The sequence below is a fragment of the Poeciliopsis prolifica genome, unplaced genomic scaffold, assembly GCF_027474105.1.
Source record: "Poeciliopsis prolifica strain line A6 unplaced genomic scaffold, Auburn_PproV2 SCAFFOLD030, whole genome shotgun sequence".
NCBI lineage: Eukaryota > Metazoa > Chordata > Actinopteri > Cyprinodontiformes > Poeciliidae > Poeciliopsis > Poeciliopsis prolifica.
This window is the reverse complement of record NW_026562405.1, coordinates 6,227,952-6,478,283: the sequence shown is the minus strand read 5'-3', so window position 1 is coordinate 6,478,283 and position 250,332 is coordinate 6,227,952. Positions and strand designations below refer to the sequence as shown.

The window sequence follows — 250,332 nt, the reverse complement described above, 5'->3', positions numbered from 1 at the left end:
CTCCTTCAGGAAGACTTCCCAACACGGCTCATCTATTAACCCTTTAACGATGTCTTTACCAGCAGTGCACTGGCAAGTAGCAGTTATGAACTCAGCAGTTAATTTGCTAATTGCTGTTGGCTAGTCTGAAGGAGCTGAGAGTGGGAGGAGCTGTGCCTCGAAGGTGGAGCTTGGTCCACCCAGACCTAGGTGAATAGTTGCCATGGGGTTTAAAGCGCTTCTCAAACATGTATGAAAGAATCAAGGCGACACTCCAGGTTTGTTTTTGATTTTATTATGTTTGAACAGAGACACAGGAAGAAACAGAAGAACTGAACCAGGACTACTTTCTATGTTATTGGAACGTTAAAGTTAATAGCAGCAAGACTGAAATAATCAGTCTGTTTAAGTCTACAGATTAAGGCTGAAGCAACAGTGAGTAAATGTTCCCAATTATTGAGAAATTGCAGAAAATGCTTTAATGCAGCAGACAAAGTATTTAACTCTTAGTGACGGATGGAAGAATAAAAATCCATTCACATGTCTCTGATTTTTAAACTGAACTGTATAAAAGGTCACAGACTGATCTAGCTCTCCGTCTACCTTCAGGACCGCCTGTCACTGAGAATATTCATCTCCTCTGACAGCTCACCTGTCCACACCTGTCCTCTGTCTGTCAGTGACAGGAAGAGACAGGCTGATGCTTCAGCGTGACTTTATTGAAGATAGAAACAGATTAAGGATGAATGTTAATCAGATGTTACACAAAAACATAGAAATGTGTTCTGATGTTCATCTGGTCTTGAGTTTGGGTAAATTCATCCTCACAGGGAACAAAACATAATTTAAAAACTGATTTTTTTAAACTTTCAAAGCAATGTTGTGTTTGAGCATCCAGACATGTGCTAACACAGCGCCAATCTGGGAAAGGTTCAAAGGTCATCTGCAACACATCTGAAGTTTTCTGCTGAGAGGGAGATTATTTCCCAGGTGGAAAACATTTTAATATTAATTCCTCAGGAAAATCACAAAGGAACCCACAGCTCTGTTAACAATTAGCATGCTAAACATGCTAACTTGGGCGCTGCATCAAAACCCTCTGAAGATACTGAGCACAACTTTCTTCTTCACCAGATGGAAACTAAATCAGATTTTAGGGATTGTAGGATTATTTTCTCACCTTTGGCTAAAGTCCAGGAGCCATTTCTCCTGCTAGCACCAGCCTACCGCGTTTGTTTTGGTTGTATTTACCCAGAATGCTGCTGCGGTTCAGGCTGGTCAATCAAGGCTGACGTTTCTGACTGTTGTTTCCAGGATCGCTGGTTGTGGCGTCTGAGGAACAACAAGGTCCTGGAGGGCTATCCCATCGAGGTGGACCAGTTCTGGAAGGGCCTGCCGCCTCGCATCGACGCTGCCTACGAGAGATCCGACGGAAAGTTTGTCTTCTTCAAAGGTAATTGAACAGAAACCAGGAGAAACCTGACAAACACTGCCAGTGGCTTTAGTTGCTATGAATTCAGGACATAAAAAGAACCAGAAATGTAATGACTTTGATATCCAACACATTTCAAGTTTTTTAGTAACTCAATGTTCTTTATTACTTAAATCAATGGATAATTCAGGATTTTCTTTGTCCCATGTTTTATATCTTTCTTGTTTTTAATCATGCTACTTTCTCTTTGAGGGATTTGCATGACATGCCGTCTCCCCCTGTGCTGCTGTTGTAGTTTATAATTTAGTTGATAAGTTATTTATCATAAGACATTGTCCCCAGGTTATCAATGCTAGAAACCCTCTTGTTTTGCTTCTGAACCTTTATAAATGGAATATTGACCAACATATTCGACGTGTTGATGATTTTGATGATGGCACTCGATAAAATGTAATGTTTGTTTCAGTTGCATGATGTTTATGACGTTTTCTTTTTTGTTGTTTTTATGATGTAAAGCACTGTGAATTGCCTTGATTCTGAAATGTTATGCAAATAAACTTATACATCTGGAATTATTGACTTAATATACCTTGATGAAAAGTTATTTGTAAATGAGTCTTATCTTATTTCAAGTGAACTAAGATGTTTGCACTAGAAACTAGACCAAAAATACAAAGTGAGATTTTGTGTTTGAGTACAGATGTTAGACACAAACATTAAAAGATATCAATCAAGATAAAAAACCCTTGCTATGCCCCTTTGTTTTTATTTCAGGTGACAAGTTCTGGGTGTTTAAGGAGGTGAAGGCCGAGCCGGGTTACCCTCAGAGCCTCAGGGAGCTGGGCAGCTTCCTCCCCAAAGATGGCATCGATGCCGCCGTCCGCTGGGAGGTCGTCGGGAAAACCTACTTCTTCAAAGGAAACCAGTACTGGCGCTACAATGAGGAGAAGCGGACGGTGGACCCGGGATACCCGAAGCCCATCAGTGTGTGGGATGGAGTCCCCGACTCTCCACAGGGAGCCTTCACCAGCAGAGAGGGATGTGAGTACCAGCATGATTTTGCTTTTCAATTTGTCTAAATCATTAGAAATAAAAACCGCCAGCTCAGCCATGATGAAGCGCTCTGGACAGAACAGAGCCCTGGTTCCGGTTTTGTAGCTGAACTGAACCCTGGCTTTAAAGCCAGTAAATCTGGCTTTAAAGCCAGTTTCACTGAGGTGGTGTGAAGAACATCTAGCATCAGAAAAATAGACCGAAAGCAGACGGTTGTTATTTAAAATGTTTGAGGTAACACATTCAAAGTTTCAAATTCGAAAAGACCTACAAAGGGACAGCCGTCTAAAAGACAACGCCAGCTCAGCCATGAGCCATAACCAGGACGCAGTATCCACACAGGCTGCAAGAGATTTAATGCAGAAACTTTTCTCATAAATTTCTTACCACAGACTATGGTGGGACCACTGCAGCCAGCATCATGGAACGATGGTGGCCATCGTGGCACCAGTTCTTGTAGTGGATAGTTTGATATCCACTACATCCACCTTGGTCATTGTGTCCTTGGACAAGACACTTGACCTGCCTTGCGGGGTCAGAGGTCACGGTGGTGCCAGTGCCTGGCAGTCTCTCCTCTGTCAGACCATCATGAATGGGTGAATGACTGAATGTGGTGTGAAGCACTTCATGGCTCTGGACTTAATAAAGCACCATTTATCATTTACTTCACTGAGGGATAACAGTTCCCTTCGATTTCTGTTGAATGGAGAAAGGACTGTTAAAACCTTCTGACTGCAGCCTGGGGAACTTTTAAAAAGCAGCTGTCTGTGCGCCTGACGCTCTGAGTTCATATGGCTGAAGCTGAAACCTGGGAAATCCTGTCCAGCGCAGCAGAAGCCCCTTTAGAAGCGACTTCTGCTGAGGTTTAGTCATGGCTTTTAACAAACCATCCCGCTGTTCCGTCCATCATCTGGTTGTTTTCAGCTCAGCTTCAGAATCTGTCCAGATGCTACAAACTAAACTCATCTGTTCTGAACCAAAGCCCATCAACCAGCCAAAGCCGTGGATGAGCACAGCAGCATGCAGCTTCTCTGAGCCTCCAGAAAACCTGATTCGATACCAACTCTTCCTCTTCACCAATTTAGCAGGAACAAGAGAATCAACTTGATAAAACTGATGGTTGGATTCTTGCTGCTTTCAGCAGCACTGTTACTGTGACTTTGTTTAGGAACAATTCAGCAGATTAAACCTCAAAATAAACTGATTTAATTTTGCTAAGAGTTTCTGAGGGTTATTTCTGGTGCGTCTGCAATCAAAGGTTCATGTATTTAGTTGTTGCTAGGATTGGGTTTGTGTTGGGTTCTGGTACCTGTTGTCTTTTGGACCAAAATGTTGTTGACAACTTGAATAAATTCAAAGATCTGGAGCTGATCTGTTTTTTTTAAACCAACGCTGCTCCTCTTTATAGCTCTGTAGGTCCGTTGGGTTGAAAGGATGCATAGAAAGATGTTGGGATTTGGGGTCATAGTTCAGGAACACTTGACCTTTTGAGATGCTAATCAACTACAACTAGCTGTAAAAACAATTTTTTGTTGCATTGGTTACAAATTTGTGTTTTCACAACTGTGTAAAACCAAAAATCTTCAACATGCAGGAGGGAATGATCATCGAACCAAAGCAACGAAGTCAAAGCAGGTTTATTTACGTAGCACATTTTAGCAACTGGTCAGTTCAAAGTGCTTCACATGGTTAAAAACAAAACACAAAAACAAATAAAAAAGAAACATTACATTGAGACAAAAGTTGCAATCCAGACGAGCGATGACGAGTTTTCTGGTTGCTAATCAAAGGCAGCCAGAGGTTTTCAACCTTGAGTCAATGAGCAAACTGTTCCCTGAAGGACTTCCCAAAACCTTTCTGCAAAATTTTGTTTAAAAATTTAGGTAAAATACAATGACGCCTTCATTGTCAGTTTGATCAAATCTGCTGAAAATCTGTGGCTTAATGGTCCAGTTTTTACGATTTCCTGGTCTGAATCAGAGCAACGTCTGGCTGAACTGAAACAGACGCATCAGATTTGTCCACGTTTTCATCTCAGTAGCTTCAATAAATAATTTACCTTCTCTCTGTTGATGTCGTCCATCACCCTCTGCCATCGGCACCATTATCCCACCCCCTCCTTCCTCAGATCACACCTACTTCTACAGGGGGAAGGAGTACTGGAGGTTCGACAACCAGAAGTTGACGGTGGAGCCTGGATATCCAAAGTCCATTTTACGAGACTGGATGGGCTGCTACCAGTCCGAGATGGAGCGATCCGGCAGCAACCGCGGAGACCGGCAACTGCCGCTTGACGACGTGGACGTCATCGTGACCATCAACGACGTCCCCACGACCGTCAACGCCATCGCTGTGGTGATACCATGCATCCTGTCGCTCTGCATCCTGGTGCTGATCTACACCATCTTCCAGTTTAAGAGCAAAGGGTCGCAGCAGAACACGATGATGCAGCATTACTACAAATACCCGGTTCAGGAATGGGTATGACAGGGGACCAGAACCCCAAGCTGTTGTCATTTTCAGCCAACAGAACTGGACCGAAAGACGCTGCCAGCTGGAGAGAGAAAATCTGAACTTTGAGACAAAGAGTTTAAAAGAAATGTTCGTATTTGGGGATGTTAAAACCAAACTGGGTTGACAGTAAAATAAAGTCCAGAGTGATGTGGAGCGAGTTTGTCTTCATCTCTTTTTGGACGCTGGAAGTTCTTGCTGGACAAACAAACTTGTTTCCTCTCAGAGAAAATAAGAGGCAGAAAATATCGCCCAGTTGGAAACTCCCTTTAGACTTTACATTAGAGCTGCTTCAGTTGAAAAGTTAGGTCCAACATAAGTAGAAAAAAAAACATTTAAAATTAAACTGAAAATAAAAGATAGGTAGAAAGGCCATAACAAAAAATAAACCAAGGAGCTTTCTGTGGATCACAGAACTCTGGTTTCAGTTATACTGGGATGGAAAACTGTTTTGATCTCTTTTTTTACTGAACAACATAATAAAAAAACTCACCACAGCTCATAACATGAAACTCTTTATTTAGTCACAGTAACAGAATCACTGATTTATGTAGGATTGTTCCAGAAGTAGAGACTCTTCTGAAGCTGAGGTTTATAATTATCAGTCTGATAGAAAATAAAAGTCTCCAATGTTAACAAATTGATGTTTAGGATTTAAGGAAACCTAAAGAGTCCCAAACATCTCCTCTCTGCTGCCATGATTTTACTTATTTACAGTGGATTTTAATTGAATTTCTCATTTAATGGAAGAACCACAATTACAAAATTGTAATTTTTCAACTTTCGCAGAACATGAACAAAGATTTGCACACGTTGGGAAATGCAGCTTCTGTTACTTATCTACCTTTCATTCTAAGACTGAACAAAAGAAACGATGCCACAGAAAATTCAAACTCCGGCATCGTCTTCCCACACATCCACAGTCTGGTCACCAGATAAGGCTGATTGTTAACAGATCCAGCACCTGTGTTGACGCTTCACTCACATCAGCATGCTGGATTCTTGAAAATGAAAGATTGAAAAGGAATAAAGTAGCCTTCACCTTATAACATGAAATAATGGGACAAACCACAAAAATATGTTTTATTTATTGACTTTATTATTTATGTAATGTATGTTTCATTTATAAAACATTTTCTGCATGAGTTTATTCATAAAGCACATTTACAACAACCTCTGCTGAACAAAATGCCTCAATAATCACAACTTCACATAAAAAACTAGAAATACATTTAAGATTGATACAAATATTAATAAATGATAATTAAATTTACCACACAATACCAAAAAATAATAATACAAATAAAAACCAAGACATACTTTTTTTTTCTACACATCTTTGGATTTTGGACCCAGTTTGATCTTTACTGGGTTTATTTGGTTTTAAATTTATAAGAGTTGCTGAAGTTTTTTTAAATGCCGATGCAGGAGTTTGCTATTGTTGCGCTATTTGTTCACACACTGCTGATGTATTCATCCTGCTTTGTTAGCTTTATGGTTCCTAAATCTGCAGCTTATAGTAATACTAACCTGCATTTAACCTTTAATCATTTGGTTTTAGATAAAACCAAATGCAGGTTTTAGTCCAAACCTGCATCCCTTTCACAAGTATAATAGTTCCAGATCTGAACTAAAAGAATCATTCCTGCATGTTAAAACCTCAACCAAACCATCAAACATGACAGGAAGTTGTCTTCTAATTTTACCTCACTGCCGATAAAAAAATAAACTTACTGTCAGGCTTTTATTGATAATACACACAATAGCATCTCTAAAAAATGTTATTTCTGGCTGAACAATACAGTAGCTTCTACATTTATTATTTTATGTTTTGTGCTTTTTTGCTGATAAATAAGGTTATGAATACACATAGACTTGATGACATTTGTGCCATTCTGCGTCTGCAAACTTCAGGAAGAATTTGATGATCTGAAGCTGATGTGAAGGGAAGCAGCAGTTTTCTGTCTGAACAGGAAGTGAAGGTGCTAGTATGTTAGCATGTTAGCAAGCAAGCAAGCATCAACTCAATGAAAACAATTTTAATCCAAACATTTGACACTTTTTGGTGGTTTTCATTTGAAATGTTTGGCCATTTACATCAGCAGCAGATTGTTTGTTACATTTTAAATGGTTCATTTTGTTGCATTGCTGCTCAAAATGCAGCTGAGTTTCAGTTTTGTCTTTCTTCACTGACATCAGACTCTCAGGGTGCTCTGGTGTTTTCTAACTCAGCTGGGGTTGCAGAGGCAGTGAATTTTAGAAAAGCAGATTTAAGGCGTTATGTAATGCCGCAGCATCACTGCAGTTTGAACTATAAGGCATGCTTTATTTAAACGCCCAAGCTGTCGATGTAAATGGTGTTACCTCTCTGAGGTGACGCACACTGAGGATAATTGGTCTCCCAGAGAGATTTTAGGAGTTCACAGCTTTCCATTTCTGGTTTGAAATCTCCGCAAACTGAGTCACCGTCCAGAACTTTGCTGTTTTCTTTGAGTCATAGAGTTTTTACCCCAGAAAGTGATTTGGTTCATCTCCTTCCATGAAAGGCTGTTAAACCCTGATCTGTTCCTCTTTCACCAACATCGATGCTCTTCTGGGATTTCATGTATTCCAGCTTTTCTCAGCCTCTTTCACTTCAGATCTGCTCAGAGTTCTGCAGAACCGTTTGGACCAAACTAAAACAAATCTCTTTTTTATTGGAAAAAACATACAGTTTTTAGCTTTTCTTTGCTCTCTGAAGAGTCAGTGGATGATGGTTTTGAAGGAAATAAGAAATCATTTTTTTTTGCCACATTTTAAAAATAAATCCAATATTCTAGTGTTGATCATCATCATTGATCCTTTTCAACTCCAAACCCAAAAAGTTACATAGAAGGCAAAAAAATATTTATTATTTAGAAAAGTAGTCAAATTATAATGATGATGAACTATTAAAGAAAATTCAAAATAATTTTATGATAGCACAAGATGAATTATAAATCCAAGCTGATTTATTGCAGGGATTAAATATCTTCACCATAAAACTTAGTTATAACATGGCAGAATAATATTTCTATCTTTATTATTACTACTCAGTGTCTTAATTAAATTGTTTTCATTCTGAATATTATGTGATTCAGTTTGTTATAAAAATACTAAACATCTTTATTTTGCATTAATTTAGCCAAACGTATCACTACTTACATGTTGCTTATTGTTCTTTTCTTTTTCTCTTCCATCATCAGATTAAACTCTGAGCCTGCAGCCTCATGAATCCAGCTAGCCTCATTAGCTCTTAGCTTGCTAGCCTTTACAGCTAATGTTTATAACCTTCAAGGTTTCCAAAGATATTTTTGACAAAATTAAACAAAATTTTTTCTAAAAATGAAAATTTGTGCAGATATTTCCATCAAACTTCAGACATCTGAATTTTTTAGGCAGTTTAAATATTTGACAGAAAGAAAAATTCCTCATTTCTGGGTTATGAATGTATTCATAACTTTGTGCAAGTTCTAGAAAATAGAAAATTACAAAATATTTAAATCCCTTCAACCTTTTTCCCACCTTGTGGCATTATACCAGCCACAGGGCAACTTTGATTTCTATTGTGAGCCAGACTACACAAAATGCTCCATAACAGAATACATTCATTTATAGATAAAAATCTGAAAAGTGCGGCCTGCATCTGCTTTCAGTTGATCCTTTGAGGTCAGCAGGTCCAGCTGTACAAGACAAACAGCCCGACTCAGGTCCAGATTCTTGATCTGGTCGTTTTCCAGTTGTTGCAGCGTCGCTTCTGTTTCTAGTTGTGCAGAAACTTTTTTTGCAGTTTTAAACTCAATAAAGTACAACTTAAATTGCAGTGACCTTTAGAGTTGTGAGAATTAAGATGATACTTAATAGCTAATAATAATAATAATGAACCTCGTTGAGATCTGCAATCTCTTTTTGAAGATGGACATGGAAAAATAGCATCACTGCTTTTTGGGGTGAAATAATAAATAATGGGTTGAAAAAAATAAACATTCATTCCTCTGATTCATGTTTTTGTATCTTTAGGCAGAAAATGTTGGAGTTTGTACATATTTACTGAGATTTACAGAAAAGCAGATTACTGTGTATTTCAGCAAATGTCTGTTTGTGGAAAATAAAGAAACGAACTTGAAGAAAATATTCTGTAGTGGTTGCATTATTCATGTGACGGACATAATAGAGGAAATATGTATGAATGAGACTTTTGTAAGTAGTGAATTAGCTTTATGGGTTTTTAAAGGAAGAACTGGGTCAAACTGCTGGTTCTGGATGGCTGTTTTGGGCAGATAACAGACACTCCCATGTGACCAGAGTCCAGCCATTTTGCCTCCTGAAGTTCTGGAAAGTTCAACTCACAAAGCTGAAAGCAAAACGTTCAAAACAACAGCAAGCTACTGAAGCACTCATTATTCTAGATTTTCTAGATTTTAAAGCATTATTCAATGCAGTGAAAGCCAATATGGGAAGACGTGGATTTAAAAAAGATCTTTGCATGATTTGATGTCATTGGGGCGGGGGGCGGCCACGCCCGGCGAGGAACCCGTTATGACCGCTTGCACTTCTAGTTTACTTGAATTTCTTTTCTTTTTGGAAATTGGAGAGTAAGCTTTGTTACAAGACAGATGTTCAAACTGAAAAAAGAATCAATCGATCATTAGTTGAATTATCATAAAGTGTCTGAAGAACCTGGAGTTGCTGTTTAATCTGTTGTTGCCTTTAGTTTTTATTCCTGTCTTTGATTATTGAGATGCAGAAAAACATTTAAGATTTTCAGACTTTTTACTGCTGATTCATCTGAAAGGTTTAGAAAAATTCTGTTGGATTTTTGTAACAGAAAAATATTTTTCTGTAAATGATGTTTGAGTTTTGTTTGTTTCATTAATAACGGGTTGATTATCAAATAAAAATGAGCAAAACAAAATCTGATCTTGATTTTTGACATTTTTGAAATTTAGTTTTATCTCAAGTTCTGTAAATATAAAAAATATGTTTTTGAAAATCTCTTTAGTATTATTTCTGTCATTTGCAGCATTTGTCAGATGAACAGCCATGTTCTTGTTTCCAATTTATGGTTTATTTTTGAAGGATTTTATTCTGAAAAATGAAAACGGTTTCTATCTCTCTGAGTTTGTTCGGTACCGATTCTGTACCAACACCACCATGTTCTGTCAATAAAAGACTTCATCACTCAAAATGCAGACCTGTGGCTTTGGGTGACTGGATTTAGCTCCTCAATATGAAATAACTTTACTTTTTTACCTTCCCTGCTGGACGGTAACATGTTTCAGTATGTCTGCTCAGTAGGACCACTGTTGTCTCGACTTACTGTAATTAGAAAGGACAGTTAATGTTATTAAATTCTGACATAACAAAAGTTACAGCCAACTAAAAAATCTATAAAACCAGAACACAATCATAACTTTAAAGTTGTATTTAGCTTACTTAATGGTGATTTAAAGGAAACAATAACATTTTAAAAACTTGCTAAAATTCTGATAAAATCATAAAGTAAATGTGTTGACAGAAGTGCTGTTATAGGGTTCGGGGTGTCACTGTGTGTTTCGGTTCCACATCTTGGTCTCCACCAGAGGGCGCAGTTGACCCAGTAGCCAGAGATGTGAAAGGTGGAGCCAGCAGGTGTGTTCCTGATCACCTGTAAGCCATCAGCTGCCAGTCCCTCCATACTTCGGTGTTTGTCCCAAACCTCTGTGATCCCTCATGGTTTCCCTCTACGCTCCCTCCAGAACCATCGTCCTGAATCAGAACTGAACTACAGCAGGAATCAGTTTGTGATGGTTGGATCCTGCAGAGAGACGATCAGATTCACCTCCAGACCAAACGAGCAGCTTCCTCTCAGTGAGTCCAGCTGCAGGAGAGAAAAGAGGAAACTGCAGCTGGAGGGAATCTGAACTGGGACAGAGGAAAGCTGTGGTTCACTGATCCAGGAGATTCACTATATTACCAAAACTGACTTATAAATGATCTTCAGTGACATCCCATTTCTAATCCATAGGAATGGGATGGGTCCACCGTTTGCAGCTGGAACAGCTTCAGGCTGTTTATAGGGACTTTCTTCCAGAAGCCTATTTGTGAGGTCACTTACTGATGTTGGACAAGAAGGCCTGGCTCTCAGTCTCTGATTCGTCCCAAAGTGTTCTGTCGGGTTGAGGTCAGGACTCTTCAAAATTATCATAATATATTTGTATGATAATTTTGTGATACTTTTTATTCTTTACTTAAAAATTAAAAGCATTTTAAAAAACTATTACTATATCAATTAAAAACTAGCAAAGACACTCTGAAAATTAATTAAAGCCAATTGAATTACACAAACAAAATTAAAAAATTAAACTATAATGAAAACCCCAAACTATTTTACTATTATGACCCGATTCCTGACAAAGCATTTCAGTCACATTGTGCTCTGTACTTTGACTAGGTCATTGCAACGTCTTGATTTCTCTGCCACAGAGATACGTTGACTCTGGTGAGCCAACATCCCGTTTTCTGCCTCTGATAGGTTTTCCTCCAGGATTGTCCTGATTTAGCTCCATCCATCTCCTGCAGCATGATGCTGCCACCACCATGTTTCACCTTGGATGTTGTGTGTTTATTTTGCATGTAAATCAAACATGATGAAGGTAAAAGTGAAATGACATTTGGAGAAAATCCAATTTTCCTTGATTAACCCAGGAAGTGTATTTTATATTTGTCAACCAGTATTTACTTTGATGTATATATTTAATAATATGCAATCTGCATGGATTTTATGCTCATGCTATGGAATGATTGCCACCCACTACCTTATGTTTTCTCACTTTTGTGTGTTTTTCTTGTTGGAAATCTATAAAATCAATACAAATATTTACAAAAAAGGTTTTTAATTATTTTATTGTATTTTTATTCATAGTTTTTCAAATGAATCACTCTAAAAAAACTCAGAAATTCATTGTTCTCTGTTCATTTTAATCTTTATCATCAGAGCATCAGTTTAAATCCGGATGAATCAGCTCCACATCACCAGCTGTTGCATCTTTTCTGCTGAAGCTGCAGAGAAACTGAAACATTTCAGTGGAAGCAGGGTTGAAAAACTCAGACTTTAAAAAAAAGAAAACTTAACAGCAGCATCCATGTTTCTACGTTCAGCCATTAGAGCGCTGCTACACACGTATAAATTCTGGTTTCAGCTTTTGCAGGATCAAGCCTGATGCAGCGATGAAGACAATCAGATTAATTTTAGATCATAAGAAGGTGACTTCATGAATCCTCCTCTATCCAACAGAACCTCAGGTTCTGACCGCATCATGCAACCTCTGCTCTTCCTGCAGTAAACTAACGGATCCGAACCCATAAACCACACCTGGATGGTTTTTCAAAAGATGATTTATGATTAAACTTGGGAACTGAAGACCAAACTTCCTGAAGGTTTGCTTCTGGAACGTTTCATCCATCTTCCTCCAGTCTGCACCAGTTCAATACCAGTTGGTGCACGAGATCATGAAGCACATGTTGTCCACCATCCTGTTTCCGATCCTGCACTGGGGCAGCTCACCTGACGACTCTGAGGAGGAGAACTACATTAATTCATCAGAAATAAACGTCTTCATTTTCACATTTCTCTGTTTCTACCTTCAGAAGATTCAGCCTCCTCAGGCTTCTTATGTTCTTCAGCTCCTCCTCTTTGCTCCTCATCCTCCTTCTCATGACTCTGACCTCCTCCCATCGTCAATTTTCAGACCTGAGCAGAAAACCAGTTAATGCTTGGACTTTTATTCTGAAAATCCAGCAGCTTGCTGCCCCCTACCTGAGCCATGAGCCAGGCAGGTGGCACAACGAAGGCAAGAGTTTACTTCCTGTGTCCACCAACAGTTACATCCCATAATAAGCTCCATGTAGCTGCCAAAACCAATTTTACATAAATTCAAACTGTTTTATTCTGACAGAAAGACAGATTAGAAACTTTATGTAGAATATTTCATTAAAGTTGAATGCTCTGTGTGTGTGTGTGTGTGTGTGGTGTGTGTGTGTGTGTGTGTGTGTGTGTGTGTGTGTGTGTGTGGGTGGGTGTGTATGTGTGTGTGTGTGTGTGTGTGTTCTTCTTAAGTCACATATAATGGAAAATATTGTGCAAATTGTCCCACAATTCACTTTGACATGAAATGACAGAAATTATATCCCTCATAAGTCACATAAAAATCTGATTTGATCAAAATATAATTCTAGCTAAGATCTGCATTTGTTCCATTTTTGTCATACGTCTGTATGTTTCATAAAAATGTGCAGGTGTGTGTGTGTGCAGGTGTGTGTGTGCAGGTGTGTGTGTGCAGGTGTGTGGACAGAGATGGACAGTGGTGATAGACAGAAAGTGGACAAGACGTCTGTCCTGGTTATCAGATCGTCTTTGATCAGATCGGAGGAAGCAGATGATCGGGTCACTTTCCTCTTTTCAATAGTGTGAGGAAATGCATGCTGGGAAATTAAAATCACCTCCATTCCCTCAAACAGGACTTTTATGCTCTGCTGTATTTATATTTATGTTACAGTGGAAAAACTCAGAGAAGGTCACTAATCATTATCTTCAAGTCATCAAATCTAACATCCAGGTCACCTCTGACCTTTAACCTTTGCTGCAGAACATTCTCTCCTCCTTTCCTGACGGATTGAACTGAACATCTTCTCTAACTTCAGAATTGCTTCAGTCATGACCTTCATCATCGTCCAGTCTCCTCCTCCTCCTCCTTATCGTCTGATTAGATCAGATCGGTCTAAAAATAACTCTGTCCTCTCAGGTCCTGATGTTGTCTGTCTGTCCTCATCCATCCAGAACCACAGCATGTCTGAGACTCCGATTCAGCAGCAGGCTGGTTCCGCAAAACCACAGATGGCTACCAAATGGGCAGTATCATGTAGAATCTACATTTTTAGCTTTAATTATGTCATAATGTGTCCCTCATCAAAACATACCAGGAGTGTTGACTTGAGTCTTTCATACCCTTAAATTTCTTTTTCAACCTTTCAGCTGGGCTAAACGCTCAGGTGGACCTAGCCCTGCCTTTGAGGCACAGCTCCTCCCACAATCAACTCCTTCAGACTAGCCAGCAGCAATTAGCAAACACCTAGTGGAAATGAGCATTTGGTGAGCTCATCATCGGAGCTCCTTCTTAGAGTAACGCTGGTGAAAACGTTAAACGAGGAGCCATGTGACAACTTCCTGAAGGTGGAGTTTCAGAAAGAGCAAGAGTTTTTAAAGAGACAGACCCAATTTCAAGGCGTTAATTCACAAAGTCTAACTTCTTTTAAGTCATATTCAGGATATGTATAACAACTCTAGGTAACACAGCAACATGACTCTGCTATAAAATGGCACAGTATGCCTGGAAAACACATAATACTGCACCTTTAAATATGTGCAGAGGGAAGAGATGAACAAGAAGAACCAGAAAACCCAACAGAAAGAAAGGCGAGAGATGAAACCGACCCAAACCAAGTTGTTCCGATCCAAAAACAAAGTCAGAGCAAGTTTTAGTTAATGAAACAGAGGCAGAGGGGCCATCTGTGAGGAGTAATAATATTATTGATCAGTCCTCCCAGACCCAGCGGTCCTCACGACCCAGAACAGAAAAAGGATGGATGGATGGTGACAGCAGTTAATGAACCCCAGCCTCCATAAATCAGCCATCCTTCAGAATCAAACACAGGAACTTGGATTTCACCCAATCCAGTTGCTAATCCAGTTTTTTCATAATTCCAGTTTAACTGCGGATTTCTCCAGATTTCCCCTGAATGTCCAGTTAAGAGTGAAGATGGTTCCGACCCGGCAGAAAATCTGCTTTGTTTTTCATTCATGCATGTTTCAGTGGCTGCATAAAATCTAAAGAAATGCGGGACGGTTCGCCAGTTGGAATGACCTCTGACCTCTTCATCAGTGCAGATAAATTAAACCTGAACTGTTTTATTCTCAGACTGTTTATCTGTTGTCCCCGCTGCTGCCCCCTACAGGACAGCCGGACCTGGGATGAGGATCTGGAATAGAATTGAACGTCTTCCCACCTAATCGGGCCCTGGGGGTCCGGGGAGGTCCGTGTCTCTGTCTGACGGCGGTTCCGATCAGCTTCCGATGTTTCCAGGTAGAAAATCTGCTCCGAAGTGTCAGCTGAGCGGAGCTGCAGAGATCCTAGAGAGAGAGAAGACGCATCACTCCGAGGCCTATAGCTGATACTAACGTCTCCAGGAGTCTGAGCTGAGTTCAGAACCACATGGACAATAAAGTTATTCCGATAAAGTGATATTGTTGTTTTGAGATCATTTTCAAGTAATATATTGGCATAATCATTTAAGCTCAATCAACTTTAAATACTGGAACTGGGAGACATTTTAAATATCCAAAATAAATAAGCAACAAAAGCAAGAATAAACAAAATTACCCTTAAAACTAACAGAACAATGAAATCGTCTATTGATTTAATGATTATTATACATCTGTCCCCTCGGTCAACATTACTGGTCAGAGTGATGGCTCTCACGCTCTTCCACTGGTCTTTGTTGCACCGCAGTGAAAAACAACAGGGCACCTTACGTCAGTGGAAGAGCCCTCTGTGATTGGCTGAGAGCGAGCAGCGTGAAGCTGGTTGCTATTCGCAAGAGGAGCCGCTCTGATTGGATTTATGGATTCACGCACTGATTGTTAAGAAACGTCAGTCTGGAAATGTGAGAGCAACACCTGCTGGAGACAAACAGGAGGACAAGAACCAATTCAATAAATTTAAAGTGTGAATCAGTCAGAACCTGCAAAAAGTGTGAATCAGTCAGAACCTGCAAAACCAACTGGACAAACAAATGACACTTAGCAGCTAAAATCAGGCTGGAAAGCCTGATCTGGATGTAGTTTGATTTCTATGGAGATCAATGATGGAGGCACGCATTGTGTGCAATCTGCATGTTTTAGTATCAGTCCGATGCAAAGTAAATGCAAAATCAATATATAAATACAATAGTTTTTAACATGACAAACAGAGACGGTAGAAAAACAAAAAAAAAATCCTTAAAAAAAGCTATATAAATCCACAGAATTTTAGATCAAATTAAAACTGAATTTTTTCTTAGATTTCAGAAACTACTATGTAAAAATGAAATTACATTTCAGGAGGGAATCTGAAACTAAACAGCCCAATGCTGACAATAACTTGGGATTGGTGTTATCGCAACAATCCTGGAAAAATTATGTTAAAAAAAAAGAAAAAAATAATATAAAGAATAATTCGAACAATGTACATGTTTTACCATAGAATAACTAAAATTACTTTACATTTGTAATTGATGTAATGAAAGCAATAATAACATTAATAAATAAAATTGAAAATACAAAACTAGAATTCTTCAGAAACAAATGGGCAAAAATTACTCGTAAAAATAAAAAAACTAGATGAATAAAAAGGAGACGAATATATAAATCTGAACCTTTAAAGAAGAAAATAAAGAAGATCTTTGAGTTTTATAACGAACATACCAAATATTTGAGTCGTAGCACAGAAATAGCTCGACGCGCCATACGCGCTTACGTCACTACGGGAACCCCGAAGCGGAAGTCAACACGTGGGGCCGAAGGTAGGAGCCGCGAGCTAGCTTTAGGTTCATACTAGTTCACAGAGCGCGTGAGGCTGCTGGACCGCCTGATAATAACTTTGATCTCTGTTCCTGTTTAAGAAAAGAACGGTTTGTTTCTGCTGGAGCTGAACGTTCTCCTTCACCCTCCTCCTCCTCTTCATCATGGCTGTCAGAGCCTCCTTCGAGAAGAACAACGAGATCGGCTGCTTCGCCAAACTCACCAACACCTACTGCCTCGTGGCCATCGGAGGCTCCGAAAACTTCTACAGGTGGGTCTCCACCTGGCGCGCACGCGCCCCGGTTCTGACGGCAGTCAAACATCTGGGCGAAGCGGCTAAACCCGGAGTTCTGACTGCGAGGCAACAGCAGCCTTTACGCCACTAGCACCGACCAGCAGCGGTACCAGGTGATCCAGCTGGGCTAAACCAGAAGCACCAGAGCAGAACCCAGTTCTTCGAGCTGTCTGGGTCAGAACCAGACCGGATCAGAACACCTGCTGACTTCCGGAACCTTTGGCCCAGTTCCAAATTATGATGAGACGCTAACTAGCCTCATTCAATTCAGTTTGTTTACAGAGCGTCAATTAACAATAAATGTCATCTGGAAGCCTTGAGCAATAAAAGTTTGCATGCATGTGGTGACAGTGGGGAGGAAAAACAGGAAGAAACTTCCAGCAGAACCAGAAAACTGAACTTGTTCACCCAGGGGCTGGATTTGGACCCTGGATGGGCAACTTCAGGCCTCCAGGGTCTGTGTGTTGGAAGTGTCTCCACTTCAACACACCTGAGTCAAATAATGAGTCATTAGCAGGACTGACTGTACTTAGGAGGTGATTCAGCTATTGGACCAGGGAGCCATCTGAGAGTTGCAGGACACTGGCCCTCGAAGACCAGGCTTCCCACCGGTGCGTTGAGTTAAAAGTAAAAAAGGAATAGCAGTTATATCAGAAAAATAACTGGGAGAAAACAAAGAGTGAACAGCAAATTATGGAAATTGGAGAGTAGAAGAAGAAAAAGAGGAGTGGTCAGTTTGTCCTCCAGCAGACAAGCCACAAGGACGGATCAGGAGAATTGTTTTTCTGGACGGAATCTACAATTAATAAATCCATTTCAAAATAAAATTTACTACGTTTACAGTAGTAAATAAAAAACAATAAAATTGACAATTAAACTTCTTTAAGTAAAAAGGAAATATGACTCTTCAAAAACATCCAAATATGAGTTTTCAGGCATCTGGTTTTTTATAGAAGTCTGATTTTTATTGCTAAACTGCAGACAGAAGCTGCATTTAATAATAATTTCTAACTTTTATTAATATTTATTGAAAACAGTGAAAGTAACAATCTTAATGATGCTGCTGGGTTTTATGTCTGTGATAAAAAATTCCGGTCCAGATCTGAGTTTTCCTGCAGGAGGAAATGGCTCTGATTGGGCGACTCTGAAGCTCCCATTGGTCCAAAGAGCAGCCAATCAGAACTCATGGCGGTAGCTATGCTAGTTTTCAAAATGGCTACAGCAAACATTTGGAGAAAACACCAGAGACAGATAGTTGTTCAGCAACAATTAATGTTTTTAAATGGTTTCTTACATTGAGTATTCACTACTGAATCAGTTTATAATCATAATAATATACTTTTTGTGTTTTGCACATAAAAATTAACCTGAAGACAAAAAAATTAAAACTACTACTATAATAAAAAGTAGCAAATACGTTCTTATAAATTAATTATAAGTAACTGAATTAGACAAACAAAAAGTAGGAATGAAATAAAACTAAGCTGTAATGAAAACGTAGAGCTGCTGTAACCCTGGTTTGTGTTTTCAGCGTGTTTGAAGGCGAGCTGTCAGAAACCATCCCCGTGGTTCACGCCTCCATCGCCGGATGCCGGATCATCGGCAGGATGTGTGTCGGTGAGTGGAGCCTCTTCCTCGTTACAGTTCCCTGGTCTGTTAACGAGCCTCTCCTCTTCCTCCCTGTCTTCATCAGGGAACCGCCATGGCCTGCTGGTGCCCAACAACACGACGGACCAGGAGCTGCAGCACATCAGGAACTCCCTGCCGGACGCTGTGCGCATCCAGCGGGTCGAGGAGCGGCTGTCTGCGCTGGGCAACGTGGTGGCCTGCAACGACTACGTGGCGCTGGTCCACCCGGACCTGGACCGGGTGAGAGCCGGTCCTCAGGAGAAGGGCTTGACGATATGATCACAATATTATACCAAGATGTCCTTATCAATTAGGATCAATAATTATTGATTCATTTTTGGTTTTAAATATCTGAAATGCTGCCAGACTGGTGACCATACGCGCTACGTCACTACGGGGTCGCTACTGTTCCACAGTTTTCATTCCCCAGTTTTCACTCCACACTGTTGGTTTTTATTTTTAAGCAGTTATGAGGCGAAACATGAAACTGCTGCTGCGCAAGTTACTCAACAGGTTGTTTCTATGTAAAGAGTGCTAGTTACCGAGCATCCGATGGTGGCCAGGTAACCAAAGAGAGAGAGAGTTGGCTGATTCCTCCAAACGCTAACCCTGGGTTAGTTACGGATACCTACCAAGATGGCTGTCGGGTACAAAGTTTCGCCAACTATGTGTTGAAAATTGTCAGACGTATTATCTATCGACGTTGTTCATGTTTCTATGGCGATATATATCTTAATTGATTTATTGCCCAGCCCTAATGAGTTAGTCCTCCATGTCGTCGTCCTCCACCTCAGGAAACGGAGGAGATCCTGGCCGACACGCTGAAGGTGGAGGTGTTCCGTCAGACGGTTGCTGAGCAGGTTCTGGTCGGGTCCTACTGTGCCTTCAGCAACCAGGGCGGCCTGGTCCACCCCAAGACGTCCATCGAGGACCAGGACGAGCTGTCGTCGCTGCTGCAGGTCCCCCTGGTGGTGAGTCCCGGTCCGCTGGCCCGGTTCAGAGCTCAGTGGAACCAGCGCCGCTATTAACCGTGGGTTTGGTGCGCAGGCCGGCACAGTGAACCGGGGCAGCGAGGTGATCGCGGCAGGGATGGTGGTCAACGACTGGTGCGCGTTCTGCGGCCTGGACACCACGAGCACGGAGCTGTCTGTCATCGAGAGCGTGTTCCGACTCAGCGAGGCGGCGCAGGCGTCCGCCATCGCCACCAGCATGAGGGACTCGCTCATCGACAGGTCAGGCCATCCACACTTATCAGATTCTTGTTTTTACTATAGATCAACTTGGCGTTTCTTTTGTTGCAATAAATCTCAATAAAACATTGAAGATTGGAGCAAAATGTTGATGTTCACTTCTCTACATTTTATCAACCGAAGAAAAAAGACATAAATACTTACGATGAAGAAAATCTCCCGTATGAAACTAAAGTCCGTTTGGAGGTTTGTTTTCTCCAAGCTGCCTAAATTCTTGGTTCCCATGGTTACCAGAGGAGTTAACACCAGAGCTAGTTTGTTGCTAAGAGCGCTCACTCTCTCTTTTTTTGCTGCAAATACAATATGACAAAGACAGTTTGTAACAGAGATGTCACACTGTTATTAAATTTCAAATCCAAACTTTACCCATTCTTAACGTAAATTTAGTCATATAATTTGCCAACTATGAACTTCTAAACTCATTTACATTGGATCTAGTGGCAACACAGGTAGAATAACACTTTGCACCAATCTGAAGCTGGAGACCAGATTAAAATTTGTTGTGCTCATGTCTATTTAATCAATAATTTAGCGGCAAGGTTTTTGAATTGAGAATGTTGCTTATTTGTTGATTAAAATGCAACGTCCAAGTGCTGCAACAGCGATCTGCTCCACCGACATCCCAAACTATCTGGCTGCAGCATCCCAAACTGTCTGGCTGCAGCATCCCAAACTGTCTGGCTGCAGCATCCCAAACTGTCTGGCTGCAGCTGAGGATCGCCTGTTTCCAGGCTCAAACAGCCATGTTTTCTACTATAACCAGTTGGATTTTTCTGGTTTATTCATACTTAACTCATTGATTTCCTGTTTCCCTCAGCATGGCGTAAGAAGCTGCCGCCTCAGTTTGCTGCCATTTTGAAGCTCCGCCCACTAAAGCAGCTGGACATCATTCAGAAACATCTCTGCCATTTTTTAACCACATTCACCAGATCAGAGACTTTGGAGCCTCCAGTCAGGTGGAAGCCACCTTGATGAGCTGAGATCCATTCAGATGAATCGGTCCTGAGCTGATTGGACCTGGATCCACTTCCCGATTCTCTGCAGGAGGAACCACGAAGTGCAGAAAGCTGTGTTTCTGTCAGGAGACAAGCTCAATATGTTGGACGTTTGATGTGTAAAATAAAACTGACTGTTCTCTTTTCATCTGGCTGGCTTTTATTGCATTTTAATCAAATGTTTTGGATGACTATAAACGGGTTTGTTTTCTTGCATGAAACTAAATTTTATTTATAAACTTTTCTTCAGAAATTCAAGTAAAAACAGATCCCTGCATTACATTTTGCGCTAAAATAATTAATTGCTAATTTCCAGCAAACATTTGTCAATTTTGGGTTTAGGTGATACCAACTCCCACCTGCAGGTACTATTTTTCTGCTCTTGCTGTTAAATTATCCAAGACTGTCGAATTTGGTGGCGTTTGGTGCCATCTGCTGACCAAAAGCAGGATCTTCAGTTTTGTGTAAAAATTAAACCTCCAAACATTTCAAAGCTTTCTATATTTTTATTTACTGGCAAACGCTGAGTCAACTCGCAGCAATGCATCCATGTACACCAGCGGATAACAGCGACACCTGATGGAAGCCTAAAGAAAAACACGGTGATACAGCTTGATTATATGACGCACACTTTGCTTTACATACATAGGTTTATGTTTTTGGTTTGAAAAAAACATCTAAAAAATACTAATAGTTAAAAGAAAACAATTATTTATGGCATAAAATCAGTTAACATTTCTATAAAAAAGTGAAGACATGCAGGGTTTGTAGTGCAGAACCAAATGTTTTCTATAAATTCCTGCTAAAGAAGGCAGACTGGGAGCAAGTACAAAACAAGATGATTATTACAAACAACCTAAAAGAAACGAGCCTCATTTTACTGATTCATGTGCAAAACAAAAAGCTCATTCAGTTCCGACATTAAACCGATTTCTCTGTTCAACGTTGTAGTGTTTCTACTGACCAGCAGGAGGCGCCGCCCTCCTGACCTCTAACAGTGGCTCCTCCTCCCTGAAGCTGCAGCGTCACTCTGCTCTGAACACTAACTACGACCGGCCCTGAACGCAGCGTGAGGCTTTCGCTGCTCCTGGGAATCTACGGCGCTAAAAGCTGAGATGTTGTGCTTATGGCTGAGTGAGGGCGGAAATATTGCACATCGGGGTCAAAGGTTAAGCTCCATGTTGGCTGTAAATAAAACTAAGAGTTCAGTTAAAAGGGGTTGAAATGAGCCGGAAATGCATGTTTAGTGTTTGAGACACATTCTCTAATGTGATTGGTCAGTTTGTGTTCTTTCAAGATAAGAGCTTTCTGCCAGTGTGTGAGGAAACAGCAGAGCGCCCTCTGCTGGCGTCTGCAGCTTGTGTTGAATGAACTGAATAAACTAAAGAGTCTGAAGGTGGAGAGGACATCCCATCCTCCTCTTCCTCTTCCTCCCTAGCAGCCGAAGGTCTCCTGCGAGGCGTACACCATGTAGAGGAAGCCGTCCTCGTCCCGCTCCTGCTCGTAGATCTCAGAGATGGGGGTGGACACGGACACCATGCTGTGCTGGTTCACCAGCAGGAAGAAGGCCTGGGTGGGGTTCAGCTGCAGCCGACGCCTGGCGGGGAGGAAGAGAAGGAGCTTCATCACTTCATAATGATGCTAACTTCCTGCAGCTTCACACTAAACAACCAGACTGAATCAAAACCTTCATTATTTAATGATAAAGAAATTTAGAGGCAGAAAATCCTGAGTTCAGAGTTGAAAAGTAAGGAAAGTATTTTTTAATAATCATCTTTAATTGAGGGCTTTTAAATCCATCCTTAGGGTGCTGATTTGATGGGTCTCTGATGTCCTCGGTGGCCTAATAAAGCTACATCCTTATTGAGTTTAAATTAAGTGTCAGACTTTGTTGTTGACGTTGTCTCTAGTTTCAACTTTGCTATGCTGGAGTTTGGTGTTTTCATCATCAATCTTTAATTTCACTCAAGTGAATGAATTTATGTTCCACCAAACCGATTTCTGTGCACCAATCAATCAATCAAATTTTATTTGTATAGCACATTTCAGCAGCAATGCATTTCAAAGTGCTTTACATCATAAACACAAAGTCATGCAACATAGAATAAAATACCAAGTGGTTATTTTTTTTTCCTTTTCTTTTTGTCATGGAATTAAAGCGCCTGTTACCGTCGGACTTTACCGTCCGTTCAAACACGGATATTTGCCGGGCCCCGTTGCCCACAACAGGAAAAGGACAGAAAAAACCAGCTGAGTTTTAATCTGAGTTCTGGAGCAGCAGACGATGTTTACCTGATGATCTTCACCAGCTCACTCATGTTGACGTGATCAGGAACCAGGAACTTGGTCTTGTCCAGAACAGGAAGCTGTTTCTCCCCCTTGTACCGCTCGATGATCACCTGCAGGGGGCGAACAGGAGCAGGACCGATCCTGACAGTTCAAACCATGAATATTCACAGCAACTTTAAATAACACTTCCTGCCCATCAGTAGAGATGATGGCAAAAGCTTCTGGTCTGAATTATAGAAGCTGTTTTTTAAGGAAAATAAAATAAGGCAAAAAAAAAAAAACGTTTTTACCAATGTTTTTTCACCTTTAAATGGTCAGATTTGATCAAATTTATCCTGTATAATTAACTGACTCAATATACTGCTGGGCTCCCAGAAGACAGGAACATTTTAATTGTAATAATTAATTAACTTATAACAAGAATAAATTGGAATTAATGTGAAATTGATTTTTTTTTTCATCTCAAAACATTATTTGTGAATCATTCTTTCAGAAATATACAAATCAATAATAATGTAAAACATCAGCTAAAAGATCCTTTAACATCACTACAGAATTAATAGGGCACTTATTCACAGAAAGTGAACCAGGTGAAGCTAAACCTCCAACTACAGCAGTTCTGGGTAGAACAGATTTACAGATGATGCCTTTTTATCGTATAATCAAGTATCTATGCTACTTTCAGTTGTTATAAAAATACCAAATATAAAAAATATGAAATATGAAAGAGATTTGATTTTGTAATTTAATGCCATGAAATTGGGACTCTGTCTCTTTAAGAAGCTCCTGCTCTTTCAGGAAGTCATCACAACATGGCTCCTCTCGTCATCTTTTAATTTTTCTGCCAGCGTTGTTCTGAGCAACAGCTCCTCCAATAAGCTCAGCAGTTCCAGCAGGTGTTTGCGATTTGAGGATTTCTCAAACATACATGAAGGAATCATGTGTGTTTCCTACATACATGATTCAAAGCAACATCCAGGCCCGTTTTTGATGAGAAAACAACAAAACATGATGTAAAACTAAAAAAGTTGATTTTACACAATACTGCCTGTTTAAATGCTGAACGTTTTTATTTTTGTGCAGTTTTAGCTTCATTGCTGATCTGACTGTTTTGTTTCTTCAGTAAGTTGACTTTTCATAATCTGTTTGTTTATGCCACTTAATTTATTGATTACTAATTTCAGCTCTACTTTTGTCCTGCGTTTTCAGCCTAGCGTAAAATGTTCAGCTAAAGAGGCGTCTGACTCCCTGCTGCTGAATCAGACAGATGCAAACGGACACTGTTCTGATTCCAATCAGACGACCCGATTCAGGATCAATCCGAGAGGCGAGACGAGGACTTACAGGAATCTTGTTGGGATGCTGCTCCCGGATCTGCTGCACCTCTTTGCACCGATCGGCTGTGGATGGAAAGCAGGAGGGGTCAAACCGAGGTTCTGATCCCATTAGAAACGTTTCAGTCAGATGAACCAGAACCATCTGCTTCCTCCTCAGAGCTCATCAAACCAGTCAGAAAACACTTAATACCCAACGCCCCATAAACACATCAGGCTGGGGTCAAAGGTCAGGAAAACTCTGGAATCTGATTGGGCTTTTTGTTCTGGTTCCACTGTAGCAGATTCAGGTGGGTCAGATCAGAACCATCTGATTAATATCAATAGATAATACATGTGATAGAATATTAAATAATTTCACTGAACTCAATCTCCCAGGACCACAAAGCATTCTGGGAGATGTAGGCAGAGGAGCCCTCCCACTGCCTGATGGGATAAATCAGGATAAATTCTGGGTTTATTTTCTAAATTATTAAAACCAGGATGAAAAATAACAAAAACTGGAAAAATAAACAAGGAATTAGACTTAGAAATAAATGTTAAAAAAAAATGTTTAAATAAAACTTGAATTAAGAACAAAAAAATCTGAATAAAATTGGGATTAAACTGCAGTAAAACCGTAAATGATCCGAGCCGTTCTGATGCGACCCGGTCTGTGGACGAGGCCAGGTCCAGTTTTAAATCCAGGTGGGATCATTTCATTGTATCCCAGCAGGTAAAGTAACCGCCTGGCCTCTGGACCGGAACCTGGCCTCTGGACCGGAACCTGGCCTCTGGACCGGAACCTGGCCTCTGGACCGGAACCTGGCCTCTGGACCGGAACCTGGCCTCTGGACCGGAACCTGGCCTGCATGTTCCTGTCAGCTGATAAAAACAAACAAACAAAAAGCAGATTGGCATCCTAAACTCAGAATCTGAGGCGGTTCTGCTGGGTTTCGGTTCAGCAGAACCGCCTGCATGATTCTGCAGCTAAAACCAGAGTCCAGCTGACCTTTAACCCCTGCAGTTCCTCCAGTTCTGCTGGTTTCCTCTGGATCAGGCCCATTATGCAATTATCAGAGTCTGGGCTCCTCCCAGTCCGAACTGGGCCCTCCACCAGAATCAGATTACAGCCGAACCACAGAACACGCGTGACGGGATCAAGTTTCAGCACATGTTGTTTTTCCCCTCCCCAGTAAACACTGAGCGGAACCAGCGGTCCAGTTGTTTTAGCTTCGCTGGCTCTGGTGGTACCGCTGGGTCCAGGCCTGATGTCACACTGACCCAGATGGCCGTTAACCTTCAAACCGAACCTTAAAGCACCAGAACCCACCTATACCCCCTACCTTAGGCTTAAAACGGATCTGGTGGGTCATTTGGACCTCCAGTGGGGCTTTAGCTGCGTCCCCGCTCAGCCTGGAGCCTCTAACGGCCGCAGCAACGCGTCCCCCCCGGCCTACAGGCACCCACCGCCGGGCTCGGCCCACCGGCCGGGCTCCGGCCCGCCGTCTTACCGAAGGTCCTCCGCTGCTTGAAGGGTCTGTCGGACGGCATGGCTGCTGCAGGTGTGTCCGAAAGAAGGGGCTGTAGATCGGGGTCCGCTGCTCTCCGAGGTCCGTCTGTGGATCAGCGGCTGCTCCGGACAAACAAAGCCTGGAAAGCTGTGAGGTCATCAGTGGCTCTTAAAGGGGACGCGCACCTTTTATTCCAGGAGGACTGACAGAGCTCCAGCCTTTTGGGGCCCTAAAGCAGGTTTCACTTTGGGTTCCCAGCACATTGCATAGTTCTCATGTGAAACCACAATTATGTGAGCTTGTGATTGATCGTTCCTATGACAACAACAACAAGCTTAGCATTAGCTTTAGCCTCGTGTCTAACTTATGAACTATGCAGGCACATTACATCTATTACTCAATTAGTTTTTGAGTACTTTACCCTCCTGTGTGTAATTTAGTGCAGCGTGTTACAGCAAAGGGAAAAATAACGCAGAAAAACCTTTGAAGACTAACTGAAAGCCACTGTAAATAAGAGAAATGCGAGACTGGACTGAGGTATATAGAAAGAAAGAAAGAAAGAAAGAAAGAAAGAAAGAAAGAAAGAAAGAAAGAAAGAAAGAAAGAAAGAAAGAAAGAAAGAAAGAAAGAAAGAAAGAAAGAAAGTTGAGGAGGTGCACCGTCTGGGAGGAAGGCGGTTGCTCCAACCAAGGCAGGCTCTTCAACCAACTTACATCTTTTTGGCTGCAATTTACTTTTTTCTTCCAAAAATCTCCCAAGTTATGCAGTGGAATATGGAGTTTGTGGTGCATCTTATGAAACTATTGTCAGATTAATGATATTAATGGCTGTTGAAATATGTCCAGTGATGCATAATGTTCAATTTAATGGATGATCAATTATCTTTTTTTCTCTATATTTGAAGTTGATATTTATAAAATATATGACTACATTATTGTCTGTCTCTCATCTTGGATTTGAGAAACTTTTCCTGCACATTCAGTGCATGGCCAGAAGTTGGCAGTGTATTAAAAAGACCCCAATATAAACAGGAGAGGATTATAGTCTGAAAAGTTGCTAAATAGAGCAATGTGTGATAAATGGGCAACATTGCTTTTTTTTGTCTTGGCCACGCCCCTTAGTGTATCTTGGCTCCGCCCACTTTTCAGAAATGTTTCTAAATTTGACTGTAGGCAAAAAAGTGTAACTTTTTAAAAGTTACACTTTAAAGAACAGATCCTCCGGGAGCAACATTTATTAATCGCTGCAAAGCAAACTAGAACAAAAAACTGGGACTAACAAGATCTACCATCTTTCAAGAAACGGTGAATATTGTTGGTGAGGATGATAAAATATAAACTTTCAATAAAGATTAAAGATTGAAAAAAAAGCAACTTCAGGGTGCAGGCTTCTGGATCGCAACCATGAAATATTCCTTATCTGTGGAGAGAAAAGCCAGAACCTGGAGGTTAATTCCACAGATCCGGACCCGGTTCTGATGGCTCAAAATGGCGCCTGGACCTCACCAGCAGTGATGATGATCTCGTTCTTCTCAGTGCGGATCCGCAGGTAGGTGAAGTCATCAGTGGGATCCAGTTCCTGCAGCATCTTCTTGGCCTTCACCAGCAGGGGTTGGATCAGCGCCACATACTGGACCGTGTGGTGGTCCTCCAGAGTGGACCTGATGGCGATTCCTGGACCGATCAAACACTCAGGTAATCAGATTACACACCAAGAAATGACATGGCAACAAAAAACACTGCTTTTACATTTTAAATGTAAAAATGCAGACTTTTATTTCTTTGTCAATTTTTTAAGATTTTGTACATTTTTCAGAGGTTTCTTGATGTTCCAAATTTGGACTTTTTCACCCTAAAGTATAATTCCTCAAAATAAAACAATATTTGTTTTTTTTCCCAGGGTTTTAATGTTATTTAAAAAGAAAGAAAGAACCTCAAATCAGAAGTAATCATGAACTCGGCAGAAATAAATGATCATTAATTAAAGCCAGGAGTTTTACCCTCAGAATTAGCGATGATGACTCCTTCCACTCCTTTCTGAGCCTGGAGCCTCTTCACTACTTCATCAACTTCGGCCTTAAAACGAGGAACAGGCGGCTTCGTTTAACTCGGAAACCAAAGCAACTCAAACACCGCAGCTCATTAAACGGTTAAACAGCTGCTAGCCGCAGCTAGCATCCCGCTAATCCCCGAAAATAAAGCAACACATTCAAACAGGAGGCGACAAAACTCTGAATTTTACTACAAAGAACACAGTGTGGTGTTTTGCCTTACCATTTTAGCGTTTAGCTGGAGAAATCGGGAACAAAAATGAATCTTCTGACATTTAACGGAACCGTTACTGACGGAAACTAAAAGGTTCGAGCCCAACGGCTACTGTGGTGTGTTCACGGTCCTGCAGGCGAACCCGGAAATCTTAGTATCCTTTTGTCATACTGTCACAAAACTCATTTATAAACATAAGAAAACAGGAGTGGGTATTTGTTGTATTGTCTATTATTATTATGGTTAAGTTTTTATCACGATAAGAATTTTATTTTCACATTAAATTCCATACAATGATTATCAACAACTCCCCGCCTCAAAAACTGCCTGTACTGTCAAGGTTCATAGTTTTATTAGACATAAATAAAATTTAATTTAAAACTAAATGTAATATATTTGTAAAATGTCTGAAATAATTTATAAAACTATCGATTCATCGATGATCACTTCATTATTTTCCTCCTGTCGAACTTCAAGCTTTTAAATGGTTGAAAAATCAAATGTTTTCTGGATAAAAGTTTGATTTTCACATGAAACAAAATGTTTGGGAGGAGTCCAGGTGAAGAACATAATAGTCACTGTCATACATGGTAGTGGCAACATCATCCTATGGGCTGTTTTAGAATTTATTTAAAATAATTTGAACCAATAAATCGTTTGCATTTCTCTATTCTTTATTCTGTTGAAAACAATGAACAGAGAATGTAGTGCAGCTCACATGTTTAATACTTCAACATGTTTCTGGGACAGAACAATAAATAACCCAAAGTTTGCATCAAACTGAACCTCTGGAGTTCTAGACGTTCTGGTACAAACTTATGTTTCCTACTTTGTGCACATCCTCATCAGTGAAATCAACACAAAGACAACAGCAGAGAATCAGGAAAGCTAAGAGACGAGCAATCTGGAATGATGGAAAAAGGAAGTAGAGATCTGGACCATCTCGCATCAGATGGATCCCCAATGGGTTCAGTTTCATCATCCATCAGTTCTTGTCCTTGCAGAACCAACACTAAGGTCTTCTCTTTCAGAAAAGCAAACAGAAAACAGTTTGGCCATTTAAATTCAGACAGAAGATGAAGAGGAGACGATCAGCAGCAGCTTCAGGCTGAAGGGTTCTGAATAACAATCAGGAAATAGTCTTTATCTGAGGAGAAATAAGACAGAACCAATGATCAGAATCGGAGCTTCGTGATGAGACTGGGAATCTATGGAGGACCAAGACTGACATGAAAATATATGTATGATAAAGAAAATTATGTATATTGTTGTTTTTCCTTTTGCTTACATGTGAATTTTTGTAAATAAATTTATATAACAATATATACATTTCAAACTCATGTGTAAGGAGAAACAAAAAGAAAATCTATATAATCCAGCTTTTATTTTTAAATATGTCAGTTTTGGTCCTCCATACGAATCATCAGATACAGATGTTCAACCATGATTTTCTCCTAAAATCAAAGCAAATCTGGAGGAAAGTTTCTCTCACCTGGAGCAATCATGATCTCGTTCTTCTTGGAGCGAACCCGGAGGAAAGTGAGGTCGTTCTGCGGGTCGATGTCTCTCAGCGTGCTCCTGGCCTTCATCACCAGCTGGTGGATCAAGGCTGAGTACTGCACAGTGCTCTGGTTGTCCAGGGTCGACTTCACAGGAATTCCTGGAAGGAACGTTTGCAGATCAAACATGTAATTAGGTTACAGAGTCCTGCATCCAGTGAAGCATTTTAACGAGTCCAAGTTTGACTGAAATCTTATTCTATGATTATTTTAACCAGAAAACACAATCACTCAATCAATATGTCAGTGATGTTCACATAGCATTTCAAAACAGATTATTAAACTGATTTAAACAATTTAGAAGCCTGATAAATTTTAATATTTATCTTTCTAAAATCAGCAATGTTCTACATTTGGTCTGCATTCTACCTTTAAAGCGTTTTACCTTCAGAGTTAACAATGATGATTCCCTGAACTCCCTTCTGACTCTGGATCCTCTTCAGAGTTTCTTCAACTTCAGCCTGAAAATCAAAAACAACAGGTGGCTTCATTTAACTCAGAAACAAAAGCAACTCAAACACCACAGATCAGTAAATCCCCTATCTTCTTCCATCAAAGAGGGCCATTACTGTAATTGTACAAATATGCAATGCATGTTTCTAGTAAAAATTAGTAATTAAGCATGTCTGTGCCTGTGTATGTGTGAAACCAGGAATAAACAAAATAAACAAAACTTAGGCCCTGTTTACATGACAACAATCCAATGAAAATGTAATTTGGGTTTAATTTCTATTAACACATTTGCATGAAGACATTCTGATTACAATCTTTGTTTACACAGTACTTTCTCCACCACAGGTATTTTGCCAGGTGGGCGGTGCGGAGCGGTGAAAAGGAACCCTATCCGGGGAAACACGAATTGTAGTAACACCAGTATTGTCAGTAGTTTCTTATTCTTCTGTGGATTGTAGGAAGCAGTTATGTTTTACGTCATACTATGCATGAGGTGGGATTCCCTGACTGAAAAGATCCATTTATTCTGTTTACAAGGCAACGGACACCGGTACGTTTCAGAACCATTGCAATCTGTACCGTTGTCAGAGAAAACATTCGGTGGTTTCATGTAAATGTACAGAACAAACACAACAATACTCTTCCATTTTCACCAGAAATTGTTGCCGTGTAAACAGGGCCTAAAACAACACAACTGCAAATAACTCCTTTCTGTGAACATTGCTACTATACAGAGAAAATAAACATGAACAATAATACTAAGAATAAAACATTTTCAATAATGAACCAAAGTCACTAAACAGTAAAAACAATAAAATTAACATTTTCTGAACTCAGGCAACGCCCGGCTAGCTTCTATCTGCTAGCCATAGTTAGCATCCGGTCAAACCTCCAAATATAAAACAATATATCTCCACAGATGGCGATAAAACCTGCTAATATTTATGTAAATACTAAATCCGGTTGTTCTATCTTACCATTTCAACGTGTGTAAGGGGAAAACTGTGACAGAAACGAATCCTCTTTCGGAACAAAAGCTAACTGGAATTAGCGGAAGTTAATTCCAGTTGTCAGTAACTACGATAAAACAACATCCGGTCAAACAACGTTAAGTTTTCTTCTTTTCTATTTATTCCGTTCTGTTTATTATTGTCATCTATAAAATAATGGTACAAAACATAGAGTTTTATGCTTTATTGAGAATAAAATAAAATAAAAAATAAATAAAAAATGAAATAAAATCCATCAAATTCAAAACGTCGCGCGAGAACAGCGCTTCAGAGGCGTGTTCGGAGCGGGCCCGGGGGTTCTGAGAGGGACGGATTTTGACAGAACACCGGGTGTCAATCTGTCGGTGCGCCGCTAGCAGCCAGCAGGGTCCGGGCTTTGCACCGTCCTGATTCCTTGTGTGGTGTGTGTCGGGAGTTCGGTCGGCTCTCCGCGGTGTGATGGAACTGGACAGAATGGATGAAAATGACTGGAAATACCACGGAGAAGGAAACAAGAGCCTGGTGGTCTCCCATGTTCAGGTAAATAGGCTAACGATGCTGAAGTTGGCGTCTGATTCGAAGATTTTTAAAGGGCTAGTTCACTGTTTAGGGAACCTGGGGTATCCGGTCTACAACAAAATCCACAGCGATTAGTTTGACCAAAACTGAGAAAAATATTCTGCATTGATTATAGCTTCATCTAAGCAAAGTTAATAAAGTTAATATTTTTTATTGTTGAAATTTCTCTAAATAGTGAGTTCAGAACCTAGAACCTCCAAACTTCAGACTAAGTACATTTAGTCTGGGAATAAATATTGTTTATAATTTTTCTACACTGCTTGAGAAGTATCAAATTGCTTTAAATTTGATTGAATCTCGTAAAAGAGAATAATGTTAGAGAATTAAATCTCCATGTTTAATTAAAAGAAAAATTCAGAATTACTTTAAGAAAATACTCAGCTATTTTCTATATTTCAAACATGAGCTCAGTCATAGTTTAAGTTAATATTGCAGAAGTTTTTATGAACTTGACATTTTAGTTCTTCTGTATGTGTAACTTTTTCTGTTATTCTAATACAAAACTCAGTATTACTAAATGTCATATTACACTGACAGACATAAACCCTCCAGTTAAAACTTTAATATTCTTAGAAAACTGTACAAAATAGTTGCTGTTGCCTTTTCAGATTCAACACCTACAGTTCCATCTTGAAAACATCTGTGTTGATTCTGGACTCATGTTTCATGAAAACAAACCCTTTTATCATATTTCACTAGTAAATTATATATTTAAAAAATCAGATTTCTTTTTTTTTTTTTTTACAGATCATCAGTTGGTATGTTTATGCAGGAATTTGCATTAACTGCAGATTAATTCAGTTCAGGTATTAACTGTTAAAGTATGCACCAAAAAATGTATGTAATGATCTACGTACCAAAAACATACATACCTAAAAAGGACGAACATAAAACTTAATGTTTTATTTTGGTCCTCCAAATAATATCTAAAGAAAATTCAATCCTTGTTTGATTTTTCTTTAAGTATTTAAAAGTTTTGAAAGTTTATGGTGTTTAAAAACTGTGGACTAGTCCTTTACGGAAGCTTCAAATCGAAAGCTGACTTCACCCTCGTCCGCTGCAACGGTTGAAGCTAGTTAAGTCATGTAAACAGCTTCCTACAACGGAATAACATCACTTTTATTTATTTTACTACATCACACTCTTGTTTAAATGTGTCACGAGAAAGATTAACTGAGATTTCGACATATTTTAGATTAAAAACTAAAGTAACGGGGATGTTGGGAAGCTAACGAACTTAGCATCAGTGTTTCCATCAGCTGTTGATGGAAAAGATTTAATAGGCCTGTTCTTACTTTTATCTGACATTTATTTCACAATAGAGTATTTTTTATGGTTCTTGTGTGTCTGAGCAGTCGGAACTGTCCAGAGACTAATCATGCTGTTGAGTAATAAGTGCAGAAGACTGTGAGTCACATCAGAACTGGACCTGAATCACTGGGAACCGGTTTGGTTCGTGCTCTGTTGATCCGATGAAGGACTTTATGATGCATTCACGGTCAGAAGAGTTTCAAAGTTACAGACACTTTCTGGGATTAACTGACAGTTCACAGTGTCTAGATTAAAATAGGAAAGAAGTGCCGATCCACTGTTTCGAAGGTGAAGCCAGCAGTTCTGATTCTTCTGTTCCTCTTTTTTGAACAATGTTTTGCATTTAAACATGTTGTGTTTAGAAACCCATAAACTCTGGAGGGAAATCAGGCTCAGCAGGAATAATTGTCTGCTCTTTACATTGTTCACATCTTTTGTTTCTGAAGTTCAAACAGGTTGAACTGCATCATCTTTAATCTGCCCTGAAGCTGATTGATGTTCTGGTGTCAGATGGATTCTGAGCTCCTACTTCTGCTTTGACTGACAGGAAATACGTTCCTGGTGAAACCACTGTTGGCTCAACGAAATGTTAGGGACACATGAAAACGTGCTCCTAACCTTCAATACACTCCCTGTCCGATGCATGTATGAGGAAAAGAGAAAAACAAAACGTATATATTTCTGCTTTATTTTTAATTATGTCAGTTTTGATCCTGGAAATGTGACAAAACCTGGAAATTTGAAAGTCGCTGTGCTTCTTTCAAGTTCTTGACTTTATAGTTTTCAGACAAACATAAAAAATAATGAACTAAAATTTTTCCTTAACAATGTAATATCTTCATGCAGCGTGTGGCATTCATGGTATCTTCGATCATTCATCATGATAAATTAACATGATAAAAATTTTAATTTTTATTATAAAATTCAGTTAAATATGTTAATTTTACTACACAGTTGTCTTATTGAGAGTATCAATACATTTGAAATTATGATTAATTGTGATTAATGTGATCAATTTAGTGACACAAATAAAACTTATTTATGTAACTAGGGTCCAAAGGAAGCATATTACAATATTTGTGTTTTTGGAGCTATGATTGCTCCATAAGCCACCTACAGTTACCTAAAAAAGTAACAATAAATAAAGTTCTTATTGTTGCTTTTATCATTACCACAATAGAATATAAAAAGATGATAAACATTAAATTCATAATATTGTTTATGTTCATAAAAATCCCCAAATATCACTGCAACTCATGTGATATGGGTCACTGAGTTTTATATTACAATGTTGGCAAAAGAAATTAAAATAAAATTATTTTCCCCCCTCAACAAACTGGCGCCCTGCTGATGTAATCCCGTTCTACCCGGTGGCCCAACTGGACCACACGGGTCATGTTTCACATGTTTCAGAAAATATGTGAAACATGCAAAGCGTTGAGCCTGAGGACCTGATGAGGAAACTCTGCTCCAACATGATCTGTGTTTCTCACGTTGCTTTGAAACCAGGTGGCCATTTCTGAAATAGTAAATTAAACAAAAAATAGTAAATGAAATCAATAACATTAAAAAAGAAGTGAAGTTTTTACAGTAAAAAAAAAATTACAGAAATATAATAAAAAGAGTGAATTTGTTACAAATGTAAAAACAAAAACAAAAAAACATATAAAGAAATGAAAGAAGAAGTGTAGTTGTGAAAGTGAGTCCGTTAGGCCCAGTTCTGAAGTCACCACTAGTTCCTGAGAAAGGAAGTTGGGGCCTGGTGGCTCGGTGTGAAACTTCTTCCCAGCAGATGGTTTTAGCTTCACGTTGGAGTTTTTCTGTTTGTTTTTTACGCCAGGTGAATCTCACCTGGAGTCGGGTTTCTTTATGCTGCGATGCTGGTGATTGATGTGAGAACAAAAGAGTTCAGGAAGAGAAAGTTTGTGTTTATCTGAATTTACCTGGTTGTCTCTAAACTGACTGGACCTCAAGCTGTGTTACTTACTGGTTTCCAGCAGGGTTAAACTGGGATGTCTGTTCTGGGAACATTTTCCCAGCAGGTTTCTGTGGTGTTGAATCGTCATCCAACCCCAAACTGCGGCTCCAGGTTTTCCCATGACACTCCCAGGCGTTGTGAAATCGGGTCTTTGTGTGTAAAACGGGCGTCCATGTCAGAACCTGCCTGAGGAACCGCCTGGAAATGTTCCATCACGGCGCTCCGGATGGGATTATGTCAGACACTCTTCCTGCTGCTGGTGTTTTTCCACTATGTTTATCTCCAACATTTCACCTTATAAACCTGACATGGTCTATACAAATACCTTTCACCTGCACGGTTACCTTCAGTCATCTTACAAACCGCATCTCCATGTATCTGGGTTAACAAGCCCTGAGTAGAAGGCAGATACTCTGAATAAACCTACCCAGCTCTGTTACTCACGGTTTTTGGTTTCAACTGGGTAACTCAATTCAAGCTAGCTCTGAGTTGAGCGTGAGCGAGAGTATAGAAAAAGACGTCATCAATCGAAGGCAGATCTGCCATGGCAACGGGAGAAAGAAAAGCTTGAAACTGCATATTTATCCTCATCCTGTCTCAGTCAAGGTTGGTGTGGAATCAACCAACTCACTCGCTCTTTGGTTGCCTAGCAACAACCCGATGAGTAACTCGCGCAGCAGCAGTTTCATGTTTTGCCACTGTGCCTTATAACTGCTTAAAAATAAACAACTGCATGTTGTGAAAACTGTGGATGAAACCGGAAAGCTCAAACCACCAGTTTGGCAGATATTTGAAACCAATAAGCCAATCAATAATTATAAATCGACTGATATAAAATGCTTCTATTGTGATATGTTTTTCAGCCATACTGTCGAATGGACTTAGACATTTTAATTACGCCATAAGGAGAATATCAAAACATATTTAACAAGGAAAGCCGTTTTGCTTAGCATAGCAGAGACCAAGTAAAGGGGTGAGTTTGATTAGCAGACATTTAATTATATTCTCGATGCTATGCTTCTTAACGTCTAAAAAAAGCTCCTATCAACTGTGATTGATGGGAGCAGAACGGTGGAGCTGCGTGTGCATTTATTGTGCATCGTGATGCATTTGTTGGTCTAATGCAGGAGTGTCCAAAGTGCGGCCCGGGGCCTATTTATGGTCAGGGAGTGATTTTGTGTGGCCTGTCCATCACAGATGCAGATGCAAACTTTTTAATTTTTACTAAGGGTAAAATTGTTACCAACATAATTTTTACAATTGAAAATGTTAAGTGCAGAGTTTTTCTTCTTGTTATAACCAACCTTTTATAATAATCATAACTACGTTTATGTCGACTGAACAGACTTTGCTGCCTAAATCAGCTTTCATTTAGTTTGTTGAACTTGGTTAATTGTAATGAGTGTTTTGAAAGAAAAACCAAATGTTTTTGTTCAATCAAGTCCAAAATAATTTTAAAACTAAATGAAACTTCTTCTAATCCAGAAAACATGATAAATCATTTTAAAGTTTAGAATCTACAATGAATAACATACATTTTCTACAATAAATAACTAAGTCAGACAACTTTGTTTTAATCTTTCCATTATCATTATGAATTTTAGTTTTTTACACAACTTAATTGTGTGTTTCTTGGTTTTCTCTATGTATATATTGTAAGACCATTAAATGCGCCACAGAAGCCCAACTCACCATCAGGTCCGATCTGGACAGAATTCTAGGAAAAAAACTCTGTCTTCTAACTAGGATGCTCCAATCAGAATTTTTGCTGCCGATTCCAATCCCAAACATGGTTTTAAATACTCTGCTATAAGAGCAGAACAATCCAGTCCAGGTTTGAAGAGTCTAGGTGTTTTAGTTTTTAAACTAGAGACGATTAAAGATGCAGAAGGTAGTGAAAAATAAGGTGGACCCGCCCTTTAGCCATTTCCCAAATCGGAAGCTGGAAACCAACTTCAGCTTCGTCACTTGCGCAGTGTGAAGGAAAGAGGAGATCAGCTGCACCTGCAAGCTGCAAAGTGAGATAAATGTGATCAGCAACAAGAGGCTGCGATTGGCGATCACTAATCATACACTTTTTCACAGAAATCAGCTGATTATGATCGGTGGCCGATCAATCAGCACACCTCTGCTTTTAACGTGTAATTTGCCTAAATCTTTATTTCTCCATTTACGCTTTAAACAGAAGAGCTGTCCTAAAAAAATAAATTTGTTTTCAAAAGCTATTGTGTGAAATAAAAGTGCCAACTTGTTGAGGTGGTATCGGTATCAGCGAGTACCTGAACAACATGAACAACAAGGAACAACATGGCTGAACTGCTGACCTGTCAGTCAGAAAGTACAACGTTATTCTGTGATCAAATTTAATTATGATTTTAAGTCACACAGAAGGCTTTTACCCAGAGGGAAGTTTCTGTTGGAAATTTTATATTTCTGTTATTGGTATCGGCCTGATGTCAGCGTCACTTACTGGTACTCATGAAAGCAAACTGATCTTCATGTTCTGCTGGATTTGCATCATCTGCTCCGTCTCCAGCTGTTGTAGTTTTCTTTCTCTTTGCTCCGAGTCAAATCAGCCAAACCCTTTGGGCAACCTGTTCCCCTCCTCGCCTGTGGGGGCGCTGCATCCAATGGAGGGGCCTCAGATTTTAGTGTTTGGAAGATTTTTTATTTATTTTTTTTTTACCACAACTCATTTCTCCTACTAGCACTGGGCTCGCACATTTGTCTTTGTTGTCTTCTTACCCAGAATGCCTTGCGCTGTAGTCCACTTCCTGCTTTTGGAGTGGTCTCTGGTCCACTTGGTTCTCACATATGCATTCAAATCAAATCAAAGTTCACTTCAACCAAACCCAGAGCTTGAATTTGTTCAGAGGCGTCAGTCAAAAGTTAGAGTTCCGGACCTATGACCTTTGCCCCCTGACCTTTGTCCCTCTCCAAACCCGCTTTCCTGTCTGACAACTGTCATATAAAGGCCGCTAGAGCCAACATACCTAAATCAGCTCAACATCCAGAAACAGGACCCAACCAGAACCAGATCAGGCCGGTCTTCTTTTTGCTCCAGGGAGGCTGAAAGATCCTCTGTAGTAAAATAAATCAGGTTCATTGGGTTTAGAAGAACTTATGTTTGAATCCTAACTGGATTTCTCTCTGTTCCTGCAGCACTGCAGAGTTTTACGTCTCCTCAAGTATCCAGCAGAAGACTCTGAGAACCCTCCTCAGGTAAAGTTGCTGTTTGTTCTTCTGATCAGAACCAGAACCACTTTGTTCTGGGAGGTTCTGATTTGTTCATGTTCCAAAATGCTAGATCTGTCTCTGAACACACTTCTCTGGTTTCACGTCAGAATCAACTAAATGTTTCTGTTTGCTAAAAGCCTAAATTATAAGAGAAAATGTCAGGGATTATTTTATTCTGAAATTCACATACAGAATGATTACTGTTTCTTTAACTAATGAGGGAAAGCCCAGATGATGATGTCATGGCTTTGGAAGCTTCTGATTGGTTAACTCAGACATGTAAGTTATTGGAGACTCACCTCCAGTTTCTAGATGCTTGAAAGAGCCTCATTCATCTGTTCAAAGTATTATAGCAAAGAAAGACATGTTGTGAATGTTCAATCATCATACGGGTCAGGAAGAGACGGGTCTGGTCCACAATGGGCCACTCAGTGAGTAACAAGCCATTACTCCAAAGGAAACAAAAAATGACCTCCATTCATGCAAAATTGACACTTTTAATTGTCATTATTTACCAAAAAGCATTTCTTGAGTAAATTAGTAGACATTCATAGAGAGTCCTTCATGTTAATGATATAAGATCTTTTATTTGTCATTATGTTTCAAGAACTTCATGAAACTGGAGATGACTTGACTTGTTACGTCACTCTTCTGCACATCCCTTCAAATAAAGTGACACAGAAATTTTTTATGATAAAAAATAAGCGATATGATGAATGCCCATCCCTGGCTCTCTGGGTCTGACTTTGTTCTGACACGCAGAACCAGAACATTCAGTTGAAATGGAAATAGTTTTCAGTTCCAGTTTCTCTGCTGCAGTTCAGCATTTCTCCTTTATTTGCATGAAGCCCAGCGCTGATTTTACTTTCATCAGACCTCATTTCCCTTCATTATCCTTCTCACGCTCTGGAGCTCCGTTTACCTGGGCGGGTGAGGTCAGAGGGGGACGGGTGGCTCCGCCCCCTGGTGGACGGTTTGATGCCAGCACTGACAACAGAATGTTGTGTTGCAGACAGCGGAGCAGGCCTTCAGGCAGATCCAGAACATCGTGGACTTCACCTCCAATGTCATGAGCTGCCTGCTGGGGGAAAAGTTTGTCCACAGTGGGGTAATATCTACAATTTTTACCAACCATTAATCACATAAAAACCCTCTAGTTTCACAGTGAAAACTGACTGAACTGTCATTATTTTGGAAGAGTCTGACCCAAAAGTTTTCTGTTTAGAGAGACGGAGCAGATCATCCAGCTGGTTATGGTTCAGATCTGTGGGTGTGTTCAAGGTGGGGCACAGGGGCCATTTGTGGTCCGTGGGTTATTTTCTGCAGCCCCTTGTAAGCAGTTAAAGAATGCACATTTGATTCTCCTGAGTCAGGAAGGTCAAAAATGCATCATCTACTGTTTAATCTAGTAATATTACGACCTTATTCTCCTAATATTACTTTTTCTTCTCTTAAAATTACTATTCATAAGTCATAAATCTATTCTCTTAGATTTATGACTTTATTCTCCTAAAATTATGATTTTATTCTTAAAGTTACAACTTTATTCTGGCAATATTATGATTTTACTCTGCTAATTTAAAGATATCTCCTAGTCTTGCCCTCATACTCTGTTGCATTTTTGACTGTTGAGGACTTTCAGCCTGTGTAATTTTGGCTCATATGGTAAAAAGTTTCTACACCCTGATCAGAGACAACAAGCTGCTCAGTGATGCTGCAAATCAGATTTATGTGGAAGTTCAGTTTGATGTTGAGCTTTTATTTGGTCTGCAGGAAGTGGTCAGACTGCCGCTGGAGTTCGTTCGACAGTTATCCATCAAGATTCAGCATCAGAGACCAGGTGAGACCTCAGAACCAGACGGGGCCCGTTTGGACCCTGATCAGGACCTGAACCCTCACGCTGTGTTTCTGTTTCAGCCTGGCGCTGTGATAAAGTCATGGACATCTACAGCGGCTGCGCTCTGTGTCTTCCCAACCTGACGTCTCCGACCCTTCACCAGCCCACGCCGACCCCGCCCCTTTGCATCGAGATCAAGGTACGACTCGCCGCCATGGTGAGTGACGCTCCGAGTGGGTCGGAGCATCACTCTGAGGGACGATCCAGAGTCAATTAAAGTTATTAGAGCTGGACCCAGCAATCAGGCTGACCTCTGACCTGAACCTTCAGAGCCACATAAAGATGCTTCCAAAGGCAGCCTTCTTTCACCCGACGAACATTTCCAGGATCTGAGGATAAATGTCTCAGCATTAGAGAAACTCATCCAGGCATTTATCTTTACTCTTTAGTTTGATGACTGCAGCAGCGTCTTCACAGGTCTGACTAAGATGTCAGTCGTTCAGCTGCAGCTGATCCAGAACGCTGCTGCTGGCGTTCTGACTAAAACCATAGAGCATATCACCCAGTTCAAAATTCCTTCTACTGACAGACTTTAAAATACTGCTAGTAGTTTATAAACTACTGAATACTTTAATGCTGCTGTTGGATCAACTTTCCAGACCTCTTAGGTCTTCTAGTTCTGCTTCTGGTTCTGCTCTGTTTGATATGTACTGCTGACACTTGACTAAATTTAATGCTTCATTTGTTGTTTTTATGACTTTGTATTTTTGTGTCTTTGTGATGTAAAGCACTTTGAACTGCCTTGATGATAAAATGGGCTCTACAAATAAATTTGATTGATTCTGTTTTCAGCCTAAATGTGGCTTCCTGCCGTCCCCCAAACACGTCAGCAAGGACATCAAGACCAGAGTGTGTCGTTACTGCATGCACCAGCACTACAAGGTAGAGCCTGCAGGACACACACACACACACACACACACACACACACACACACACACACACACACACACACACTCTGGTGTTTGATCCGCCTCGGCCTGTGGTGAATCAACACCTCTGTTCTGAGACATGCAGAATGCAGAGCTGTTTCACTCTGATCAATGAACAAAAGCTGCTCTGTTTGTTTCTGAGCTGGTTCTTCTGCAGAAGAACGTAAACAAGAATGTAAATAACAACCAGCTGAGCATCAGAACATATTAATCTGATGTTGAAGATAGAATGACTGAGTTTAGTTTAAAAGGTTTATTAGAGTTAAAAACAAAAGAAGAAGCAATTATCCACTGATCAGAGTTTTGAAAAAATGAAAAACTAAATAATGTCCAGGAACCCAAGAGAGATGTTTCAGCTAAAGAGCTGAGCAGAACCAGGTCACTGGACCAGTTGAATCAGTTAGAGTTCTGTTCTGGTTCTGGTTTCTCACCAGCAGCTCTGCTGTTTTGGTCTCACCTGTTCAGGTTGCCAACGGGAAGTGGAAGAGACGCAGCCTTTACTGTCCATTGGACCTGTTCTCAGGGTGAGTTCACTGACGATGCATTCGCTGTCCTGTGGGTTTTCAGGGAACCGTCTGGTCTTTTTGTTCTGCATTCTGTCGCAGTCTGATTTCTTCTTCTTCTTCTGTGCAGAAATAAACAGAGAATGCACTTTGCCATCAGACACCTGATAGAAGAACCTCAGAATAACCTCAAAGTGTTTAAGGTATGAAACTGAACTTTGGTTACCTGATGCTCCTGGTCCTTCCTGTTTTAATAAATCATGTTTTTAAGATGTTTTCTTCTCTTGTTTCCAGCTAACTTTGCTGATTTTGTTTCGTTTTATTCCAACCGGACTAACGGCTGGTTCTGGGTTTCAGGGTGGTCAGTGTATCTACAGCAGTAAGGAGGGTAGTGACGAGTCGCCCGACACAAACTCTCTGCTGCATCACCTCAGACCTTACTTCCTGCGTGCATACAACCGCGTCAACGGTCACCTGACCACCAAAGCTGTCCTGAACGATTTCATACAGGTGAAGCAGCGGCCCAGTATGACTCTGCCTGGAGCTGCTGGTGTCGGTCGGCGCTAAAGGCTGGTTTTGTGTCTGAAGGTCCTGGGGAACGCCCTGCTGAGCGCCGCAGGGGGAGACGGAGGTCAGGTGACCGACAGGACCGGAGAGGGGCGGAGCTTCTGCGAGGCCAGTCTGTTTAACAGGGAGAGGACTCGCCACGGTCAGTTTGTTCTCTAACATCATCACAACTTGTTCCTTTAAAGCTGCAGAGTGAAACATTTATGATTTGTTTTTTTATACATTTGTTAAATTTATCTCCTCCACTTCCCTACTTACCACCTGAACAAATGCACCAAAAACAACCAATCAGAGCCCAGAGGCGGGACTTAGCGTTGTCAATCACCTCAAGAAACAATTTACTGCTACAGGAAAATTGTTTATCCATCGTCATCGATGGCTATGCTAACTAGTCCTTAGCATTCACAAGGGGCCATGTTGGCTGCACAGAATGAGCAGCGCTACACAAGATTGTGATTGACAGCCTTAGACTGTTAATCAGATTATTTAGGCCCTGATTGGTTGTTTCTAGTTAGTTCTGGGACAGGAGCCTGATTTTATCACATATTATCTGTTTCATACCAAAATGTCACAATAAATTAGTAAAACTATTTTTTTATAAAAATCACAGATTGCAGTTTTAAGCAGATTATTTTTATTGTTTTGGTTTTTCTGAACTTCAAACTTTGAACAGAATCAATATGATCACAAGGTAAACTCCGCATTGAGCAAGCCAACAGTTATTGGAAATAATGTGTGATTTGTAAAGAGTTGATGCATACATTTCAAACCTCAGTGTTAACCCAAACTACATGCATATCAAAACATGCAGCTCAGACTCATGTTTACTTCTACTGACATTTTGAGTTACCATGGTGACATAAACAGCCAATAATGCTCCAAAAATGTCTCACAGGAACGAATTCAGTCTGTAACGAGGCGATCATCTTGCTTTCACCTAGAAACAAAGTTTCACTTTTTATTTGTAGAGAAATCTGTGTTCTGTTCAAAGGTGAAGGTAAATTTTCTGTAGATTTTCCAAATTTATCATTAAAGCAACACAAAATTCCCTGTTAGATTTGAAACAACAGAGTGGAAGAAGAGTTTTTTAACACGCAGTTAGTAATAGTTATGTTCAGTAATTTATTATGAATGAAATAATTTATGAAGTTAGCTTCTTTAGTTAATTGGGGCACCATCAGACTCCCTGGAATCATTAGGTAAACATACGAGCCTCTCATGAAGGAATAAATGTAATTTTTGCTAGACAGCAGAACCTCCTCACACAGAAACCACAATAAACACAAACCATTCTCTGACAGTTTATTAGCAAAATAACTCAACTTTACACCAATAATGCAATTTAACGACTAAGAAAGAAAAGTATTGAATAGTGAAGTATCAAAAAAAAAATGATGAACAACATATGAGGAAACAAAATGGAATTCTGGACAACAGCTTCAAGACTGAGAAAACAAAAACGCAGAAAATCAGGACTTTTGAAAGTCATGATGAGTATGGTCCATAAGTCCATAATAAAAACTGAAAATACAGACTGAAACATTCATATGCAGGTGACCTTTGACCCACACTAGAAGGATTTTATTAAAAGGCTGCATGAAACAAGAAAAATTCTTTGGTTGTTTTTATGGAACAGAAACACATAAACTAAGTGTTACTGGAAGCTGTTAAGTAATTTGAAGTTAAAACCTGATGCACTTTGGGACAAGCTCAACCACAGAACCTCCGGTTCTGGTCTGAGGCGTTTGAAACAGATTTTAGTTTGGTTCCTCCAAAGGTTTTGGTTCTGCAGCATCTTTCAGGTCCTGATGTTACAGATAACAGAGGAGCAGACTTCCTGATGAAATTCTCTGGAACCGGACCTGAAACCAGAACCATTTCCAGGTTGATTTAATGAACTCGTCCCTCTGTGATGCAGGATCTCAAGGTTTACCCACCAACAGCATTTTGTCCAGAATCCTTCAGACTCAGATGTTGGACTCGTTGGACATCGAAGGGCTTTATCCTCTGTACTGCCGAGTGGAGCAACACCTGCAGGACTTCCCCAAGGACAGGTAGAACCCGGCCAACCGGAACCAGAAGGAAAACCTGTCCCTATAGGTAGACCTGGACTCTGACGTCTCTGTCTGTCTGCGCCAGGACTGGCCTCCAGATAGACGGACCGTACGACCAGAACTTCTTGGAGAAAGTGCAGAAATGTTCGATGGAGGACGACGGCTCTGTGGAGTACGCTGCTGCCAAGGTCAGATGGTTACCAGTTCTCCTAGTAACACAGACACTCTGGAACAGTTTACTCTTTATTTTCATACTTGAAGCCAATTTACAGTTTTGCTCTTTAAACAAAGATGAACAACAATGTCATTTAACAGAAACTAAACCCAGAATGTTTCCATGAAGATGAGCAGCAGAGATGAAGTCAGACAGAAACGCTTGGTTGATGCTGGACAGATTTTAAGTGTCAAACACTAACAGTTTTATCCTCCAGGTCAATGTTCTAGGTTTTTCTATAAACTTTCTCCAAACCACAGGAGAAACTAAATGGTTCCATTAAACTAAAGATCTGCTGAGATGATAGAATGAAATCCTGACTTTTCTTCTGCGGTCAGATCAATAAAGTTTTATTAAGCTCAGCGCGATGAAGGAATGTTGCCAGGTGGTGCTCAATGGCGCCACCTGGCAACATTCAAGCACTCTGCACATTGACCTTACTTTATTGCAGAGGCATGAATATCACAACACTTCTACGATTTCCCAAGACGTACAGAGTTTCTGGCAGCCATTTTTGCACCCAACAGAGAGAAAATACTGACAATTATCCTTTTTCACCCTGTTTATGATCTAAGATTGAAACTGTACTCAATGATTGTCAATAAGCACATAATTGGCGAGTTGGAAGTACTCGCCAATCCTTCGACCTTCAACACCCGACCTGTCTTGAAACCAAACTTTTAAGGCATGCTGCTGGACTCACATTGAGTCTATTTGGAAGATTTGTCAAATGCGCCCCCTAGTGGATGGGAGCGGGAGAGCGTTTATGATAGGTGGTGGCTGCCGTGAGGCCGGAGTGGCGCAGAGCTGCAAGGGCCGTATGAGGCTGCTTGCAGCTTTAATTTGAACTTACGTTCTTCATACTGACAACATCAAAGCTGCTGTTTCATCACTGAGATATTCATTGTCAGGATTTTTACTATATTATCAGTGGCGATGAATGGAAACATGTTTTCAGTGAAGGTGTGTGTGAAGGTGTGTATAAGTGTGTTAGTGTCCAGATCAGAGAACGACATAGTTCCTTCCCTCCGTCCCAGTCCAGATTCACTCTGATTCTCTGGAGTCTTTTCTGGACAGAAAGGAAAATGAGAGGAGCTGGTGGAGAACAAGCTGAGTATTTACTTTCATATAAGCCGATACCAACCAGCCAGATGCTCTGTCTCCCTTCCTCTGGACAGACTCTGCTGACACACCAAGTTCCCAGTATTCACTGTCTCCAACCTCAAAATCCCAGCTGTGGTTCCCTGAGTTAAAACCCTCAGAGCTCAGAACAGACCGCCACAAGTCATAAAACCTCTCTGGATTATAAGGAAGCTGCTGTTCCTCCCATATGTCAAAGTGGTCAGATCTTCAGACAGCAGGAGTTCTGGATTCGCCGTGTTTGGGTCCAGAACCAGAGGAGTATAGGTCACCATGTCCTTCATGTTGCTCCAGATGTTGAAGGCCAGGTTGCCCAGATGTTTGGCCTGGTCTATCAGAGCTCCTGAGGGCAGCTGTGGATCCTCCAGCAGGGGGCAGCGCTGGACTCTTTCCACTGCAGCCTTGTAGTTGTGCAGGAATGAGACGTCTTCAGCTCTCAGCTCCTCCTCTGTGGCTCTGACTGTGTCTGAAAGAGCTGCTATCTCTCTGCTCAGAGCCTCCATCTTCTCCTCCATCATCCCTCTCTTCTGCTCCTCTTCCTCCCTCAGTGCAGCCAGCCTGGCCTCCTCTTCCTCTGCTAGAAACTGATGAAGCTTCTTAAACTGCTCAACAATCTGCCTCTCTGTGTGTCGGGCCTGGACCATCATGTGTTCTGCTGTCTGATCAAACTCCTCTTTAACTTCCTTCTTCTGCTCCAGTTTCTTCTTTAAAGGCTCCAGAGATGTTTTCAGATTCTCTCTGTGATCCTGAGCAGCTTCATCGATGGCTCTGAATCTGTGCTTGATGTGTTTTTCTGAATCTCTGCAGACGAGACAAACTGGCTGCTGATGGTCCAGACAGAAGAGTTTGAGTTTCTCAGAGTGCAGACTGCAGAGACTCTCTGAAGCTTTTTGCTCTCTCTGCTCTAAGAATGATTCACAGAGTCTCTTCAGAGCCGGATTTAAAGTCGGTTCCTCTCTTGAAGATTTCCTCTTGCAAACTGGACACTCTCCTGCTGGTTTCTGTCTCCACCAGTTCTTCAGACACTCCTTACAGAAGCTGTGGCTGCATGACAGAACAACCGGATCCTTAAAGCCGTCCTGACAGACCGGACAGCAGAGGTCCTTCTCTGGTCTGGAAGCCATTTTGTCTCTGAGTGAAGCTGAAAACACAGAAGGTCCAGTCAGTCACTGAACTCTGAGTGTTTTTGGTCCAACTCGCCTTCAGTGTGAGCAGCTGGAAGCAGCAGTGTCTCTGCAGGAACCAAAAGTCAAACTGCTTCCTGCTTTGGTTCGGGTGTGTCGAGTGGTGGAGCTTAAACCTGATGAGCTTGCTGTTCCTTGTATTTGAGGCGTGCTTCACTGCAGAGTCCAGCATTCAACCTTTGATCAGAACAGACTTGTAATAAAGACAGTAGAATAAACTCATTTAACTTTATCATCTTGATTCTCATTTAGGAATAATCAGCTGACCTCAGCAAAGTTCACATCTACAGTAACTTTGTTTTTTCTGCTTAAGGTTCTGTTTAGCTGGTTTTAGTTTCTGACAAATAACTGATGACATCATCAACCTGCTGTTCAGTCTTGTAATAATTAGTATGAATCAATTGGTTTTATCACCGAGTTAATAAAGTAGCTTGAGTATATCAGTTCCACTCTGTCTGATCCTGAAGTAAAACTCAGACACTCAGGATACAGTTCGCTTTTCTCAGGTTTTCTGTTGCTTTTCAGGCAGTTTTAATCCAGTTCTGTTATTTTCTCTGCAGGTCCATCAATACCGGATTGCCATGACAGCCAAGGACTGCTCCATTATGGTTACGCTGGTTCCCAGTAGTGAAGAAGAGGACAATGATGAAGAGTAAGACTTTCGTGTGTCTGTTAAATCAGAGCTGAGGCCTTCAGTCTGCAGCTGGATGTTCACTGATTCATTCATTCATGATGAAGATGCATCTGAGTGATGATGACCACCGCAGCTGGTCTGCAGACAGTTGATCAGGATTGCAACACCACACACAGTTTACGGTTCAGTTCAGCGCTTTGCATTCAATATTATTTTGATACATATAAAACTGATAAAGTCTGTAATTCTACTTTTGTCCTGCACAGGTAGAAACTGCGGTCTCAGTAAAATATGTCGGTGAATAAACTGCAGAACTCGCAGCAGGTTCTGCATCAACAGGACGGGTTGCGATGACCCGGTCCATGTTTCCTACCGATGGAGTTCAGCTTTTTATCACCACTTGGCATGAAGGCTAAAGTTATTCCAAAGTCAGATGTGAATGATGATGGTGGAGGAGCTTCAGTAGCCACGTAGCAGCCAGCTAGCCTCTCTCGCTAGCTTCTCTCGCTAGCTTCTCTCGCTAGCCTCTCTCGCTAGCCTCTCTCGCTAGCTTCTCTCGCTAGCTTCTCTCTCGCTAGCCTCTCTCGCTACTTCTCTCGCTAGCCTCTCTCGCTAGCCTCTCTCGCTAGCTTCTCTCGCTAGCTTCTCTCTCGCTAGCCTCTCTCGCTAGCTTCTCTCGCTAGCCTCTCTCGCTAGCTTCTCTCTCGCTAGCCTCTCTCGCTAACTTCTCTCGCTAGCCTCTCTCGGTAGCTTCTCTCTCGCTAGCCTCTCTCGCTAGCTTCTCTCGCTAGCTTCTCTCGCTAGCCTCTCTCGCTAGCTTCTCTCGCTAGCCTCTCTCGCTAGCTTCTCTCGCTAGCCTCTCTCGCTAGCTTCTCTCTCGCTAGCCTCTCTCGCTAACTTCTCTCGCTAGCCTCTCTCGCTAGCCTGGATGCTCAGTGGCTCTGCGCTCGATAATGCGGCCTTGGTGGCGCAGTCGAACCCAGAGCCATCGATCATCTCAGCGCTTATCGAACCCAGAGTATTGTACTGAACGGTTCATAACAAATAGAGCTATTGTTGCACCCCAAGTAAAACTCATCTATATATTTTCACATAAAGCCTTTGCAGAACCGGGTCTATATAATAGCAAGCTTGACTCTGACACCTTAACATGAGAAGTTCTGCGTGTTTCAGTTGAGTTAAACGAAACCCCACAGTCAGAGCGATCACCAGGAGAGCAGGTGTTTAAATGATCAACCACCGCTGTGATAGTTTCTATTGCTGCAGCATATTGGCCACCACAGCAATCTCCTATTAATAATCACAAAACAAACAGCAACCCTGGAAACATAAAACTGCAATGTGTGTTTTTGTACCATAGCCGACTCAGACAGCGAAAAAAAAAGAAAAATGCAAATAGTTTTGAGTTCTTCAGTGTTTTTCTGCCTTACTTTTTTCCCTTGCTGTAATTAAATGAAATTATAGTGAACGGTTCTTCCGCGTTGGTAAGTTGAAGCATCGTCATTAACCCTCCTCTCCTCCACAGACTCTCCTCCCAGAAGCGTCTCAGGGACTTCAGACCTCAGGCCTTCTCCTCCTCCGTCTCCGTCCTGGATCTGGACCCCAAGCCGCTGGACAGCGTCCCCCGCCAGCTGCGTCTGGACCAGAAGATCGTCTCGTGTTACCTGAGGACGGGCGGTGCCTTGCCCAACGGCTCCCTGCCGCCGCTGCCCAGCATCCTGGCGGCGGAGAGGGAGGAGCGAGCGTTGCTTTCCAGGCTGTGTGAAGGGACCGGCTCCGAGGTCAAGAGGTCACCGCCCAGAGAGCAGTCGGATCAGAACCCGGCGCCAGTTCTGTTTTACTTCACCACAAACTCGCAGCTTCACTCTGACCTCTCCTGAAGCTGTTGTCATAGCAACGGGCTCTGATGCTTTGAGGTCATCATCATCAAACACTGTCAGCAGGCGTCTGCTGAAACGCTTTAAAAGGTCAAATTAAAGGGTCGGTTGAACCCGACCAGAACCTCCTGGGAACCTCTCTGTATGTGGGATCCAACAGAGCTGGGACAGAACCTCTGACGTTTCCACTGATAACAGGAAGTGATTTACTGTCAGTCTTTTCCTGGGTCCAGTTGAGCCAGAACCTCCCAGTGTCTGAGCAGAGCGGGTTTGGTTCTGTTTGTGCCGGACCGGACCAGACCGCTCATTGGGATCAGAGCAGATTTCTGTCTGGATGTTAAACAAACAGCAGCATTCAGAGGTTCTGATCCGGCCCCGGTTCTTTCCTCTGATCCGGTTCCTTCCTCTCTGTTTGGGTGTTCTGGTTCTGCAGTTCTTCCTGCAGGTCTTCCAGACGGTTCTTTTGGACTTTGGCTGATATTCAGTTCTTTTCAGTCCAACAGAGAAATAGAACCTTATGGAGGTTCTGGAGAACCACTGATCCAAACAGAGAAGTAGTGAGGAATTGAGGACCGGTTGGATATCAGGAGGTTCTGGAGTCCGACTTCTGGACTGAAAGCTGCTCCAGAGTCCATCCAGACCCCTTCAGAATCTTTCTAGAACTCAGAGCGTTTCATCGACCTGGACTCTGCGGTGAAGGTCCAATCTGACCTCTGACCTGCTTTTTTTTTTTGTGCCAAACATGGCTGGTGCTGGTTCTGGAAGACGATGATGGTGCGTTTGTTGAGGAAGCGAACTCTGTTACAGGCTGCGTTCCCCTGCAGCCCGGCCCATTCAGCAGGTCAGGACCGATTCTGCTGGACCGGCCAGCAGCGGCTTCAGAGAAACCGCTGACCTTTGCCCTTGGTTCCTGTTGAAGGCGCTCTCCTTTGGCCAATTAGTAACAGTGTGAGCTCACTGAACGGCACCGCAGACTGGAAACGTTCCAGTTCAACTGGGAGGATTTTCAGGTTACGGCTCTTAATCTGTAAAATGTTGATAAAGTCGATTTGATGAGACGCTCCAAAGGTTTACACACTCCTGTGAACGTATCCACTTCCTGTGGGGCAGAAGCCGACTTTATTCACCTGGAACACAAACTATCCTGTTAGTGGGGAAAACAGAACCAGTTAAATCTGTAATGACCCGGCCAAGTTTACGCACAGGTTCTGGTCCAGTTCTAGCATTCTGAGGAACCTGAAGTAAACTTCAGCTGTAATCTTCCTCACATCTGTTCATGTTCCACAGGGTCAGACGGTTTAAAGGTATCAGTCAGGAGAAGGGCACAAAACACTAATCTGCTAGAAAGCTGAAGCATTTTTTTGTCCATCATCTCCGAGAGACCAAACATCCAGTCAGAACATTTAATCAATGATTTCATGGGAGGAAAACTACATAGTTTTAGAACGGCCTAGTTAAAACCCAGATTGAAAACCAATTAGCTGAAGAGGCAAGTGGAGAATAGACTGGAGAACTTTTATAAAGCAGGCAGAATGACTCCCTGACGCAGCTTCTTGTTTTTCCAGGATAAATGTCACATTTAATGCTTCCAGAAGTTTCACCGCCACAGAAAGTGACTTTAGCAGGGTGTGAAAACTTTACAACCTCTGAAAACTAACAAACGATGACAGCAGAGGGGAACATTCAGGTTGTTTAATACTAAAAGAAAAAATAAATGTTCAAAGTAAATGACATATGAACAGTTTTAGTGAGATTTTTATGTTAAGAAATTAAAAAATATTTTAAATGTGCAGAAAAGGGGATAAAAATGTGAAATCAGAGGATATTTAGTTACATTTAACTTCAGTTTGAAATTGTTAAAAATCTGAGCTGGAACCTGATTGGCCGGCTGCCTGAGCGCCTCCATTCACTGAGGGTCATAGGTCATCAGCTCTGTGATTCCTGCAGAGAGGATGTAAAGGCCAAACAGCTGTCTGGTGTTTTCTACTGAAATCATTTTATTTTTGTAGATTTGGACCAACAGGCTCCGCTGGTTCTGCCGTCACAGTCACGCTCTTTGTATCAGAATAAACATTTGTACTGGACCGAACCCTGGTCTGCCTGCTCCCTGTGTTTGTCTGGTTGGTCTTTACTCAACTTCACCAATCTGCAGTCCAGCTGGTTTAACCTTTGCCTTAGCGAGCGTTAATTCTTCTTTTTCTTGTTTAGTTTGTTAAAATCTTTTGTTGTACAAGCATTTTATCCATAAACTTTTCCATGTCCCAAAATGACATTTCTTATCATCCCATGACAACCTGAGTCTTCATGTGTCAAGTGTCTCTAGGTCAGCAGGTCAACTCCTCCGTTTCCACCCCTCTGGTAGGATTCTTCTTTTGTGTATCTGTTGTCCTTCTCTCAGGAGGATTTTCTACCTAAATGCCTCCTGAGTAGTTTAGTCATTATCTGACATGAGCTCCTCTCTCAGTCCTGTGAAACACTTGGATGGTCTTCTTCTTTAAGCTTATTCTTCTTTAGGCATATTCCTCTTTCTACCACCAACCTTTCAGTTAACAGCTGAATGCGCTAACCGATTGCGCCACAGAGACTGAGCTTCTGCAGTGCTGCAGGTGGTTGTGGCATGGATGCATCTAAGGTTGTCAAATCCAATGTGGCAAAAGACAGAGTTCAGTGGTAAGATGATGGGGAATTCCTTCAACCTCAAACACTGTTTGCGCCATCGTGTTTCTTGCCAAACAGACTAGATTTCTATTCTGTCCTTACAACAGTTCAAAGGTCAAAAGATCAAGCAATCCAAAAGTTGCCTTTGGTCAACTTTTGACAAACAACAAAAGGCGTATTCTTCTTTAGGCAAGAAACCCTTTTTTCTTCTGTGGGCCTGGAGCTGCGGGTTACCTGGACAGGTCACCAGCCCACCCAGCAGACTGATTCATTTATGTTTTTAACCTTTGACACATTTGGGTTTCTGACTACAGAACTTGATCATATTTGCTCTCCTCAAACATCCATCATCTCTAGTAGCCGGTGGCTTTAATGTGCTGCATGTCCAAAGTGCAGCCAGAAGTCTTGTGGGTCCCTTGGGAGTATTTCTGATTTGTGACACTGAGTTTGACAGCGCCCCCTGCTGTGCGGGCATACAAGTACCACCCACAACTGAAACTGTGACAAATGGTAGAAAACTGCAGTGCAGTGTGGCTTTTTAAAAAATGTTTTGCCTGGCATCAGCAGCTTCGTATGATTTCATTCATTAACTTGCATCTGTGTTGAGGAAAAACAGTTAAATCTTTTGACCAAAGGGAAAGAAAGCACTGAGACGTGTTGAGGCAAAATAATGCGCATATATATATATATATATATATATATATATATATATATATATATATATATATATATATATATATATATATATATATATATATATATAAGACAGAACCAATTTAAGCAGTTTTCAGCTGATTTGGAGGTTAGTTCTAGTTTAAATAGTTGAAAATAAACTGTTGCTTTTTGAATCTGGTAGAAGAGAAGATACAGAAATTTAAAAACATCACAGAATCTCTTTCGGACTGTTTAAGCTTAATGTCTCAGTTTTGATGCCTGAATTTTCCAGATTTTGTATCATTTCCTGCAGATCTAGAATCTCTCTTATGATCAATTAATTCAGGGAGAAACATTTTAGAGAAGTTGACTCTTCGAGATTCCACACATCTGATGTCAGCAGGTGGAATTAACTTCCCGAGAAAACCTCAGCCCGTGTTTTATCTCACCGGAGTCCTGCCGTGTTTCTGACGGTCCGTGAACGCAGCACTGTGGTTCCGATTGTGTGATGTGGATGAAGGAGGAGAGAAGAGGAGGCTGGAGGAGCGAGGCAGGGGGAGCTGTGCAGGTTCGGTTCTGTTCGGTGATACTCGGTCCGGATTCACGGTTCGCAGGTTTTCCGTTTTTTTCTGGTTTTATGTAACCGACGGTTTTCACAAAAGATCGTAACGAGGCTGGAGTTATTAAAATCAGAGAGAAGTTCCTCATGAGCTGCTGATAATCTGTCCGCTGTAATAATCCAGAATATTCTCCAGTTTCCCTGCAAACCGCCGATCGGAACCCAACCGACCCTGATCAGAACCTGGTTCTGATTGTCGGTCCAGAACCTCCACTGATTCCTGTTGAGTCCATCTTAGGTTCTGCATCATCATTTTTGAACATTGAATTTTCATCCCACCATCCTTTATCCACTTCCATGTTTCAGGGGAGAAATGGTGACCTTAGTGACCCCTACGGTTGGTTAATGTAGGCCAGGAAACTTTTATTCTGATATTCTTTGAGGCTGTTTGGTTCGGCCCATGTTTTTCACTTTAAAGTTCCTCCAGGTCTCTGCGTCTTGTAACAATTTCACCTCTTAATTTCAGAAAGTTGGGTGAGTTTTTCATGTTTTTCTCCACCAGCATTGATTTAATTCAAACAGATTCCAGGTCAGACGTTTACAGCCTCGTGTGCTAAAAGATGAAAACTCTGGAAGCTTCTGGTTGCATTAATTTGGGTTGTTTCTGTCATGATTTAAAGAGAAATACAGTTTGATGATAAATGGCTTCACCTTCACCCAGAATTATAATTATAGTTTTACCATATGCAGAGATTTTTAAAAGGGTTATGCATTAATTCACACCCTGTTGACTGCTTTTAACTTGTATTATGATTGCACTAGTAATAAATTTGATTTAAAGGAGCAAAGTTTCAGTTTGCTTCACAAGATACTTAAAAGTAAAAACCACTGAATATGAAAAACAGTTTAGAAATAGAAATGAGTAAAATAGCACAAAATATATGAATAAAACATGTTCTATTAGATAATAGTTTAAACATTTCTGTCAATAAATCAATTAATCACATCATAATTTAAAACATTTTGTCTTTCTACCAAAAACTGGATGAAAAATGTTCAGTTTGCTGTTTTGGTCTCAAATAGCCATTTTTTTGAAGGACAGTTTTGTTTATTGAGATTTCAGAATTCATTTTTTTGTTGCTTCTGTTGTTTTGTTTATTTATTTTGGATATCTAAAATGTTTTCCAGTTCCGATAATAAATGTTTATTGATCCCTAAACGTGTTCTTCCACCACTATACCATGACAATTATATGGTGTCAAATCAACAACATTATCGTTTCTCGTGATCATTTCTGGGACAGTTTACTGTCCAGCGGCGTTTGTTCCTGTGACGGACTGAATTGCAGCTTAAAGTTCAGTTTGTATTGATAAAGATCCGGGAGGAAAAAACGATCTGATCGGATGTCTGTTTGCTTTTCCAGGCGTCTGCAGCAGCGATGGAGCTAACCTGGGCTAAAGCCTTTTTGCTAACAGGAGGAGTTCTGCTTGTTCCTGTTTTCGCCTTCATCACGTCCGTCGTGTTCTGGCCCGGTGTGCTGCTGAAGGCCTACAACTGGTAAACGCACACAGTCATAAACTTCCTGTTGGGTTTTAGTTTCTATTCTTCTCCAGTTTATGTAATTTCTCTTTTTACAAAGACACTTTCAGATCCAGAAATATTCATCTGCTTTATTGTTTTTTTTTGCAATGAGTAATTTATTGATGAACCGCTCGTCTCGGTGGCTGCAGGGATCCTCACCGACGTCCAGATCAGGGCCGGTCCAAGACGCTTTGGGCCCAGAGCAGATTTTCATTTGAGTCATTGGTGGAAAGCCTGTCTGTTTAGAAGGATGCTGTAGAACCAGAGGTCAGAGGTCGGTTCCGGGTTGTCGGGTCTAACCCGCTGCTCTCCTCCTCAGGTACATGTGCCTGTCGCAGGGCGTGTCGGTCCTACTCCCACTGTGGAAGTTACCGCTTCTGTTATTCCACCCACGGTACACCAGGGGGCGACACGCCGTCGCTGCTGCTGCTACACGGGTTCTCCTCCTCCAAAGAGATGTTTCTGTCTGTCACCAAGGTGACACACACACACACACACACAACTTCAGATCATTGAGGTCCCAACTCAGAATTTCAGCCAGGTTGAGTTCTGAACTTTAACTAAGCCACTTTTCGGTTTTATGTCATTTGCTGCATTTTTGCTTCAATTTCGGACAATAGAAGCATCAGAACATTCTAATACTTATTATTATGTGTTTGCTTTCTGCTCCCAGTACTTCCCCAGAAACCTGCATGTGGTTTGTTTGGACATGCCTGGACATGAAGGGACGTGTCGAGCTGCAGCAGAAGATTACAGCATCCAGGGTCAGGCCAGGCGAGTCCATCAGGTCGGCGCAAACGGAACAAGATTTAACTCAAATAACCAACAGAAACTAGTTAACACACTCTAAACACCGATTAACTGAATAAAACTGTCACAATAAAACTAAACAATAATGAAAAAGTATAAATCTGGTTTCTACATCATGAACGACATCAGCATGTTGAAAATGGCCGCCCGTCTGTTTTGTGTCTGCTCAGTTCGTCCGCAGCGTCGGTCTGGATAAATCGCCGTTCCACCTGGTTGGCGCCTCCATGGGGGGGAACGTGGCGGGCGTCTACGCCGGTCTCTACCCGGCTGACGTCTGCAGCCTCACCTTGGTGTGTCCAGCAGGTAAATCTGCAGCTTTCTTCAGGTTTCACTTCCCTGTGAACTTCTAAAGCAGGGGTGTCCAAAGTGTGGCGCCAGGGCCATTTGTGGCCCTTGGAGTGATTCTGTGTGGCCCCCAACTGCAAGTCAATAATAAAAGTTTGGACTGTCCTGCTCCAGGGACTTTCTCTGCTTTTTCATAGATTTGATATTTTTCTGGCTTCAGAAATTTGCGTTTTAATTTTGTGTCGCTGCTGGTGCTTTCTGCCCCTCGTTGCCTCCCTGCAGGTCTGATTTACCCCACAGAGTCCAGCTTCATCGCCCTTCTGAAGGAGAATGACCTGGATAAGTCCAGTAAATCCAACCCGCTCATCCCCACCTCTATGCAGGAGCTGGAGGCCATGCTGAAGCTGTGCTGCTACAAACTACCCACAATGCCCCGGCAGGTACGGTGACGAACCTCCGGGCTTCCATCCGCGGCGCAGCACGGCGCTAACAGACATGTTGCTCTGATTGCTCCTGCAGTTTTTCCGGGGCCTCCTGGCCAACAGGATCCCAAACAACGACTTCTACAGAGAAGGTCAGTTTTCACTCTCCATCGTTCCTCAGATTGAAATAAAATAAAGACACAAGTTGCTTTATTTTTCATTTCAAGACCAAAGCTGTTCAGAAATTTTACTCAAGTAAGAGTGAAAATACTTCATAATAAAATGATTCTCATGAAAGTAAAAAGAGTAGTGTAGTAAAAATACTCCTAAAAGTTTATTTATATATTTTTTGAAAAGTTACTCAAGTAAATTTATTTGAGTATAACTAAGTTAGCATCACAGTGAGGAAAGAATTAGCGACAGATTAAAGGTGGAGGTCAGGGAAGGTTCACCAGTTTGGCTGTTTGTCTCATAATCTGTTACTTTTTTAAAACTTCTTATGATGAGTAATAAATGATGAATGTTTAGTGTTTGAGGCGATCGCTGGGGAGAAGTCTCGACACTCGCTGCAGGAACACCTGAATCTGATCACAGCGCCCCTGCAGGTCATCTGGGGGAAGAACGACCAGGTAAACACAGCAATGCTGCAACATTCACTTCCCAACACATTAAAACAGATTTTTAGAAATCAGAACACCAGAAACATTTGATTCTGAACCCAGTTGGACTTTGAATGTAAGTAAATCTCAACCTCCACTTTCTCAGATCCTGGATGTTTCTGGAGCCGCAGTGATCCAGAAGGCGCTGCCTCACTGCCAGGTGGATTTGCTGGACAACTGTGGTCACGCCGTTGCCTGGGAGAGGCCAAGGAAATTTGCTAAACTTTTGCTGGACTTTCACAATAAAGCAAAGAAACAAGTCTGAGCGATGGAGGAGCAAAAAACCAGAACTTGAAGTTTTGATTTTAACTGACTGAGATGAGTCTCCTCTTGTTAGCAAAAATTATTCCATGGGAGGAGTTTGACTATTTGTTTTATGAAAAATTTCCAGAAATAGGTTAACCCTGCACCAATTAATTAAATGGGTTAAACCCGTGTGAACATTACCTCTGTGACCTTTGTGACCTCTGACCTCTGACCTGCAGCTCCAGCTGTTCTCACCACTGTCATCCATAAAAAACGCAGTTGCAGCTTCGCTTTGTGTCGTTGGGAAGAAATGAAATTCCATCAGGATGTGAATTGTGTCAATGCAAAAATAAAATGGTTTTTCACGTTTAAATGTTCAAATATCTGATCTGATCATCTCTCTGAAATGATCACAAACTGTTTCGTTCCAAAGTCCAGGATTCAATCTTTGAACTGCTATAAAACTCACTAATCAACATGTTTTATTTTTCTCTGCTCTTTCCGTACGAAACGTTTCCTTCTCTTCTCTGATCCCAGTGACAACCAGAACCTTCAGAACCTTCAGAACCTTCAGGTCTCTCGGTTTCTGTGGATCATCTCATAGGTTGGGTTCTCCTTCCACCTTTGTGGATCTTGCCCCCCAGGCCTTCCATACCCACCAGTAGGTATTTCCACGGTGAGCTGTGGTAGTTTCATCATCTGTCTCTGTCCTGTGAGACTCATGATGAGGTCATCAATGATGAGGTCATCAAATGACCTCATCATGTCGTATTCTTTAGGGAAAAATCACTGATCTCTAGTGGGTTGTCTGGGAAATGTTCTCTGGGTCTCTAAGATCCTCTGGAGATGCAACCTGGCCAGCAGGCGGAAGTAAAATCTCTTCCTATGTTTTTATCTCAAACGGAGTCCTGCCGCATTTCCCACGGTCCGTGAACGCAGCACGGTCGTTTCTCTTTAAGAGCGGATGAAAGGCTGAACACCGATTGTGTAATTTGGGTGAAAGAGAAGAGAGGAGCCTGGAGGAGCCGAGCAGGTTCGGTTCTGTCTCTCCGGTTCGGAAGGTGCTTCTGTTCCGGTGATATTCGGTTCGGATTCACGGTTCGCAGGTTTTCCGGTTTTCCTGCCGGTCTGCTTTGATGTAACCGACGTTGTTCGGTTTTGGACGGTTTTCCTCTTCGGGAGAAAATGAATAATAACTCGATGTTATTAAAATCAGAGGGAAGTTTCCTCCCGCGCTGCTGATAATCCAGATTATCCTCCAGCTTCACTGCAAACTTTCACAGCCGGATTTTTGAACTTTTATTCCCGCCCACTTTGATCTCCTCGTCGAGGTAAGCTGCTCATAAATTCACATGCATTTCTTTCTCCCTGGTTCTGTTTTTCCATTGGTGCTTTTTAGTTGCTGATAATATCGATTTTCTAACAAATCGATATTTGTTAGATATCTGATCAGAACCTGGTTTCTGATTGTCGGACCAGAACCTCCACTGGTTCCTGTTGAGTCCATCTTGGGTTCTGGATCATTGAATTTCATCCCATGTTCTGATCCCACACCATCATCGCTCCACCTCCGTGCTTCGGGGGAGGAATGGTGACCTTGCTGACCCCTCTCTGCATGTGGCAGTACGTTCATTCAGGCCAGGAAAGTTTGTTATTTCAGCCTCGGTCGGCTGCTTTCAGCATTTATTATGATTATTTATTATGATTTGATTTAAGTAGAAAAGTTTCAGAATGCTTCACAAGATGATGGAAGTAAAAACCACTGAAAAAGGAAAACAGTTTATGAAACAATATCAGCACTAAAATAATACAAAATATGAGCAAAACATGTTCTGAAATATTTGTAACCTCATGAAAAGTATTCAAAGAAAAGTACTCCAACATTTCCTCTGTTTTTGGTTCAGTTTATAAAGAAACCTGTCAGTAAACTGGATCTGTTCTGTTTGAACTGCAGCAAGGCCTGTGGCAATAATCAATAATCAATTAATCAGCGTGATAGATTACAACCAGCTCAGTAGCCTTAATTTGCATGATTTATTGTTTTTTTCTTTCCACCATAACCTGGATGATCAGTAAAATGTTTTGGTTGTTTTAAGGACGTTATCGTCTCTCATCACAAATTTATTATGTCCAGCGGCGTTTGTTCCTGTGACGGACTGAATTGCAGCTTAAAGTTCAGTTTGTATTGATAAAGATCCGGGAGGAAAAAACGATCTGATCGGATGTCTGTTTGCTTTTCCAGGCGTCTGCAGCAGCGATGGAGCTAACCTGGGCTAAAGCCTTTTTGCTAACAGGAGGAGTTCTGCTTGTTCCTGTTTGCGCCTTCATCACGTCCGTCGTGTTCTGGCCCGGTGTGCTGCTGAAGGCCTACAACTGGTAAACGCACACAGAATGCGCTGCCTCCATTAAGATGAGTCACTGAATCACCTTTGACCTCAACAGATCCTGTAAAGTCAGCACTTCTCCATACGTACATTTTCATTTTGTGCTCATCAAGATTGTGAATGTCCTCAAAGGGCCGTTAACAAATTACAACATAAAAATAAATTCCTGTCTCTGCGTTCTACTTATAAAAGTTAAATGGCATCAAACATCTTTTTACATTGATATAATCTACTCTCTGCAAAAAAATCTGCATTGATTTGATTGAAATGGTTTGTAAGATATGAAGTTCTGTTCATGTGGCTCTTAGAGTCGAGGGCCACAGGATGAGCTGCGAGCCCAGATGGCGAGCCTGTTTGAAAACTGTTGATGGAAATATAAACCGTTTGCTGCCATGAAACGATGAGTGTCATAAACTTCCTGCTGGCTTTTAGTTCTGTCTGCGTCATTCTCCTCCGACTACAAAGACGGTTTTGATCCAGAAATATTCAGCGGCTTTATTGGTTTTCTGCACTGAGTTATGAAAGCAGACTGTTTATTGATGAACCGCTCGTCTCCGTGGCTGCAGGGATCCTCACCGACGTCCCGATCAGGGCCGGTCCAAGCCGCTTGGTGCTGCGTTTGTGCAGCAAAAATGTTTTGTGCTGCTATCACTTTAAAGATATAAAGAAATGTTTCTAGAGGTCATCAAAGGTCAACCGCCTCCGTTTGTCCTGTCAGGTACAATCGGCGCTCGCAGGGCGTGGCGGTCCGCTACTCCCACTGTGGAAGTTACCGCTTCTGTTATTCCACCCGCGGGACCCCAGGGGGCGCCACGCCGTCGCTGCTGCTGCTGCACGGGTTCGCCGCCTCCAAGGACATGTGGCTGCCTGTCGTCATGGTAACACGCACACGCAGTCAGGCTGAGGTCTGACCTTTGACCTTTCTGTTCTTGTCGTGCTCCCAACCTGGTTCTCCAGGTTCTGTAGGTTCTGTTCCTGCAGAACTATGCAGTAAAAACAGTCTCAAAGTCTCTGTCCGTGTGTAAAAGTATATTGATTATTGTAACAGGCGTATGTGTAAATCCTTAAATATGTCAAGAAGTCAACATGCATGAAGTCTTTCAGTTTGTTCTGGTGAATAAAGTCCTGCTGGTCCAGATCGACCTTCATTCCTGCTGAAGCAACAAAATACGGTTTCAGGGATGCTTAATCTGAAATTATTTAGAATTCCTCTCTTTAGAGCAAAGCCTGCAGGTTTAACTCCGACGTACGTCAGAGATCAGAGCACAATGCTGCGACCCAGTGCTCGTTTTTCAGACCAGAGTCTCCTGTAGCGCTCTAAAATGCACAATATGTCTGTAAATAATTACATAAGGAAGTGCTGAGATATACCGTTTTCCTCTCAACTAACGTATTTGGCACAAGAAACATTTAGAGGGTAAAAACACTAGACTCAAATGCCCCAGCTTTTGACTGGCATGTAAACGCACCATCTGGGAGCTCCTGAAGCTGAAATGAGTCTGAAAAGTCTTTGTTAGTAAATGCAGTTTTATGTGCAACCAGGTGACCTGTGTGTCAGTTTTCAGTATTTGTAGGCGTAGAAGAAGGTTTATGTTATATTTAAGGTTTACAAATTCAGTATTACACACACAAATACTTTGAAACTATTTTCACTCCCTGGCATGTTTTAATTTCAACCCACAGTTTCTACGTTCTGTGTCAGTTGTTGCTCAATAAACTGGTTGCAACATGAATTCTGATTTATTTGCTTCAATTTCGGACAATAGAAGCATCAGAACATTCTAATACTTATTATTATGTGTTTGCTTTCTGCTCCCAGTACTTCCCCAGAAACCTGCATGTGGTTTGTTTGGACATGCCTGGACATGAAGGGACGTGTCGAGCTGCAGCAGAAGATTACAGCATCCAGGGTCAGGCCAGGCGAGTCCATCAGGTCGGCGCAAACGGAACAAGATTTAACTCAAATAACCAACAGAAACTAGTTAACACACTCTAAACACTGATTAACTGAATAAAACTGTCACAATAAAACTAAACAATAATGAAAAAGTATAAATCTGGTTTCTACATCATGAACGACATCAGCATGTTGAAAATGGCCGCCCGTCTGTTTTGTGTCTGCTCAGTTCGTCCGCAGCGTCGGTCTGGATAAATCGCCGTTCCACCTGGTCGGCGCCTCCATGGGGGGGAACGTGGCGGGCGTCTACGCCGGTCTCTACCCGGCTGACGTCTGCAGCCTCACCTTGGTGTGTCCAGCAGGTAAATCTGCAGCTTTCTTCAGGTTTCACTTCCCTGTGAACTTCTAAAGCAGGGGTGTCCAAAGTGTGGCGCCAGGGCCATTTGTGGCCCTTGGAGTGATTCTGTGTGGCCCCCAACTGCAAGTCAATAATAAAAGTTTGGACTGTCCTGCTCCAGGGACTTTCTCTGCTTTTTCATAGATTTGATATTTTTCTGGCTTCAGAAATTTGCATATTTTAATTTTGTGTCGCTGCTGGTGCTTTCTGCCCTCGTTGCCTCCCTGCAGGTCTGATTTACCCCACAGAGTCCAGCTTCATCGCCCTTCTGAAGGAGAATGACCTGGATAAGTCCATCGTGCCCAGTAAACCCATCCCGCTCATCCCCACCTCTATGCAGGAGCTGGAGGCCATGCTGAAGCTGTGCTGCTACAAACCGCCCACAATCCCCCGGCAGGTACGCCGAGCCCTCGGGCTTCCATCCGCGGCGCAGCGCGGCGCTAACAGACATGTTGCTCTGATTGCTCCTGCAGTTCCTCCGGGGCCTCCTGGCCAACAGGATCCCAAACAACGACTTCTACAGAGAAGGTCAGTTTTCACTCTCCATCGTTCCTCAGATTGAAATAAAATAAAGACACAAGTTGCTTTATTTTTCATTTCAAGACCAAAGCTGTTCATTAAAATGTGAGATGTGTTGGCAGAAATGTGAAAAATGAGGCTGACCTTTTAGCAGATGTGGGCGGAGTTCATAAATATTTTACTCAAGTAAAAGTAAAAAGTAGCCATCAAATTATTCAAGAGTAAAAAAATTATTTGGCTAAAAGCACTAACAGATAGATGATCAATTATTTGATATTTTAAAATTACATTGTCAAACAGTCCAAATATAAAGTAAAGTTTGGGATTTTTTTTTTTTTTTTACATTCAAAATTTCTGATTTAGTGATGCTACTTTGGAAATATTTGCAAAATCTGCATATGGAAAAAACAAGAAGCAGACAGATGAGGCACAAGCATCTTTATTCTTTAAAAAACTTCCAAATCTGAAATGAGCCTGAGGCAGCAGTGCAATAGAAGAAACACTGCCTCCTGCAGGTGGGAGTTTACATTACAAACTCAATATTTTTAACTATTTTTAGGAAAAATTTGCAGTAAACTCACAGTTATGCATTACTGGGAACAATTTGCAAAATATTTCAAATTATGAGACAAATGACTATTTGTTTCATAATCTGCGCAACAAATAATTATAAGTTGTAAAATAATTCTGGCGCTATTTCATCTGATTTTATTTTGTTTCTGTTTCCTCTGTTGGTTTAATCTGTGCAAATACTGTTTATGTTTAGTGTTCGAGGCGATCGCTGGGGAGAAGTCTCGACACTCGCTGCAGGAACACCTGAATCTGATCACAGCGCCCCTGCAGGTCATCTGGGGGAAGAACGACCAGGTAAACACAGCAATGCTGCAACATTCACTTCCCAACACATTAAAACAGATTTTTAGAAATCAGAACACCAGAAACATTTGATTCTGAACCCAGTTGGACTTTGAATGTAAGTAAATCTCAACCTCCACTTTCTCAGATCCTGGATGTTTCTGGAGCCGCAGTGATCCAGAAGGCGCTGCCTCACTGCCAGGTGGATTTGCTGGACAACTGTGGTCACGCCGTTGCCTTGGAGAGGCCAAGGAAATTTGCTAACCTTGTGCTGGACTTTCACAATAAAGCAAAGAAACAAGTCTGAGCGATGGAGGAGCAAAAAAACAGAACTTGGAGTTCTGATTTTAACTGACTGAGATGAGTCTCCTCTTGTTAGCAAAAATTATTCCATGGGAGGAATTTGACTATTTTTTTTCCTTTTTTTTGTAGGGAAGAAATTATGATATTCACAAGAAATGAGACTAAAAACCCAAACGTAGGGTTAATTGTGATTCCTGCTTAATTTTCATTCTGTTTGTAAACTAGAATAAAAATAAGTTAAATTAATTAACAGAATGATTTTGCACAAATATTTCTCAAGGGTTGAAAAATTAAATTTTAAAAAGAAGAAATTGGGTTTGATTCTTTTTATCTTGCTTGCGGTAACATGATTTGGCCACTTGAGGGCAGCACCCTACACTGCTTTAACATCGCTGTCAAAGAGTAAACAAACTATGCAAGATGTTTCAGTCCATACATTTTTTTCAGACTGTTCGATAGTAGTCTGAAAAAGGCGTTAGTCGAGCTAAAGGACACAGATAAGAAATATTCTGATTAAAATATGAATGTAAGTATTTTGTAAAATACCGATCATGAAAATAGATTGTTTTAAATAGATTAAAACAAGCCACAGAAGAACATGGAAAACGTATTTGAGCAAGAATGTATTGTATTTTTATAGAAATGTCGCAAATCTTAATTTTAGCTCTGGTCAATAAAAAGCAGTTCATGTTGCATTCAAAATACTCCAAGAATACCCAAGTTAAGTTTGCCGTTTGAAGAAAAACTCGCCATTAAAATGAACAAGATCGGTTCCTGTGACAGAGTGAGACCTCCTGATCAGAGCGTTATGAGGTAAGTGCGCATGCGTTGATGATTTTGATGGCGGCAGGGTAAACACGTTGCAGTTCTCTTTCCATGGACATGTAGACGGTGAGTAAAAACATTTTAGGTGTTCCGTCAGAGTTCTGGAGATTCTGATCCGATCCAGAGATGTCGTAGCGGCCTGGAGCTCCGTGCTGCTCCGCCCTGACCTCCTCCTGGGGCTGGAAACGGTGACCCCAGCCTGTCGATGTTTCAGATCTGTCGGTGGTCCGTTAATCTTACAGCTAAAAGTCATATACAGTTTAGCATTTTCTGTCCCGCATTGTGGAAACCGGTAATAAAGATTCATCACGCATAGTTTTTTTTTTTTCAAACGACATGTCCTACGTTTTATTTGGAATAAAGGTATAAATTAAGAATAAAATTTCAGTCTTGATTTCTTGTAAATTTTATAATTTTCTTTTTGTAGATATGAGCCTTTTTGATTTCTGAACTTTATTTTCCGGATCCTCGTTTGTTTTTATTATGTCCAGCGATTTGTCCAAAAGATTTTTAGGAATATAGTTGTTTAAAAATTAGCTTCTATTAGCTTGAATGCTAACACTGTTCTGGTTCTGTTGAGTCCAGTTAATGATCAAGACGCTTAAAAACGTCGAATATATTTCTGTAAATAAAAACCTCCTGACCATCAAAACCAAAAGCTTTGAGCTGTGGTGCGTTCACTGACTGTAGAAACAAATGTAAAGGATTTCATCCTTCAGGTTTCTGATTTATTCGTTTGAAGAGATCAACAGATTTCTGGATCGGCTGTGAGAAGTGAAAGAATTGGACTGATATTTTCTGTCGTGTGACCTCAAGGTCACGTCCTCTGACCTTTTCCTCTTCAGAGTTTCCAGTCTGCGGAAAATGAGAGCAGGCGCTGAGGAGGCAGAATCTTCTGGGTACCAACGGGTCGTACTGAAGAACGCTTCGCCGCATCACTACCTCAAAGTCCGCCTGTAAGTTTCAACTACTTAGACCTGTGTTTGCCAAAGTGGGGACCGCGGGCCACCTGGGGGCCACCTGGGGGCCACTGGAGGGCACCGAGGGGGCTCAAGAAAGTTGAAAGGAAGATAAAAATAATAATTCAAAAATATATATATAAAAAACACATAATCCAAGATGAGAGTTCATCATGTTTGTTTTTTTGTAAATATTTTTTTCTTAAAATAATTAATCAAACTACTTTGTTTTTAAGTTAAAATAGCAGCAAGAAGTGAAAAAGTTTCTGTCAAGACAAAACCTATGAGAATTATAGGAATAAAATAGCATTTCATGTGATTAATATTAAATATCACATATTTTCTTACCAAAAGAGGAAAAATGGTGAATGTATGTGATCTGATAATAAGAATTTGTGCTGCAGAACTTGGTGGTCATCTAAGATCAGATGTTACCATTTACACTAAGTTCATGTAATAATTATTACAAAGTTAATATAAAAGTTTATGTTTGTTTATGTATCTTGTCTGTGGGTTTGCTAAGGAGGTCAGAGGTCAATGTTTTTTGGGAACGTATGAGAACCCTGTGCGTTGTTCTGTTTACTCGCGGTAAGTCCAGTCTCTCTCCTCCCTGCAGGGTGCTGGAGGATGAGTCGGCCAGAGTGAGCGCTGTCGACCTGAAGACCTTCATCACTTCCTGCCTGAGGAGTTTGTTCGGAGAGGTGGGGTCCTCACGGTTCTGCCCGGCCGCTCGGGTCCGGACCTTTCCTCTGATAACTCGGTGCTGGTGTTCTTCAGGTCGGAGCTGCGCTGAGTGTGGATGTGCTGAAGTACGATGAGGAGACGCTGACCGCTCTGCTGCGCGTTCCCAGCAGGTACCGGTCCGAAGCCGGCTCCGCCCGCAGAACCTGGAGCCGGTTGGGTTTTTATTTCCCTCTTCTGGGTTCTGTTTCAGGGGTTTGGTGAAGCTGTGGAGCTCCCTCACTCTGCAGGGGTTCTACCAGAACCGGGCCTGCGCCTTCAGGGTTCTGCAGGTCAGCACATTTTATTCATCAATGCTTTTCAAATTTAAAGGGCAGTATCACGTTTTCCATCATGTTCTAGCTGAAGCTTACCTAACCTTTAATCTCCATGGCAACCATTCAGCTGCTCAAAACGCCTGGTTGGACGTAGCCCTGCCTTCTGGACTCAGCTCCTCCCCCACTCAGCTCCTTCAGACTAGCCAGCAGCAATTAGCAAACAGCTGCTGATCTCATTATGCAAACTACTTCTTAGAGCAACTCTGGTAAAAACATCAAAGGGTTAATAGAGGAGCCATGTTGGGATGACTTCCTGATGGAGGAGCTTCAGAAAGAGCAGAAGCTTCTTAAAGAGACAGAGGTCCAATTTCAAGGTGCTAAAATACAAAGTCAGAACTTTGATGAATAGATTTTAGTAAACGTCGGTGGACGTTTGCAGTCCCACTTTCCATTAAAGTTCAACAAAAACAGTTTCCAGTTTAAGAAGATTAAAAAGTTTTCCCCTAGGAGATTTAAAAGTCGCCATGATCAGCCTGATTGGCTGATCATGTTTCCATCTTGATTCTGATTGGCTGATCGTCTGAGGAAGACGTTTGCTGCAGCTGTGAGACTTTTGCTGCGTTCTTGGCAGACGTTGTTGCTCCTATCAGCGGGGAAAACCTTGCTGCCCCGCCCATCGCCGGGCGAACAGGAAGCCGTATCAGAACCACTTTCATCTCAAAACGTCGGTTTGTTCTCGACTCCAGAGCAGAAATGGAGCCAAAGGAACAACATGGATCCACAATCTGGACCGAACTCTGCTGCAGAACCTAAACTCAGGTTCTGATGTGAGCGGCTCCAGCTGAAATATTAATTTATTTCTTTATTTCATAACCTGGCACAAAGTTCTGTTTTATTTTTAGACAAAACTTTTTTTCCATAATTTAAACTCCTAATTATGGACCAACCACAGTAATTTAGATTAAAACTAATTCTGACCTACATACACAGTTTGCAAAAACTTTTAGCTTGAATTAATTTTATTTGAGCAGTTAAAAAAATTTATAATGGATTTTATTTAATACCTAACATAAAATTCCGTTTGTTATTATAAGGGAAAACATTTATTTAATTGTGGCTTAAAAACTAAACCAGCGTAATTTGGCCAAATAGAAAACCTGCATCATCTGCATACATTTGCTAACAGTATTAAATATTTGACTAAAAATAACTGAACTACTGTGAAAGCCATGAAACGTTTTAGTTTCTTCTCGGTAATTTCCTAATTTTGCTCTTTTTATTTGTATTGCTACAAGTTCAATGTTAATATTTATGTTCACTATATAGATATTTTTTTTTTATTTAACAATCTTCATTCACTCTTTTTTTTGGTTTGTTGTATTTTAAAACATTTTATAGTCAAGATTCTGTAATTTTTGTTGATATGTTTAATTCATTTTAATATCTATTTTCTGTTGCTGATTAAAAATAAAACTCACTTGAATAAACTTTATTTTCTGACTCTGGCCTCGTGGTGCGTTCAGGTGTCTCCGTTCCTCCTGGCGCTGACCGGAAACAGCCGCGACCTGCAGCTGGACTGAAGCAGGATGACGTCAGCCTGGACGCCGCTCTGCGTCAGGCTCCGCCCCTCCCGCCTGCCGTTGGCCCCGCCCCTCGGACGTCGCCTCCACGTCGGCCAGCGCGCCTCCTTGACAAAGGCGTTCTCTAAGCGCGACGTGGAGCTGTTCGCCGAGCTAACGGGCGACAGCAACCCGCTGCACGTCGACCCGGCCTACGCCAAAACCACGTCCTTCGAGGCGCCCATCGTCCACGGCGTCCTTATCACCGGCCTGATGTCGGCGGTGCTCGGCACCCGGATGCCCGGCCCCGGCAGCGTCTTCCTGTACCAGGAGATCCGCTTCCTGGCGCCCCTCTTCGTCGGCGAGGAGGTTCTGGCCGAGGCGGAAGTGCGTAAAATCAAGATGTCGTTCGCCTTCATCGCGGTGACGTGCTCCGCCAAGGACAAGGTGGTGATGGAGGGGGAGGTGATGGTGATGATGTCCAAGAAGCAGCAGGAGGAGTGATGAAGATGGTGGCGGTTCAATCCGGTTCCCTGACTAGTTTAAGTGTTCTGTACGGAGGCCCCTGAGGGACATGGGGGAAAGTTTTTTCATTTGCGTTTAAATTAGCAGTTTAATAAGTTAATTTAAAAGTTCAAAGGCCTTTAATGAGCCTCAGTAAAAAACTTGTCATCCATTCTTTACTCTTTGGTGTGAAAAACTTATTGAAAATCAAATGTATTAGTTGCGTTTTCATGTTTGTACATTGAGATGGGAAACAGCACTTTATTAATAAACCATGAAAATAACTCAAAAATACTCCAAATAGTTGGTATTTTTTCAAAACTTTACAGGAAAGATATAAAACTTCAGATTTCACACTAACAGTTGATGGAAAACCTTACAACAGACTGGAACGTTACTGCTCGAGAACGCAAAGAGAAAAACCTCCATGTCCCCTCGAGGCTTCCGTAGATTAGAGATGATAACGTGTTTGTTGGGTTTTCTGTGTTAATGCACTCAGTTTCATTCAATAAAAAAAGCAATATTTTAAATTAAATACTCTTACTTTGTTGATGTGGAACAACAAAATCAGCTGAAGTTTTAGCTCACATCTTAAATTGATGTTTTCCCTCCAATTATTTTAAAACCTTTCAAATTATTTTTGTGTGATATTTTGATGATACGAAACATTTCATTGGGACAAAAAATATAGCTCGCTCTACTTTCAGTTCAACCAGAGAAAAATTAATTGATCATATTTTGCCTCAGTTTTCTCTAAAACATCTGAAGTCCATTGATTAAATTAGGTAATTAAGGTTACCTTGTCATTCGCCACTCTCCAACTTCAAGACGTATTCTATATTTTGCTGCGTTTTATGTCTATTTAAATTATCATCTGAAAATATTTTCAGTGACTAAAAAGAAAGTCCCTATAGACAGATTTTAGACTGATTATGAAAATGAATATGCGTTATTAATTAATCCATTTTCACACACCCTTGACCCTGTAGAGGTCATTAGGGGTCACCTGGACAGGTTGCCAGTCTGTTATTAATCCCACAGGATAAAAATAAAGTATATTCGTTTAGAAAAATGTTTTTTTGACAGCTGGTAGAAGAGTTAACAGATGAATGAATTATTTGAACTGAATAGATGCCACTGTTAATGGCAAAGGAAAAAAAAAATCAGTTTAAAGATTTGACAAAGTGTTGTACTGGAGGAGCCCACCAGATGGCGCTCCAGCCTCGGAAATAATCAGAAACCAAATGGGGCCAAATGGGGACTGCAGCGTTTAACAGCTTTCAATATTTACCTGCTCATAAAAACAACCAGATGGAAATTTCCTGCCGAGTTTCATCAGAGCTGCTGTTTGCTGGCTGAAATCTTCATCGATACGATTTCTGCTTTATCCATAGCGGTGATGTAAGGAAACATCTTCTGTGTGAAGGTGTGTTAGTGTCCAGAACGTCAGTTTTCCTCCATCCCAGTCCAGGCTCACTCTGATCCTCTGGAGATTCTTCTTTAATGAAAGAACTGCAGGAGCAACTGGTGGAGATGCTGCTGAGGATTTACATTCAACAATCCCAATATGCAAAAATCCAGACTGGTAGTTTCCCTTCCTCTGGACAGACTCTGCCAACATGCCAAGCATCCAGTCTTCACTGTCTCCAACCTCAACATCCCAGCTGTGGATCCCGGAGTTAAAACCCTCAGAACTGAGAACCGAACAAAAGCGAGCAAACCTCTCTGGGTTGACAGGAAGCTGCTGTTCATCTCCATGTGTCAAAGCGCTCAGTTCTTCAGATAAGAAGGCTTTTGGCCCAGCCGTGTTTGGGTAAACCAGAGGAGTATAGGTCACCATGTCCTTCATGTTGCTCCAGATGTTGAAGGCCAGGTTGCCCAGATGTTTGGCCTGGTCTATCAGAGCTCCTGAGGGCAGCTGTGGATCCTCCAGCAGGGGGCAGCGCTGGACTCTTTCCACTGCAGCCTTGTAGTTGTGCAGGAATGAGACGTCTTCAGCTCTCAGCTCCTCCTCTGTGGCTCTGACTGTGTCTGAAAGAGCTGCTATCTCTCTGCTCAGAGCCTCCATCTTCTCCTCCATCATCCCTCTCTTCTGCTCCTCTTCCTCCCTCAGTGCAGCCAGCCTGGCCTCCTCTTCCTCTGCTAGAAACTGATGAAGCTTCTTAAACTGCTCAACAATCTGCCTCTCTGTGTGTCGGGCCTGGACCTTCATGTGTTCTGCTGTCTGATCAAACTCCTCTTTAACTTCCTTCTTCTGCTCCAGTTTCTTCTTTAAAGGCTCCAGAGATGTTTTCAGATTCTCTCTGTGATCCTGAGCAGCTTCATCGATGGCTCTGAATCTGTGCTTGATGTGTTTTTCTGAATCTCTGCAGACGAGACAAACTGGCTGCTGATGGTCCAGACAGAAGAGTTTGAGTTTCTCAGAGTGCAGACAGCAGAGATCCTCCTCTGGTCTGGAAGCCATTTTGTCTCTGAGTGAAGCTGAAAACACAGAAGGTCCAGTCAGTCACTGAACTCTGAGTGTTTTTGGTCCAACTCGCCTTCAGTGTGAGCAGCTGGAAGCAGCAGTTTCCACTTTTCTCTCCTGCAGCTGGACTCACTGAGAGGAAGCTGCTCGTTTGGTCTGGAGGTGAATCTGATCGTCTCTCTGCAGGAACCAAAAATCACAAACTGATTCCTGCTGTAGTTCAGTTCTGATTCAGGTTGTGTTTCAATGCAGAATCCAGAATTCAACCTTTGAGCTGCTATAAAATTCACTGATTAACAGCTTTCATTTTTCTCTGCACAGATCAGAATAAACCTGTAATAATACAGAAAATTAAACTCTGTTGTTGTTTTTCTCAGTTTGAACTTGTTAAAATTGAAGCGACTCTGAGTGTTGCTGTGAGCAGAAGTGAGGTCCAGAGTCGTCCGTTGACCTCTGGAGACAGGCACCAGCATCCCTTGTGACCCCTCTATGGATAAGTGTGTACTATAATGGATGGATGTCATTCTCACATGGTGACTGGATCAAGGAACTCCTTAAACGTCTCTTTTTGCTGCCCTACGATGTCCTCAGTTTGGGCCTGCAGCTCCCCTCCCCCACATACTGCTATGAGCTCAGTTTCTTCCTTCTGAGTTGCTGAATAATTTTCCAGTAGTTCCTTGATGCCAACTGAAAGTCTCTTTTCATAGCCTGTCCGAATTCGAGGCCCTTTTTGTTCCCCAGCAGAAGGCCCAGCGCTTCCAGCCTCACAGCTTCTGTCACCGCAACAGCAAAACCAAAGGCAGTAAAAAGCTTCAGCTCCTGGAAGCCATGAGGTCCATATAGATTCCATCTTCCCAATCTGCTGAGACACAGTCTGTGAATATTCCCAACAGGATGAAGCTGCAATTGAACCTTCAACCTTCTGATTGCGAACGACTGCCCTTCAGTCACAGTCATGACCTTCCATACAGAAAATGTTTTCAGTTTTAAGCAAAACCTGCTGAGAGAAGCTTTAGATATCCAGGATTTTAACCAACGTGTTTACATTAGAGAACAAGAGAGAAGCTGCAGCTCTGAGCCTCACTGCAAGAATTATTTTAATTAGAAGGGAATAAAGTGGGAAGAAAGAGTCCAATAAAAATGAAATGTTTGAAGAAACTTCATTAAGCCTGAATTAAATGAAATCTAACGGGCCCAACGAGTAAAGCAGGAAGGGCAGGAGGAGTGGACGGATGGCAGCAAACCCGATTCAGCCGTCAGGTACCAAACCCTGCAGATTCAAACTGTGGTTCTGGAGAACTGGGCGACCCGGCATTTATAAATCACAAAGAAAAAAAAACTGTTTCATCTTTAAAAGAACCACAAACCCACAGTTTTATTTCAAATTTTAATGGCTTATTTTTTATGTATATAGATTTGTATATATTTATATATATATATATATATTTATGTAACAACTTGTTCTCAGTTGCTTGATTCATCTTTTGTTCAAACGACATGACACTAAGACCAGGGCATTCCACATGATCATATCTTACAAAAGAGTAAAGAAAAACCAGGAGTGTGTGCACACACACACGCGCATCCATCAGCGTGTGTGTGTCGCGCTTCTGTCTGCACGGAGAACCGAAGGTCACAGAACCAATGAGACGAGCGGACAGGGAGGAAGAGGAGGAGGAAGCAGGTGGAGAACGGGACTATTCTGTTGCATAGATCGAAGCAAACAGGAGGACGAGAGACAAACGGACAGGATGATTCTCACACACACACACACACACACACACACACACACACACACACACACGTGGGGAAGCACAGGACGTTTTGGTCCAAATCTAAACCGAGGCTCAGAACCAGAACTGAGCACCAACACTGAGGTGTCTGCAGCAACCAGTGGCAGCCTGGTGGTGGCGCTGCAGATCTGAAGCTGCTGCTGGGAACCAGATGAGTTTTAAATGAAATACAATCTGAGTCGATGTCAAGCAGTAAATACAGGCTTTTATTCTGAAAAACATTTTTCAAACATTTCTGACTGCATCAGCTTTTGTTTACTTTAATAACAATATTTCTAATAATAATAATAATTTCATTGGGCTCTTAAATTTGAGCTGAAATGGATTTGTTGGAATATTTCAGGTTTTCCTCTCAGCGTCACATGGAAGCTGCAGAGGAGGCAAAAATATTCAGCCAAAAAAATAAAACCCTCCAAAATGTTCCAGACAGTCTGGATGTCTCATGTTTTACAGCTTCAGACTGGTTCCTGTTAATCCGGTGTCACACCGGATCTGGGGGCGCCTCAGAATCTGGTGTGACACCGGAACCAGGTCGGATGGAACCGTCCAACAACTGCAGAGAAGAAGAAATGTTTCAGACAAATCTGGAAGACGTTTATACGTAAAGCAGCAGATCATTTGTCAGAAACTGAATTTCTGACGTCAGATTCTAATTTTTGGAGCATGTGGACGACAAACTGCTGATGGGAAAGTTTGGGTTCTGATCCAGAGATTAATTGATGTGATTGGTGAGAGTGAGCGATGAGTTCAGGGACAGTGTGTGAACCTGAGTGCTGTGATGGGAACAGAAAGATGAGATTCCAGGTTTGCTCAGTGTTTTCTCCTTTCAGTGTAACGGAGACTGACGGTGTGTGTGTGTGTGTGTGTGTGTGTGTGTGTGTGTGTGTGTGTGTGTGTGTGTGTGTGTGTGTGTGTGTGAGTGGAGTCAACAGTTGGGATGCGTCATTCCGTACTAAAACATGCAGAACACAGAACATTGAACACGGATACTGAACAGCTGCTGATTCTTTTTTCTGGGTTTTGTTGGGTTTTTTCTGGCTACACAGAACACGACGGAACCAATCGCACCAGGTCGGACATATTGCTTTAAACCACCAAAGTCTGTATATATGTCATGCATGCCACATAGATGATATCATGTTTATACAAAAATAACACCAACGCCTATAACTGGCTATCATAGTAATTACAGAAACTAAAACTTTCAGTCTTTTTTGCAACAAAGTTCAAACAGAGAACTGGATTCCTGCCTTAATATTTAAATCTGATATATATTCGTACATATCGGAGATAAATACACACGGAATGTAAATGTGGCTTCCAGCTGCGATGTTCCAGTTCGTTTTGCAGACGATGAGCAGGGTTGGAACAGAAGAAGCTCCTTCATGATGGAGAACAAAGTTCTGCTGCTGCAGGGGCGTCCGGGATGAGGTCCAAGCAGCCGGACGCCCCGCGGAGCCACTGAGGCTACGGCAAGAGCAGAGGGACAATCCTGAACCAGGCCGAGGGAGGGAGGGAGGGGGGGGGGGGAAACGACTTTGGCAGAACAATCTTAAAGCTATGCTGGGTGATGATTGGCTGATTGGCCGCTCTCCCACTTCCTGGTTCGCCTCATTCACTATGCGACATTATTTACACATGCGCCACCTGCTGGTCAGGGGCAGGAGTTCAGCAGGAAGAGGAAGTGATGTCAGAGAGCTTGAACAGTCCCGCCCTTTCCACAGTAGGCTGAAAGTCGGGCGGAGCGCAGCGGCACCTTGTGTCCTGCTCTAGGCTCCAGAACCCGGCGCCGGACCGGAAAAGACTCAGCTCTAACTGCTGCAGTCAGAATCTACAGGATGGATGAGTCTGAGTTCTGGAAGAACCTCTGGACCCGGGCCAACCCGGTTCAGGTTTTTCCTGAAATTCTGTTCTGAGATCCATCTGGTTAATCGTCTCCGTGTTGAAACAGATCAGAGACCAAACTGAGGCTGAAATGTGGTTGGGTCTGAACACTGACCTCAGGGGTTGGTTATCGTAGGCCCGGTTCTGACCCAGAGTCCCACAGAGGCTGTAAACGGATGACCGACCCAACCGGCGCCGAGCTCTGGATGAGGGGCGGAGCCTGGAGCCGGACACAACATGATCCAGTGAAAAACAAACCCAGAAGTTGGAGGAATAATGATACATTCCTGTTTAATGTTGGACTCAAACCAAGTCAGAACCGTTACAACAAAGAAACCAAACTGGAGCCAGAGGGGCTGATGGGAAGTGAACAGCCAACAGGAAGTAAACAAGTCACTGCAGGTTTGGGAGCCCTAACGTCAGGTGACTCGACGCCACACGTGGCAGAAACATTGGGAGCTGTAAAAACAGAGTCCACGGCAGATTCCTATCGTTCAGGTTCTGAACGCTCACCAAACTCCTCAGCCTGTACACAGATTCATACATCTGCAAAATATTAAAAAGTACTCAATATAAAAATACAGAAGAATTGTAAAAAATGAACAAAACATTGAATTTTATATGAACACCATGCAAGAAAGGTTTCCTACTCAGTTAGACAGTAAGATTGAGGAGAGGAACAGATGAGGGGTCAAACCGCTTCTCATGTAAACATCGGAGAGGTCCTTCAAACACGGTTCGGCAGTGACAACTGAAGAGTTTTCTCCTGGCTTTTTGGTCGTTTGGAGGGCAGGGTGGGGCCTCTGGAATAATGGCGGAAAACAACATCCTAGAAAATATGGCTCTGAGTACTTAGAAAAAGCTCGTCGAGGGGAAAAGATTAACCGAGTCATGGAAAATATGGCAGTAGTGGCACATCGCCTCCGTTTGGGGCGACCCAAACGGGCCGACGGCTGTTTGAAAGGATCGGACGCACCGCTGCGGGAAGCGGCGGGGACACAGTGGATTCAACTCTATAGGCCGACTGGTGACATCATCAGTCTCCTATAAACCTCGGCGTGGCCTCCACACTAACGCCTGTCCAACACAGCAGGGCAGAGCGGTGCCGCCGGGGTAACGGTGATGAGCAGACGCCGGCTCTGCTGCTGGCCGTGTGATGTCACTGACAGCTCATCGAAAATCAGACAAACGAGGGAAGAAAAAAAAGATGGCAGACAACTCAGGAGCTCCAGGACCGCCGAGCGACCAGGGAACAACCAGGGAACGCCCAGCGGCCAGGGAACGCCCAGCGACCAGGGAACGCCCAGCGACCAGGGAACGCCCAGCGGCGAGCGATCCATGAGCTCCAAGAGCTCCTGGCTTGTGGACGAGGGACCCAGGATCTTGTAGCTGCAGACACTGAGCCGACTGTCCATCACTGACTTTAAAAGCTCTGCGCTCTGGCAGTCTGTGTCTGCAGCCGCATGCTGACTCTGTTCATGGCTCCACTTCCAGTGAACTTCCTGCATTGATCCAACCAATGGATCAATACTGCAGTCTGCTTGTTCTGAATGTTTAAATTCCTTAGTGTGATGACAGGGGAGCAGAGGAAGCTGCATGCAGCTGCCTGAGGGGGCGGGGCTTCTGTGACCTAGAGGTGGAGCTGCAGCCAGGCCTCCGTCATGCGAAGCAGGAAAAGAGGGCTCTATGTTTCAGTGAGGGGCAAACGCTAAACACACTGCTGTTTGAAATGATTTCTGATTTTTATCATTATTTTTAAAGGGGACATTATGTAAAATTTTGAGCTGTACATCAAGTTATGATGTTATTACTGGAGTGTTGCCTTGATTCTTTCATGCATTTTTGAGAAATCCTTTAATCTGCATGGCCACCACTCTGTCGTTTAACTGAGCGCTGCTTTTTCCTCTAAGTGGAAAGAGTCACAAAGAGCAGGAGCCTCTACAGGTGAGAGTCCCAATTTCAAGGCGTTAAACTGTAAAGAAATTATTTTCAGTCATGATTGATATATACAGCATTTTTAGAACTGAAGGTACAATAGTTATTGACTGTGCTATGAAATGGCACTATGTGCCTGGAAAATACATAATACCCCTTTAACCCGATCCTCCCCTGTGACGCCGTGCGGCGTCACAGGGGAGGGGAACGAAACGATACGGTTAGTGTTTAATGCGACGGTAGTGATCAACAGAGCCAGCCACGTCGTGGCAAAACGGCAGAAGATCTGCCGGATGTTTCCTTCAGGTTCTCCAACGTGGGACAGACAGGAAGATCATGGAGCTCTGAACAGAGACGCGTCTGGACTCACGGCCGTCATGCGACTCAACAGGAAATCAAAACATGCAGAATGTTAAGACAGACGCTGCGGATAAACCGGGCCGGGGGGACACAGAACCCGGCTCAGACAGGACGAGGTCGGAGAGCGTGTCGTCTCTGGATGCTGCCGTGTTGGGTAGCAAACAAACTGCCTTCCCACGATGCACTGCAGTATGCAGAGGTGAAAAGGGGAGGGAGATTTCTATAAGTGAACCGAGGGAGTCTAAACGAGAAGCAGGTGTTCCTGGTGAGGAGGCTCCGCCCCCAGCTGATGGGATGGAGGTGATGGAGGAACAAACTGAACAACATCACAGTCAGGATGGAGACGGCGTGGGGCGAAGATGTGTGCTGATGAGAGGGTGAGTCATGATGCCCCTCCTCAGAGCAACAAACCAGCTGGTGGCGGTGATGAAGAGGAGGGGCAGGAGGAGGAGCTCCTTGCTGCCAGGTGCTTTTCCTTTGCCGAGGATCAGGGAAGTTCCTCGATCGCGTCGCTGTTCTCCTCAATGGTGCTGAACCGAGGCGCCTCCTCCTCAGAATGCGTCAAAAACTCAGGATGGGCCATGAAACTATGGATGGAGCTACGGGAATGTGGACTCTCCAGCTCGAAGATGGAACTACGGAACGCGTTCACCACCTTAATCTGAAACAAACAGAGAGGACACGTCAGCAGCAGGAAGATGAACAGCAAGAACACTACGGGCAGCGGGGCTGATGGGACATTCATGGGGCTGATTGGGGAGGATCATGGAGTGTGGGGATGCATCCGGATCTTGGCAGGGAGATGTAAAACCACAGATCACAACAATTGCAACAAAGGAACAATAACTGCAAACTTTGGAGAAAAACCGAGAAAGACATGAAACAAAAGAGGACCAAAAATGCTCATCATGTTGGAGGCAGCTGAATATGGACACACATGCACCGCGCACACACACGCACCGCACACACACACGCACCGCACACACACACGCACCGCACACACACACGCACCGCACACACACGCACCGCACACACACACACGCACCGCACACACACACACACACACACACACACACACACACACACACACACACACACACACACACACACACTAGTTATTCTTAACCCCATCACACAGAGGATGCTCCTGCCTGCCTTCCGCATAAACGACCCGATCTCCATCACTGCTGCAGAACCGGCACAATCGCTACTACGACATCACAGCAACAACTGAGTCAAACTGTCACCGAATCTCATGCAACACTAAGCAAACACTCCATCTACACTCAAAGATTCATTCATGAAAGTTAAACTGACGGCATGACCTACTTTCTGATCAGTTTCTAATAACAATAATAATCACTGAAGGGCCTTAATAGAATATTGAAGCTTCATTCCCAGAAATGTGCTTATCTTTACTTAATCTCCATTCTGATGCAGTAGGATAGTTCACACCATTGATCCCAGCACAAACTATTCCAACCAGGAGAGCATTCAAATGTTCCTCACATTTAGAGCCCGTATTGTTTTCCATCACAGTTCCTCACCGATCCTGAGTGATGCAGCAGCAGCGCTTTCATTTTAAAAACCACAGACTTCTTTATGAATTCCATAAAAAGACTCCCAGTTAGAGACTAGGTGGTCCAAACCAGAAACCCAGTCCAGTTGTGGACTGGGTTTTCAGACTTCCTGAAGTTTAAGGCTTTGTCCACATGTAGTCATTATCTGGGGAAACTAATACATCTATGTGCATTGTTGCCTTTCATCCACATAAAAACTCAGTTTAATATCAGTAAAAACAATTATTCATAAAAACTCTGATCAAAATGAAGATTTCATAAAACTTTTAAATAAACACAAAAGAAATTTAGAATCCCACACATTATAATATAATATTATAATAAAGCACAGAAATCTACTGGCTACCTGCCAAACTTACCTTTTTGTTTATTAACTTTATGTTCTAATACACAATTTAAAAGTAGTTCAACCTGCAGACCAGGCTCCACAGATGATTGGCCGTTTAATTCCTAACAGAAAGCGGAGTTCATTTTGAGGCAATCTGATTGGCTGACACATGACTTGGCATTGCTCTACGCTGCCCCTGTGGTCTGGGCTGTTAACGCTCAGAGCGGATTTGTGCGAGTTAATGCAGATGGAAACTTCTCTGGAACAAAAAACAATGCAGAGAAGATATTTGTTTCTATAGAGATCGGCTCCCTGTGGACAAATTTCTGTCTGGGATGAAAACGTGCAACGCTCCCCGATCCTGAACAGGATCAACCATTTCACCACAAACCGGGACGGGACGCTCAGGTAAATCCTGACTAATATCCTGTTCTTTTCTGGATCAGCAGAAAGAACTCTGAACAGTCACACTTCCACCTGAACTGCCGTTAGATTCCTCGTAAACGTAATTCCTGCAGCCTTTATTCTGTTGTGACAACCGCAGCCTCAGAACCAGAAACCAGGGCTCAGAGGAGGTCGGGCCCCTGCGGGTCACTGGGAGCCTTCGGATAACGCAACCCAATGTAATCCCGCTCTGTCCTCTGGAGGCCTGTCCTCTGATGAGACGGCTGCCGCCGATCACCCTGATTTACACGCACCAGCACACACTCTCCATTATAATTAATAACCTGCAGCTCAAAGCTGAATTACAGGAGAACTGCAGCTGAGCGTGCACACACACACGCACACAAACTTTTGACACTGCTGGATGTTAAACCATGAGAGACTTGCGGAGCCCGAAGGATTTAAAGCCATAAAATGATCTGGGTAACCAGGCTGCTGCCTCTGAGCAGCGGATTTATGGATTGTTTAGCCTGCAGGGCGACCAATCAGAAGCCTTCTTCTCTTCTGTTTCCGACTCAACGGCTGCAAGTCTCACCAGGTCTTCACACCAGTTCACAGGTCAAACGTCCAGAACATGCAGAAGAAACGGCAGAGAGCAAGCTGAAAACGAAAGAGATGAAGATGAAGCAGAGGAGGCTGTCTGCATGTTCTCTGACCCTTCTACGCCTGGACTCCTGAGCTCTGACCCCTGACCCCTGGAGGGATGCTCCAGTTCTCTTCAACTCTTTCTGGATGGAAAGGCTGCGTCTGGTTCTGGTTTGACTGCTGCTCATTTTGAGATCTCTGACCAGAACTAAACTCTCCTGACCTCCTGTCTAGTTTGTGATCAGACGAGGACATGCAGACACCTGCCAGGGACAGACGCGGTTTCATGCAGATTAAACAGAGTCCAGCCTGGATGAGGCGCTGTGTGAGCCGGCCTCCAGTCACACTCACTGCCTGCGGCGGAGGAGGAAGCAGCAGCAGGGGCCGGAGCCCCAGCCGAGTTGGTAAGAGAGGAGGAGGAGCTAAGCCCTACGTGGGTGGGGCTAGAGAGAGTTTTGGCGGCAGTAGCGTCATTGTGCTGGCTGACGACGGACGGCTGGCGGCGCAGGGCACCGGGCACCGCCGCCTGGCCCGTCTGGAAGGTATAGACCACATCCATCTGGGGGAGGACAGCCACAGTTAGACAGCAGAGACAGAGCAGAGGACAGCAGAACGGGGACACGTCCGCAGAGGTGTTAGAGAGGACAGAGAGTTAAACAAAGTCAGACCTGAACAGAGTTAGGAGGTCAGAGGTCAGTGGAAAGGTTCCTCTGGCTCCAGAAATCCACCAGAACTACATCTGAAAATGGATCCGCTGGATTTCTGTCCATCAGCAGAAAATAAACCCTCTGCTTTTCTGACATCAGAGCCGCACATTTCTATGTACTTCACTGACGTTTTATGATATGATGGATAATTTTCAGACTGTTGAATATACTCTGTAAAGTGTGGTTCTCATTTTTATGCAGTTCTCTGGATTGTGATGCATCTTAAACAACAAATTCTCTTCAGAAGCTGCTTAATGTTGGTTTGCATCAAAGACGGGGGAGTTGAAGCTAGATGGAGTTAAATCAGGAAAATCCTGGTAGCAAACCTTTTAGAGGCTGCAGAAGACCTGAGCCTGGGATGGAGCAGAACCCTGAACCTTGTTCAGTGGCCTAGTCAAAGACCAGACCTGAATCAAGCTGAGAATTTGAAAGTTGATGTCTGCTCCCAATCTGAACTGGAGATGTTTAAACCTAAGCTGCAGCCTGCAGCAGGCGGTTGAGCTTGTTGCTGACTTTGAAAGGTTTAGCGCTCTTAGTTTCCCCTAAATTTTCTGAAACAATTTGAAAGTGATAATTAATTTGGCTGTTTCGTAAAGTTTTGGTTGAATAAAGTTCAACATCTGTGTTGAAGTTTTGCTTCTCGACTCTTAAGTCGAGAAGCAAAATTCATGCTCTTATTTTGAAGTGGGTGATGACTTCATCAGTAATGTTTCCTCTCCTCATAGGATGCGGAGCAGAAAGTTTATTTATCATCTACAGTTTAAAATCTATCCATGTCTCTCATGCTTATTGTGGTCAATATGGCTAAACTAGCAGCAGAGTTAGAAAAAGTCAACTTCTGTAAAACTGAAACCTTTAGAGGAAGATCTGATCCAAAGAAGAGCAACCCGAACAGGAAGGTGTGTAACGGCTGATTTGATCCAGTCCAGGGCAAAATAACACATGAGGGTATCAAGATGGCTGGATTTAGTGCTTAAGCGTTAGTGGAACTAATGTTTGTGATTAGCGGTCGGCACAGCTAACCGTTTACCAATGTTCACCGCTGGATAAGACATTGAGTTCACGCTGTGAATCTGAGCATCTGATCTGTTGTTCACTAAGAAAAATGTTTTATGTTTTCGCTAGAAATCAGAAAATGAATCAGACCGGAAACCAGGATAACGTTCTGCTTTGGTTCCCTTCAGGACAAACATCACAGTCCTGATGTGAGTTTGATGTGTGAAGAAACAGAACCATGAGGGAGAAACAAAGATGGAGGCAGAGAGAAGAGGAAGTCATGGAGGAACCGCTGTGATTCAGAGACGCGTTCATCTGAGGGGCGGAAGCGGAGCTGGATGAATGGAGAGCGCTCAGAGGAACCAAGCAGCAGAAAGAGGAGAAATGTCATTTGGAATGACTGATAAAGTCTCAGCGACGAGGTGCTGCTTGTACCAATTATTCTCCCTCTGTGTTTGACTGCTGAGGCGTCAAGCGGAGCAGCGCCGCCCCGCCGCATTAGGGAAGAGGGCGAGACGAAGAGGAGCATGGAGAGATAAGAAGCTAATTAGCTCGCCTCCCCGTCCTGCCGTCCTCCTGTCCCAGCAGGACGATCGTACTGATACACGACAACAAGAGGAAACGCTTTCTTATTTCTCAGGTGAGCGCTTCGACTGGATCTCTTCTCTCTGAAACGTTCGGACCTGTTGGGCTCCTGGTGTTGATCGAATCCTCCTCAGTGGAAGACCAGACAGACAGGCTTGGCTTATCCTGGGTTACCGCTGTAGTTAGGCTGCTGTAGGACTCTGGTTCTTTCTCCTACTGCTCTCCATCTGAAGGATAATCTACAGCTGCTGCCATTAGAGCTGTTCTTTCTAGTGTTTCTGGATCTATAGTCGATTCCTAAATGGTTAGTTTTCTGAAGGCCCAGTTAGAACCAAATGATTAGAAGTCTAGAGCGCATGAAGACATTTTAGCTATTATGATTTTATTATATTTCTGCCAAAAACCAGATGCTAATCTGTCATCTTCCTGTTGAAGCGCGGAGATTTGTAGGAGCGCGGTGCGTTTTAATTGGTCGCTGTTCCCCATGAGCCCGCTTCCAGCTCATGATAAGAGCAGTTATTCGTTCTGGTGCAGCAGCAGACTGGTGCTGAGTATCACCAGTACCAGTGAAGCACTGGAAAAGGCTGCTGTGTCTTTAAGAGTCACTGATGGAAAACAGAAACAGCTTTGAGTTTCTGGTTCTGCTGGAGGTTTCTTTCTGCTAGGGAGTTGTTTCTCCCCACCATTACCATATGCTTGCTCAGGAGTCTGGGCTGTTTCACAGGCGCTGGGCTTAATAATAAGACTGATCCTGTTTTACCAACCAGTTTATTAAACTGGATCTGACTGGCTACAGCGTGTGTACTGACTTTTATTAGTGTTAAGTAGATTCTATTATTGTTGTTTTTATGTTATTTATTGATGATGTGTGTAACAGAGTCTCTCTTGTAAATGAGTTTCAAGAGATTTTCCTGTATAAATAAACGATTAATAAAAAGCAAAAAACAACCAGGAATGAAATAGGAGTTTAAATGTGTCGATGCGATTGGATGTACCTTAATTGATCGTTTCCAGTTAATTGATGCAGAAATGAATCAGCAGCAGAGATAATTTATACACTGAGCTGCTTCTGTTTACCCAGAAGAACTACGAACTGTGTGTGTGTGTGTGTGTGTGTGTGTATGTTGGCTGCTGCTACTGAACGTGGGTGTTAGCATCAAGGCTAATGAAGCCAACAGGGACAGAATGGACCGACTGGACATGTTGATGCTCAATGTGTGTTGATCTTGTAGGAGGATCACACACACACACACACGCACACGCACACACACACACACACACACACACACACACACACACACACACACACACACACACACACACACACACGCCATGCCAATGTGTGTAAGTGTTGCACTAACTAGAGGATAACTGGTCCTGTGGTCTGTCGGAACTGGTTGAACTGGTAACCAGTTGTAAACCTGACTGGTGTCAGTCGGAGTGTCTGCGCCTGTCAGCGGGTCGCCTGCTGCTTTAATTAGAGGTTTTAATGAAGAGGTTCTGGACTGTGGATCTGCAGCAGAGTGTGAAATTAACAGAACCTCGGTCTTGTCGCTGAAGACTGGAGACACTGTGAAGGCGACACGCTGCCCAGTTCAGCAGAGCTTTGATGTAAGGAGTAAAACCAGTCTGAAGCGGGACGGTCAGCGGTACCTGGGTCTGGATCCGGTTGAGCCCTCGGAACCAGAGGATTTGGCCTCGCCGCAGCTCCATCTCCGCGTGGTCGATCTCGTCCGTGTCCTCCGTCATCTCCTCGTTGTGGATCTCCTCCTTGGTGATGCCGTGGCCCGCTTCCTTCAGGAACTTCAGGTGGTGGGTCGGGATGGCCGAGATCAGCTGAGGAGGGGAGAACCAGCTTACTTCCCACTTTCCAGAACATCCTGCCAGTTTGGACTGGTTCAGCCCAGCTCCACCAGCAGTGGAGGAGTTTCAACATTTAGTCCGTAGTTTGAATAATTCTAGTTTCTATGTTTGTTGTTGGCAGGCCTGTCACAATAATGATAATATAATATGATATTGCAAGAATAGATTCTCAAAGATCAATAAATTTCAATTCATTGATCTTAAATAAATTAAGATCAATCATTTTAAACATCCATTTACCATTTTGTTGATTATTTATCTTGATGTGTTTCTTAACAGAATTTAGATTTATCACAATAACAATAAATTCCAATTAAAAATGTTTAAAACTCCTAAAAGTCTTTGCATTATCAGGATTGTTAATTTTACAATTTTCTCAATTTTTTGTTAATGAGAGTATAAATATCCCTAAATTTGAAAATGTGATTAATACAGTTACTGTGTGCAGTTCAATGATACAAATCACACTTCTTTATCTAACTGGTATCCTAAAAATAATTTTCAAGATTAGTAATTGTTGAGCTCTGACTGAAGTTGCTTAAAAAATTAGCAATAAATGGTTCTTATTGTCACTTTCATATTTATCACAATAGTACAACAAAATAAAACTAAGTCCATATCGGCCACCTTTATCTAAAATAAACAAAACAACAGAAACAAATAAAATAAATGATAAAAACAAAATTGTCTAGTTGAGACCAAAACACCGAACTGAAGCCTTTAATCATTCAGTTTTTGGTGAAAAGAGAGAAACAAAATGCAAATGTAAGTCATTTGTTTTAATTTATAGTGTGGTTAATTAATTTATTGCACAGCTGTTTGGTTCGATCCAGCCAGCTTTCATCTTTACCTCACCGACCCACAGAGGGACTGATGCTGCGGCTCGTTCTCCCTCGCAACTCCTACGGCAACGGTGCAGCGGCACAAATTTCCCCTGCAGGTGGGAGGAACTCACCTGTCCCCACAGCAGCTCGCCCATTCCCACGAAGACGCACCACAACCACTGGTCGACGGTGAGCGGCGCGCAGGAGAACGGCTTCCCTCCGAACTGAACGATGATGATCTGAGCAGGACAGAAAGAAACGGACCGTTTTTCAAACATCACAGGCTGTTTGTCCTGCTCACCACCTGAATGTGGGTCAGATCCTTCCTTTTCCATCTGGAAACAGATCTAGAATACAACAGCCACCAGACAACATTCAGCACCTTCCAAAGCATCAGACTGCTTGGACTTATTCTGGTTATTTATGTCTATAAACAGTTTTTGTTTAAAGACTTTAGTTGAATGATTTTCACTGCCACTTTAATATATTTTGGATTACTTCCTATATTTTATACCTTTTTGTTCTTTTTGACCATCTTTAGTTTGAATGTGGGAGTTGAGGGCATCTAATTTTCTCTTTTTCTTCATAAAACTTAAGCAGCTGAACAAAAGAAAGTTATTTTTATTTAAATAAAAAGAATGCTTAGACCCACATTTTGGACTTAATATGATGATGATGATGGTACCTGCAGGGCGAAGGTGCCCAGGACCACGCTGCAGAAGATGGGGTTCTTGTACACGCCCTCGAACACGTTCCTCTCGCCGTGGATCTTCCTGGCGTTGATCTCATTGAAGAGCTGCATCATCACAAACACGTTGAAGACGATGGTGTAGTGTTCAGATGGTGGGGAGTGCAGCGGAGCGTTGCGGCCGCTGTCGATGTTGAAGAACTTTTCCCCTGAGAAATGACCAGAAGCTGTAGCTACAACCTGCACGCTGTTAGCATCAGTTAGCATTGAGCTAAGCTCACCTGCAAACAGCAGAGTGAAGATGATGATGAGCTGGAACACGGCGTGGCCCAGAATGTTCTTCATCATGGTCCGGGAGATGAGGGGCTTGTCGCGGCCGTAGGGTTTGCGTAGCAGCAGCGACTCAGTGGGCGGTTCAGTGGCCAGGGCGAGGGACGCCAGCGTGTCCATGATGAGGTTGACCCACAGCATCTGCACGGCCTTGAGAGGGGAGTCCTGCAGAGCGGAGCGCCCGTTAGCTCTGAGGTCAACTATAACTTAACTTTTCAAGCCGTCCTCTGATAAAACCACGTCTGTCACCATGGGAACCGACAACACAGTCACCATCTTGCTAATTTTAGGCTCAAATCAATTTTTTCCCGTATGGCGCCGTTTCAAATCTTTTCTCCAACACAAACAAATTTCCTTATGAGCAATTATCTAATGAGGAAATGTCTAAATCCTCTGCACCTATCTGATTAAAGGAAATGTGAGTTGTGATGTGGCAAAAGGTAAAAGGTCATGATCTGATTAGTCGTAATAAGCGATAAACCAATTTATCGCGTGATAATTAAAAACAAACTTCCATTTGGATGATTTATTGTTTTTCTTTTCTGTCTTTCTACCTAAACTCTTCAGACTGTTTTGGTCTCAACTCGTCTATTTTTGAATTTTGTTTTCAGACACTTCATAATTCATTTGATATTTATGTTGGATATTTAAATGTCCTTCAGCTCCAGTGTATAATGCTCATTAGAATTGAAAGTTTATTGATCTTTGGATTATTTTGCCATTATTATTAGAAAATTTGAAAATGGTCTCAAAAGTACAAAATTATCATAAATTGCAATAACTTCTACAGAGTTTGTCACAGACTAAATTTTGTTATTGTGCCAGGCCAAGATCACAAATTCAGGTTAAAACAACCTGATGTTTAGCTTTTAAATAACAGTAGAAGAAATAAAATGATTTTATGACAGTGACTCACTGCATGTGGAGGCCATGTTGGTGCAGAGGGAGTGTGTGTTCACGGTGAGGCTGTCACTATCTGGTCACATTATTTTACTTCGTTAAAACCCCCACCTCCAGACTGTTCAACACAGACAGACTAATGATGCGTGTCAACACGCCGGTGGCTCAACACGCACCAAGCACCGCCGCTGCTGATGGGGGAAAATCCGAGCCTGTAAACCTGCTGAGTTCCTGTTTTATTTCAGGAGCGCGGATGTGACAGGTTGCCATGGTTTCAGGCTGATGCTGGCGGTGCTGCAGAGCGGTTAGTTATCACTGTGCCAGCTGTGAGGTTCTTAATTAACACACAGCCTCCAGATGTTCTGCTCTGCTGCGGTTCAGGAGTTCAGCTTCCTGGTCGCATCACTTCCTGACACGATGAAGACGACCAGAAACTAACATCTTCTTCAACGTTTTAGTCAGAGCTCTTCCAAGAAATCACACGATTCAATGAAAAAGCCACAAATTCACTAATGTGTTGATTAGCATCCGATTAGCTGGCTGGAATTACATACAAACATATTTTTATTAAATCAGTTCAAACTAGAGAAGTTTAGAGTTTTTCATTATTGTTTAGTTTTATTTTGTTTGTCTAATTCAGAATTAGAGTTTGACAGTTTTTAGTAGTTAAATATTGCTTTCTTGTAGTTTAGTTTTTATCAGAAATAGTAGTAGTTTTAATTTTTTCATACTTAATTTTGAATTAAATTTTCAGAAGCAGAATTCACCTAAAGATTGTGATGACGTAAACATCGATTGGATAATGAACACCCAACAGAAAGTTGTTTTCTCCCAACTTTTGGTGTTGCCATTTTGTGGATTTCGGTAAACGACGTAATTTGCCGACAGCTGACGTAAGCTGCTTGTGTGGGGGAAAAATTTATTTCACATCAGTTCGAAAAGCTAATAAATAGCTTCAGAAACACAAAAAAGAACATTACATGTACAAATTCAGAACGCTTTAGTTTTATATGACATAATTCCAGTTAGTTGTAGTTTTTCCCCATTAATTACCATTTTTATTTATTTCAGTTAATGAAAATATGTTAGTTATTTGTAATAACCTTGCTTCCGTACTCTGTATCTGTACCAGAGTCAAACTAATTTATGACTCTGGTTTGTACCAGTGGGTCAGGAACGTGGGGCCATCATATTTTGGCCTGGAGAGGCGGATGGTTACCTGGGTGATGCAGGCGCCGGTGAAGGCCACGATCACGGCCACCACGTTGACGGTCAGCTGGAACTGCAGGAACTTGGAGATGCTGTCGTAGACATTCCTGCCCCACATAACGGCCTTCACGATGCTGGTGAAATTATCGTCAGTCAGGATGATGTCGGAGGCCTCCTTGGCCACGTCGGTACCGGCGATACCCTGCAGGTGACACGCAGGATGAGCTGCACATCTCTGCAGGATGCTGACAGAGCCCACAAAGTTGATGAAAACAGGAAGGAGATTTAACGAAGGCATCCTGGACAGAGGACGGGTCAGCAGAAGTCTCCCTCTGATGGCTTTGACCGTAATTTCATTCATTTGGTCTCAATTCAAAGCCACACGACCACAGATGAGAGTAGAACTGTGGATCGACAGTCTGTGATACCCCATGCTGCCCCCCACAGGGTTCCCATGGCTCAACACCTTCTCTAAGTCTACAAAGCAAATGTAGACTGGATGGGCGAACCTTGGAGACTACTGTTGGAAATTTACCACTGATGCCTGTTGATGAATTTTAAACACATAGCTGGATTCTTAATAGCAGTCCTTTGCTGCCATCTGCTGGTCAGTAATATTATGAGTCTCTTCAGGATTTTTTACTATTAATGATTTTGTGGCACCTTTTCCAAAAAGTTGCAAATCTATAAGCCTTTATATTTGACATAACATGATTTTACAAAAAAAGTTTAAATTCTTGCACATAACTTTCCCTTTCCTTGTCTTTTCTTATCAGGTTATAATCCCTCCTTACCTGAGAAAACCCTGCATCATCATCATCATCATCATCATCATCCTGCTGCTGGCCTCTGGTCTAATGTCTCCTCACTGACTCTTTGCTCTTCTAGTGTGACAATAAAAATGTGTTTTAAATATGTGAAAAGAAACAGTGAGAACAACTTCTGTACAGATATTAAAGCTGACGAGGAGTATTCCTGGAATTAACTAAGTTATAAGGGATGTAAAATAGGTAAGGTCAACATTATAATATTTTGTTAACTAGATTTATATTATATACTGCAATGGGTCATCATTTAGTTAACATTGTCTGAACGCAGCAGCGTTAATCAGCTTTCAAGACTCGTTTGTAAAAGAAGTTTAAAGATTCCACAGAAAATCACCTGTCTACATCTCAACAACTGATTAAACACCTGGAACAGCTGAAAGAGTTCAGGGGTCATGTCCCAGTCGTACTCTGTTCAAACAACAGAAACAAATCCTGCAGCACATTTTTATACAGTTTAGTGTCACACCTGCTTTCATATTGTCGGTTCGCCTTTCAGGAGACGTGAAACAGGCAGTTAAATCACAAGAGGGCTGCAGGGATTGGTCAAAATTCAGCCGAGTTCCAGTGACTGGTCAGAAAAGGAGGACATCCTGAAATATATCCGATTGCTCAAATTTGTAGAAAAATTGCAATTCTGGGCAAAATTTGTGAATGATGAGTGAATTTGCATTAAAGGTTGTTCTAACTTTGGGTCAGAACATTACAGATCCAGCCTGGATGGACCAACAGTTCTGTGAAGCTTTAGGAGCTAAACTGGTGCGAATGGAGAAACTCCTCATGAATCCCAGGAATCTCTGATCTGATCTGAAGGAGGAGGAACCCTGCAGGCAGGAGAGAACATTTATCCATTCATAACTCCCAGCAGCCTCCATGAATCTAAGACGCCTTTCATTTTCCTCTTTGGCTGCTGGAGCGGAGAAGCTCCAGCTGGGAGCGAGACGATGTGAAGGAAACGGTTACCATGGCAAAGCCAACGTCGGCTTTCTTGAGGGCAGGGCCATCGTTGGTGCCGTCTCCCGTCACGGCCACCACCTGTCGGGTTTCTCCCACCGTGCTGTCGATGATTCCTGACACAGAGGAGCAGAAGGTGAGGAGGAGCACCTGAGGAGGAAGAGGATAAGCTGGAGGAGCAGCTCACCTTTAACCAGGGTGTGTTTATCCGTCGGCGACGAACGCGCCAAAACTCGAAGTTTGGGCCAGACTTTGTCCAGACGGTCCTGTTCAACCTTAAAACCAGATTATGGCTATAAATAACAACAATAACGGTAACTTAGTTTATTACGGAGCCCCCTAGGCGCATGGGGGAAAATATTTCTTTGTGTTCCCTCTCAATATGTTTACTGCAATATGTGCTGGTCTATTTTGTACACAGTCACAAACGTCAATTAAAATTTTCGGATGTATACATATATAAAGAGCCTCAGTGAAAACGTGTTTATTATTAATTCTTTGGTGCTAAAAAGTGATTGAACATCGATTTATTCACTGCATGTTTATGTCTGTTTGTATGTGGTTGAGAAGAAAATGGCCCTTTAATCATTTAGACCAACAAAAGAGACACAATCAAAACTATCAGATGACTCATTATCCCACAATAATAACTCACTAACAGTCCAAATAGTTTGCATGTCTTTTTTTCTTCTTTCCTACTTATGGAAAGTGTCCGTTTATGTAGACTTGTGGTGGATTTCTATCCTGACGGAAAATATATAAAACTTCAGGTGTTTCACAACAAGATATAACATGCATAGAAAAACCTCACGAAAGCCTTACATAACAGCAGAAAGTACGATGGCCATCGTTAGGAAGGCTTATAGTATTCAATTATGCCGCATGAACTAATCAGAACATTACTGCGAGGGAACGCAAAAGAAAAAAAAATCCCCATGATTTAGTGTTTTTGCAGAGGTCAGGCTAATTCCACTTCAAACGCTCCTTCAGCTTCAATCAGCAGCTTTCATAACTGGAGAAAAATGGCTATGCTTCCAAAATAAGAAAACCTACAGAATTCTTTCATGTTGGACTTTTATTTAACTTATTCTGTCTATAACAATTTATGTTTGATACATTTTTAACAACAGTAGAAATAATTATTTATGTCCTCAAGTCTGGTTCATTTTCCAAGTTCTATGTGAAATCTTCAACCATCTGGTCCAGATAAAACAGAAATATTTTATTCTTAATAAAAATATCTGAGTCCACATAAAACGTTCAGATTTTAGTTTGAGCAGCAAATTTAAGAATGAGAACTTTACTGAAATGTTTAGGACAATAAACCCAATTGTTAATACAATGAGTTTTTAAATACATAAAGTTTTGTGTTAACAGACATTTAAGCTTTCCAGCGATCTTTTACCTCTCCCTTGTCGTTCCTGATCTGCGTGTTGAACTCTTTGCCCTCCAGACAGAGGAACTCCTCTCCCGGCAGCAGGATGCCGCACTTGGTGGCGATGGCGCGGGCCGTGTTGATGTTGTCACCGGTTACCATGCGCACAGTGATTCCGCTCGCTGGCACTTAGCAATAGCTGCGGGTACCTAGAGGGTTGGAGCAACATGCTGTTAGAGAAAGTGAAGCTTCTCCATCGTGATGCTGAAATATATAGAAATATATGCAGATGTAGACATGTTGCACGGTGACGTCACATCTCAGCTCCATGTTGGAGGACAGAAAACTGCTAGCTGACAATGACTAGCACTGGAGTTGTCAACACAACATGTTAACCTAAATGTATGTGTGTTATATAAAAGTAAAAGGGACACAATGCTTTGCTACGAATTGTCAACACTACAACAACTAAATTAATTAAAAAAGGGAGAGAGAAGAAGGCCAGTTATGCTAGCTTGACTTTGACCATCTTAGTATGTAGATGTGCTGCAGAATTCTGTGTGTTTAGCTCCAATTTAAAAAAATAAACAAGGCGAGCCGCACACCAACTCTCCAACAGATCATCAGCAGAGCAGGTGTTTAAATGAGCGAATCAGCCATTGTACAATAACAGCCTGAAAACATAACCCACTGAATGTTCTGTTCTTTGTGTGGGAAATTCTTGCCTGGTTTTTGGTGTTGAATCCTGATACATTAGTGGCATTGTTATTGGTCAGTTGCTGTGGCAACAGGTCTGTGTGTAACAGCAAAGCAGAGATCAGGAAAAAAGAGGTTTTGAGTTGTTCTTCGCTGTTATTTCTGTTACTTTTCCCTTTGCTGTGACGCACTGGACTAAATTGATAATGCCTTCATCTCCAGGCTTCATTTGATTGTCATGGACATGAAAGAATAATACTTTTGCCTATTTTGTGCGCATGTGAGAAACTTCCAGATGTAAACTATAGCAAACTAGCTAGCCATCTCGCCGTGTATTAAAGTGTACATCAGCAACTGCATAGCTGTAGCATCAACTGTCTCAGGACAGACTAACTTTTGCCCGACAGAAAAATCTGCCTCGTTACTTCAGAAGCAGCTTCTGCTGCTTTTAGAAGAGAACTGAACCAGGGGATTACCTCGGGTCTGACGGGGTCCTCGATGCCCACCACAGCGATGCAGGTCAGCTCGTTCAGGATGTCGTTCTCGTTGTCCCAGTTGGGTTCCCCGGCCTCGGCAGGGAAGTCGCGGTACGCCACGCAGATGGTCCGCAGCCCGTCGCATGCCATCGGCTCGATCACCTTCTTCACCATCTCGTCTCGGTCTTTGGCCTTGAATACACGCGGCTGACCCTTGGCATCTAGGATCCGGGAGCACCTGGCGAAGAGCGGAGAGAGAACGTTCAGCCAGCACGCGGGTTTCTCCACCCAGCTGGAGAGCTGAGCGATTCAGTTCTCGGCCCAACCACTGCTGACGGTTTTGTATCTCTGGCCAACAGCCGCCAAGGATTTTGCTTTCCGCTGAGTGACTGCCATGCGTTTTATTTTTTTGCCAAAGAATCGAAAGGCTTGGAGGCGGCTAAGTACTGTATTGAAATGAAACATTAACAAGCATTTCATTCTGCACCCCCAGCCACTGGAGAGTTTCCTTTCTCTGCCCAACTGCTGCTGAGTGTTTTGTTTCTCTGTGCAGAGAAACGAAACACTCCGCCAGCCGTTACTGAGCATTTCGTTTCTCTGTCCAACCGCTACTGAACGTTTTGGTTTTCCCCGCCACTTAGTTTTTCTACTAAATGGCAGCAGAGCGAAACAAAATGCTTTGCCGGTGCTAAGCTGCTGAGAATTTTGTTTCTGAGTGTTTGCTTCAGCGATCTTCCATATATTTGGAATTTGTTACATGCTTACTTCCTCAGGACGATTTCCGACGCTCCTTTGCTGTACATCCGGAAGCCTCCGTCAGCGTTCTGCAGCACCGTGCTCATGGACTTGCGGGAGGAGTTGAACGTGTAAACCTTGTACATCTTTTCCTCTGGGATCTCGTCTCTGATTGGCTGGTAGTCCCTCTTCAGGTCCAGCACCAGGCCCAGCAGCGCACACTCCGTCTTGTTGCCAACGTGGCGCGGGAGGCCGCCTTCCTTCTCTGGAGGCTGAAACAATAAAACGTCAAACACCTGCTCTGCTCCGCGTCTGGTTGCCGTTCTGGAGATGGCGTCTCACCAGGATCTTGGTGGTGTAGGCGGAGTTGACGGAGATGCTGTTGACCAGGGTGTCCAGCGTTCCTGGGTTGATGGCGTCAGGTTCCGGGACCGTCCTGTAGTGCGTGTCTCCGATGTACGCCTGCACCACGGTCATGCGGTTCATGGTCAGCGTGCCCGTCTTGTCCGAGCAGATGGCCGTGGCGTTGCCCATTGTCTCGCAGGCGTCCAGGTGGCGCACCAGGTTGTTGTCCTTCATCATCTTCTTGACGGAATAGGCCAGAGAGATGGTGACGGCGAGCGGCAGCCCCTCAGGAACCGCCACCACCAGAACCGTCACGCCAATGATGAAGAACTTGACAAAGTACTGGATGTAGATGGGCGTGCACTCGGCCATCCAGCTGTGGCCCTGGATGGCGAACGTGTGGATGACGAAGTAGAGGATGAGGATGATGACAGTGAGAGCGGACATGAAGAGACCTGGGGGAGGAAACAGAACCGGAACATGTTATCAGCACCAGTACCAGCCCAGGTTCTCAGAACATTCACATCTTTATCAAGTTTTTAAGAGGAATTAACTGAGACGTAATTCATGATAAGTGGATTCTCAAGTTTTCTATTTGTTTACATAAATCAGTCCCTGCAGGATTCCACAATTCTTTAACATTTTAAAGTAACTGATTTTGCAATATTTCATCTTTATTAAAGTTCACATAAAAAACTATATATGAAAGAAAATAAGAGCAACATCAAGCAGGTAAATTGAACACAAGCATTTTAAAGACCTAAAATCAGTTTTCTCCAATGTTTTATAAGCCTGGCGGGCTGCAGGCTTCATTTCCCCTGCGCCATGCTGAGAATCGTTTGTTTATTCTGAATAAGGTACTTAAGAGTAACAATGACAGCAGGTTAGGCGAGGTGGCTTATAGCACATCAAAAACCTGCACCAAACTGCAGACATTGAATAAAACGAGATAAACGCGAGAAAAATTAATCTAATAAATAATTGAATTTTATGTCCAAAGAATATTTAAATGTACATATATGCTAACCCATAACATTCATTTTAGACATTTCTTTACTTTTAAATGTCACCAGAGAGCCACTGGCTGATTAGGATTTAACTGAAGTACCAAAATTCAATATTTATTTTAAATGTATTTCAGCGTGTCTGCCTATTGAAGTTGGTGTCTAAGTATTGCCAAGCGTGTGTTCCAATAACATAATTATGGAGTCATATTTGAAAATTTCCTGTCAACTTTATGTTTCTAACACAGACACAGTGGGTCACTGTTGGACCGACTGCTGGAGGACTGCTCTGGCGCCCCCTAGCATCAGGTTCAGCAAGTGAAATACCTCATCATTACATCAGCAAGTGAAATACCTCACCGATGTAACGGTGTTATAATGATCTGATAAGTTATTATATAACTTTTTAGATCAGGTTGAGGGAGAAGTAAGAGCTACTGCCACCTGAAGGTGGGAGCACAAATCACTTAAACGTGACTTAAATGATTTGGACAATTTCTGATGAAAATTTGCTAAAAAACTCACAGTTACACATTAAAGCGGAAAAATGCCAGGATCTATTGATTTTGTATGACTTTCTGAACTGAACGAACTGATTCATATAGCTTAATGATTCTGATCAACACTACAAGAGTTCAGATAGTTTGACCTTCTGCAGCTCAGCCTGGCGGGTTCCTGTTGAGGCGACAACAGGAACAGGAATGATTTTAGTCTAGATTATGCCCTATATGTTCAGAACTGAAGATAAAACCGAAACATTAAATCATCTGTTTGTGATTCTGAAGTATCCTCAGGACTCGTCCACCGTCCTGCGACCCAAAGGTTTCAGTCATGTAACGGTGCATTAGGGTCAATTGAAATGAGACAGAAAACACCTGCAATTTCAGGATGAATCCTGTTCCCAATAGAGATCCATCTAATAAAACTAAGTGCATTTTGACCCTCGAGCTCAGCAACCAATCAGCTTCTCCGCTGAGCCGTTAAAGGAACATTCCCACTAAATTTATATGCCAATAGAACTATTACATTTTTCAACAACATTAAGGAATTATTTACTCAACACAAGCTCCAATGTCCTGTAGAAAAAAATATTTGTAATCAGTTTGACTTATTTCAAGTGTACTAATATATTTGGACTGAAAACGAGACTAGAAATACTTGGTAAAAATACATGTCTCTGCAGCGTAAAATGACAGAAATTTTTAGATTTTATTATTTTAAGCATCATTATTCTATTGTGACAGCAATAAATCAAAATATTATCATAATAAATTCTTTGTGATAAATGCCCAGCCCCTCTATGTGTGTGCATGTGCGTGTGTGGACTCCTCACCAGCCTTGCCGATCTGGACCGCCAGCCGGGTCAGCTTGCCCTGCAGAACAGACTTCTCCTTCTTGGTCACGTTGACCTTCTTGACCTGCTTCACCTCCTCCTTCTCCTCCGACTCGGTGGCCTCCTCGCTCTTCAGCGGCTGGATCTCCAGCGCGATGCCGTCCTGGGTCTTGGCTGGTTGGGGCAGGGAGGGATTTCAGGGGAAAACACAGTGAATGACAGATGCGGTGAAGATGAGATGAAAACAAAAACAGGTTTAATTCCATGAAGGAAAGCAGGAAAGGAAGAGAAAATAAATTGAGTTGAAATGAATGAGAAAGGAGGAAAGGAGAGGAGGGAGTGGAGAAGAGAGGAGAACGTTTAGTCCGGGCTGGAGGAACATGACGGAGACCCATCAACACGTCCTGCAGCGGCTCTGACCGCGGCCGCGCTGCAACAGGCTGCATTTCCATAAACAAACTTCAGATTTGCATCCTGCTGCATCAGCCGGGAGCCGCTCTGCAACTGGACTCGGCCGTCTTTAACCGGGTCCTCGTGGGCAACCGTCTCCACACAACAGCTCTGTGTTGCAAATGCTTTCACAACACCAAACTTTCTCACTTTGGTTCCTTTGAATTGGAGGCTCAGTGGGATTTTATGTGACAGATTAACAGAAAGCAGTGAAGTGGAAGTATCATACAAATCTGAAAAGTGCGGAGTGGACTCAGCCCTCTTCATTCTGATAAACTTCAAAACTAAGATCCAAGCCTTTGGATGTGCAGAGGTGAGTGATGTAGACTGGAGGTTTAATCATAATATTTTGTAATATTATTCTGATAACAAGAAAAGTGACAATAAGAAATATTTATTACTTTTTTTCAGAGAACCGTACAGCTAAGACCTTCAGACACGCAAACAAACACAAACACTGCTATTGAAATGCATAGTTTTAGGACACCATACATGTGTCAAATGTATTGATATTTATTGATCATTAATAATAATTTATTCAATTTTTATTGAAAAAAGTGTAATTGAATAAAAAAAATCTAATTTCTTATTATACTAAAAATGTATTATGATAAATGACAATACAAAAACCCCCAATATGAATTGAAAACAGGCACACCACACTTTTCAAATTTCTGCTGATCAAAACGTGTCCATACTGAATTTTGTGTTGGTCTGTCACAGAAAAAGCATCAAGTTCAGAGGTGTGAAAACTTCCCAGGTCAGCTGGGGGTTTGTTTACTAAACCTCTCTTGGTTGCAGCTGACCTCTGACCTCCTGCAGAAGCACTGCTCTGACCTGGCTGACACCTTCAGGAAAGTTTAACAAAGTGGGGACATTTTAAGGTTTTATCAGAGTAAAGACGATTATTGGTTCATATCTGATCAGCTCTTGTGTTTTATGAGGAATAAAAAAATGATCAAAAAAATGAAAACAAAACAGCTGAAACCATTAATGAAGACCTGCCTGGTTGGACATCAGAGGAGAATCCCAACCTGCAGCAGGAGCTTCTGGTAATTAATCCCATACACATCATCATCATCATCATCATCATCATCACAGCACAGGACATGTAACATTCCAGATGTGGGAATGAGTCGTGTGTCAAACCAGGAAGCCGTGGAGCTTTATGCACATGGTCCATTCTGACAACAAGCCACAACACTGGACTAACAGGACGGACCCACGGACCCACGACAGAACCAGGAACAGGCGCAGCAAGGCACCATGGGAAACGCACGGCGGTCAGAGGAGGAGGCGTGTCTGACGGGGGGAAGCGACTCCACAAACCAGATGAACTCAAAGGATCACCCCGAACAAAATGGAGGAACGACAGCGATGCATAACAGCGAGGAGGAGGAGGGGGAGAAAGAAGAGGAGGAGAAAGAGGAAGAGTGAATGAATGAGGACACGCCCACCTGGAAGTGGGGATGAGAACAGAACCAATGCTACAGAGGTCCAGCAACACTGGAAGGGTGCAACTCCCACAGACAGGTCCATTTCAGACCAGAACCAGTTCAGCAGAACCGGTTCAGAGAGGAACCAGGTCAGACTGGACCAGAATCAGTTCAGACCGGATCCGGTTCAGACCAGACCGGAGCTGTTCCCATGCTGCTGGGATCAGCGAACCCAGAACTCCTCAGAACCTGTCCTGACGTGTGGACCTGGACCAGGTTTTCCTCTCGGCGGCCGTTGTCAGGACGACGGTGGGATCAGAGCCGATGATGCGTGAGTTCCTGCGGCATGTCTGCAGCAGATGCTGTGACGGCAGGAGGCCGGCAGCAGGGCGGCGCCGCAGAGGAAGCCGGACATTTGTTGGATCACATGGAAGATGGAGGACAGTTGGCGCATTCTGGACGACGACCCGATGACATCATCACTGCACGCTGTCAGACAGGAATAGGAGCACGGAGCCTCAACCCAGACCTGATCAGTTTATCCTTCCAGAATCAGTTTTTATTGTTTCATTTGATCTTAGATCACGGAGAGCTAAACGTTTCCATGTCGACGACATGCAGATCATCTCTCTGTGGAACCAGTTCCAGGTCCGCTAGGATCCACTGTTACTGGATCTGCTGCTGGTCCATAAATGGTTTGAGTTCCTGGTCTGTAGGAACCATGCAGTGATCTGCTGACTCAGTGCTCCAGAACCAGAACCAGCATTTAGTTTCTCTGCCTGAAAGCCTGAGATGTTCAGAACTTGCAGGTTCCTATAAATCAGAACTGAAAACATTTTAATGTCGAATCAGACTGATAAATGGCTTACTGGACATGATCAAACACTGAAACTGGACACCGCCGTGTTTTAACATTTGTTTTTTGTGTGTCTTGTTACACAGACACATAACCCTGCAAGATTTGAGTTATTCTGGTAAAATCCAGCCTCTTGCCTTACGCTTCACTTCGTCCGGCAGGTCTGGATCAGGTGACTGCTGCTGGAGGCGTGCCTCTGGTGAAGTAAAAAAACAAATGCATTTGATTTCAGCTAACTTTGGGCCAGTGTTAGGTTAACCAGGGAGGAAGCTATTCTGATGAGGCTTAGTGAAAACTGCAGGAGCAGGGCCACAACATTTTACCCAGAAATAAATATGTTAGACATTCCTCTCTATCTGCCTTTCATTTCATTTTAGTTTAACCCAGGAACCAAACAGCTCATCATTCTAACAGGAAGAGTCACAGAAGCGGCTGGGAATCATTTTACATGAAACCAGTAAAAGTAACAACATCAAAACGATTGGCTGATAAGAGGTTACTTTTATTTGTATCCAGCAGTTTCCTGATGAAACCTGTCGCTGACTAAAGCAGCAGTAACTTCTAGAACAAATATTTTTTTACATATTTGTTTAAACTGTTTCCATGCTGTGACAGTTTGGTATGAGACAGATAATTTGTGAAAAAGTCGGGTTCCTCTGTAGTTAGCTCCTACCAGTGCTAACTACAAACATCCAGTCGGAGCGATGAATGATGAGCCAATCACAAACTTGTTGGGCGCTGCTCATCCTTCATCCCCCATCCTCATTTGCTGCGCTACAGCTTTTCCTCATCAGCAGATTCTGTTGTGAATGCTAATGCTAGTTAACATATCCCCCAATGGTGGCAAATAAGCAGAACTCCGCTAACAGTGATTTGTCTTTCCACCATTAGCACATTTAGCAGTGAGTACATGAGTATGATTGACAGCGCTACAACTGGCTGTTTTTGGTCAATAGTAGCTCTGGCAGGAAGTGGAGGAGGCTGATGTTTTCACAGACTATTTGACTCATAACAAACTAAAGTCCTGGATCATGATCCGGTCCGATCTTTGAATGGCAGGTCAGCGGTCATAATCAACTTTACCATATAATTATTATTCTGATGATGGAGATGAATCTTAAACCTCTTGTTTCATCGTGACTTTATGTTGAGCGGCTGGGGGAGGTTTCCCTCCATGCTGAGCAGATGCTGCATCACCTTCCGGCGGTGGCTGATTGATTAATGATTATCATTTTAATTTATAACAAAAATTGCTCTGATTTGCACCGACCCAGGTGATCTGGTCCGAAACCGTCGGCCCACTACAGAAAACATTCCTAATTCTCTATCGCAGGATTCCCTGCTGCCTCCTTAAAAATTAAGCTTTTAGGACATTCCCACCGCTGTGGTGGTTACAGGTGAGAGTTGCACCCTTGGACAGGTAAAGCAAAGCGAGAGATCGTCCCCTCTAGACAGCAGAGAGACAAATGGGTTGGAGACTCCCGTCCTGCTGCTGCTGGGAGGGAGGATTAGGGAGGATGAGAGGAGTGTGAGGGGACAGGTGGATGAATGGGGGGGGGGGGGGAGACAGGTGGATGGATGGAGGGGTTACCTTTGTTGCGATTTTCGGGGGGTCCTTGTTTTTTACCTGTTCGGACAGAGAGAGAGGGCGGAGTGCTGATAAGATGGCTCAAAGGAAAGATCAAATTAAGCTGAGGGAGAACAAAATTCAAACTGATCAAACTCACAGGTGTGTGTGTGTGTGTGTGTGTGTGAGCTGTGGGTGGAAATGGACACATCAGAGGAGAGAGACGCCGACATCCAGCAGTGCAACAGCTGGCGTTGGAGGCGGTTGTGGTTCTGGTTCCCGGTCAGAGCTGCTTGATATCAGAACCCTCCGTTCTGTTTCTCCAGGTTTCTGCAACCTGACGGCCATTTTTAATCTGAGTTCTGCTAAATAAAACTCATTTCCAGCTGCAAATGTTACAAAAATTTTTGAAAAACTTTTTTTTAATATAAATATTCACCACAAGGAATTTGTTGTCATTTTCTAATGAGCAAAATTTTAAAACTACTTTTAGGTATAAAGATAAAGAAAATAAACTTTTCAATTACAATAGGCTTTCGCCGCTCGGGCCTAATTAATATCTTATAGCTTATATTTTAGAAAAAATATGCTCAATACCCACAGATTGCAATCTTATGATAAAAAAAAAACTAGTTCTAATTCTAATAAATATTGCTGTTAACCTTAGAATCATTCTGCAGTGGAATTTTACTGCAACTATTCCATGAAATAACAGAGAAATCACCAAGACTTGCATTGGGTACTATATTTTAAAGAATCTGTGGTTTCTGTATTATTGTGAGCCAAAGTTTAGAGCTAATGAGAAAGGTCCAAAGAGCTGTTTGTGTGTCAGGTTTTAGACCTCTGGTCTAATGTGAGAACTGAATGTTCAGCAGATAAAAGGCTGATTAGAAGAGTCAGAGTGAGGATCAGATTGCTGGTTGCATGAAGGAGCTTTTATTGTGAAGGGAGGTTTAGTCTCAGGGTGTCTTTCTAAGAAATGAGAGGATGTGACGCGACATGAATGAACATGTGACTGGTGCAGCTAGACGATGCATGTTATTGTTCGTATGCGCACAACGCTGCAGGGCAAAAAAGATTCTCCATGATAGAGGAGCTGCCGCAGTAGAACCATTTACAAAACCAAACCTGCAGGCATTATTAATTTAGTGTGGCGCTTCTCAGAAAAGGGAAAACAACTGAAAAATTCTTGAACAACTCAAAACCACTCATATTCTCTGACAACAGCTCCAGTACTGAATCAGGATTCAACTCCAAAATACAGGCAAACATTCCCCACATAAAGAACAGAACATTCAGTCCGTTACAATTTTTATGTTTCAGTCTTGATGTTTATTTTGTGATTGTCAGTAAGTGTTTGTATGAACATTAACAGTGGTTGATTAGCTACCACTGCTATTAGCTAAGCTAACACAGCGGTAGTTGAATAGCTAATTCAAACATCTGCAATATGATCTGCCAGAGTTGGTGTGTGGGCTGCCTTTTTGTTAACTGGACTGAAACACAGAATTCTGCAGTCCATCTGCATGTTAAAGATGTCAAAGTCAAGCTAGCATAACTGACCTACTTCCCTCTCTCTTATCTAGATGAAACTTTTCCTGACCTAGTTATCTAGTTGTCAGTTAGTAGCAAAGCACTGAGTCCAGTTTCTTTTATACATCACAAATGCATTTAAGTTTTAACACGTTATGTTCACAATTTGAAGCTAAAGATAATGCTAGTCATCGTCAGTGAGGAATTTTTTGACCTCCAGCAGGAGTTGAGGGGGGGTGGGCTCTTCAACGGGTCTATGAGGTCTGATTTGTGTCCCTTGTCATCAGGATCGGCAGCCTGGTCCGGATCAGACTCAGACCGGAACCAGAGTGCAGTTCTCCTGGATCTCGGGGCTTCTCTCTCTGGTGAGCGTCCGTTCACCCGGCTCAATGAATGCCTGACAAACTCAAACCTCGACTGGTAAAAGAAACAACCAGAAGGGACAAACTGAGGAGGTGAGGGAAGGGGATTCAGCGTGATCACGAGTGGATCGGAGCCGGCCCGGTTGGAGACCAATCTGGGACTCTTTGAGCAGCAGCTCGGTTCGGTCTCCAAAACGCAGCAGGAATAAATGAGACCATGACATGGAGCAGAGGAGGCTGTCCGGAACAAAGCAAATATCAACGTCTCCTCTGGACAGCGAACCCAGAAACTCAGCATGAACAGCCACAGAGAGGCTTTTTATGTCTTTCAGAGCAGAAGAAATATTTAAAATTCTCTTTGAACATGTCTCAAGGAGAACCTGACTGAATTCTTCTTCAAGACCAGGGATGCTTTCTAAAGCAGCAGGACACTGCCAACCCTAACTAGATAAACAGGAAGTGAGGACGAAGAGCCACCTCTCAATACACAGATCATCTCTGGAGAAACCCAGCATCAGTGATGACCTCAAAGTAAGAAAAAAGGTGAAACTGAGGGAGAAAGACTGTTGATGCCCCAGCTCAGCAGGGGATCAACAGAGTTTGTTGTAATAAAGTCGACCAGCAGTTCTGATGTCTACAGACCTCACCTAGGAGACGTTCTTCCTGTGTCTGAATTAAATGAAGGAGAGTATCTGACTGCAGCTAACGATGCATCATTGACACCATCCCTGTCCAGTCAGCTTTAATCCAACTCCCGTCCATTTGACTAGAAAGTCCACTTGGTTTGGGTCAGTGTGAGTGCATAATCCAACTGGACACCACTCCAAAAGCAAGAAGTGAACTACAGCACAATGCATTCTGGGTAAATACAACAACAAAAATATTCAAACAGTGAAATCCTCCGATCGCAGAAATTTGACGTCAATCCACTCCTGTTTACATTTCATAAAGAATGAAGTTGCGCTTAGTGTCTTCTTCAGAGGTTTTTCTGTTGCAGTTTTGGTCCCCGGGTGAATCAGGTCTATTAGGTATTAAGCAGCCTGAACTCCTGTGCTTCTGCCACGCGTCAAACATGAGCTGAAACTGGCTTTTTAAAGCATGAAGGGAACTTGGTTTAAACAGAATAAACCGTTCCAGCTGAACTTCTACAGCTCAGCTGTTCTGATGAAAACATGGAACTGAACATGTGGAGAAAAGTGAGACCAGCGTAAGTCCAGCCTGGCTCATCATATCAAGCTTCCCAGCTGCTGATGCTCACGGCTGAAGCAGAGTAACTAATGTCTAGTTTGTTGACTGAAAGGTTCTGGAAAAGTTCTGTCTCCAGATTCCACATCTCTCTGGTCTCATTTATTCGCTGATGCTTGGAGACGACAGTTGGACCCCTCAACGTCTCTCCTGTAGGACAGCAGGAACCCCTCCCACCAACACAAGCTCAGTGGAACCACTCAGAACCTGATGGATCGAGCCTCTGGACCTCTAGCCGACCGTCTGACCTTCCACATCACACCTTGTGCTTCCTGTCTGAGTCTCACCTTTTTTGACTTTCTTCTCCTCGTCGTGCTCACTGGAGCCCAGCAGGGTGAAGATGATGCCGGTCTGGGAGTTGAGGCCGACGGCCGACACCACCATCCTGCCAGAGCCTTCCATCACATGAGTCCCTGTGGACCGGATCAGAACCGGGTTGTTATTCTGGCCGTGATCCTGTTTTCTATTGATCAGCAGGTGGAAGTGGACCAAAACCACTCACCGGACAGCAGCATGGGATCTTTGTCCAGGGACTTCCGGACCTGATCCGACTCTCCGGTCAGAGAGCTCTCATCCAGCTTCAGGTCGTTGCCTTGGATGAGGATGCCGTCGGCCGGAAGCAGGTCTCCTGCAGGAGGGGTCAGAGGTCAGGGCTGCAGCTTACCAAGAAAACTTGTTGCAATAATTTTGATTCAGTAACTTTGAAAGAGTTGCTTTACATGTCTTTGATCATTGTGTTTAGTTTTTCATTTCAATCAACTGGTATGTAGGGAGAGGTTTGATGAATTAGCCACGGCTGATAAACCAACAATAAATCATTTATAGAGAATAATCAGTAACCAAGGGACGGATGTGACCCACTCACCGTACTTGATCTGAGCGATGTCTCCCACCACAATCTCAGCCACGGGGATCTGGATCACCTGGCCTTTGCGGATGACGGTGAACTTCTGCTCCTGCTCGATGCGGCTCTGGAGGCCGCGGAACTGCTTCTCCTTGGACCAGTCATTGAAGGCCGTGACCAGAACCACGATGATGACAGAGAACAAAATGGCGGCTCCCTCGATCCAGCCGGCCTGTGCCTCTCCCTCGTCCTCCACGCCGCCCGCAGCCTGGCCACATGCTGACAACCAATGAACAACCAATGAACTTGTTTCCATGAAGACAACCTCCAGGTTCTCCTTTATCTTGGTAACAACAGGTTCTAAGAGTTTATTTTTTTCATTCTGATTAGAAATAGCTAATATCCTTGCTTGCTTTCTGAAGACAACATGCACAGTACAGTGGATGCTGACGCAGAGCGACATCAACTGTTAACCTTATAAGTTAAAATCAGTCACAGTAACGACTTTAATAACAATCTGGTTACTGATACCACTAATATAATCAAACAGAATTTGATTAGAGTGTAGTCAGACCTTCAGCATTGCCCCCTGGTGGATGATAGAAGGACAGGCCCAGGGAGATGATGGCGGCGATCTCCAGGATGATCAGTGTGACGTCCTGCAGCGCCTCCCACACCAGCTGCAGGAACGTCTTAGGCTTCTTAGGAGGGATGAAGTTCTTCCCAAACGCAGCGTGGCGCTTTTCTAGATCGGACGGGTTTCCAGACAGACCTGCAGAAACAAACAGCACAGATATTAGTTCTGATGATTCTGGACAGCTGCTGCAGTCTAATCATGATGGGTTCTCCACAAGTTGGCTCAGAGGTGGGGCTCTAGCGGAACGGTTTGCCAAGAAAGCAGACTAATCTTGAATCGAACTTCTCCTGTTTCTGGAGTCGTCCCTCTCGTGTTCTGGACCTTTTCACAGAGCAGAGATGAACCACCTCAGTTGACCTGGACCGGATCGGCCAAAGCCCTGCTGGACACTCCATCTGCTCAACCTCCAGAGCCAATAATCAGCACCTACTGGGCTGTCCTGGCCCGGTTCCTGGTCAGGCCAGCTCTCTGCTGCCAACAGCAACAGTTGGATCTCAGAGTGGGTCACAGAACTTTCAGAACCAGAGATCCATTCCTAATGGTCCCTTCACCAAATTCTGGGCCCAGAATCTCCCTGGCCATATAAAAAGAAACTTTAGAAATGGCTCAGTCTGGAGGTTGGAGATGGTTCAGAAGAGGTTTCCTGACTTTCACCATTAAAATAAACTTTATGATCGTAAATAACGGCACTGGATCCAATCTGTACCCACGTTCTGGACCCAACTGTTGTTGCTAAACTGCTGCTCTTCAGGTTGTTCTCAGTACTTCAAGTTCAGACAAGAAATCTGGAGATAAACTGATAAAAATGATCCCATCTGTCATTTGTTTATAGATTATGATCAATTTCCTCAAATTCCTCTTAAATTAAATATGAACTGGAAGCTAATGGAGGCCTGAGCTCTGGATTACTGCATTCTGGGAAATTATGAAAACAGTAGAAGCTAAACCAACTGATTATATATGATTATGGCAATGCAGTGAGAGCAGAGCAGCCCATCAGTCAGTCAGTCAGTCAGGCTAGCCAGCAGTCTGTCCAGCAGTCAGTCAGTCAGGCTAGCCAGCAGTCTGTCCAGCAGTCAGTCAGTCAGGCTAGCCAGCAGTCTGTCCAGCAGTCAGTCAGTCAGGCTAGCCAGCAGTCTGTCCAGCAGTCAGTCAGTCAGGCTAGCCAGCAGTCTGTCCAGCAGTCAGTCAGTCAGTCAGGCTAGCCAGCAGTCTGTCCAGCAGTCAGTCAGTCAGTCAGGCTAGCCAGCAGTCTGTCCAGCAGTCAGTCAGTCAGTCAGGCTAGCCAGCAGTCTGTCCAGCAGTCAGTCAGTCAGTCAGGCTAGCCAGCAGTCTGTCAAGCAGTCAGTCAGTCAGTCAGTCAGGCTAGCCAGCAGTCTGTCCAGCAGTCAGTCAGTCAGTCAGTCAGGCTAGCCAGCAGTCTGTCCAGCAGTCAGTCAGACAGACAGGCTAGCCAGCAGTCTGCTACTGAACAGCCCTCTGAGCTTCCTGACTGAACCACAGACAGTCTGTTGCAGATCTGAACTATGACAGCTTTACAGGACCAGAAACACTTCCAAATAATCCAGAGAAAACCTTCTTTAAGACAGCTGACTGGCAGTGCAAGGCAATAGGTGGGGGAGGGTTGGTGCCACAATATTATATGAGGCAACCAGCAGCTGGAAACTAATATGTTCTGTCAGGATAATAAACTGAAACTGGAAGAGGAGTTTCCACTTTAAACTTTGATTCAACTTTACCCAGGGAGCCGGGCCTGGTACCAGGTCTGGAAGGAAATCGGGTCTGGAAATCAGACCGTGTTTACATCAGGTCAGATCAAAGTTTACACAGGAAAAAACAAAATCTTACCAAGTATTTTTGTTCTAGTTTTTAGTGCAAATATCTTAGCAAACTTAAAGTAAGACAAAAATAACTTACAAGTAACTTTTAGCAAGACATAGAGGCTTGTTTTAAGTAAATAATTCCTGAATATTGAAGAAAAAGTTCTACTTCCTTTGGCAAATTATTTAACTTAAAACATTTTCCGCATGTTATAAGTTAACTTATCTGCCAATATAACAAGAACCTTTTCATAAACAAGCCTCTATGCTAAAAGTTACTTTTAAGTTAGTTTGTCTAATATTTGCACTAGAAAATAAACCAAAATTAATATTTAGCATTTTTGGTGTGTATTTATATAAAGTGCTTCACAATAATTACAGCACTGTAAATAGATAGATGATAAACTTAAAAAAAAAAAAAAAAAAATATATATATATATATATATATATATATATATATATATAAAAATAAAATTGATAGTAAAATACAAAAAAGACATGCAGCAAAAGACTTCAGCAATTTCCCAAAACCTGAATCAATTAAGTTCTCATTCTTTCCCCCCTTTTTTCACGAGTGTTAGAAACAATGATGAGATTTGAGTCTGAAGTTGCAGTCTGGGTGCTGCGACAGACAAAGCTCTGTCACCTCTAGACTCTAACCTGGTATTAGCCAACAGAAGTTGATTGTCTGACCTCAACGCACTGGGTGGACGGCAGATGATAAAACTTAAAGCGGGGAGCCAGAGAAAGATGTGAGAACAAGGCTGATAGACATGCTGCAGCGTTTTTCACGCCCTACAGTTGCTGCCAAAAAGCTCTGGTCAAACCCTAAATACAAAGAATTGCAATAATCTGAATGTGATGTAATAAATGTGCTCATAGATCTCTCAAATTCAGGCTGAGGAAGATGAGATTTTATCTTTGCACAGGTTCGCTGCTGGAAGAAACTGGTTTGGATAAAAGCGCTAATATGATTATCAAATTTAGACACAGGATCAACCATCACACCCAGATTTTTCAGGTGCTGAAATAAATGCAGCTTAAAGACCTGAAACTAGGCCTGTTTGCATTATTTTTTTTTTGTCAAAAAGTTATTTACTATGCAAAATTTATTCATAAAAGTCTTTAATCAGGTGTTGAAGGACAGAATAAAATATACTTTACTGACTTCAAAATAATTTTATTTATTGTTTCTGTTGTTTTCTCTTTAATCTGGGATACTTAAGAGTTAAATGTTCAATAGAATTACAATTTTATTGATCTTTCAGAATGTGTTCTTGCAATATTATGCTATTTCCATAATATTACTTGAAAAGGCTCTCATAACACCAATGTTATTATTTATTGCAATAACTTCTGGGACAAATTAACATCCAGCAGAATATGTTATTGCAACAGGCCTGGTTCTAGCCCATTGGAGCGGTTCTGTAGTGACAGACCAGAACCAGAACCCAGAGAGGATGTGGGAGGTGAATCTGGTCAGGTGATGTTTGATCAGCAGATGATCATCATCAGTTTTAATCGATTATTTGCAGCAGCAGCAGCAGCAGCTCAGTAGCATCGGGTTTGTCACCGACAGTCCAGCTCCCGTCTTAATGAGGCTGGCAGGACGGATTTTAAAAATATCCCAGCGGCTGTCAGAGCGTTGCTGATCGATGTTCAGAGCCAGTTTGATCATCTGAGGCTGAAAGCTGCTGTCACTGAGCAGCACAATCAGCTTCACACAACCTCCTCTGTCTCCTGTTTCCGCTCCGGGTTCTGGTTCTGGTTCTGACAGCTGCTCAGCGTCCCGCAGGAGACCAACATCTCAGCACTGAGCTGAAGCTGCAGCAGCCAGAGATGCACCAATCAGACATTAATATGGTGCACTGATCAGTGACAGGGTTCTGATCCATGTGGGAGAATCTATTCTGTAGTATTCTGTGCTTTGTGCTCTGAGCGACGTCATGCCTTATTATTTATTCTAAATTATATTAATCACTCCTAATTGCACTTTCTTAACCATTAGAAATAAGGTTAGTTTCAGTTTTATTTTTTACTGTTTGACCAAGTTAGTCATACTACTGTTTTAGTCTTATTTGTCACTTCAGCTTTTTATCTCTTAATTAACTGAACAAATCAAAGTTGTTTTTACATGTTTGACCACGCTGCTGAAGCCGTTGGTGTATTTCAGCAAGCTGTTCTGGTGCAGAGTTATAAATAAATTAGTTACTACATTTATGTTCGTGTTTAGAAAAAAGAAACATTTAAAGTCAATGCAGCTGTTTTTCTGTAATGGATCGACATCAGTCGATATCAAGCATCAGATATCAGCATCAGAAGTGAAAACATTGGATTCCAGACAGCGATGGGATACTGGTCCGACTCTACTGGGTCGGCCTCTCCCAATCCGGTTCCGACTGGGTCAGAACCAGAAAGAGGTGCCATGTTTCCACCTTCATCTCTTAGCTCTCGTTTCTTTCAGTAACGTCAGAGAGAACGAAACATTACAAATGACCTGAAAATGTCTCAACTTCTGCTGGAAAAGATGGTTCATCATTCTATAACCATCCTGGGTTTTTTAGCTGTTTTATTTTTGCATAGTTTTGGTTTTCTTAAAGTCTTTCATTTGCTTTTTGAAATGTTAAAGTGCAAGTAATCTTTTTTCTGCTCCTGACTCATTCAAATGCATTTTAAATGTAATTATTCATGTTGCAGAAATTAAAATCTCTGGCATTTTCCACAAGGTGAAACTATTTTTCAGAAGTTTTTATCTAATTATGAACATTTTGATTAATTTTTAATTAATAACTGGATCAGTATCAATTCTGCTGTCACTGAAACTCCCACCCAGGAACCAGGGGTCAAAGGTCAATAACCAACTATGAACAAACTACTTAGAGAAAAATGATTTCCATCCCTGTAAAACACCGGACTGGTTCAGCCTAATCTCAGGCTTTTCAAGCTAAACTGTCTTCAGGTAAAACTAATAAAGAACCGTCAGGTGAACAGCAGAACCCAGCAGAACCCAGCAGAACCCAGCAGAACCCAGCAGAGCCCAGCAGAACCCAGCAGAACCCAGCAGAACCCAGCAGAACCCAGCAGAGCCCAGCAGAACCCAGCAGAACCCAGCAGAACCAGCCTCCTGGACTCGATCAAGCCATGAAATGATTTGGGTCACTTCCTGTTCTGCAGTAACAGGGTAGGTTTCTGACCCAATAGCCGATCCTCAACATCCACACTGAAATATCTATGATTAGTCCTGCTCAGCATCTATCCATTGATCAGTCTCCATGGGAACCAGCTGGTCTCCATGGAGACGAGTCCACGCTGCTGCTGGTCAGATCTGCAGCTGAACCCGAAACCCCCGGGTTCTGCTCAGAGCTGAACCTGAAACCCCCGGGTTCTGCTCAGAGCTGAACCTGAAACCCCCAGGTTCTGCTCTGAGCAGAACCCGAAACCCCCGGGTTCTGCTCTGAGCTGAACCTGAAACCCCCGGGTTCTGCTCAGAGCTGAACCTGAAACCCCCGGGTTCCTGGTCCGGGGTTCTGCTCAGAGCAGAACCTGGGGTTCTGCTGAGAGCTTCTGAGGAGGCAGTATCTGATTTGCAGTCAATGACTCAGAGCAAAGCAGATCTAATCTGCTTATGAATTAAAACTAACTTAAAATGTCATCATGGAAGCAGTAACACAGGAGAAAAATACTGATTCCTGAGAACACGTCCTTATTCATTTTTACTTGGGTCATTGTAAACATGCGATGCATGTAGTGAAGAGTCGACAGGATATTTTACTACATTTAAACATAAACTGATGTCGTTGAAGGTATTTTGTAAATTCAAATTGAATTTGTTTTTGAGATAAAGGATCATTTTAGCTTTTGTGGACTCTTGGTTTTTAAGTGTTGAATCCTTTTTTACCTTTCTTTTAGAATATTTAGATGATGATTTGTTTACTTTTTAAATGTCTGACCCACACTGATCTGCTGGGTGGGTCCAACCTCTCCAGCTGACGGTTGGTGAGACAGTTTGATGAATAGACTCATTTGTCACATGTAAGACATTTACTACTGGTATCCTGTCTGTAGATCCCCAGACTCCCTATAACATAGCCGTCCTATTAAAGCTGCTATCTGGTGCAAAAATAAGAACGTTTTTTTTCCTGAACAATACTGAAGCGCCTCAATACTAAATGCGATGCTTACGGCAATGCTAACGCTAAGAGTTTATAAAAAACAGCCAACATGTCTGGATCTGGAGCATTTGCTGCTCTGAACTAATTGTTTGCTCTCCAACATGTCAAAAATCTGCAGACGTTCGTAATGAAAGATGAAATTTCTTCACTGACAGCTTCAGACGTCCTGGATCAGACATGCTGAGATGAAAGCTGCACTGCTAACAGAGACAATAGCAACCAGCTGCCATCTTCTCACTGAGTGACACCACAGCCAGTGTCCTTTGTCCTAAAATAGCAGCTTATTTATAGAAGCCATCTTTAAAGCCTGTCACCATGAAACGGTTCCTGCTAGCTGTTTCTCAACATGGTTCAGCCCAACAAAGAGCAAAACTCACAGAGAGACCTGGACTCAAAGTGGACCAGAACCCAGCTCTCTGAGGGGACACAGCGGTCCAACAAGGGACACCGACGAGACCAGAGACATCTGCATCTCCCATGTTCATCTATCTGATATTTCACTTTAGATTCAGTGATGCTTAAATAAGCTTTTGTAATATAAAACAGAAAAATAATGAAAAAGTCTGAATATTTCTGTATTTCTGCAGGTGCTCTTCATTCTGACATTAAACCTAAATCACTAAAACCTTCATAATTGTGTGGTTTTATAACATTTAAGTGATTAAGTGTTATAAACCTTGATTCTGTTGCAGCAACTCGTTATAAATTCACTGCAGCTCTGATGATGGCCACCATGAAGCAGGAATGAGTCATCAAGAGCGTTTATATAGGAGGTCAAAGGTTAGGCCTACAATTATTCATACTCCTGGCAGCTCTGATAATGTGAGGATTCCTCTGACTGAATCAAAAGAAACGGGAAAAGCAGCTGTAAGAATGACTGGAGTGGTCAGAGGTCAGATTCAACCCCAACACCTTCCCTGAGGGACGTTTCCTACCAGTGGGTGCAGATGATCCATTCTGACCCGGTTTCGTTTGTCCTGAAGCTTAAGCCCCGCCCCCTCCAGTATCAGCAAAGCCAATCTAATGAAGCTTCTATCATTAAAGGAGTAACTTCGACGTCCTCTGATTACTAAATGGAGCAGAGCAATGATCGGTGGAGCCATTAGGGGAACGGGCTGGAACTAATTTCAATCCTGGAATGGACCCATGGAAACACACACACACACACACACACACACACACACACACACACACACACACACACACACACACACCACACACACACACACACACACACACACACACACACACACACAGAGGGATCAAAAAGGAGGGAGGAGTAAACAGCAACATCACGGCCATTTTCTACTCTGACACAATCTGGTGTTCTGGGGTTGGGTCCGTTTCCTCTGAATATATCAGAACATCTGGGAGCTTGGTGAGTCGTTACTGATCTGTTTCTAAACCAGAACCATACGTGGTTCTGGTTCTGGTCGTTAAACCGGACCTGCAGGTCAGAACGCTGCTGCGCGGAAACAGGTCCGGTTCTGTCATCACCTGCCTTCCCAGCTCACACCAGCAGCAGCCGGTTCCACATGTAGAACCGGCCCAGGTCCAGAACAAAAAGGAACAATCAGAACCAACCCGGGTTCTCCTCCTCTGCAGAGTTACAGGAGAGGTCAAAGGTCAGCTTATTTGGTTCTGAAATTATCAAGATGTTACTGGTTGCTAGGATATGTCAACATCCCATAATAATCCATTTTATTATGAAGCTACTTGTTGCTAAGAGAACATCTCATAATAATCTAGTGCTGCTTTCCCAGTGGTCCAGTCTGGAGTCAAAATGGTTCAGCTTCCTATTTCATCACATCAGACAGACACTGGAACCAGGACTTGAGTCTCAGACCACGAGTTCCAGTCCAGCCTCTGGACCCAGCCCCTCAGAACCGGTTCTGGTTCCTACCTTCAATAGGTGAGGTCTTGAGCTTGCGGCAGATGTTCTGCACGTCTCCATGACCCTCCTGGATCTTTCCGACAGCCTCGGCGCTCCGCAGCTCCATCAGGCCCTTCAGCTCCTGCATGCTGATTCCGAAGTCGCCGTCATGGCCGCCGTCATGGCCGCCCTCGGCCACCGAGTTCCCCGGAGGGTGGTCCGCTGTGTTGTTGGCCATGTCGATGCCGCTGGCGCTGCTCCTCTGTCCGGGCTGGCGGCTGACGGGTTGTGGGTGCGGTCGGTTCTGGCGGGTTGCGGTTCTGGACCGCTCGGTCTTCTCCCCTCTGGAGGCGGCTGCTGGAGATGAACGCTGAGCTTAGATCCAGGCGTGGACGAGCATGCTCCCTCTGATCACCATGGAAACCAGGAAGTAAACATGTTGCCACTCTGTAGGGAAACAGGAACAGGCTTAACCCAAACAGCAGCAGAGATCAGAACTCATTATAGACCCAGAACCATCTAATCAGATCCTCCAGAAAACCCAGAAAATCCTTGTTGGGTTTCCAGAGTTCAGTGTGGCGCTCACAGAGCCGCCATATTGTTGGTGTTTCCATTATTTTCCACTGAATTCAGGTCGACTCAGAACAAATGATTGGAACAAAAGCCTGTTTTTAAAAATATTTGTAATAAAGAACAAACTGGACCAGAACCGAAAACCTGAACCTTTCCCTCTGCTCTCTGAGGTCAAAGGGCAAACAGATTCATCATATCTATCACCACTACAATTATCCATCCAGTCTTTGTGACTTTAAATGCATGAAAGCAATATTGAGATTTTTCTGCTGCAACAATAAAAAACATATTTGAGTCATTTCTCTGCTGAATTGGCTGTTTTTGTTGCCATGGAAACAGCAACAACAGTGGACTAGTGACAGATCATCCCCATGATGGCTGCTTTCACTTCTGCTTCCTGTTGGAAAAGATTTCATCCTACCAAAGACATTTGAACTCTTTCCACTAATAACTCGTCTCCAAGTCATTCTGAGTCGTACTAAACATGTTGAGCAGCTACAGATCTGAGCGCAGCACACACACACACACACACACACACACACACACACACACACACACACACACACACACCACACACACACACACACACACACACACACCACACACACACACACACACACACACACACACCCATGTCAGTCCAAAGGTAGCATCTATGTTTGGCCCTGAGGGACACACCCAGTCATTCCTGATGGACGACAATGCAGAGAACAACGTTGCAAATATCAGCTGAATACAAAAAGGCAGCAGAACAGAGGTCAATGAGAGACATGTCACAAGGTCATTACATCAGCAGCGAGGGGGAGGAGCCTCCTGTGCTGCTTCAGGGAAGCTTAGAGACACTGAGAGGCTGAACAGAAACAAAAAGTGTTAGGAGACAATCGCCGAACTGGGACGTCCACTGAGAACAGGTTCATATCAGAGGAGCTGACTATCCGCTCCTGCCAATCTGGGTCCCAGGAAAGCGGCAAGGCAGCAGGGGGATTCTGGGAAATCTTTAGTTTCCTCAGCAACGGAGAAACTCTGGATAGTTCTCCAGTTATTATATATTAATAATCCTCTAATATTGGAAACAGCAGCTGTATCTGAGGCATTTTACCCAGAATCAGTGAGCCTGTGCATCATTTTGCGTAGTATAGACACGTTGCAGCGTGGCGTCATGCGCTCTAAGTCCCAAAAAACTTCTCGCCGACGATGACTACCATTGCTTTCGGCTGTCAGCATAACACACTAAATCTTAAATTTATACTAATTTCAACACTTCAACAACTACATTCCAAGGTCAGTGAAAAGTTTTAGTTGAATTGAGGGAGATAGTTACGCTTAACTGATGTGCACATCAGTTACGTTGATGTGCACATCCACAGTCTTAACATGTGGATGTGCTGCAGAATGTGGTGTGTTTCAGTCAAGTTAAAAAAAAGGCAACCCACACACAGATCGTAAGTAGAGCAGATGATTAAGTGAGCTAATCTACCACTGCTGTGATCACTCAGTAATAATCACAAAATAAACATCAGGTCAGAAAACATAAAACTGTGTAGACATGACAGCTGTGGACATGTCGGGTCAGACACTGACGTTAGCCTGGATCAGCCTCTAATGGGAACAGGATGATCGGTTGGAAATGTAAAAATACCACGTTAAGGGAAACTGTGAATGCAGCAGCAACATGACGAGGCGTTTAGGTTCAGGTTTAAAGTTGACTCAGCAGTTTGTTCAGGCTGCCGGCAAGCGAGAGAGAGCAGGACGTTCAGCAGATAACAGGAAGGCTGAATTCATTACAGGTTCGCTTTCAGACAGGTAAGAACCTGCATTCTCTTAAGTATTCACACCCTCGGTGTAACTTTAGCTAAGGTAGCTTCACGCTAAGCTGCTAACAGATGCTAAGTTGTTTTCCATTGACTGCCCTGTTCCTGATGCAAATCACTTACGACCGCTCACGACTGGAGAGACAAGTGAAAATATGTCATATTCATTATGTTTTTAGAGCTGTTTCTGTTATAGATCATAAAGCTTGGTACCAGCAGATTTGTTGTGTTTAAACTTTGAGGTCAAAGGGCAAACACGGATGTCACATTGAGATCAGACATCTGTAAGCAGGTCACAGATTAAGAACAGAAATCATTCAGACTATATTGTTAAAGTTGCTCTGTTAGCAACAGAGAGAAGCTTCTTTCAGCCAATCAGGTGGAATATGGCAGAAAGGGGGCGGGCTTCACTGCTAACTGTTGAAAACATCCAAAACTGTTGTATTTCTGAATCTGAATGAAAAGGTTGTGTTTTCTTAGCTGGACTGACAGAAATCAGAACAGTCTGGCCCTGATCTTCCTCTTCTTCATCCCCCCTCTTCATCCTCCCACATCCTTTCCCTCCTCCCCGCTCTGAGCCTCTGCAGACACACCTGCTCTGCATACTAAAGGAGCAGCCTGCACCACCCTTCCCAACACACGCACACAACGCAAACTCTGGTAACACCCTCCACTTGAAGAGGAACTTCTCTTTCTGCATCAGAGCCAAACACACACACCGACACACACTCCGACCCTCTGCGACTCCATGCAGACGTTTCCTCATGCAGAGTGGCTGCACAGCGGGATTGGCCAAGACAAATGTGCGTGTGCCTGTGTGAGAGGGAGTGTTTTGCAGCATGCCACACACACACTCCAGTTCCTGGGGCGGAGGAGGCGGCAAGAATGCAGGAAACCACACCCATATCTGCAGTCACATGACCTGAGAGGAAGGAGGAAATCCCCACACTGCAGAGAGATGACGAAGAAGAGCAGGGTCGCCGTGCAACACACATACACAGCTGGAGCTTTCTGCATTCAGAGCACGCTCTGAGCCAACCTGCAGCTCTTCAGTCTGATGAAGCTCAGCTGCAGAGACGACTCGTCTACCTGACAGGATGCAGATGGGCCGTGTTCAGCCTGCAGTTATCCACATCAACAACCTGACTGGACTCATCTGATTTTCACTAATTATCCCGGCTGCCTGGGCATGCGGTCCTAAATGCATTACCTATCTGATATTTACAAGTGGAAGACACTTTAAATTTCCAAAATAAATAAGGAAAACAGCAGAAACAACAAATAAAATAAATTCTGAAGTTTCGCTAAATAAAACTATCTTTCAAAAGTGGATGAGTTGAGACCAAAACATCAGACTGAAGATTTTTATCATCCAGTTTAGAAAGAGAAAAAGAGGTTATAGAACTATTTTTAATTTAATTGATTTATTGCTTATTGCAACAGGCCCAGTTAGAGGTCAAAGGTTCTCCAGGAAGTCTAACAGCTGCTGGACAGAGGGAATGAATAAATAAGGTCCGCCAGTTTGAACAGAACCGGCTTCAAGAATCAACACGGAGCAATGAAGAGAAATCAGAGCAGAGATGAGATTAGAGGGTTTCCTCCAGGTTCCCCTTCAACCACAACCAGAACCAGCTGCAGAACCCAAACCAGAACCACCTGCAAAACCACAACCAGAACCAGCTGCAGAACCCAAACCAGAACCACCTGCAAAACCAGAACCAGAACCTGCTGCAGAACCCAAACCAGAACCAGCTGCAAAACCAGAACCAGAACCAACAAACCCAAACCAGAACCACCTGCAAAACCAGAACCAGCTGCAGAACCCAAACCAGAACCACCTGCAAAACCAGGACCAGAACCAGCTGCAGAACCCAAACCAGAACCACCTGCAAAACCAGAACCAGAACCTGCTGCAGAACCCAAACCAGAACCACCTGCAAAACCAGAACCAGCTGCAGAACCCAAACCAGAACCACCTGCAAAACCAGGACCAGAACCTGCTGCAGAACCCAAACCAGAACCACCTGCAAAACCAGAACCAGAACCTGCTGCAGAACCCAAACCAGAACCAGCTGCAGATGCTGTGTGAACAGAGAACCTGCCGCCGCCCTTGAGCCAAGCAGTAGTTAAAGGTTGAACCTTTTGAGGACAAATACCTGACAACATCATCATCATCATCATCATCATCATCATCATCATCATCATCATCATCAGGTGTAACATGTTTTCCTGCAGCTGGACTCAGCCAGGATGCTTAATGGATGCAAATGTCAATGCCAAGCTGACCAAAGCAGGACCAGGGAATTCTGGGTAAATACAACCAAAACAAAGCGTTAGCGTCGCACTACCAGAAAAAATATCTTGTGGTTTTCAGACAGAAATGCTCCAACATCTAAAATCTGAAGCCTCTCCATTTCTGATAACATTTTGTTGCTCAGTGTCTTCATAACAGGTTTTTGTGTCGTTTCTTTCAGTGGTTCTTGGTGCAGCGCCCCCACAGGCGAGGGGGAGAACAGGTTGCTCAAAGGGTTTGGTTGGTTTGACTCAGAACAGAGAAAGAGAACCACTTCAGCTGGAGATGGAACAGATGATGAATTTTTTAACCGAATCTAGCCGACTATCAGAGGGAAACATCCTGAGACTGGAGCAGCTCTTCACTTCTTTACGCTGCTCTAAACATCAACTGTTTGCATAAATAACTTCAGAGAGCACGAATGAAGGGATTAATAACGGTTAACATTTACTGCCAGTTTTCTACGACATGCTGACTGCTGCTAAGTTCTGCAGCTTTAATGAGAACCACTTTGAGCGCCAGATCAGGAGAATCAGGAACCTGCAACAGCAAAAACATTTATTTAATTTATTTCTACTAATTCATCTTTGTGTAAATATTTTTTCTACAATTTTACTTCATTTCCAGATCCTCTGATCCATCACTTTCAAACAATAAAACCATCAGTTTCTCTGTTGCTATGGAGACCCATTTATGTTTGATGTCTGACCCGCTGGTTCCCAGATGGGAGAACAGGAACGAGCAACGGGAAGCAGAGGGAATAACTGGATTTAAGAACAAAAGCGCCCAGATTATTATTATTATCATTACTGAACCTTGACCTGGTTATTATTTACTACATGATTCTGGTTGATGAGTTTCAACACAGAATCAACTTTCAGATTTTCTCCAACTAAAGCGTTCCAGAAGGTTCTGGTTATGTTGGGTCCAGATCAGGGTTTAACCCGATCCCCAGGAGGTTCTGCTCTCATCTGAACCTGTTGGCTGCAGACACCGTCTGCTGACTCATCACCGCCACTCACCTGGAGGAGTTCCTGAAAACGAGTCAGCAGACCTGTCCGGATCAGAACCTCATGGTGTTTTCAGGAGGAACCTCAGAACCAAACTGAACCGTGATTAAACAGACCGGGCCCTGGAGCAGCCTTCATCTGGACCAACCCAGTTAGCACTATTTAAAGCAGTTTGTTAAGAAAAGCCCGACTGGGCACGGACCCGTGACCTCTGCTGCAACCAGCAGAACCACAGAACCGGCTGGACTGAACCGACTGAATTATGCTGCATCATTTTCCCTTCGGTCTGAGGCTGAAACATGAGTCAAACATGGCACTAAGAAATCTGATTTATCGTTTTACAAATTCCACTGTTTCCATTAGTTTTTCTGAACTCCATTTTAACCTTATTTAACAACACAAAAATCATGTTACAACAAGTCAAAACCAGAGATCATTTTTATGTTATTCTGTATCACAGCAGATGGTTTCTGACAAAATGTCCAGAAAAGTTTTCTCCTGTTTCATAACTGAACTTTACCCAAATAAATACATAAATTTCAGTAATTTATTTCTATGTGCCATGTCCATATGTAGAACTAAATCAGATACAATAGTTTTCAAAGTGATGTCACTGAGGTGAGACGTGTCATAATTCTGCAGCAGAAGAAGCCAGACAGTAAATGTGGAGGTAAAAATGTCTGAAAATGATAATTATGAGTTGATGAAAGCAGTCTGAGTCAGTGAATGCATCATATCCAACCCCACTGCTCCACATCCAAACAGACTTCTGCCGTCTGCCAATGCTAATCCAGCTGATTATCAGTTACTACTAATTCCCAACAACTAAGCTAACACCGTTTGGTTGTAGCCGTCTCTCTGGTTACGTTACAGGGAACGAAGCACAGCCAGCTACTGTATAATTAGACGTGCAACACACACATTAGACAGGTAACACACTCTGGAGACCTGCAGTGGACCTCAGGTCTAATGTGAGCACTGGGGGAGCTCCCTGTTCTGGAGGCAGCAGCAGGCCCTGTGTTTCTGTTGCTTATCACAGGAAATGTTAGAGCAGAAACCAGTTTGAGCTAAACCTACACAGCTAGCTGACCAGCAGAGGAAACAGCAGGCAGACCAGAGGAAACCCAACTTGACTGCAGACGACAATCCCACATCCCAAAGCCAGGGTTTGTCTGACCTGGTCCAGACATCAGCCCTCCACAACATCAAAACACACTTAGAGCTTGTAGAAACCAGCGGCAGAAACAAAAGTGAAGTAAACCTGCAGACAATGTTAAAACCACTTAGCAAGGCTTCGCTCACCCAGCAGGTCTTCAGGCTCAGTCAAGATTTTTTTTCTCGGGATCCATTTTTTCTCTCTTTGTGGTCAGTCATTCTATTGATTAAAGTAGAGATGCACCATTCAAATATCAATATCTGTAAAACATTCTAGATTGGGTACTGATGACAATGTGCCAGATCTATCCAGTCTAATACTATACTTTGTGCTCTGAGCACTGTCATGCTTTATTTATATTTTTTTAAATAATAATCGTCTTAATTGTATTTTATTAACCATTTGAAAGAAGGTTTGATGCAGTTTGGTTTTACATGTTTGACAACTTTTTGTTTCAATCTTATTTATTTTACATTGGCTGTTTTACTGTTACTTGCACAAACTGAACTAATTAAAGTTGTGTTGATTTTATACTGAGATTTTATATTGGTGTGTAAGTGTACTGTACTGGTGCAGAGTTACTAAATAAATTTGCAACTCAGTATATTTATCCATCCATCCATTTTCTGATCACCCTTCTCCCTAACGGGGTCAGGAGGTGCTGGTGCCTCTCCAGCTGCGTTTGGAGCAAGAGGAGGGGTCACCTGGACAGGTCGCCCTGGACGGGTCACCTGGACAGGTCGCCCTGGACAGGTCGCCCTGGACGGGTCACCTGGACAGGTCGCCCTGGACAGGTCGCCAGTCTGTCGCAGGGCAACACAGAGACAAACAGGACAAACAACCATGCACACTCACTCACACCTAGGGAGGATTTGGAAAGACCAATTCACCTGACAGTCATGTTTTTGGAAGCCGGAGAGAACCCATGCATGCACAGGGAGAACATGCAAACTCCGTGTAGAAAGACCCCGGGCTTGGAATCGAACCCAAGACCTTCTTGCTGCAAGGCAACAGTGCTACCAACTGCACCACTGTGCAGCCAGTATATTTATGTCTGTTTAAAAAAATAAACATTTTAAGACAGTTCAGGAGTATTTTCTCCGATACTATAACCTCAAATATCTGTAGTTAAAAAAGGAGCCGCAGTCAGATTTCTGTGAGAACGGTTTGTGACTCCAGGCTGGTGGTGAAGCGAACGCCTCCTGACCAGCAGAACCAGTAAACCCATTAACCATCAGATCCGTGACGTTTGGACATCAGCTGCCAGTGAAGCGCAGAAACGCAGGCTCAACAGAAACGTTCTGAAATCAAACTTCAGGAATGAAGAGAATTAAAATCACATTCATGGTTGCCATATCTACAGGAACAAAGCTTCGTAAACACATCAGATGTCTCTTCATTGTCATACTGAACATCTACAGACCCATTTAATAAAGCTCATTAATCTCAGTAATGAAGATTAATGAGATTAATGAGATTAAACAACCTGGTCTCTTAATGATGATGATTTTCTACTAACAGCCAATCAAAACTCCTCAATTATAATGAGAATATGTTGCATTAAAACAATAAAAATATATATTTTTTGAAGCAGAAATATGGGCCTAGTAATAAAAGTATGTTTAATACCAGAATAAATGTTTACATTAAAAAAAAACTAACTGATAAAACGGGACATATATTGTAGTTTATTACTGTATGTCTTATACAGTGATAACTCTTTCAGCCACAAGGTTCAGGCTTATAAACCTCCATTCGTGTGACATTTATGATAATCTAATATTCTCCGACATTCCTGGCCAGACAGAACAGTTCTGGTTCTGGTTGAGTCCTAACCATCCATATTTAAACATATTTCAGTTATTAGATTCGCCCTTCACCTTGTTTCTGTCCCTCACCAAGTTTATTTAAAATGCATTACATGCTTCCCGATCTTGTACAAGAGCTAAATTATAATCAGAAAACTTTGTTTATCAAATAACCAAGTCTGCATAGCGACACGGTCAGGGTGTGATTTATGAATAAATATTAAGCTGCAGCTGCTGACTGCTCCTCTATATCTGGCTGCCTCGTGATCAGAAATACTTTCTGGCTTTAGTTTTTAAAATGTCATGACTGTGACATTTATTATTAAACTTCACTCAATTTTTTAAAAAATTGAGTGAAGTTTAATGATTTATTTTACATTGGCTGTTTTACCCAGAAGTCCTTTAGCTGTAGCTTCTGCTGTTTGTTGGGCTGAGGACCAGTGGGACAATGTGTCAGTCTTTTAAAAAAAAGGAAGAAACTCGCTTAGACTCAATGTGATGACAGAATGGGATGAATACAGCATAACAAGTTGTATTTTCTTTTTGGACTACTTTCTGTGAACAGTGTGAATTGCATAGTTTTATATTTTTATGAACAATGTTCTGTATGTCGTCATCTAAGAGCTAAAGTCTGGTTCAAAGCCTCTTTTCATATTTTCATGCTGCTGTACATGCTCACTGTTAAATAAACTATACACACATACATGCAATAAAAAAGTCTTGTACCGCAGATTGTGTTTCAGGTTCTGCATGCGGTTAAAACCTGTCACCAGTTGTCTGCTGGGGTGTCTGACAATATGTCTTTTGTTATCATATTAAAGATAAATATGACAGCAGTGAAATGCAATGTACTACAAAACAAAAGTGAAAGTATTTGAATAATCATTAAAATAAGCACTCAGGTAATTTAGATGCAAACCAAGAAGGCATTCTTTTTTTTCTTTCAAAAAATTAACCAGCAAATTCTGAAGATTTTTCATTTAGCTCATTTCATACAATGTTAGAAATACATAAATAATTACGTTCCAGCCAAATAAGAATCGTCATTTGGTGAGGACTTGAATCATTTCCAGCAAAGGATGAATCTGCAGACAGAAAATCCTTCTAACGTCATGTGTATTGAAAGTGTAGGCGGATCTGGTCATTATTTATTGATTAGCTGATTAATAACTGGATGCAAACGGTGATTAATAGGAGATTAATTTACAGAATGTGAACCAGGTGAAGCTATAGCTAAAGGACTTCTGGGTAAAACGGATTTACATACAAAAAAGATTTTTCATCTTCAGGGGAAAATATTTATATTTTTGTGTGGTTTTGACTTAATTACTGCTCAGACTGTTGTTCTTTCAGCAAACTGAAATCTGTTTATTTCAGTTAATGATTACATTAGTGACTAAATGAGTTGATTGTTTCCATTCATCACAATTAATCAGGTTGTTTAAGCCACAAAGCTTCCTCATTCTTAGGGTTTCGCTCAGCAACAGGTAGGTCAGGAAATTGGTGAAAGTGAGAAAACTTAAAGTCTGACTGAGCTGCTGGTTTTTCATATTCCTGAACCATTTTCTTGTTTGAGGGGGAACAGAAGCTCCAAGAGAATTCTGTGTTTGAATTTTGAAACTAAATAAAGTTTTAGATCCTCCACCCAGATCCTGGTAATCCTCCTCATCAGTAGTGAAGTGACCCTCACGCCATCAGCCTCTTGCAGCTCTGAGCAGCACATTACTCAGTCTCAAATGACTGTTGGTGGAGCATCTTGTGACTGAGAGCAGAGCGGAAAAAAAGACTCACAGTCTGCTGTTTGTTGGGCTGAGGACCAGTGGGACAATGTGTCAGCCTGAATCCCAGGAATGTTTGGTGTCAGGGAGCGCAGAACATGTGAACGCACAAAACACAAGCTGCCATTGATATGACTGAGTGGGAGGCTGTGTGACAGGAGGAATGCGATCCACGAAGGTGACAAAGGAAACGTGTTTGTCTCTCTGACAGCCAGACAAACGGAGCTGCAGGAACCCACCGGGAGCAGAACTGAACTTACAAGTCGAGTTCAGGTCAAAATAATAAATAAATAAACAGAACTGTGTGTTTCATTAGCTTAGAATGAAGACTGAATGGGTTCCTGGGGAACGACACACTGGACCCGATTCATAATCAATTTCCAACAGCAGGTCATGTTACTGAAATAATCGATTCAGATTCACATTGCAGCGTTCTGCATCTGAAACTCATGGAAGTTCTCCAACTTTACTCACACAGAACGAAAACAAGTCATGATCTGAATTATCCAGCAGCCTTGTTCCTGATCCGCAGCAGGCTTGGAGTCAGGCGGGCCGTCAGGAAGGAATCAGCACCATCAGCTCATCATGGCGTCTACTGGTGGCCACACTAAGGCTAATGCGCATTTTCAGCTTCCCCTAAATCATTTTTCCAGATAAAGTCTAAAGCGATAATTTTCTTGGCAGTTCTGAAAACTTTCATTTGAATAAATTCAACATCTGTGTTGAAGTTTTAATTATCGACTCTTTAGAATTAGTCAAGTAGCTAGACATTTATATCTATGCTCTTATTTTGAAGTGGGAGAAGACAGTTTATTCAACAGTTCTGCTTCCTGTCCTCAAAGTCTAATATTTTCCTCTTAGAAACTTTGATCAAATGTCTAATAACCAAATAAACAAATGCAGTTTACAGAAGAAGACAAGAATAACATGAGTGACCACCAGCTGGTTCCCTATTAACGTTTTCTTTTTAATACATTAAATCTAATATGAACTTCATAAGAACAAGTAAAATATTTAATTTGGTGAAAAGGCCAAAAGTAGAAAACGGGCTGAATATGTGAAAATGACTTTATTTATATAGAATCTCCCTGGTGACAAGTTAGGAAACCAGAAACTGATGAGAGGAAGGACGTCAGAGAAAAAGTAGAAACATGCAGAAAGTTCAGGAGGAAGTGATTAGAGGTGTTTGGGTTTGGATGTCTGAATTAAAAACAAGTTCAGGAGAAAAACAGCAACTCTGCAGATAGAAACCAAAACAGCTGAGATTCACAAACTGAATCATGTCCTGAAGCTTCTGAAAGCCGAAACAAGACGACACACACGCGCACGCACGCACACACGCATGCACGCGCACACACACACACACACACACACACACACAGTGGGAAATGTTCCATACGCTCATACTAAGAGTGTGTAACACACCCTGTTCTGTTTTTCCTGTTCAACTCTAAGCTTCTTGAGTTTCTCTGAGCTGCTGATCTGTCCCAGTGAGACCGGACCGGACCAGAACACCAGACCGGACCAGAGGAGTTGGGACGGCTCATCTCCCTCTGTCCTCTTGTCCCAGAGCCTCTTCTACAACGAGCGTTTGGATCAGAATCAGCGTCGGCGCTGATGGAATACTGCGTCCTGATTGGACTCAGTCACCGTGTGCAAACGCAGCCACGCCCGCCTGCAACACAAACACTGCATTCCTCTGACCCATTCACACTGAAACTGTCTGCTCTACTGGACAGGGACCTGGACCGGTACTGGTCCAGAACCAGACCTGGAGGGCCCGAAGCCGCCAGCAGCACAGTTCCTGCCAGCTGCACCTGCGGTCACCGTGACAACAAGCTGACAGGAAGGTAGAAGCAAATTTCGACAGGGTGTATGCAGCGTTGGCGATCCGAACAGGAACCAGAACCAACTGTCAGCAGGGTTCCCCAGCCGACCCGACCCGACTGGCTCGTCTTGTGACTCTTCCCAGCCACAGAAAGAGCCCAGCGGCACAAACACACACAGACCCACGCTTCCCAACGAAAACGTGGCAGAATCATCACAAAGATCTGGACAGGATCGTGAACAGAACCAGAACCTCTTTAACATCCTTTTCTGTAACATCTGGACTTTATCGCAAGTTTTCTTGTATCCGAACAACCTGGGCCACCAGCAGCAGATATTTAATAAGTCCATACTCCACACAGAAAGTACTCCCTGTCCAAAATCCAGAACTCGACCCAACACAGCCCAAACACTGGAGTCTCTCATCAGAGTGTAGGACTGGACTTAAATGGTTCTGATTGGATCAGACTGTCTGCATCTCAATTGTTCTGAATAAACCGTCAGCAGCACCATGACAGTTTATACAGAACACATGACCCAGTCAATGACTACCACCAGAACTTTCCGGACAGAACCAAAGTGGGTCGGACTGCAGCTGAGTTCCATGTAGACTACAGTAGAAAGTGACCACTGGTCCAACCAGAGGAGAACCAGGTGACGACAGCATCATAATGAGTCACTGTTCGATTTTCAGTCACACTGAAGCCCGTTGGATCAGAACCAAATCGGATCTTGAAAGAGAAGAAGCTGCCAGATGTTTGAATTAACTTCAGCCCAACATGTAGGTTTCAGCTCTTATTGTGAAGGTCTGAAGGAGGTTGTGTCTCAGTGTCAGTTATTCTGCGTGTAAAAGAACCATCAGGTCCGGTTCTGATGGTCCAGGCTGGTACGTTAAGCCGACCTTCTGAGCCCAGCACACATCTTGTTAGCAGTTAGCTTACCTAGCATTAGCATTAGCAGCTAGAGAGGTCTGGAGAGAACAGAAATACAATGTTTCTCCTCGTGGTTCAGTTCAGGCCCGAAACCAAAATCAGAACCAACTGGTTCCCAGCAGAACATCTGTCCTGCTACGACCAGTTTCACTAAAAACTAAACCATGGAAGGTAACCTGAGTTCATCCTATTTCTGTCTGAGCCATGCCTGGTTTTGCTCCAACGTGAACCTCAGTCTGAAGAACGGAACCAGGAAGTTAAATTCGACCCAAACCACAAACACCTGCTGGCTGCCCGAGGAGCAGGAAGTGAACCCGCCCAGAGGAAACCACCCAGGTTCCTGTTGGCTCCATCACCAGACCTGCATCACCAGGACCAGTAGGGGACCTCACAGCAGAACTCTGATTTAAAAATCATGAGAATGAGCATGCAGATCAGCTGTAGAGGAAACGACTGGACTCCATTCAGTCTCTAATCTCTGCTCCTCTCTCTCTTTATCAGCTGTTAACATGCTGCACAGGAATGCCCAGTAAGCTGCCTGACTAAAAATACACACAGACAGATAGAAGCTCTCAGACTCTGTCCTGGAGGAGGTAAAGTGGAAAAATTATTTCTTTTCCAGACACATAAAATCATTTTATAGCACAAATGTGTTACCTTTGATTGTTAGAAAATTCTTTGAGATAAGAAATTTGACTTCAAAATGTAGCACCTTCAAGAAACTCCTGCTGTTTTTGAAACAGGAAGTCATCACAACATGGCTCCTCTATTAACCCTTTAACAACGTTTTATCAGCGTTCCTTTGAGAAGTAGCTCTTATAATGAGCTCAGCAGTTCCATCAGGTATTTGCTAATTGTTGCTGGCTAGTCGGAAGGAGTTGAGTGAGGGAGGACTGCTTTGTGAGCCAGATGCTTGAAAACTGCAGCTCCGAGGAGGGGCTGCGCCTCGAAGGCGGGGCTGCGCCTCGAAGGTGGGGCTGCGCCTCGAAGGCGGGGCTACGCCTCAAACAAAGCCTTTCACACAGCTGACTGGTTGAATAAAAGCAACAGTCCAGGGATTAACATTATAACATGACGCAAAGTTCAACCACTAGACTTTACATAACCAGGAAGTGAAAGGACAGTGGTCCTCTGGTCTCATGTCCTCTCGTGTCCTCTGGTCCAACAGAACCGTCAGCAGGAACCAGGTCCAATCTGGTTGGTTCTTCTGGGTTCCAACATGGCGGCAGCTCTAAGGTCAGTGATGCGAGAAGTTCCTCTTAGAGTCAGAGGAGATGCTGCACCAATCATCTTCAGTGCATGAAAGAACTGAAGATGTTTTATCTTTAATACAAGCTGAAAGCCAAAATCTGAAAACTGGTTTTAATAATAAATAACTTATCAGTGAGAGGCAGTTTAAACACAGACAGAAACATCTTCAGAAGATCCAACATTTCTTCTTCAACAAAATACAGCCAGAACCATTTTCACAGCTTACAGTAGAAACTTTGATTTTTAAATGTAAATTGAGTGAAATATTTTCAACATTTTAAAGATTTTCCACATGATTTTTCTGTGTAAAAGAAAAATCATGTGCAGCTTGAATAAGGAGCAGCTTACCTATTCACCTGCTTCTGACCTCTGACCTCAAAATGAGCCTGAAGAGCTCAGACACACATTAACAAGCTTCATTTCAGGAAACGCGTCTCCATGCTGGAGAGGAGCTGCAGTCAGAACCAGAACCACAAACACGTCAGACCCGTTCACAGCAGCCATCAGCACCTCTCTGCACCCATAATTAACATGCCAATGGTAGCAGCTCCATGAGGTGTCAAACAGCAGTTAAAGTTAGAGCGCTGAGAGAAGGAGAGTGAGTCTGGAGCAAAGCAGAGAAATGTCTTTCCTCTGTAAAGAATGAAGATCTGAAGAAGCTGCAGCTGCTGGATTTATCTAAAAATTCACTAAATGCTCAGAAATCTCTAGACATAGCATGAAACCTGCTAGCCTAGCATGAAGCTCTCTAAACACAGAGCCTGAAACCTGCTAGCCTAGCATGAAGCTCCAGTCACTGGTTCAGTCAAGCCTTCACACTGATACTCTGGTTTTTCATTTTTTCAGATTTTAGTTTCTAAACACATTTTAAAATTTGAAATTATTTAGGCAAAAGATCCATTTAATGACCTCAGAAAAGTTTCTCAAAATGATTTTTTTCTTTCTGCACATTTATGTTATACAAATACCAATGCATTGTACTACAAACTTATTTTATAAATGCACTTATAAACACACCGACAGCTTCACAAGCAAAATCTAAAAACAACTTTAATTTATTCAGATGGTGCAGTTAAGAGTAGAACAGCAAATGCAGAAATACACTGCAACAAACCTATCAAATGGTTCAGCAAGTGCAATTAGAAATTTTAAATATAATGTAGAAGACATAATAAATCATGATGTTGCTGAGACAACAAAGCATAGAACTAGACTCCATAGATAGTGTGTATTGTCATTGACACTTGGTCTAGAATTCTTTCAATATGTGGACTGATGCAGATATTAATATGCCTCAGTGTCTCGGCCTGCAGGTGATGAAAACGCTGCAGGACGCGCTGTTGCTGCAACATTGCTGTGGTGAAATCTCTGTTTGCAATGGCAGAGTGTGAAACTCCTGCAGAAGCGAAACACTCCAACATTGGCCCAGACGGCCAACCTGTGGTTCTGGGTCCGACCTCCGGTTTTGGGTGGGACGGATCCAGTTCACCCCTTTGCTTCTGAAATTATTGCAGAAGCAGCGGCAGGACCTTCTCATGATGATCAATGAGATCAATGATCAAATGCTACAGATTTACTGGTCGATAATCAATAATGATTCCATTACACAAGCCAGTGTCCAGCAGAGACAGCATTTGCAGGCAGCGTCTTACCCAGAGAATGACTGAACTAACTGATGAGTTTCTGCCATCGCCTCATGAAAACTTTTAGCCGATGATGATAATAATTTCTGCTCAGTGTGAGCTGCTGCAGGCCGGCTTGCTGCAGGCCGGCTTGCTGCAGGCCGGCTTGCTGCAGGCCGGCTTGCTGCCTGCGCCCGCAGCCTGCCAATGTTTGTTAGTCTCTAATAAAACCCAAACGAGGAAACAAATGTGATTATGGCTGAATTGAATCTTTAAGCGACTGATTTAGAAGCAAAGTTACTGGGAAACGATGAAAGCTGAAGCTGATTAGATCAACGACTTGATCTAATGAGACGGCACGACTAACCTCCACATGCACACACACACATACACACACACACTACCACCCACTGAACACCTGCCAACACACACACCGCAGTTATGCAAGTGTGTGTCAGGAGGACGAATTCAGATGGTTCAGTTACAATCATTCATCCAGCAGGACATCAGCTGGGTCCAGAACCCTGTAACCCAAACCACAATCATTCACAATGAGAAACATTGTCTCAAAACAACAATGTATTATGATTGCTATTTCAGCCAAAAACATATTAACAGACAGTTACATGTTAACATAGGACCTCTTCTTTGGTATCACCTGCACAATTCTTGATCCATTTGCATTTGTGAGTTTGTGGAAAGTTTCTGCTTGAATTTCTTTGCAGGATGTCAGAAAACCTTCCCAGAGAGGCTTGATATGACCTGCATCCCAGCCTCACATCTTCTACTGGAGGAAACTCCAAAGGTTCCCAATAGGGTCAGAGGTCAGAGGAGGATGGTGACCACACCATGAGTTTCTCCCCTTTACCTCCATAGCAGCCAGTGACACAGTGTCAGTCCTTGCAGCAGATGGTGCATCGTCCTGCATGAAGATGATTTTGCTACTGAAGGTCCGGCTCTTTCTGGACCGAGACAGAAAGTGATCAGTCAGAAAGTCCATACATTTTGCTGAGGTCATTTTCACATCTTTGGGGCTCTGAAGGGGCCGACCAGCTCGCTCTCTCCCTCCCCATGATTTGGCCCCAAAGCATGACTCCACCTTCTCCTTGCTGACGTCACAGCCGTGTTGGGACGTGTGGCCGTCCACCACGTACTCTACTGCGTCCATCTGGACCATTCAGGGTTGCACAGCAGTCATCAGTGAACAAGTCTGTTTGAAAATGAATCTTCATATCCGGCTGGGTCCACTGCTACTGGTTCTGCTTGTGAGCAGGTTAGGGGCCCCATAGTAGCGTTAGGGGCCAATAGTAGGTTGATGCACCTCAAGCCTTAGGAGGTTCCTCCACCTTGAGGCTCCAGCAGCTTCAAATAACCAGAGTTTGCCGTTTTGTAAGGGCATTTTAACAGCTGCTCTCTTAATTCCATAAATTTGTCTAACAGAAATCTTCCTCATTATGTCTTTATCTGTACAAACCATCTTTGTTCTGAATCAGCCACAAATCTCTTCACAGTCTCTTCAGTTTTTTGTTAAATATCTAATGTTTTCATATCTTGTCATACGTCGCTACACTATCTGATGATTTTCGTCAGCAGAGATCGCTTCTCTTTCCCATATTGCTTGAACCCTGTGGCCTGCTTAATAATGTGGAACATCCTTCTTAAATAGATTTCCTTCACTTGAGCTCACCAGACAATCTAATCAACCAGCTCTCTGAAAGTAATTACAGTGATTCAAAGATCCCTGACACACAATACCATCTATAAATTAATAGCACAACAACATCTTTGACAGTTTAATCCAATTTGCATAATAATATGAAACACGGTTTACTTGGACCCCCACCAGACTAACAATCCTTAGTTTATTTATTTTAGTGGGTTTTTTTATTTTAAAGACTATATGTATGGTGTTTAGGTATTGTTAATAATATTTTCCAATAACATGACACGTGATATTTTAAAAATACGGCGGGCCATTGGATGACTGTCCTAGGACTGGTAACACTGGGGGAAACCCAGTGATTACCTCAATAATTTATCATCCAGGCCTAGCTGTATGTAATCATATCATCATGTGTAATGGAACAGAACCAGCAATTCTAGTGGCAGCGCCCACTTCCACCATGGGATTGGTGAGAAGAGTCAGTGGGTGAGTGTGGAGCCCAGCTGGCAGAGCAACAAGCAGGGGAGCCCCGCTCTCCCATGAAATAATGATGAAGGCCAAGCACTTCATCACAAGACTCTGCAGAGCTTCCCCATCTTAATATAGCTGCAGTGCTGCATTAATAATTAATGCTAACTAGGCAGAGTGCTGCTGGATGCGGCTCAGGGCCGGGATTCCTCCCTCCCTCTCTGGGGCTTCAGGAAACAGGCGGCCTTCACGTTCCACCACATTTATACACTCTGCCACCGTTTCAGTCCAAACAGGAAATACTGACACACTGACCGGGTTTCCATACACATTCTGAAGGGTCGCTTCAGAAAAGGCAAAACTCAACAGTTTTTTACTCTTGCTTGAGTTGGTTTCTGGTTTTTCATTACAATAAAGAGTTAATGCGCTGAGGGGAGACGGAAAATGATGTGGTAATTAGGTCCTGATGTAGCAAACTTTCACATCCACTCCTGCCTTACCAGAGCAACCAAACTCTCTCTCTGCTCCGTGCTGGTTTCAACCTGTACTTCCTCTTTATTGCCATGTGCAGCTTCTGATGACATCACGCTCTGGTCAGTCTGGACGTTTCACTCTGAGCCAGCAAATGGAAAAATGCCAAAGTTGAATTTTTGGAGTTTTTTTTTTTTTGCAACATTCTAAAAGTTGCAAAAAGAAGGAAACATAACAGCAGTGAAATAACAATGTGCTATATTCATCAGAATCAGTGAAATGACAAAAATCATTGAAATTAAACAATTTGTTGCTAAAAACAGAGAGAGAGAGAGAGAGAGAGAGAGAGAGCAGCTACATCACTTCCTGTCCAACAGCGTGAACTTTAATATCACTTCCTTACCGTTAGGAGTAATTATTGATGACACTTCCTGTTTCTGTTCAGGATATTACTTCCATAATTATCCAGATAAAAATATCTACTTTATTCATGTTAAATAATGCAACTCATCAAATAATAAATAACATAATATTTAGGGGCATTTCTAAGCTTTTTTTTCATCTGTTAAATTCTGATCACTTTAATTTTAAGTTGTATAATCCTGATGGATCTACAGCAATCTAGACTGGATCTTCTTTTAAACAGTTTAAAAAGTAGAAATATTTCCACAGGTCCAGAGTAGAGGTCAAGAGGTCAAGAAAATAATGCATTTTATTTTTGTGTGTGGTTCTTAATCAATGGCCTGGATTCAAAGATAAAGAACGTAAATCCTGGAAGAAAGTCTGGAAGTCAACCATTGTTCCAGTTTCTTTACTTCAGATTGTAAACCACACTGTCAGAACCTTTTGGCATTTTATCAGATCAGCAGGTCTGATTCAAACTTCAATCACTAACTGAGCTCTGCATTTTCCATTCCTTTTACAGAGAAAAAACATTGATCATGCAAATAATCAAAGTCACAGGAGGTCAAAGGTCAGTAGAGCCTGGAAAGGAATCAGGCCAGATTGATCATTAGTTGCTTTCAACAGGAAGAGGAAATAATATCTAAATGTTCAAACATCATTTTAAGCTTCCTCCTTCATGAAACATTAATGACATGGCGACAGATTTTAGCGGTTAGAAGATTCATTTTTGACTTTAGTGCCATTTCTCCGCCTATTATAGTTGATTTGGACTTATTTACCCAGAATCCTCTGCACAGAAGTTCATTTCCTGCTTTTGGAGCGGTCTCCAGTCCACATGGCTTTCATTTATGCATTCAAATCAAACCAGAGTTCACTTCAACTGAACCCAGGCCGACATTTATAGGCAGACCAGAGTTCAGTTTTTTGGTCCGCATCAGAGTTCAATTAGCATTCATAACGCCCCAACAACTGAACCGGACTAATGGACTGGAGTTGATCAAAGCTTGACCAAGACTGGTGAGAACGATGCAGCCTGAACATCACCAGAACTGTCATATGGCTCAGGAAACTTATGACTATTAGAAAAAGCAAAATGACTGGAAGCGAGTGAGTTAAGCTGTCAGTGAGCTGGTGAAGTGTTGATTCTCGGTTTCAGACCATCTGGAGCATCTAACAGAGCAGCTGCAGATCACAGGGAAACATGAAGACACCTGAGCGTCCAGCGGGACATTAGGAGGACAGAGACATCGAGTCAGCACATCACTTCCTGTGATCCTCAGCACCAGCTTGTCTGCAGGTAAACATGACTCAGCGTTTCCTTTCTGAGGATCAGCTGCCTTCAGCCTCTCAATAGCCACGTTCCCATCAATAATTTGAAGCATAGACAAAAATCTAAACAACTTCCTCAATTTAAAAAGAAAAGTATTTTGCTCACATGATGTGGTTTTTGGCTTTTCCAAAAAAAAGTTAATCCAAATATAGTTGCTTGATAAGTTCTGATGAAGCAAACTGTCCCATCCTCTGTATGTCTATGCCTTACCAGAGGCACCAAACTCTGAAAAAGTCCAAACCTCCAAGATGGGAGAATTGGATCCGAGCACAAGAAACTCCAGGCTGGGGTGGGAGGAACGCTGACTCAGAAACTTCTACTTCCTGTTTGTTCCAGCCATGCACAGCTGAACGTGATGTCATCAACATCTGATGACATCACGTTCTACGTTGTTTGACTGATTCACTCCAAACCAGCAGATGGAAACACGACTAGCTCACATCTTCCCTTTTATTTCCTTTTATGTGACATATCAAAAGTTTCCTTAAAATTTTCATGACAACTGGATGGAAACAAAACTATTGCATCTTCATCACTGATGATGACCAACTCAGCATAGAGCCGCAGCATGTAGAGCAGCGGTTACATTACAGCTCAGTCCGATAGCAACCATGCAGCTCAGATGTTATTATGCTCCATCTGACCCCCATCTTCATCACTCCTCTTCATTTCCTCCCATCAGTCTCTGCTTGATGTGGAAATAGAAAGTAAGTTCTTCACATTCAGAACCAGCGATCGGTTCTCATGACCGTCTCACTGTATTCTGATGTTAATGGTACTAACTCAGCTCTGATTGGTCGAATTAGTGAGCGGTCACACCCATCTATAGGCGCCCAGGTGACAGAAGTCTGATCCAGGTTGGATTGTTATTCACTAATGGAAACAAAAGCAATAAAAAACAGACTGAATCTTTCTGCTTTGGGTTCATAAACAGAACCCAGATACTGAGAACTCCATCCAGCTTCTAGGAAAAAGATCTATGTTTCACCCCAACAGGAAAGTTTGACTAAAAAGTTGCTTCTGATTAACATTTCTCCTGGAACAACTCAGGCTGGCGAGCGTGACACAAATGAAGAGTTTTTCACCCAAAAGCAATCCGATCTGTTCCACTTCCAGATGTGGAGCTACACAGTTTTCAAAATGTCTGCAGACTGAAAGGTCATGCCGCATTTTATCTTTTACATCATCGACATGAGATGTGACATAATTCTGACGGTAAATTTTATCATCTTTCTTTGTCTGGTTCAGAGCTGGTGACCATGCTGTCTTTTCTGAACAACTTTAAAATCCATCAACAGATGGCAGCGGCCATCTTTACTGCCATAAACAGAGCGCTGCTGGGCGACGGCTACGTTGTTCTTCTGCACATTGTTTTGGGATCAGAAACTCTTAAAATGGAAGTCTAACTGCAGTTGGGTTTAAATAGAAAGAATGAACACGCAAAAAAAAGAGACAATTTTTAAATATTCAGCTGACTGCAGTGCAGACTGTTCTCAGTTCACTATCAATATTCAGATTTTTCTCAACTTGTGAAGTGAAAACACTGAAATAAACCAGCAGAATCTGAAGTCATAATAAACTGATTTGGTTTATATTCAGAATCTTGTTCCATGTCTGAATGGAAAATCACAGGTTGAAACTGGTTAAACATTTGTCTCATTATGCAGCAACCACTCTAAATCATTCTGGTTAATTATTGACCCACAGCTGGAGTCAAACCACAGACTGCGAAGCTCCGTCTGGTTCGGTTCTGGTGCCACCCAGCTGGACCAAAACTGGACCCAGAAACAAACTTTATTTCTGATTATGCATTATTTGCTTCAATCTGCAGGAAAGAGTCGAGTAAACTATAAAATTCATAATAGCGGTGTTTATAATGTCAGACCTCGAACTGTTTGTTTTAAAGGTATTTTTCAGATTGAAATGATTTTTGCAGCAGCAGTTTAATGTGAGATGTTCAGCATGGAGGAGATGACTTCATCGCTCTTCACAGATGGAGGCGGACATCGATGAAGAGGAGATGTTTTTCATTTTGCCAGCGCAGATAAAGAAATTAAAAGAAGATTTCTTCCAACTCTCCGCTGCATCAGTTGAGGCTCCCATGCTCTAGTAATGATGGAGCTGCAGCGGGTTCACTGCCGGCCCGAACTGACGACCAGAACCGCTCCTCACCGCTGCAGCCAACAATAAAGTTGGATATTGATCCAAACTGATCAATGGAGGAGAATCACTGCAACCTGAAACCAACTAACCCTGTAAAATCTGCTATTTTCAGACGGTACTGAAGATTTCAGGTGTATTATCTGTTGATTAAACATTGGTCAGGATGGTGTCATACGGCTTGTTAATGATGGAAACTATGGTCCAGTTTGAAGCTGATCTCCTCTGCTGCTGGAACCAGTTTCATTCAGCTCTGGTTTAGCATGTAGGCTAAACCAGAGCTGGTTAATCAAATTTAAAAAAGGAGCATTCTACAGATTTATCATTTCCCCGCTTAACCTTTTTTATACCATTATAAATATTTGAAAGATGCAAATGAAAAATTATTCAACTCCTTTTTTAAATACAATTTTTAGAGCAACTTTCCATTACAAGTGTCATTATTTATGGAATGACACTTCATGACAACAGTCAGAGACATTCATAAAGACATGACATGATGTTATGTCATGTTTATGACAGCATTGTGTCAGTATTATGCACACCCTGTCAAATAAAGTGTTACCTAAACATTTTAGGTAACACTTGATTATTTGCAGAAAAAATTCATTTGCAGTTAAAAAAAATGCTTTTAACATTAACATGTGGAGCAGAAAGCGCTTTCTGCTGGACTATGCATCAATGCAGTGGAGGAGCGATCCATTATTGTACTGAATTCGATTAATAACTGGATAAAACAAGGTGATTAATAGTAGGCTGGTCACAATAAGCAATAAATCAGTATATTGCATGATTTAGTCATTCTTTAATTTATTTAATTTGTTGTTTTGTGTATTTATTTGGGTTATTTAAAATGTCTTCCAGATGCAGTGTTAAACGTTTATTAGAATGTAAATGATCGTCCATAAGATATTCTTGCATTACTATGTTATTACTGTTATATTACTGATTTATTAATGTTTCAAAACAAAGATTATCTTTAATCATGATGACTTCAGGGATAAAATTTATCATTACAGTCATAATTATTAATAGAAGATTTTTTACAGAATATGAAACCAGGTGAAAAACGCAATAAATATATATTTGGATAATTACTACTCTGAGTGTGTTAATAGAGTCTGTACACTCCAGTTGAGGAATAATCGATTATTCAATTAGGTGATTATTTGAATCATATCTTGTCAGGTTGAAATTGTTGCTTTCCAACCTGCAGATATTAACATTCAGCGAGAAAACATGGAGACATTCCTCAGCAAACAACCAGGAAACTATGGAAATGAACTCCAGTTCCTTCTTCACATTTCAAATAAACATTCAAATCCGATTCAAATGCGCATCATTTTCTTCCTCTCTGCAGCCTGCGAGTCTGCGGGGGGTTAAGCTGCAGCAATGCCCTCGTTGGAGGTCACAAGCTGAGGAGGAATCACGCAGCCGAGATGTGGGATCCCCCTCCTTCCTAACGCAATAAGGCGGGACACACCCAGCCGGGGAGGAGGGGAGGAAGTGGGAGGAAAGAGAGGAGAGAGCCTCATCCACCCATCCAGGCGGATGACGTAAGGACGGCTCTTTATGCGCTAAAGCCCCGTTAATTAAAAGAAACGCTCTCGGTGAGGACTGTTCCACCTCCACTGCAGGAGCTGATGTTGGGGGGAAAGCCACTCCGACCAGCCCGACGAGCAGAGGCAGCGTGATCCCACAGATCCACCCGGGCAGTCCCCAGAGCAACCAGTGGCACCGGGAGAAACCAGAGACTCCCGCAAACTGGTTCCAGACCCCAGACAAAAAGCACCCACAGCGCCATCCACACACTGCGCCACTTTTAAACACATTCCCCGCAAACCCAGCGCCGTTCTGCTCCGTTAACACCCCGACTGGTACTGGGAACCAGCTGCCCCAGTTCGGCCGGTCTGTGGGACACAGAAACATCCTGGGTGAAATGGAAAAGCAACTTTAGCCGCTGATCCAGCCAGTCTCACGGAAAGTGGCCACTTAATGGAAGTTTGATGATTCAAACCTGATAATAAAAGCAACTCGACGGCTTATAGCGGATCCGCCTCGCGGTGCGGGAGAACCGGGGGATCACGGGCTTTAACGGCCGAGTCAGTCCGAGTCCGAGCCCCGCAGGCGGGCAGCAGGTCTCCGTGGAGCTCTGGCTGCGGACAGAGGAGGCGCGAACCGCCGCTGCTGAACCCGAGCGAACCGTCCGGAACGCGGAGCCGCGGGGTGGAGACGAGCCGCGGTGTTTCCACAGCTGGATCCGGGATTAAAACCCGGGGATCCAGATCGACGTGAAAGTGGATCTTAGTGGGTTCGCCACGGCTTCACACCTGTGGATAACCGAGGCGGACAATACGGGGGGAAAGCAGCCGGAGTGTCCGATAATTAGCAATTACAAAAACAACAATTTCAGAGAACAAACAACATTCAACATGTCGGATCCGCGTCGTCCAGCCACAAGTGGACATAAAGTTTAACTGCGCAGGAATTAGACGGTACCTTCAACAGGCGAGTTCTGGTCCAAATCACGTCCTGCTACTGAGTCCGAACCGCGGGGCAGCGTCCTTACTGGGCTGGTCCATCTCCCAACAGGCTCCGCGGTGGAACGACCTGCGAGCAGCCGAGAGGAAGAGGCGGAGGAAGAGGAGGGAGAGGAGGAGGAGGAGGAAGGGGGACCTCCAACTCCAACGTTGAAACCAGTTTCTTCAGCGGCGGAGACCAGATTCTGGTCCTGGGGGCGAAAACGAACCGAATCCAGAAAAGAATCGATAAGGAGGGGCCGAAAAAAGTCACCTCCCCGCTCCTGTCGCTGCAGATCCGGTAAATGGAGCCCGTTCGCGGCGGTGCTGTTGGGTTTCGGACTCGGTAGGTTCCGACAACGTCTACATCCAGAAAGAGACCCGGGAAAAGTGCCGGAGAGACGTCTGCCTCACGAGCCGCGAGAGGCGGGGCCAGGCCGGGATCACCCTGCCCGCTTTTTAAGGTGGCTCCGGGAGTTTATTACATCAAGAAACAGAAACCAGGAGGCCGGACCGAACCGAACCGAACCTAAGCACATCTGGACCGGGACAGGAAGTCCAGGCTGGGGGAAAGCGAAACTAGTCCACATCCAGGGAGTTTAACCAGTTCCGGGAGGGGAGTCAAACCCCAGATGACCTGCTCACCTTAACGGCGCGTCATGTTGCGCTAACCTTTAATTTAAGGTGCAGAGGGTTGCAGCCTCCGGCCCTTTTCTGTTTGTTTTGAAGGTGGGGAAGGTTGGCTGGGTTCGTGTAAATGGTTGACAGTTTGGCCGTGATGCATGTTGGGATCAAGATTTGTCTCTTTCCTTTCTTATTTTGTTGATTGCATCAATAAACTTAGCATTCTAGTATAGTATCAGATCTATACTAGAATGGTAAGAGCCATATTTTAGATTAAAATCCCTACATTTATTTTATTTTTGTATTGTAGTTTCTCAAGTCTGCCTCAAAAATGATTTAGTGTTGATTTGCTCTCAAATTATATTTTTCACTTTGTTTTTGGAAACAATCCACAGAAATTAGTTGTTTTTAAAGTTTTCGGGGTGTTTGCAGATTACTGATCTTCTCAACAACCTTGACCTGCCAATTCAGATTGTGGCAGATATAATTTTTTTGTTTGAAATGTCAGTAAATATAGCAAGACATGACCGGGTGGGTCGGTCTCTGAGGTTTTAGATGTTTGCTGAAGTAGATAAGCGTGGGGATAAGATCAGCTTCACATGTAAGTATCAGCTGATAAATTAGCACAGATACATTTGTTCACCCTTAGTTAATCTGTCATTAAAGTATTTTGTAGATGCCTTTAAACTTAAATTTGTCCCCTGGTTTAAATAAAATAAAATTTAAAGGAAAAAACTGGACGTTTCATAACGTTTCAAACCCAAATAATGGAAAAGGATCCATATCTGTGATACAGGTCGTGTGTTTACTTGTTATCAGATCGTTACCAAAATATGTGGTATGGCACAACTCTGTCGAAATCACCTGATCGCTGCTTGGTTGCTATTTTTACCCTTCCTTTTATATTTTTCCTTTTCAACAACCAACACAGTTGGTTGTTTGTTAAACAATAATTTTACTAATGAAAACACAACAATATCATTAAAAAGCCACATTTGTTCAACATGGAGTTTTGGAAAATGATGTCATCAGAGATGGAGGCGGCTCTTGATGAAATTATTATCATTATTTTTTTAACACTCTGCAGGGATAGAAAATGGATAAATAAATTAAAAGAATATTTCTTCCAACTGGCCGTTCCGTCAGCTTTGGCTCCCACGCAATGCTAATGATGGAGAGGCAGAGAGCTTAAGCGCTGGTTCACTGCTGGACGATAAAGGGAGAGATGATGAATGTGATGCTCTGGTGTTTTCTCTGCTGGTTCAGCAGCTCCAACAGCAGGAAAGCATTGCTACGAATTTAGCTTTTCTTTGTTTTTTAAATGGAAAACCTTATTGTTTGGAAGTTTTGTTCACAGAAGGAAGATTTTAATCTTTTCTGGTGAAGGAGGAGCAATCTCTCCTGACAGCAGCTCCACCAGCAGAGCCACTGCTGGTGGAGGAGTTTTCAAGTTTAAATGAAATACTTTAAAGTGCTAGTATTATGTAATAATGTTATAAAGTTGTTTCCGCATTAAAAACATACGTGAAGTGTTGCCTTGAGTCTTTCATGCATGTTCAAGAAATCCTTTAATCTCCATGGCAACCATTCAGCTGTGACTTAGCTCCGCCTTCGAGGTGCAGCTCCTCCCCCACTCAGCTCCTTCAGACTAGCCAGCAGCAATCAGCAAACACCTGGTGGAACTGCTGATCTCATTATAGGAGCTGTTTCTCAGGGCATCGCTGGTAAGAATGTTGTTAAAGAGCTAATAGAGGAGCCATGTTCAGTTTTTAAAGAGACAGTGACCCAATTTCATAATTATATTATGAAATATAATTTCGTTCAAGCAGTATTTCATATATAAATCACTTTTATATCAACTAAGTTTAACATAGTTTATTATGCTATATCCTGAAAAACACTTAACACTGCCCCTTTAAAAAAAATTTAAACTGTAAAAGTGTGACCCAAGGTATAATTTCTGGATTGAAGAGATTAAAGTACCAGTGCCCCATGTTTTTGTAATTTTTTCCTATTAAGACTCACATTTCCCCAAACACAGACATTCCTCTCTTCTCTATCGGATATGGCCCCGCCCCGGAGACGGGACTGCTAACCATCCAGGTAACAAACTCATCCAGAGGATTTACATCCTAAACCTCAGATGCAAAAGTTAAAACTTCACTTGCTTCATTTCAGTCCAGACAGGACAACCTTACCTGCTTCCTCTGCTGTGGCCACCACCAGCTGCCAGGACAAGGTTTAAAATGCAGCTCTGAGAATAAAATCAAAAAAAACTAATTAAAATGTATCTCATATATTAGCAGTGTCCAAAGGTTTTGCCATTAGACTCAAAAATGTAAAGGTGAGAACGTTTGAGAGCCACTTTTTTTCTATTAAAATTGAAAAGCATTATTACTTAATACATCTATTTATTTATTTTGAACATACAAAAAGTAAAAACATTTAAAAAAAACAATCTGCTTGCAGATCTTGCTGTCTGCTTGCAATTTTTCTCATATTCATTGATATACTAAATAAACAATATTTTAATTAAGCTAATTTTTATTTTTTTAAATTATTGGTAATTTGAAATATAAATAGGGTTCCGCAAAGTTGCTGTATTAGATGAGAAGCAAATAATTTCTAAAATTTTTATTTTTGGTTTATTTGTTCTCGTTTTTTACTGTCTTTTTCTTTGTGGTTTGGTAACAAAGAAAAGACCATCTTTTGGACATCCCTGTCATAAAATGTAGTTATTAAAATTTTGCTAAAATAATCTCTGATGACTTCTAATTTACTCATGTCTGTTTTTTTGCAAATACAGTAGAGAGGTTACCTCTGTATATGAAGCATTTCTTTTAAAACCCTTAACAAAGCTAAATAAGCTGGATAACATTATAATTCATATGCAGCTAAAAATACCTTTAATGAAGTTCTGTTCAGTAAAAATCTGTTCCTGGGTATAAAAACTGCTGTGATTTTCTGAACATTTTAATATGTAAATAATATCAACAGACATTGTTATTATTAACAGACTTGTTAACCTGTTCTCAGGACTTTTTGTTAATGTCATTATTCTCAACTCCAAGAACAATTTCTGTCATAAATCACACAGCAGAAGTATAGATTATTCTCCTCAGTGTTCTGTTGGCTTCATCATGAAGATACATGGAGGTTTCAGATGCTCTGTAGGATAAAGCATTCATTACTTTATTTGAAAGTAATTGTAGGTTATTCATCAATAGAACTATTTTACAAATGTATAGATTTGAGTTGCAAATTTTACTAGAGCAAATATATAAAGAGCAAATTTTACTAAAACAATTTCTATCTATTTTTCTGAGCACAGTTGATGGCATCAGCAGAAAAGTTTGTTGTTTGTCATGTTTGAAAACACATAATTAATAAAAGGTAAGATTCTGCATTTTGATAACTATACTATATTAGTAATTTTGTCATTTTATTAATCATTAGAATTCCATAAAATGAACTTAAAATGTATGTTTTTCATCTAGATTGTTCCGTAGATGTTCACTGATACACACTGGTGTTCTTATTTTTCATCAGCGCTTTAAAATTTAGCTAATTATTTTATTTTGACATTTTTCATGAAAGATGACATCAAGACAAACATAGTTTAGTTTTTAATCCAGCCTGACATTCAGTATTTCAGGATTTCCTGTTTTCAGCTCCTCAGTTTGGACTTGTAGGCTTTTATCAGCAACACGTTGCGTGGAGATGAAATAGATTATTCTGCTGATCAAAGAGAAAGTGATAGATGTTTTAACTTCAGGCTCACAGTTTGATGAGGGGGCTGCTGTTGCTGCAGATCCTCTGCTGCGTCAGTGACTGCAGTGCAGCTCTCAGACTCCCCGCCTGCAGCATCAGCACTCCAACAGGCTGTTGTCACAACAGGCCGGTGTGTGTAATGTCAATACAAGGAGAGGAGAGTCGACCAGGTAAACATCAACATGTGCAGCTGGAACATCAACAGGATCAAAGACCGTCTTTAACCATGAAAACGCCACTCTTATTCCTTTGATTTGCAGTAAAGCAGAGTTTATTCAATGTTTAATTATCTCTATTGTGTGGACTGAAGAACAGACTCTTGATATCCTACAATATTGCGTTTAAAGGGGCAGTATTATATAAAAGTGACTTTTTTTAGCTTGACATCATGTTATAAAGTTAATCCTGCATCAAAAACATACAGGGAGCGCTGTCCTGATTCTTTTATGCACCTGTGAGAAATCCTACAATCTCCATGGCAACCATTCAACTATGCAAAACACCTGGGTGGACTTAGTCCCACTTTTCAGATGCAGCTCCTCCCCCACTCAGCTCCTTCAGACTAGCCAACAACAATTAGCAAACACCAAAAGCCGAACTTGAATTGGCACCAATACAGATATTAATATCAGATCAGTGCATGTCTAATAGGATTATTTAAAAATAGATAAAATATGCACATATATTAGTGTATTAAAACAGACAATTTACACAAATGAAACTGAAAATAAAACGGCAAACAACAGAGATGTACTAAGAACAGCAGGGAAGTAAACACAAGTGAAACCACGACTGGAACCAGGCTCACTGTGAGTTGACCAGCACAAAAAGCTCAAATTAACACAGAACCAACTGGACCAGCTGGAAAGAGATAAAGAAATGAGGGCTAAAATCTGTTTTCCAAGGCGGAGGACCCGACATGTGACCTGACATGTGACCCAAACTCTTTCCAAAGGTTGAGTCGTCACTGGAGTTTCCTCAAATACTGAGGAGAAAATATCCTGAGAGACCAAGCTCAGGGTAAAGAGTCACCTCTCCATCTGTTCATGGCTGCACAGACAGCAGGAGTTCACACACACACACACAACACACACACACACACACACACACACACACACACACACACACACACACACACACAACACACACACACACACACACACACACACACACACACGGGGTATGTTTCCGTCACTTCAGAGGACATCAGCACCATTTCCTGTCAGTTTCAAGGAGAAACGCTGTAAACAAAGGCACTGCATTCAGTCCCTGGCAAGGCGAGCCAACGCTGAAATCTAACAGATAATAATAGGAAAAGTTTGTTTGTTTCTTTTTTCTCCCCAAAGCAAGACGGGTACAAGGACACCCTCACCAGAAAACAAAAAGAGGGTGAATACTATAGAATATTTGAAGGATTTAGTCTGAAATGTCCATGAATTCTCAGACCCAACAGGCTTGTTTCTTGTTTGCACACCATTGATTTTTCCTGGTAAATCCTCTGCTTCAGTTCCAGCTCTGAGTCAAGCTTTTCCAGCCGCAGAAGATGATGTTACCACACATTATGCATCTCTTATTAGCAGCTTCGTTAAAGGGACGTGTTGCAGGGGCAAGCAGCGCTGCAGCGGGCCGCTGACGGATCTGCTTGTCTGCAGAGTAATGGTGTCGTTCATCATGGGGTGACGTGTTATTGGTGCTTCTGCCCTGCGGACCGATTCCAGCTGCTGCTCTCAGTCAGGGAGCAGATGTGGGGAAGGGAGTCTGTCTGCAGCGGCCACTGGGCCACAGGCCGGACAGGACAGGACGACACACACATTTCAATCTGCCTGGGTAAAAGGGTTTCTACAGGTGGCATTCTCCCACTTTAACTATGGAGGGAAATACCTGCTAATTTAAGGCAATATGGAACATTTTCATGCAAGCTGACTTAGAAATATGATTAATATTCATTCATATAGCTAATACTTTTAGGAAGATAGCAACACTTTATCTAGTCATTGGACTTGAATGATAAGAGCTTTATTTTATCTGTATATTAATATATGAATTTATTTACCTTTATGCATTTGCTCTTTTTGAAGTGCAAATGCGTAAAGTTTTTGTTGATTACAGAAAGAAAAGCAAATGTTTCCCTGAAATGATCATTAGCATGAAAAATTATACATACAATATATATAAATATATGGATAACACACATTTGTATGTTTTTCTTTTATTAGCTGAATTTTATTTTCTATTTTAATTTTATTTTGTACCCTGAATGTTGATTTTTGGGTAAAGGTCTGAATGTATGTTTTCAAAATCTCAATAAATATATTGTTAAATAAAAAACCCATGAAGATGAGGGAACTTGAACCAGAAACAGCAGGATTTCTGCAACAGGATTCAGTCTGTCCCGTTTCAGCGAATGCTTTTTCTGATTTAAACACCTCTGAGTTCACCTGTTGGACTCACGGTTTCTCTTGTTACCTCAGTTTCTGGAAGTTTTTCTTGTTTATGCCCTTAAATCGTTGCGTGATAATGATTCTGTCCACCTTCTGCATGTGTTTAGATCATAAACAATCAGAGTTTATGACAGGAATGCTTTGGGTCAGCCTCTCTGAATGATTTATCTGCAGCATAAATGAAAATCAGGACGCTTTCAGTTTTTTTTATTATTGATATCATTAAAATTGACACCAATGTTGTCAGATTTGGGTAGTATATGGGGGAGCTGATTGACCTTTTGACCTTAAAACTTTCATTAAAATGTTCAAATCAAAAGCAGCACAGACAAATACTTTGCTGCAGAAACGTTTGACTCCAATTTTGTTAGATTTGAAGGAGGTGAGGAACCGACTTCACTCAGGTGTGTGACTCAGCCTCTGCATCTGTGATCACAGGATCCAGTTTCATTCATCTAAACTTGGACTACAGAACCCCCCCGATGGACTACATTAACAGTGAGTCTGTGTGCTGATGTTAAAGAAACTGATTATGCAGTTGGAGTAAGTGCTGAAGACGGGTTGATGGGAATGAATGTGGTTCTGGAAACATCAGTGAAAGGTTTCCTGAAAACCAGAGCCTCTCTGAGGGGCTGGACTGGACCGGATTGGATCGGACCGGATTGGATTGGACTGGATTGGATTGGACTGGATTGGATCGGACTGGATGCTGGCTGGAGGCTTCCAGTGGGCGGTCTCAGAGTCAAACCCAGAGGAGGCTCTGTTTTCCTGAGAAAGTTTTCAGCATAATTTTAATTAGGAAGTGGAGTTTGTGATTGAGATCCAGCAGGCTTATGTAAGGCGGTGACTTCCTCAGGTCAGGATCCACCTACACCGCAGCAGGCTGACAACACACCGCGCTCAGCCACATACTCCAGTTGGAAACATAAATCTCTCCATATATGCACTGACAAGGGTGACTGGATGTTGTATCCATGGCTACCTTCTCACGTAATCTGTATTATTTTTATCACAAAAGCCTTTCTGTTTTTCCTCCCGAGCCTCCTGCTAACATGATGCTGGTATACACGCAGTCGCTGCTATATGAAGACGATCCGGAGCTTCCCATTGTCTCTGAACCGGAGGATGGAGGAATCAGGGGAGGATTTTAATGAGAAGAGGCAAGCAGAGCTTCTCTGTTTTCACCGCATTTCTTCTTACTTGATGAAGCTGAACATCTCATCCTACAGATCCGACTGCGGGTTTCTCTCAATGAGTTCCTCTGCAGTAAACAAGAACTATGACTGGACAGCTAGGGTGCGTTCACAAACCCTGCTTAGTCTGCTTTAATCAAACTTTAGTTCATTAGTCTGGAAAGTGGAGGACCTGACGCTGGGATTGAGGATGTGCGAGAAGTATTCTGGTCAAATATACAACGTAAAAGGATAATTCTGTACACTCAGATTAAAAGTAATGTGCAGCTGAGTAAGTTAGAGTAAACAATCTCTACCTCCTGCTTGATTCAACCACATCAAAATGGTCTGAAACTGAAAGTAGCAGAAGTACAAATGAAAAGATGGAAATATTTCAGGGTTTTTAGAACTCTTTATGCACACCATTCTGAAGGATCACAGGAAAGCCTTGCTGCTTGGAGAGAAAACAGGCCATCATCAGTGATTTTAAACAGGAAACTGGACCTATTGGTTCCACTGAGAGGGATGAGGTGAAAGAACGATGGAGGCAGTAGGTGGGAAAAAGATTATTATAAATTAAAGGCTCTGCTTCAGGAAACAAACAGGAAGGTTGTGAGCAGATTTAATGCACCAGATGCAGTTTTGTGTCTGACCTTGATGAAACGAGAAAGGGCGTCTGTCCATATAAACCGGAAGGATTTATGGAGTCCTCTGGAAAATGAAGAGGACGTCCAAGACGGCAACAAGTCCATGTTGGAACCTGGACATAAACCGGATCACTGGATCATAAATCAGGCTGTCTGGTTTCATTCTGCCTCTCTTCAGAAACCAGAAACTCTTCCTGCTTCAGCTGATCAGAATTGACCCATCTGCAATGTTCTCCCGCTGATATTGCAGGTTGTCTGGTCTGAGCAGCACAATTAGAGACCAGAGTGAAGCTGAAGTGAAAACTTAAGCATTTTTACTAAAAACTGCATGATTTTACCACACACTGAATATTGCTTCACATAGGGTCATTTGCTTGTGCTACTGCATTAAAAATTATTAAACAGGTTTTTAAAAGAGGCCACAGTCATATAATATTTTTAAGTTTTGAGAATTTTCAGTTATTTAAAAATTACTGTCTTATTGATGTTTTTAATGGGTAAAACCATTAAAAACTTATCCCTATAGAGAATATTATTAAAAAGCAAAAAGCTGCAGGTCGACCTTCAGAGGGGACTGACAGGCTCAGTTTAGAAAGTCTTTATTCTCAAAAATGTTTTATCAATTAAAAAATGTTAGTGCTGGAACCAAATGCCTGTTATTAGACAGAGCGCCACCTACAGTATCTGTTCTGTAGCAGGTTGGCCAGGACTCAACACTGCGATCAATAAACCTCAGTAACCTTTGAGGAATTTCAGGTTTTACTCATTATTTTTGTGACGTAATGTCAGAAATAAAATATTTTAAGTGAGCATTTCAATATAAACGTCTTGAAATATATTTTTCCAACTTTTTATACAGTTTTTATTGTATTTGTTGTTTTTATGCATGAAACAGTGTGAATGTTTGCATCCTGTGATTGTTTTTATGGGACTAAGATTGGAAATGAACATTTTGCAATACCTGGTGTATATGCACTGTCCCATTTAAATAAAATCAGTCAGATGGCAGCTCAGACACTAAATAGTGAAACTGAAGGATGAGGAATCTTAAGGAATGTAATGAGTATGAAAAGCAAAGTGGGATAAATCCCAAACAAAGCAGAACCAAAGGACAGCAGGAAGTGCCAGTTCAGGTGAAAGGTCATCAGACTCATAGCGGGCGGCACCGTTCCTCAGCCAGCATCGATCCGTGCAGCTGCTCAGGGAGTCCCCCGCCGTCAGCCTCAGCAACGAGGCGGCCGCAGCCAGCTGGCGGCTGACGGACCCGGGTTTAGCGGGTTGGGATTCCCTCCAGGCCCGAAGCGCTGCTGGAGGTCTCCATGGTGGAACGCCTGCTGGCTGAGAGAGCCATTAAACTTTCATCACCTTCAGGTTTCCATCAGCTGTTGCTCCTGGAATAAAACAACTGACTGACTAAAAGGGTTTTTAACTGAGATCATCTGCATGTAGGAGCTGATTGTTCCTTCTGGATGCTGAACATTTCTAATACGACTGACTCTGGTTTCAAGAGGATGAGTTTACATACAGCAGAAACACAATCGCCCTCACAGCTGCAGCTGAGACCAGACCCATCCCTCCGTCTTCTTCTACAAATTACACACTAACGGTGTTTTCCAGTAGATTCAGTTTGAATGGGGACCAAAACTGCAAAATCTATTGCATTTTCAGCTGCTGCAGTTCTTGTTTACTGCTGTTCCCCTCCTGGCCTGTGGGGGCGCTGCACCAAGAACCACTGGAGCAAATGACACAAAAACCTCTGATAAAGACACTTAGTGCAACTTCCTTCTTCACCACATGGAGACCTTTAACCCTCTTCTCTTAAGTTTTGAGAATTTAAAAATTTCCTGTCTTGTTGATATGTTTTTATTGGGTAAAACCATTAAAACTTATCCTTTTTAGGCATGGCTTTGTCTCCATTTGCAGATACTGAGTGATTCCTCCATGTTGCAAAAAATGGAGATTCTGGTTTTTGGCAGCCTGGATGGAAGAAGAGGAGGCCAGCCTGGTGTTACGCACAAGCCATTTGATTGGCAGTAGACTACTTTCATTGATTCTTCCACGAACAACAACATCTAAACCAATCCATCACGAGACCGTCGTCGTGGGCAAGCTGCAGATTGCTGAATCTTTGAGGTCCAAACCTATTGATCAACTGTGCATACCATGTCAACTGAACAGGGCATCAAATAAATACTCTAAGAGACTTCAGAGAACTGATCACACAAAGGCAGATGTGCCAAAATGAGATGATTGAGGAACACCCAACCAGAACCCGTTTCTGGTTCTGGCTGGAACCGAACTAGAAACGGGACAGAGTGAGACTCTGAAGAGGCTTTAGAACCCGAGCATGAATACTTGAATGTTTCCTTATTTTAAACATTGTGAAGATAAGGTTTCTTCTTCTCCTGTCTGGATCATCTCTGGGTCTCCAAGTTGTATCTTCATGGTGAATGTGGAGGCCAACATTCATCTGAGACCTTTTCCTTTTCTCATCCACATCAGTTCATCTGGGTCTGCATGCTGGGAGCACAGCAAGAAGATCCTGGCTTCAAATCCCAGCTGGGGTCTTCCGACATGAAGTCTGCATGATTCATAAAACCAATTAAATTATGGACAACTCTGGCCACAAGTGCTTCAGTCAGAGGCTTCTACAAATTTGCTACAGAAGAACTTTAATGCCATCACTATCTGAAGAATTTGAATTAATGTAACAACATTTAATGAAGTAATTATGAATTTGCATGTCCTCCCTGTCCATGCATGAGTTCTTTCTGGTACTCCAGCTTCCTCTGACATCCAGAAACAAAACTGTTGGGTTAACTGCTATTTCACCTGCGATGGGTGAAGACCTGAACCCAAAAGTGACCTGAACAGACCAGTGGATATGGATGCAGCTGGACCATCAAGATGGCGGCTGGATTCCAGGTTTTAAAGCAGGTTAGTATTAATCTCCTCTGCAGAGCTCAGTCTCTTCTAGCCAGCCTAGATTCGGTCTGATGTCGTCATTTCCCTCCATTTCTCTAAAGCGTTTGGTTGGATGGTATCTCCTCCTGATGCGCCTTCCTGAGCTGAAACGGGGCCAGGCTAAGAATAAGTTCTGCTGTTCAGACTGTACCACCGCTTCAGGCCCACTTCTGATTTGATTTTCCAACTTCGTCTTTGAAAAATGACCCACAAATGAAATTAGCGTCGTTATTACTGTGTTCTCTGCATCATCCGGCGTATCTGGGCCCTGAAACAGGCTCTGCGGTTTGATTCCTCACAGACACATTTTCTAATCTGCAGCCAACTCTGAACACGATCCGCCGTCTGTGTTCAGAGGGTTTCCTCCTCTGCAGCGAGACATCAACACATCCAGCGTGTTCCTGCAGCAGCAGAGGTGTGAGATGGCAGGTTGGGATGTGTGTGTGTGTGTGTGTGTGTGTGTGTGTGTGTGTGTGTGTGTGTGTGTGTGTGTGTGTGTGTGTGTGGACTCTGGCCTTTTCCCCTCCTCTCCCACGTTCTCCAGCTCTGCCGCAGCATTAGCATGCAAACAGCAGCTGCAGCGCTGCACCCCATCGCTCTTCAAACAGCAGGACAACCTCAGCTCCCACAGACACACACACACACACACACACACACACACACACACACACACCCACACACACACACACACACGCGCACACACACACACCACACGCACACACACACACGCCCACACACACACACACATGCACACACACACGCACACACACCCACACGCACACACACACACCCACACGCACACACACACACGCCCACACCCACACACACACACACACACACACACAGGTACACACACACACCACCCACCCCCACACACACACAACACACACCACACACACCACACACACCCACACACACACACACACACACACACACACACACACACACACACACACACCACACACACACACACACACACAGTGTCGCACTATGACCATGTGCTCCTGTTTCGTATATCACAGCAGCAGCAGAAACGGCGCTCTGCTCATGTCAATGAGACGTTTCAACATTCAGCCCACGCATCGAGTGGCACACACAGCAAGCAGCCCACACACTGGAAGCTGCTCCCGCTCAACCAGATCATCTCAGCCACATTTCTTGTTTTTTTTTTTCTTCACTTTTTATCCAAGTAAACACCGGAGTCAGGCTGCAGAGGAGCAGCCGCCGCCGCCCCCTCAGAGCTGGAACTGCTCCCTGGAGACGCCGGGAGTCGGTGGGGTAATAATGAAGCCGAAGCTCCGCAGGGAAAATAAACCCACAATGAGGCTGGACGGCCGTGAACCTGAAACTGCAGGGAGGCAAAATGATGGTCCGAGGATGAAAATCTTCCGAGTCACTGGTTTCCAGATGAGTCTGACCAGACAGAGGGTCAAAGGTCCAAACCGGGTCAGGCTGGTGAGAACCGTCAATGGCTGCTCTGCATCGCCATTGAGCAGCCATGGCATGTTTAAGATAAAAAAAAAGAGATGTGATTCCATTCTGTTGCAGGACAAGCATCAGGTTTCCTATCTGTGGAGGAAAAGTTCAGGAGTTCTGCCTCCTGAGTCGCAAAAAGAAACACAGTGACCTGAAGGAAACAGAAACTTGTTCCCATCTATGCTTTTCTTTTAATGCACATTTTGCAGAATTGCATTAGAAAAGGTAGAACAGCAAAATTTAAAATAACTTCCTTCACTTTGCAGTTTAGGAAGTCAGTGTAGTTTTTTTTTCTCTTTCTCAAGGCAATTTTTCTGAAACTGAGTAAATGCATTGAAAGGAAGATTTAAAGTTCTGCACCTTACCAGAGGCACCAAACCTCCAAGGCTTACAGGTGGTTCTGAGGGGTGATGTTTACTCCATGCTATCAGCATCCTCTACTTCCTGTTCATTCCAGCCATACATATTGTCCACATGCGATGACATCACGCTTTGGGTCACCTGAATGATTCACTCCAAACTAGAAGATGGAAACAAGTCACAATTTATTTTGTTGTGACATTTTAAAAGCTTGTCAGAATTTGCGTAAGAATTGGATGGAAACCTAGCTATAGAGGAGTTCTCCAGGTTTTCCTCCTGAATGTCTTTCCAGAACATCTCTGAGGACCAATCAGATGTCTTCGTTCTGGAGACGCCCTGTCCTTGTCCTCCAGCTCCTCAGACGTCGTCCGTGATCCAGCCGCCGGCCTCGGGGTCGTCTCACTGCCTCAGCGAACTCTGATTTCCCCCAAACCTTCCCGTTTCTGGTTCTATTAAGGACAAGTGAAGAGACGGGTTGGACCCTAAAGCGACTGTTGGGTCCAGTTCTGGTTCCGGTTGCAGAGGGTTCGGTCTGAGCTAAAGCTGAATCCCTGAGCGGTATCAGACACAACAAAAACGGCTGAAAACCGATGAAAGAATGAAACCCAAAGCGTTTCTGTTGTTCCCGTTTAGCTTCTGAGGTTTTTTTCAAGGACAAACAGAAGAAAGCTCCGAAAGTTAAAGGCAGAAAATCCACTTTAAAACACAAAGTTTGATCTAAATTAGAAAAGCCTCAAGCAAGTTCCTCCCTTCATGGATGCTCTGCATCTTGTTTATGAATATTTATTGTCAGAGTCTCTGACAGTCAGTGAACTTGGACCCAATCTGTTTCCATAGCGACACGGTCCAATAAAAGAGCACTCGTCCCGTCAGCTTTAAAGGCTGATTTTATGAGTTATGAGTTCAGGTGTCGGAAAAACTTATATGAGTTCAACTATGAGCTGCAGCAGCCTCTAAGTGTTCAGATGAGAAGGAGCTGCGGCAGATCTTCTGCTTCTGTTTCAATCATTGTGTGGTGCAGCAGCTTCTACATGCTGTTTTCTACCTTGTTGTCTCAGCAGCTCCCTGCAGCCCAGAGCCAGATCCTCTGATGTGACTGAATCATGTAGGCGCTGCAGCGCCTGCTACACATCGACACCATGGCAACAACACAAAGCTGCGCGCTTACATAAAGGCGACCAGAGATCCAGGAGAACAAGGCAAACCAGAAGCTGATGCTTGTTTCATCTGATCTCAGATCAGCTTTCTTCACGCCTTACAGCGGCAGGAACAAGACGAGTCAGACGCACTCAGACCTGTAGGTGGATGACCGACCGGCGGACATGATGGAGTCGCTAAGGTCACCGCAGGAGGAACCTCTGCAGGACTTCAAGCCTGATGCTTCTCTGCTAACTGATATTTCACAATAAAAGCCCTGCTGAGTAACGTAATGGACTGCTCAAAGGGCTAGAACTATGTACTCTCCAGAAACATAGTGCCATCTAATAGCAGTCAAGCAACTATGCTATCTTCACGTGTTTTAAAAATTTATCAAATATGACTTTAAAGAGATACTACTTTCTGATTCAACGCCTTGAAATTGAGCCTCTGTCTCTTTAAGAAGCTCCTGGTCTTTTTGAATCTCCGTCTTCAGGAAGTCATCACAGCCCCGGCTCCAGACGAGTTTAACCAGGGGAGCATCAACTTATTTTGGGGAATTAATCTATGCAACTGAACATAGACAACAACATCAGTAGCCTACAGGCAACTTGTTAACAAGCTTAAGGTGTTGTATCATTAGCTAGCCATCTTTCAGCTGTCATTATCTGTATCCAACAGCATAACTCGACTCAGTCGGTTAGTTTGGGTGAAAAACTGTGCAAAGTTCTTTGCGTTTCGCTGTTTGTTGCCATGATTCTATCACACCTGAGCAGCTCTGAGCAGCTCTGAGCAGCAGCAGGTCTCCTTCACTGCTGCACAGGTGTAAACCCAGCACAAACATCTCGGCGTCCATGTTGCGTTTGAAGGCAGCTCAGAAAAACAGGTTACGACATGTTAACAATGGATTAAACAGCTTTAACTGCCAAAAAAGTGACAGGACAGAGACACAGATATGGAACCCCCTTGTATCAAATTGATACAGGAATAACAGAGTTGGTCGTTCTGAGGTAAAAAAAAAAACAACAAAAAAACCCAACAACAAACAGCTTCCAGTTCATGGGGAACACAGCTGACTCTGTGGGCAGGCAATGCCTCCCAATGACCCCAATGCACGCTGGTGCCGTCGGGCCTGAGTCATCACAACATGGTTTAACCCTTTAACATTTTTACTAGCGTTGCTTTGACAAGTAGCTCCTAAAATGAGCTCAACAGTTTCTGCAGTTCCACCAGCTGTTTGCTAATTGCTGCTGGCTAGTCTGAAGGAGCTGGAGTACAGGGTTGGGCTGCTCTGTGAAGCAGAAGCTTGGAAACTGCAGCTCTGAGAAGGAGCTGCATAACATTACAATATGAAACTAAAAAAACGTTTTGTTTTTCCTCCAGACTTGAGTGGATCCCAGAGTGGTTCTGCCATCTGCACTATCAGTCTGGAAGTAAAATGTACTAAAACTAAAGTTTGTGTGGAAAATAGATGTTACAAATCAAGCTAACAACTTTTGCAGCCTTTATTTTCTGTCTGAATCGCCCCTGCTGTAGCCTATAGCCTCCGAGACTCCAGGGGGCAGTGAGGACACCTAGGACAAGCGTACAACACTGCGCAGCGTGTGGAAGTAAAAACAATGAAACACACAAAAAAAACAACAGTTGTTAGTAGCAACACGGTGGTAGTATTGGTTTTAGGGGCTGATCCTCTGCTGGAAGGACGTTCTTGCTCATCCACCATGTTTTTTTCTCATAGGACCAAAATGTCAGACATGTACTTTGAGGAATGGGTGTGGTTTTTTTTTTCCCCTGCCCACTGTTGCCCCCTGCTGGTCCGGGAGGAATAAACGCCGCAAGTCAATGACCAGATAAAAGTTACTAAAATTAATCTGAACAATAAGCTGAGCTTGATTAATTGAGAATCAGTTGGTAATCTTAGTGTGACTGAATTAAAATGATTATTTTGGTGCTATATAAGTAAACTGAACTGAAATAAACTGAGCTTCATGTCACAAACCAAGGTGCATCATGGAGGGAAGTGAAGTGAGGGAGAAACAGTCCTGATCTCAATTGGTCCAACATCAGGGTCTGACCTCATAAATGGTCATCTGGGAGAAAAGTTTTACCTTCATCAAGTCTTAGATTAAAACATTAACATGACTCAATGTTCATCTGAAGGAAGACTGTTGATTTTTGTCTCCTGACTGGTGCATTTTTACCTGCAGACCCTTTGATTTTCCTCTCATTGATTAGAATTTTACTGGTTTGAATGTTTTTATTAAGGCCAGAAATCTGATATTTTACCTCCGTTTATGTAAATGAAGCTTCGCCTTTTGTTTTAATAATGGATGATTTCTCTGTTCTCATCGGGGATAAACTGTTCTGGTGGGTGGCTTCATGCATTGTTAGCACTTATAACACATGAATAAAGATGGTGGTGAAAACATCTCAGTTTGGGTGAATCACAGCTGTTGGAGTGCAGAAAAACAACAGGTAGCTGCGAATCTGTCACCGAGCTGCTGGGAGCGGCGAATGCTGTTTCCTCCAGAGCGGCTGACGAAGAGGGGCTGCTCCACATCTTCATCACCGTCAGCAGACACTCGGATCTGATCTCCTCCTATTGGCTCACAGCCAGAGAAGGCAGACAACCCCAAAACTGTTATCAAGCAAAAGAAGTCCTACTTTTACTCAAGTAAAAAGTGACCCTCCAAGAAATTATTTCAGGAGTAAAAAGTATTTGGTGAAACTGATCAAATTATCATTTTTTTAATATTTAAAAATTCCATCATCTGATAGACCAAATATATGAAGTTAACTGGAAATGTTGGTATTCTAAAGACAAAAATGAGAAGTTTTATTAATAATAAAGGCAAAATAATATTTTTCCAAATCAGTTTCTTCCAATAAAAGCCTTCAGAAAAACTGAAGGTGTGTGTCTGTGTCCGGTGAGAATCCAGAAATTTTACTCAAATAAGAGTAGAAATACTTCATAATAAAATTACTCAAGTAAAAGTATAAAGTACAGCATAGTAAGAAGTATGTTTTCAACATGTTACTAAATGTAAGTGAGGAAATATTACTATTCAAAACCCAATTGAGCCGACAGCTGCATGGTAACAGGGCTTTCGGGGAGAGCGACCCTTTGCTGGTAAAAACCAACAAAGGGTCAAAGGTCGATCAGGACAACGCTCCGACATGCAGCTGGTTCTGTTATTGACCCAAATCCCCCCTATAATTAGAACGGGATTGTTTTCATCACTCACAGATTAAATGTGCTGCTTCAGCGTTGACGGCACATTAACGTTAACCGACTGGAAATTTAATTAAATGTTAGGAAACAGCCACAAAATGAGAACCGGCTTCACAGCCGCCGGGCTCTGGCCCAAACTCCATGCCTGGTTCTGCCTGCCCGGCCCGCTGGGCCTTAATTCAGTCAGCAGGAACTGTAAACCAGTTTCTGGGACGACCAGCTGAAGTCTGGAGCTGCTGATGTTTGGCTGGAGGAGGAAAACTGAGTCATCCCAACATGGTGGTGGGCGATGTCTCATCGTCCCTCCTGACGGTTCTGGTTCTGCCTCGGCTCCGTTTCTATTTCCGCTTGTTTCAAAGATCTGAAGGAGAAATCTGAAGCAGCTACCAGAACCCTGTTAAACAAGAAGGTCGACAGAAACACGAGGTGTGTCATTTCCTCCAGGTTCCAGGTGGATTTTAGAAACTATCCAACTTCATGTCATAATTATGAACATATCAGTCTGAAAAGATGTAACTTTATCAGAGTCAGCATTTCTAATGTTGCTTTTGAAAGTTTATTCCTGATAAGTGATAAAAATATATCAATATAAATATATGAAGTAAAAGATGGTATATCTCCTAAAAATAAAAAAACATTTTCTGAAATGAATTTGGACAGTAAAAATACCTGGACTGTACTTTTAAAATTGGACTGCCACGTTCTAAAAATGCATGTGGCAGTTAGGACTTATGCCCAGTTCACTTGGTTCCGCCATTTTGGATGTCGCCGTTACGATGCAGAGCCGCTAGTGGATAACGTTCCAATTCTCCAGCAAGGTTGTAATCTATGCGCTCGAACATTTAGGATTTCATATTCTGCTGCTCTGATTGGTCGTCGGTTGCTTCTGTAACTGCCTGATCAGCTGACATGGCTCACTATCACCCTCTAGTGGCTGTGTAAATGAAATCCTCTCCATTCCTGATCTGCATGTGGGCCGAGTGGCGTCCATGTTGGATTTTCCCTCCTGGCTGCTCTGCCTGGTTCTGACACGATTCTGTCAGGCTGAATTACTTACCAGCTGCTTCCTCAGCGACTGACTGTTGCCGGCTGCCGTTCCTCCAGGACCGTAAATATTTCACCAGGTGTCGCAGTGTTTGACTTCACTTTCTGAGTCATCCGTCCAAACATCCACCTGCTGCAAGATCGGCTCCAGAAATATTTTGGTTTATTCAACCTGTCACCATGTTCTTCATACATTTATAAATATCAGTGTTCCAAACTAAAAATTTAATTCACAAGCTAAATATTTACAATACAAGACATATATTACCTTGTAAATTAATTATTTAGTTTGAAAAATAAATACTTTGTCTGGAGCTAAATTTTTAAGTTTTTAAATGAATGTTTATTAAGTTTGTAACGAACTAAATAACTAGCTCTAAACTAAACATTTATTTTCCAAACTAAATGTTTTGCTTGCTGGCTAAATATTTAGCTCATAGCCAACTATTGTTACAAGCTATTTTTTATGTAGCAACCTAAACATTTAGTGTTGAATTGAAAATTTCGATTGAAAATATTTTCCTTTGAAACTAAATAATCTGATGGTAACAATTAGTTTGCAAACTAAATATTTACCTTGTGAATTAAATATTTAGTCTGGAACCCTGACATGAAAATATGACTTTGAAAGATGAGAATTTTTCTCCCCATGACATCCAAGACCTTGCTGGTAAGTTTTCACTGTGTAACTTTACAAATGGCAACCTCAAACCGGCCCGGTTCTGGTTGTTCTGGCCCAGCAGCTCTCTGCCGTCCCAGGAGTCCGGAGCCGTCTTTGTGCCCGTGAGCAGCAGCGACGCCTCCTCTTCCTCCCCATTTCAGGGCCGAACGGATCAGATCTGAGAATCAGCTGTAAACAGCTGCGGTTCTGCCTTTGGCTCCTGCATGTTAATGCGGTTCTGATCCAAACACAGGTTGTTAAAGCTGCAGTGACTAACTTTCAGAAAAAAATTATATTTTACATATTTGTTGAAACTGTCACTACTAATGCTTCTCTATCTTCTCCTACTGCTAACTAGAAACAACCAATCAGAGCAAAGAGGCTGGTCTTAGCGCTGTCTATCACAGTTTGGTATGGCGCTGCTCATTCCCATCCCCTTTTTAGCTTGAAAGGGTAATAAATGCATTTATAAATATAAAAACAAAGGATATATCTATAATTTTTGTATATTTTAACTTTAGAAACACACAGTATAGTTTCAGGTCAAGTTCAAATTTTTCGCATTAATTTGTGTTTTTCTATATTTCAGAAAATGTTTTCTTAATTTCAGTAATTACAGTTCTACATCACCAGGTTCTACATCACCAAGTTCTACATCATCTGGTTCTACATCACCAAGTTCTACATCACCAGGTTCTACATCATCAAGTTCTACATCATCTGGTTCTACATCACCAGGTTCTACATCATCAGGTTCTACATCACCAAGTTCTACATCATCTGGTTCTACATCACCTGGTTCTACATCATCTGGTTCTACATCACCAGGTTCTACATCATCTGGTTCTACATCACCTGGTTCTACATCACCAGGTTCTACATCATCTGGTTCTACATCACCTGGTTCTACATCACCAAGTTCTACGTCACCTGGTTCTACATCACCTGGTTCTACATCACCTGGTTCTACATCATCTGGTTCTACATCACCTGGTTCTATATCACCAGGTTCTACATCACCTGGTTCTACATCACCTGGTTCTACATCATCTGGTTCTACGTCACCTGGTTCTACGTCACCTGGTTCTACATCACCTGGTTCTACGTCACCAGGTTCTACATCACCTGGTTCTACATCACCTGGTTCTATATCACCTGGTTCTACATCATCTGGTTCTACATCACCAGGTTCTACATCACCTGGTTCTACATCACCTGGTTCTACATCACCTGGTTCTACATCATCTGGTTCTACATCACCAAGTTCTACATCATCAGGTTCTACATCACCAAGTTCTACATCATCTGGTTCTACATCACCTGGTTCTACATCATCTGGTTCTACATCACCAGGTTCTACATCTGGTTCTACATCACCTGGTTCTACATCACCAGGTTCTACATCATCTGGTTCTACATCACCTGGTTCTACATCACCAAGTTCTACGTCACCTGGTTCTACATCACCTGGTTCTACATCACCTGGTTCTACATCATCTGGTTCTACATCACCTGGTTCTATATCACCAGGTTCTACATCACCTGGTTCTACATCACCTGGTTCTACATCATCTGGTTCTATCACCTGGTTCTACGTCACCTGGTTCTACATCACCTGGTTCTACGTCACCCAGGTTCTACATCACCTGGTTCTACATCACCTGGTTCTATATCACCTGGTTCTACATCATCTGGTTCTACATCACCAGGTTCTACATCACCTGGTTCTACATCACCTGGTTCTACATCACCTGGTTCTACGTCACCTGGTTCTACATCACCTGGTTCTGCGTCACCAGGTTCTACATCACCTGGTTCTACATCATCTGGTTCTACGTCACCTGGTTCTACGTCACCTGGTTCTACATCACCTGGTTCTACGTCACCAGGTTCTACATCACCTGGTTCTACATCACCTGGTTCTACATCACCTGGTTCTATATCACCTGGTTCTACATCACCAGGTTCTACATCACCAGGTTCTACATCTGGTTCTACATCACCTGGTTCTACATCACCTGGTTCTATATCACCCTGGTTCTACATCACCAGGTTCTACATCACCAGGTTCTACATCACCTGGTTCTACATCACCTGGTTCTACATCACCAGGTTCTACGTCACCTGGTTCTACGTCACCTGGTTCTACATCACCTGGTTCTGCGTCACCTGGTTCTACATCACCAGGTTCTACATCACCTGGTTCTACGTCACCTGGTTCTACATCACCTGGTTCTGCGTCACCAGGTTCTACATCACCAGGTTCTACATCACCTGGTTCTACATCACCTGGTTCTACATCACCAGGTTCTACGTCACCTGGTTCTACGTCACCTGGTTCTACATCACCTGGTTCTGCGTCACCAGGTTCTACATCACCTGGTTCTACATCACCAGGTTCTATATCACCTGGTTCTACATCACCAGGTTCTACATCACCAGGTTCTACATCATCTGGTTCTACATCACCTGGTTCTACATCACCTGGTTCTATATCACCTGGTTCTACATCACCAGGTTCTACATCACCAGGTTCTACATCACCTGGTTCTACATCACCTGGTTCTACATCACCAGGTTCTACGTCACCTGGTTCTACGTCACCTGGTTCTACATCACCTGGTTCTGCGTCACCAGGTTCTACATCACCTGGTTCTACATCACCTGGTTCTACATCACCTGGTTCTACATCACCTGGTTCTATATCACCTGGTTCTACAGTCCTTCACTGAGAGAACACGTTAAACTCCTGCTGGTAGTTTAGAAATTCCCGGCTTAAAGTTCTGCTGCTGTTGTATGAACCTTCCAGACCTTTCAGGTCTTCTGGTTCTGGTTCTGCTCTGCATTCAGAACCAGAACCAAACATGGGGAAGCAGCATTCAGCTCTGATGCATCACAAATCTGGAACAAACTTCCAGAAAACTGCAGAACAGCTGAAACACTGAGTTCCTTTAAATCTTGACTGAAAACCCAAGTGGTTCGAGTTTTTTTCAGAAACACAATAAATTAAAAATTGATCAATAATTTAATATGCAACGATGATTTTGATTACAGAATTTGACAAAATGAAATGTTTGGGTTCTCAGTGGTTGATTGTGTTTATGGCCTCTACAAATAAACTTGATTGATTTCAAGCTTCTCGATTAAAAGTAGAAAATCCTTGAATCTGACCTCAGCGTGACCTCTGGGGGCTGATGGACGGTTTTAGTCCCGGCTCAGCCTCGGCTCGGTCCGCTGCATCATCTCCCTGATGAAGACTCTTCATCACACTTCCAGAAAGATGGCGGAGGTGTTGATGTGATGTTCATCCGACGACCTCTGACCTCGGTCTGAGTCAGATGAGGATGGCGCTGACTCAGCGTCTGCAGCCTCTCGGAGGGGACAGGACGTCCCAGAGGACAGGTCTCTGGGGGACAAATGTGCTACATCTGGGCCAGAGCGGTTCAGCCTGCAGCAGGACGGAATGTTCCTCCAGTCACATCCAGGATGGGTCCAATCAGAACCAGAACCTGCTGCAGCAGCGCTGTGGCATCGGTCTGCTGAATGCATGCAGGCAGCAGGAGGTTCTGGTTCTGTCCAGACTTTATCTCCCTTCTTCAACTGCAACTGCTGATGACCCAGTTTGGACCCAGGTTCAGCTGCTGGACAGACGACCTTTGACTCTGGAAGGAGATCACGGTCCATTTAAAGGGGCAGTGTCCTGCAAAACGCACTTAAAAAAAAAAAATCTTTCCATTATGTTATAATGTTATTCCCTCATCAAAAGCATTCCTTTAACCTCCACAGCAACCATTCAGCTGTGATAAATGTCTGAGTGGACCTGGCCCCGCCTTCAGGACGCAACTCCTTGAAGTTTTCCTTTCCGGAGAACAACAACCTTTGACCCTTCCCAGCTTGACGAGCAGCAGCTGGTTCTCTGATGTCACTGCTGGCTTCAACCTGCAGCAACTTCTGCTGCAGCGTAACTCAGCCACGTAGAATCGATCCATGAACTGAGTTCATGTGTTTCTGTGTGTGAATATGAAACTTCTGATGTGGATGGTGACATAACTGCACTCAGGGCCGATCAGATCAATCGGCCTTAATGTGGAAACACTGCGACCCCACCGAGTGAAACCTGGGATACAAAACATTCATTTTATCTGATAAGCATTCATATTCTAGAGGAAAGCAGCATTTAGACTTCAGAACAGGAAATATTATTGATCACGGATCACTGAACACAGCTGGTCATAAACACGACTCTCCAACAAACTCTTGACTGTTTTATCAGGCCCTCCTGGATGTTGCAACGCCCTAAAATGTTTTCAAAAACTTGAATTTATTTAAGCTTAATTTTTGTAAATCTTACAAAGAAAAAAAAAATAAAATAAAATTAGGATTTAAAATGAGTTAATATCTAAATTTCAAGTAAAATTTTCATTTCAGTAATTACAGTTCTACATCACCAGGTTCTACATCACCAGGTTCTACATCACCAAGTTCTACATCATCTGGTTCTACATCACCTGGTTCTACATCACCAGGTTCTACATCATCAAGTTCTACATCATCAAGTTCTACATCACCAGGTTCTACATCATCTGGTTCTACATCACCAGGTTCTACATCATCAAGTTCTACATCATCAGGTTCTACATCACCTGGTTCTACATCACCAAGTTCTACATCATCAGGTTCTACATCACCTGGTTCTACATCACCAAGTTCTACATCACCAAGTTCTACATCATCAGGTTCTACATCACCTGGTTCTACATCACCAAGTTCTACATCACCCAGTTCTACATCATCTGGTTCTACATCACCAAGTTCTACATCATCTGGTTCTACATCACCTGGTTCTACATCATCTGGTTCTACATCACCTGGTTCTACATCACCTGGTTCTACATCATCTGGTTCTACATCACCAGGTTCTACATCACCTGGTTCTACATCACCTGGTTCTACATCACCAGGTTCTACATCATCTGGTTCTACATCACCTGGTTCTACATCATCTGGCTCTACATCACCAGGTTCTACATCACCTGGTTCTACATCACCTGGTTCTACATCACCAGGTTCTACATCACCAAGTTCTACATCACCTGGTTCTACATCACCAGGTTCTACATCACCAAGTTCTACATCATCTGGTTCTACATCACCAAGTTCTACATCATCTGGTTCTACATCACCTGGTTCTACATCACCTGGTTCTACATCAACAGGTTCTACATCACGTGGTTCTACATCACCTGGTTCTACATCACCAGGTTCTACATCACCAAGTTCTACATCATCTGGTTCTACATCACCTGGTTCTACATCATCTGGTTCTACATCACCAAGTTCTACATCATCTGGTTCTACATCACCAAGTTCTACATCATCTGGTTCTACATCATCTGGTTCTACATCACCAGGTTCTACATCATCTGGTTCTACATCATCTGGTTCCACATCACCTGGTTCTACACCACCAAGTTCTACATCATCTGGTTCTACATCACCAGGTTCTACATCATCTGGTTCTACATCATCTGGTTCTACATCACCAGGTTCTACATCACCTGGTTCTACATCACCAAGTTCTACATCATCTGGTTCTACATCATCTGGTTCTACATCACCTGGTTCTACATCACCAAGTTCTACATCATCTGGTTCTACATCATCTGGTTCTACATCACCTGGTTCTACACCACCAAGTTCTACATCATCTGGTTCTACATCACCTGGTTCTACATCACCAGGTTCTACATTACCAAGTTCTACATCATCTGGTTCTACATCACCTGGTTCTACATCATCAGGTTCTACATCACCAGGTTCTACATCACCTGGTTCTACACCACCAAGTTCTACATCATCTGGTTCTACATCACCTGGTTCTACATCACCAGGTTCTACATCACCTGGTTCTACATCATCTGGTTCTACATCACCAAGTTCTACATCATCTGGTTCTACATCACCTAGATCTACATCACCAGGTTCTACATCACCTGGTTCTTGAATTAGCTCCAGATAAAACCAGGTTCTGTGGGGTCAAAGTGCAAAAGAATAATGTTGGCCATTCAAGTTGACAGAATAAACACAAATCAGGTGAAACATCTGAAAATGATTTTGACAAAAACAAAAAATTAATAAAAAAATCAAAATCAAATCAAATTTTATTTGTATAGAACATTTCAGCAACAAGGCATTTCAAAATGCCTTACACCATAAACACAAAAACACAAAGTCATGCATCATGGAATCAACAATACATTGTTACATATTACATTTCAAATAAAACTCTAATCAGCTGGTTTTTAGTTGAGATTTAAAGGAAGTCAGGGTTTCCGCTGCTTTACAGTTTTCTGGAAGTTTGTTCCAAATTTTTGGTGCATAGATGCTGAAAGCTGCTTCTCCTCTCTTGGTTTCTGGTTCTGGGGATGCAGACAGAACCAGAACCAGAATAAAAAGGTCAACATTATGGTTTAGCATCACACGCGATTTCACCTTTCAAGAAATGAAACAGGAAGTTAAATCAGAAAGACGTCGAAGGTGATTGGTCAAAATTCAGCCCAGTTGTATTTCCTTCCATATTTCCATGAGGAAAATCTTTAACTGATTGGTCAGATTTTCAGAAACCATTGCAATAATTGGAGAAAAAAATCCACAGAATATTTATAAATGATGAGTGAATTTGCATTAATAGTTGAAATCACAATATTTTTGACAGATCAGAAGCTTTGAAGTGTGACTTTGAATGAACAGCAGCTTTAAGCTGCAGGATTTGCTGGTCAGGAACAGAGACAATGTTAAAATGCTTGTCAGTTAACCAGAAGTTGAAGGTTTAATGTAAACCTGCAGCAGAAAGAGGCTGAGCCTTTAATACCCCCCCAGATCCCTTGCCCCCAGAAACCACAGCAGCCCAGCCACAGTGAACAGGTCACTGGGAACCAGTAATGGGCTCATTAAGAACTTAAAAAAGGAAGATTCTGTCCCTGAATGTCAGCAGGAAATGTCACCTGAGACCAGGATCTGCAGGAGCTGCAGCCGCGCACTCTCAACTCTAATTAGTTTTAATTGACTGTAGCTCGTCTGGTTGGCCGTCCAGCAGCAGAAGCTGCAGCAGCGCCTCTGAAAATGACTGTCCATGTGAAACATCAGCCAGGAGATGCTGATGTTTCAGCCTCTCCTCCTCATTTTTCACATGCCTGTCCATGTGAAAATATCAGACTGGACTGAGGCCAACGGGTCCAATTGAGCCAACGGGTCTGACTGAAGACACAGAAACTACCAGGTGTGACTGAAGCTCCCAGTCCCTTAGTTCTCAGTGACTTTCTGTGGTTCCCTGTGGTTCCCTATTGTTCCCAGCATTTCTAGTCTTTCCAGCTTTCCCCAGTGGTCCCATGGTTCCCAGTGTTCTCAGTGATTCAGTTTTTCCCCAGTGTTCTCAGTTGTTTTCAGGATTCCAGTAACTCCCAGAGTTCCCAGTTATCCCTGTGGTTCCCACATGCTCCAATGTTCCCAGTAATACCAGTTTCTCCCAGTGTTCTCAGTTGTTCCCAGTGGTTCCCTGTCATCCAAACAACAAGGTTCCCACTTGTTGTTTCCAGTAGTTCTTCTGGTTACAGTTCTTGGTGGATCCCAGATCCCAGTAATTCCAGTCTTCCAGTAGTTCCTCCTGTGTGCGTTCGCAGCCTTCACAGCTCTCGGTACATTTTGTTCTCGGCTGCCATCCCTCAGTGGGTCGACAGGCCGATTGGAAATCCATGGCGCCCGGCCGGAGCCTCTTCCCCTGCGAGCGAACGCTCATCGATTATCTGTCAGCGAGGAAGAGGAGCTCAGAGAATCAAAATGAGGAAGAGCAGGATCAGCTCTCCCTTCATCATCATCATCATCATCATTACTCTAAACCGACTGGAAAGTAAAAATGATCTGAATCTGAATTATTCATTTATTCATCTACCATGTTAAACCAATAATTGCCAATAAACTAATATGAAACTAAATGCAGCCACACATTGATAAACATTCTGAATAAATCAGATTAAATTGCACAATAATGTTATACAGTTATAAAAAAACACTGATGAATTAAGCTAATATGTCATATTTTTTAAAAATCATCTTTTATGTGATCATCTGAATAAGAAGATCAAAAGTATCAGATGTTAAGCTTTCTGCTCCTAAAAACACACATCATGGTCGTATCGATAAATTATTGATTGATATAATTTTAATATTATTATTAGTCTATGCTGGGACCGATGTTCCCAAAACATCAGAGCCAAAGACTCTGTTTCAAAAGTCACGTTGCGAACAGTGACAACTTGTGGAAATGTGATTCTGACCATAAAACATCTAAAACAAGAATGTTTAATGTCCTGCCAAAGGAGCAGAGTTCATTTAAAAAGCTGTTTGTGTAGCTGAAGCAGTGTTGTTAGCGTGGCTATGGTTTCACAGCATGTTGTCACTTTTGTCCAAATGTTGATGTGAGAAAATCCAGCATTTCTATTTACTTTTCCTTGTGTGGCTGCAGATGTCTAGTGAAACCATCACTTTTAAAAAATCCTGAACAACATATAAAAGTTGCTCCACATTTTGTCGCTTCTGTTTCCATCCTTGAATTTCTTCATGCTTTCGAAAAGCAAATGTGTTTTACTCAGAAAAAGTTAAACATAGAGACGCTCTCTTTTCAATCAAAGGATCTGTTGTAAATATTCTCATGCTGATGATTTCTCGGTCAGTAGCAACAACAAATAAAATGTAAAAAACAAAGAAAACAGGAAGCTGAGCTGAGAACAGAAAGGAAATCATTTAGACAGATGTAACTCTAAACCCCCAAACAGTTAAGAATCGTGACAAGTTGAATTAATCTGCACCTGCAGCAGATTTCAGTCCCAGCTGCCACTGCTCTGTAGGGTCGTGCTGCTGGAGGAGCGCTGAATGGAGGTTTATCCTGAAAAAACAAACAAAAAACAGACATTTCTACTCAGAATAAAACCTAAAATCAGAACTTTGATCCAGTTTCAGCATCAGAATCTGTGGATCTGATGATGAAAATTTGGCTTTTTCGTGTTGATCCTATTAGATCTTTAGAAACCATATAGATGCTTAAAGAGGCAGTGTTATGTATTTTCCATCCACATAATGCCATTTCATAGCACAATCATGTGACATAGTTGTTATAAAAATACTTCATTTATCTACTATAACTCAAAATAATTGACTTCCTAAAGTAAAGTCTTGAAATTGGGCCTCTGTCTCTTTAAGACGCTCTGCCTCCAGGTGTTTTCTTATCACACTGATAAATGAGAAAATTTAGTTCATCTTATTTTTTACTTAATAGAAACTTGAGATCCGCTGAAAATGATGAAGGTTAGAAACAGACAGGTAATAAATGAGGAAGAAGATTTTATTTTCATCACCTGATAAACACGATTTCCTGCAGGAGCAGAAGTTTTCTTCAGGAGAAAGTGATAAAATGGTGGGAGCTGCTCAGCGGCAGAGGATCTATGGAGCGAATGTAAATGTTAATGAGATCAGAAAAGGAAAGGAAGTTGAAAAAAGGTGAAGCTTCGACATGTTGGGCTGCAGATTCCCTCTGATGTGTCCCAGCCATCACATCTGAGCTCTAATGATTCTCTGGATGGAGGAAAGAGAGACTAAAGAGAGATCAAGGCATCTGTGGGGGTGAGGAAGAGGGGGAGGAAGTCAAACTGAATGAGAGAAGATGGAAGCGGCCTTCGGTAAATCCTCGCTCTGCCACCTTTCCCTTCGTTCCTGCAGCAAGTTTCTCCTCAGCCTGAACTCCAAACAGAGGATTTAATGAAGCTCACATTAAAACCTGATGCTTTTCACTCAGAATTAAAGATGAAGCCCAGCAAACATCTGCGGAGGCAGAGAACCCGTCTGGTTCCGGGTTCGATTTGATTTCAAACTGAATATTTACTAATTGCAGATGGAAACTGCAGGCTGCAGATTTCCAAGCGGCTCGGCGTTCAAAGAAAAGCGTTCGGTGGGAGGTCTGTTCCTGAAGCGAGAGGTTTCACTGCAGGAGGCGGAAAAATTCGCTCTGGAGATGTTGAGTCAGGAAATCTGGGATGTTTTTTTTTAACCCGACTTCAAAATAATAACCAAAAGCAGCTCAAAGAACCACAATTTCCACAAGTCAAAGGTTCCAGTGACGTAAAGTTTACCAAAATCAACTCATGCTGACTGAGATGATGTCTGGGAGCAAAAAGGTTTTTATTAAACTGATTATTACTCCTGATTGGTTCTATTCTGATCTGAATGAAGCCTCTGAATCAATCAATCGAGTTCATTTGAGGAGCACTTCAGTAACAAGGCCGTTCAAATTGGGGTTACATCATAAACACAGAAAAATACAAAGTCATATAAACACATTCAACAACTGAAGCATTGCACACATCAGGTTATTGATTCATATTTCAATTATTACGTTTCTAAAGCAACTTTAAAGGAATTCAGTGTTTCTGCCGTTTTCCGGAAGTTTGTCCCAGATCTGTGGTGCATAGAAGCTGAATGTTGCTTCTCCATGTTTGGTTCTGGTTCTGGATGCAGAGCAGAACCAGAACCAGAACCAGGAAACTAAGAGGTGTGAAGGTTGATCGAACAGCAGCAGATCTTAAAGCCGTTCAGTGATTTCTAAACTACCAGCAGTAGTTTAAAGTCCCTCAGTGCAGAACGGGGTGATGTGCTCTATCTTCAGTCAGAACTCCAGCAGCAGGTTCTGGACCAGCCGCAGCAGGTTCCGGACCAGCTGCAGTGGGTTCCGGACCAGCCGCAGTGGGTTCCGGACCAGCCGCAGCAGGTTCCGGACCAGCCGCAGCGGGTTCCGGACCAGGTGCAGCGGGTTCCGGACCAGATGCAGCGGGTTCCGGACCAGCCGCAGCGGGTTCAGGACCAGATGCAGCGGGTTCCGGACCAGATGCAGCAGGTTCCGGACCAGCCGCAGCAGGTTCCGGACCAGATGCAGCGGGTTCCGGACCAGCCGCAGCAGGTTCCGGACCAGCCAGCAGGTTCCGGACCAGATGCAGCGGGTTCCGGACCAGCCGCAGCAGGTTCCGGACCAGATGCAGCGGGTTCCGGACCAGATGCAGCGGGTTCCGGACCAGCCGCAGCTGGTTCCGGACCAGCCGCAGCAGGTTCCGGACCAGATGCAGCGGGTTCCGGACCAGATGCAGCAGGTTCCGGACCAGCCGCAGCAGGTTCCGGACCAGATGCAGCAGGTTCCGGACCAGCTGCAGTGGGTTCCGGACCAGCCGCAGTGGGTTCCGGACCAGCCGCAGCAGGTTCCGGACCAGCCGCAGCGGGTTCCGGACCAGATGCAGCGGGTTCCGGACCAGATGCAGCGGGTTCCGGACCAGCCGCAGCGGGTTCCGGACCAGATGCAGCGGGTTCCGGACCAGATGCAGCAGGTTCCGGACCAGCCGCAGCAGGTTCCGGACCAGATGCAGCGGGTTCCGGACCAGCCGCAGCAGGTTCCGGACCAGCCGCAGCAGGTTCCGGACCAGATGCAGCGGGTTCCGGACCAGCCGCAGCAGGTTCCGGACCAGATGCAGCGGGTTCCGGACCAGCCGCAGCAGGTTCCGGACCAGATGCAGCGGGTTCCGGACCAGATGCAGCAGGTTCTGCGCCACCGAGCTTTTAGTCAGACCTGCTGCAGTAATCAATGCGATTAAAGATGTACATCATACATGGATGAGGTTCTCTGATGCTGAGACATTCATCCTCTGATTGAGCTGACAGAAGGCTGACTTTGTAACTGTCTTTATGTGGCTCTGAAGGTTCAGGTCAGAGGTCAGAGGTCAGACTGATTGCTGGTTTCCAGCTGGAAGAACTGAAGCCGAAGTCCGGTCCAGTTCCCTAGAGAATCAGTTTGAACAGCAGATCAGCATCAGGCTGCAGGACTGAGACGTTGCGTCGTTAAAACTCCTTTTATTCTGTTTGCTTCCTGAACTTTGACCCCTGAGCTCATTTCCACTGATTTACAATGACTCAAGTCACATTTTAATGACTTATTCTGGTTTCTGGTTAATGTCTGGTTTCAAATGTTGTTCTCTATGGACTTATTGTGCAACTTTTTGTCCTCTGCAACGATAAGGCAGGTGTTGCTAACCAGCATCATAACTTCATTTGAACCTGATTATTTATTTATAACTAATTTTTCTGTCAGACAGAAAAAATGTGGATATTCAGGTTTCAGTCATATTTTCACCATATTATCCATAATTAATGCATAAGCCAAACACAAATTAAACATTTAGTTCAAAAACAAAATATTTACTTTACACACTAAATGTAATATAATATGATGTTTTCTCCTGTCCTGCATGTCGGTGATTGATCCTCTGCCTTTATTTTGAACTCCTTCACTTTGACCAGGAAACGGCTCATAACTTCATTTATCATCTTACTGCCGCACCGTATTGTCTTTCCCATTTTGAGGAGAATTTAGCCTCCAAATGGTTTTTATTCCCCTGGGAAACATAAACTGAGGGAACTAAATCATTGCAGAAAAAAAACACTAAAATATAAAATTTATAGGCTGACAGAATATCATTAGATGTCTTCAGAAAATTTAAAACAACACAAGTTTCCTAAATTAAAATGAGCCCTGAAGTCATCACGATGCCTTCACTGTCACTCGATGTTCTATTGGGGAAATAAATCACGTCTCCGTCGCATTCCTCCTGGAAGGTGAGAACAGATCTCAGCCGGCGGCAGCGTTCGTTAGGAACCTCATCCATAATTAACAGTTGCAGCCGATCAATAATAGATGATCAGCAATGGATGATTCTCAGTGACATGTCGATGAAACTGAGAGGAAGAAAAACATTCATCATCTTTCAGGGAAACTAATCGCTCCTAATGGTTCTGGTTGAGGCTCAGCAGCCGTCAGTCAGCGCCAGATTTCTGGTTCAAAACCAGAATTAGATAAATTCACACTTTAGTATCAATATTTTGAATTAAATTGCTGAACAGAATTACGGTTCTTGGTTTGCTCAATAGTTCAAACATTATTCCTGAACTCTAATTTATTCTCAATTATCTTAAAATGATGTAGTGGAGATATTCGCTTTTATAAAATAATCAACTGATCAGTTTAGGAAACTGTTGTTAACACAAATCCTTTAAATTACATCATTGAGCATTAAAACATGCCAAACCAACAGGGGGCAGTGTGGCGCTAAGCTAAAAGCTGTCAGCCAATCAGAATACTTCACAACAACAATGACTTCCTGATAGGAATTAAATTCATTTGCGTGGACAGAGAGAGCATTGAACTGCATGTTTAATTATAGCTAATAAAACAAGACGACAGGAAATCCTGTTAAATCCAGAATGTGACACTGAGCCTCCAGGTTGGATCATTTTTTATAGAAGCACAACTAAAAGTGTCTGAAACAACGTGAGAATCAGTAGCCGATCTAGTGACAATGGTCTCACATACGACAACAGGATCCCATTATTTGTTACAGACTGTCATATGTTTAAAACGGAGAATTGGCCAATCTTCACTCTGGCCAGAGTTTTCATTGCAGATCATTTTTAGTTATATCAAATTAAGGCCAAAATCACACAAATATCCAGCTGTATGTGGACAAAGCCTCAGAGTTTTTCCTTTAAACTAACTTTATCCAACAGTTCAAGCTCTGTGTCTCCATTTTTCAGCAGCAACTTTCTGTTGCTTTGAGACTTGATTCAGGATATTTCAGGAGAATAAATGCAACAATCAGGAGCTTCTGGTTTCCTTTTCTTCCTCCTTGAAGACACACATTTGGCGTCTCAAATGAACAACGACCCACCTGAGCCGCGGATCTCTGCAGCTCTCTGCGGATCTCTGCAGCTCCCTGCGGATCTCTTTAATTTAATGTTTGACCCAGAGTGGTTTCTGCTTCTCAGCGAAGAGAATGAAGCTGATTTTGGGCCGGGTCGGGTCAGAACCTGGACCTGCTTGGCTCTTGGTGACCGCAGGTTTCACTGAGACGGCGGCGCTCTGGTTAACGTGTGCAGCAGACGGGGAAGGGAGCCTGGCTTTCACCGAGATCCAAGACTCTCCAGGAGGACAGGAGAAATGAAGCAACTCAGTCTGTGTGACATAGATCTACGCTGTGGCACAAACACTGAGAAGCTAAACATTTAATCTTTTTGTCTCAGTGCAGAGATTTTCCTGCAGGACAAATAAAACTCTGATATTTTATTTTCCAGCCCTCATGTTTATTCAGAGTTAGAGGAACAGTAAATATGATGTAAAAATTTACCTTTTTTTAGGTTTAAACCATGTTATAGTTCTATATTTTCTCATGGAAGACAAATTAGAGCGTTGCTTGATCCCTTCAATCATGTTTAAGAAATCTTTTAATCTCCATAGCAACCACTGAGCTGTGAAAAATGCCTGGGTGGACCAAGCTCCGCCTCCAAGGCGTGGCTCCTCCCCCACACGGCTCCTTCAGACTAGTCAGCAGCAAGTTCAGTCCAGATTACCATGAAGGAATTTGGGAATTACTCTGTAGACACAAAACAACAGTCTGTTAAACACAAGTTCATCTTTAAGTTAAGGATGAACTTAATTCTCGTGCTTCAATAATTCACAGATGATTTCTGGAGTCAAATACTGGACTTAAAGTCGGTGCTAAGCAACCAAAGAAAAACCCCGAAACGTCACCAGAAGCCTGGAGAAACGTTAATCAAGACATCTTTAAACGATCGGAGGGAAATCTTAAGGATCTGGTTCCACTGCATCATCAGTTGATTCATTTGTTCTGTGAAGCCAAGAATAAAACGGAAAATATGGATGTTTTTCTTTCTTTCCCTCCCCTTAGTTTGCTCTGCTCTATTTTCTTTTGAGCTGAGACTCTAATGGCCGCTGTAAATATTCAACAAGCTCCTGACGTCCATTCAGTCCGAGATAAACAGCGAGAGAGGAGGAGGCTGTAAAAACACACTTTATGATCCGTCCACCGAGTCCTAAAACACTCTGTGGTGGGAGGCGGAGGACGGATGGAGCGGAGGATGAAAACAGGGTTAAGACGGACTGGGAGGAGAAGGTGAGGAGGTGAAAGAGACAAGAGTCTGTTTCATGTGTCTCTCTGTGACTCTTCAGGTTCTGCTGTGCAGCTCAGCCAGGAGTTCAGTGAAAGACGCTCAATGCAGTTATGAGCCACGTCTGACATGAGGGCAGCCGGAGGAGCCAGACATGAATCACTGTGTCTCCATTCACTATAAAACTATACAAATTAAAATAAAACACAAATTCAATCTGGAGAGACTCAGACGGAGAAAAGGGAAACCATTAGAAGAGTTTATTGACATACAAATTAAGAGTCTTTGGTGCCTCAGCTGAGAACATTGATTATCGCAAACTTTGCGATGGGCTCAGATGAGCAACGTTATCCCCCTGGGACCCGACGCTGGTGGTGGAGGCAATGGAGGGCGGAGGTGAAGGGGTGGAGGTGAAGGGGAGGAGGTGAAGGGGTGGAGGTGAAGGGGTGGAGGTGAAGGGGAGGAGGTAAAGGGGTGGAGGTGGAGGGGTGAAGGTGAAGGGGTGGAGGTGAAGGGGTGGAGGTGGAGGGTGGAGGTGAAGGGGAGGAGGTGAAGGGGTGGAGGTAAAGGGGTGGAGGTGAAGGGGAGGAGGTAAAGGGGTGGAGGTGGAGGGGTGAAGGTGAAGGGGTGGAGGTGAAGGGGTGGAGGTGGAGGGGTGGAGGTGAAGGGGAGGAGGTGAAGGGGTGAAGGTGAAGGGGTGGGGGTGAAGGGGAGGAGGTGAAGGGGTGGAGGTGAAGGGGTGAAGGTGAAGGGGTGAAGGTGAAGGGGTGAAGGTGGAGGGGTGGAGGTGGAGGGGTGGAGGTGAAGGGGAGGAGGTGAAGGGGTGAAGGTGGAGGGGTGGAGGTGAAGGGGAGGAGGTGAAGGGGTGGAGGTGAAGGGGAGGAGGTGAAGGGGTGAAGGTGAAGGGGTGGAGGTGAAGGGGTGAAGGTGAAGGGGTGGAGGTGAAGGGGAGGAGGTAAAGGGGTGGAGGTGAAGGGGTGGAGGTGAAGGGGAGGAAGTAAAGGGGTGGAGGTGAAGGGGTGGAGGTAAAGGGGTGGAGGTAAAGGGGTGGAGGTAAAGGGGAGGAGGTGAAGGGGTGGAGGTGAAGGGGTGGAGGTGAAGGGGTGGAGATGGAGGGGTGGATGTGGGTTGAGCTCTGCTTGAAGCGGAAGACATCATGGATGATGGTCTTTATCAGCTGGGACTTGGGCGGTGATTGGACGTGACGTGTCTTGGACCGGCGTTGATTAATCACCGGTTGGATGATCAGGTGGGGTTGGAAGAGTCTTCCAGTTTGAATTTGCGCCGAGGCTTCATAAAAAAAAAAAAAATCAGGTGGTTTTTCAGACCTATCGAAGTGGATGCTTTTCACAAAATTGTAATAGAAACAATTTTTCACATCACAAGCTTATTCATATGTTATTTTAATTTAATTTATTATTTAATGGAAACAATACAATTGAGAAATTGTGTTTTCTCAACTTTACCAGAATATAGAAAAAGACTTGTGCACATTTGTAACACATGTGACAGCTAGCTTTCACGTTTTGCTATAGCTAGCTACAGCTAGCAAGTTAGCTATTGACGGCAAGAAAGAATGAATGAAAGAAAAACATTTATCTTCTGCTGCTGCTTTAAAGTTGCTGCGTCTTCATGAACTTTAATTTGGGTCGGGTCTTAAAAGAGTCGGGTCCACTATCGTAGCATCCATAGTTGTTATTATAGACCATTATAGAGACCAGAGTCCAGTCAGAGTTATGATGTTACATTAATAATTCATGTTAAATGGGTTCTCTCACATGTATATTTTATAGCATATATCTTCATAAATCTGGCAGATTGCTCAGATGTTTACACATCTGAGCAGCAACATCAACCAATCATCTGTGCATTAAACAGCCTAAAGCTTTCAGCAGCCGCTCACTGTCACATATAACTATTTATTGCATTTTTAGTTTCACTTAGTTGAATTGCAACATCAAAATAAAATATTGAAGGACTATAAACTCTATGCATCATAATTTGAGTTGATTTATGATCACTGGATATTTTTCAGGATGGAGCTGGATAATAAAGGAGCTTTTAGTTTCCTCTGACAAAACTTTATAAACACAGGAAGCATGTCCTCCTTAGGCTTCCACACTTTAAATGAAAGATGTTTTAATTCACAGAGCTTGAAAAAACCCCATGAGACATTTTATAAAGCTTATTTTGTGTTTGGTACCAGACACTTAGGCTGCCAGGTTGGTATTAACTGCCACGTTTTCAGTTTTAATGCGCACATATATGATAATATTGTGCATTTCCTTCAGTTTGCTTGTCAGGTTTCCTCTGTGTGTTCATTTATTCAGCACCAGTTGGATATAAATGTTATTTCTCAGCACTTCAGAAGACAAATGGATCCAATTCATGCGGATAATCTAATCAGTCCAGTTAATCATGCAGACAGATTTAAATTCAGCTTCATACACTTCAAATCAATCCCACTTATGACAATGGAGTTGGTGAAGTGTCATGGTCGTAAGGAGCCATCCATCCTGACCAGGAGAGTCGTTCAGCCTCACTGTGGTGAAAGCAGTGTGAAGAAACCGAACCGACAACCTTTAGACCTTCAGAGAGAAACAAAGGTCTCAGTGAATAACGGATCAGTCCTGTAAGGTTCTGCTTACAAAAACCTGCAGCTTCTGCAGAGGAAGCCAGCAGCCGTCCCCATGCAGCAGCACTGCTGCATTAGTAATTCATCTTTAATTTAAGTGGAAAGGCCTTTCTAGGCGTTAAAAAAAATCCTACATGAAGTTATTATTATACATTATATATTAACTGCACAGAAAAAGTCCCAAAGGGAGAAAATCTTCTCTACAGGTTTGGGGGAAATTATTTTAATGCAAGGTCTCTTTCAGGAAGTCCCTCTCCCTGCTGAATAAATAAAACTATATGAGGCGTTTTTAAAGATTCATATCTGCTGCTGCAGCCGGTGGGCGAGAAGCCGAGCACTACAGACAGCAAAATCAGAAAGTATCAGAACAGAGTCGTTCAGTTTCCATTCAGCAAATCTGAAATTATCCACTGAAAAACAGCTAAAAATTGAGCCATTTTTTCCATTTTACTGGTTCATCCTGTTCTCCTGAGCATCAGCTCAGATTCTTCTTCTCCAGAGCAGACTTGATGGACGCCCTCATAGCTGCAGATGAACTGCTGCACTGGTTCTGATTTGTTCATCTGTTTTTTTGCTGAATTGTTGCATGTTTAGATAATCATTCGCTCTGGTGGCTGACAGATGGAAAAATAGAAAAGAGCTGCAAACACATGAATGATGCAAACGCCAAAACACAAAAAACATAAATGCATCAGGAAAACCCCTGCTTCAAACAAAAACAATGCTGTGACCACAAGAAATAGAGGCAAAAGGAAAAAATAGCATATCCTAAACTTTATTCACAAATTGTAAGTCCTCCAGACCACTAGGGGGCCCCCTAATGATATGCAACTGTGCTGAGGATATATAGTTGAAAACCGACCTTTTCTTCCCTCATACTTTCTTCTTGATATCTTGTTATAGTTGCGGTATGTAACTTTTATGAAGAATGTTTTTGTTTTTTAATATTTGTTAAAACTCACACCATGTTGTGACATTTTGAAACAGATAATCTGTGAAAACATTGATCTCATCTACTTACTCCTTCAGTTACACTGACCATCTGAAGAACTTCACCGCTCCAAACTAAAAACAAGCAACTGGAGTCAGGAGGACGGTCTTAGCGCTACAAATCATCCTCATGTACTCAGTGCTAAAAGTGCTAATGGTGGAGAAACAACTTACTGTTCCAGCAAAACTGTTTATTTGTCATCATCAATGGTCATGGCTAATTAGATTAGCTAGCTGCAGCGTAGGAGAGAGAAAGGGGGAAATCAGCAGTGCCACAAGATCGTGATTGTCATCACTAAGACCCGCCTCCTGGCTCTGATTGGTTGTTTCCAGTGAGTACTGGGAGAAGCTGGAGGAACTCAACTTTTTCACAGATTATCTGTCTCATATTTCACCCTCTTTGCGACAGTTTCAACAAATATGTAAAACAAATAGTTTTTATAAAAGTTACATATTGCAGTTTTAAATTGTGGTATTTACAGAGGATGTGATCCTGTATGATTAGGTGATCGACTCCCCCTAGTGGTCTGGAGCACTTCTGTCTTGTTGAGCGAGTTTGCAGCATTTTATATTTGCATTGTTAGCTTTTCATTTACAGAATGAAAAGCTAAGAATGTATCATTCATATGTTTGTCATGCAAATTTGGATTATATGAGTTAAAACAACATTTAATTTCCGTCTTGGATGAATAAAGTGCCTTTGAATTTGAGTGAAATCCCAATCCGTTCATCCAATTTGTGACGCCAGTTGGTGAAGCCGTCATGTTCACAAGGATCCATCGAGACGTTGACTCCGCAGCTATCCTCAGCCTGAGAGAATGATGATGATGGCATCTATGGCTGGAACGATGAAGAGGATTCAATTCTGAGTCCAAGTCAAGCTTCAAGTCTTTGAGAACAGGCTGCATCTGAAATCTGTTATTTTGTCTGACTCTGGAGTCCAACCATATTCCTAGTTTAAGTTGTCAGAGTTGCATGAGTCCCTGTAAATCCAGAGATTTTAATTAAAACAGAGCTGATATTTTATTTAAAGAGACCTCAGGGGGACCAGAGGAATACCCAGTGACGGCTGCCAGAGTCTTCCTCTGCTGCTTCAGAGGGAAGCTTCCTGCAGAGATGTGTTGCTGTTTGGCTTTCCAGGCGTAATTTGTCGCCACTGTGCTCTCGGGCTGGCTGCATTATGGATGCGAGTCTGATTCCGCCCAGCTGCAGTAGAGGGATCCCCGTTAACATGCTTTTTGTAATTATTGGATTATTGAGGAGCAGAGGAGCTGGTGGCCAATCTAAACCCTTCACACTCATGATGGCAATCACCGACATCAATCCCCCCCCCCTCCTCAGACTGCTGAGTGGAGGAGGCAGAGCTGCTGGGAATCCCACAGTCTGACATTATATAACCACCTCGCTGCTGCAGTCATCGCTCTCAAGCTGTGACACTGATTAACTGGTGGCTGTTCCCCTGAATCTTTCAGCTCAGCCTCCACATGCAGGAATGAATCAGTTCTCCGGAAAGCTGAAGATACGCTGCGGCTTCCTTAAAGCTGCCATTTATGAAAAACATCCACCTGTGTGTTCGGTGGCAGCATGGCAGCTGATGGGGAGCAAATCTCTGAAACGTTAGCTTCATGTGTCCCAGTGCAGGGAAACCAGTGGGGCAAATCTGAAGCGTTGCTTTCTGGTAGGTTCAGCTACCAGAAAGGACCTGCTCTGGTTGCTGATTGGATGCCTTTGGACCAATGGAGGTGCAGCTACAGCGCTGATTAAAACATGGATGCAGTTTTGAAATTTTACAGCAGTAATTTGGTTTATTCAGCCAGTCACAAAGAAACAAAATGTGGATGTTTTCAGTTGTATATTTCTACATTTATAAAAGTCAGTGTTCCAAACTAAATGCTTAATTCATAACCTAAATATTTAGTTTTCCAAATATTTAGTTAGGAAACTACATATTTAGCTAAATGTTTAAGACAATCAGAAGTTGTCTGGCTTGACCACGGAGATGCATGTTGATGCAGAGACTGCTGCTACAGAAACACGAGTAAATGCCTGAAAAGCCATTAAAACTGAACAGTTTATGTTTTTAACTGACAGGTTGGACACACGGAAAAAAAAAAATTATAATAATAACAAAAAATTGTTACTTGAGCAACAATTCAGTCTCAGACTCCAGCAGTGGAGTTGGGGTCAACATAAACCCAGCTTTTATTTTGATATTCCACTTCCACTTATCGGCAAGCCAATTTGCATTTTATAAATATTTAGCTCTTGATCTGTGTAAATAACAAGAAAATGATTAAAACCAGGAACACAGAGAAAACTAAGAGAACTAACACTCCGAGATCAGGTTAGTGTTTTTTCTGATCATCTTTCACTGATATTATTATTGGACTGCTGATCTGAATCATTAAGGAAACAAAAGAAACCTTTAAGGGGATCAAACATTTTCAGAATGTTTGACAAAACATAATCAAAAATGTAGATTATTATGTTATGTTTTCCTCAGACATAATGCCATTTTATACCAAGTAATCATGTTAACTTCAATTGTTATAAAAATACTACATGTAGCAAACATGACATAAAAGAAATTTGGCTTTGTAATTTAACTAAACGGAAATTGGGGATGTGTCTCTTTAAGAAGCTGCTGCTCTTTCTGAAACAACATGGCTGCTCTATTAACCCAATAACACTTTTACCAGCGTTGCTCTGAGAAGTGGCTCCTGTAATGAGATCAGCAGCTCCATCAGGTGTCTGCTAATTCCTGCTAGCTAGCTTGAAGGAGTTAAGAAGGGGAGGAGCTGCGCTTTGAAGGCGGGGCTAAGTGCACCCAGGCATTTTAGCTGAATGGTTGCCATGGAGAATGGTTTCATACATTCATGAAAGAATCAATTCAACTCTCCAGGTGTGTTTAGATGAAGGAATAACATAAAGATAAAAAAGTGGATTTTACTTGATGCTGCCCTTTACTGAGCAGGTTGAGTTCTGCTCTGAGAGACGTCGGTCCGTCAGAAAGAGTGTTTGTAAAAAACTGATTGATTGGTTAATTAAAATGAGTGAAATTTCTCATTCCTATTGCAGAGGTTTAGGAGCTGAATGAGAGAAGGATGACACTTTGCCTTTAAAAACTAACATAAACTTTGGCTCCAAACTTCAGCCTGAAGCTCCTCCTGAGTTTTCTGCCTCCATCTTGTCTTTAATAAAGGAAAATGACTGAATGTGTTCCTGGCGCCTCAGAGCAGATGCTAATGTATAGCCTATATTTAAACATCGTGTAACCATGGCGACATGCGCTTGTCGCCACACGACTGGAGGAGAAAACGACGGGTTAAAGCCGATCCACAGCGCTCGGTTCTGAACAGACCAAGTTCTGGTTCTGATCCGTTGAGCAGCTGATCTGATGAACATCTGGAGATATTCTCACCTTGAGTCAACTTCAGGATAAACCAGGCGGATGAGATGGACCGGTTCTGTTCCCGGTTCTGTTCCCGGTTCTGTTCCCGGTTCTGTTCCTGGTTCTGTTCCCGGTTCTGTTCCTGGTTCTGTTCCTGGTTCTGTTCCTGGTTCTGTTCCCGGTTCTGTTCCCGGTCTGTGTCCTGGTTCTGTTCCCGGTTCTGTTCCCGGTTCTGTTCCTGGTTCTGTTCCTGGTTCTGTTCCCGGTTCTGTTCCCGGTTCTGTTCCCAGTTCTGTTCCTGGTTCTGTTCCTGGTTCTGTTCCCGGTTCTGTTCCTGGTTCTGTTCCCAGTTCTGTTCCTGGTTCTGTTCCTGGTTCTGTTCCCAGTTCTGTTCCTGGTTCTGTTCCTGGTTCTGTTCCCAGTTCTGTTCCTGGTTCTGTTCCTGGTTCTGTTCCTGGTTCTGTTCACGGTTCTGTTCCCGGTTCTGTTCCTGGTTCTGTTCCTGGTTCTGTTCCCGGTTCTGTTCCTGGTTCTGTTCACGGTTCTGTTCCTGGTTCTGTTCCCAGTTCTGTTCCCGGTCTGTGTCCTGGTTCTGTTCCTGGTTCTGTTCTTGGTTCTGTTCCTGGTTCTGTTCCCGGTTCTGTTCCCGGTCTGTGTCCTGCTGCTGTGTTTGCTTCTGTTCGGTTCTGATCCGAACCGTTCAGGTTGCCTAGTGTGACACTCACTGCAGAGACACAAAACAGGCTAAGAAACTTTAAATCATCTGATGTTTCCTCAACATCAGATGATTTAATATTGTTTTTACTTTGTCAATAAATCAATTGATCAGAATGATCAATTAAAACAAACTGAATAATTTCCATTTGGATGATTTATCATTTCTCTCTACCAAAAACTTCATAATTCATTTTATTTGTTTTTTCTGTTTTGTTTACTATTGTTTATTAAAAATGAAAGTTTGTTGATTTTTGCTGTTACTGGTATGTTTCTTGAAAATGGTCAAAAATCAACAACATTATTGTTCATTGCGATAAAAAAACAACAAATAAAATGAATCATAAAGTCTCTGTAAATAAAAGGTTCAGCTGAGAAAAAAGCATCAAAATGAAAACTTTAGTCATCCAGTTTTTGATAAAAAGAAATAAGATACATTATGCAAATGGAAATTATTGATCTTGTTTTAATTTATCACAAGATGAATTGATGAACTGGGTTTGGATCTGAACTGGAAGCACTGCAGTAAAAAACTTTTAAAAAGTGAGAAAAGTGAACTTTCTAAAAGTAACAGTTAATGTCAGCAGAAATTCATCCGGCTGAACCCAGAGGAACACCTGATTGGTTCCTACAACTCGAGGTTTTCTGGGTTATTTCCCTCCCCGTTACTTTGACTAAGCCGTAGCGTTAGATCATGGCCAGGTTTTGTAGCTGGATAACATTCAGAGGAAGTGGAGAAAACGGATGATTAATGATCTGTGAACCAGAACGAGTCTTGCTCTCCCCGCAGCCTGCCTCAGACAGGCGGCGAAGGGGTTAATCCATAGGAAGCTGAGAGATGTGGGTGTCAGGTCGGATGCAATCGATTCAAAACAGATGAGAAAGTTAGAAAGTAGGGATAGAGACGCAGAGGGGGCAGGTGGAGAGGGGGCGGCGGACAATAAGCTCGACTGATTTGAATCCTATTCATAATTCTCTGCTGGGAGGCCAGTGAGCTGAAGGCGGCGGATGATGATAGATGGAAGGCAAGAGGGGGAGAAGGTGTGGGAGGAAGAGACAGAGACAAAGGGAAGGAGAGGAAGGGTTGGAGTCTTTGAGGGGGAGGGAAGCTGGGGATTAAAGGCAGTTCTGCTTCAAACGGAGGGACGCAGAAAAATCACAGCAGCTCCGTGGTTTGATTTCTGCTCTATCAAAAACCAGAGCAAGCGTCAGTCTGCAGAGCCACACATGCTCTGCAGGGGGCAGCGCAGTAATGGGATTACAGGCTGCAGAACCGGCAGCCATCAGAACATGCAGGCAGGTTGGAGAGTGAGAGGAAACGAGATGCAGAGACCGAAATGTCACCAACTGACAACTAGCAGCCTTAAAAACATTTCATGTGTAATTAAACTTTAGTGATTGTGATGTTGGACATCAATGTGTGTTTATGTTCCTTCCTTTAATCTGTTTCTGTTTTAAAAATTAAATGAATAAATAAATAAGTCTATCAACATTTCAGACAAAAAAAATAATAATAAAATCAGCATTGGCCAAAATCGATATCGGCAGGTCAGACTCTTTAATGATCGATAATCAATGGTCGGCCAGAAAACTGGAATCGGTGCATCGATGGCTCATTATGCCTCTGACACATCTTCACTGCAGCTCCACATCTTTCAGTGTCTAATGCAGAGGAACTCCTCACGTTTCACATGTTTCTTTAATTTCCCAGCTTCATAAACCGTCAGCAGAAACTGACTCTGGTTGCTCACTGTTAGTCTGAATGAGTTGAAAGATTAGAAATATCACATAATTTACTTTGACTTTTAACCAGTTTGTTCATCAATATGCTAAAATATTAATGAACCGGATCAACTCAGTTCAGTTCATTCTGGAATGAATGTCCTGAAGCTCTTTACACGACTAAAATAATATCAACATATTGATCCAATTATAAAGACAGGTTCAGATTATTAGCACAATTCACTCCTAATCATAATCCGTCCATATTCTAAGAAATAACAGGAACTTCTGACTGGGTCGAGTTCTGGACTTTCAGTTCTACTGGTTCTGGTTCCTGTGGTTCTCCCGCCTGTTGCCTAGGTTACCAATTTTAATAATTTCTTTCATTCATCCTGAGGTTATGCAAAAAGGTTTTATATCCTTTTGACTTTTAGTCAAAATTTAACATTTTTAATCTTCAAACAAATGGAAAAACTAAATTGTTCAGTTTAACTAAACAAATACAGATTTTAGAGTGGCCTAGTCAAAGTTAGATCTTTTCATTGCATGAAGGTTGGAGTGAGTCAACCTGCAGCCTATTCAGCAGACAAAGATATGATATGAGGTAAAGATGACCCACTCGGATCAATATTTGGTGTTTTCTGCAGGAGGAATCGTCACTTCCAGCTCCGTCTTGATGAAGCAGCTTGTTGAGTTTGGATCCTGAGCTCTCAGCCTGGATGTCTGAGTGTTTTCATAACCGGCCGAACCACAGAGAGCAATCAGCCACTCTGCTGTCCTCATTTCCATCGCTTCAGATCTTTAAATGTCATTTTACTGAAAGCTTTGGAGCATCAGAGTCGGATCAATTTCTCCCAGTCAGAAACGTCAGCGTGAGTTTTTAAATCAATGCTGCTGGTCTGGTCAGCCTGGTTTCCCTGTTTCCGTCAGCCAGGCTGACCCCCCCCCCCCACACACACACACACACGCACACACACACACACACAGACTAATCAACCCAGCAGTCGTGTTTTTGGGAGAGCCCAGAGAGAAGAGATGCTTGCAGGAAGAACTGGCTGTTTTCATTCAGTTTTGTTTTCTGGATTCATCATTTGACTTTCTCCTGTAAACAATGTGAGGCTGAATGAAGAATAATTCTGCTGTAAATCCTCAAACTAACAGCCTAAAACTGCAGCTTTTCCCAGATCTCTGGAAGAACGATGGCTGCTTCTCTCAGTTGTGAATAATTGTTTTTATTTGAGGCCCTAAATAAGATCCAGGCTCAAACATAAACCGTGTGACCACACCAGAAGGACAGTGTGACAGTGTCAGAGCAGAACGTTCTCCATATGCGGGTAGAAATCGTGGCAGTCGAGCTGCTGCAGCTTCTAACAGTCTAAATATGGATGTTGGGAGCTGGTCTTTGTTAGGAAACTGCAGGCCTGCTGTGTAAACATCCAGTCACACACACACTGATGAAAAACTCCCTGCACTGATGCTGTGGGTGAAAAATGTATCCCAGTCCGAGCTGCAGATGCATGAGTTGGTAATAAAAGTTTCTCTGAGTGGCAGGAGGATCTGCAGGAAAAGGTTAGTGGCTGTGGAGGATAAACAGGAGTTTAACAGTCCTGAACAGTTCCTGTTAGCCGGCCTGCACTGATCCTACTGATAGAATTACATAACCCAGAACAGCCCAGCATTAACTGTGCCCACTTTGTCCCATCGAGGGCTCGGACCGGCAGGCTGACGGGTCGCCTGTCCACCCAGAGGCTAACACAGCGAGACAGAGGAGCGTGCTCGTTCATGGATGTGTGCACGAAAGGATAATCAATGAACCCAACAAGCAGGTCATGTGACTGCAGAGGGAGCATGGAGACCCAGCAGCAGGTCCGACCCAGAGGAAACACGGGCCGCTTCCGCTAAACGGCTCCATTATCAGGAAACAAACAGTAAATGATCATTTAGTTTATTATAAAAAGATTCTCAAAGTTTCACTGTTTCTCTGCAGTCTGACTCACTCATTCAACCACATGAATGCCTCTGTGGTGGAGCAGCACTGCCCCCGCGTGGAGAAACAAGTAACTACAAGTCTTATTTTGGATTCCACCTTCAGAATTAGATTAAGCAATTAAGATCATCCATTGTTTTCCTTTTTTTAAATATATTTCTCTTTGTCATCAGGATCTCCCCAAAGAAGAAGAAAATAAAAAAAAACTTCAAAAGGAAAGTGTCAATGTTCACAAATGGCCCCCGTTTGCTTAATTTTATGAAAGTGATGATGAGAAAAACAAATATTTATTTGCTCCACATTAATAGGTTATCATAAGAGGAAGAGAGAATAAGTCATAACTTCAGATCATAAACTTCACTGTTAGCTTAAACTACCACAGCTGTTCACCAGTTTCACCTCAAGGTTGCTCCTCAGATTGACTTATGACATCACTTCCTCCTGCGAGTAGCAGGTCAGATGAACAGGCTTAATTACAGGAGAAACAGAAACCTGTCATGTCTCCATGTATTTTAGATGTGACTGAGAGAAAGTGATGAGCAGCTGGTCGTTTATGGATCTATGCGCAAGGATAACACAATCCGAGGTGAAAATAAGCGGTTTTAAACTACTGTCATGTTTGGCAGCCATGTTGGATTGTGAGACTTTTGAGAGAAAGTTGGCATTACAACTTTAGGAGATTTTCTTTACTAACAAGCAACCAAGCAGAGACTCTGGTCCCACCCCCATGGCAGCTGGATCGTGGAAGAAAAACATCATTTTCTGCACTTCCAGCATGAGCTACAGCATTTCTGGTTGTATATTCCAGAAGAGCATGTGTTTTACTTTCCCATTGTGTCTCCCTTCCTGTCTCTCTAATGTCAAATTGCAGTGAGCTCTGAACAAATTAGACAGTATCTGAGTGGAACAGGCGGTTGCAGAGAGTCAGTGTATGTTCGTCTGGTTTCCAGAGAGGATTGTCTGCAGAGGGCGCTCCTGACCATGTGCTGCCTTCACATCTCAAGCAGACTCCATCATCAAGCCACCGAGGATTTAAGGATCGTTATCCCTCAGATTAAGCTCATCTAGTCTCCTAGTGAAGATCCTACCACTAATTACTGTGCGTTAAACTCACCTCCACTTTCTCTGCACTCAGGTCTGTGTGCAAAGCTCTTCAGATCTTCCTCCATGTTTGCAGTTCGCCACCTCTCCACCCCAACCCTCACCAGACCGTCTGGGCCAGGAGGAAGAACTTCTTCAGTCGCACATTTTTGCATCTCGTAAATAAACTGCCTTTTACTTTCAAATGGGTTTCTGCATGAAAGTGCAGCATTCCAGCCTCCCTCTGACTAGACTCACCTGTTTCAGATTGACTTTCACTTCTTAAATGTTGTCTTGGTCTGGAGTACTAACAGTCTAAATATGACACATCAGAAACAGGTGAAATATGGGCTGCTCTTCATAATGAAAAGCTTCTGGTCCAGTTCTTCATTCAGGTCTCCAGCAGAACCCAGACTTGCTCTGGCTGGTTTCTCTTTGACTGAATTTGAATGGAGCCATTTTCCCAGCCTGAGAGTCATCGACTTAATGAGAGATCTGTTTGCTCAGCGCTCAAAAGAGACTCCCAGAGTTCACTTGGGGGCTCCTGTGATGTTTCCCATGTCCACTTGAAGGACTCAGTGAGGAAGAGGACGGGCAGTCCTTCAGCGGCATGCTGGTGGGCCTCCAGCCAGCTTCCACCGCCCGCCGTCTGCCTCTCAACGAACCACAACCCTCTGTGTTCAGGAGGCCAGGGAAGCATCCGGAGATGATGGGAAGCGTCAAACTCCAGACAATCCAAGACCTAAATAGCATCCGGTGCAGCATTGAAATCAATGAGGAAACTATTGATCAGTAGAACATCTCTGAAAAGACGATTAATCTGACTTTTGATGCACATAAATATGACAAAATTTTATGTCAATGAACCAAACCCAGAAGAAGGGAATGAAAATATTGGTGCAAAGTTTTCAAAGGTTTTAGAAAGTAGCAGCCAGATTTGTGTCAACACAATGCAGATGCAGAAAGACATCAGAGCAACAACTGGTCCCACCATTAATCTGGGAAAAGTTCAAAGGTCGTCTCCAAACCATCTGAAGTCTATTATTCTGCAGAGATTATTCCCAAGAGGAAAACATATCAGACAGATACTACATGCAAGCCGTCCTGTAATATTTCACACCCCGAATCAAAGCTTTATTTTATGCAGCTCTAATCTGAATGCTCGGATTAAATCATCTCCAGTTTCCTGTTTAAAAACACAAAGTCTCATTCTCATCAGTGAGGTTTCATTTGGACTTTGTGGCCTTCATGCTGAGAACATCAGAGCTGCTGTTTGGTCACTGAGGTCTTCATGGGTCAGAGTTTTACTTTTTTAGAGGTTTCAGTGGAAACATCTTGTCAGTGAAGGTGTTTGTGTGTGTGTGTGTGAGTGTATGTGTGTGTGTGTGTGTGTGTGTCAGAGAACGACAGCTTTCCTCCATCACCGTCCAGATTCACGTTGATCCTCTGGATCTGGTGACTGACCTTCACAGAACCGACGGGTCGGCCTTTCAGAGATGACCCATCCGACTCTCAGCCCTCCAGACAGTTTCATGTGGAGACGATCAAGATGCTAGTTTCTACTGAGAGGAGCAAACACTGAGTGGAGATTCAGTCCTTCAAAGCTCTCAGGATGTCAGTTGAGACAGGGATGTCTGGTTTCCCTCTTGGCCCTGTTGCCCTTTGACCTGAACAAATGGATGGATGACTGCATGAATCCACCAGCTGATCTTCTTGTCAGCACAAAAACCTTCTGGGTTTTATGTACCTATCATGAAAAATAACATTTGTTTCTGAATGAGTGAGTCCGTTTCAGTTGGTTGCAGAAAACATTTGGTCACATGACCTGTGCAGGATTAAAAGCTGAGTGTGGTTCAAACTGGGGACAGTTGGTTTTAGGGATATTCCTGCCTCTGGTTGAACTGGTTTCTCAGGAAAACTGAGCAGTTTGGCTTTGAGCTTATCCGGCCGTTCATCCTGCTCTACATCTCGGCCTCTTTCTGCTCAGTGACGGGGGGCAGCTGGTGGGAGGCAGAGGGTGTTGTAGCTTAGCAACTCCCTCAGTGGATGGGGATTGATATGCAGCGTTATTCAGCCGTCTCTCTCTGAGCTGCAGGAGGAGGGGGCCTGAACAAAGCGCTCCTTATTGCGGCCTCCCCTCCTCCTCCTCTTTGCCCAGGCACAACGATGTGGGAGGACAAATATTTCAGCTCAAAGGAAACGAGACGCAGCAGCGGCTCATGAACCGAAACTCAGACCGACGGCCTCCAGGTGTTTCAGCTTTATTATATTCATGCAAATATTAAAGCCATAAATCAGCAGCTGGAGTTGGAGCTGCTGCTTTGGGTTTAACCTCACAGCATCTCTATTATCTGGCTTATAGAGGTCCATCCATTGAGGTCCATCCATCACAGGACAACACAGAGACACAATCAACCCTGCACACATTTCAAAGACCAGTCAGCCTAACAGTCCTGGTTCTGGACTGTGAGAGGAAGCTGGAGTACCCAGAGAGAACAAACCGGGAGAACACAATAACAGCCAGGCTGGGTGTAGAGCCGGCCTCCTTACAGTTTTATCCATAAAACGTCTTTAGAGCTTCATTGAACTTCTTCCATAAATAACTAGAGTTGCATAACCTCGAGTTATGGCTCTAGACGACAGTTTGGTCCAGAGCTGCATGTAGGATGTGAAACCTGGATGTTTACAGCTTTAAATTTTGATGGAGAGAAAAGTGTATGTATGAAAAACATAGGAGAAAAATCCTGCATGAATTGTGATGTTTCCAGTTTGACAGATTTGACTGTCCAGAATGTGGACAGCAGGAGGTCGGGCCTATTTCTGTAAAACGTAAACAGATATTTCTCAGGAAGAGACTGGATCTCAGTGAAACTTTCCTGAAAACAGAAATAAAATCTTTAAACTTATTAAAGTGGTTTTTTCCCACTAATTTTTGAGTAGAAATAGAACCAAAGTTCAGCTTCATGGTTTCTGCTGACCAGGAAACTTTGTGAAACAGCAACCAGCCAATCAAATCTCTGAATACACCTGACCAATCCCAGTGTGTGGATCAGTCAGTCAGGGAGTTTCTTGTGTTAGGATGACGTTTTAGTTTGAACCTGGAATAAAAGAAAATCTGAAGAAGGTTCTGGAAACCCGTCGGCTAAGTGAGGAATTCCTGCGTTTTCTCCAGAGCAACCGGTCACAGAGCGTCTGTGTTCATTCAGTCTGCAGCTCATTGTGAAGCCGTGACCTTCAGTAATCCAACAACAACAAAAAGGAGCGTCACAGTCAGGCATGGTGGGTCGGTGAGGCGGTGGGCGTGCAGCTGCTCAGCACTCCTTTCAGAGCCCAGTCATCCCCGCCTTCCAGACAAAACGCAACCAAACAGCAACTAAACGCAACAAAATGCAACCAAATGGCAACCAAACGCTCTGGAACCGTCACAGAAAAAGTTCTGCAGGGAAAACATGAGCTTTCAATCTGAAATCACCCAAAAAGTGTTTATCTTTATTTTCATTCTTTTTATTAAATTCACAGAGAAACATAGTAAAATTGAAGTTCCCTGAATCTGTGATTGTGGAGAAAATATTCAACCAGTCCTAAGAAAAAATAGCAAAATGTGAAGAAAATGTTGAAAAGAACGATTCTGTTAGCAGAGAAATAACAAATGTTAACATTCAAGAAGAAAAATAATACTTTATTGAAACAAAATGTAAAAAAATGTTCAGCAAAAACATGCTGTAAAATAAACAGCCATAGTTCAGAATAACTGAATTTAGCCTCATTTTAGCAAATATAATTAGTTTCCATGTGGTACAGTACTGAGAACAGGACGGAGACAAATCCTGAATAAATATTAGTAAAAAAGGAAAATAAGAAACTGGGAAAAAGTAAGAATATTCATCTACAAACACTTACAAAGAAATTCCTCTAAAATGTGTAATTTTCTAACTAAAGTGACATAATTGTCTACTCTACAGAACCTCCTGAAAATATTACATAAAATTATTTCTTGGGTTTTATTTTGTCCACAATTCCAGAATAAATAAAATAAAATCAGAAAAAGTTTTTATCTTTCATTCTTCTGGATCAAAGAAAAATATGAAAAAAAGAAAATGTTTCCTGAAAGCAGCTCGGCTTTTATTACGTCAGATTTTTACTGTTTCAAAATGTTAAAATAAAACCCAAGAATTCATAATATGAAAAAGGATCATTTTAAAAAAATGAAAAGAGGATGTATGGAGCAGTTCCAAGCAGTCAGTATCTAACCTGTTGTGGTTACATTCACACAGCAAAAGACAAGCACAATTCGGTTTTGTCCATATCCATCCGTTTCACTGAACGACCCAATTCTGATCTTTTCTCTCCCAATAAAACCAATCAGAGCTGCTTTCATATGTGGACCTGAATCTCATCCAATAGTTTTCAAAGGTTCTTCAGTCCGAACGGTGACGTCGCATTTCATCCGACATGCCTCAGAATTCTGCAGCAGAAGAAGCCAGACTTTAAATCTGGACGTAAACATCTGAATATGATAGTAATGAAGTAATGAAAGCAGTCAGAGTCAGTGAACGCATCACATCCAAACCTCAGAATATAGACAAAGATGTGAACACAACTGTAATGGAAACAGCTACTTTCAGCCCTATGGAATGAATTCTGCACGTAAGACGTTGATTACTCATAACTACTCCACACAACCTCGATGTATAAAACACAAACTATCCCTTTAAATGACCGTTTTGTGTTCTGGGCTCAGCAGGGGGTCCCAATGGCGGCTGCAGAGTCTTTCACTGCCTCACAAACGGCCTTTTCTGCCGCCACGCTCTTCATCGCCTCCTGTTTGCCAGAGGGGGTGAGGGAGGAAGGCGAGGGTGAGGAGGGCGAGGAGAGGGTGGAGGCGGGGGCGGTGGAGGCCGAGGATGAGGAAGAGGAGGAGTCAGGGAGGCACTCTTCGCAGCAGCAGCAGCAGCAGTCCATGAAGGCCTGGCCCAGAGAGCGGCAGAGGCACAGCAGCAGAACCGGCGTTGCCGAGCAGCGAACGAACAGCAGGAAGTGTTCGACCAGAGCCAGCGCCGGCAGAACCAGAACCGGGGCGGACACGTAGGCCAGGGTGATGCTGCACACGCTCTGAGGCAGATTACAGCTGACGTACAGGGCGGTGAGCGCCATCACGGCGGTACGCAGCCTCTGCTCCCTCACTTGCTGCTTCTTCTTCCCCAAGGAGGAAGAGGAGGAGGAAGAGGAGGAAGAGCATCTGCCGGCCACCTTCTCGGTGCCGGGTTTCTGCGGCTCCCGCTGGGACAGAACCCTCCTGGTCACCAGGTCGCAGGCCAGAGTGAAGAGCAGCGGCAGGCACAGGTAGCAGCCGAATATCCACCACATGCGGGCCTGGTGGTAGGTCAGAACCAGCGCGTAGACGCTCTCCGGGAGCTCCGCCCACGGCTCGCGGACGCAGGCATCCACCTTCACCCGGTCCGCCCTCAGAGAGGCCAGGAGGGACGCCGCCGGCCGGTGCTGCGTCAGGTCAGAGGTCGGCGCCGGCAGGCTGACGGTCTGCTGGACGAGCTGCCACAGCAGCAGCTCTGGAGCCCCAGCACCATGGAGCCGACCCAGATCACACCCACCTTGGACAGGATGGAGCGGCACGGCTCCACCTTCGGCGTCTGGTGGGGGGAGGGCGAGGTGGCGGCGTGGAAACGATCGATGCTCAGCGCGCAGAGGCTGAAGGTCGCCACGCCCAGAGAGGTCACCTGGCAGAGGAGACAGAACCCAGACCAGTTTCAAATGTTTCTCTGGCTGCAATAAGACAGTTCAGAACAAAACGGCTGAAGATCCGATTCCCTCCCAGCTCCACAGAAAGTTTTCTCCAAAGTCGTGTTCATTAAAATTTATTTCCAAAATTCCCTTAGAGGGGCAGTATAATGTAAAACCGACCTGTTTTTAGATTTACATCATGTTATAACGTTATTACCTCATCAATGAGAGATTCTTTCATGAAATCCCTTCATCTCCACAGCAGCCATTCAGCTGTGCACAATCCTTTATTTTGCCTGAACAGACAAACTCTATCTCTGTCTGATTCCAAACATTAACTCAAATAATCTACGTCCATATCAGGACCAGCAACAACTCCGGCTGCAGAAGCAACTTCTGCTCTGCAGGCTGGCAGTTCATGGAGACTCGACTGAACAGAAGGGGGAAGATTTTGACCAAAAGAAACAGACTTTTCCTCCCTCAGAGAGCTTAGTGAGATGAAACAGTTTAGACCAGCTGAGGGTAATTACTGCTGAGATGTAATTAGCATGAGAAAAGCTGAACTAACAGCAGACAGGGGGCAGCTGGCAGCTTGACCTGCTTAAATGCTCCTCAGCAAAAAGAGCAATTAAAGAAAACGGTCATTAATTAGCAGAAACAGATTCCCTTGTTTGCATGAAAAGAGGTGAATAAGCAGAGCCTTGATGAGGCTGGAGGGCCGACCTCGTTACGGCCCTCTGCAGACATGCTCCTACAAATGAGGAGAAGCTCCAGTTCAGGGAGCCGGGAGTCCAGCTGGAGCCCTGCAGAGACGGGAAACTATAATAAACTCAACCAGCTGGTTGACTGTAATGGACAGTTTAACTTCTCACCCTTTGTACTTTTTCCTTATTGCACTATGTGAAGGTCATGTTAAGAGGTGGGAGAGGGAAACAGGGCAGGTGGTCCAAAGGAGAAAATACATTTTGTATGCAGAGTTCTGAAAAATACTGTTGATATGACAATGCTCCTAGTTATAACAAGATTTAATAAAAACTCAAAGGCCAGTGATTGAGTTCTCATCGCCTTATTTAAATTCCATGATGTTGATGTTGTTGCCTGGATCAGCGAGCGGAAGGACGAGAGGACAGGAGCCCAGGGACTGATAGTTATCCTCCATCTATACGAGGATATATGTAATCTAAAGATGGGAGGATTTGGACCCTGTTACCTGCATCTAAATGCTGCCTGAATTCACAAACTTCATAGAGGAGGAGCCAAAGTGTTGGGGTGTAATGTGGGAGGTGATGGCCAAAGGTGGGGACGACGGCGGTCTGAAGCTCTGGAGGGGAAGGATCCTGAATTGGTGTGTGAGTTTGAGAAATACCAGCTAGAAATGGTTTGATTCCCTCGACACACGACTCTGGAAGCCGTCTCCTCCAGATGGGTCGGACAGATCTGATCCTGTCGCCTTCATCAGGTTGTGATCTACATCTTTTTCTGGAGTGGTTCAAACTGAGTGTGAAGCGACTGGGAGGAGAATTTGAGCCTATAGTCTCGAGCCAGAAAAGGCCAGAGCGCCGTCTCTGGGTCTGGGAAGAGGTTCTGCACTGAGTGGAGAAGTTTAAGGTCTGGTTCATAACTGGACTAGGAGATGGACTGATGGGTCGGTGCAGCATCTGTAGTGATGTGACTGGTGTATCAATCGGTCGTCGCTCTACATCCACGGACTGGTTCCACCATTGTGACCTCAGATTCTCTCCAGGTCAACTGTCAAGGTGACATTTGCCACTAAAGTGGAAACTGTCTTGAGCTGTGAAACAAGAGTTGAGTTTAAATCTGTGATTCTGCTCCAAAACAACTAGAACATGGAATTAAACAGTTGCTTCACTTGTTCTACCTGACGGTCCTTCCTGACCCAATAAACCGGGCCACAAACTTTAAATATTTTTATTTTAGCTTGAAGTCGTCAGAATCTGTGTCTGTCTTCACTCAGACCCGGCTTGGATCTTCGGTTCTGCACCTGCAGACAAACAGCTGAGCTCTGCAAACTGTTTGTTTCTGAGATCCAACAAACAAGAGATGCTTCACGCTTCACAAACAGAACCAAAGAGGCCAAACGGGTCACAACAGCCCGCTCTGTTCAGAGGGAAGCCGTCTGGATCCAGGGACAAAGAGCCATTCATCAGTTTGCTTCAGTCGGTTCAACATGAGGAGTAAAAACAGCTCAGATGGAGAACTGGGTCTGAACTGAATGTGTTCACCAGCTGGACTCTGAATTTTCCATTAACATTAAATAATTACGATAAAAATTACATAGTGAAGATTGTTTAACATTGTGAAGGTCAGTGAAGAAGACAGAAAATGTTGATTAATGCGATAATTGAAACCAGAGTTCATATGTTTGCATTATTCTGCTGTTTGGATGTTTGTCATGTGGCTTCAGTGAGGAATTGATTTATGTTCATTGTTAATCATTTCGGTGAATTGTTTAGCATTGTTCTGTTTGTGTTGATGTTCATCATGTGTTGGTTTGGGTTAAACCATCCAGAGACGTCGTCTGCTCTACATGAAGCCCTGTGGCTTCAGGCCTTTGACTTTTCAAACATATAACCTCAAAAATGCCGTTTCTTTCTCTGATGCTGTGAGTCCTACGCTACATGTTGTTAGCAGTAATCAGTGATGCTGTGTTTTGTTGGTAATAAATGTTTGTTCAACAAAACAAAAGTTTTGTAATTGTAATTTATTTAACTGTGTGTAAATTGTTGACATCGTTTAGTAAGTCAAACTAAGATTCTGCTGCTGCAACAATGAAAACCAGGAAAATGATGAACAAACAAACTCAAATCAATTGAGTTGCAAACTTAGTGACTTTTTTGGAAAAAATATTTTTTAGGAGCAGTTTTACTTCGGCATTATTTAACTTATCTTGAGTAACATTTCAGAATATTTCACTCTGTGTGAGTAACTGAACAAACATCTTGATGCTTCAGAAACAGACACATTTGAATCGCTGCTTTGGATGATATGATCAGCAGTGAGGAAATCAGTGATCATTTGACCCACATGTGCTTTTTATTAACCAACTCATAAATATATATATTTCTTCATAATTGGTTTTATTTAAATGGTCAGAATTATGACATCATTTTCGATTAGATAATAATATTTGGAATTTTATTTCTGAACTAAACTAAGTTAAAGGTGGAGTTGTATTAATATTGAATCAAAGTGACTTTCAGCCGGAAACAACCCGCGCGCTTCCGCTCTCTCACCTCCAGGTAGGGCACGAGCCGACAGGACAGGTCTCCTAGCAACCGCTTCAAGGTGAGCTCGTGGAAGATGACGACGGGCAGGCAGAAGAAGAGCACGAGGAAGTCCCAGAAGGCCAGACCCGCCAGGATGCAGTTCCACGCGCTCTTCAGGTAGAAGCTGTGCCACACGATGCACATGAGCGCGAGGTTCCCCACGAGACCCGCCGCGAACAGCACGAGCGCCAGCAGCAGCACCGCGTACGCCCAGTAGGAGGCGTCCGTGACCGGGAGCAGCGGGTTCAGGAGCCCCGCGGAGGAGTTGGCCCGCGGGGCGGAGGACTGGCGGTGCGTCCTCGGCGTGGTGAAGAAGCCGCTCGGGTCGTCGTGTCTGCGGGGAGGACTGTTCTGGGAAACCGGGTCTCTTTTCCTGAAACTCCCATCTTTGGCTCCTCGAGTGACCCGCTTCAGGCTGAAAGTTTCCGGCCCGGTCCTCTCCTCCGTCCCCGCAGCCAGACCCGCAGCATCCTCCGCCTGGACGTCTGCGGCTGTGAGGACATGACGGAGGTCCGCGCTGCGCAGGAAGAGCAGAAAGACGCAGCAGAAAAGCCTCATGGTTCCGCGGAGCCGCTGCTGTCCTGCATCTGCTGAGACTCAAGCAGGAGACAAGTGAGACGGTCCAACCTCCCAGGGGTCCTGATGGACAACTTCCAGAGTCCAACCAAGTTCAGCATCCAAGTTTACAAAAACAGCACAGAGGATCCGGTGAGACGTTTCAAATTAAAGGCACGAATTTAAAACAATTTCAGAATTGTGGAGGAATGTGAGGGAACAAAATGGAAATGACTAAAAACTATTGATTAATAATTTGTTATTTATTAAAATCAGGTTACTCTGAATAAATGAGCCCAATAAGAGGTCCATTCATTCCAGCTTTACAACAATACAAATAATAACAAATTAAATGATAAAATGTATTTCATTTCTTTGCAGGACACAGGAAAACCTGAACATTTAATCAAATCTACATATTTTTATTATTGATATCACAGATTCATTTATGTTAGATTTCACCACAGAATCAAAAACTGAGACAAAACTTCAACTTATCATTTCTAGATAAGTAGTAGTCGCCTAAACGCCTTGGTTGTGTTGTAACTTGGGATTTTAGTCACCCATGGTGACACCATTTCACTGGAACCATAAAACCACTGATGTCATTCTGATCCACAGGTGAGACACTGATAACCGTCGGTGGGAACTAAACGTTTGTTGTCTCTAAAGATTCCTTTACTGAAGAAATGCAAATGTCACAACTGAGAACTTCAGTTAAGAAAGACGACATGATATCATGTCTCTCATATCATGCCGTTTTTTGATGTTTCTTCTAACAGCATGCAGTCTTGTTTTTCATTAGATCCAACAAATATCATGTGCAGTTTATCCAATCGCTACACTTTGATCCAAAATGTTTATACACATCAGTTCAAACTGTAAAGAACCTTTTTATTGGTCCCTAAAACTACTTCTTTATTTTTTTTTCTGTTCCTGAGGGATCTGTCACTTTCCTTAAATCAAGATGAAGTTTGAAAAACTGTAGAAGTATACATTTTTTATTATTAAATTACAGTCTTAGATAAATATGAACCCTTATTTAAAGATTTTTATATAAATAGCTCTTTTGTCACATTTCACAAATCAGAAAAATATTGTTGAATATTTTTAAAAATTGCCAAGACATAACTTACCTTTAAGCTTAAAAAGAATTTCACCTTTTAAAACTATGGAGTACGATTAAAAAATTTATCTTGAAAGTGTTTGGCAACTTTGAGTCACATCCTTACAGAAAAATAAAATCTGTTACTCATGACACCTGGTGCATTTTCTCTGGAATTTAAAAATTTGTTCCCAGAATGGATTCCTCCCATTTGGGAAATGTTGGGCGTGGCGACAGCCTTGGAAAGCGGCCAGTGGAGAGTCGGATCCCAGTTCAGTTCCAGTTCAGTTCCAGACTGAAAGCCTTCAATCGTTTCATCGTCTCAAGTGGAAAAGCTGAGCAGGGAGACAAGGATGTTCTACTGCAACGACTTCCTCAACGGCTTCCACTGGTCCAAGGGGTCCAGCACCATCAATGGGTCCAGCACCATCAATGGGTCCAGCACCATCAATGGGTCCAGCTTGCCCAGAAACTGGTTAAAAGATCATCGATATTCAGGTACAGTATTAAAAACATCAATATTTATAGAAACTAGGCTGTGTTATTATTGCATGCAGTAAATGAAAAGCTTTAATAAGTTTTAGACGGAGGCTCAAACTACGATTATATTACCTATCAATTAAACTATCAGTGAAACTGACACATTCTGCACATTTTTTATTTTCAATAAAAATGCAGTGAAAAGATGCAAATAAACAAGTAATGGATTCAATTTTTTTATGTAAGAAAATAAAAATTTTATTGCCTAAAATGCAATAAATTTTTTTTTTCAGGGAACATAAACATAATTACTCAACTTCAAACTATACACAGTGTAGTACTAATCTTTTGACAGTTTTTTGGATTGAGTTAAATTGGAAATCAATAAGTAATTATTTTGTTTACAGAATTAGGAAAAGGTGAAACTAAGACTTTACACAAAGCTTTTTTGTAAAAAATGTACATTTTTTGAACAGTTTTGGCTTATTTATTGCTCTGACATTTTCATTATTTTAAACATTTTTTAAAATAATGAATTCATCACAATTAATCTGACTAATTGTTTCAGCTCTTATATGGACCTCAGCCCTGTAGTAACTCAGTTTTATCCGAATATTGTTTTTATATATATAGTATAATTTATATTTTAGATATTAGCAGAGAAAGGGAATCGGTGGTCAGTCACATTTTGGCAGCAGATTACATTAATAATTAAAAATATATTTTAAAGTTAGTAAAAAAGAATAACTGAATGCAGATTTTAAAATTTAAATTGTGACTCAGAAAGAAAAGGACACTTCTTGTCAAAATTTGATTGCTTCACAGGCAAGATAAACTGAGTCTTTTTTGTTTTTTCAGTCAAATCACTTTTCATATTTCACCTAAACAATACACTCCCATTCCAACACTCATTTCTATTTTTGTTTTTTAACTGTGTCTGTCTGTAGTCTGCAAAAATGCAATTTTCACAAAAATGTGAATGAAATTGTTTTCTTGCAGCATCAGGTTGAAAATAAATTTCTTATGAAATACTTTCATAAAAGTTTGCATCAGATCTTTACACTTGATAAGCCTTCTTTTATCAGTGACTACAGTTGTTTTTCCATTTCCCTTCAGCTTTTCAGGAGGTGGCGCTCCACTGCGAGAGCAACAACAAGGCGCACCACACCAGCTCAGTCTCAGTGAAGCAGCTGATTGTGAGGAGAGGCCAGCCGTTCAGCATCACCCTGAAAATGACTAAACCTTTCAACCCTGACTTGGATCAACTCACCATGAAAGTTGTGACTGGTTTGTTTTTTATTATTTTTTGAAATGCCTTTTTTTAAAAACTAATTCTCGGTCTGAAATAAATAATTTACTTATTTATTAATGAAATGTTGGTTTTAGAACTTATAAAGATACTTTTTAAGTAGCTTTATAAGCTACTTAAAAAGTAGCTTATTAACAGTAGAAAGAAAATATTCTCACATATTAGCGTTAATAAGTACAAGGTTAATTGTTTTTTATTTTGCAGGGAAACATCCATCTCAGGAGCAAGGAACAATGTCATATTTTGGTTTTCTGGACAAACTGAAACGTTCATCACGTGCTAAAGCAGTCTGGAGAGCAGAGCTTCAGAAAAACAGGCTTCCTGAAACAGGAGCGTTGGCTCTAACGATAACGCCGCCCGCTGACGCTCCGGTGGGGCAGTACAAACTTTCTGCAGGACTTAAAGCTGAAGAAAAGGAGTTAGCACAACTCTTTGTGCTCTTCAACCCTTGGTGTCCTGGTAGGACATTTTCTGTTTATTAATCAAAAAAACAAAGTGATTGCTCATTTTCTTTTATGTGTTGTTTCCTATCAAAATGATGGACAATTTCTACGTATTTTAAACATTGATAAGACACTGACTGCGCACAGCAACCACACAGGACCCCACTTAAATAAAATCCTTGGTGTTTATCTCTTTATTTTCTGTTTGTGTAGATGACTGGGTGTTTCTGCCTAATGAGGCAGAGAGACGCGAATACGTTATGAACCAACATGGAATAATCTACACAGGTTCTGATCGATACATTAATGGACTTTCCTGGGACTTTGGACAAGTAGAAGATGCAGAGAGTAGAAAATTGAGGAATACTTGATGCACCATTACTTTGAAAAAACACCTAAACAGTTTGTTTTCTCTTAAAAAAAGAAAAGTATGTCCTGGAATACATTTTATATTAGTTTAATACACTCAAGTATTTGAATTGGTACAAATAATTTCATTTTGAATAAATTCTGATGCATAAGACGCTGTTTATGAATATTTTTCTTTGTTTTCAGTTTGAGGAGGACATGGTGAAGATATGCCTGAAGTTACTCAACCTCAGCAGGAAACACAAGCTGAACTCGGCTGACGACGTTTCTGCTCGCTGTAACCCCGTCTACGTCAGCCGGGTCATTACCAACATGGTAGGAACTGGTTTATATATTACATGTTAAATTTTGTGTAGATTAAGAAAACATTTACTTTTTTGTATAGATAGATTTTAGCCACAATATATTGGTGAATGTGGTATTACTGCCAGGCTTCATATTATTTATTTTCATTCCTTTTGTTATCAGAACTGCAGAACTATATTATTTGATTTTTTTAGATGTACATTTTATTCTTTGGAATTTTCTTTTAAATAAAATCAATATGTGGTTATTGTTTTAAATAACTTGAATGCATTAAATCCAAAAGGTTGCTCATTTTTTTACAGTTGATATATTAGCAAACATAATCAGTTAATCATAATTGTTTTCATCATGAGTGATTTATATTCTGGAGAAATAACAAAATATCTTATAACTGCTTTATGAGTTCTAAAACCAACATTTTATTAAAAAAAAGTCCTTGGGTGACAACAGGTACTTTGTACTTAGATCTCACACAACTTAGATGAAAATTGTCTTAATCTGATGCTACAAGTTAAAAAAGGTGGTGAAAAAGTCATCAGACTGGACATTTGGCAAACAAAAGGCATCTGCACCACGATCCCCAGTGTGTTTTTAATCTGTTAAATTAATGCGAAAGTCTAAAAGTTATCAAAGTGATCTAAACAATTTTAAATGTAAAAATTAATTTCAGATTTTGGTTCTAAGAAAAAGTTAATTGACGGAACTCAACATAATTAATGTAGTATTTCTGATAAAAAATAAAAATAAAATCTGTGTTTTATCATTTACAATAATAAAATAACTAAAAACTTCTCAACTAATTAAGTTGGAAACACATAAATGAGCTCCTCCTTATCAAAATATTAACTTTGCTCTTTATTATTTATTTTTCAGGTTAACAAAGAAGAAATGAACGATGGCGTCCTGCGGGGAAACTGGTCAGGTGATTTTAAATATGGCTTCCCTCCATTGGAGCGGCAGCTACGCCATCCTGAAGCAGTGGTTCGCCTCCTTCTGCAAACCTGTCAACTACGGCCAGTGCTGGGTGTTCGCCGGCGTCTTGTGTTCAGGTGAGATCATCCAGATCTTCCTTCAAAAACGTTTTACACTCTTTACTTAAGAAGTGAAGAGACAGCAGGGATGTGATGTTGGTAGAAGATGTTTCTCATTTCCCAGCATCATGATGAGAAAAAAAACAGACATTTAAAAATAATTATGGCTTTTATGATTTATTTTTTATGTTTTCAAGGGGAACATATTTGTCCTTTTCTTTCTTCTTGCTCCCTTCACTAAATATATTCACCACAGGATAAACAGACGAATGTTTAATTTGTCAGGTAACAGATTTTATTTTAGGTTTACAAAGATGATAATATTAAAGTGCTAACATGAGCTGTAACTGTTACCCTAAAGAGTTATGATATGATAATTAACCTAAATTGTGCTTTATTTGGTTCCAGTGATGCGCCTGCTGGGAATCCCCTGCCGGGTCGTCACTAACTTCGAATCCGCTCACGACTCCAATGCAAACCTGACCATCGACACCTACTACGGAGAATTTGGTGTCAATGACAGCGTCTGGTAGAGTACACTAATTTCTCCTTCTGAGATGCACATTATCCTTAGATTTAATATTCAAAGCACAGGAATCAAAAGACAGTGTGATTAACTGTCAGAAATATTAATTTCACAGTTTCAGTTTTGCTGACTTGTGCAATATTCTTTCATTCATTGTACCATCAGAAATATTCATTTCTGCAGGATAATGTAAAACAACTTAAAATTATTCATCTGCATCAGTTATTGTAGGTGCAAGTAAAATATTGATGAAACCAACCAAGGGCCGTATTCAGTGTATTCACCAACGTTTGTGTCGAGTCGTGCATGTCTGCCTTGAATTTTTGAGGAATCTAAAGAACGATGTTGTTTAACGGGAGTTGGACTGAGAGGACAGAGGTGTCTCAAACCAGCAGGACACTGATGCATTTCCCTGTTGGCTTTTATTCAAAGGAACGTCCACGTGTGGGTTGAGGGGTGGATGAGACGACCGGATCTGGCAGAGGATGGCCGATATGACGGCTGGCAGGTTCTGGATGGAACGCCGCAGGAAAAGAGTGAAGGTACCGAACCGTGGGTTTTATTTTGCATTTTCAGAATTTATTTGGTATTTAGTGATCGTGATCTCACCACTCATATTATGACTATTCTGGAAATGTCAAATACTGTCACTGCACTGTCAGAAAAATATGAAATATAATAGTTTAAGATTTTACTACATTGTGATTTTTTATTCTTTATTTTTTTATTCTTATTCTTTATTTTTCCAGTGCCTCCGATGGTCACAGAACGTGGCATAACACCGGGATGTTAAACTGTCATTTGTCTTGCAGGTGTGTTTTGCTGTGGTCCGGCTCCAGTAGCGGCCATCATGAACGGAGACGTTGACCTGAAATATGATGTACCATTTGTCTTCGCTGAGGTCAATGCTGACCGTGTTACCTGGCTGGTCAGTCGGCAGAGCATTTACATTATCAGACCCACATTTAGAGATAGAAATGAAAAAGAAAAGGAGATGCTTGTAACTGGTTTGAATTCATAGACATGTTGCATTGCTTAAATATTAAAATAGTGCATAAGGCTGGAGGGCAAAAAGACTACAACATTATGAAACCTGGAGATGTATTATTAATTTAGCGCAGTGTGCCGCAGCATCGGGTAAAACAAGGCAAACAAATTGTTGAACAAACAACACTCAGGCATTTTCAACACAACAAACAGAACAAACAGTCCGTACAGATGTATATTTTTAGGCTTGATTTTAATTTTTTGAATAAGTGATTGCTGTGGTAGATTAGCTAATCTGTCACTTTGTGCATCATCTTTTATTTATTTTTTTCATAGTTGAACTGAAACACCAAATTCCACAGCACATCTACATGTTACGGTTGTCAAAGTCAAGCTAGCATAGCTGACCTACTTCTTCTCTCTCTACCACTTTTCTGACCTTTTCTAGTTGTCAAATTGTTGACAATTAGTAGTAAAGCACAGCATCCTTTTTTGTTTCATGTATCACTCGTACATTTAGGATTTACTGCATTGCTTTGACAACTTGACAGTATAAATGTTTTTTCTGCCCTCCAAGAGGAAGCAGGATCTTGTCACTTGCGATGTGTCTGTACAGTAGTCTTCATCCTGAAACTTTACTGTTACATTTCTACAAGACACATTTACAGAAACACACTGATAATATCTGACATCAAACTGCTGACCTTCATGAAGACTTGTGTTTTACACGGATGTTTTCCTGTGATTCCAGATCAAAAGAGATGGATCCAAGGTGCAGATGAAGTCTGACACCAGGAGTGTTGGACAGTACATCTCCATGAAGGCTGTTGGCTCCAACCACCGGATGGACATCACGAACGCCTATAAGCACACAGAAGGTTAGCAGACAGACACACCAGGCACAATCCTTTCACTGCATCACTGTGGAGCTTTTTTTTTTTACCATGTTGTTTTAGTTCACCAAGAGGTGCATTTAAGCGTCTGCATTGGACCCCCACACCACCAGGGGGCCTGCAAGTGCACCAAGCTAGCATGATAACAAATATATATGTAAATATTTAAAATGCCATTAGTATACAAACTAAATGCTTTTACACATGGAAAAACTACCTCTCAGAATGCACTTCCTTCTTTTTGTGAATCAATTTGTTCAACATGTTATTTTACATTTTTCCAGGATCAATAGACTCACATTATTTCTCTGGATTTGACTTTAAAGTTTCTCATATTTGAGTTATAGTTGTTTTTGCATTGTAAGCGCATTTATTAGAGGGTTATTTTTACTTAGTCTGTGCTCAAAATTTTTGTCAAGCTTAATACAAGTTGTGAAAAGTATTTCTGCCGAGGATCTTCTGACGCACAAACATATTTGTTGAGCAGCCATTTTGAAAAACAGTGTGGTAGCGTAGAAATATGTATATATGTAGCAGCATCATAAGTTCAATTCATAAGTACAAAAACTCAGAACAAATTACTAATCATACAGCAGTTTCAAGTGTACTGCAGTGTAAGTACACTCACACTCAATGAAGTAAATACACTTTATTCAAAGACGCTGAACTGGAATACTTTCTTTTGTTGGTAAATGTTGAATAATGTTTCCTCTCTGGATTACAGGATCGGTGCAGGAAAGGGACGTCTTCAGAGACGCCCTGACCAGACTGGACAGTGATTCAAGAACTGCAGTGTGTCCAACACCTGAACCACTAAACGCCACAAACACAGAGAACCCAACGCCGCCACTCATTGTTAAATTTAAAGAGGTATGTCATTAGCCTCTGTTAGCGTCTTCACTGCTCAGTGTTTCAGGCAGTTACATCTGACTTTGCTTCATCATGCAGTTACATTAATAAAATGACCTTATATTTTACAAAAATGTAAAAAAAGTCTAAACATATTTTATATTCCACAATATTCTACTGAAAGTTTATGTTTTGGTCGTGCGACTCCCACAGAAGGTTATGGAGTCAAAGTGGTTACATAAAAATTGTTCAAAAGAAAAAAATCTTACATTTGAAAAGTATTTTTGGACATATTTTTCAGTTTCACGGGTTTGTTCTTCAGTTTCAAACCTTTTTATTCCAGTATCAAAAATAATTTTTCAGTTACAAATCTTTTTTGTTTTTAGGTTCAAATATTTTTTTTCTTTTGAACAAACTTTATGGCCCTAATTTAGCTCCACATTGTCAGTTAAGGTTGTTTTGACCAGCAACATCTGATAAAAATCATTTGGCATCAACTGTGTATCAAAATTAAACTAAATGGGAAAAACATCAGAAAACAATGAAATGGACAAATTGCAATGTCTGGGTAACAAACGGGATGAATTGATGAATTGACAATTTTTTTCGGAGAAGTAAAATCCAGAATAAACAATGAACACATGCTCTTGGTCTGTGACTTTGAATTCAACCAATGCAGGAGTCTACACCAGTGAAGGGTCAGGATGTGAAGATAGATCTGCTGCTGAGAAGTGAAGGCAGCGCTGCCAGGATGCTGTCGGTCAACATCAACGTCCAGGCCATGACGTACATCGGCCAACCAAAAGGAAACATCCAGAATGAGGTCGTCCAGAAACAACTACTTCCTGGAAAAGGTCCGCTGTCATTAAGCTCTAACAGAAACTGGTCCGGTAATAAGTCCGACTCGTTCGGGGAGGAGTGAATGTGAAGCCTAATTCTGATGTGGGCTGAAAAATTTAACTCTGGTCCTCCTGCAAACCTCAGTCTGGGTTCAAGTTCTAGTGGACTGGAGACCGCTTCAGAAGCAGGAAGTGGGCTGCGGCGCAGGGCCTTCTGGGAAAATACATACAAAACAAATGTGTTAGCCTAGCGCTAACAGGAGAAATGAGTTCCTGTTTTTTACAAAAAATGAAAGAGCAACCCCAGAGTCGCTGAAGTCAGACGCTACTCTGTTTTGTTTTCAAATTGTACTCAAGTTTTTGTGTTGCTTCCTTCAGTTCTTGGTGTAGCGCCCCCACAGGTGAGGAGGGGAATAAGTTTTTTAAATGGTTTGGATTGTCGGACGCAGCGCAATGCGGAATCAAACCGCAACAGCTGAAAAAGTTACAAATGTTGCAACTTTGGTCTCTAATCGAACCAAGTTTACATGAAAACACCCGGAAGTTCGAGAAAATCTTTAAATTTGATCTTGTCTCGTTTCGTGTCCTTCAGACCTGACCATCCCCATTCAGATCCCGTACTTCACCTACAGTAAATACATGGTGGACTGCCAGACCATGAACATTTCAGCCATGATCACTGACCTCCAGAACGATGAGACCTACCTGGCGGCGGACCGCGTCTTGCTGAAAGATCCTCCCATCGCCATCACTGTGAGATGCTGTTGCTTTTTAAACTCTAGCTACATAATATTTTGGAAAAAAAACCCTTCATTTTGATCTTTAAAATCCCAATATTTTCACTTAACTTCATATTATGATCCGTCTGATGATGTAATTGAGTAGACTCTTTACCAAATACTCTTTTATTCTTACTTGAGTATAAGTTTTGGCTCCTCTCCCCGCGTCTGAGTCAAACTTTTTAACTCATTTATTTTATTTGTGTCTCCACTTCTCTCTAGTGTATAAAAACGTTTTCTGCGTTTAAAATGTTGTGTTTTTGTTTCAGGTGTGTGATGAAGCCCGAGTGAATCAGAGACTGAGTGTCTTAGTGACTTTCAGAAATCCAATCAGCGAGACGCTGACAGGTTGCACTCTGACTCTCTGGAACTGGACTCACTGATTGGGAGCAAACATTCAAGTATGTGTGTTCTTGCTTACCTGCAGGACAGGTGTTGAAAAGTGGACAAGCTCTAAGGAGAAACCTGACTCTTGTGTTTTTGTGTCGCCTACAGGCTTGAAATCTGAAGCCAAACAAGGAAATGTTTGTCAAATTGAGCGTCGTTCCCTACAAGAGCGGAGAGAGGACTCTACTAGCCGACTTTGACTGCGCCGCTTTCAGAGACATCAAGAGCAGCTGCATCGTTAATGTCAGACCGTAAACTACAGAAAGAAAAACGTTTTTGAAGTAGAGGGATCATTGAAATCGGAGAATATTGTTTGAAAAAATTGCTCTTTTAGGCTGTTTCTTTATTTTTAAATTTAAAACTTGGATTTCTAAGGGGAGCAATAAAAAACTTGTAGTAAGACGACACTGCTGAGAATTTAATTTCAATCATGACTTTCTGTTGTATTATTGTTTAAAACTTATTACAGTGATAAGAAAAGAGCTGCTGCTTTGACTGTTTTTTCTCCAGACCAATTTATTCCTAAGCCAGTCGATATTTTTCAGGATTTAAAATTTGTACAAATTTGGCTTTTTTTTTTTTACTGTTATTGTGTTTTAAAGTCTTACTTATTTTAAAATACAATATTAATATGTGTTAATCATGCCTCATTTTAGTTGTTTTAACCTTTTGGAATTGCTTCATCTGTTCACCTCTGCCTGGTTTGGTTCAGTTTATTTTTGGGTCTTCAGTTTGTAAAGTTTGACTTTATCAAATACAACTTCAGACCTCAGAATGTGCTTTGGGAATAAAACTGACAAAGACTGAAAAACATGTTGGTTTTCAGTGAAGGTCAAAGCAGTAAAAAATGAAGAAGCGTTGTGACTCAACGGGAGCGTAACCCTGAAGACAGACGTCAGTATCGTCTTGCTTGGCGTCATTTCAGACATTCTGAACCTGTGACACGTCCAGGTGTCACAGCTTTATGAAATCCGCCCGTCTGTCACTCAGCTTGCAGATGTTTGTCTGCTGGAACAAATTTCAGAGTTTGTTTCTCTTGACTAAGGAACTCAGATACGGTTTTAAATCTCATCATTTATGTTGTTTTCTGTTCTTGTGACGCTACAGGTGCTTAGTATTATTTTTACAAGTTCTGACTCAACCCTGGAGCAAACTGTAAAACAAGCGTCACTAATCTGTTTACTTGGCAGACTCAGAGAATTTGTGACGAGGTTGCACAATCCTTTGGGAAACTAAAAGTGGTTGGGTGTGACAAGGACGTCTAAACCCAACTGTGCATCACGTTGCTTGCAGTTGTGTTCCTGCTACAGCAATTCAGACGTTTCTTCATTACAAGAGAGAAAATTCTGCAAAGAGAAAAAATGAAGGTTGACTGGACTCTGAACTGCATCAATCCAAACTCAGGTATGCTCTACAAACTTCAGTGTTGATTTTCTTTTGTCTTTCAGAGACATTCGTCTGAGCTCTGTGTGAATGTAACTGTAGCAACAGATCAATCAGAATCTGATGCACTAATAAAAAACAAATGTTTTTGGATCACGTTGTTTCCAGAAAGCTGTTTTATGGTTATTCCTAACCAATCTTGTCTCAGTGGGATCTCAGTCTGAAGGAGGAAACCAAAGTCACCTGCTAAAACGTTAAATAATTTACATGTAATAAGAATCTGTTAAATCTGCTGATGATGAAAACCTAACAGCTCTGAAATGATGAACTTCAGACTAAACAATCAGTGTTTTGCTTTTGTAAATGATCTTTTGCTCGCTGCTGTTTACTTACATATTTATTCATGTCATCTAGTAGCTCACACTTTACGCAGCTTTTTGTTCACACAAGTTTTCCAAAACTTGCAACCCTGAAAACTGGTGATCGACAAATAAGCATCACAAATATCCAAACTTAGCAAGAGTTACATTTTGAAAGTCCAACTAGTTACTTCTTCTTTCATAGGTGTCAATGATCTTAATGTCATTTCTATTTTTCTTCCTTAAACTGACTGAAAATGTTTCTTTCTCAATAGACCACATTTAGAGACAAACCTTATGTAGCTCAAAGACATAAAACTTTCAGAATTATTTTCTATCGACTGCAGAAAGTTTGCAAGTTTCATTCACAAAGAAACTCTGGTGACTGCAACACAAAGATGTGTGTTTTTGCCCTTCCCACATACTGATGCCAATAATTACAGAACACACCCAGAAGGTGAGCCACGCGATTTAAGGTTTCACCACAAAATAACGTAATCTCTGCTTTCTGAATAAAAACTACTGTCAGGTGAAGCCATTGTTGCACTCCCTGATTTAATGTGAAGGTCCTTAGTCAGGGCACAATTAAAGAAAAAAATAAATATTTTGCATCTGTCATTTTCAGATGCTGACTGTTAATACTTCAGCACAATAAATCTAAACTGAGGCTTTTCCCTGACAAATATGGAGTGAAATGATAAAAATATTTGGAAAATAAAATAAAAATTATTGGAAAATTTGCAACAATTCCGAATATTTTCTACTTTTATAAACTATTTTCTGTTTTCTACTATTGAAGAAATTTTGAATCACAATCTCCTTGGAGTTGCAGTTTCCTCACAGAGCAGCTTTCAGACTCAGTTCCTTCAGACTAGCGGCAGCAGCAACTAGCAAACGCCTGGAAAATACACAAACCACAAGCAGCAATTGTTTAGCAAACAATTAAAAAAAAAACTAATTCTCTCTATTATGCCTCATAATCAATAATTACATTTTTTCATTAATTATAAATTCAAACACATTTTGATCCTCAGCTGTATCAATAAATACACAGAAATGTTAAGTTGTGGTTGTTGTTCATCCACCTGGAAAATGTTGAGCCAAAATGCCTCACAGCGAGAAAACAAACTGGTTTTTATGATATATTCTTCTAGAACATGCAGCTGCGTTTTATAGATCTGTGCACTTAGACTTGTTCTGTCTAGCATTTAATTTTATATCAGGATCGTTAAACTCTGAGCTTCTCTTCAGTTTCTGCCCCAATACTCGCTCAGAAAACAGATTCCAAATAAATTATTTAGATGTTTAAAATTTCCTGTAATTAATTAATGAAGATAATGCGTTAAAAAATAGTTTTCTCACAGCCTCCCATGTGTGGAACATGTGCAAATGCTATGGAACATGTGCAAACGCCTCCAGGTTGTTACTCAAAAGCTTAGACGTGAGGCGTGTTGATGTTTCCCAGCATCATTTCCTGCCGCAGCTTGCCTTGTTCACGCGCATTTAAGGAACCAACACCCCGAATGCTGCAAAACATCTTTTAGTTTCATTCAGTATAATAAATCCAGATCTTTCCACTCCCTCTCTAAATCCAAACAGATTTGTTGAATTGTATATAATAGATCAAGATGTGAAACCTTCATCAAACTTGTTTCATCAAAGTTTTGCCTCTCAAAGTTCAAGTTTTTAACCAACACATAATCAGCATAATACAGTATAATTAAAGAGACTTATTGGTGAGAAAAGGTTTGTTGTTTCTTCTTGTTTGTGTGTTTGTCCAAGATAACGTGTTTAAATGTTTCTAAAGAATTAAAGTGAATAACTGGCTCAGCCGCACATTTTTCACGCTGCTTTTCAGGAATTTTGGTTTGCTCATCTTCACGACTTGTTGGAATCCAACGTGTTGGAGGATTTACGAGCATAAACCACCTTTTGAAGTGAAAGCCACAGCATGTCTAATGAATTTAGGTCAGGCCTTTGACTAGGCCCCACACAGACTTTATTTTGTTTCTTCCAGCTATTAAGAGGAGACGTGTTTTGGACTGGTGGATCCATTTCACACATCTTCCATGTCTGGTACTAAATCCACCATCAATCTACCAACAAGTTTTACAAAATGGTTTGATGCTCCTTTTCAAATGATGCTATGCCCCAAAAGTTCCCAAACGTTTTGGGAACAAGATGTGAGGTTTTCTGGATGAAACATTGCCAGGCACTGAAGTGGAGGCATGAACTCTGACCTTAAACAAGGCTAGCGTACAGAACTAAATTGGGGCCATAAAGTTTATTTAAAAAGGTTTTGAATCTAAAATCAAATCAGAAATTGAAAAACGAAAATTTGAAAATAAGATCTTGAATATGAAAAGTACTTTTGAACATTATTTTTCAGTTTCATGTCTTTTTTTAAGTTTAAAATCTTTTTTTTTTCAGTAGAAAAATTTTTCAGCTTCAAAATAATTTTCAGATTATTTTTTTGTTTTAATAAACTTTATGCCTAATTTATCTCCATACGAGTGATGCCTGCAGGTCTTTGGATGTCGCTCTCGCTGTGATTTTCGGGTGATTATGATCAGACTCAGAAAGTTCACTGCAGTTCAACGTTTTCACCGTTTGACTCTCTCTGGTTCTCTGGACTTTTTGTGTCAGTTATTTTGTGCTGCATTAATTCCTAGATTTGAAAGATTTTTAGGTGTTGTCTCTTTCATCAGGCTGATGCTATTGAAATGTTTTCTTGATTCATAAGTGGTGTGGCCGTGATCTGGCTGGGTGTGGAAACTGAACGTAGATTTCCAAGATATGACTCATCACAGCTACTGGATGGGAGCAACTTTCACACCACAGCATTTTGATCTTTAAAAGCCTTTGTTAAACTGCTGCCTTTTACCTGAGTTAATTATGTTTGATATTTATTTCAGTTAAATTAAGCGACAAACACAAACAAGCAAGAAAGGTTGAAGCACTTTTACTTTTACTGGATGCAATTCATGAAGTTATGGCTGTAAAAATAGTTTACAATCACATTTGGAGAAGCAGCATTCAGCTTCTAAGCACCTCAAATCTGGAACAAACTTCCAGAAAACTGCAAAACAGCAGAAACACTGAGCTGCTTTAAATCACAGCTAAAAACAAACTTCTGTGAGTCGCTTTTCTAACCATAATAATTGGATCACAGACCAACATATTTGATGTTTATTGATGATTTTGATAATGACATTTGTCAAAATGTTACTTTTGTTTCTGGTTTTGTAATTGCTGACTGCCTTTTGATTATTTTTTATTTTGTGTTACAAATATTCAAACTGCCTTGCTGCTGAAAGACAGACAAACTTGATGTATTGATTTGTGCCACAGTTTTAAACATTTTGCTTTCCTTTCAGGTTTTGTTGGACTCGACCTGCACAGTGAGACCAACAACTGCGAGCATCGGACCAGTGAAATCTCACTGAAGGAGCTGATTGTGAGACGAGGCCAAGCCTTCCAGCTCACGCTATGGCTGGCAAAACCTTTCAGACCTGCCCTTGATCAGCTCACCATGACCGTTGTGACAGGTTGCCCTTTTATTTCTTCATTTATATGGAGCTTAAACAGAGAAAAGCAACAGATTAAGTTGCGATCTGTTCACCCAGATTAAACATGATTTGCCTGATTTCCTCTCTAGGAGAACATCCGTCTGAAAACCTGGGGACAAATGTCGCGGTTTGGGGTCCCAGACAAAGTCCAACGTTCTGGTTCTGCTAAGGCGGTTTGGAGAGCGGAGCTTCAGCGGCGCTCCAGTCCTGAAACGGGAGTGTTGGTTCTGGTCATCACGCCTCCAGCCTCCTGTCCAGTGGGGAATTCAAGATGTCTGCCAAGCTGGGGGAGGAGCAGAGGGACCTGGCAACCCTTGCTGTGCTTTTCAACCCCTGGTGTCCTGGTGAGTTTTTGGTCTCCGCTCAACACCAAAGTGTCCAAACTTTGGGGTGTTAGACATGCTGGTCATTCAGTCCTTTTTCCATTTTGTTCTTATTATATTTATTTTTTTCCAACTTTCTCAGTTTAGAAAACAAAAACACTCCTGTCTCCTTCTATTGTCTTTTTGTACTGCTTTTAACAACACGTAATTTTTAAATATTTATATATTCTGCTCATTGTTATTTTTACTTAATCTCAGAGATGACTGGTTCAAACAGGAATTAATCAGTTAGAATGGGAACAATAAGCTTTTACACAACAGTTTGATTATAATTGCGGTGTGGAGGTCAGATATTTTTGTGCATGTTCACCTCCAAAATTCATTAATATAAATTGAGACACCAGGAAAGTTTCCAAGATTATGTACAATATAGAAGCAGGAAGGAAACATAAGAATTGTAAAAAGAAAAAATAGACTTTTTTAAACAAAAGAAACAAAATATATACATATTTTTACTTTTTCTCTGCCTTACTTTTTGGTAAAATGTCGAAAAGATTGATTTTTGAGACATAATAGTTGAGACCAAATTTAAAAAATTAGTTCATTATTTTAATAAAACTCACATTTCTGTGCTGTGATTTAGTTTATGGGTTTCTATGTTGCTACATTACCAAAGTTTTTAAAATATTTTCACTCTTACACAGCTAAGTTTTCTCAAATTATTGGATACATTTAATAACTTTTATATCTTTTAATGTTAATACAACATTTTTTTGTACCTGTTAATATCGTTTTCTTATGTTTGTGCAGAGGACTGGGTTTTTCTGCCAGATGAGGCTGAGAGACAAGAGTACGTGATGAATGAACGCGGCATCATCTACAAAGGAGTTGATCGATACATTGATCCAATTCACTGGGACTTCGGACAGGTAGTCATACTTCATCACTGTTTTAATTGAACATTTAGTTACATTTTTCTGAGTGTAAACTAGATTGAAGGTCATTTGTCTCTCACTTATTGTCCAGTTTGAAGAAGATATGGTGACGATTTGCATGAAAATACTCGACTACAACGTCAAACACAAGCGGGACCCGGCTGACGACGTTTCTGCTCGCTGTAACCCGATCTACGTCAGCCGTGTCGCGGCCACACAAAACAGCCACTTTTGTACATATAAAAACATTTTGTAATCTCTGATGCTTCAGAATAATACAATCTGGGCTTAGAACAGCTTATAAAAACACTGAAACACTGTTTAGTTCTGTTTGAGTTTGTGTTTTAGCTGAATTCACTTGTCTTGGAAAATGCCCTTTCTGCAAAGCATTTGTTTGACGTTAATAAAATACAAGAAAATCTGTGACTGAAATTGTTTATTCTCCTGGAAAGTTGAATTATTTCAAAGTTTGAAAAATCTCAAAAAAGAGGAATTAAAAATATAACTTTAAACTGATGAAAGTCCCAAAATGTTGATCATTAATTAACTGGAACGGGCCTTGGCATTATACTGACACCTAGTGGTCAACTTGCTATCCAGGCCACTTTTTACCAAAACAAGTTTTGATAAAAACTCTTCAAATTATCAATTAATTTATGTTTAAAAATTAAATAATAAAACACTAAGTTAAGTAGAAATGTTGGCATTTTAAGGAACAAAATAACAATAATTCATGTTATAAAAAATAACAAACTTAGGCAAAGAAAAAAAAATCTAAATCAGTTTTTTGATATAAAACAAGCAAAACCCGCAGTTGTGAGTCTGATGAGTTTTGGGTTAAAACATGTTCTTCATTCAGCGGGTAGATAATTCAGCTCCTAAAAGTACGTTTTCCTTTAAAAGGTCCATTAAGTTATGCCCATAGTGTTGCTTTCCTGAGAATAATTGTAATTTTTTCAATCATTCTTCCAGATTAATTCCAGATTAACAGTGAAAATCATCATTGGGGGATTTCGGCCCGCCACTCACTGGAGCGGCAGCTACGCCATCCTGAAAAAATGGTCCAACTCCGTCTTCAGCTCTGTGAAGTACGGGCAGTGCTGGGTGTATGCTGGTGTCATGTGTTCAGGTAATCTTGAAAATGTAGCTCAAATATTCATTGAAAACCTCCAAACTAAAATGACATTTCTCCAAAAATGAGTATAAATGTAACTTTTGATTTCCACAAATAAAACCAAAATAGCTGTGGAAGCATCTTAATGATGTTTTTTTTCATGCATGGCTGCAGTGATGCGTCTGCTGGGGATTCCCTGCCGCGTCGTCACCAACTACCAGTCGGCTCACGACACCAACAAGAACCTGACCATCGACACGTACTACGCTGACTATGGAGTGAGAGAGAAAGAGTCCAAAGACAGCGTCTGGTGAGAAGCTTCACACATGCAGGATTTAAATCAATGCATCGTCCATCAGTGCATTGTCTTTCTAAAGTCAGTAAGACAAACAGACAGAGACAGAACAAACTTTGGATTTTAGCCTTTGGAAGCTGATGTACAATAAACAGAAAGAATAATAAAACAAATACATCGTAAATTTACAGAAGTAAGATTATAACAATAGTTGATTTTCCATTAACCATAATATTGCAAAAATAAATTTGCTTAAACTGATTTTGAAAACAAGAAATAAAGTCATGTTTAAAGTAAAGATGATACTACTACTGACAGAAATGCTGAAGATAACAGGAAGTAGTCAGAGGATGATGGTTTGTTTTGTTTCTTTTGGTCAAATCTTTTTTTTAATGGAAACACAGCGATTGCCAAATTGTGTCTTTTGGACATCAGCAGAAAAATCTGCACACATTAGTGTAGAAATGAGTAAAAGATGTGACTGCCGTAAAACTGCTTGAGTCTGAGCTGCTTTCATTAAATCTGTGGATGTTGTTTTAAGGAATTATCACGTCTGGGTCGAGGGCTGGATGAGGCGACCCGACCTGGCCAAAGACGGTAAATATGACGGCTGGCAGGTTTTGGACCCAACTCCACAGGAAAAGAGTGACGGTACGAAAACCTGCTTCTATAGATGTGGCTTTTCAAACTTTCCTCTGATCACCTGGATCTCTTCTTGCCAAAATTGTTCAATCTGATATTAAATGATGTTTACACTGCAAACATAATTTTTACCAAAGTATGTTTTGATCTAATTTCTAGTGCAGATATCTTGTTACATTTAAATACACTTATTTTACTCATGCAGGAATGTTCTGCTGCGGCCCGGCTCCAGTCTCAGCCATCCGGAACGGAGACACTCACCTGAAATACGACGTCCCGTTTATTTACGCCGAGGTCAACGCTGACTGCATAACCTGGCTGGTCAGTGGAACAACATGAACCTTCTCTGAATTGTTTCTGAGCCAGTCTTAGATTCACCTTTTGTTTTTATTTCACGCTCTTTAGGTCAAACGTGATGGCTCCATGGTAAACATTGATACGGACAGTATCAAAATCGGGCAAAACATTTCAACCAAGTCAGTCGGAACCAACAACAGGATGAACATTACAGACAGCTACAAGGAGAAAGAAGGTTTCTGCTCTTTTCCATCACCGTTTTTAACCTGGTTACTGAAAAACAGGCTTCAGTTCAAATGGAATAACTTGATACTGTAATATTGTGTCCAAAACATTCACTATGACAGGACCAATGTAACATCAGAATATTACAATTATATTTCAGTGTTTCGTTCCATTTTCAGCAAATCTCAATAATTGTCTTCATTTAACTAAACTAATGAAATCCTAATTTTTAATGTGGGGATTCTTGTTAAGATTAAATAAAAACAAACAATTTATTTGCAACAGAAAGAAAGAGTGAAATGCATTTGTGCTTACGTTAAAGCAATAATCGTAAATATTAGTTCCGCTAATGTGAAAGCTCTTTATCAACATCGTATTTAGTGCAAGCTAATGCTAATGTGCTAACTTCAGCCGTATTGATACCCACCGTGTCAATGACAAAAGGCACTGTAACAGTACATAAGCTGCCTTTTGTAAAGATACATAGTAAAAAAAAATTAACAGCAATAATTTAGTTTATTTAGTACGGAGCCCTTCAGGGGACATGGGACATTTTTTTCTTTTGCATTTCCTCACAATACTATTCTGATCATTTATGCGGCATAATTGAACACTGTAAGCCTTTCTTCGGTACTTTCTGCTTTAATATAAGGTTATGTGAGATTTTTCCATGAATGTTAATACCTTGTTGTGAAATGTCTGAAGTTTTTTTTATCTTTGTTTAGGATAGAAAAGAAAAGCACCACAAACCTAACAATATCTGCCCGTGTCTCCTGGAGGGCTCTGTAATTTAGCCTTTCATTTTAAAAAATGTGTTCATTTTTCAAAGTCATTTTTTTCACCATGTTATTCTTACAGAATTTCAAGCTAAATATTTATTTCTGAATTAAATACTTAATTTGCGAACAAAAATATTTACAACTTGAAAGTTATAATATTTAGTTAATAATCTAAATTATTGCTGTTAATTTTTTTTTCTCAGGTTTGTGATATGTTAGGAAGCTAAGGACGCTAAATGTTTTAAAAGTTATTGAAAGTGTGGCCACCACTGCGCAGGATTACGACATTCCTCTGCTCATCGGAACGATGATTTCTGACATCCTAGCGCAGTTTTAATTCAGTGTGAATTCTCAGTTGACATGGTGACTTTTGGTAGTCAAAACATTCATCCATGTTTCCCACTTTTGATGCAGTTTTACTGGTTAAATGAACCATCATGTTCACAGGAACAGAGCAGGAGAGAAGGATCTTCCAGTACGCCCTCACCAGGCTGGGGAACGAAGGGGAGGGAGAAACTTGTGTTGAGAAAGTTGGAAATGGCTCTGATGAAAATGCTGCAAACAATCAAATATGCAGTCCAACGCCGCCACCACAACTCTTCATTCGATTTGAAGAGGTACAGTCATCAACATTTTGCTGGATGATAAATTGTCCCTGCACTTGTTACGCAGTTTCATGAGGAACAAAGATGTTGTACTTCATTTCTTTAACTTTGAAGGTGTCCAAGCCGGTGGACGGCGAGGATGTGAGTCTGAAGCTGATTCTGAGCGACAGCAGCGCCACCAGGAGGCTGTCCATCAGCATCGCCGTCCAGGCCATGAGGTACACCGGCCAGCCGGCCGGAAACATCCGGAGTGAGGCGCTGGAGCGGGAGCTGCTGCCTGGCAAAGGTCATCCTCTTTACGGGAACTAACTACGGTGGCCCTGAAGTTCAAACCACTTCAGCAGTTCACTAAACAGCTACACAGAAAAGAAATAGAAATAAATGTTCTAAATTATGTTTTCTTAATGTTGTGTTTTCTTAATTTGTAGTTGGCCTAGTGTACTTTTGACAGGAAAATTATTTCTGCTGTATCCAACATCTCAGATCATTTTCTTCAGACTTTTTATGTTTTTGAAGGTTTGAATTCAACTTTAGATCCCATGTCCTTCGTTTTGTCCCTCCAGATCTGATCGTCCCCATCCTGGTCCCGTTCTTAACTTACCACAAACACATGATTGGATGTGACAGCATGAACATTTCAGCTGTGATCACCGACCAACAGAAGAAAAATCACATGTTCCTGGCAGAAACCCGCATTGTGCTGATGAAACCACCGATCTCCATCACCGTGAGTTTCCACCCCCACAGAGAAATAGATCAACAATATTCAAATTCCTATCAATGGCAAGAACACAAAGTATTGACCAGAAAAAAGTGTAGGGAGAAGCACAAGCTTACTAAACCTTCATTTTATTAAATATAAAGCATCATAAAAATGAAGCAGCATAGTCTTTTCTGTATGTTTTCTAAATATATATCTGACTTCCAGTCACTAAACAAACTCAAAGGAAACTGATCAAAACTTATAGTATTTGTTTAGCAAATTATTTATATACATATATTTTTATTGTTTCAAGGATATAAAACAGTTTTATCTCTTCCTACAAATTTTCCACACTTAATAACTGACTGAAGTAAAATTATTTTTCATATTTGCCCTGACCTTTGGTTTTGTTAAATAAATAATTTTATTCTCTCTTAATTTATAGTTTGTTTAATTTCAAACCACATTTGTACACACATCGGAAATAATTTATGATCACTAAATTATGATGTTTTGGTAAATATTATAACCCACATTTTCCTTCCATTTTTATTCTTTCCTTCTTCTCATGATGTTCCCTTCACTTTCACTGGATTTAACATTTTTGCGTCTTTGATTTAGAGCAATGAAAAATATAAATACAATGAGTATTCCATTGGATTTAGGAGTAACAGTGAGAAAAATTATGATGACGAATAAATAAGATTCAAAACAGCAGTTAATCTCTCCCAGCACGTTCATCTGGAGGTCATAGAAATAAAACAAAAGCAAAACGGGGTGTTAAATGTTTAAATTCACGATAATACCAAAAGCTTGAACTAATATGGTGTGTTTGGAAGGTTTTCCAGAAGATACAGGACACAGCTTGCACTAATCCGCAGCACATGTCTGCAAATTCCAGCGAGACCAAATCCCTGCACAATGATGGAAGAGGCTGAAAGTCACGCAGAAAACTACCAGCTCAAATTACGGCTGAATCACAGAGGAGTCGTTTGTTTTTGTTGTGACTTTGTCATGACTGATTTAATTCACTGGGTGTGGGGCAAGAAACAATCAACAAATCCATCCAACTGGCCAAATACGTTTTCATTTATCGGATGGATTAAGTGTTTTCACAAATGATGATGCATATGCAGGGATCAATTATGGATTTTAGTTCCTGCTTTCTGAAGAACTAAAACTTACACAGTGTGACAGAATGAATCCAGTAATACATGAAAAAATTACATTTTTGGACATTTAAGTGTATCTTACAGTTTTTATAATCAATTTTATGCATGTTTGTCTGAAAAAGGACAAAACATTATATTATAACATTTTAGCATCAATCTGGAGGTTCTACCAATAAGATGCTCTGACGTTTCTTCCTCTAACTAACTGCAGAAATGGACTGTGTCTTTGGATTGTAGGTGTTTGGTGACGCCAGAGTGAACAGGGAACTGACGGCCGAGGTGTTTTTCCAGAATCCAGTGAAGGAGATACTGAGAGACTGCAGTCTGACCCTGACAGGAAGCGGCCTCTTTAATGGAGAACTCGTAACCAGGTGAGTGTTTTAATGCAAGCACTCACTTGTAATGAGTGTGTTATTTATGTACGGTAATAAAAAAAAAACCTAAGAGGACCCACAGGAGTTATAACAGTTTTTTGTTTTAGAAAAGATGCTCATTTTTATTTGGGCTCAATATTTACAACAATACATTTATAATTAATGTAAAAAGGAAACAACCTGGCAATAAATACAAAAGTAATATCTACATTTTACTAACACAAAATAAAGAAGCTCAGAAACTTAAAATAATTTTTAAAAATTTTGTGTTCATGTTTTTTTGGGAAAAGTTACCTGAACTATTTTCATAAAATGTTAAATAATCAATAAAACCTGCAATTTTCTTCCTCAGTGACTTTATATTAGCAGTTTTTTGTACCATTGAACAAATCTATATGCTCTGGGAATCTCAAGTCAGCAAAGTAAAAGTGCATTAATGTGTTTTTAAAATGTTTCTTTGTGCTCCTCACAGACTCCCAGATCTGCTGCCAAACAACAGAGTTCGTGTGAAGTTTCATTTCGTTCCCTATAAGAGCGGAGAGAGGACTCTTCTGGTCGACTTTGACTGCGCCTCGTTCAGAGACATCAAGAAAAGCTGCACAATCATCGTCAAGCCTTAAATTTCTCTGGTCCTTCGTTCCTTTAAAGCAAGATGGCTGATGCAAGAATTAATACATTTATTGATAATAATGATTTGATGTGTTTCCTTTCCAGTAAGAATGAAGTGTGTAAAATCTATGTATCATTTTGAAATCAGAAATGTATTTATTTTTGACAAGAACAGAGACAGGCAGGTCCCATAAAACTTTCTACATCAAAGAACTGCAAAATATAGTTTTAAAAAGTGTTTTTCTCTGGTTGATTTATTGTTCTGTGCAGTAAGTTTCTTTATGAACTTAAATTTGCTCAACAAAATTCATCCTGCCATGAAAAATAACCAGTTTTATAATAAACTGCTTTTTATGTGAAAAGCTGATTCCTTGATAGCCTGTTACAGATTCTGCATTGCTACATCAGCTGCCTTTAAAATGCTTTATATTTATTTCTGTAGGTTTAAAAAGTTAACTTCTATATATGTTTTCTCAGTGTGTTACTGTTTTTTTTGTCTGAAATATCAAAAAACTGTTATTTACTTCTTTTATTATTATTGAATAATAATAAAATGCACATCTTATTGTTACATTTTATGCAATAAAATGTATATTTTATTGTTATTCAATAACATTCTGTATAATTAAATATATATGCAGTCCTGATGTTCAATAATAAGTTACCAGAAAACTTTAAAAGTAATCAGTGCTAGCTGTTTTGGGGGGTTTAATTATTCTGAACTCTATAGTGAATAAAAATCTAAAACAGAATGTCAAGTTTCCCTTCAATTTATGTGGCTTTTCCACTTGACAAGGAATGGATACATCAACATTTTTAATCCACTGTATTTCACTCAAAGGACCAAGCAGTTTTCTTCCACTACCCTCCAGTTATTTATCTCTGTGTCTTTTACTCCAAAAGAAGAAGAAATAAATATTGCTAAATTGTATTACTGAAGTTTACATAAATTAATTTTATTCAGAGTGCAAAGAAAATACAAGCAAACTCACAAAGTGATTCAAGTTAAATGAACAAAATAATTAATTTAAATTTTTTAACTTTTAAGTGCTACATTTCAAATTGATATTTGAATTTCAAATGTTTACCTTTTGAAACAATGTTTATTATACAAATGTAAAAACATTTACTTGATGTTTAAGAAATAGTTTAACTGTTAACTTCATTAAAAAAAATCACAATACCAAAATTATTCCAACCATAAAAATCACCAATTAATATGGTGATTTTTATGTGGATAATACAGGTGTTAACGAGCTGGTATATAGCCGGAAGCCAGGCTAGGTTAGGCTAGGCTAGGTTAGGCTAGGCTAGGCTAAAGCTACTCTCCGGCTGCCTCTGCTTGTTTGTGGATGAATCTGGTTCCTCACAGGTCCGACACGTCATCAGATCACCAAAAGCAACACGAAACTGTTTATTTAGCGTTACGGTCTGCAGCTTCTAACTGCTCCATCATTTACAGTCTGTGTAATACAATCACTGTTCCGCCATGTTTCCTTATGATTTGCTATTCTTCACACCTGGTGAATCATGACTTTAATTTATTTGTCCTTTTTTCTCCTTCTTCTCAATTTCATTTATTCTTCATTTAAATTGACTTTTGCTTTTGCTCCCATTTTTTATGAGCTGAACTCAAATATCTAAACATTTTTAGAAAAACAAAATAATAATTTTCTGAAATATTGTTCACAAATCTGTGACACAAAGCCTTTCCACCTCGGAGGTGTGCCATATCAAGTTGCTGATTAGACAGCATGATTATTGCACAGGTGTGTCACAATAAAAGATAGCTGAAATGTCAGATCTTGAGTTCAGCTCATGAAAATTGGGACTAAAAACAAAAGAGTTTATATTTTTGTTCAGCGTTTGAAGGGGTGCCAGAGCAGGTGGAGAACGCCCCAGACAACCCATCATTAAAGAGCCATAACTTTTATTAATAAGGTATAAAATATGAGGATCATTACCATCTCACTTGTTGATCACAGGTAAAGGAACTGGTGATATTTAGAGCTACACGCACTGCAGACTTTCTCTCACATTTAGTAAAAAAATGGCAAGATCATTCAAAATGCTCTACAAGGACAAAGATAATTAATTCAGAGGATAATTTTTACAAAATCACATTAAATTTACCTGAGTGAACAAGTTAAACAAAGAACAAGAATAGATGGAAACCAATAAAACATGTGACTTTGGAGCTGCATTTACCTGTTTAGACCCTCCATAGTGGCAAAAAGCCAAAATGCTGAAAACTGAGCAATGTTTTCAAATATAAAGACAAGATAAATGCTAACGTAGTTTTTGTTAATCATTTTCATGTAGCATTTCAATGCAAAATAGCTCTAAAAGTGTAAGAAAAGTGTAAATATCTTTTGGTTACAAAAGCAAAAGACATTTGTTTTTCTAAAAATGTTACATTGAAAAAAAAATACAAATTTTTCTTCTTTTTAAAATTATAAGCAAGAATATAATAATTCTTTAGTTTAAGGCTAAATAAATTTTCTTGATTAGATGTTGTCAAAATAATAATTCTTGTAGTTTTTGTTACGCTGAAGAAATTTTGTTGTTCTGAACTGAGAGCAAAAATGCCTCTTAGAACAATAAGATTTGCTCATCCAGATGTTTCCACAGATTAATTTTGTTGAACTTTTGTTAAATGTTTGAATTTTGTCCTTGTGTCGTGTATTCAGGCACAACTTGCTGAAAAGGACCTATATCTGAAGAGAAAACTGTTTTTAAGCCTTCCCTGCCATTTTTGCATCAAGAAGTTTGCTTTTGAAACTGTTCTTGTCAGTGAAGCTTGTTGCGAGTGTTTGAAAGAGGTCAGAAAACAATGAGATGGAAAATAGCGTGACAAGTTGTACTGTTCTAATTTTAGTTGTTTATCTTACTGAAGGGATTTAATGCACTTTTGTAATTGAATCATCTTCATCCATTTTTTTCTTTGTCTTGTCTCTCCAAATTGGTATCGAGGAAGTAATTTGCTCCAGAGTGAAAATCAGATAACTTGAGTCACCTCCAAAAGGCTACTTTACAGTAAGAGGCGTCACCAAATCTATCTGTAAGCCTTAAAATCACAGCAATGACAGTCTCTTTTAAGACTGGCCTGTTCTGGTCCTTGATGGTAAAAGTTTTAATTGTTTTAATTTGTTTCCTGCTCAGATTTGAATCATTTAATTTAATGTCTCATCAGGAAGCTCCTTCAGAAGTCAATGAGATTCTGAGGAGATAATTCCTTTGTTTCAATCAGGTATTTTCTTCACAGACGTTACAGGAAAATACAGAAGTTTTGGATGGACATCAGTTCAAAGTTCTAATGTAGGCAGAAATCCAAACTAATGTGTGTGTGGCTGTGTGTGTGTGTGTGTGTGTGTGTGTGTGTGTGTGTGTGTGTGCGTGTGTGTGTGTGTGTGTGTGTGTGTGTGTGTGTGTGTGTGTCCGTGTGCGTTTGTAATACGATGTAGGGACCATTTTCCTGACACTACGTTGTGGGGACCAGCTGCTTCTTCTAGGACCAAAGCCTGGTCCCCACAGGGGGGAACGCTGTTTTGGGTCAGGGGTCAATTTAGGACAAAGGGGTGAGTTTTGGTCAGGTTCAGAGTAAGTGTAAGTTTTAGACTGTAGAAATAAATGGAAGTCGATGGAAAGTCCCCACAAAGATGGCCATGCAAACATGTGTGTGTGTTTGCCTTGGTTACCTCTGTGGGACGTTTCCTGGTTTGATCACAGTTTTTTTGTGTGTGTGTGAGAACATGTGCATGTGGGGGTGGTGTGATGAAATAATGAAAGTTTGGGGGAAAATGCCACACCTCAGCTGTTCCCAATTAACTGCTTCTTTTTCACAGCGTCTACATGTAAAATCAAAATCATTTCTTTTCTGCCTCTTCTCAACTTTACGCTCATCTGCATGAGAAAATATCTACATCTATAACTACAAAACATTTTTATTGAATAAAAAATAACTTTTTCTCAGTTGATCTCCTAAACAGGAGCTCTAGTTTTCAGAAAAATTAATCATTGGACTGAAAAGAAACTAAATTAAATTAACTACAACTACACAATAAATGTAATTATTTTTCTTGAATTTATTAAGATTGCAATAGATTTATATTTAGTCTATTGGTAGGCACACACTACCAACAGACTGAACGCAAATAGGATGGATTATATTTAGACAGAATAGGAATGTCAGTACTTACGTCGTGATTGTTCTCAAGATGCTTTTCTTTCCCTCTTTGTCCACACCAAGTGCACATCATGACAGTCACTTTTTGACTAATACATTTTTGAGAGAAAAAAACATTCTCAAAATGTGACTCCACCCAATTTCATTTTCCCTCAACTGTTTGTCAGAAATTAGAGAAAAACAAATGCACTCTCACAAAATCTGGCATCAGCTAATGGCTTTGACTCACTGCAAGTGAACTGACACAATTTCTCATATCAGTCATCATATTTTCCCTTTTCATCCAACCAAACACCTCCAGGAAACTTTTCAGTCAGGTGTTTGACGCACTTCTAATTGATTAATCTGGAATGACTGATTTCCTCACCTCATCTGGCCGAATGCAGAAACCAGACGGAGAAAATCCACTTCAGCCACGACATGTTCATTACTGAGCTTCTGTTTTTGATGCATAAAGTTCTTCAACATAACCAGAAATGGGCCAAAAATTGTACTCAGGTAAGAGTAACACTACTTCAAGAAAATGTAAGAAATAATTTACAATCATTTAATAAAACATGCATAATCAGACTGACCCAAATATACAGTTAAATGGAAATGTTGGTATTTTATGGACAAAAATGACAATAATTCATATAAGTAACAAATGTTTGCATTTTTTTTCCCCCCAAATCAGTTTCTTTCAATAAAAATCTTACAAAACTTTAACAGAAACTGCAGGTGTGAGTCTGTGTCTGGTGAATTTTTGGTTACATTTTTCATGTTTGTTTTTCATTCAGTGAGTAGAAAATCCAGAAATTATATTAAAGGAAAAGTAGAGATACTTCATAACAAAATTACCTTAGTAAAAGTAATAAGTACAGCATTGTAAAAAATACTCCTAAGACTACATTTTTTAAAAAAGTTACTCAACTAAATGTAATTGAGTAAATGTTATTAGTTAAAGCAGAGCCTTTGCCAGTGTGACAAAAGGTTTTACGAATTAATCTCATTTTAAATACATTTCTATTCTAGTTCTATTTATTATGAGATTAATTGGGTTTAATCACGGAACAAAACTCAAACAACTCTATCATCTTTCCAAAAAATCAGCTGAAAAACAAACTAAACCACCAAAGCACTTCTGAAAAACCACCTTTTAAATTTAACTGAAAAATTACCTGAGTATTTATTCCATCTGTTAATCCAAGTTTTTGGCTGTTCGCTGGTGGAATCCTACATTTCCTGTCCAGAATCATAACATCACCACATAATTCACTACATTTTCTAAGATAGCAAAATGAGAAAGAGTTAAACATTATGAAAACTTGTTGACTATGCATTAAATAGCATTTCAGTTTTATTTCTGAGCAATTTTAAATTCAATTTATCACAAGAAGAGTTGAAAGAACATCTCTATTTGCGTCCTTCGTTTTCCTGGTCGTCTTCTTGTCGAAGATTTTATCCAATAAACTGTGGAAACTAATTTTATCCAGCAAACAAACAAAAAAAAAAAAAACGTTGTAATAAATTTTTAGAGCACATTCTTTAATATTTGCTGTTATTGCTTAATGTGTCACCCCCAGTCAGAGTCATGTGAAGGACACAATCAATCCAAAATTAATATTTGGTAACGTAGAGTAGCAGCAAATCTTTAATAAAGTTGTTATACTTGGAAAGAAGGGATAATTTCCACGGAATGCATGACTGGGTTGCACCTTCCATTTCTCAATGAAATGGCATCTGGCTGGGTGTGACAAGGACTTTAAAAGCAGCGTCAGCACAGTTATCAAGCAGTGCATGCTTGGTGCCAATCAGACCGCTTTCAGCTCGTCATCTCAGGAAGAGAAACGCGACAGGAACAGCCATGAGTCTCGACCTCAGTTCAGGTGCAGTACAAAAACTCCAATATTAGCTTTTTAACACAGATCAAAAGTACTTATTTAAGTTTATGGCATATAAATCTTTTCGTTGATTTTAAAACTGGGAGACGTTTTGGTTACAGTTCCACCATACAAAGCTGGTTTTGAAATAATAAATATTCAACATGCTTGAACTCGTCTCAGGTGGACATAATCCTTAAAAATATGAAGAGCACACAACTACGCCCTAACTGAATGGATCAAGATTTAAAAGAAAACTGGCTGCCATTAAGACACTCAAAGAGCTTTATGATTTCAGGCTTTAATGTGGGAGGCCTCACGGCATTAAAAGACCTTTTCGGTTTCTTAAACCTCAGTTTGGTCAATTTGTGGTGTGTCAGACTTGGCTGCATGGCAACATTTACAAGAATAGCATGTTTTCCTTTTTTCCCTTTTTCTGCACCAAAATACTCTCCTTGTTAAATCACAGATGTAAAGACAAGTTTTGTGAATAAATCAGACCTTTTTAAAACAACATAATTTATTTCAAAGAATTTGTGCGATTCTGTCCAAGACTAATAATGGAGCACCAATCATCTCCATTCTACTTCTGAACTTAGCGAAATTACAAAGAAAAAAACAAACAAATGTTTTTTGCACTTTTATCAAAAAATGGTAATATAACAAATCTGACTATGCAATTTCCCATCCTTGTTTTTTCTTTATACCTTTTATTTTGTTGCTTATGTGTTCTGTAAAATGATTTTGCCTCATGAGAAAATTGAATTTTTGCTTTTTTGTGATATTCAGATATTTTTAATCATCAAACAAATGATTGTTTGATGATTGCACAATAACAATAACTCAAGTTCACAAAATCCATGCAGCTTTCTTTATCAACATAAAAAGCAAACTTCCTCAGGGCAGCTTAGCAGAAACACAGACTTCATCTTAAGAAAAATCCAAAATACTTCAGCTTTTACATGCAGCTATAAAAAATCTTAATCAATGAATGAAAACAGACGTATTGCAGAGCGGACCTAGCTGCGGAGATGATGATTATCTCTGCAGAGGTTTGCACGGTGATATTAGACTTAGATGAGTCTGAATATGAACAATTGTTATTTATTTGTTCTTTTTGCCCTTGAGTAACTCTGAATGCGTGTCTTTCTTTAATTGCATGAGCCTTACAGATTAATGCAGAGCAGCTTTCAGGCAGACAGGTGTTTCTGCCTCTGACATGTCCAGCCGCCAAGAACAACAGAACACACCTTGAAAGTGTAACATTAAACTTTCCAGGCAACTTTGTCAGATTAAAATTGCAACTTAGTGGCTTTTACAAGTGTTGTAATTCGAATTCGATACAGTGTTGATTTGCAGAATGTAAAAACAGATTTTGAAACATTAATCCAGCAAATGATTCACCTGCTAATGGAATAAGCTGGAGCTGTTTCTGATGCTCCAGGTTATTCTTCTAGAAATGGATAAATATTTTTATTATTCTATCTCTCAGTAGTGTTTATTTGGGATTAAAGAAAATCATTAAATCCATAGTTGCTGAGCAGTGAATCCGCTGCTGTGTTCAGCGTCTGGATTAGAAAGGTCGAGAAAAGGAAAAGCCAAATGAACAGCGACGTGGCACGATGAAGATACGATGATTTATTTAAATTGACTTGAACATGAGTGTTCACCAAACTACAGACGTAAAACACACAAATCCTGCACCTGACAAAAGCACTGAACTGAAATACAACATGAAACAGGTGAGGGGGAAACTAATCAGGAACCAGGTGAAAAACATGAGCTGAATTAACAGGACAGACTACAGGAATAAATTCAAACAAGAAATTAAACCAGACATCTGGAAGAGCCGTGTCAAATTTATTTTCATTTTGGGCCAAATCAAAAACAGGAATCTTCTTAAAGTATTGATAAACTATTATAATATTAATAAATAGCTGCCTGTGCTGTAAAATGAAGCATCTTCTTACATTATTCAATCACTCCAGGATTTCACCATTGATTTAGTGATTTTATTCTTTTGCAAATGAAGTCACTTTTGTGGCGCTAATTTATAAATATTTTAAAGGAATTTTACAATATTTTTATTCATGTATTACATTAATTGTGACTTTGTTAACCATTACATCAATCACAGACTAACCAAGAACTTGACATCAAATAAAGTTTTGTGTCGTAAAAGTACAAAATACTGCCCCCTACAGGTGAGAGTTAAAATTTACAATAAACTTACAGTTATGCATTAACGGGGAAAAATGTAGGAATATGTTGATTTTACGTGAATTTCCACAATTACAGAATCACAGGAACTGGATTAATATAAATTAGCATCTGAGCCTTGAGGGCCACACAGAAAGCTACAGCGGGCCATGTTTGGCCCCCGGGCCTCGGCTTTGACACGTGATCTAGAAGATAACAGACTGTTCAACACAAGTGAAAAGAAAACCAAACGAGACCAGGGGTGAGAATTAGATAAGACTAACTGAATCAAAAATCTCTTTTAAATTAAACAAATAGAAAATAACACAAAGAAAGAAACAAATACGAACCCAAACCCACAGATAAACAAGCAAAAGCCTGAGATGATTGTGTTTGGTTTTCTCTAAACATTTTGCTGTTAAGGTCTGACATTTCTAATCCAGGCTGTTCTGGAAAAGAGAATTTTTTTCCTAAAAGTTCTGGTGCACAGCTTTCGTGAGCAGATTAAATACGTATAAAAATACGTTTTTAACATATTTTCATACCTGCCCCGCCATTGACTTGAAAGACATGTTTCTTTTTTCTGACACAACCTGACCACATGGTGAACTTTTCATTATTAAATCTGCTTGTAAAATAATCTTTGCCAGATAATTAGAGAGAAGCTGTTTCTTTTCTGGGCTGCAGACATTTCCTCTGAGCATCATGTTAACACACGCTGGATGTTTATGCTTCTGAAGAGATTCTGCTGGATGATGTACATCCAGCAGCTGCAACAGTTTTTGGATGTTTATTTGGTTGCATTTTAGCCAGGATTTTCTAACTAAATAACAGCATTTAGTTCTCTGGAGAATCGGTGACCTGTGTAGGCGTTGCTCCTTTTTAAAAAGCCAGAAAAAGTAAGTGAATTACAAGAATTGGAATCAGAATTCACAACCTTAATGCACTAATTTGATAAGCTTACCTGTAGCTCACTTTCATTACACACTCATTCGTAGTTACACAATAATTAACAGGTGGTTATTGATTCATTTAACCCAAACTTTCTCTTTATTGTTCTTTTCTGGGGTAAAATCCACATTCAGATGTTACTCAATCTGTTTTTTGTGATTGGATTTATTTACATACAGTTCCTTATCCTACTTTCTCTGCATGAGGTTTGTGGATTTCTGCAATGTTTGCACAACTCTTGAGGGTGTTGCTGCGGAGGTTGAGGAAAGGGCGTGCTTCATTGTACTCTCCTGTTTTTGGCATGCCTTGTTCACACAAGCTGGGATGAGTAAATGAAGCAACCAACACACCCAGTTTCTGCTGTTAGAGTATGTCAGCAGACTTTTGACAGATAGTTTGTAGTAGAGTTCAACACTCACCACTCCCTGTCTGCATCCAGCAGCCCTGAACAGGCAGGATTGGTTTTCAGAACAATGAGGCTCACAACCATCAGAAGCACTTTGCCCTCATTAATTACTCAATGACATGACATAATTATAACACTTTAAAAATAATTTAAGGCATCACAATGTGTTGTAGCACCACAAAAACCAATAATGAAACAAGCAATAAACATAATATCATGTCAAATTCCATCATCAAAATCATCAACATGCATCAAATATGTTGGTCAATGTTTAATTTATTGTGGTTCAAAAGCATCTCTAACCAGACTGGTTTTTATTCTAGATCAGGGGCATCAAACTCATTTTTATATCTTAATGTTCTTAAAGGGCCAGAATATTTAACCAATTAAACTGTTAAAACATCAATAACTAGCTGTTCTTCCAGGATTTTGTGATTGCCCTATTGTTTTTTGGGTTTTTTTTGCAATCAAAATTGTATATTTTGTGGTGCCAATTTTGAAATATTTGTAAGGAGTTTTTTTTACAATATTTGTGCTCATGTATGGTGTTAAACAAGATGTTTTATTACTTGCCGTATCAGTCACAGACTGTAACTTGATATCAAGAAAGGCAGATACAGCAGCCGCTTAAACTCTGTTTTCGACCAGTTCTGAGAAAACTTGCTGTAAAATCTGAAAAATTAGCAGATTTGTTAATTTTGTGTACATTTTTCAGATCTGTGAAAAACCGGAGGAACTTATTCTTATTTGTTTTTCTTCTCCTGTTCTTGTAGTTTTCAGATCAGTGGACCTCCACAGTGACACCAACAACTATGAGCATCACACCAGCGAGATCTCCGTGACGGAGCTGATCGTCAGACGAGGCCAAGCCTTCAAACTCACCCTCAAACTGACTCAACCGTTCAACCTCGGCTTTGATCAGCTCATATTGACTGTGTGGACGGGTTGGTGCCTTTAGATTAATTGTTTGTGTCTAGGCCTGTTGCAATAAGTAGTAAATCAATTAATCACATGTTAGATTAAAAGAATCTCAATAATTTCCATCAGTATGATTTATTGTTTTTCTCCTTCTACCAAAAACTGGATGCTTTGTGTACAGAGACTTCATAAGTCTTTTATTTGCTGTTTTGTGTTTTGTTGATCTATTTTTGATATTTCAAATGTCTTCCAGTTCCATCCAAACATCAGTTAAACCTTTTAGTTTTTAGTCTTTTAGTCCCTTTGTGTGGATATTTATCCATATTAGTTTATCTCAACAAATTTCAATAAAACATGTTGAAGTTTGTGACAAAATGTGAGAGAATAAATAGAAAACTTTATATTGCTCATTAATGTTGTGGGAATGTGTAATTAATTTAAAGCTAAATATTTTTATAGATATGTTAAAATTGTGACTACATTGTGACATGGCATGAGACACATAATCTGTGAGAAAATCCATCTCCTCTGCCTTCTGCCAGTGTTCCCAGTGCTAAACTGGGAACAACCGGAGCCATGAGGAAGGTCTTAGCGATGTCAATCATAATCTGGCGTAGCGCTGCTCTTCCCCTTCCTCATGCTCCCTGCTGCTACAATTTTTCCCGGTAGAAAGCGTCCGTTGGGAATGCTAGGCTAGTTAGCGTAGCCACAGATGATGACAAATAAACAGTTTTCCTGTAATGGTAAATTGTTTCTCCACTTTTAGTACATTTAGCATCGAGTACATGAGCTTGATTGACAGAATTAATACAATCAAGCTCATGTCTGGCTCTGATTGGTTGTTTTTGGTCAAATTTTTCACAGATTATCTTTTTCATCATAGCAAACTGTCACAACACGGAGAGAGTCTAACAAATATGTAATGTTTTTTTCTTTAAAGTTACATCCTGCACTTTTAATAGCAATTTTTATTTGTATTGGGCCTTTAAATTTATTTGTTTCATAAAGTTTCATACATTTATTGTAAAAAACTGGTACAGCATACAGAGGATTGCTGCCTTACTTCCTCAGTCGTGTCTGTTTGCAGGAAATGATTCATCAGAGGATCTGGGGACGAAGTCTCGCTTCGGCGTCCCGGGCCGGTCGCTGCATTCAGCCTCAGCCAAGGCGGTGTGGAAGGCTGAGCTCCAACGGGGCTCTTCTCCTGAGACCGGAGTCTTGGTTCTGATCATTTCACCGCCAGCTGACGCTCCCATCGGCGAATACACTCTGTCTGCCAGCCTCAAGGGAAAAGAAAAGGTTTTGGCAAACTTTTCTGTCCTCTTCAACCCGTGGAGTTCTGGTGAGTTTGTGGGTTATTTTATTTATTTCTTTGTTTTTGAGTGTGAGGGGATGAAGTGAACTTTTCAGAAGTTTCTAAATGAACTCTAGTTCAGTGTTTCTCAGGCTCTTTCAGGCCTCTTAACCCATTTAACACACACTCATCTAGGAGTGTGTTAAATTATCGAAAAATGTCTGATTTCATATTGAATGTGTTTCAACAGACAAAGACTTGTACTTTTTCCAGAGGTGTTTATGTAGACATGTTTACTCACTGCAGACCATTTTACAGGAAAATATCCAATAAAGTAGATTGTTATCTTTTAGATATTCAGACTTGGTCCAGATATGAAACAACTCAATTTCAACATAGATCTAAGTTTCATCCATAAGAATTTCTCGCTGATTTTCCAAATTGAGTTGTTTACTATTCATAAATACTCTATATAACCCCTCTAAAAGCTGATACGTCTCCCTTCTAACAGTTATTTTGTGTTGTCTTGAGCAGTTTCTGTATTATTTGACTTGCTGTGCAGAGGACTGGGTGTTTCTGCCCAAGGAGGAGGAGAGGAAGGAGTATGTGCTGAACGAACAGGGAATCATCTACAGAGGAGGCGGGGATTCCATCTCTCCAATGTTCTGGGACTTTGGGCAGGTACAAACAAAAATCAAACTCATAAATATAATAAAAACTTAATGTGTTGTCACTGAACTCCTTCAAGACGAGACTAAACAGCCATTATGTTCATTTTTTAAAAAAGAGAACGTTTATTGGATTGTTGGTGCTAAATTTTCAGGAGCAAATTGTCAATTATATTTTCAGAAAACCGCAGTTCACCTCCGGTGTTCAGATTTGATCACTGTGGATAAACGACGGATTAAAAGTCCACCGTTTCTGTCTTTTTGTCCAGTTTGAGCAGGGCATGGTGAGGATCTGCATGAAGATGCTCGACCTCAACACCAAACACTGGATGAATCCAGCTGAAGATGTTTCTGCTCGCTCCAACCCCATCTACGTCGGGTGGTCAGCGCCATGGTAGGCCACAAACCTCCATCAGCATGCGATGAAGGGCGCATGCTGATGCAGTTTGGAGTGCCGTAATTTTCTGACAGCTTGTGTGGTGAAAAACATAAAGTCAGAAAAGTTTGAAAGAATAATGAATGACACAAAAATGAATGATTTTTATATCTCAGCATGCTTTAGTTAGTTTTATAAGCACACTTTATAGTCCCAGTTATATCTTCATTGATTTCTTCATTTATTTCATTTAACAAAAAAAATGTTTCCTCAATTTTATATTTTGTTATTTTGTAAGTTTCAGTTAGCCATGGTATCTTTTTCTTACATTCGGAGCAGAAACCTAAAACTTTAGATTCATGTTTATTGCTGAAGTGAAAGCGTGATTCACTTTCCTTCAGGTCAACAGCTCTGATGAAGGCGGCGTTGTGATGGGAAACTGGGGAAATGACTACAGCGGCGGTTTCCCACCTACCCACTGGAGCGGCAGCTACGCCATCCTGAAGCAGTGGTTCAACTCCTACTACCGCTCCGTCAGATACGGCCAGTGCTGGGTGTTCGCCGGCGTCATGTGTTCTGGTAAAGTCTGACTGTCAGCTTCTCCATTCACTGAAAATATTCAATAAAACCTGCAACATATAATTACAATAAAGAATATGTTTTTTACATATTGTCACCATGTTGTCATGGTTTGTTATGGGACAGATAATCTGTGAAAAGATGAATCGCCTTCACCTCCCCTGAAGAAACGCACCGCTTCCTGTCACAAACAACCAATCAGAGCCAGGAGGAGGGGCTTAGAGCTGTCAGTCAACCTCGTGTATTCGCTGCTTAATGTTCTGATGGCATGTGAACAACTCCCCATAACAGAAAAACTGTTTATCCACCAGCAGCGCTAAGACCCGCCTCCGGGATCTGATTGGTTGTTTCGAGTCAGCACTGGGAGAAGCCAGAGATCATTTTTCTCAGATTATCTGTGTTATACCAAAATGTCACAATATGATGACAGTTTCAACAAATGTATAAAAGAACATATTTTTTAAATAAAAGTTATACATGCAGCTTTGAAAATCAAAAATAAGGTCACTACAAAAAGATCAAAACAAAAAGCATTTTCTGAATTTTTCATGCGTGGTTTCAGTGATGCGGCTGCTGGGTATTCCCTGCCGTGTCGTCAGCAACTTCCAGTCGGCTCATGACACCAACAAGAATTTGACTATCGACAACTACTTTGATAATAACGGAGCGATGGAAAAGGAATCCAGAGACAGCATCTGGTGAGAGGCTCAGTATTTACTGCTCTAAAGACGCACAGAGTCTGAAAACCTCTCAGTGTCTGAATATTGTGCTCTCTTTTTAAGGAACTTCCATGTCTGGGTTGAGGGTGGATGAGACGACCAGACCTGGCAAAAGACGGGAAATATGATGGCTGGCAGGTTGTGGATCCAACACCACAGGAGGAGTGAGGTATGGAAACCTTCCCTCTGGATCCTGAATAAGTACAATGCAAAACAAAACATCCTGCGATCCACTTCATTCTCATCAACTTGTTGTTTGTACTCATGGCAAACATAGGGCTGAACGTTTGAATAAAATAACTTGATGATGTGTTACCTGTGTGTCTGCAGGTCTGTTCTGCTGCGGCCCGGCCTCAGTGACCGCCATCCGGAACGGAGAAGTCAATCTTAAATATGACGTCCCGTTTGTCTTCGCGAGGTCAACGCTGACTCCGTTTACTGGCTGGTGAGTAGAGTAAACTCTGAACCACACCATTAAAAAAGAAAAGCTTGATTGTTTCTGATGGGTTTTAACGGCCTTGCCAGGTGAGAAGTGATGGATCCAGGATGAACATCTATTCTGACACAAAGTCAATTGGACAGAACATCTCCACCAAGGCGGTTGGCTCGTACAAGAGGATGGACATCACCGACACCTACAAGCACAGAGAAGGTGGGCTCACCTGCATGGTCAGCAGGGGGCGCTCTGTGTTTTTAAAGCTCTGATTATCCACAAACTGTTTACCATAAAGATCAGCCTAACATTTAACATGTCTAATACTCAATTAATGAAGCAAATATTATTCCAATCGCATTTTTTATAAAGTACAACATAGATGAAACATCACAACACTCATTATTTTAGAATGAGAATGAGCTCAGAACACACACACACACACACACACACAGATATATATACATCATTATAATTTTGAATAGATAATTGTCTGCTCAAGATTACTTATGTTTTATTAACCTAGTTTAGTCTGTCTTTACTATCTGTGCTACTGGTGTATAAAAAAATAAAGATAAATCCAACACCAGTGGAGGAAACCTGATATTTCCAGACTCAGATTAGCTGATCATGAAACTGTTGATGCATTGAAATGCTGTGATGAAAACTTGTTTATTCACTTTGACCGACCCGATACAGGAACTCTGGAGGAACGAAAGGTCTTTGCATATGCTCTTGACAAAATCCTAAAGGGATCAACGATGTGGCGGGATGCTGCCAGTTCTGATGACAGGGCTTCAGCATCGGAGTTGACCACATTACCTCCACCTGATCCTTCACAACCACAACTGCTCATCCGATTTGAAGAGGTAGCCTTCGTCCAGCTGATTAGATGTCTTTCCTGGCCTACTGTTATGAGGATGAGAGTGAATTTTCACTTTCCTCCGATTCCCAATGAAGTCTCCAAGCCGGAGAACGGCAAGGATGTGAACCTGAAGATGATTCTGAGCAGCAGCAACAGCACCACCAGAACGTTTTCCATCAACATCAGCGTCCCAGGCCATGAAATACACGGGCGAGCCAGTGGGGAACATCCAGACCGAGGTCACAGAGCAGAAGCTGCTGCCGGGGAAAGGTCATTGCTTTTCTTTTTTCTTTGAAAACTTGGATCTGAAATCGAAATCTGACAATCATGAACTCACCGTTGCTTGTTTTTTTGGGTTTGTTTTAGATCTGATTGTCCCTATAAAGGTCCCATTCTCAGTCTACCACAAGCACATGATAGATCGCCGGACCATGAGTATATCCGCCGTCATCACTGACCTACAGAATGAAAACAACGTCTACTTGGCTACAAACAGAGTTGTGCTCACAAACCCCCCACTCTCCATCACTGTGAGTACAGAAACAAAAGTCACCTCTTCTCCACCTGTTAAAGGAGCAGTATCATTTAACCTTCCATCATGCTTTAATGTTATTCCCTCATCAAAAACAAACCCGGGGTCGCCTTGATTCTTTTATGCATCTTTGAGAAATCCTTTCATCTCCATGGCAAACATTAAGCTGTCATAAACGCCTAGTTGGACCTAGCCCCGCCTTCAAGATCCTCCTCAGAGTTCCTTCAGACTAGCCAGCAGCAATTAGCAAACAGCTGAAGATACACTATGTTTTACAGTGTGGAACTGTGCAGTGACATTTTTTTTGTTTTATTTATGAAACTGGATCAGATCTGGTTCAAACATATTTGTCCTTTTTGTCTTTTCACCAGGACTCATAAGTTTGAGGAAAATATATTTTTTTGCATTTTTTTCTTATTGAGATATTAATCTCTTTTTGAGGTCAAAACAGTCCATTTAATTCTTTTAGCGTTAGTTGTTTAGCTGATTAAAGCTGTTTGTGTTGCAGGTGTCTAGGGAAACCAAGGTGAACCAGGAACTGACTGCTGAAGTGGTTTTCATGAATCCTATCAATGAGATCTTGAAGGATTGCTCTATGAGTCTGTCTGGAAGTGGACTCGTGATCGGGGAAGAAATAACCAAGTGAGTATGCATGATGGAACTGCAATATTATTGCAGAAATGTTACTTATGATGGTTTTTCAGGCATTTAAAATATAATTAAATATAATCTGCTAAACTGAAGGTTTTCTACACTGCAATAAAGTCTGAGAGGGAAACATAAAAGCAAGTGTTGATTAGCTAATATTTGCTCAAACTATTTTGAAATTGCTTTTGTTCTGCTTGCAGTCTTCCAAATCTGCGGCCAAACTCCAGATTCCGTATTGCAGTCGTTCTCCTTCCCTACAAGAGCGGAGAGCGGAGTCTGCTGGCCAACTTCAACTGCAGCTCCTTCAGAGACATCAAGGCCAGCTGCATTGTCAACATTAAACCTTGACTTTCTCACATTGTCTTCCTTTAAAGGCAAGACGATTGAAATCAAGACAGATAACAAAATATATAACACATATTTTAGGTTTCGTGGTTTTGTGTAATCTGGGATATTATATGTTAATTAAAGCATTGCAGAATTTCTTGCTCATCTAGAAATAATTTATTTAAGGATGTTTTAATTTTACTTTGAGTCTTAATGAAACAATATATAAGAATTAGCACAAATTGTCCTTTCCAGAAACTAAAGAAAGTTTTTCCTGCAGTTTTGTACTTCTGTCTGCGTTGTTTCTCAGGGATTTCTCTTTGTGATATGTTTCCTGAGTAATAAATTTCCAAAACATAAAATGTCTTCTCTTTGTAATGCTTACTTGTGCAACATTTTGTCTAATTAAATAACAAAAACCTATACTCTAGTTAGGATGTGTAATTTTGTGACACCGTAGCATTTATAATCAATTTAAGTTGCAGTATGTTGTTATCATGTTCTGTGACTTGGGATTTGTCTAATTATTCACACTATTTATTACTCTTTTTTCTTTACTTTCTTAAAAATTGCAATAATTTAATAGTTGCCCTCATATTATAATTGTGACAAGACAAAATTTGAAAATTTTTAAACCAGTGTGCCTAAATGAGAGGATTGCAGGCATCTGAGAGAACGAAATGAAATTTAAAATTTAAAATTTAAAAATGCATCATTTCTAATTTTCAGGTTAATATTCAAATAACGCGAGACCTGCGCCTGGAACGTGACTTGCTTCCCAGACCAGAAACGGTTTTTCCCTGAAATAGAAACCGACCAACTGCTGCGCTCCGTCTGATGATGCGTTCACGGCTGTCCACAAAATGGGACACAATACAAAAACGTGTCAACGTTTTGGTATTTAAAAAGAAGAAAACAAATAGAAAATGGTGTATCTTTGTTTGAAAAACATTCCAATTAATAACACTTTCAGTTCTCAACTGAGATTAAAAAACAAAACAAAAAAAAAAATAAAATAACAAAAAAAAAAAAAAAATACAATAACGAGATAAGATGCAGGAGCCCGAGTTCATATTCACATCCATCCATCCATTTTCTGACACGCTGGGGTCAGGAGGTGCTGGTGCCTCTCCAGCTGTGTTCCTGGTGAGAGGCAGGGTCATCCTGGACAGGTCGCCGGTCTGTCGCAGGGCCACACAGAGACAAACAACCATGCACTCACACACACACACCTGGGGAGAATTTAGAGAGACCAGTTAACCTAACAGTCATGTTTTTGGACTGTGGGAGGAAGCCGGAGTACCTGGAGAGAATCCACCATGCACAGGGAGAACATGCAAACTCTGTGCAGAAAGATCCCGGGACGGGAATCGAACTCAGGACCTTCTTGCTGCAAGGCAACAGTGCTTCATTTTCACATTCTTACAGCCAATTCAGTTAATCTGTGCGAAAACTGTGAACATTTCTACATTCACTGCACACTAAACAAGAGAAAAGATTCAGTGCTTCCTGTTTTATATGTTTTTCCTTTGATTTGTGAAATCACAATAAAATGTTTCAATTTCATAGTAAAATTAATTCACCAAAGCCATTTAAAACCAGTTAATGGTTTCACTATTTGCAGTTGTAAGAGCCAAAAAATAATACCATTGATTATAAATCAGTCAGTATGAATGTTTTATTTTTACTTTCTTAAATAAAATGATTTTGGTGATTTTATTTCTCCATGTGCTTTAGATTAACAACAACAACAACTACTCATAATAATTTAATAAATTAATGTAAAAATAACAGCATGGAGGGTTTTCCAGGGTGTAGACGTAATGAAAGTCAGTTAGTAATACATAAATAACTAAATATCTAATTACAAATGAAACTAAAAACATAAGCATTAAGGTATTGATAATTCAAATGGTGAAATAATTCATTATCCATTATTTATATGTTATATTTTCAGTCAAACGTAAAATTGTCGGAGGGCGGGACAAACTGCCTTTACTGAGGTGATTGGTCTAGACTGCAGTGGAGTTGCTATGCAGGTAAACCATTTTAGGTTTGGGTAAAATTTAAAATTATTTTATTATGGATGGTAGCAAAGGAACTGTCAAATAATACAATAAAATTAAAAAAAACCAATTGAAACAGTTACATATGACAATAAATACGATTTAAATTGAATTAATTACTGAAACATTTAAATTTGTCATTAAATTTATGTATTACAGTTTTAAATATGTAAATATCTATTTGGGAAACAAGTAGAACTTCAAAACAGCGGTCGGCCCCTGGAGGCGCAACGCAACGCTTATCACATACATTTCAGACGTTCGACACTTGAAAGGGTCCCTGAACGCACCGCTAAAACGAAGTGAAACCGATAAGTTAGCCTGCGGCTCCTCCACCAACCTGAGAAGTTACTAGATCCAACCGGCTTCTTCTTTCCAGAAGCTCCGCTCAGACCGAGGACAACCTCGTGTCTTTAAACCGGCAGGACGACCTTAGAGCTCACAGTGATGTTAGCGTTAGCTGGGCTGACTGACAACAACTGTAGCCGCTTTCCAACCAAACTGCGCGTTTTGAAGAGTCGGAATCCCCACAGTCACATCAACCAGCCGGTAAGACGTGCTAACGTTACAGAGCTAAGCTAGCCGTGGCTAGGTTAGCTGCGGCTAGGCGGTTAGCTTTCATATTCACCCCTCAAAACACAAACATCTCTATTAAAAAACACCCACCATAAGCTGCATTATTCTGAGCAGTTAATGAATTGTTTTAGTTTCGGTAGGATTGAAAAATGTTAGTTATATCCTAGCTAACGTTAGTTCACTGAAAAACAACATAATCATAATGACTTTATTCACTCGCTTTAAGTCCTAATTTAATTAAACTGAGTACATTACACAACAACAACATCTATAGCCTGTTGATCACTGATATAAGGAATATTGCGCTATAAATATTAATCATTTTTATTGATCTCGTTTTTCTTTCCTTTGATTGGCTTGTATATCAATCAATCAATCAAATTTTATTTGTATAGCACATTTCAGCTACAAGGCATTTCAAAGTGCTTTACATCATAAACACAAAACACGAAGGCATGCAACATAGAATAAAATACCAAGGTTTTTTTTTTTTTTTTTTTTTTTTCCTTTCTCCTTTTCCTCCCTTTTTTTCCCCCTTTTTCCACTTTCCCTCTTCTTTCCCTTTCTTCCCCCTTCCCTTTGACACGGAATTTAAGCGCCTGTTACCGCCGGACTCCGCCGTCCGTTTAACCACGGGTATTCGCCGGGCCCCGTTGCCCACAACAGGAAAAAAAAAAAAAAAAAAAAAAAAATTACATACATATCCACAAAATCAAATCCATACATATTACATTTCAAATGCAACTCTAAACAGGTGCGTTTTTAATTGCGATTTAAAAGAAGTCAGGGTTTCCGCTGTTTTACAGTTTTCTGTTTCCAAAGTTTTGGTGCATAGATGCTGAAAGCTGCTTCTCCTCTCTTGGTTCTGGTTCTGGGGATGCAGAGCAGACCAGAACCAGAAGACCTGAGAGGTCTGGAAGGCCTGATTGGTGCACAAATGTAAGAACAAACCGTTCAGTTTATTCATAAATCCAATTATAATTAATCCAATCATATAATTATGGTCAAATTATACTGTTAAATTAAATCCTATTAATTTAACAGTATTATTATAGATTATAGAAATCCTATTATTTCTATAATTACTTTTTAAAGATAAAAAGTAAAAAACTTGGAACTGAAAGTAAAAGTATAATAACAATATCATAAGAAGAGCAGTTTGACATTGAAGATTTATGCAGGACTTTCTCTGAATAACTTGATTTTCTTTTTTTCCTGGAACAGTTTTAAAGTGGAGAAATGCCTCAGAAACAGAAACCCAAGTCTTGGACAGAACTAAAGCAGGCAGGAAATGAATGTTTCAAGACGGGCCAGTATGGAGACGCCACCAACCTGTACAGCCAGGCCATCAGGGAACTGGAGAGATCCAGTGAGTATTAATGCGCCGTTTTCTATCAACATGGCAGCTTTTTTAGCAATACTGAAAAAACAATGATACCAATGATGATAATAAGTATTTTTTAAACACCTCTATTGATATCACAGATGATATTCCACATTCCACACCCTCTGAACGTTTTGGAGGAAAAAAGCCTTGACTCTTGTTGAATTTACATATCAAATGATGAATATTTATTTCTCTTCTGGGCATCCTGCAGGGAAAATGTTACGTTTTAACCTGTTGTTGTTAATCCACAGATAAGAAGAACCTGAAGATTTGGCCATCCTGTACTCCAACCGAGCCGCCAGCTACCTGAAGGACGGGAACTGTTCAGAATGTGTCAAAGACTGCGATACGTAAGAAGTTTATGTGTCATTTTTCCAGTTAATCTCAGTTCTTAACATTTTTACTCCTTCTTCCCAGATCTTTTTTATTTATCTGTATGTTTGTTTTTATATATATATATATATATATATATATATATATATATATATATATATATATAATATATATATATATATATATATATATTATTTCTGATGCAGTGACTTGTTTTTGAATATCTTATATTGATGACAATGAAAAGTTTCAGTATAATTTTAACATTTCATTTCACTTCATCTATTCCAAAGTAAAAACTCGTTTAATCCAAGTATCTTTAAAGAGGATCTCCAGTAGCAGTCAGTGTTACTGACTGAAGAAGCCTCTGACTGAAGATAGTTACATGTTTGTTTGGCTTTTTGAGATGCTAATCAACTGCTCTCTTTATGACGGTCAAAATAAATCAGGTAATCACATGATGAATTAAAATGAGCTCAATAATTCCCGTTTGGATGATTTATCGTTCATTCTGCTGCTTTGGTCTCAACCAGACCTTCTTCTGAAGGACAAATATGTTTACAGAGATTTCATAATTCATTTTGTTTGTTTTGTTTATTTATTTTGGATATTTAAATGTCCAGGTTTAAATGTTCATTACAACTTAAAAGTTATTGATCTTTGAGAGCGTTGTCTCATTACTATCATATTACTGTTGTAACTTCTGGGACAATTTACCGTCCAGAAACATTAGTTATTATGGCAAAATACCTAATGCAGTTATGGCTGCGGTTGTAAACATAAATGGTTTTCTGTTATGCATCTTCACTGGCCGAAAGAAAAGAGCAATAATTGCTCCATACATCATTGCCTCAACTAAGAATATGAATAAAAATCCAAAATTAGAACAAATCAAACTAAAAGGACTTTTCTTCCAGTGACGTGGTTCTGCAGAAACGTTTCATCTTATCCGTTACATACGCTGACGGTTTGATTGGATCTCTGGCCCGTTGGAAAACAGGCGTTTGAGTTGTTCACCTGCAGTCTGCTGGTCTTCTCTCAGGTCTCTGGAGCTGTTCGCGTTCAACGTGAAGTCTCTGCTCCGACGTGCTGCTGCCTACGAAGCCTTGGAGCGCTACAGACACGCTTACATCGACTACAAGACCGCCCTGCAGATCGACTACAACATCGCAGCAGCTCACGACGGCACCAACAGGTCGGGAGCCGCTGCTGCTTTCAAACCCCGACAGATAAAACGGCTTCAGCCTCTCAGGACGAGTTTAGGAAAAATACGTTTCTCTGCTCAACATCCTGATGTAACTTTCTTTGAAACTGTAGTTTGACTTATTTTTGTTTTATGTCTTAAAACAAATTAATTATGTTTATGTTTTTCTGGTTAAGTGGTCCTTGTGTTGTTCTGATATTTAATTTTTAGCAGAAGGATTTTCTTTACATATTTGTTTGAAAATGTGACATTATGATATGAGAGAGATAATCTGAAAAGATGGTGCTCCCTGTGTAGAAACAACCAATCAGATAGGAGGCGGGTCTTAGTGCTGTCAATCAAGCAATACATGGCGCTGCTCATCCCTCCATCAGCTTTACATCTACAGCCTCCTTGTAGCAGCATGTTGTCATTTATTTTGCATGAAAATAAAATCCTTTTTTCCTGTTTTCTCAGAATGACGAAAGCGCTAACAGAGGCAGACGGCCCGACATGGAGGGAGAAACTTCCTCCCATCCCCACCGTTCCTCTGTCGGTGAGGGAGAAGCTCGCCCAGCAGGCTGCAGGCAGCGATCCGAAGGCGAACCCGGCGCCACAGCAGAACGGCATCAAGAAAACAGACAAACCCGGTCAGCACTTCCAACTACAGCAACAGAATAAACTCACCACTCATTTCTAACAGATGGAATGGGATCATTTTGCCCCAATTTACTGGAACTAACAAAGGTTTATATAGATAAGTCCCCCTTTTTTTTTCTTTTTAGCACCAGGTGACAAAGACATGAAGAAAGCGCAGACCCTGAAGGAAGAAGGCAACAGTCTGGTGAAGAAAGGGGAGCATAAAAAGGCCATAGAGAAATACAGCCAGAGTCTGAAACTCAACCCCAACGAGATCACAACCTACACCAACCGGTGAGCTGAAAACGTGTTTACATGTAAATAAACCAAAACGCAACAAAGACCAACGCCAGACGCCTGTGACCAGCATTTATTTACTCAAATCAGCCCCGCCTGCTCAGAAAGGATTTTCATGAAGGTTTGAAACCAGAAACTATCAATTTTGATGATAATAAACAAGTTCTTCTCATTTGACACAGGCTGTGATATAAATCTCAGCTTAGATATTTATATCACTCAACTGATCACAGGAGCCGCATTTAATCATAATGTCAAATTTTCTGATATTTGTTGATGCTCTCATAAAACAGTGAAGATAGTAGCAAAGATAACATTTCTCAGCTTTTTTAAACACCACGATGGGAATTTATTGAAACACCAATAAATCAAAATCCTCATCGTGATGAGAAGATTTTCACGTTTTTTTTTTTTTTTTTCTCTCTCTCTCACCTCAGACAACAAACATGGCGCTCTGCGGCAGGGTTGCCAGATCTGACAGTTTCCAGCAAAACGCAATTTAATTTTTTTCTTCTTGTGTGGCTCATTCAACTTTAAATTATGAAGTTGTTCTGTGATTTCTGTTTTACAACACCTATAAGTGTGACACTGAATTAATCGACGGCTATAAATCATAGACATAACATTCGGCAGATTCTTGAAATTTCAAACTAAATGAATTATCGATTGCCTGTTGTGCTCAGGGCGCTGTGCTACCTGTCGGTGAAGCAGTACAGAGACGCCGTCAGGGACTGCAGCGAGGCGCTCAGGATGGACGGCGGCAACGTGAAGGCGCTCTACCGGAGGGCGCAGGCTCACAAGGAGCTCAAGGTGAGAGCGGCACCTGGCTGGCCTGAGGTTTCAGAGCGGAGAAGAAAAGCTGCAGTCATCAGCACAAACCAGGATGTAACGATGCACTGGTTACAGCTTCAGATGAATTCATTTGTTATTGTGAAACACTGACATAAATGTACTAAATTATGCATTTATTTTATAACTCTTTACAGAACACTGAGATACACCAACAGCTTCTCAAGCTTGATCAAACATAAAAAATAACTTTTATTTGTTCAGTCAGTTCAGTTAGGAGTAAAACAAACAATGAAAAATAAATATAAAGAAACTGAAACTGACCACTTTGGTCAAATGTAATAAACTCCAACAAACCTTTTTCCAAACGGTCCAGAAATATAATGTAAAATAAATAATAAAGCACAATGTCACACAGAGCACAAAGTATAGAATTAGACTGAATAGATTGGACACATGATACTTGATCTGTAATCAGATTGTCTGCAGAAAGTTTGTTGTGAAAAATGTTCCAGGTTTAAGGAAAACAAACAGCAGCTAAAAACTGGAACTATGGAGAATCCGACTGCCCACAAATGAAAATCGATACTTTTTCACGAAATAATATTTTTTATTTGACTATAATATGAAATGTACCCTGATGTCACAGATGTGGATTATCTTGATCTGTCTTCCTGAAAGAGCCCGCATGTAGTTAATACCACGGGTTCTGCAGACGCCTTTGATGCCTTTGCATTTGGATCTTTAGTTGATGCGTTTGGATCAGTTTGTCACTGAAACGTTTCGTTTTCCTCCCTGCAGGACCTGAAGGCCTGTGTGGACGACCTGAACGTCCTCCTGAAGGTGGAGCCAAAGAACACGGCCGCTCTGAAGCTGCTGCAGGAGGCGCAGAAGAAGAAGTGAGACGGCGTCCGGAGCGGCGCCGGGATCCGGTCGTTTGGCCCGTTTACCCCCCGCCAGAATAAACCTGGGTTTGAATCAGGACGCTTCAGTTTGACCCGACCGATCTCCAGCTGTTCATAGTTTAATTGTAACAGTCAGCCTCTCTGGTTCAGTATTTATGTTTATTTATATCAGCTGCAGTTTTTCCACCTTTCAGCCTGTATGTTTATCAGCCAGGAGCTCAGAGAGAAAATATTCATCTCCGATCCACGCAGAGACGAAACATCTCTTTATTTAGCAGCTAGTGAGCAAAAGGTTTTTCCATCCTGTTTATTCCACTGAATAAATTCCCAAACCTCTTAATAAAATACTCCAAACACTCAGTTCTGGTACCAAACGGCATGAAGCCGGTTCTGTCGGCGAGTGGATCGGGCACGATGAGTCAGCAGAATTATGGACCCAGATGTAAATGAGGCATCAGTGAAGCAGGTCGGACATAAAATCTATTTTTCAGATCGGGGATCAGCTGTGGATCTGATCTGAAGTTGTTTCTGTTTCCTCTGATTCTGAAAGGAAACGCAGTGAAAATACGCCACATGATTTCATACCTTATGCATATCTGCCTCTTATATTATGAGAAACTTTTCAAACACTCCAGAAACCTGCAGTAAGTTAATATTCATCAGGAGGAAACAAACTCAGAGGCTGTGCACTGACTGCATTTTCTAGACGATCGCCGATTTTGATGAGATGCAGATTCCAATTTATTGCTTTTTGTCCTAAATATATGAACATAGTTGCGAGGTTGGCAGCCGTGTGGTGACTGTCGGTTGCAGCGGCATGCAGACGTGACCTGGTTGGTGTCAGCAGAGCCAAAGGCGACGGCGGCTGGTTCTGTGACCTGTGCTGCTGAGGTAAAACCTCGGTGGATCAAACTGATTCGTCATCAATCATCTGACTAAGAAAATCTGCTGATTTGTCGGCCCATCCTTGAGAATTCCTGAATTAGCTCATTTGCATCTTTATCTGCTTCAGAACAAAAAACAATAAGGAAAATCCCCCAGACTGAAGCGTCTGCTGAGGATTAAAATATTGTCAATAGTATTTCAAAGCTGCAGAAAGTTGCCAGGTTTAAAGATGAAACCTGTCAACAGAATTTCTCTGAACCTCAAAAGATTAATATCGATTTCAAACTATAAAGTTTTAGGAGAAAACGGAAAAGAAAATGGAGAAGCGATTCCTGAGTATCAGATCGATATGAATAAAGTAAAAAATAAGACAGATTGGCTGTGATGATGATGATGATGATGATGAAATTTCATGATCTTCATGTTTTGCTCTGATTTTATTTCTTTTCTTTTGGTCTCCAGTTTTTGTTTGACCGCTCATCACGGGAGGATGTTGATCTTTCAACATTGAAGTTCAAGAAGTTCCTCATTTATTTGAGTTTTTGTAATGTTTGATAAAGCATTGTTCCAAACTATATTACTATATCAACACATTTGTTTGCTATTTGCTTCATTTCTCGCTGCTCTGAAGGATCGGGACGTTTAAAACTTCCTGCCATCTTGTTTTTTCCACTGCGATGTGAACATTAGGAATGTTTTCCTTCCATCCATCTTGCCTGAAGTGCCTGCCTTCGTCATTCATCTGCTGCTTTGGATTATTGTATGCAAAATAAAAATCATTTTAAAACAATTTATGTTTTTGCTTTTCCCAGACAAAGTTTGTGAAACATAAGTTGATCTCAGATTGTTCATAAACCCTCAGTGTGAATCGTGTTTTCACATCTTTGGTTCAGCATTTTTTATTTTGCCGTCGCCATCTTCCTAAAAAAAAAACAGACAAAACCCCCAAAAATCTTCTTATTCTCACCTGATTTGAACAGATTGATAAAAAAATGTCCTTTAATTTGCTAATATGTAACTTTTTGATAAAAATCAGCAGTTATGTGCATTTGTTTCCAGTCATGCAGGTATTTTTTTCCCTTTTGTTTCACATGCACACACACACATTCAATAAATTAGAATATTAGATAATTTATTTTGGAAACTTTATCGTGAAAAATTACTTGGATTAATTACACAAGGATGGATATATTAACACTTTTTCTGTCAATTTCTGAAAACTTGACATTTAAAATTAGAATATTACATCAAACCAATTAAAAACATTTTGAAACCAGAAAATAACTTTAATTCAAAACGAGCTTTCTGCCTGCTCAGAGGTTATGAGCTTCTAAAGTTACATGTAGGCAGATTTTAAGTGACGTTACAGAAACTTTGCAGCCGACGGCCATCTTGGTAGGCAGCTGTACCTACTAACAGTTGCTATGCTAACAATGATGAGCCATGAGTTTAGAACTTCCTCCTGCCTTATTCCAATCTAATTTATAAACAATATAAGTAATTACAGTTTTTGAGTGCTCAGTTTTCTGTTTGTTGCTCTGGTTCTTCTATGCTTCACCAAGATGGAGGTTCAGGTGTGCAGATCACTCCTGGTTCAGATTTGCAGGAACTATGCATTAGTAGATCTGTAGCAGAATGATCATATTTACAGTGTTGATCGTTCTTAAGAGCTTGGCGTTGATCACTTTGCCATTTCTCTATGTTTTTTTAAATTTTTTAATCGAAGTCGGGTTACATTCTGATGGGTTTCATGACTACAGGTCCAAGTTTTTAATGTTGTAATCTTTAAACTACTTGCATTTATTTGTATAGCAACTTAATCAAGTCAGAGGACTCCAAAGCAACAATCATTGGCTTGCGGATGGCGATACGTTGGCTTGTGGTGAAATGAGAAGACGGACATTAAATTGGCACCAGCAGCAGCTGGACCTCCACTCTGCAGAACCAGAAACACACCGGTTACAGGAGATCACTGCATTCTGGCTGCAGGACCAAACTGAATCAGGATCAACTTTCTGATTTAAGTGGATTATTTTTGCCACACTGTTGGCACCGCTAACCTTTTCTTCTCTAGTCCAAAATAAAATGAAAATGACTTTTCATCCAGAGGCAGATCTGCGACCTTTTTGCACTCTAATGTCTGTTTCTAACATTTAACAAGCTCTGCACTGGTGGCAACAATTCTGCCCAATTTTGGTGAGCGACACTCCCAGATGTCCTAAAGCTGTTGACTTGGCAACTGAAACCGTGAACAAGGAATCATTTTTTAAAATGATAACCAGAGTTGAAGGTTTGTTGCAAACATCTTCCTTTACTTGCTGGAAGATCATTCTGACAAGCCGGGCAACGCAGGCCACATCATCTGCCTGCAGAGCTGCACACCTCAAACGTTCAGTGTGAAACGAGTCTGTTTTATCCGGCCGGATGTTTCATGTACGTAGCAGCTTGTCTGGAGCAGTTCCTCTGCTAAAAGAGGAACAAATAGAAACTGTTTGGTTCTGTTGCAGGAGAAAGAGCCGCCGCTCGACAAACACGCTGCTTTCATTCATCTCATTCTGGTACCACTGGACACACTTTTGTTGTTAAAACTCTTCAATTTTTCACCTGAATATCTGAGTTTGTAAAGGCAAGAAGCTTGAAAGCAAAAGTGTAACCAACATGTTGAGGTAAATGTTTAAGTTGGCAGAGAACTCAGACATGAATTTCCTCAGGCTTCAGTTCCCACAACATATTACACACACACACACACACACACACACACACACACACACACGCGCCGGTCATAGTGTGTACTCTAAAACGGAGGGCAAACGTGGATGTGCAAAAACACAAAATCTTAAAGTGAACTTTAAGCGAGAAACAGGCGGCTTGTCAATAAATCTTTAATGTTGATGAAAAAGGACAGATTATTACATTTTTCCATGTTAAAGTAAAATAATCTGCCAATAGAACGAGTATGCTTTCAATTGTAAGGAATTATTTACTTACTAGCTCTTCAATCTTGATAAAAAGTTACTTGTGAGTTGTTTTATTCAAGATATTTTCACTAAATAAATACTTGGTAAGGTTTAGTCATTCAGTTTTCCTACATTCTGAGATTTGCAGGCTGAGGACACCTGAATGTTTTCAACAGTGACAGCAGCTCTGAACTTGCAGCTCTGAACTTGAAGCTCCTGCTCCACCCTGCGATGCGATCAAACTAATGTAGCAGTGAGTCAGATGCAACACACCTTTGAGCTCCTCGCCGCTGACTGCACACACTGTAAACGCCAGCGAGCGACCACGGCGTGAACTGTGACTCACGGCTGCGGCTGACGGCAGCAGCAGACATGTTCAGACAGCGAGAAGCAAAAAGACTCCAGGAGTTCTGAGCTTTCAAACCCAGCAGAGACAGAAACGTCCTCACTCAAGGATTTACGTACATTTGCTAGAACAATTCATTTTGAAGATACATCAAGTGCCTGGAAACACTTTTCCGAGCCGCATCTCGCCAGTGGAATGGTCCAAATCATATCACATGAAATGAACACGGAAGTTGGCACCAAAGACTCGTTTGTGGTCCGATGCGCGTTGGGCGCGGCAGCTGCTTGGCCCTGAATGCAAACAGATAAAACGGACAGAGCGGCAAATGGTCGAGCTCACAGATGTGCAGACATTCTGTGATCTTTGACCCCAAGCAGATCAGTAAGCAGCAGGAACAGGAAGGCGTGGACAACCCATTCTCAGGACAGCAGGAAACATGTCAGGTGACAAACATTTCTGTTTCAATTTAATTTGGTTTTACAAAGTGCTTTGAAACATTTGTTGTAAATTGGTGCCATCGAAATAAACAGATTTGAACTGAACACATGGAGCTGCTGCTGCTGCTGCAGAGCTGCTGCTGCTGCTGCAGAGCTGCTGCTGCTGCTGCAGAGCTGCTGCTGCTGCTGCAGAGCTGCTGCTGCTGCTGCAGAGCTGCTGCTGCTGCAGAGCTGCTGCTGCTGCAGCTTCTTCAGTGGCAAAATTAGATAGTATTTTAACATTGCAGGTATTTTTGCTATTTGCAGTTTTAAGAAAATTCTTCCATCCACATCAAATATTTTACTGTACAATCAGTTGCATGTTTCCTTTAACCTCAGTGCTAATTTAACTGGACTATATTACTCCTGTCCCGTCTTATTCTCATCTACTTCAACTGGCTCCTGGTTCAATTCCCCAAAGAAGGCTAAATGATACTTCTATTAATTTATCTGAGAAGTTCATCTGAAACCCACTTAAGAAAAAAATTAAGTTTCAACCAAAAAAGGATTGTGTAAAAAGTGACAAGGATGGTAAGAATGATGAACAGGAACCAACATTCAGTCCAAAAGTTCTTTGTTTTTGTGCAGAATTATTTCCGTTGTCCGATTGTCTATAAGACCAAACGAGAATAAAACTTTGCATACGTCTATTTGAATAAAACGTCGCTGAGACTTGATAACAGTGAAGCCTGTCAACATGGTGAGGATTTGCATTTTTCTGTCCCAACAGTTGTCTGAGCCAGAGATTTGATCTGTTGATTGATCGATTGATTGTTCGGTAGCAACAGGAAGACAGAAACATGTAGCATGATCAGGCTGGCAGGTGACGACAAACAGAGAAGGGCTGATTCGGAACTGATAAAACTTTATTTCACTTTAAATCGTCTTTTACAATTTATCCTGTTTATAACATGAAAGGTTAAACTAGAATTGGATTTTTTTTTTAAAAGACATACACAAATCTAGTTTTACGTCAAGAACCAGAGTGAAGGAAAGGTACCCGGGATTTTTTCCCCCATTTTTTAAAAACCATTTTTGCGGTTTTTTTTTCTATATTTAAGCTAACCCTAAAGTTTCACAACCACGTGCGAGCTAAGCAAGAAAACCGTCACAGAAGCAGACTTTTTTGTTGTTTTTGGGTTGATTTTTGTTTTATTTTAAGCAGAATACTGGTCAGTAAAAACAAAATGATTTCAGATACCAGATATACAGACAGGCTCGGTGCCACATTCACTACTGCAAGGGATCAGTTTTTCCTTAGAAAGCGAAGAGTAACTGTCGTTTTGTTCAGCTAAAGAGGAAAAAAAGAGCAGCAGGGAGGATGAGATTTTTTTTTTGTTGTCTTTTTCTACTTTTTAAAATGTCAGTGCATGAAAATATTTGTCCCCAGGAAAAAGAAAAAATACCTTCTACATCTACAGAGTGGAATGTCATGGTGCTTTAGACAAGGTTATTGTGACACTGAGTAGAAAAAGGGGGGAAATGTTTTGGGAAAAGCTGCAGTGTTTTAGCTGACGTCTGCCAATACCAGGATGTAAAGTCGAATATGAAATCTGATTATTTGGGGGGGTTAATTTTTAGTATTTGTTTCAGTGCAGTTGGACGCGAGCCTCAACCGATCTGCACATTTTTCTCAAACCATAATCCAAACTACAGGTTCTCATTTCCTCGATTGGCTGATCGGCTGTGATTTGGCTCCTAAATGTACACACCTGCCGAGGCTCCTACCTGCACCAAAAACCAAGTTTACGTTTTGCAACTCGTTCCACCACAGCTACGTTTGTTTCAGTAGCAGGGCAGGAATTAAGATTTTGATGTTGGTCTGATTGAAATAGAAACGCCAGGTCCCTGGAAGCGGCGTCATTCCACAGTCTGTACCATTTTTAACTCGTGCTGCAGAAGACTGAAGCGGCTCCGGCTCAGGGCAGCCATTTTTTGCAGCGTTCTGCCGCGAGCTGTAACACGAGACTTGACTAAACTTGTCTTGTAAAGGCAGGAATGGACAGAATGAGGGCAGCGAAGGAAGGCAGAAACAAATCTGGTTAAAAAAAAAATAAAAAATTCACCAAAGCATCAAACAGCAGCTGACTGTAACGGCTTCAAGGTTTTATCTGCAGGCAGGTGGTAACGAACATCCAAAACCATTCTGTTCTCCACAATAAAAACAACAACAAAGATTTACAGTTAAGCTCTAAAAATGTTTTACAATTTTACAGTTTTCAAAAAACGGAACTGATCGATTGGTTACAGAATCAAAACACACCCGGAAAAGTAAACCAAAGGACAGGCGAGAGAAAGGAGGGGAGCAAGCGGGTCGCGTTTGCTGAAAATGAAAATGGAATGTTTCCACTTTTGCTGAACAATTTACGATTTTTTCTTTTTGTGAAATGGTGTCAAATCTTTAAAGGTCCCAGTTGGCAAAAAAAAAAAAAAAAAAAAGAGAGAAACCAGCGAGTGTTTGATTACCCAAACCAAAAAGAAAAAACCATTTGTTTAACTTTGATCAGTGTCACAATACAGCCTTGTATGGAGGACCCTTCTGTATAAACCCCCAGCAGAATTCCCCTGCTGTTCAAACAACCACCCACCCCCTCCGTTCCCAGGTCGGGAGGATTTAGAGGAAAAACTAAGCATCACAGCGTTTGTTGAAAATAAACGGACAGTTTAATAACCTTTGTTTTGTTTAAAGTGGAATAAAACCAGCCATTCTTTGCCAGTACACTATGAAAAGCCAAACAGAGAAGGAATGGACAA

At 41.6% G+C, this 250,332-nt stretch overlaps 14 protein-coding genes, 1 long non-coding RNA gene, 1 other non-coding gene and 5 pseudogenes across 21 annotated transcripts in view; 12 read left to right on the top strand and 9 right to left on the bottom strand.

Moving 5' to 3' along the window:
* The window catches only part of mmp24 (matrix metallopeptidase 24), a 25,838-nt gene extending 20,703 nt beyond the window's left edge, over positions 1-5,135 (top strand). Inside the window, exons 8-10 of the mRNA XM_055050098.1 lie at positions 1,294-1,432; positions 2,186-2,452; positions 4,593-5,135. Coding sequence (XP_054906073.1) covers positions 1,294-1,432; positions 2,186-2,452; positions 4,593-4,951 — 765 coding nt within the window. The 3' untranslated portion in view covers positions 4,952-5,135. The remainder of the gene's footprint in view (positions 1-1,293; positions 1,433-2,185; positions 2,453-4,592) is intronic.
* Positions 5,136-11,936: 6,801 nt separating this feature from the next.
* Positions 11,937-19,988, bottom strand: LOC129372677 (uncharacterized). Of its 3 annotated transcripts, none has more exons than XR_008607270.1 (4): positions 19,908-19,988; positions 15,038-15,161; positions 12,617-12,725; positions 11,937-12,548 (listed from the first exon to the last, which is right to left on the bottom strand). It is a non-coding gene; the product is annotated as an uncharacterized LOC129372677 (long non-coding RNA). The 3 variants fall into 3 exon arrangements; XR_008607271.1 differs by lacking the exon at positions 19,908-19,988 and adding an exon at positions 15,511-15,703; XR_008607272.1 differs by lacking the exon at positions 19,908-19,988 and adding an exon at positions 15,489-15,507.
* On the top strand, positions 16,553-20,906 carry eif6 (eukaryotic translation initiation factor 6). The gene is made up of 7 exons (XM_055050095.1): positions 16,553-16,591; positions 16,691-16,860; positions 18,416-18,501; positions 18,578-18,753; positions 19,308-19,484; positions 19,561-19,745; positions 20,581-20,906. The coding sequence occupies exons 2-7, from the start codon at positions 16,754-16,756 to the stop codon at positions 20,588-20,590; spliced, it is 741 nt and encodes a 246-aa protein (XP_054906070.1). The 5' UTR covers positions 16,553-16,591; positions 16,691-16,753; the 3' UTR covers positions 20,591-20,906.
* Positions 20,907-21,244: 338 nt separating this feature from the next.
* Positions 21,245-26,389, bottom strand: map1lc3a (microtubule-associated protein 1 light chain 3 alpha). The gene is made up of 4 exons (XM_055050096.1): positions 25,875-26,389; positions 24,392-24,447; positions 23,051-23,157; positions 21,245-22,355 (listed from the first exon to the last, which is right to left on the bottom strand). Exons 1-4 carry the CDS (start codon positions 25,912-25,914, stop codon positions 22,193-22,195), a joined length of 366 nt encoding a protein of 121 aa, XP_054906071.1. The 5' UTR covers positions 25,915-26,389; the 3' UTR covers positions 21,245-22,192.
* A 704-nt stretch (positions 26,390-27,093) lies between these two features.
* Positions 27,094-28,264, bottom strand: LOC129372676 (dynein light chain roadblock-type 1-like). Its single transcript, XM_055050097.1, has 4 exons — positions 28,148-28,264; positions 27,874-27,949; positions 27,380-27,547; positions 27,094-27,293 (listed from the first exon to the last, which is right to left on the bottom strand). The coding sequence occupies exons 1-4, from the start codon at positions 28,148-28,150 to the stop codon at positions 27,250-27,252; spliced, it is 291 nt and encodes a 96-aa protein (XP_054906072.1). The 5' UTR covers positions 28,151-28,264; the 3' UTR covers positions 27,094-27,249.
* A 527-nt stretch (positions 28,265-28,791) lies between these two features.
* Positions 28,792-31,242, bottom strand: LOC129372775 (dynein light chain roadblock-type 1). The gene is made up of 4 exons (XM_055050280.1): positions 31,128-31,242; positions 30,083-30,158; positions 29,631-29,798; positions 28,792-29,285 (listed from the first exon to the last, which is right to left on the bottom strand). The coding sequence occupies exons 1-4, from the start codon at positions 31,128-31,130 to the stop codon at positions 29,242-29,244; spliced, it is 291 nt and encodes a 96-aa protein (XP_054906255.1). The 5' UTR covers positions 31,131-31,242; the 3' UTR covers positions 28,792-29,241.
* A 215-nt stretch (positions 31,243-31,457) lies between these two features.
* ippk (inositol 1,3,4,5,6-pentakisphosphate 2-kinase) lies at positions 31,458-49,645 on the top strand. The gene is made up of 14 exons (XM_055050281.1): positions 31,458-31,679; positions 38,170-38,229; positions 39,257-39,352; positions 40,018-40,084; positions 40,162-40,280; positions 40,934-41,023; positions 41,536-41,594; positions 41,704-41,776; positions 41,931-42,083; positions 42,162-42,282; positions 44,059-44,194; positions 44,280-44,382; positions 47,293-47,384; positions 48,892-49,645. The coding sequence occupies exons 1-14, from the start codon at positions 31,599-31,601 to the stop codon at positions 49,244-49,246; spliced, it is 1,605 nt and encodes a 534-aa protein (XP_054906256.1). The 5' UTR covers positions 31,458-31,598; the 3' UTR covers positions 49,247-49,645.
* LOC129372778 (E3 ubiquitin-protein ligase TRIM35-like) lies at positions 45,587-46,842 on the bottom strand. The gene has a single exon (XM_055050282.1). It carries the CDS (start codon positions 46,670-46,672, stop codon positions 45,674-45,676), a length of 999 nt encoding a protein of 332 aa, XP_054906257.1. The 5' UTR covers positions 46,673-46,842; the 3' UTR covers positions 45,587-45,673.
* Positions 49,646-52,774: 3,129 nt separating the features above from the next.
* Positions 52,775-57,456, top strand: LOC129372777 (monoacylglycerol lipase abhd6-A-like; annotated as a pseudogene).
* Positions 57,457-58,030: 574 nt separating this feature from the next.
* On the top strand, positions 58,031-63,751 carry LOC129372619 (monoacylglycerol lipase abhd6-A-like). 3 transcript variants are annotated; one of them, XM_055050021.1, is made up of 10 exons: positions 58,031-58,448; positions 58,597-58,740; positions 59,360-59,493; positions 60,220-60,379; positions 61,321-61,434; positions 61,628-61,760; positions 62,026-62,192; positions 62,269-62,323; positions 63,081-63,181; positions 63,318-63,751. In XM_055050021.1, the coding sequence occupies exons 3-10, from the start codon at positions 59,375-59,377 to the stop codon at positions 63,474-63,476; spliced, it is 1,008 nt and encodes a 335-aa protein (XP_054905996.1). In that variant the 5' UTR covers positions 58,031-58,448; positions 58,597-58,740; positions 59,360-59,374; the 3' UTR covers positions 63,477-63,751. The 3 variants fall into 3 exon arrangements, with proteins under 3 accessions (XP_054905996.1, XP_054905994.1, XP_054905995.1); XM_055050019.1 differs by having other exon boundaries at positions 58,559-58,740; XM_055050020.1 differs by lacking the exon at positions 58,597-58,740.
* Positions 63,752-64,273: 522 nt separating this feature from the next.
* On the top strand, positions 64,274-67,887 carry LOC129372899 (ribonuclease P protein subunit p14-like). 2 transcript variants are annotated; one of them, XM_055050467.1, is made up of 6 exons: positions 64,274-64,363; positions 65,143-65,253; positions 65,873-65,957; positions 66,034-66,110; positions 66,191-66,269; positions 67,778-67,887. In XM_055050467.1, exons 2-6 carry the CDS (start codon positions 65,162-65,164, stop codon positions 67,832-67,834), a joined length of 390 nt encoding a protein of 129 aa, XP_054906442.1. In that variant the 5' UTR covers positions 64,274-64,363; positions 65,143-65,161; the 3' UTR covers positions 67,835-67,887. The 2 variants fall into 2 exon arrangements, with proteins under 2 accessions (XP_054906442.1, XP_054906444.1); XM_055050469.1 differs by having other exon boundaries at positions 64,304-64,363; positions 65,114-65,253.
* LOC129372898 (hydroxyacyl-thioester dehydratase type 2, mitochondrial-like) lies at positions 67,841-68,852 on the top strand. Its single transcript, XM_055050466.1, has one exon. The coding sequence runs from the start codon at positions 67,841-67,843 to the stop codon at positions 68,315-68,317; it is 477 nt and encodes a 158-aa protein (XP_054906441.1). The 3' UTR covers positions 68,318-68,852.
* An 849-nt stretch (positions 68,853-69,701) lies between these two features.
* On the bottom strand, positions 69,702-75,876 carry LOC129372668 (E3 ubiquitin-protein ligase TRIM35-like). Its single transcript, XM_055050083.1, has 2 exons — positions 75,537-75,876; positions 69,702-70,798 (listed from the first exon to the last, which is right to left on the bottom strand). The coding sequence occupies exons 1-2, from the start codon at positions 75,874-75,876 to the stop codon at positions 69,702-69,704; spliced, it is 1,437 nt and encodes a 478-aa protein (XP_054906058.1).
* On the bottom strand, positions 72,763-137,823 carry LOC129372643 (plasma membrane calcium-transporting ATPase 1-like; annotated as a pseudogene).
* A 50,153-nt stretch (positions 137,824-187,976) lies between these two features.
* On the bottom strand, positions 187,977-194,158 carry LOC129372878 (G-protein coupled receptor 37-like 1). Its single transcript, XM_055050442.1, is given in 3 exon segments — positions 187,977-190,084; positions 190,087-190,243; positions 193,502-194,158. Coding segments are annotated over 3 exon segments (1,587 nt in total). The 5' UTR covers positions 194,093-194,158; the 3' UTR covers positions 187,977-189,245.
* LOC129372879 (protein-glutamine gamma-glutamyltransferase E-like) lies at positions 194,121-204,891 on the top strand (annotated as a pseudogene).
* Positions 204,892-205,677: 786 nt separating this feature from the next.
* LOC129372784 (protein-glutamine gamma-glutamyltransferase E-like) lies at positions 205,678-218,474 on the top strand (annotated as a pseudogene).
* Positions 218,475-223,749: 5,275 nt separating this feature from the next.
* On the top strand, positions 223,750-235,043 carry LOC129372783 (protein-glutamine gamma-glutamyltransferase E-like; annotated as a pseudogene).
* A 2,050-nt stretch (positions 235,044-237,093) lies between these two features.
* On the top strand, positions 237,094-243,270 carry LOC129372892 (mitochondrial import receptor subunit TOM34-like). Its single transcript, XM_055050459.1, is given in 8 exon segments — positions 237,094-237,354; positions 238,606-238,754; positions 239,020-239,118; positions 240,144-240,296; positions 240,762-240,934; positions 241,070-241,217; positions 241,904-242,030; positions 242,811-243,270. Coding segments are annotated over 7 exon segments (936 nt in total). The 5' UTR covers positions 237,094-237,354; positions 238,606-238,620; the 3' UTR covers positions 242,913-243,270.
* A 4,403-nt stretch (positions 243,271-247,673) lies between these two features.
* Positions 247,674-247,805, top strand: LOC129372904 (small nucleolar RNA SNORA76). Its single transcript, XR_008607299.1, has one exon. It is a non-coding gene; the product is annotated as a small nucleolar RNA SNORA76 (small nucleolar RNA).
* Positions 247,806-248,423: 618 nt separating this feature from the next.
* The window catches only part of LOC129372744 (14-3-3 protein beta/alpha-1), a 13,667-nt gene continuing 11,758 nt past the window's right edge, over positions 248,424-250,332 (bottom strand). The window contains exon 7 of the mRNA XM_055050215.1: positions 248,424-250,332. This exon is cut by the window's right edge and continues 560 nt beyond it. The gene's annotated coding sequence lies outside the window, so the exon portion shown is untranslated.

Excerpts from the sequence above, each read along its gene's own strand:
- map1lc3a (XM_055050096.1), bottom strand. The coding sequence starts at position 25,914 with ATGCCGTCCGACAGACCCTTCAAGCAGCGGAGGACCTTCG. Across the intron at positions 24,448-25,874 it reads CAAGCAGCGGAGGACCTTCG|CCGATCGGTGCAAAGAGGTG; the intron begins GTAAGACGGCGG and ends TTCCATCCACAG. Across the intron at positions 23,158-24,391 it reads AGCATCCCAACAAGATTCCT|GTGATCATCGAGCGGTACAA; the intron begins GTAAGTCCTCGT and ends CGCCCCCTGCAG.
- ippk (XM_055050281.1), top strand. The coding sequence starts at position 31,599 with ATGGAACTGGACAGAATGGATGAAAATGACTGGAAATACCACGGAGAA. Across the intron at positions 41,024-41,535 it reads GCATGCACCAGCACTACAAG|GTTGCCAACGGGAAGTGGAA; the intron begins GTAGAGCCTGCA and ends TCACCTGTTCAG. Across the intron at positions 41,777-41,930 it reads ATAACCTCAAAGTGTTTAAG|GGTGGTCAGTGTATCTACAG; the intron begins GTATGAAACTGA and ends TCTGGGTTTCAG.
- LOC129372898 (XM_055050466.1), top strand. The coding sequence starts at position 67,841 with ATGACGTCAGCCTGGACGCCGCTCTGCGTCAGGCTCCGCCCCTCCCGC.
- LOC129372778 (XM_055050282.1), bottom strand. The coding sequence starts at position 46,672 with ATGGCTTCCAGACCAGAGAAGGACCTCTGCTGTCCGGTCTGTCAGGAC.
- LOC129372668 (XM_055050083.1), bottom strand. The coding sequence starts at position 75,876 with ATGGACAGTCGGCTCAGTGTCTGCAGCTACAAGATCCTGGGTCCCTCG. Across the intron at positions 70,799-75,536 it reads CCCTGCTGTGTTGGACAGGC|CTTCACTCAGAGACAAAATG; the intron begins GTTAGTGTGGAG and ends CTGTGTTTTCAG.
- LOC129372619 (XM_055050020.1), top strand. The coding sequence starts at position 59,375 with ATGGAGCTAACCTGGGCTAAAGCCTTTTTGCTAACAGGAGGAGTTCTG. Across the intron at positions 60,380-61,320 it reads TGTGGCTGCCTGTCGTCATG|TACTTCCCCAGAAACCTGCA; the intron begins GTAACACGCACA and ends TTCTGCTCCCAG. Across the intron at positions 62,193-62,268 it reads CGCCCACAATCCCCCGGCAG|TTCCTCCGGGGCCTCCTGGC; the intron begins GTACGCCGAGCC and ends TTGCTCCTGCAG.
- LOC129372775 (XM_055050280.1), bottom strand. Across the intron at positions 29,799-30,082 it reads CATCATTGTTAACTCTGAAG|GAATTCCTGTGAAGTCGACC; the intron begins GTAAAACGCTTT and ends CGTTCCTTCCAG. Across the intron at positions 29,286-29,630 it reads CGAGATCATGATTGCTCCAG|ATAAAGACTATTTCCTGATT; the intron begins GTGAGAGAAACT and ends ATTTCTCCTCAG.
- LOC129372899 (XM_055050467.1), top strand. The coding sequence starts at position 65,162 with ATGAGAGCAGGCGCTGAGGAGGCAGAATCTTCTGGGTACCAACGGGTC. Across the intron at positions 65,254-65,872 it reads CACTACCTCAAAGTCCGCCT|GGTGCTGGAGGATGAGTCGG; the intron begins GTAAGTTTCAAC and ends TCCTCCCTGCAG. Across the intron at positions 66,270-67,777 it reads GCGCCTTCAGGGTTCTGCAG|GTGTCTCCGTTCCTCCTGGC; the intron begins GTCAGCACATTT and ends TGGTGCGTTCAG.
- LOC129372676 (XM_055050097.1), bottom strand. Across the intron at positions 27,548-27,873 it reads CATCATCGCTAATTCTGAGG|GAATCGCCATCAGGTCCACT; the intron begins GTAAAACTCCTG and ends TGATCGGTCCAG. Across the intron at positions 27,294-27,379 it reads CGAGATCATCATCACTGCTG|ATAAGGAATATTTCATGGTT; the intron begins GTGAGGTCCAGG and ends TTCTCTCCACAG.
- eif6 (XM_055050095.1), top strand. The coding sequence starts at position 16,754 with ATGGCTGTCAGAGCCTCCTTCGAGAAGAACAACGAGATCGGCTGCTTC. Across the intron at positions 18,502-18,577 it reads CATCGGCAGGATGTGTGTCG|GGAACCGCCATGGCCTGCTG; the intron begins GTGAGTGGAGCC and ends TGTCTTCATCAG. Across the intron at positions 19,485-19,560 it reads TGCTGCAGGTCCCCCTGGTG|GCCGGCACAGTGAACCGGGG; the intron begins GTGAGTCCCGGT and ends TTTGGTGCGCAG.